We start from the raw sequence: 288,358 nt of genomic DNA, 5'->3' as shown, positions 1-288,358 counted from the left end.
TTTTTTTTGCAAACACTCCTCACAATTACAGGAGATCTCTCAGAGGCAGCCAAGTTCTTCACAGTTCTACATAGGGACTGTAAAATGGTTCCCTTGTCTCCACTGTGTCCTCTAACCCCCTCCATCTCAGGAAGTTCAGGTATCTCAGAATGCTTTAGTTAATTTTCCCCAGCTTTTTCTTAATGCCTACTAGGTAATTTCTGCTTTCAGTTCATTTCTCTTGTTTACTCCGTACTAAAGTCCTAGAGTTAAGGTCTATGCAATAATTAAAAAGACACTAGATTACTTTCTGATTTTTTTTTTACTTCTGGGAAAAGAAAAATATGTTAACAGATGAGTTTATATAATGATTTCTTTTCATACAAGGATTGGACATGTACTCCTTAAATGTGTATTTTAGGAAAGTCAGAGTGACCAATAACTGCTTCTGTGTGATAATTGCTATAATGGTGGAGATTTGAAATTTTGGTATCTCTAGAGGAGCACAGAAGAGGAGCAAGTAACTCCTCCTGGAGAAATTGACAAGTAATATCATCCTGACAGCAGATGATACAGTTGTATCCTTATCTGGTAAGATTTCATAATCTATAAAATACAGGAGTTAGGAGCACGGCACTCTGAAAGTCCCAAATCACTTAAAGGGTTATTTTAATTTTAGGGAAGTGGGAAGATTTTGAGAAGAACATTCTTGCTCTTGTTATTTTGGACATGAAGATAAAATGCAATAGAATGTGAATTCTGAAGTTGCTAATTTTATGGCTGAAGTCCTCAAGAGAGTAAACTCTTAGGGATTAAATTCTGCTGATTTATGTTTGTTTTTTTTTTTTTTTTTTTTTAAAAAAAAGCTTGTAGAGTTGATAGTTTCATGCATGTCTAAATTGTTCTGAAATACAATGTAGTGTTGTTGGTGCTATGGTTGTTTCCAAAATAAGAGAAACTATTATCTCTTGGATATGACTCAGTATTATTTCCATAGCATGAAAATGTTCACAAGGATCTGCTGATGAATTAAATTGTTTCCTGAAGACTCAGTTTCTTTGTTAAATTTCATCTGTAAACATGTATTCTAGTTTCAATTGATGTATTCTTTGCCATAATTTGTATTTTGCACCAGTAACCTATTACTTACCTAAAAATTACTCCAAAACTTAGAGAATTACTCTAAGTAACTCTAACCAAATTAATTATATTTTGGATGTGTCAGCAATTCAAAGAAAGGCTTAATAGTGTGATTCATCTGGCCTATGCTAATATTGAATGATGTTTCCTGATGTTATTCAGCTAGCAGATGAACTTGCCTTTGGGTCCAAGGTGACTTCATTCACACATCTGGAGCATTTGCAGGGATGGCTGAAAGGCTGAGTTTAGCTGAGACTATCTACCAGAGCAACTTCACATTGCTTCATTTGCATATACTTTCTGTGACTTAACTTAAAGAGGAAAAATTTATTTTGGCTCACAGTTATAGTCCATGGTCAGCTGGCTCCATTGCTCTGGGCCTGAGGTAAGGAACAACTCATGGTCAAGAAGCCATACCACTTACTATTTCTCCCACCTCCCAGTAGTCCATTTAGCTATCAACAGAGTAATATACTGAGGAAGTTAGAGCCATCATGACTCAGTAATTCCTCAAAATCCTCACCTCTGAACATTGTTGCATTGAGGACCAATTCTTCAACATGTGAGAATTTGGGTGACGTTCCAAATCTAAACCATAACAGTACTTGAAATTTTTATATGAATTTGAACAAGGGGAAAAATCATAATTTCTCATTCCTATGGCATGAGTGGAAGACGAAGTCTTCTTAGAATCTAGTCTTGCAAATTCCAGATTGCTTACTTTCAGCCTAGTTGGTGGGGGAATTAGATTCCACTTCTCAGTCAGAGAGACTTTACAGCCATCTTTTGTCTACCACAGTCTGAGATCTGGTCATCAGTTATTTTTGTTTCTTCCATTTGCAGAGGAAATTTGATACAAAAGGCACTTGACGCCTTCTCAAAATCCTTGAAAGTGTCATCTCATTACAACATTGGGCTCAAGTTCAAATACCAGGATTTTGGCATTTAACTCAAGCATAAGTTGGAAAATATACCCCAACTGTATTCTAGGTATATATTTCTGCATAAAATCTATTCAAAACCATAAAGTTTTAAACTATATTTATTATTATTTTTCAAGATTCTATGGATTTACTAGTTTACTTGGTTCCTTTTTATTGTTCAGTACCTCTCATGCTGTCACTTTCAGGCAGGACCTGGGAATGGAGTTATCTAAAGGCTCCTTGACTTATTATCTAGAATGGAAGACTTTGAAAATCTAATATATGGTCACTTATATCTCTTTATGTGGTCTCCAAATGGCTATCCTGGGGTTCCTCAAAGCAGAAGAGCTTGACATCTTACATAATGGCTGATATCTCCATAGTGAGTATTCCTGAGAAAGGGAAGAGCTAAAGATGTCAATTTTTAAAGACTCAACTGAAAATTGGTGAAATATTATTTTCACCATATTTTAGGGGTCAGAAACTACCCAAATTAGAAGAAAGAGACATGCACCATACATTCATGAAAGAAATGTCAGATAATCTGTGGCCATCTCTAATCTGACACAATTCTACCTCTAGCCAAATGTGACTTAAACTCCACCAAAAGCCATGATACACTCACACCTGTAAAGACTCCCTTTAGTCTCATGGAATTACCTTATCACTCAGGCTCAAGAAGTAGAATCTTGTGACCTAAATTGTCTTCAGATATGGATAGGAGTCATACGCATGGTTCCTCCAGTACATTTCTTCAAGTAAAGATCCACTTAATCTGAAGCCTTTGGAACTATTGAGACAAGTTATCTGCTTCTCCTATGTACACACATACAACAAACATTGATGGCAAAAGATTAATGATAATAGCAGTAGATACTCTTTTGCTTGGTGAGGAACCACACAGCAGTAATTATGGTCTGTGAAAATTCTGAAATACATCTAGACACTTGTTGGCAATTTATTGAGCAGAGAACTTCCATCCTCTACAGGTATGACTCCTTGGCTCTACTTTCTGGGTTCTTTTTTATGCCCTTGAATTCACCTTTTCTTCACACACACACACACACACACACACACACACACACAGATATTTGGGATGGAGATATAGTTCAGTGTTAGAATACTTCCATAGCATACTCAAGGGCCTGGGTTTGATCCTTGGCCACTACACACACACACACACACACACAAAAGCAATGGTATAATTCTCTTTAAAAATGTGTAGTTTTCCTAAAATCAATATCATAATTCACTCAATCAAAAATGAACCTATAAATTTGGGTGGGACAAGCCCTCTTCATCAATGGCTACCTGGGCACTACTGTGAAAGAACATCATAGAAAATAATTGTAAATATTGTCTGGAAAGGAAGGTCTACAAGTCATAAAATTAATTTTTTGAGGACTTAAAAAGAGGATTTTCAAAATGTTCATCATGTATAGCAATTAGAGAAATGAAAATCAAAAATACTCTAAGATTCCATCTCACTCCAGTCAGAATAGCAATTATCATGAATACATGAAATAATAATGATGGAAAGGGTGTGGGGAAAAAGATAAACTCATTCACTGCTGGTAGGACTGCAAATTGGTGCAACCATTATCAAAAGTGGTCTGGAGATTCCTCAGAAAACTGGGAATGGAACCACCATTTGACCCAGCTATACCCAAAGGACTTAAAATCAGCATACTACAGTGACATAGCCACATCAATGTTTATAGCAGCTCAATTCACAATGGCTATACTATGGAACCAACCTAGACGTTCTTCAACAGATAAACGGATGAAGAAAATGTGGTGCATGTACACAATGGAATATTACTCATTCTTAAAGAAGAATGAAATTATGGCATCTGCAGGTAAATGGGTAGAGCTGGAGAATATCATGCTAAGTGAAATAAGCCAAACTCCAAAACCAAAGGCTTAATGTTTTCTGTGGGAGGTGGATGCTGATCCATAATGGGGAAGGAGGGGCATGGAAGAATGAAGGAACTTTGGATTGTGCAGAGGGGAATTAGGGAAGGGGAGAGGGGTGGGGACAGGAAGGATGGTAGAATGAGACAGATATTATTAGCTATATACATGTATGATTGCAACAATGGTATGAATCTGAACTATGTACAGCCAGAGGAATGAGAAATTGTCCATCATTTGTATACAATGTGTCAAAATTTATTCCACTGTCATGTATAACGAATTAGAAGAAATTAAAAAATAAAAAGGAGGCTTTTCAATGATATTTTGTACTTCTTCTTTATCCAAAGACCACATTTTACTGTGGCATTGAGCTCTTCCTTGAGGCTTACTCTGAAAATATTTTATTAAGAGGGGTGGTGATTCAGACATAGTTTTAATTTTAGTTCTAGCATGGCCTGCCTTCTTTGTTTTCTCTACATTCTGGAATGTTTAACCTTTCTATTCTCTTTCCATACTCTATTTTGACACATATACAAACTTAGCTGACATTCCTGAATTGCCTGGATATCTCCCCATTGAGATAGACTATTCATAAACATATCTTTTCTATTCTCCATATTATGGCCATTAACAGAGCTAACCAACTTTTTGTCACTATATTCAGTGAATGTTCTTTGCTCTAAGCTCTGCTTCATTACTGTCCTTCAATGCTTTGCTGAGTTTTCTCAAGATTCTTTAAGCATTCAAACAATGTCCTCAATTTTTTTTTCCAATTTCTATCTTCCATCAATGTTCAAAGCCAGTACCATATGCTTTTGGTTTGAGTAAAGATAGATCCCCACTTCCTACTGTCAAATTCTGTTCTGATTATGTTTTACAGAAAAAGACATGATCCAAAAATTAACAGAGTAAGATAAAAAGACCATATCTCATGATTTTGTGGCTCAGGAGTTCAATCACAAGCGATTTGATCACAAGGTTGTTTATTCACTGTGAATTTACAACATAGATTCAACCTAAAATCACTGGCACATGTCTTATCAGCTAAATAAGTACCATTGGCTATATCACTTACTTTTTGGATTAGTTGTTGAATATTTTTGTAGTTAGTGATAATTAATACAGAAATTGGTACTAGAAGTAAGGTGGATGCCTTAAAAAATCTAAAACCTGTGGCACTGGTTTGGGGACCAAGTACAGAGAGAGGCTGGTTGAGACTTTAAGGTGAGAAAAAGTATAATCTACTTCAACGCGGGAAGAGCAGCAACTAATTTGCAACAATTATTTATATACAATACATTTCTACTGCACAGAATCATTTTCATAAAATATGTAATCTAATATAGGCTTTTCAGTATCTTTTCTAATAAAATTGTTTTTAAACTAGAAGTTAATTTCCAATAAATAATTTTGCTGTGGATAAAGTTTATATTATTGATTTTCATGAGCAAATTCTTTGAGTCATAAAATAATTAGCCTGAAAATGCATGTTTAAAATCAGCTCTCTAAATATTTCACGTGTGTGCAGTTGTGATTCTGTTCTGAAGTTCAGGTAAGTCTTTGAGAAGATGAAATGTTACATAGGAAAAAAGAAAATAGTTTTGCTCACAATTAAACTTGGGAAGGTTTTCCATACTGCAGAAACATTTCACATAAGCCCTATATTAAGTTCTATAAATTATGTTTTGGTGGTAAGACTTTGTTTGTCATCTGCAGCCTAAAGTTTTACCCTTCCCAAATTCAGTTCTTACCAAGAAACTTCAGGTTACTTTACCGTTACTTTTTAATTCCCTGTATTCTGACTTTGGTCTTGGCCAATAAAATTAGAAAATAGTATGTGTGTTCTGGACAATATGTTTGGCTTCATATATTTATGGTTATTGATTTAAGAACATGTCCATAATAACTTACTGAAGAAGAAGTGAAATAAAGGACATAACTGAGTGGCCCAAGTCACTCCAGCTAGAGTCAGACTGGATCATCTGACAGTCAGTGCACCTCAGACATGAGTCTGATCCTAAAATCACTGGCACACAGCCTCATCGGCTAAATAAGTACTATTGGCTATATCACTTACTTTTTGAATGATTAGTCATTGACCATCTTTGTAGCTAGTGGTAATTGATATAGAAATTTGTAATAGAAGTAGGATGGATGCCTTAAAAAAATCTAATCTGTGGCACTTGTTTGGGGACCAAGTGCAGGGAGAGGCTGGATGAGACATTAAAAGGAGATTAGAAAATGGGAACTGAAATAGAGCAAATTTTTTTCTGATAAATATATGATTATGAATGAACCCCATTATAATGTATAATTAGAATGGACTAATAAAAACATTTAATAATACAAAAGACAAAGACATGAAATGGGGAAAAAAGAGATTAGAAACATTTTCACTGGAGCCACCCTGGGTAGCTAAAATATGGTGACCTTGTTATGATTTTAGATTTTATTTCCTTTACCTTAAAAAATAAAAAATGGAATCAATAAACATTTTATCCATCATTTTTAAGTGTCCATGAGGAATTGGTTTCAGGATCCTCACAGGTACCAAATCCTGAGGATGCTCAGGATTTGTATTGTCTATAAAAAATGGTACCTTATTTGCATATAACATATTCACATTCTCCTGAAAACTTTAAATTATCTCTAGATTATTTATGATACTTAATAGAATATAAATTCTATATAAGTTGTTAAGATGTATTATTTAGGGAATAATGACAAGAAAAATAGTCTATATATGTTTGGTACATGTTTTTCCCCCTATGTATTTTCAATCCATAGTTGGTTGAATCCACATGGATATGAATTCCATTGACATAGGGTTGAACATTATACGATAATAAAGAGATAAGTTAAGAATTATGTTGGCAGTGCACAAAATGAATTTAAAAGAAGACAAGGGAACTAGAACTACCAAGTAATAAGGCAAACTGTTTCTCATTTCTAACTTTTGATGTTTGCCATGGTCTCAGAGATAGGGTCAAATCAAGGGTGTGACAAAAAGTCAATTTATTATGACCTCTTAAAGGATTAAGTAGTTAATAATAAATTACTGCACCTAAAATACTGAATGACATGGCTCCATAGCAGTCTTCACAACCTAAGTGCCAGAACCTTGTAAGGAGAAATGCATATCTCAAAAAGAGAAAAGAAAGAGTAATGCGTGTGGTTTTGAAGCTTAAAATACCCTGAATCGAAGTTTAAAACAGCAATTTTAAGAGGTGCATTGGCAGAAAACCAGTAAGGTGATCTAAAATGGACTGAGACTTTTAAAATGTAGATAGGCTTCCAAGACCCCAAACAAGTATTTTAGAAGCAAGCTGAACGATCCACACAGAGTATGTTCTTACTTGCTATCTTAAGAAGTGGCAGAGGAGCTCACAGAAAAGGAAAGATATTTCAGAGCCATAGAGAATAATAGAATGGGAAACTCTTCCTAGGGTATCATAATTGTATCTAAGAGCATTCTCCAACACCAGAATAGAGAACCTGGCTGTAATCCTGGTGTAAATTCAGAATTCCTAAATGAGTGGCTATACTTTGCCTTTTCAAATAATAGTTTTTATTACTATCATCCTGCTACTGTTTGTTTCACTTCTGTTTTCTGGACATCAGAGATCAGTGGAATCAGTGGTCAGAGATTTTTTTTTTTCCTGTGTCCTAGGTCTCCAGATAAAGAGTCGCTACGTTGAAATTAATGTAGATTATAAGATACTAAAGTTGGAATTCGTGTGTTATTAAATGAGGAAAACATTTTGTATGAAGAGAAACAGAAATAACTATGCCTTTAAGAACAAAGGTCTACAAAAACAAGGGTCTTGTAAAATCACTCTTGTAAAAAAATTCTTTACCTCTCTGTATTTACACTCTGATATATAAATTTGTGGTGAACTTTCTCCTGCTCTGACGCTTGGCTCATCCGTGTCATCTGTTTTAACTAATGGAAATGTGAGCCCAGAACTCAAGAGGCCGATAGAGTTGTGTTTTTTCTCTCTTGTCTTTCTGCCATCACTCTGTCAACCTGGCCAGTAAGATGATAGTTGAGTGGAGGGCAGTTGAGTCAGTTCAGTCTTCTCAGCTGAGTGTAGCCTGTATCAACTGCAGTCAGGCTCATCCCCAGACCACTGAAGAATCCAGCTTAGACCACATGAGCCCAATGAAAATAATCCTCAGCACAAGGCCTCTGGGGAGAGGGTTTTGCTTTAGAATAATGATCTAGAGTTATTTATTATCTAGTACTTTTATGGCAATAGATCTGATACACTATCTTTAAATTTTTGTGTGAAATATTTTAGAAAAACATAAAAACATTGGTAATCCTAAAAATAAGAACTTTATACCCAAACAAGTTAAGAAATAAACATCCCAAATACAGATGCAGCCTTTGTTGTATAACTTAACATCCAGCTCTTCTGTTCTCCAGAGATAACAACCATCTGACATTTTTTATTATCCTCAAGCATTTTCATATACTAAAATATAGTTATTTTTCCAAGAACAAAATATAGTATTCTTTTTCATTTTTAAACATTTTTATATGATGGTAACATTCTTTTTTAACATCAATGGCTTTTTATATTCAAGTTGCATATTTTTAATTTTGGCCATTATAAAACACATTGCTCCAGTTCAATATTGCATTACATTATGGGTATGACACAATTTATTAAGGAATTTTTGTCTATATGGACATTATGTTATCATTTTACTGAATACATTTTTATACATTGGTTGTATGTAGGAATTTGTTTTTAAATTTTATATTCTGCTGTTCTGGGTACTGAAGTAATGAAAAGTGCTTACAATGGCAAGTATTTTATTCATGTTTCATGATTGTGTCATGTATTCAGCTAACATACACTAAATGGAATATTATTTATGTTGACATAGTTCATGCAAACTAGCAAAGTTCACAGAAACACAGATCAGCTTTGATCACCAGGAACACAAACATTGTTTTAAATAACATGTACTTAAGTATTTTATATAGACTTACATGCACTATCATCCCTGAAAATAATTTCATTTATTGTTCACAGGAAGAATCAAAACAGATGCCTTCCAATTTGCTATTTAGCTTAGGCCTGTGATCATTGTTCTAGGTGTCAATTAGTACACAGAGAAAAAGTGTTTTCTGTGAGATTGGTTAGCACTCAGCACTAAGAAGGCAACAGTGTTGAGATTTAAATTGTACAGCAAAGGTCTCTCTAATGGACTATAAATAAAACTATAAATAAAATTAATGTACACATTTATTTATTATTTTATTATTCAGAATATCTTTTGATTGATTCTGTATGAGGCTTCTTTCCCTAAATGGATACAAATATGTTACTTTTACAAAGCAAATCAAGTGAGAAATGCTAAATCAAATGACAGAGTAGAGGTAAATGGTTTTTACCTCTGCTCCTTATCAAGCCAGTACTGCAAAGTGTTGGCCTGATCTTAACAGCACAATACCTTTCTTGAAAATATTCACACTTCAGGGGACTTAAATTTTTAAACATGAGAAATAAATGAACTAAATGTACAGATAGACCTGTTAGAGAATCAAATAGATTCCTTTATATGTCTCAAGATAATGCTACTTGAAAAGACTGAGACTTGTAATTATTTTTGTAACAAACCAAATACTGATCTAACTTAACTCTCCCTATTTTAATTGTAACACAGTTTCTATTTTCATGGTCATAATATTATTTATAGGACTTAAGGGTCTGAAAGTATTGAGGAAAGAAGTCATATAATTATCCTTAGAATACTCTTAGAATTTCCTTAGAAAACACTTTTAAAATACTTATCTATTCATTCTTTGATGAAAATGGTTTATAAGCATTTAGATTTTATACTGAATGTGCTTAATTTTCTCAACTTGTATTTTAGTCCGATTTTTTGCTGCTGTGACTAAAAGACCTGTAAAGAACAATTTGGGAGGAGGAAACTTATTTGCAGGTTCATGGTTTCAGAGGTCTCAATAAATGACAGCTGCCTCCATTGCTCAGGGCTACAGTTGAAACAGAACATCATGGCGAAGAGTGGGATGGAGGGAAGTGGCTCCCATGATGATCAAAAACCAGACAGAGGCTCTACTCATCAGACATAAAATATATACCCAGAAGACATGTCCTCAATGATCCACCTCCTCCAGCCATACCCCATTGGCCTTCAGTTACCATTCAGTTAATCCCTATCAGGTGATTAATTTACTGTTTAGATTAAGGCTTTCATAACCCAATAGTTTCTTCTCTAAACCTTCCCACATTGTCTCACACATGAGCTTTTGGAGGATACCTCACATTAAAACCATAACAATTTGTTGTACTATATATTTTAATTTTAGAACTGTTTTTATATATTTAGATTTAGTTCACTTTAAATAATCACAATTTTAAAACAACCCTACTTCCCTTCATTCATCTGGCTATATATAATATTTTATAAGGATTTACCCTCATTTTATCTTGAATCTGATTTCTCAAACTTTATATTAAAATAATCCTAGGTAAACATTATTAGTAGTACAAGTTACCTAAAAATTTCAATATAATAATGTATCTGAATCATTACTACAAACTGAGCACTGAGTAAGTTCAGTAGTTTTCAGGTTGTAGACTTTACATCTTTCTCAATTTAAACATTAAAGTTTGGTTTATATTAATAATAAATGTTAATATTCATTAACAACACAGAATCTAAGGGTTTAGTGTAGTGAACTGTTTTCTTCATATTGTGATCCAAATCTGTTTTTCTCAAATTATATGTATTTCTGCAATCTACTTTGAGTGTTTGAGTGTTCAGTCCAGAGAGGCCCTGAGAATCTGATAGCCAGCTCCACCTTCTCACCATTGGCCTTGGGAAGTAGAGTAGCTGATCTGCCTGCAAAGGGTGTCTCTGGAAAACAGTGGGATTTCCTATCCATCCTTCTAGGTTCCCAAGAATCGGCCAAGTAGTAAGATCTCAGAAACCTGGCTGCCTGGGTATATTAGAGACAGGCAGCTTCACTGAGCCACTCTTAGTCTTGGAAAGCATCTGGGCAGCACACACTTCAACAGGTCAGTCCACTGAGACCCCATGAAATCACCCACACAGCCCTCAGACAATGACAAGTACCTTGGGTGGGCCCTGGTGCAGACTGACCCCTGTTCAGCTGTCAAAAATTAACAGGATTCCCCTCTGTGTTATTGACCATGCTGAGTCCTGGGCCTAGCAGATGAGCCTCACCACCACAGGACCCTCAGAAATCGATGGGGGGTCATGCTTCCATTGACTATATATAACATTTTATGAATATTATATTGTGCCAGCCAGTCTCCAGTCTTCAACTGCACAGGCTCCTAAGAATAGCCCACCACATGTGACCTACAGAAACTGGTTAGGAGCCATACCTGTTACCAAAAGAGTCACAACCAAACCACCAACAATCTTTCCTAAGAAAGCTACATATGGTGGTATAATCCCACAATCCCTACAATTTATACATATTGTTGATATTACAGCTGAAAAAGTTACATAGACACTAACTACACTGAAGTATATAACTAGAACCAAAGTCAATGAAACCTATTCAACTTATAACCTCAGGTAGTTCCTGGAAGAAAATCTCTTCACCAATAAAGATATGCATAGACTGAAATTCAAAGGGTAGAATAGATGTCATGAAAATGTAAACTAAAAGTGAGCTATACTTAGATAAAATAGACAATAATAAAGACAAAGAAAGTTTATATAATGCAAAAGTTATCAATTCAACAAAAGGCACAACAATTGTAAAAAATATTTGTGCCCAATACTGTAGTACCCAATTATATAAAGAGATTATCTACAAAAGAGACAAACTCTAATACAATAGTAGTCAGGGAATTTTGAAGTACCATTTTTATCAACGGACAGATCAACCAGACAAAAAAAAAATCAAGAGAAATATTGAAGTTAAGTTATACTATAAACCAAATGGACCTAACAATATACAATATTCCATGCAACAGCTGCAAAATATACATTTTTATCATCACCACATAGAACATTATCCAGGACACACCACATGTTAGGCTATGAAGCAAATCTCAACTTATCAAAAATATTGAAGTCATAATATGTATCTCCCCTTACCACAATGGAATAAAACTAGAAAAAAACAATGAGAGGAAACTTAAAAACTGTACAAATACATGTCAATTAAACAGCATTCTCCTAAACAATCAATGGGCCCATGAAGAAATCAAAATGAAAATTTACAAATTCCTTGAAACAAATGAAAATGAAAACATACCATAATGAAACCTATGGGATAAACCAAAAGTAGTGCTAAGGGGGAAGTTTATAGCAATAGGTTCCTACATCAAAACTATATTAAGGATTTCAAATAAATATTTAAATATGCTCCTCAGGGAACTAGAAAAGCAAAAATAAACCAATTCAAAATTAAATGAAAGAAATAGTAAAGGTCAGAGCAGAAACAAAAAAGACAGCAATTAAATATTAATAAAAATCAATAAAATGAAGCTTTTTGTGTTTTAAAAATATGAACAAAATCGGCAAATGTTATCTTGAGTAACTAAGAAAAAAGAGAAGACCCAAATAAATAAAATCAGAGAAAATAATGGCAATAACACAAATAATTTCATAGGTATACAAAGGATCTTTCAAAGCTATTATTAACAACTATATGCCAAAAAATTGGAAAATCTAGAAGAAATACATTAATTTCTGGATAAATACAACCTACCAAACTTGAACCATGAAAACACAGAAGACCTGAACATACCAATAGTCAGTAACAAAATTGAATCAGTGATGTTAAAATGTCTCCCCAATATACAACCAACAAAAAGCCTGATAATGGATAACTTCCTTGCTGAGTTTTACCAAACCTTTAAAGAAGTAATGTAAATTCTATTCAAACTATTACAAAAATAGAAATAGGGAGAACCCTTCCAAATTTATTCTGAGTCACCATTGCTCTGATACCAAAATAAGACATGGGCAAAAGAAGGAGAAAATAAAAGAGGGGTGGGTGGGGAGAGGGGGAGAAGAAGGAGAAGAAGAAGAAGGAAGAAAAAGAGATAGGGGGAGGAGGAGGAAGGGGAGGGGAGGGGAAAAAGAGGAGGAGGAAAAGAAGGAAGAAGAAGAAAAGGAGGACAAGGATAACAACAGACTAATGGTCCTGATAAAATCTATGTAAAAACTCTCAACAAAATGGTAGTAAGCCCAATCCAATAGAATACAAAAAATATTATACAACATAAACAAGTGGTATTTACCCCCAATATAAGAATTCTACAAATAAATAAACATAATACATCATATCAGCAGAAGAAAGGAAAAATGATAATCTCAAAAGATGCTAAAGATTTATTTAAAAATTTGATAACATTTGACATCCCTTCATGAGAAAAACACTCAAACTATTAGGTTTGAGGACAGTAAGATACAGGATATGTGACAATCACCTCCATTATACTGAATGAGGAAAATCTGAAATGATTTATCTGAAGATCAGGAACAAGACAAGAATGTCTACTTTAACCATTTATATTCAATATAGTATTGGAAGTCGTAGCCAGAACAGTAGGCAAGAGAAAGAGACAAAGAACATCCAAATAGGAAAGGAAAAGATCAAATTATCCATGTTTGCAGCTGACATGATTTTGCAAATGGAAAATCCTAAGGACTCCAAGAAAACATTGGAACTGATAAATGAATTCAGTGAGGTTGCAATATGCAAAATTAATTCACATGAATCAGTAACATTTTATGCACCAAAAATAAACTTTAGAGAAAGAAATCAAGAAAACAATCTCACTCACAATAGATACAAAAATAATACGATACCTAGGAATAAACTGATCCAAGGAAAGGAATGAAAATTACAAAACAGAGGTGAAAAAATGAAAAGAACAACACCTAGAAATGGAAATACACCCCATGTTCATGAATTAGAAGAATTAATATTGTTACCTAAACTATCTAAAGTAATCTATAGATTCAGTGAAATTTCCATGATGTTCTTCCAAAAAAATAGAAAAAAACCCTCCTATTTTTATGTAACTACAAAATATCCTAAATAGCTAAAGCAATATTGAGTAAAAAAGAACAAACCTGGAAGTATTGTATTATCTGATTTGAAAACATACTATAAAACTATAGTAATGAAACAGCATAGTGCTAGTGTAAAAACAGATATATTGACCAATAGTATAGAATAAAGAACCCAGAAATATATCCATGTAGTTACAGACAACTGATATTTTAAAAAAACTGCAAGAACTTACATTGGAGAAAGGACAGTCTTTTCAGTAAATGTTGCTGAGTAAAGTAAATTGAAGAAGAAAGAAACTGCACCCCTATGTCTCTGTAATCACAAATCAACTCAAAAAAGATCAATGACTTAGATGTAAGACCTGAAATTATGAAACTACTATAAAAAAAAACAGAGAGGAAATGCTTTAGGATTTTGGTCTGGGCAAAAATTATTAGGATATGACCCAAAAGCATAGGCAATAAAAGCAAAATGTTAGCTTCAGAACACTGAGGAAACAGTGAAGAGACAGCTTACAGAATGGGAGGAAATATTTGCAAACTTTTCATTTGATAAGGAATTAATATCCAGAAAATATAAGGAGCCTGAACAACTCAACAGCAGAAACCTAACAAGCTGATATAAAAGTAGGCAAATGACCTGAATAGACATTTCTCAAAAGAGGATATATAAATGGCCAAGTAGATGAAGGGATGCTCAATATCATCAATCATCAGAGATATGCACATCAAAACCACATTGAGATATCATCTCACCCCAGTTATAATGGCTATTTTCTGATAAGGATATGTAGAAAAGGAATATATACAGTTGATGGGAATGTAAATTAGTTTACACGTTATGGAAAAATAATGCAATTTCCTCAAAAATTAGAAATAAAATTACCACTCTATCAATTCCACTACAATATACGTGTCTGAAGAAAATTAAATCATTGTTGAGAAAAACATCTGCACTTGCATGTTTATTGTAGCAGTATTCTCAATAACTAAAATAGGCAATCAACTAGGTGTCTATGGACAGATGAATGAAAGAAGAAAGGGTGTTATACATCCATGAAATACTATTAGGTCATTAAAATAATGAATTCTATCATTTGAAGAAACAAGGATGGAACTGGAGGACATTATGTAAAGTATGTCAAGCAAAAAGAGACAATTGCATGTTCTCATAGAACCTAGAGAATAGAATAGTGATGACCAGAGACTGGGAAGGATGTGGGAGCTGTTGAAAAATGAGGAATGAAGAGAGGATGATTAATGAGTTCTGAGGTACAGATTTTAAAGGAAGAATAATTTCTACTGCTCCCTGATACAGTAGGATAATTATGGTTGACAACAATTAAGTGAATATTTCTAAAGAGCTAGTAGAGAGGATTCTGAATGTTCCTAACACATGGAAATGGTAAATATCTGAGAAGATAGATATGCCAACAACGTTGATCTGATGAGCACACATTATATACATGTAATGAAATGTCATACTGCACTCTAGTATTTCTACATATTCGTTTTTAAAAGTCAAACATTAAAAAAAAACCCTAATGGCATTGAGAAAAACACTAGATCAAACTAGATCAAACTTCTCCATGTGAAATGAGAAAACAAATTTGTAGATGCATAAAAATATGGTATAAAATTACCTTCATATTATGGGTATAAGGTTTATGTGAAGCATAAAAGAATTTTGTATTTAGACTAGGGTCCTATCCCCGATACCTGACAGCATATATGTAGACATTCAAAATAATTCTGAAATACTGAGATATCATCTCACCCCAGTTATGATGGCTATTATCAAAAATACAAAAATAAAGAATTCTGATAAGGATATGGAGAAAAGGAAATTCTCATATACAGTTGATGGGAATGTAAATTAGTATGCACATCATAGGAAAATAATGCAAATTCCTCAAAAACTAGGAATAAAATTATCAAGTGCTCTATCAATTCCACTACAAGATATGTATTTGAAGAAAATTAAACCACTATATTAGAAAAACATCTGCACTTGCATATTTATTGCAGCTGTATTCTCAATAATTCACTAAGATAGGTGACAAGCATTTTAGATAAGGCATACTCAACCTATGGTTATTTCATGTTGTCTGAAATCTATGGAGTTAATTATCCAAATCAAATATTCCTGAATAAATGTGAAATCAGTTTTTAAAAGTTAATTAACCTCTTAAAATTTAATTAAATTATTTAATTAAATCAAATGTACTCTGCCATTTATAACCTAGTTTATTTAATTTCCAAATCCTGATAAACCGTGAGGGGAAGATTAAAAATTGGTAAATAAACAAAATTATCAAAAGGCATAGATTGAAATGAAAACTATATTTGGAAAGAAAAATGGAATCTTAAGGCAACCATGGTGATGTTTTATTAGACTATATAGCGATAGCTGCCAGACTTTATTATGAACAAATGCATGTGGGTGGGTGTGTATGGAGCTATTCCTTTTAAATAAAACAGCAGTGTAATCCCCAGACCCAAAGCAAACCCCTGTAAAGCACAGGTATGATGTGAAGCTCAAGTGAAAATTATCCTCCATATATGCAAAATAGGCCAGGCTATTCACATGCATTTCTGACCTGGAGTTAAAGAGGACTATTTTGCTTTAAAGGGAACAGACAAGAAATATTTCCAAACCAAAATCTGTAAATATAAAGAACTAAGAAAAATATCTAGAGTGGTGTTATTTTCACAGTGATGTCACTCCTATCCTTAGAGTAGCTGTGCTGAAATCACTAGGCTACGATCAGCAATAAAAAGCTGTTTTATAATTTTGAAAGATTTTCTTCATTTTCCCACCAACACCTCATGTTTTTGATATTATTTGAGGACTGTCTTTCTGATTTTATTAACATCTTTTAAGTGCAGTCTTCTTGTAAAAAAAATGATTCCTAATTTTCTCCATCAATTATAATCTTTCAGTGATTCTAATCTAGTCTAATTTCCCTATGCATATTATAAGTTTTCATTGTCTCCTTTCTCTGCTTCCTGTGTCATGTTCTGAGCTTCTTTCCTCTGCCACACTCTTTTGCTGTGATGTTCTCCCTCACTTTGGATCAAGAACAGTGAAGCCACTCTCCATGGACTGAGACCTCTGAAACCGGGCTCACATTAACAGTTTGCCTTGACTTGCAAAGGAAATTTGGACTTAGACTTTTGAATAGTGGCAAAACTATTTTAGGACTACAGGGGACTCTTGAAAATGGACTAAATGTATTTTTCACTTTTGGGGGACAGGAGAGAAAAGTTATGGTTTAAATATTTAGTTTTGCCCAAAAGCTCATGTGTGAGACAATACAAGAATGTTCAGAGGTGAAAATATTGGGTTTTGAGAGCCTTAACTTAATCAGTGCATTGATCCACTTTAATGGATTAACTGGGTGGTAACTGTAGTCAGATAGAGTGTAGTTGGAGGAGATGGGTTGGTCATTGGAAACATGCCTTTGGGGAATGTATTTGTCTGTGGTGAGGGGGGGCTCTCTCTTTGCTTCCTGGTGTCATGTCCTGATTTGCTTTCCACTGCAATGCTCCTCTGCCTGTGTTGTTCAGCCTCATTTTGGGCCCAGAGCAATGGAGCCAGCAATTCTGAGACCTCTGAAACCATGAGCCCCAAATAAACTTTTTCACCTCTAAAATTTTTCTTTTCAGTTCTTTTGGTCATATCAGTAGAAAAGCTGACTAAAACAAATATATATATATTATTCTGATTCATGTGAAAGCACTGACATAGCAATGCATTTTGACATAGCAATGGCAATTTCATAGGGTTCCATTCCAACAATGCCTGAGGTGTAGACTCTGAAATACTCTGCCTAGTTGCACCTTGTGAAGGATTTGCTGCCTTCATTGCTGACAGTGCTATAAACACTTAACTGAGAGCCCGTTCCCCAAGATCACACAGTTCCTAGATCCATGACTGATGCAAGAAGATAATCTGCTGGCCATCTACTACTCCCAATGAGGGGCAATGGTAAAAGGTACTTCCAGTTCCAGAGATTTTGATGAATTCAGCAGATGCTGTTGTCAGATCTGCATCATGGCTTGACTCCAATCTGCCAGTTCTGCCTCCTTTCCTTCTTTTATACAGTGTCTTCCTAAGGGCACTCATGAATAAATATCTTGTATTCTTGTCTCCCAGAGAACTAATACTTCAACAATGCAATTTAATGTGATGACACACCAAACTCTATTACATATAAGTACCTAGAATTGTGTCTGAGTAATGTAATGATGCCAAGTGACAGCTGAGAAATCATTATCAGGAGTCAACCCTCATGGGTCAATGTTGCTTCAACATGACTGTGCACATTTATTATTGCAATAGCAATTTATTAATAATCTATTAATAATATACATTGTGTTATTATTGGCTATGGTTTTCCATTTGTTTTATTAGTGCATTTTAGTTGTGCAGAATGGTGTGATTTGTTACTGCATGCCAATACGTGCATACAATATAACTGCATTAATTCAGTTGACATCATTCCCCAGTATGTCCACTTTCCCTTCTGTCCTCCATCCCCCCACCATTCCTTTACTCTACTCTCTTGATCTCCCTTCAATTTTCATGAGCTCCTTCCCACCTTTCTTTTATTTTTTTCTCTCTCTCTCTAGTTTCCACAGGAGACAAAATATGTGACTATTGACTTTTTTGAGTTTGGCTTGTTTTGCTTAACATAATATTCTCAAATTCCATGCATTTTCCTGCAAATGGTACAAATTTGTTTTTCTTTGTGGCTGAATAAAAATCCTATTAATAAATAAATAAGTAAGTAAATAAATAAATAAATAAATAGTCATTGCACCAAACATGCAGGAAAAGGGTTGATTTCAAGCCTTATAACCATTGCCTTAGTCTTAATTATACAAGACCCAATCATTACTTCAATAGAAAAGAAATGGATAGAAAATACTTTGTTTAAAAGGGACTTTGTCGGGCCTATTACTCAAAAGAATAAAAAACTCTACAAAGCTACAAGCTGCAGATGGTTTCCTGGTATCTTCCAATAGGAGCGCCAGGTTTTTGTTGTTATTGCAGTTTTTCCACTTGAGAAAGACAAAAGAGCAAAGGACAGCAAGGATGTCTGTTTCCAACTCCAGGGTAAATGAGGGATTGGCTCATTCTGCTGAGAGTGCACCAAAGAGAAGAAAACCCATTACTGCATGGGGGTGAAGAATCCAGGGAGAGGCCAGATTGCCAAAAGTGTGGATCTCACAGTTCTGAAAGCAGGCAGGAGACAGGGTCCCCCACAGCTTAGGACAGAAGGACTCCTTCCCTGCTCTGCACTGATCACGAGCAAGGTTGAGGACACTTAACAGGCTGGACTTCGTGGGAATTCTCAGCTTTCCAGATGCTGTTTAATGCTGCCAGGTTGCATTATGTTAATTAAACCTCTTCCTGCAATGTGGTTATTCCAGGAGAAATCTGCCAGTGTCCAGCAAAGTGTGTATGCCCAGAAAGAAAGGACAGGGACTCTGCCGAACAATGAGGGGAAACCCAAACAGCAGGAGTTGGCATTCGTTTTTGCTTTTTTTTTTTTGTTTGTTTGTTTTTTCCAAGTGTACTCAAAACTAGAATCAGTGGTTTCTGTACTTTCAAATGAAACAGAAAGCACAATTCCTGTAAAAACTCTGGGAGTAGTGGTTACCTTGGAGCCAAACTTACTAATTAGAATTGTTTCAAATGACCCTGGGTCTCCTGCCAAGGACACCAGTGAAGAGAGTAGTGTAGCTGAGTGCTTTTCTTTGCAGGGTTATTCTGCTCCCCTTACCCCTTTAGTGGTGTTTCACAGAGAAGGTTCACACTAGCATTGAGAGAAACAATAAGACCTGGAAAATTTTGTTTAAGAAGATCCCATTTTTATAAAATAATGACAAAAAAAAAATACTTCTTTGTGTGACTCAGAGAGATGGTGATAATGATGAATGGGGTGGGGGGAGAACACAATCCATAATAGATTGGCTCATTTTAGGAATTATATAAGGCTAGAGGAAAACAAAGTAGTGAACAACATGAGTTATGATATTGGGTCAGAGGTGATATGGGAAAGGGAGGGAAGAGAAAAGATAATACAAGGAAAAAAATAAAACAAACCAAGAGTTATTTTTTAAAAGCTATCAAGAAAATTGTTCAACTCAAATTCTGTCTATGAGACTGAGGGTGTAGCTCAGTGGTAGAACATATACACCTACAAGGTCCTGGGTGCAATCCTCAGCCACAAGAAAAACACAAATCTTTATTTAAATACTACTGTGTGTGCATTAATGAAAAATTTTACAAGAAATTTAAGTGCCTCATATAGTCTGACTCATTGATTCTTAAAGGAATGAAATTATTTCTATGATCCTTCATGTTAATATTTGAACAAGTAAGTATCTCAACAACCATTTATAGCTAAGATGTAATTATTTGAGCCAACTAAATGTTAGACATTATTCAAAATGTGGGACCCAACAGCTTCCTGCCAACTTCCTCCTTCATTAGAGCAGTAGACTCATATTCTGCATCATGGGTTGAGGACCAGAGGCCTTTCCTGGTAGAATCAACTCTAATAACAACTGACTATTCTGGAGATGAAGGACACTTTTCTGGAACAACAGAAGGAAGGTAGTGTTTATATATCCTTAGTGCAAATATGAAAGATAAAAAGTTTTGTAACAATGCACACAGACACACTCCTATATAGACAAAATTTTCTAAAAAAACATAATAAATTTTTATGAGGTATTATTTGATTTCTATAACCTTTCATTTTCTTCATGAATGGAATGTGTTTTCTTTTGGTTGAGGTAAAGTATGATCTATTCTTCACAGCAATTTAAAAATCACAGAGAAAATCATTTTCCTCAAATGTGAACCCGCCTTGTTTTTGTTTCTGTTTTGTTTTGTTTTCCCTAAACTTTGGTATGCAGCTGAAGGTGCAATCTGGCTCTTGGCTGTGCCATAAAAAAAGTTAGCTTGAGGTTAGGAACCCAATCCGATTGTCCTTTCACTGGTAGAACTCCTAATGAGATCAATCAGAGCTTTTCTACTGACCTAAAGGGAGTGAAAATGTGTCCTGGTGCTGGAGATGTACGCAAACACAGCAGCTGTTTGGTCTTCATTGATTACTCAAACCCAGTGAGGAGCATTTGAGTTTCTCTAACTCCCACTGGGATGATGACCTTAAATTCAGGCTGCAGAATATAAAGAAGAGAGGCCTTTTTGGAAAAATTCTGGGTCCTTTATACTGGTTTCCACAGATACATTTTGAATTCTCCTGTGTTCTTCCAAAGCTATGACAAAAATTAAATTCAAATGCTCCTCTGAGTGTAGTGGGATAAGAGTACAGGAAATGGCTGGGCTGATGGGAGGCAGCGAGCAGGGAACAATGAGCATTTGAGCAGAGGAGAAATTACAATGTGATAGAAAATAACTTTCCAATGGATATGTTTTTTTTTGCCCATAGGTTCCATTATTGCTATGATTAATACAATAAAAATTACAAAATAACCTAGTGAATTACATTTTATATTTTATTCTCTAATGCATTTTAGGTATTCTCCAAGGCAACAAAGTAAGCCTACAAAATTTTGGATTTCTTCCTACAGTATGCCTTTTCAAAACAAATATAATATCTGAATTATTGCTTGAATCATGTGCCTTTGGTGATGTGGAAGCATAACTGGGAAAAAGTAGATTCGAAAGTATTCCAGGACTAAACTCTTGCTTTCCAATTATGGTATGCTTAATTAACTAATTTTGTTGATGATACTTTTTTCTCTGTGCATTATAGAAATTATTTTTATTGACAGCATTTTTTTGTTATTTTTCTCTAAGATTTAATATTTGCTCAAAAAGGCACACTTGAATTTATATTTTTGAAGGTTAAGTGATTTGTGGAGTCTTTTTGTTAATTGTGAAAATACCAAACATGAAATATACTTATTATTATTTATAGGGGCATTGCTGTTCAGCAGATCTGTAGAATACGTTCATCCCACATAACTGGAGTTTTAGACTAGTCCATAGCAACTCCCGTTCCCCCTCTTTCTAACCCCTGGTGCCACCATTCTACTCTCTGACTTCATGGGTTTGGCTACTCTAGATACCTCATGTAAATGGAATCATGCAGTGTTTGTCCTTCTGTGACTGGTTTATTTTGCTTATCATGAGATAATTAAGGTTCATCCTGGCTGTTGCATGTTGAAGGGTTTTCTTCATTTTAAAGGCTGAATTATTGACAAAGAATTAATGATAGAAAAACAGTAAAAATAACCAATTTTGATTATTAAGAAGTTAAGAATGCTACAAAGATTAATTCAAGGGCAAGAAACATACTCAGCCTTGGAAAACATAGAACTATATACTAGACCAAGTAATCCAAGAGATCAAAGACTGAATATTTCTGTTCCTTTGCAGCAGGTTTATCAATCAGCTTTGATTTTTTTTTTTGTTACATTTTGTGTGTGCCCTGCCTGAGTCCATGATGATAGTTTATTCCACAATTAACTATTCAGTCAATGACCCTTATTCTTGTTATTTTCATCAGAAGCTACAAGAAGTCTCAAAACAACAGTTTTTTCTTTGTACTTTCATTCTTGAACTCACCTGGTTGCAAAAATGGCACCCCCAAAATCCACATTGAATTTGAAATTAAAAACCTCAATCTGAAATTTTAATTTGCTCTCTTACTCAATTGTGCACTTACTATCGATAGGACTTGGGAATTCGGAGCTACTATTTCGGAGGTTTTTTTGTTTGTGTTTTTAATCATGCATCTATTAACACACTGTTCTCACAGATTTTCACTATTTTATTACTTTATTTTTTGAGACAAGATATCTTAATGTATTGACCCCGCTAACCCAGAACTCCATCTTTCTGTCTGAGCTTCCTGAGTATCAGGGACTAGAGGTGCTACAGAGACTGACTTTCTATAAATTTTAACTAACAGCTCGTGACACACTACAATGTGAATAAATATCAAACATCTTAAGTAAAAGAAGGCAGACACAAAGAATTCATACTGTATGATACAGCTTATAGGAAATTCAAGAACAGGCAAAGCTGATCCATGGTAAGGAATGTCAGAAGAGTAGTTGTTGGGAGTTGGGTGGGAAGTAGGTAGGGAATTAAGAATTGACTGGGAAGGCAATGGATGTTAAATGCCTTGGTCTTGTGCTGTGCATATGGCTGTATAAGTTAAAAATCATCCCATGCTTTATTGCTCTGCACATTTTCTTAGCATGAATTCTATCTCAATAAGATACTGTATGGTTGTGCAAAAGGGAGAGGTAAATGTAGAATAGCTGAGAATAACTTGAAGAAAGGTCCATGTTTCCTACATGTGAAGAGAGTACTGGACATCAAAAATATAATTCCAGGTCTTAGCATGCCTCCGCCTTGGAAAACATAGAACTATATACTAGACCATGTAATCCAAGAGATCAAATATCTTCTCTAAGTCAGATTTTTTTGTTGACTAAAATAGGTAAAGTCCTCCTACATTGTTTTCATGACTCCTCAAAATCCCAAATTACTTTGCAAGTTATACTAGGGGTTCATCAAATAAATAAACAAAATCTCTTTTTAAAATAATCCCTATCTGAAATATATAAGAGAATAGTTTACAAATAATTTCAAATTTCAAATTTCATTCAAAGTCTCTGAAGTATATTGGTGTGTGCTGTTTGCATTTACAATATGATGCAAATATTATATGTAAATGATTTTATGTTATTTTGTCTTCTAATTCCAAAAGCTCTCAATCCCTGCTCCTCTCTTCAAACACACACATACAGAGTTCTGCTAGAAAAGTACACTTTTGAAGAAAGGGCACACTGAATGCAAGTACTTGTAAAGATGTGGTTCTAAAATAGAATATAATTATTCATTAATAATCACAGAAAATGAATCTGAGGCATCCAGTTCATCTCCATGCCATTTCAAGACTTTTCTCTCCATTAAGATACTCATATAGTAATATAAACAAGGGATATTGCATTTTATTAGTTCACATTTTAATATGACATTTATATTTCATTTTCTATTTCACTAGCTGTCATGTATATTCCTATTGTTTTCATATTCCTCCTTTTTCCAATAGTGTTTTTCTTAATAAGTTTTTTTTATAAAGTCAATTCTAAAATGTTTTGATGTTTTATATAATCAATTTTCCACAGTTCTGTAATGATTTCTTCATAATATCCTATGGTTGGTTTTATTGCCTTTGTTTTCATTTATAAAACTATTATCAGAATTGAAAATATAAATGCAAGCATAGGGCTTTCCATATCACTGCAAAGATTTAAATTCAGAATTTTTGCAGAGCCACATGTGAAAACATGATAATATAGAGTCAAAGGATGGTGACTTTCTGATGGAGTATTGCTTTTATAAAGCAAACTTAGTACTGGTTTTTTAAAGGACATTCACAACCATGTTCCTGATTAATAAGAAGATTATTTATAAAGTCTCCCAGTATCATCATTGTCCACTATAATTAGTCAGTACACCTATATGTCTAATAATAGTCTTAAAACTATCAAAAAATATTAAGAAGAAACAAATCCACATATTACCCTAGTATTTGGGACAATTTTTAGTTGTTTCTTTTACTAAAAGATAATAAATACAAATGAGTCATGTACACGTTAAGTTATGCTGAGGGCCATTGCTAAATAAGAATGACGCATGGCATGACCCAGGTCATTTGCAGTGTCATTGCATGTAAGGTGACCTTGCTCAAGGACCAAAGCGGATTGGGGTTTAGGGAGTTCCCAGTTAAGGGTTTAGGGCAGTTCCAGGTTTAAGGTGTACCCTGCTGGGAATAGGGCGTATCCTGCTGCCTCAGGCATGCCTGTTCCTTGAGTTCCCCTTGAGTTCTGGCGGGATTGAGAGAGTATTTGGGATTTCGCCCAGAACGTGAATTGGGCCCAGAACGTGATTTCGCCCAGAACGTGTTTGTAGAGTGCCGGTGTGAGTTCGGGAATAAAGAATTGCTGTTTGAATCTACAAGCTGTGTGGTGGCTCGTGATTGTGTGCCCAGCCAGACTGCGGCAAAGTTAAATTGATTTCCTGACTGATAGTCCATCACTAAAGGCACTCATACACAAAGACATATGCACACACACACACACACACACACACACAATGAGAATTTCAGACAAGAAAAGTTTGGAGCAAATTATAATGCAGAAAATAATATACTACAGGCAGAACTATTCCTAGAAATTATAAATATTCAGACTATGCATTTGGATATAAGACTCCAGGCCATTTGTTCTCAATTTCATTAACCTACTACCTCCTTTAATATAATGAATATTTCACAATGCCACCTTTACTCTCCTAATGTGAAATTCACAGGTATTATGATAAACCAATACATGTGTTAAAATATATATATAACATATAGACATATATGAAATGCCTAATTATAATATGAATAACAATAAACAATAAAATAATTTATAATACTATCTATACATTCAACATGTAAGTAATATGCATATTTAGACAACGCCACACTTGTAACCCTAATGAAATAGGTAGGTGCTTGCATCCGTAGGTATAAACACTATGAATGGTACAAATACATTGTATATTAATTCACCTTATATTATTGCCTCAAAACTAGAGAAATGATGCCAAGGGTGTTATAATTTTAATGAGCAACTCTTGGTAGGTTCTTAACAAAAAAAACGTACAAATCTTTCTTGAATTTACATGGCATTTTCATTTCTGGAAAAAATGTGCATGTACTAAAGCCAGATAGAAAAATGCTTCATTTTATTATTCTAACTTATTTATAAAAAGATCTTTCACTAACACGGTTGCTCAGTGGAGTTTTAGAAAGCTTTACAAAATAACCCAAAGGACCTCTAGGGGATCATACATCTAGTTTAGAACCACTGTTCTAAATAAATCACAATAGATTTGTTTTCTACTTTTTGTTTGTTTGTTTATTTTGTGTTGCTATTACTAAACACCTTAGACCAGGAAATTTATGAAGAAAATAAATTTATTTCTTATAATTCTGGAGACTGGGAAGTCCACAGTGGAGAAGTTATACCTCTGTGAGCCTTCTTGCTGCCAAATACTCTGCAGAGTTCCAATGTAGCTCAGGGTATCACAGTACCAGACAGGATAAGCTTGCTGAAGTCTCTTTTTCCATATAAGTCCACTAATGCAGTTAGGGAAATGCACCCTCATCACCTCATCTAATCACCTCCCAAAGGGCCTGCTTCCAAATGCAATTGACATATGGCTTTGGGTATTAACTTCCCATTGTAGGAAATTGTGGATATAGATTTATACCATAGCAGTTGCTATAGCCAAAGCATTGCTTTAAACAACAACAATTAAGTTAAATTGTTATAAAAGAGAATACCTATACTTTCCTGTTTCTCTTGTTTTGGGTTTTAAAGCCTTGAGTATAATGGAGAGATGATTCTACATGCATATTCCACTTTCTTTGACTTCATCCAAATCAGTGCTTGCTATCACTAGGTACAAATCATGTCTTATCTTTTGATTTCTTTTTTCCCCCAGAGGACAACTAACCATGTAAGAAGCTTATAGGTTTTTTTTTTTTTAATCATAAACATGTACCTAGAGATACTCTTTCCCATTAACTCTGTGTCTTCAATAACAAGAGCTAAAACTGTAGACCACTGTCCCAAGTTTTGCTCTAGGCAGTATTATAGATATTCATGCACAGAATTCCCACAACCCTCTGAGGAAAGTGTCATCACACACTCTTGTTATAGTTAAGGAAAATGAAGAGTAGCCTAATGTTACACAGTGGTAAAGTAAGATGGAGAACCCAGAAGTCTGGTAGCCTGGCAATCCAGTGCCAGAGTCCATGTGCTGACCTTCTTATGATACCCCATAGCAACCCTTTCTACTACATGTGGAGGAAGGAGAGAAAAGAGAGTTTTGAACTGCTTATTTGTCTTAAAGCTTCAGGGTTTGGCTGTGATTTTCTTTAAACATCATCTCTATAAGTTTCCTTCTCTTATTACTACTGCTGTTCTAAAATAATACCCAGTACTCCTGGTACTTGGTCCCTGGAAATTACCCTGAGTTTGTTGATCTGATTGATGGCTCTGATTCTAGTCATATGAAGCCTTCTAGAATGTGCATTGTCAGACTGTGTTTCAACTTATAAATCTTAGCCCTCCACTGTTATGTCCTTAATTAAATTGTTCAATGAACATTTTTATTCCCCAATGAGCTCTAGCGCAGTAAATTTATAGGTATTTTGGTAATCCAGAAATATCATGGGTCAAAAATAAATTCTATGATATTGCATTTGTCTTAGCACTTTATATCTATCTCCTAGTGCAGTGCCCGAAACCTAACAAGTAGTCAATAATGTTTCTGTTACGGGTAAATGAAAAAGGGAATGAATGAGTTATATATAAGATTTGATAAAATAATGTGGTTTGAATTTCCTCATCCTGATACTATTGCCCGGAATACTCTCTTCTAGTTCAAGTTCCTTTTACCTTTTATCGCTGTTAGGTTTGCAAGGCAGTCAACTGTCTGTGGTCTCTTCCAGACATGATACAACTCATGATGCCCCATAGCAACTTAAATTAAGTACAGCATCAAATTTGTATGGAAATCATCCCTTTCTAATTCCAAAGTCTTTTTCATTATATTGAATCACCACTTACTACATATTTGCAATGAAAATCAAACTACTTAATAATAATCTTGCATTTTAAACATAGTTTTGCCACTGCAACAAAGTTTTGTATTTAGAGGACAAGTTGCTCTCCAAGTTTTTTTATATATATATATATATATATATATATATATATATATATATATGTGTGTGTGTGTGTGTGTGTATTTAAGGAACAACATTGTCAGCTCAGTGCATCAATCAGTTTTGTGTTCCCATAACAGACTATCACTAGCTGTGAAATTTATAACAAACAAAAACTTATTCAGCTCATGATTGTGGAAGTTGCAGTTTCAAGATAGAAGGGCCATATCTGTGGAGGGCCTCCTGGTTATATTATCATATGGCAGAAAGCATCACATAAGAAGAGATAGCCAAAGGGACAATGCTTGCTTTTATAACAAACCAATTTCCAAAATAATGACATTAATCTATTCATAAGGGCAAAGCTTCCTGACATAGTCACCTCTTAAAGGAACTAGGGACATTGTTGCATTGAGAATTAAGTTTCTAACACATGAACTTTGTGGAAAACATTCAATCCATAGCATTTAGTATTTAAAAATCATTTCCTTCATGTATATAATTTTTTCCCCTTTGGTACCAGCGATTGAACTCAGGGGCACTCAACCACTGAGATATATCCCCAGCCCTATTTTGTATTTTATTTAGGGACAGTGTCTCAGTGAGTTTCTTAGCACCTCACAATTGCTGAGGCCAGCTTGGAGCTCGCAATCATCCTGTCTTGGGATTACAGGTGTGAGCCACTGCGCCCCGCCTTTCATGTATATAATTTTTATATGTCAACCACAATAGAAAGCATTTAAGAGTTTGTAAAATATAAATTTCATTATTAAATGCCATGCATATGTAAATATTTAGCTTTTTTACTTGTTCTACTTAGTTATACATGACAGCAGAATGCATTTTTGACATATCATACATAAATGGAGCATAACTTCTCATTCTTCTGGTTGTACATGATATAGAATCATCTGGATCATGTAATCATATATGTACAGAGGGTATATATGTCCAATTCATTCTGCTATCATTCTGACTCTCATACCCCTCCCTTCCCTTCATTCCCCTCTGCCTAATCCAAAATACCTCTATTTTCCCTAGCCCCACCCCCTACACCCGTATTATAAATTAGCATCCACATATCAAAGAAAACATTTGGCTTTGGGTTTGGGGGGATTGGCTTATTTTGCTTAGCATGATATTCTCCAGCTCTATCCATTCACCTGCAAATGCCATAATTTCATTCTTCTTTAAGGCTGAGTAATATTCCATTGTATATATGTTGTAAGGAAAATAAAAGGAGACACAGAGAAGATGCAGAGGCAGGAAAAGAATTGGCTCCTTGTCCAAGCAGCCCTATTTAATTATACCAATAGGTTACATTAGGTCATTAGTACTACAACTATATTATTGTTGTATCAGTAAGGTACCTTATTCTGCAATTGCATTCCACAGTTATAATCTGCAATGTCAGGAATTTTGTGCAGCTCTAAGAAGGTCCATTGTCTAAAGTTACTGTTATGCTTGCAGATCCAGAAGCATCAGAGCTTGGTGAAACATTGCGGTTACCTAGAAAGCAAGAGTTCCTTTACTCCCAGAAGCTATGCCTGCAATCAAGGTCCAGGCTGAATGAGGCTCTAGCATAGAGGCTTCTCAAGCAGGGCATTGCCACACCAGCTAGATATTACACATATATTTAGTTATTTTATTAGATCTTAGGAGAGATTGTAGGGAATTCTAAGGGTGGGAAACAGAGTACCTGTTACGCCGTGGGAGTTTAAGGTCTGGTACTGTGATGCTTTCACTTTTCTTGCTAAGGATTGCGATGGCTATTCTGGGTTTCTTATTTTTTCAAATGAATTTCATTATTTCTTTTTCTAGTTCAATGAAGAATATCAATGGTATTTTAACAAGAATGTCATTAAATCTGTATAACACTTTCAGTAGTATGGCCATTTTGATGATGTTAATTCTGCCTATTAAAGAGCATTGGAGATCTTTCCATTTTCTAGGTCTTCTTCAATTTATTTATTTAGTGTTCTGTAGTTTTCATTGTAGAGGTCTTTCACCTCTTTTGTTAGATTGAGTCCCAAGTTTTTTGTTGTTGTTTGTTTGTTTGTTTTAGGCTGTTGTGAATGGGGTAGTTTTCCCATTTCACAAAATACAGCACTCCTTCATGTTCAAAACAGTAGAAAAACTAGGAATAGTAGGCACATACTTAAACATTGTAAAAGCTATCTATGCTAAACCCCAGGCAAACATCATTCTAAATGGATTCTAATTGAAAGCACGCCCTCTAAAACCCAGAACAAGACAAAGATATCCTCTATCACCACTTCTATTCAACAGAGTACTGGAAACTCTAGGCAGAGCAATTAGACAGATGAAGAAATTAAGGGGATACAAATAGAAAAAGAAGAACTGAAACTATCACTATTTGCTGATGTCATGAATCTATGTTTGGAAGATCAAAAAAATTCCACAAGAAAACTTCTAGAACTAATAAATGAATTCAGCAAAGTAGCATGATATAAAATCAACACCTATAACTCTAATGTGTTCCTATACATCAGTAGCATGATATAAAATCAACACCTATAACTTGAATGTGTTCCTATACATCAGTGATAAATACACTGAAAGAAAAATTAAGAAGATTTACCTATTGATACTATGATATAACAGTGTAAGAATATGTGCTATGGAGCTGCTACACAGTGTGCCCCAGATATTTTGTCAGAAATCATAAACTTTTGAAATGATAAGCCAATTCTAATATAAAATTATATATAAGCCAGTAAAATAAAAGATAATTATATATATTAATTATCAAAAACAATTTGTTGAAAACCATAACATAAATCTAGAAGAACAATATTTTACAATCTGTTTTTCAGTGTATGCATAAATTGGAGCACATCTCTTAGTTAAACCCTAATAGTCTTTTCTCCAGTTTCAGTCACAACATTTAGTCTTTTCAAAAAGAAAATCATATTTTATAAGAAAAGGTAATATCTCAAACAAATTATAAACATCAATAAAAACTCCCACCTATGAAGACACCCTAAGTTAATGCTGTGGAAATAATTAATGGAAGGAAAATGAACAATAATCTCCAATATGGTAATGAAAAAAAAAGATTCTCATCCGAGGAAATAAAGTAAAACTCAAAATTGACTCTGGTATAGGGAGTCTTAGAATGGCATTTGAAACAAGGGACACAAATGCTTAAAACCTTAGATAGATACACAAAAGAATTTAAAATGGAAAAAAATAGATAATAAGTGTAAGAATGTTAGATATTTGCAGGAATACCTTTAGAAAGAAAATTAAAATAATAGAAACATTTCATTGTATGATTGTGGACCATGCTGGGTTATAGCTCTCACTTTTGTCAAACTCAGAATTACAGCATACAATATTCATTGAGAGCTGTGTTCTGGCAGGCGGACTTGGAAAGAATGTTAACTAATGATGCTTACTAAAATTCTTCCAGAACTGCCTTGTCATTTTATAAGCCATTTTTCCTTTATTATTGTTATCTTAAAGCACTTACATTTGTTCTCCTTCAAATTTGTTTTTTCTCCTTACTTCCAAAAATCTTCCCTGATCCAAAAAGCCTCTATTCATAGTCACTTCTTCAATTAAAATGGAATGGATAGGCACTGCTGTGTCCACAGAAAGGCTTTCAGGCTCTTGTCACATCCCTCAAGGCTCGCAGATGTATTTTCCATTACTTGAAAAAAATATTTTCTTATAAAACTTCTGGGTTAACCAATTCCTAGTCATTTAATAAAATTATTTTATTAATAGATGGTCAAAAAACTGAATCACTCTGTGCCGAATAGAAGGTACAGTGTCAATATACTTCAGTCTCCTAATATTCAATAAAATTTATTTTATAACTATTTTTAAGTAATTTGGGGAGAACTTTAGACTTTGGCTACCTAACCAGGAAGGAGAACCTTACACATTTTTAATTTTTTTTTCTAAATTAGAGATATCTGGGGTTTTTTGAACTGCAAAAGAAGTATTGGATTAGTATAGGAGGAATGTCCTGGGTACAGCATTCTATCTGGAAAATCAGAAATATTCTCTTCTTAGTTTTTTTTTTTTTATTTTAACTTTAGAATTAAAAAATACAAAGTTTTTGAAATGATAATATTAAGCAGTGAAATGATTGAAAACATGGAGTAGCAACCACACTAGACCAATGAACTTGCCAGAACTACCTAACATCTCTGTGTATCAGGTGATTCATAAAATGATAAAACTGACAATTTCCATATTGGAGTGCTGCAGAGAGAATTAATTATACATAATTCATATGTATGTGTGTTATGTTCAAGGTCTGATATATAATGCATGCTTTATAAACACTGCCATTAAGATCCTGAGAATGATTCTCCAACCCAGAAATAAAACTTCAACACTATTAAAATATGACAAATTGAAACGTATTTATAGTAGTTCTTCAGTGTTTGTGGATGATTGATTTTAGGACTGTGGGGATACCAAAATTCAAGGGTGTGCTAAAGTCCCTTGAATAAAATGATATAGTTAAAAGAAGCATACATTGTCTCTTATGCTTCAAATTTTCTCTAGACTACTTATAAAACCTGATACCATGTAAATTTATTATTAGGAATGTAGACACTCATTATGCTATATTTTTTAGATAATTATTACATGAAAAAATAGTGTGCATATGGCCAGTACAAATGTAATTATTTTTTCTCCAAATGTTTTGGATTTGCTCTTGGTTCAAGCTGTAAATGTAGAACCCATGGACATGAGCCAAGTATAAGTTTGTATTTTGGATGGAGAGATGGATAGATAGATACAGAGATACAAAATGAAGCCTTTTAAAAAGATTTTCTATCAAGATTACAAGACATGAGGCACATATGTGTACTTTTTTTTAATATAACAAATATCTCCCACTATTTTCTTCTTTTTTTTTTTCTTTCTAGACTGGACAATCTGAGGACATATCTCAGCTTTATGAAATAGGGGTCACCATGGGGAGAGCCATGCTGGAATTTATCTGTAAAGATGGCCCCATCTAGCCAAGGGCAGAGTTCCTATGTCCAGAACTGATTTCCCCAGAGTGGGCTGACTGGATATGAAGTTTCACTGAAATTCACACCCAGTAGCAAAGGGCAGGGAGGGTCACCATTAACCACAATGTGTTCAATTCTTCAGGTGAGCTCTTTATAGAGACAGCTATATTTAACCTGGATGCTCTTTCTGCAACCACCAGGGATTCATATTAGTTGAAAATAGAAACCAGGGAGCTCTTGGATATAACTTAATAACTGAAGGAATTTCATATTTCTCTGTGTTGTTTGCTTAGATAGTCACCATTGGGAAAGGATTGCCCATGGGATTCAAGAAGCAACTCCTAATCACCAAAGCACATTTAAAGGAATGCTTACTGCAATGAGAAATATAGAATCAAACCATGTTGCTGCTCCAAAGACCAATCTTCAGAAAAATTAGAAATAAATAAGTAAGACTATTTTTCCATTTAATTATTCAATGAAATTTTTGAATGCCATTTTTCCAAATCTAGCAATTTTATTTATTTTAATAGAAAAAAGTATTACATTTATATTTGTTCTATTTACAATTTATTTATATATTTGTTTTGCTTTTATTTATTGGTGCAGGATGATTACATTTGTGGATCTAGTGCATTCGATGCTTTGCTAAGTATACATATTCTTATTTAAAACCTGTAACAAATAAGTATACTGTAGCTTCTGAGTTTACAGAAAAGGAAACTGAAGATTTGCAAGTAATGTCCAATGCAAAGCCAACTACGAACCAAAAATTTAAACTTGATCCTGTTCTACTCCAAAATGACACTCTTCATTTTACACTATGCAGCTATTGTACCTGTCATGATTATTTTTTCTGAATCATATTTTGTTTTGTTTTAAAAACTGCTTGTTTTGAGAGTGGTCAACCAGGTTACGTGTTTATTTACCTTTCCTCTAAGTAACTCGGCCATTAAACTTTTTTTATTTTTCTGCTACATTTCGTCAGAGTATCATTTTTCCTTTTCATACTCTGGATTATGAGAGGGTATCCCTTAAGCAAGGATTCTGACTGAATCCTGAGTACAGAGACTTAGAAAGCCAGATTTGTGGCTATCAAGTGCCGATTGTGGTTTCCAAATAACTTTCTAGGTCCTTTGGGGAAATCCATATTGGAATATTTTCTCCATCTTTTATTCCATGAAAATTAAGGTTTTTATGTCTTTAAGTCATTTTAGCAAAAGGTCAGAAAGCTATACAAAGGGCCATTTTCAATAAGAAGTTTCTGTGCCCAAAGGGCTGCCTCTCGTCAAAAGAAACTTCCATGAAGCTGTGGCTAAATATGCTACTTTCACAGTTTCACAATGTTTGCAACAAGACCTTGTTCCCACTTATCAATCCTGAGGCATGACTACTCAAATAATAATAAAAACACAGTTCCTGGTTCTCTAAGTATTAAATGGAGGTTTTGCAAAGATTTTAAATACTATAAATAATATCAGTTTTCAAAACTATATGGTTTGAATACTATTAAAATGGAAAATGATATGATAGAAGGTAATCTATGAAATCTAAGAATCCCTGGGCGATATTTGTGAAATCTTGGACTAAAGGCCAAACAACATCCACAGAAACATGGATCTCACTCACTAAGAAAGAGTCATCAGTTTTCAAGTTTCTAGATGAACCACTAGTATAATTACTTTGAAAATAGGAGGTAGACTATTTGGGATTATTAAAATTAATCCTGTCTATGTCAATGAAGGCAGGGCCTCATCGTATTAGTCATTCCACCCCTAGCATCTTTTGTTATATAGGAATGATATCAGCACTAAAAGTATAGTAGCCATAGGCAGTATTTACCGCTTGATTTCAACATAGGATGAAAGACTGTCAGAAAGAAAGTAGACTGCAAACAAATAGCTCTTTTTCCAATTTGCCTACTAAAGTCTCTGGTGATATTCAATCCCAGCAGAGTGTGTTAGTAGTAGCTTTGCTAGCACTAATGCCCCATGTTTAAACCCCAGGAAAGATCTGTCTCTGTCAGACTGTGATTCTTCTCCTCAGTCTTCCAGCTTTTGGTCACTCCCTCATTCATCTTAATGTCACACTGAGTGCAGAGTACACATTGCAATGTTCTCAAATGCTCCACCCTAATAATCTTATATTAACTTTTAAGAAGAAAAAAAATGAACATTACAAACATTACATCAAGGCAAAGAGCATCAGTCATCTTAGAATCTCTCCCGTAAATACACGTCTAGATTCCTTAATAAGTTCAAGTCACTGGGTGTCATTAAGTAGCCTTTTACTTGAGAGGGGAGAAGGCTATAAAACAGATGGGTTAAGTAATTCACCATCCTCTCACATGAATGCCCTAGAAGTCTACCTCAATAATTCATTGTGTCAACTTACTACAGGTTCTCAGATAAGTGGCATTCACTCAGAATAGTAAAGAAAAATTCCAAATAATTTCATAGTTCATATAAATTATGTAGCTAGAACTAAAGGAAATTGTAAGACATTCAGCCTACACAGTGTTAGCTCAGTTCAGTGACATGATGAGACCAGGGTGCTCTTTTCATGTGTTAACCTACACAGAAATGAGAACTTTGAGACCAGGACAGTTCAGTGAAGCCTAGAAATGTGATCATCACTTTAAATACAGCACTAACAAGTCTAATATTTTGTAGAGTCATATTTAGAATTTAATTCAAACTTTTACAATTCACCATGTATAATGAATATGTTTTTATTTTAAAAATTCAAAAATATATATAGAACGGTTTCTGGACCCCAACAGCTAATTGATTTGGAAATAAGATTAGTATGCAAATAGCATCAACACAAAGCACAAGTTACATTCGAGAAATAAAGTATTATGCACAATAGGAGTAGAATTAGAAAAAGCTTATAGATAGTTGGGTAGATTATTAGCTATGCTATATGATGATTCAATTTTGAACATACAGACAAGAGAGAAAAAGATCAGAGAGTCTAAGTTCATCTTAATGCAACTATTTAGTGTGTTTCTACAAAAGAGCAAAGGGACATGTTTGGAACAGTATACACTATTTTCTACACTGATTACTATGTGCTAAGCATACTCCAAGAAAAAAACCAATTTAATTGAATACATACAACAGCAACATGAAGTTAAGATGTTGATATACTTCATCCTTTCAATGACAGAAATGTGTTGATCTGAACATCCTTACTCCATAAAACTTTCTTTTAAATATTAAGCACACTTACTTTTACATCTGTATAACAAGGAGAATGGTGGGAATGGTAAGGTCATTAAGAACATAAATGTTTCTGTTAACATTCATAGGAAATACTGAGTTTATATTTCGGTAATTCAGATTATAAGATCTGATATGAATATTCATGGAGTTGACTTAGAGGTTGAAGAAAACTCCAATTTAAATTTGGAAACCAGCTTAATAAAGTAGAGTTAGAACAAATAAGGTAAGATGCAAAACAAGATGAGAAGTGGGCAGATGACTGTCATTTCCTTGTAGTCTGTGATGCCCTGTTGGGACATGCTTTTGCACAGGCTCCTCTGCCTTTGATGCTCACTGTTGTGGCTAGCACACAGAAAGTTTTTTTCAAAATGTTTCCTGCACCTGCTAGAAGAAAATGTAGGCCCAATATTCCAGCATATTGGCTCAGCAACTGACTTCCTCAACAAGACTCCTAAGCATAAAAATTCAGTAAATGGGATGACATCAAACTAAAAAGCTTTTTCACAGCAAAGGAAACAATCAAAAGGACGAAGAGAGAGCGTACATAATGGTAGAAAATCTTTGCCATCTGCACTTCAGATAGGGCATAATCTCCAGGATATATAAAGAATTTTAAAAATTTAACACCAAAAATATCAAATGACCCAACCAATAAATGGGCAAGGGAATGAAACAGACACTTCTCAAAAGAGGAAATACAAATGTTCAACAAATATGTTGAAGTATTCTAGAAATTAGATAAATACAAATTAAAACTACACTGAGATTTCATCTTACTCCAGTCAGAATGATAATTATCAAGAATATAAGTAACAATAAATGTTGGCAAGAATGTGGGGGAAAGGGTACACTCGTACATTGTTGGTAGGACTGCAAATTGGTGCAACAACTCTGTAAAGCAGTATAAAGATTCCTCAAAAACTAGGAATGGAACCACCATTTGATCCAACTATCCCAATGCTCAGTATATATCCAAAGGATTTAAAATCATCATCCTACATTGACAGAACCACATAAATGTTCATAGCAGTGTAATTCACAATAACTAAGTTATAGAGCCAACCTAGGTGCCTTTCACAGATGAATGGGTACAGAGAATGTGGTATATATACACAGTGGAGTATTACTCAACTATAGAGTGGCGCAGTCCGGCTGGCTGCAGCAAAATAACCGGGGGGTGACTTGTGTACGTTGATACAGCAGGAGTAGGAGGCGTTTATTGTAGGACAGGAGCAGTATTTATACATTCCACACAGCTTATTAATTAGCATAAACTAGATACATTAGTCAACCAATAAGGAATCTCCACACTTAATGGCTCGCTTTTGTTACTTCTCAAACCATTCCCTCTGGCATTTTGCCAGGCACCATCCAGACTTGTTTACGAACTCTAACATTCCCCTGGCAAAATGCCAGGTGTTATTTTGACTTGTTTACAGACTCTAACAATAGAGAAGAATGATTTTATGACATTTGCTGGTAAGTGGATGGACATAGAGACTCTCATGCTAACTGAAATAAGCCAGTCCCAAAAAGTCAAAGGACAAATATTTTCTCTGATATATGAAAGCTAATCCAAAACAAGGAAAGGGGAGTTAAAAATAAAAGAATAGAAAAAATATCTAGAGTAGCAAAGGGGAATGAAGAAGGGAGGAGGCATGGTTAAAGGAAAGACAGTGGAATGAATCTGACCTGATATTCCTATGCACATATATGAAAATATCACAGTGAATCTCATCAGTGTGTACATCCACAAGACAATTAAAAAAGAAGACTATAGTAAATCACAGAACAATTAGTAGAGCAGAGGGAAGGGAACAGGGCATGGAAGGAAGGGAGGAAGGCAGAACTGGGGACCGATTTAGAACAATTTATATTCCATATATTATAATTATGTCAAAATGAATTCTATTGTCATGCATAACTAAAAAAAATGTAAGGAAATAAAATGTTTGGAAAACTGGATCTGAAAGAACTAACATTTTCTGCATCCATATAGTATGTGCTAACAAACTCTACCTCTTTGATTACACATTGCTTTATTTTCACTTTTTTTAGACATGAAGAACCTCACATACTCAATAGATAGAAAAACAAAGAGTCAACTTCAGATTTTTCAAATCCCAAATTGGTTTAAAGTTAACTGTGTCTAAGAGAAATATGTGTTTTGTCATTTGAGTTGCTATTAGGGTTGTCCAAGTTTCATTAAGGAGGCCTGAGGTTTATGTTTGAATGGATGAGAAGTCTTTACCTAACAGGAACTAATGAGTGGCCATTCTTACAATCCAATTGATCTTATCATGAAACAATACTTATGTGGAAGGAAAAAAGTAACAACATAGTGAATAAAGTTTATGTTTATTAATCCACTTAAACAAAATTAACCAAGTAGTTTGGCAACATATATGATTGTTGACATAGTTTTGAAATGACACTGTAGGTAATTGTCCTAAGTGTGCATCCTCCATCTATCAAAAGAAAAATGCATCAAGAGTCAAGACTAACACATACACAAACACATATACATACACACATATTTTGTCTTGGTAATTGGGCTAAAAGTTTTTTTTTTATTATTATTTACTTTTTTGTTTGTTTTTTTCTTTTAATTGTATCTGAAGAAATTTACTTTTTGTCATTTGGGGCTTTGGGATGTATTCTGGACAAAAATCACCTGCTTTGGCCCCTGAGAAAATGGATTTAAATCTTCCTTCATAGTTTATAAATGAGGTAAGGAAGCATGTTAATTTAGGTGTATAAAACTCCAGACAGAGATGAACTATCTGATCTGCTCTCTAGCTTCTCTCCAAATCACAGGACATGAGAGGCAGGTCATACATTTTCAGAGGAAAGGGTGGGGAAGGGATATTTCCTCTTTTGTAAGAGAAAAAGGAAATCCATCCATTTAAGGTGTTTGGATTTGATCTTGATCCTTCTGATGTAGTAGTCATTTGCTAGATAGGAAAGAAAGTTGTGCCCTGACCCAAAGGAAAGCATGCCATCTGAATTATGACCCCATTCCTACCTCCAGCAGCCACATGAAAGAACCTCTGCCTTAGTAACAAGTTGACAGGAAGCGTTTGAAAAGGAAGGTGATATAATACTCTAACATAAAAGATGGAAGTAAGAGACAAAATCCAGGGTAGCACTTGATTCTCTGTTAAGAGTTCTAATGAGACCAGAGTTTGAGAAAAGAATAATAATATAAAAGCTAATATCAATGAGGTAATCAATTTTGACTTTTATTCTAGCCATTTGCCCTTTTTCAGTATGCTTTCAACCTTAAAAGTTTGTGTTCATGGTGAGTGTGTTTTTCATAATACATATGGAGTATTTTTGAAAACCAGAGAAAGAAATTATAATTAGAGTTTTTTAAAACAATTATTTAGATGTTAGTGCCTCATAAAGATACTATTATTACCTAAACTACTTTAAATTGATTTTGTTATTTCATTCTAATGCCGTCAACATTATTGATCCATTATAATTTACAGATAATATTGATGTTGTGTGATTGTGACACAACAATAGAAAAAGGACTTCACATGATTTATTTTTTTAAATGCAAGTTTCATTTTCTGTAGCATGACTTTCGTCAACATGTACTAACCTACATATTCAAGTAACATAGTAAAAATCAGTGAATTATGGAAGTACCAGTTTGATATGTAATATGTTTGCAAGAGCTATGTGAGTAGATTGATCTTTGCTGCTTTCTTCAAGCTTGACATGGTAGTTTAAATACTATGAAAAGAACATAGTTTTTGTAAAGTATCTCCAGTTTCATTATTTAAATGTTTGTTGCATGGTTTTACATTTTAATTTTAAAACTTTTTTTGCCTTTGATAGCATTTTAGATCTTCAGAACAAAATGTGGCACTACTGTTACTATAAAAACAAAAATAAAAATTAATATTCAAGTTCTTATTATGTGGAGATGTTAATTTTTATGATAACTAGTTAAACAAATGTGAAACTTGTTCTTTTTCTAAACAGACACTTCAGTTCTATATGTTATTGTAATTTATATAACAGAAAACATGATTCTAGGGGTTGGGCATGTAGCTCAGTGGGTAGAGTGTTTGCCTTGCATGCACAAGGTCCTTGGTTCAATCCCCAGTACTGAAAAAAAAAGAATAAATAAAATTTTGATTATTATTTCTATTAATTAATTTTTTTTATCATTTTGCACTGGTGAATGAATCCAGGGGTGCATAAACACTAAGCCACATCCCCAGCCCTTTTTATATTTTTATTTAGAGACAGGGTCTTGCTAAGTTGCTTAAGCCCTCCCAGAATTGCTGAGGCTGCCCTTGAACTTGTAATCCTCCTGACTCAACCATAACCCCTTAACCCCCAAAAACTCCCCCGCCAGCTATTGGGATTATAGGCATGTGCTGCCATGCCCTGATAGTTAAATACTTTAAGTTTTCAAGTTATAGAAATACAGTTAAATAGATTTAAAAAAAAAAAAAAACAGAAGTGAGATTTCTTGATTCCATAAATCTCTGAAGTTCAAAGGTGATCCTCAGGAGGGATTTATAACCTGGATTTTATTTTTTGTTTTTATTGCCCCCCCCGCCCCTGCCCCCCAATTTTTACTCTTGCTTTTCTGCACATCTGCCTCATTTTCTTCTTGTTGGCTTTGGCAGTGCCCAACATTCATCTGCTACCTATGTAGTCAAGGCAAAGGAAGATATCTCTTTTCCTGAAGTTTCAAAAAATGTCACTATTTAATTTAATTGGCCAAGCATAAATCCTATAGTTAACCTAGATCTCAAAAATGAGGTCATCCTACATAAAGATTCAAGGAAGGGATAACTTCCCAAAGGAATATACAGATATTATTGACACAACACATATCTGCTACATAATCTCACCAGAGATAAATGCAACCTTTTATTATATTTCAATAATGGAATTTTACCAGCATTACCATTCTTCAAGGAGTGTCTAAACTATTTTTAATTGTCATCTGTAGTTTTGAAGGTTATTGTCTTAGCCTTTTCATATTCAATTGTATTTAACTTAAAACAGTATTTTATGTGAAGAAAGTAACTGTATGATTTTAGGGATAATCATTTTAGTGCAAATGGTAATTCTACCTGGAAAATCATTTTAATCATCTAAAAAATCCAATCAGGTTAACCTAATTAATGAAGTCAGTGCTAATGAAGGGATGGCAATACATTGCAGTTGTTCTTCCAGAAGTAGGAATAATTTTTTTGTTGTTGTTGATATATACATAGTAACTTATGCATTCTTTCATGAGTGACTTACATGAACAAGATACCTAGCTGGTCAGAATTAGGTATGAATCTGTGACCACTGTGCAAAAAAAAAAAAAAAAAAAAAAAGCTAATGGCCCATACAAAGATCAAACCCGGACCCTAGCTTCATTACACATAGATCCAAATTGACTGGGCTTACCAGGCAAAGACATGCATGAGTTTCATTAAGTGTCCCAGATTGCCTGACATAGGATCCTGCCTTACTGGGTCACAGCAGAGTTTATGGAGTCCAAACTGATGACTCATCCAGAGGCAGCCACCCATATCTCAGCTTCCTGTGGAAGGAACCAGAATAGCAGGCCAAACAAGCCTTGGAGGCTGATAAGGTTTTAATCAGCACCTTCTTCATCACCATTTTCCAGCACCCTCTTCTTTCCTTGGCAAATTGATGTATAACAGTTACATAATTTCTCAGGTAATGGAGCCCAGAGCCAGAAGGTCCCCAAAGAATTAACATAATTGTCAAGATTATTTTGATATTATTAATCTTAGGGTTCTTAAATGTTTTCATAGGATGATGTATTTAACAAAATATAGCTCTGATTTAATCTTACTAGGATTTAAGTTTTTACTTCTGAATTCCAAGTTTAGGAGAGAAAATTTGAATGTCTTTAAAATTTTTTCAGTGTTTCACCTGCTGCAAATCTTGTTTGGAAAGTATGCTAAGTGACTCCTTTCAACATCTAATGAATCTGCTCCATCTTCTCTGCTTCTAGTTTCTCCCTGTATACTGTTTCAAGCCCTTGGCCTATATGATTCAAAAGATGTATTTTATATTGCACACTTTGTACACTTTATATTTAATATAATTTAGAAACTAATATTGTACATTTAAAGTATTTATTTATATGTAATTTAAAGATTTTTATAAGCTTTGTGCTAGAGCTTTCCAACACATGAGCCCTGTAATCATATCCACTTCAGATCATCACTTATTAAATATCTTTGATTATTAGTATTATGATGAGAATTTATATACCAATTCTGTCTTTTCAAAATTTATATATTATCTTACAAGTCTGGATGCTAAACCTTACAGGGTGATCTCTAAGTTAATTCAAGCTAATATGGGAGAAAAGAAGGAATGGAAACAAGAAGGAGGGAAGGGAGAAATAAAAGAAGGGTGGAAGGAAGGAAGAAGAAATGAAACGAGAAATTTCTTGTAGATTTAATCCCGTACACTTTTAAAGAGAAAAATAATATAAACCATACAACTTTTAAATAGCATAATAATATAAACCATACAAATCAGTCTAAAATAAAAAATTCTAAAAATAACTATAGCCTGTCTCTAACCTAAAGTTTTTGATAAAGTCAATATGATATAAAAACACAGCATTACATGCAGTAGATATTGAATGAATATTTGTTAAGGAACTTAGACAAAATATAAAAAAATTTGAGACATTTCTAAAATAGAGTCTCTCTCTCTCTCTCTCTCTCTCTCTCTCTCTCTCTCTCTCTCTCTCCCCCCACACCCCTTCTCTGTCTGCTAAGCCAAAATACACAAGGAAAGCACACGACTGTAATAAAAAGAGAAAGGAAGTAGCCATTTTACTCAAAAGAACTTGGCAAGTCACTTTCCTCACCTTGTTTGGGAGGACTGTTTATGTGTACGCAGAAACCTGTGAAAATATTCTATGTTATGCAACTGAAAACATTATACACATCCTGAAAAATAGCAAAAGTGAAACACAATGCTATTTCAATCACAGAAAGTTAAACATGAGGATTTATAATAATGTAATTTATATGGATTGTTATAAACATATAATTCTAGACACTTATAGGAACAAGTATAAAATACCATAATTAAAACATCCACTAAAACACATATGGACTTAAGAGTCTCATTGAAATTCCACTATTAACTTTTATTTATTTTTTTTTTAATTTTTTATTGTTGGCTGTTCAAAACATTACATAGTTCTTGATATATCATATTTCACAATTTGATTCAAGTGGGTTATGAGCTCCCATTTTTACCCCATATACAGATTGCAGAATCACATCAGTTACACATCCATTGATTTACATATTGCCATACTAGTGTCTGTTGTATTCTGCTGCCTTTCCTATCCTCTACTATCCCCCCTCCCCTCCCCTCCCCTCCCCTCCCCTCCCCTCCCCTCTTCTCTCTCTGCTCCCTCTACTGACATTCGTTTGTCCCCCTTATATTATTTTTCCCCTTCCCCTCACTTCCTCTTGTATGTACTTTTGTATAACTCTGAGGGTCTCCTTCCATTTCCATGCATTTTCCCTTCTCTCTCCCTTTCCCTCCCACCTCTCATCCCTATTTAATGTTAATCTTCTTCTCATGCTCTTCGACCCTACTCTGTTCTTAGTTACTCGCCTTATATCAAAGAAGACATTTGGTATTTGTTTTTTAGGGATTGGCTAGCTTCACTTAGCATAATCTGCTCTAATGCCATCCATTTCCCTGTAAATTCTATGATTTTGTCATTTTTTAATGCAGAGTAATACTCCATTGTGTATAAATGCCACATTTTTTTTATCCATTCATCCATTGAAGGGCATCTAGGTTGGTTCCACAGTCTAGCTATTGTGAATTGTGCTGCTATGAACATGGATGTAGCAGTGTCCCTGTAGCATGCTCTTTTTAGGTCTTTAGGGAATAGACCGAGAAGGGGAATAGCTGGGTCAAATGGTGGCTCCATTCCCAGCTTTCCAAGAAATCTCCATACTGCTTTCCAGATTGGCTGCACCAATTTGCAGTCCCACCAGCAATGTACAAGTGTACCCTTTTCCCCACATCCTCGCCAGCACTTGTTGTTGTTTGACTTCATAATGGCTGCCAATCTAACTGGAGTGAGATGGTATCTTAGGGTGGTTTTGATTTGCATTTCTCTGACTGCTAGAGATGGTGAGCATTTTTTCATGTACTTGTTGATTGATTGTATGTCCTCCTCTGAGAAGTGTCTGTTCAGGTCCTTGGCCCATTTGTTGATTGGGTTGTTTGTTCTCTTATTGTCTAATTTTTTGAGTTCTTTGTATACTCTGGATATTAGGGCTCTATCTGAAGTGTGAGGAGTAAAGATTTGTTCCCAGGATGTAGGCTCTCTATTTACCTCTCTTATTGTATCTTTTGCTGAGAAAAAACTTTTTAGTTTGAGTAAGTCCCATTTGTTGATTCTAGTTATTAACTTTTGTGCTATGGGTGTCCTATTGAGGAATTTGGAGCCCGACCCCACAGTATGTAGATCGTAGCCAACTTTTTCTTCTATCAGACGGCGTGTCTCTGATTTGATATCAAGCTCCTTGATCCATTTTGAATTCACTTTTGTGCATGGCGAGAGAAAGGGATTCAGTTTCATTTTGTTGCATATGGATTTCCAGTTTTCCCAGCACCATTTGTTGAAGATGCTATCCTTCCTCCATTGCATGCTTTTAGCCCCTTTATCAAATATAAGGTAGTTGTAGTTTTGTGGATTGGTTTCTGTGTCCTCTATTCTGTACCATTGGTCCACCCGCCTGTTTTGGTACCAGTACCATGCTGTTTTTGTTACTATTGCTCTGTAGTATAGTTTGAAGTCTGGTATCGCTATACCGCCTGATTCACACTTCCTGCTTAGCATTGTTTTTGCTATTCTGGGTCTTTTGTTTTTCCATATGAATTTCATGATTGCTTTCTCTATTTCTACAAGAAATGCCGTTGGGATTTTGATTGGCATTGCACTAAACCTACAGAGAACTTTTGGTAATATCGCCATTTTGATGATGTTAGTTCTGCCTATCCATGAACAGGGTATATTTTTCCATCTTCTAAGATCTTCTTCTATTTCTCTCTTTAGGGTTCTGTAGTTTTCATTGTATAAGTCTTTCACCTCTTTTGTTAGGTTGATTCCCAAGTATTTTATTTTTTTTGAAGATATTTTGAATGGAGTGGTTGTCCTCATTTCCATTTCAGAGGATTTGTCGCTGATATACAGGAATGACTTTGATTTATGCGTGTTGATTTTATATCCTGCCACTTTGCTGAATTCATTTATTAGCTCTAATAGTTTCTTTGTAGAGCCTTTTGGGTCTGCTAGGTATAGAATCATGTCATCTGCAAATAGTGATAATTTAAGTTCTTCTTTTCCTATTTTGATGCCTTTAATTTCTTTCGTCTGTCTAATTGCTCTGGCCAGTGTTTCGAGAACTATGTTGAACAGAAGTGGTGAGAGAGGGCATCCCTGTCTTGTTCCAGATTTTAGAGGGAATGCCTTCAATTTTTCTCCATTCAGAATGATGCTAGCCTGAGGCTTAGCATAGATTGCTTTTACAATATTGAGGTATGTTCCTGTTATCCCTAGTTTTTCTAGAGTTTTGAACATAAAGGGATGCTGTACTTTGTCAAATGCTTTTTCCGCATCTATCCAGATGATCATATGATTCTTATTTTTAAGTCTATTGAAGTGGTGAATAACATTTATTGATTTCCGTATATTGAACCAGCCTTGCATCCCAGGGATGAATCCTACTTGATCATGGTGCACAATTTTTTTGATAAGTTTTTGTATCCGAGTGGCCAGAATTTTATTGAGGATTTTTGCATCTAGGTTCATTAGAGATATTGGTCTGTAGTTTTCTTTCTTTGAAGTGTCTTTGTCTGGTTTAGGTATCAGGGTGATGTTGGCCTCGTAGAATGAATTTGGAAGTTCTCCCTCTTTTTCTATTTCCCGAAGTAGCTTGAAAAGTATTGGTATTAGTTCCTCTTTAAAGGTTTTGTAAAACTCTGCTGTATACCCATCCGGTCCTGGGCTTTTCTTAGTTGGTAGTGTTTTGATGGTTTCTTCTATTTCCTCAATTGATATTGGTCTGTTTAGGTTGTCTATATCCTCCTGGCTCAATCTGGGCAGATCATATGACTTAAGAAATTTATCTATGCCTTCACTATCTTCTAATTTATTGGAGTATAAGGATTCAAAATAATTTTTGATTATCTTCTGTATTTCTGAAGTGTCTGTTGTGATATTGCCTCTTTCATCCCGTATGTTAGTAATTTGAATTCTCTCTCTTCTTCTCTTCGCTAGCATGGCTAAGGGTCTGTCGGTTTTGTTTATTTTTTCAAAGAACCAACTTTTAGTTTTGTCAATTTTTTCAATTGTTTCTTTTGTTTCGATTTCATTAATTTCAGCTCTGATTTTAATTATTTCTTGCCTTCTACTTCTTTTGCTGTTGTTTTGCTCTTCTTTTTCTAGGATTTTGAGATGAAGTATGAGATCATTTATTTGTTGGTTTTTTCTTTTTTCAAGGAATGAACTCCAAGCAATGAATTTTCCTCTTAGAACTGCTTTCAATGTGTCCCATAGATTCCGATATGTTGTGTCTGTGTTTTCATTAATCTCTAAGAATTTTTTAATTTCTTCCTTGATGTCTTCTATAACCCATTGATCATTCAGTAACCTATTGTTCATTCTCCAAGTGATGTATTCTTTTCCCTTCCTTCTTTTATTGTTGATTTTCAGTTCCATTCCATTATGATCAGATAGGATGCATGGTATTATCTCTACTCCTTTATATTGTCTAAGAGTTGCCCTGTGACATAATATATGATCTATTTTTGAGAAGGATCCATGTGCTGCTGAGAAAAAAGTGTAACTGCTTGATGTTGGGTGGTATATTCTATATATGTCAATTAAGTCTAGGTTATTAATTGTGTTATTGAGTTCTATAGTTTCCTTATTCAACTTTTGTTTGGAAGATCTGTCCATTGGTGATAGAGGTGTGTTGAAGTCTCCCATGATTATTGTATGGTGGTCTATTAGACTCTTAAACTTGAGAAGAGTTTGTTTGATGAACATAGCTGCACCATTGTTTGGGGCATATATATTTATGATTGTTATGTCTTGTTGGTGTATGGTTCCCTTGAGCAGTATGTAGTGTCCCTCTTTATCCCTTTTGATTAACTTTGGCTTGAAATCTATTTTATTTGATATGAGTATGGATACTCCTGCTTGTTTCCAAAGTCCATATGAGTGATATGATTTTTCCCAACCTTTCACCTTCAGCCTATGTATGTCTTTTCCTATCAAATGCGTCTCCTGTAGGCAGCATATTGTTGGGTCTTGTTTTGTGATCCATTCTACTAGCCTGTGTCTCTTGATTGGTGAGTTTAAGCCATTAACATTTAGGGTTATTATTGAGATATGGGTTGTTCTTCCAGCCATATTTGTTTATTTCTGTTACTAAACATGGTTTGTTTTCCTCTTTGATTATTTTCCCCCCTTTAGTGTCCTACCTCCCACTGTTGGTTTTCATTGTTATTTTCCATTTCCTCTTCCTGTAATGTTTTGCCAAGGATGTTTTGAAGAGATGGTTTTCTAGCTGCAAATTCTTTTAACTTTTGTTTATCGTGGAAGGTTTTAATTTCATCTTCCATCCTGAAGCTTAATTTCGCTGGAAACACAATTCTTGGTTGGAACCCATTTTCTTTCAGTGTTTGAAATATGTTATTCCAGGATCTTCTAGCTTTCAGAGTCTGTGTTGAAAGATCAGCTGTTATCCTGATTGGCTTACCCCTAAATGTGATCTGCTTCCTTTCTCTTGTAGCTTTTAAAATTCTCTCCTTATTCTGTATGTTGGGCATCTTCATTATAATGTGTCTAGGTGTGGGTCTCTTATGATTTTGCACATTCGGCGTCCTGTAGGCTTCTAGGATTTGGGGTTCTGTCTCATTCTTCAAGTCTGGGAAGTTTTCTCATATTATTTCATTGAATAGATTGCTCATTCCTTTGGTTTGAAACTCTGTCCCTTCCTGTATCCCAATGACTCTTAAATTTGGTCTCTTGATGTTATCCCATATTTCTTGGATGTTCTGCTCATGGTTTCTTAACAGTCTTGCTGAGCTGTCTATGTTCTTTTCAAGTTGAAATACTTTATCTTCATTGTCTGATGTTCTGTCTTCTAAGTGTTCTACTCTGCTGGTAGTATTCTCAATTGAGTTTTTAAGTTGGCTTATTGCTTCCTGCATTTCTAGGATTTCTGTTTGTTTGTTTTTTATAACCTCTATTTCCCTGTATAGTTGATCTTTTGCTTCTTGGATTTGTTTATGTAATTCATTGTTGAAGTGATCTTTCATTGTCTGATTTTGCTGTCTGATGTCTTCCTTGAGACTCCAGATCATCTGAAGCATGTATATCCTGAATTCTTTATCTGACATTCCATCTGCTGCAGCTATTACCTCTTCTAACGTTGAGTTGACCTGCAATGCTTGTGGTCCTTTCTTTCCTTGTCTCTTCATACTGTTCGCGTTCCTTTCTACTTGGTGAAACTGTTGTGCTATTGAATTTTCCCCCTATATATTTATATTGGTCTTGTATAGTTGCAAAGTCTCCCTCGCAGGCGCGGGCGGCGGCTCTGTCCCTCTGCAGGCCGCTAGGCTTGTTCTGTCGGTGGTCACAGTTCTGTGTACTTTGCAGGCGCAGGCAGCGGCACTGCCCCTCTGCAGGCCTCTGGGGCTGTACTGCCAGTGGGTCACAGGTCCGCCTACCTTGCAGGCGCGGGGGGGGGGGCGGCTCTACCCTTCCTCAGGCCACTGGGCCTGTTCTGTCTCTCGGTTGCAGGTCTGGCCTGTTCTGATGGTGGTCACAGTTCCGTCTACCTTGCCGGTGCAGGGGGAGGGGACGGCTCTGCCTCTCAGCAGGCCGCTGCTCTTCTTCTGCTGGTGGGTCGCAGGCCCGCCTACCTTGCAGGAGTGATTGGAAGCTCTGTCCCGCCGCGGGCCACTGGGCCTTTTCTGTCCGTGGTCACAGTTCCACCTACCTGGCAGGCACGGGGGGTGGGGGGCGGCTCTGCCCCTCAGCAGGCCGCTGGGCCTGCTCTGTGCGTGGTCACAGTTCCCTCTACCTTGCCGGTGCAGGGGGAGGGGGCGGCTCTGCCTCTCAGCAGGCCGCTGCTCCTCTTCTGCCGGTGGGTCTCAGGCCCGCCTACCTTGCAGGAGTGATTGGAAGCTCTGTCCCACCGCGGGCCACTGGGCCTTTTCTGTCGGTGGTCACCTGGCAGGCGCGGGGGATGGGGGGTGGCTCTGCCCCTCAGTAGGCCGCTGGGCCTGCTCTGTGCGTGGTCACAGTTCCCTCTACCTTGCAGGTGCAGGGGGAGGGGGCGGCTCTGCCTCTCAGCAGGCCGCTGCTCCTCTTCTGTTGGAGGGTCGCAGGCCCGCCTACCTTGCAGGAGTGATTGGAAGTTCTGTCCCACCGCGGGCCACTGGGCCTTTTCTGTCCGTGGTCACAGTTCCACCTACCTGGCAGGTGCGGGGGGTGGGGGGCGGCTCTGCCCCTCAGCAGGCCGCTGGGCCTGCTCTGTGCGTGGTCACAGTTCCCTCTACCTTGCCGGTGCAGGGGGAGGGGGCGGCTCTGCCTCTCAGCAGGCCGCTGCTCCTCTTCTGCCGGTGGGTCTCAGGCCCGCCTACCTTGCAGGAGTGATTGGAAGCTCTGTCCCACCGCGGGCCACTGGGCCTTTTCTGTCGGTGGTCACCTGGCAGGCGCGGGGGGTGGGGGGTGGCTCTGCCCCTCAGCAGGCCGCTGGGCCTGCTCTGTGTGTGGTCACAGTTCCCTCTACCTTGCAGGTGCAGGGGGAGGGGGCGGCTCTGCCTCTCAGCAGGTCGCTGCTCCTCTTCTGCCGGTGGGTCGCAGGCCCGCCTACCTTGCAGGAGTGATTGGAAGCTCTGTCCCGCTGAGGGCCACTGGGCCTTTTTTCCACTATTAACTTTTAAAGGGTCTTAAACCACCAGTTCAGCTGTTTAAATAATGGGAAGACCTGTAATAGGAACATATTAGGTCATTGTATTACAAAAACCTATAATTTCATACCTCTTTAATGTTAGTCATTCTGGGATATTCCACACATATTTTATTAATAGCAGAGCGCTTTCCTACATGTTATTTTAACTACAAAACACCTTTTTGGAGCACATGTAAATACACTTGGTTGGGTAAGTAACATCAGTAAAAACATTTTTAAACGTCCTTAAATCTGATTATATGAAGTGTGCTTATGAAGGCAGATTTTTTGTGTCAGAATTCCACATGGTCATCATTCTAGTGTCTGTGTTAATAAACTGTGATCAAAGGGCAAAAGTTGGAATGTAGTGGACTTATAGAATAGGAAAACCTCAAGTACTCATGACCTTTGAGAGTGGAATCCTAAAAGAGTTAGATTATTTTGAAATCAGTTCCAGTTGGAAGGTCACTTCTCAAAACTGTATCCGAAGATATTGAAAGATAGCCACTTTGTCTATGGAGACATGGATGGTACGGAATTGACATTTGGATGCATCACAGGGTACAAGGTTATTGTGAATCAGAAGTCTCCACAATGACTCTTCATTGATTTTATTTACATTTATCTCCCTCACTGACCCATTTGGCTTCCTGAATACCCACGTTAATTCTAGGCTTCCTATTTTCAAACTTATCACTCTTCTCTGCTGGAATGACCTCTTTCATCCATTGCCTTTCTGGATCTGTCCATCATTCAAGGAATCAACTGAAAGATCACCCTCCTGCCCACTACCCTGTTGAAAGATTTCCCTAACCACTTCCTGCCTTCCTGAATTCTTTCCCCTTTCCCTTTCTTCCCCTTCAATCCAGTGTTTTGTGGCTAGGTTTAGAAGAGGAATTGTAAATCTATTTTATTTTTAGGGGTTATGCTCTTACTATATATTTAATCCAACTTTTAACATCCATCCATTGATAGAAATTTTCTCACACACCTATGTACCCATTCAACACAACATTAACTTATTCTTTTAAATAGGATTGATACAGAAATAGGGACCAAAATTTCAACTATTAAACTCTTTTCTAAAATAAGAGGCACGTTTATGAGTTATTTTATTGAAAATCTGCAATAAATCTCCCCCCAACAACCACTGCAGGACCATGCTGTCTGGCTAGAGACCAAAGCAAAGGCCTAGGTCCTGACCCTTCTCCATCACCTACCAACTGCTCAGTCACAGGCACCTCTCTCTACCATCTTCAGACATTGGTATTGAAAACAACAGGCAAAAGTAATAACCAAAGTTCACACATGGCAATAGATGTGAAAATTGTTACAACATTTCAAAGTGTTATTCCAATATCAGGTATTAGAATCTCTCCCATATGTGCACATAAGACTACCTTCAATTTTTCACATCATTAACTTTCTAAATGCAAATTAGAAGATCCACTTGAAACTTGTCCCTGTAACAAGGTCACTATCATCTTTTCATGTTGTTTTTATGTAAGAGAAAAAAGGGATAAGATGGAGATAGAAAGAATGGAATTATACACAGCCTCAATTACCACATGCATACATTTGGTCATGTTTTATTATTAACTCCTTCCCTTTAGGGTGGTTAATATCCTTACATCTCTTCCCTGCAGTTTTAAAAATTATCAAGAATCAGACACTTAGGCTGTGCTGGGGAATAATTTTTTACACGTTTCAGGTGGAAAAGGCAAATTCCTCCTGGGAATGAAACTTTTAAAATTTAAAACACTGAAGCTGGGCATGATGGTGGACACTTGTAATCCCAATGACTCAGGAGGCTGAGGCAGAAAGATTGTAAGTTCAAAACCAGCCTCAGTTACTTAGTTAATGATGTGAAAAATTGAAGGTAGTCCTGAGAAATTTAGTGAGACCCTATCTCAAAATTAAAAAATAAAAAGGGCTGAAGTTGTGGCTCAGTGATTATTCATCCCTGGGTTCAATCTGTAGTACCAAAACAAAACAAACAAACAAAATACTATGGAAATGTCTCAATATTCTGAGGGTAGAAAAAAAAAGGAAGTCCAATGTTGAATCACACAGTGTGGTAAAGGTTTGGCGGACTCAGATTAGGGGAGGTACTACAAAGTAAGTCTGAGAAAGAAGAGATGAAGTCTGATTTTATTTGGGGTCAATGTAAAAGGCAAGTTAATGACAAGTTTATGGTTGGGAAAATAACTAAAGAACTTTTGAAAATGGTGTAACTCTAGAATATTTATTGAAACACTTGCAAATATTTGGAATTTAGCACAATTTTATCCTCCTCCAAATCACACAGTTTCTTATGGTAGTGGTAATGTGTAAAGTAAAGTAAATATAAAGACAGCATCAAATTTATGACAGCATGAAATGGGAAAGTAAACTAGATGGAGCAGGAGTCAACAGAATTCAGAGCTGAAGGAGGCCAGGGTATGTATGTGTATGCAATTATTAGTAATGCAATCTTGAGGAAGTTTTTAATCCTTCCTGAGATATGGATTTATCAGGAGTAATTAAGGATGATGATAACTTCCACCATGAGAAATTGTTGACTAAATTAAATATTACTATGTATGTATATATATGACTAATAATGATCTATATGGTTACACTCAATATATTCCAGTATCCTTAAGTCTTTCTGTCCTCTGTGAGTTAAATGATTGCTAAACTCCTCTTCTTCCTCGTATTCTGTCTTCCAACAAAATACTTTTCCAGGGAAAAAAGGTAAGGACAATGCTCTAGAGAACCACATGTTGAGTGAAGTAATCATGACTCCACTCTGTTAAACCTCTTCTGAGTTTGAGCTCCCTTTACCCTATCTCTGACCATGTATTTGTACTTTTACGGTGAACTGGGTATAACTACACATGCTGATCTCATGATAGCAAAAGAGGCAATTAATGAATCTCTTTCCATCTTCTTAACAGTATCTAGGATTCTGCTTCCCAGCTTTCAAGATGAGAAATGACCCAATGAACTTGTCTGCATTACAATGTTATTAAATGGTAATAGTCTAATACATGAATTTTTCTGAGGGATATAGTGTATTTAAAATAATAAAATAGGCAACATTTACTAAGCACTTTCTGTGTGGCGGGTACTCTTCTAAGTACCCTTTATTATAGTATTTAACCCTATGGTATCTATATGACAAAGCTACCCTTAATAGCTCTGTTTTGTTGTTGTTGTTGTTTTTCATTTTTATTGTTTTTATACTGGGGATTGAACCCGGGGGAACACATCCCAGCCCTTTTTATTCTTTATTTGTTAAATTTTGAGACAGGGACTCCCTACATTGCTTAGGGCCTTGCTAAATTGTTACCACTGGCTTTGAACTTGCAATCCTCTTGCCTCAGCCTCCAAAATCCCTGGGATTACAGGCACACACCACTGAAGCTGGCCTTAAGCATGTTTCTAACAATATAATCCTACCCAGATCCCTGTGACTTGGACTGTTACTTAATATTTCTAAGCTCTATATTTCCATATCATGTTAATCTCCGTTTAAAAATCCCTCACACTCATAGAACTTACAAGTCTTAGAAAGGGATCTACATTTTTCTAAGTCCAGGGTGAATATCTTCTCCATCTCTATTTTGTAAACTTGTCAAAGTTGGTCCTAATTCTGTGCCTCCTCTGATGCATGCAATCACCTTGCCAAATTCCGTTTATCTTTAGGACCAAATTATATCTAACTTTCACAGTAAAGAGTTCCGAGACAGCACTGAAGACAAGGCTAAATCTGCCTGTTAAAACCTGTTACCGCATACTCCATCAGCCTCTGTCATGCCACACTCCATGGCATACGAATCCATGGTAATTTATATAGGGGTTTATCTTTTCCTATAGATAGGCAAATCATAAGGGCAAGAGTGTTTGCTTTGTTTTTCTTATTTTTACCACTTTATTCCATTTCCTATCATGGCATACATTGTATCCCATAATGTGGTTAACTTTAAATGTCCACCCGACTAGATTAAGACACACCTAGAAAAGCAATGGAGCGTTAATACAGGGTGTGTTTGTGAATGTGTTCCACAGGAGATCAGCATGTGAGCAAGTGGATCGAATTGGGGAGATATGCCTTTGACATGGTAGGTACCACCAAATTGACTGATGGCCTAGGTAGAACAAAAGACAGAGGAAAGATGAATTCTCTCTCACCTGGAAGTGGAACACCATTTTTCAACTTATGGACATTAGAACTCCAGGTTCTCTGGCAGTTGCACTATGAAACTTACTCTAGATGTCCCTTAAGCTCTCAGGCCTTTGGCCTCTGAGAGTTTCTTCTTTGCTTCCTTGGATCTGAGCCTTTCAGATGTGAATTGAGCCATGACACTGGCATCCAAGAGTCTCCAACTAAATGACCTATTATGAGATTCCTCACTTCCATAACAACATGTGCCAATTTCTTTACTAAATCCACTCTCACGTATCTTTATCTGTTTATGTCCTATTAGTTCTGTCCATGTTCTCTTCATCCTTTCCATTTCTCTTCCTTTAGTTGCAACACTCAATCCATCTTAAAATACTTCCAAGACTCATCTGGACGTTTTGTCTCCAATATGCCCCTCAAGTATTTTTTTTAAATTTAAAAAAAACATAATTTAATTACACATAATCTAATTTGATCTTTTAAAAAATTAATTAGCACATAATGTATTTACGCATCACAGTGTAGCATTTCAATTCATGTACACTCACTGTTTAACGGTAGGATCACGGTAAATGGTAACTCTGTCATTTCAAACATTTATCATCACTTAGTGTTGGAAACATTTAAAATTCTCTCCACTGTTTGAATTATACAATTAATTGTAGCCAACCATAGTTCCACTACAGTGATATACTGAAAACTATTCCTGCTATCCATCACTATCCTGTACCCATTAAACATTCTCTCTCCATTCCACCCCTTACCTTCCCCATCTCTGGTAACCACTACTCTACCTCTACTTCTATGACATCAGTTTTATTAGCTTTCATATACAAGTGAGAACTTGCAGTATTTGTCCTTCTGTGCCTGAGTTCCACTTAATATAATGCTCTGCAGTTTCATTACTATTGCAAACAACAGAATATCATACCAGTTTATGGCAGAATTATATATATATATATATATATATATATATATATATATATATATATACATGTGTATTATATATGCATATGTATATATGTGTGACATACACATACACACATGCCACATACATGCATATGGATATCACATTTTAACAGATTTTTTTTCAAAAATCATTCAAAGAACTTTTCAAAGAACTATTTAAGTGTCTTCAAAATGCTGTTTCATATGTTTTCTCTTGTCCTTCCCCACATTCACTCCAACCTCTCACTGTGCTATGCAGTCTTCAATTCCCTACAAATGTCCGCATGTTTTATGGGTCTCTTTTTCTCTGCTTGAATTACTTTTCCTACTCTAGGAATATAGCTAGTACCTATTATTCTTTAAAAACTGCCTGTTGATTCCTCCAGAAAGCTTTCTCTTACTCCATTCTCCAGGTCTTGGTGCTTTCTTAGTGCCCCACAATTGAGTTTAAAATTTTCCTATTGTGTTTTCATTGTCTGTGAGTACTGAGATGGGGGAGATCAGATTTGATTAGAACAAAATCCAATTTTCATTGCTTGCAGTTTTGTTTGGTATTCAATATTTCTTTCCTGTTTCAATATCACTTTAGAGAAAATCCAGACAACTCAAAAAGTGACTGAGAGTTGTGGCTTTGTTTTGGTTTCATAATGAAACACTTGTAATAAAATGTTCTTCATGGCATGAGGACGCCTATGGAACTGTAAAAAGACTCAACCCTCTAAGGCTATTTTTTAAGCTTTAAATTGTTGGGTTTTGAGATAAAAGCTTTAAAAGCTTCAAAAATGATTTGAGGCATTTCCTGCTTTTTAGAACTCCAAAAAACAGTATTCCAAACTGAGTGGTACTTTTCCACATTAAGGGACCTCAAAGGAATCTCCACAGCAGCTAGTGCTGGTTTGTGAGACACCAGTGGTAACCCTTCCTTCCTCCATAAATCAGGTGGTAATTTCAAAAAATCAGTCTTTTCTTCTCAAGTTAGAGAAAGAAAAAGAGACAGAGATGGAGCTGAAGATAAACAAATAGTGAAAGGGAGATATCCTTCTTTCCATCTGCTAGATTTTCTATTTAATCCTCTATATTTGTACTATTTACAAAACTAATTTTTTGAAATGCAAAAGAAAGGCACCTGATTTTTTTTCAGCCTAATCTCTGTCTTTTCATAATCACTGTGACTGAATTTATTATTTCACTCATTATTTAATTTTCATATATCAGAATAAGGTTGAGTCTATATTAAATATGCTTAAATTAACAAAGTTCACATATATTATTAGATGAGTTATTTATTAAAGATATTTATTTAGAGATTAAGTATTAGCTATGTAAAATCAAAATTATATGTATAATTGTATATTATAATTTTATGTACATATAATGTTATATAATATATAAGTTATATTTATATTATTTGCATAATGTAACATAATTGTATATATAATTATACATAAATAATATAAAGACATATATTTATACATATTTTCTGTGGAATATCTCTTTATATGCAGAATTTTAAGTAAAGTTTTGCCAAGATAGAAGTCTGCTGATCATATAAATCTGAGAAAAAAATCTTTCCCTGAGAAATGAAAAAAAAATCTATCTTTACTAATGTAATTGAATTTCTTAATATGTCATACTTTCAGATTTTGCAGTAAATAATAATATGTAGGTCAGTTTTCTTTGTTGGTCAAAACTAACATGTGGAAAAATGTTTGAAATCATATTATTCCTAAATATTTAATAATTGTTTTATATTTTCAGCCATGGTCATATATTTAAATAATCGGAAAAGAAAACGTAGTTCTTAAAATAAGTCATGTGCTTATTTTGACACATGTTTTAAGGTCCTGAGCATATTTCTAAATTTTATCTGCTCAGCAGTTAGCATGGCAAATAACTGCAGCATAAAAGTAATACCTGTTTTAAAAAATATGATTGACAAGTTATCGTGTGTCCAGAGTGATAAAGCTGTTATGAATGGGAAAGAGAAGTTTCAGTTTCATAAATGGGAATTATGACTTAAGACGTTTGAAATGTTGGATTAACAATTTACTTTCTTAATCTGTGCAGTGAAGATAATAGTACATAACCTATTTAACTTTCATTTTCTCCATTTTTTTTTAGTTCATATGTAACACAAAGCAAGGGGCTTATAGGATACTTTTGTGTTACATTATTTTATTGAGGTAAATTTGCAATGAATATTAAACTGTACATATTTTAATTTAAAATGTACTGTATTGAGACATATGTATACCTCTAAGCAACCAGCATCATGATGATGAAGACAGTCCATCAAAATCATTACCAGTAATGTTTCTTAGTGCCCCTTGATAATCCCCCTTATTCCCTGCCCTTCCCACTCCCCTCAGCAACCACAAATCTTATTTGTCTCTTTATCTTAGTTTGTGCTTTCTAAAGTTTTATATAAGTGGAATGACACAGGACTTACTCTTTATTATCTGCATTCACTCAATTTAATCATTTTGTTATCTATCATAAATTGCATTAACCAATAGTTTCATTCTCTTTCAGTACTGGGGTGCATCCCATTATATGACTATCCTCAAATCTGTTTATCTTTTCACCTAATGAAAGATGTTTGGTTTATATTGAGTTTTTGGATGTTGCAAAACACAGCTTTTTTGAATACTCTTGAACAAACCTTCACATTGATATGCGCTTTGACATATTTTGAATATCTAGGTATGGAATGACTACATCATATAGTAAGCCCATGGTTAAATGTTTTTAGAATATTAACAAACTACTTCCCAGAATGGTTTCATAATTTGACATTCAGACTCATAGTAAGAAAATTCTAGTCACTAAAAAATCACTGGCAAAATTTGGTATACTTAAGTCTTTTCATTTTCTACAGTTTAATATGTATGTAGTGGGATTTCACTGTTTGTATGTCTAAGTTTTTTTTTAACACTTTGAATTAACTACAAATTAACATCCAGTTGTAAGAAATAACTGGATCATATAGATCCTATGCATCCTTAAGCCATTTCCCCTAAAGGTAATGTGTTGCAAAATGATAGAGTAATATCATAAATAGAATAGGGGCATTGGCACAGTGAAGGTGCAGAATATTTCCAACACTGTAAGGATCCCGCCAGTGACCCTTCTATTTCCATCTCACTTCAGTTTCATTGTTTTCCATTTACCCTCATGTGTGTGTGTGTGTGTGTGTGTGTGTGTATCTGTCTGTCTGTCTACATGTTCTTGCAGTGTTGGAGATTGAACCCAGGGCCTTGAACACACCAGGCAAGCACTCTACCACAAAACTATAATCCCAACTGCTATTTTTATTTGTTTCTTCTGGTTTAAATTTTCTGTATCTTTTTTTCTTAGCTTCTCATTAACAATTTGAGCATATTTTTGGCTTATATTATTATTTATTTATAGTATATCAGAGTTTATAGACTGTTATGTAACAGTGTTTTAACCCCTTGAGTGAAGTGTAAAAATCTTGCTTTTATTAGTTTCTTTTTACCCTACCACAATAGAAAAATAGTTATATTTTTTTATGTAAGTTGATCACAGAAACAAGAGGTTTTATAACTTTTGCATTAGCATTTAAAAAGCTCATGAAAAGGAGGATAAACTATCTTTTGCCCTATTTTTATCTATTCTGATGTTCTTTCTTTCCAGAAGTCCCAAGATTTTTTCTGTTATCATTTACCTCTGTTTAGAAAATTTTCTTTAGCCATTACTTTATGAACAAATTTGATAGCATTGACTTCTCTTAGTTTTCCTTTGTCTGAGAATATTTTAATTTCTTATTCTTTCCTGAAGAATATTTTGCTGGATATAGAATTTGTGGTTGATATTTAATTTATTTGGGGTCTTAGAAGTTCCACTACTTTTTTTTCTGGACTCTGCTATAATTCAAATTGATGTTCTATAATTAATATGCTATTCTTACATTGTTCTTAGTTTTCAGAAGTTTAACTGTGATGTATTGGCATGGTTTTGTGATACCATTTATTCTGCTTTCTGAAGTTATAGGTTTATGCATTCCTTCAAATTGGGGAAATTTTCAGCCATTAAGGCTTCAACTCTTGTTCAAATACTTCAAGTACTTTCCTCTTCTTTCATGACTCCAGTGATGTGAATATTTGCTTTTTTAGTTACTGCCTGACAGGTCTAATTTTTTTTCTAATCTGTTGTTCAGATTGGTTAAATTCTATTGATTTGTTCTCAAGTTCACTGATTCTATCCATTGTCATCTCCACTCTAATGTTGAGCCCATTCAGTGACATTTTTCAGTTTTTAGTCTTTCAGTTCTATAATTTCTGTTTAGTTCTTTATGAATTTTATTTCTTTAATAATGTTTTACAGTTTTTTCATTGTTTCAAAGTAATTTTTCTTGAAGTATTTTTATATGGCAGCTTTAAAATTATTGTGAGATATAATTACAGTCTGATTCATCTTGATGTTGCCCTCTGTTGATAATGTTTTCTCATGTGATTTTCCTTTAGTCCATATAAGTGTTTTTTTTTTTGTATTCTGGACATATATGACATAACATGAGGCTCTTGATACTCTTTAACCTTTCCTCAGCAAGCCCTGTCAAAGTGTAACAGGAAAGCCATTTGTATGTGCCTGCTCACCTTCTTCCTGTACCCTGCTGACACCATCCTGCAAAAAGGACAGCCTGACTCATGCTGCTTCACTGTAGACAGGCTAGGTGGCAGTTTGGCTACTCCAGACCTGTGGAAATCTTCCTAACAAAAGTAGGACACTTATTCACAACATTTTACCATCTTTGAGTGAAGGTGCGTGATGATCTCCCCCTTGGGCTCTGCTGCCTTTGGGTTAAGGAGCTCACATCTACATTGCTTTATATCTCCAGATCCAGGATGGAGTGGATGCTCAGCTCTCTACTTGGCCCCACTGGCACCAGAAGAAGGGAAACAGGGGAGCAGTGTGTTATCTGAACCTGCCTCCACCACCTCTTTGCACCTCTTGAAGTAGATGTTCAGCAACCCACTAAACCTGTGAGCTATGCTGGGGTGTTAGAAAGCTATGGTCAGAAACAGGAGTGTCACCAGTCCTACTTCAGCCCTACCTCACTCATATAGTGTGATTGTTGCCTAGTGGATATGGAAGTTCTGCTCCCAGTTGAGTCTCATTAATACCAAGGGTAGGAGAAATGTGTATTACAACTTGCTCTTGTTCCTTGTTTTGTTTTTTGATACTAAGTAGTGGGGGGACTTACCTCCTCACTAACAATGGAGAGGGGAATGTGAATTCTAGTGTAAGTCCTCATGCCTACACTGCCTCATTGCTGTTGGGTAGGGAATGGAGGTTTAGCAGGTCACTTGACCCCATTAACTAACACTGCCTTGGTGAAGTAATGAGTGTACAGCTGAATCCATGAGGAAGATTTTAGAAGATCAGCTTCCTGCTCTCTCTGTCAATACCAGACAGGGGGTTGGGTAGAAGGTCAACTCAATACCCCTCCATTTCTTGGAATCCTGTATCTTAGAAAACATTGCTTTTTGTTTACTTTCTAGTATTTCTGGCAAGAGGGTGAACATGGTCTCTATTATTTCACTTTGGCTGGAAGTAGGAGACTGAAATAAATCTTTGAAATGAATCACTAAATTTTTTGGAAAGATGGATTTAAGTCTTGCTAAATTTGTTACAGAATCCAATGTCACTGACATGCAATCAATTGTAATAAGGTGGATTATAACAAATCATAGGATAAGAAAACTGTCATGGTATCTTCTCATAATTTCAATTTTTTAAATTTTGGACTTCTCCTCAGTGAGATCCAATCAATACCAAACTGATGACTCATGCCTATAGTTTAGTAAGCAGTTTGTTTTAATGCAAACAGATAATAAAATGGGAGTGGAGAAACACTAATTGAAATAATTACCTGAAATTGGTTATATACAGTTGTGGATCAAATTTGAAGTTTAGTTATTGGTATTGCAAAAATGTAAATTTCTTAACTTTATTAATTACATTATGTAAGAGGTTAATTAGAGCAAGCCAGGTGAAAGGAATATATAACTTTCTATACCAATTTTGCTGTTATAAGTCTAAATTCATCTCAAAGAGAAAGATAATTTTAAAAAAAAAACTGTTCCTAACATTCTTATTATTAGAATTAATAACTTAAAATGTCAGAGTCATTTCCATCCTTAATTCCATTCCCTTGCCCATTCTGTAACCAAAGTAGATCCTTTTAATTCTGGGCTGTCTTTTGTCTTTTACATCACATTCTTTGCTCCAATTCTCATGAGCTCTAGCTTGAATAATTACAATGGTCTCTGCATTAGTGTTCTATTTCTATAGCTGAGGAGAAATATCTAAGTTAAGTGGTTCCATCTTTGAGTTGGCTAAAACTAACTCATTTCATCACCAGATACTCACTTCTTCTGAATCGTGATGTCCTCAATTTTAAAATGAGAATAACTGAAGCTGTATTGTTTACAGATTGACTATGAGACACAAATAGGTGGACAGATGGATGAATGGGTAGATGGATGGACAGATGCTAGATCTTGCAATATGCAATTTACTTGGTCAGAAACAGGAGTGTCACCAGCCCTACTTCAGCCCTACCTTACTCATACAGTGTTATTGTTGCCTAGTGGATATGGAAGTATAATACAAGTAACACCCAAACAGCGCCACTAAAATAATAATATGTTATTATTGCGGGAAAAAATAAACCGTTGCTTTCAGGAAGATCATTTTAATCATGTTTTAGGTCCACAGACTTCCTGAAATCTGCTTACATAAAAATAGCTTTAGATAGTATCACTGAAACCCAAAGCACACTGACATGGTTCAAGCTGAGTCCATCTTGGGATTTGCAATGGTCTCTAATTTCTGCTTGGTTCAATTCCATCTGCATAATGTAACCATACAGGGTGAAAGCTGTTAATTCTCATTTTGTCACTTTCAGTAATTTCTTAAAGCCATATAGCTATAGAACTGCCTACCAAGTAAAATAATTAATAATTAATCCCAAATAAAATAAGTCACCCTTAAATGATTGAATTGCCTTGCTGAATACATGTAATAACATCCATTAATTAATGCACCTGTGAGTACATGAGTAAAACTAAAGTAATAAATGTTTCATAAAGAAATTTTTGCACATTTGATTGCAGGAAACAATGGGATATGCTCTTAAAATTATTCATGGTCTTTAAAAAATCATCATCACCTATATAATTTTGTCACATTGATTATGAGAATGAACACAAACATTAGCATGGTTTGCAGACTTTAAAAATTAATAGTATTTTTGCAGAAGACTTTTTGCTTCACTAGTTATTGACTTAACCCAGCCCTCTCTGCTCCCAAACTTCCCACTTTTTTGGCTTCATATAGATGAAATAAAACCCCAAGTTTATTAATGATAAATGTCAATGGCATATCTTAAACTATTAGTTATGAACTGAGCATATTTGTTAACCGTTAGCTTAGAAAAGGCTTGAAAAGCAAAAGTAAGTCTTGTATTTTAGTAGAATTTTCCAGTTTACAATGCAAGTAACACCCAAATAGCACTACATGTCAGCTGGGTAAAGGGTGAAAGATTAATGAATTATTGAGAATTATGGCCAGAACTTTAAAATCATAATGGTTTTCATACTGTTTGGCTATTCCTTGCTGGACTCATGTGACCAGTATGGACCACATTTCCACATATTTTTATTCAGTAGAGAAAAAACCTATACTGAAATTCTAAGTCTTAACAAATTGCCAGAGGATGAGACTAGAGATGTCAGAGGATCTCTGCATATTCAAATATTCAGAAAACAGGCCTGAAAAATATGAAGAGTAAGGCAGGAATTTAAGCAGGGGGCGGGAAGGAATGAGTTATTGTTTGCATCCAGGTAGTTTGTCAGTTTCTGTGAAGTTAAATAAGAACCTTGGCTTTAAATATTGACAGATGAATGATCTGACTCTTGAGGGGGAGTTATTATCCAGTAAAGGCTGTGTGTTATACAAGCACTTCTGTTTTGGTTCTGGGCACTTGGCATAAGGACCCTCCACTATTATCTGCAGCTTGAGGATGCACAGCTGGAATGGCAATGGATTTGTTATTTGTAAAACATCCCTGAATTTTACCACAGGCCTTCTACCAACATGCAAGCATCTGTGAATCAAACTGTTCCCCAGCTGTTCATCCACTACCTGCAGGTTCTTGTAGTATAAAGTCCCTATTAATACTGCTGGTTACACTACACCCCTGATGGGTCTGTACAAAATCTTCCTCTTACCCTACAGTTTAATGCATGAAATTCCCCAAAGATAAATCCCTTAAGATTCTTTAAAAAAAAATGTCTTTTTGGAGTTACAGCCAGGGTTTCTGGGGCAAATCTGCATTTTCATTTGAACCCTTTTAGTTTCCCAAGTTTTTGCAAAAGGTTCTCCCTTCCAGGAAGATACACCCTTAGTGCTTTACCACACAAAAAATAGAGAAAATTTCCATGAAAGCAAGATTCCAATGCTTAGAATAAAAATAAATGCCAGACTGAAGTTGTTTTAGGCCTTATCTTCAAAAGCACAATTGCTTCAGGACCCTTTAACAAATAGCTTTTCTTATGAAGGCTCAGGAAATTTTCATTTCTTTAACAGTGACACACATATTTTAGGTTTTAATTAAAAGCTTTGAGTGATAATAATTTGTATCATTGCACCACTGTACTTTTATTTTAAAAACAAATTACATTTATAAATCATTTGGCAAAGGGTATTTAAAAGCTTTACTTCAGGAAATGGAAAAACGAATAGACTTTCATATCAAAACCAAAATAATAATATGTTTGAATTTGCAAAGTACATGTATTTTAACTTAAATGTCAACTAATAACAAATGAATGATTACAAGATTGTTGAACTCAATTCAGTTTTCCAAATGTTAATGGAACACATACAATGATTGGCTTCAAAACTCAGATATTATCAATGATTGCTTTGTTTAATGGCTCCAAAATTTCATTAATATCTTATTAACAACTATAATCCATGAACTCTCTCTTATTAGCAGTTTGCTGTTTTTCTGTTTTTGCACATTCAAGATCTAGGATTTTTTGTGGGGGAGGGGTGCTGCTGGGGATTGAACCCAAAAGATCAAAAGATCTAGAATTTATTAACATCAAATTGAGTGGTTCTTGTTTTTTCCCCCAATACCCAATGTGTGGTTTTCTATGGGGTTTATGTTTCCATGAATCTATAGATTTTAAACTCAATTCAATAAGAATGTACTCAGAATTATAATGTGTGAAAACTTAAATCTGATATTATGTGATTCACTCTACTAATTAGAGTTTCACTTCTGTGTGGATTTCTAGATTCCACTTAGATGCTGGTATATTTTTAAAATTTCATATAAGTATTTTTTTTTAGATTTTGTATATGTATTTGCATTCATAAATGAACATAAATACAATGTACTTTTAAAAATAAAATTCCTTTTATCTAAGCCACTTTCAAATGGCAAAGAGATACACTTGGCTTTGAAAGGAAATAAAGTATGTCAAATATTTACTGTCTGTTCACAATATGTGAAAAATAACATCAAGTAGGAAGTGTTAGACATCATGTTCTTAGTAGGTTCAAACCAGAGCACATAGAAAACAAATCACCAGTTCATAAGCAGAAGAAGAATTGAAGATGCACAAGGTGTCTGTAGATGGTAGGGGATAGCAGAAGTTGACCTACAGACAAAGCGTATCCTGGCTGTTACATGGTGAGCCACAACAAGCAGTATTCCTCCAGAAAAATAGCTACTGTCTTCCCCAATTATTTCTTTTCAACATATCATGGCTTTATATTCCTTTTTCCCAAACCTAGTCTCCATTGAAGCACTTACTGGGGTGTCCACCATCAACCTACTAATAGTCATAGAGAATTTCTGCATAATTAATGACACCACTGGTCAAGCTTATAATGAAACATAGTTCTATATTAGATTTCCTTCTGTTCAGAATGCTTTTTCATATATGAATAATGCTTTTTCCATACATATGCATATGAAAATATATGTATTTTTTCTAGTCATTGCTATGTCTTTTCATGCAAATGTACAGAAAACCCTTCCCTGTCAAGTGAAAACTGGCCTTCCCCCATCATTTTATATATTTTCTATGCAGTAAAAACCATATTTTTCTGAAACTTACAGAAAACTCAATCAAAGAATGACTTAGCTTAGTTAGGACTTTGTTTTTCCTAGACCTAGATGTATGTGGGCAATTGGTAAATTTGCTTCAGGACCCTGGTCTTGTCTTTTTCAAATAACTGCTAGTGGCTACTCCAGCTTCAGCTCTCATTTCCACATTCTAGCAAGAAAGAAATAGTAAGTGACCAAAAAGGGGTTACACCTTTATAAGGAATACAAAACTCTCTCCAAAATTTCAGAAGACTTCTCACATTTTATTGTTCAAAATTGTGCCATGTAACCATCCTAACCTCCAAAGGGAACTTGAAAATATTTTTTCCAAGAGTCTGTGGATCAAACTGTGGAACAACAGTGATCTCCTGCTAACAATAAGGCAGTCAGGAGCATCTGCTAAATTTCATACCCTCCTTTTGTTTTATATTCTTTGCTGCCCTTATCAATTAGTATTTTTATTATGTATTTATTGGCTTATCTCCCCCTTACTAGAAGGTAAGCACCAGAAGAGCAGAAACTGCACCTGTCTTTTTCCCTGCAGCATCCCTACAATTGAGAAAACTATCTGGTCCCTCATATATGCTTTATAAATATTGTTTTAGCAAAAGAATATTGACTTTTGAAGTTCAATTAAATAGCAACTTTAACTTACAAAATTGAAACTTATTAAACAAATACTTCCTGTCTTAAAATTGTCACAGAAAATATCTTCACTATTTTCAGTTAATTGTGTCAATGTTTATTTAAATTTTTGTTCTGAAGAATTTATCATGTAGAATCAGGGATTGCAAAGATTCAGTCAGTCAATACACTGTTTTGATTTGAAAGAATTCTAATACTTGAAATCTAACACGTAAAACTAACCCTATGAATTCACCACCCATCCTTATTCCTTCCCCTCAACACTTCCTCCCATAACAGAAATATCTTGGAGTCTGGTTTATCAAAGAAGCTGTTCCCTTCCTTAGGCAGGTGTTAGGAGGGTCAGTGAGAAGAATGAAGTAAAAGTGTCCTTGTACAGGTTCGTACCATCATCTAAAAGAACAGCCACAATACACTGGGCTAGAATACATTTCCCTGAAACTGTCTCTATTAGTACAAAGTAGGAGTCACACACACAAAAAAACAAAAAATAAATAAATAAACCAATATAATTTTGAACAAATACTATATGCTAAAATATCTGCCAGATATCACATCTATAAATATTTCACAGACCAAGAAACTCATTTGTTTAATCAAGTTCTATAATGCTGTGAATGAATTAAAGATTATTGGTTTTGGCATTATAAATTCCCATGATTTAATTTCTAAAGTGCAGCATTCTATAATTGGCAATCTGTTATAGGTAAGCTAATGAGACTAGGCTACTTCTTTATTTAGCTTTAAAATGAAATTGTTACATAAACACCTGGTCAATATAGCATGCATATAAGTAGTTTAGTCAGAAGGTACTTAAGTATCTTACACAAGTATAGCTGGGAAATTTGGTAGTTCCATTCACCTGTAAGCAGAATGAAAACTTCCAGACTTGTAGCTCCTATCATCAAATTCCATTCTTTCTGGAAGTAAGTACCTGGAAAGGCAAAAGAAAAATAATTAGTTGCTCATTTTTTTTCCTAGAGAGTCCAAGGAACTGCCAGTGTCATTTATTCAGTTCTCATCACTTGGAAAACAAATTCCAAAATAATAAAGACTTAGCAATTTCCACAGGTCCACAGGGAATTCTCTGGTGGTTTCCAAATCTGGTAGGTATTTTCAGAGAAAAAAAGATTATGAAAAACTGATGTAATATCTTTATGTTTCCATTATTGTATAATAATTATTAAAAGATACTATTTTAAAATCCCAGGTAATTGCCTTTCCAGTAAGATGCGTGAGAACTATCATTACTTAAGTTGCACAAAATCACAGGATTGGCCTAGAAGAAGTGTTAATACTACAATCCAAGTGTCCTGACAACAACCTTGTGTTGAGAGCATTCTTTCACTAGGGTTCCTAATAGATGGGCAACTGAAAAGGATCATTAATTCTCTCAGGCTTTGGGGTACCATTTAAATACCCAGGAAGAAACAACTTGCCAACTATCATGCGAACTTCCTAAAAGAGTTAAAAGGACTAAGAGTTTATTCCCATGAAGTCCTTTATACACCTTGAAACCAGAGTTGTCTTTAAGTTTAAAATAAATTTGGTTTTTATTAAATGTATGCATTTGTTTGCTGTTTGCTTGGAAAATCAGACAAATCATTTTAACCTGGTGTTTTCCATGAATTCATCTGTTTGTATGAATTTTCTAGAATGGAATACTATGAAAATGATGGTAATCACAGACAATATTGGAATTTTAGAGTTTGGGGCTTTTCTATTTTAGATTATATTAATGTGTTTATTAGTGAAAGATAAGGGAGTTTTTTCAATATTCAAGACATCTCTGTAAATGACATAATTGAAATTCCTGACAGTGTAACTAATAAAATGTTAGCATGTAAATATATTCTTATATACTTACTGTTGTTTTAAACCAAAACGAATAACTCAATTCCCATGCCAAGTGATTTAATGATAAACATTTGTATTCTTAAAGGTTATTTTCACTTAACACTGATGTAAATTTTATAGACATGTTGTTGATACTGAAAAAATAATCATTTTTTTTTGCATATGGCCAGATCAAAAATAAAATATGTTTCCATTTGTTTAAAGAATGAGAAAAAAATCATAATGACAATATTATTAAGAATAGTCTATAATCATTGCCAGCCAGTTCCAAAATACAAAATTTTTCTAGAGTTCTTTTTAAAATTATACTCTAGATTTGAGGAATATATAAGAGAAAATTAACAAGGATGAAGGAGAGGAAGAGAGGGAGAGAGAGAAGAAAGAGAAAGAGGAGAAGAGGAAAGAGAAAGAAGGAGGAGGGGAAGAGCTCAGGGAAGGGAGAGGGGAGCCAGGGGGAGCCAGGGGGAGCACTGAGTTTCCTGATACTTCTTGCTACATTTTACTTTTCTAAAAGAAGGAGATCTAAGCAAAGCAGAATTATGTAGTTTTAAAATTTTTATTTCCAAGGAACTCTGCATATAATACATATGACGCCTAATACATTAAGCGAAGGCCATGATCTCTTCCTTCTTCATCTTTTCTTCCTCTCTCACATCACCTTTTTTTTTATTCCCTTAGTTTTCTCCTTTCTGTTCTTTCAAAATTTCCAGTCCCTCATTTTCTAACCAAGTGTAATCTAGTCATCTGAGGCACAGTACCATACTGACTTAGGTCTTTCTGTTTCTTTATCTTTCAGAAAAACTCCGCTTGTATAATTGAAAACTCAAATCCAGTAAGAAATATGTAAGTCATTAGTGGTTCAGATTTTGATCACCAATACTTTTGGGTTGTTTTTTTTTCCTTTTAATAGATGGGTGATCTGTTGAAGACCAGTGGAATGTTTATCTTGTGGACAGATTGAGAGTAAGATTGATAGTTATGAGAAAACTTTAATCAGAGCATTTACGATTAAATTTGGTTCTCATATTTGTAGGTGACATATGAAATACTTGTAGTTAAAAGATTTGCACTATTTTAAGAGCACTAAAATTTTCTTCTTGCTGCATTTCAAGTTTGGGAGATTAAAAATATTGGTATATTTAACTTTGGAAATCTATTTTTCTCCTTTTGTAACATTTTCAGGTTAACAACTCTTATGTGTATTTTATTTTCTAATAAAATATTTCTAATATACCTACTGAGTTTTAAGTACTAAGAGAGTTTAATGTTACAAGAAATTTGTGCCTTATCCTTGAAGTAATTTTAGTGTTGCTTCTTTTTACTGAATATTTAGATCACTTATCATTTGTATTAAAACAAGTATTCAAAATGTTATATGTCCCTAAGAATCGGATTAAAAATTATTTTATATCTGAAAATTACATTTCAAATTTTACTTTATGCAGCACCTTTTGCAAATATATTTCATTCTTTATCTATAGACCAGTATTAAGTCATTCAAATTATTTGTTTTTATTGAGAGATGATAAATAAAATAAAAGGAGTACTTGTCAATCTGCTTGATTCTTCTGTTTTTATATTGGGAGGAAATTAAACTTGCTTAAAATTTTTCATTTTGACAGATTGCAGCTGAACTTCTTCAACTTATGCCTTTAGTTTGCAAACATTAGGGAAAGTGCCCATAAATATTCAGCAACTGGAATAAATTAAGGCCAAATACACTTGAGAAAGATGATTTGATAATATTCCTTTTGGGGTGATATTCTTTCTAAATTACATGCAAGAATGTATCTGTATCATTTAAACAAATTTTCAAAATATTTGACAAAGAGCAACATTATCTTCTGTTCACAAGTGTCTTCTCTAAAAGAATTCACATTGTTTCTGGTAATGAAGCTTCTGGGTTTTAAGTCCTTTTAAGGATTTTAAAAATTTTTATATGGGATCAGACTGTTTTGCACATATTGTTAGACAAAAAGCCATGAATATTAAGCCATTATTTTTACATTAGCAAGTTTTCCCAAGGTGAGTTTTTATCATTTTAAGACATTTTGTTTTGTGTGTTACTCCCTTTTTGTCTAATCACCTCTAAAATTATGAGCACTACAAGAATAATACATACTGAATAACAAAACAGCTTGAAATATTCATAACTAAGAAAGCAACTGTTAAATGTTCATAAACAAAGTTGTTTGGAGACTCCTTTATTAATTTTTAATTTATTTTCAGTCAATTTCTTATTACTTCCAAATTCCTGTAGGGGATTCTGTTAATTAGTCATGTGTAAAATATTCATTAAAACCAGCCTCCTATTTTCTTCTTTTATTGCAAATTTACATTTCTAATCTTATAACCAAAATAAATGCCATTGGGTAGAGGACCACATTAATTTTGATCAGCCATTTAAAATAGAAGCTTATACAACAAAAGATATGGTAATATAAGCTAGACTAATATTGAGGTGCTATGTTGGTAGATTCTGACATAAAATAGCAGGTGGTTATCTACTTCATTTCTGAAAAAAATAAAATAAAATCTACATAAAGTATAGCTTGTTTGAAATCAATAAAGTTATCTAACATGAATATACTGACTTCATGCTTTTATACCCATGCACATTAAGAATATTTCAGAAATTGCATTTAGTGTAGTTAGGGATTCAAGGTTAATCAACAGTGGTTGTGTCAGCTCTAAAGTCAAATCAGTGAGTTTCTCAAGCTTTGTTAAATCAGTATTTAAGCCTCATGTTTTATTTTTTAATAAGTTTTTTTAGAGGCTATTACTTTTAAAATATTTTAATGATCTTTATAATATGAATCATGTTGTTTTAATTCTGTTCCACAAATAGTAATACAGTGTAGCAAGTGACACATTTATGAGTTTAACGTTATTAATGTAGCTGTTGATTTTTCCCCAATATAAGGATATACTAGCAAAACATTAATGGAAATAGCTCTAAAAGAAATATACATGCCAGCATTGTAAAAAAAAAAGTTTCCAATAGCAGTTATAATGTTACACAGGAGAAATTCTTGTTCTTGTTAAAACCTTTTTACTTTGGATACATTTTACACTGTGCTGAATAACTTCAGATAAATTATATAACTGCATTTCTTCTGGAAATTCATGTCTAAATTTTATCTCATGTAATTGAAATACGTAAATACAACTCCTTATGGTTGGTCATTCTTCTAAAAATACATTTAACCTAATCACTCTTTTTGCTTTTATTATCTTGACTATAAGATATCAAGGAAAGTCATTCCATAGTAACACACACATAAGCTAATTTATCAGTCAGGTATTGTGATTAAAAAAAAATAAAATAAAGTTCATTTAATATTTCTTGCTGGTTAAGGATCAGCTTGCCCTCTGGAATTTTCAAAAAAATTATTCACAGTCATGATTTCTGAGCCCCATGACTTTCTACTCTTCAGCTATGTAATTCTTCAGCATCAGAGTTTCCTAACCTAAATAAAGTCTTTTAAGAGATCCCAGAGTCATGTCTCACATCCTGAATATTGATCACACGTGTCCTCTATTCTCCAATTTGAAAATCAATTTCACATCTCAGATGATGAAGTAGGAAGTGAGCAAAGATCATGAAATTCAACCCTCTTTGCAGTGAGGACCTTAAAGTCAAAGACCTGTAAATTCAGTGAACAGGAGGCCAGCTGGACCTGCGGCCATTCTACATACTCAGTGTCTATGAAAATAAACTGAAAGCAAAATAGGAGCTGACTAGTATGTAAGCATGAGTACCAGAAGAAAATTAAAAACATCAAGCTCTGCTTTGGGTTTAAGTTCTAGCTCAACCCTTACCTTTAGGCCAGTTTTTGAACATGTTTCCCTCATTTGAAAAAGAAAGAAAATCTTCTGCAGTGTTTCCACACTGCTGGGAGGCCCCAATAATACATATGTTAACATATTTTAGTATATAAGTGTATGTCATATTAATATTCTAAATTATACCATCTGTCCCTTGTGTGGGCTATGATTTTTTTTAGTTTCTTTTTTTCTAATGAATACATAAAAACATAAAAGTTTTGCATGGGTCCCTGTGTAATGGTTAGAGCATGTATAGAGTGTATAATGTTTAAATCAGATTATACATAGTTATCTCCTCATTTATCATTTCTTTGCACTGTGGGTAAAAATACTGTCTTTTAATAAATAATACCTAAATTTTATATTACTCTAAAAATGTACTTTGTATCACCCTTCAATATGAAAACAAAATAAAACAAAATGATGTCATTTAACCTAGACAAATGATAAAAAAACATTTTGCATTTATTGCATGCATTATGAAAAATCAATGAATGCAAACTACATGATTCTTATATATGTTTTCTCCAATAGATTTATGTGAAAATTACTAATAAAGCTGTTATTTTAAAATAGTTTTAATATTATTATCCCCTATGTTTTTCAATGAAATGATTAGTGAATAAACTTATGTAAAAAGTCATGAGTTGGTATGAAGAAGTTAGTTGATTTTTTCTTCTAATCTTTAAACAATTTTTATCTATTACCTCCAAATATATTCACAGTAGGTCAAAACAATTAAATACAATTTAATATTAGGCTACACAATTGGGATGCTGTCATAGTAATAATCTTATTTTTATTTCACTGTGCAATAGAAAAATGAAAGTTATTTTCCACTCTTCTTTCAAACACTAATCACAACTTATGCACAGAAAACATAGGTCCTGAAAAAAAATATTTTTTAAAAAAATATTCACATTCAAAACACTTTTTGAGTTAAGATTCAGGTTGAAAAGGGAGGAATTTGGAAGAGAATCAAAGATTAAGAATTCATCATTGCAGAATGACATTTCTTTTGACAACATAACTCAATTGCTACTCAAAAATAAATCATTTATGATTCAAATGCTGTGCATATTTATTTAGTGTCATACCTGTCATTTGTTTGACTTTTTTCCCCATGGATAGAGAAGAACAACTGTATATCTCTTATTACACAGTCAAAATGATTCCTGGTAGCAGAAAATCACAAACAGTGAGTGCAATAAAATGGGCAGCAAAACTTTTCATTCATTCAAATAAATCTCAAGGAGTGCCAATAGAATTCTCCAAAGACCACTCTACTTGCTCTGAGGCCATCACTTTATAAAATATAATTCAAATGCAGCATTAGAGAAATCTATCTAGGCTATGATGAAAGTTTTATTAGATTTAATAAAAGTGGAAGGAGTCAAACCCCCAGCTATTTTCACAACTTAAGTCTCTGTGGAGACCCAAACAGTCCCTTGCATGGATACTGTCATGCCGGTGCCAATATTTTCTTGAGGAGCTACCCACCATGCTGATATCATGCTGGACCAGAAAATAGTTCAAAATTGAGAAAAACTTCTAGGAAGTTAAGGTAAACAAAACAGACTGGGTTCTGGGTGGAAATGAGTCATATCTTAATGAGACTACTGTTTCCTATAAGGTAACATTCTAATATTGTGAAACAACATTTTAAATTAACTTACTCCTGAACTCATATGGCTTCTATTTGATGACGTTTTTGGAGATCAGATTTAATGTCAAGAGCATCATGCAGGATGAGTGATTTTTTAACAAAGGATTAATACTCTCTAAACTGCAGTGATAATTCCTATCTTGTACTATATTGGGTAAGGTAGACTGATGTTTCACATGTAAATCACACTGTCAAATAAAGCTTTATATTAATGTAATGGATCACAATTCTTATGGTAGTGATTAATATGTTTTGGCCAATTTAACCAGCCCCATGGTCATCCAACTTTAATGTATTTTTTGTAGTTAATCACCCTACCTAAACCAGATAAAGTGTCTAAGTTTATCAGAGAATTTAATCTTAATGGGAATCTATTGAAAATTAAAGTAATGAGTTAGCATACAAGTCAGATTATCATGTTAAGATGGAGTATACAGTGAAGCAAGTTAGCAATTTCAAGATCTAGTTCCTTAATAAATGTGGCACTTGATATCTTTTAGTCCATGAAAGGTATGGGCTGGAGTAGAGGTCCTCCAATTTTCTGTCTAGCAATAAATCTTTATATTTATAGTCAAAGTCAGATCACCAATAACATAATGTTAGGAGCCAAACATTATTCTTTATCCACTAACTCAAATGGTCTTCAAGCCCCTCCTCCTCTAAAAAGCTCTGAAGCAGCACAAACATCATCTCTGACATTTTACAGATAAATGAAGTTATGGAATTTGTCATGAATAAAAATATAAGATGTTCAACAGGGACTGGAATCAAATGTTTTTTATAATCTCAGAAAATGTATTTGCTTATTCCTCATTAAGTGTGGTAGGAATGTGAGTACTCTTTCAAGATTTTACATGTTAGGCATTATTTCTGCTTATCAAGTTATATTTGTATTTCAAACAAAAAGTCAGAATTTAAAAACTACATGTAATTATTATGATGTTTAAAAGTATTAATTTTTCCCTGGGTTCAAACAATAATAAATCATAAAACCTCTAGACTTATTAGAATCAAGTTCAAGCATATACACATTTTATTTTAAAGCCAATTAATTCATTTAATAAAAGTGTACTCATACCATTAAGCTCTCTACTATTAAACTCCTTACTCATACTATTAACTCCTTCTAAATATATTTCTTTGATTCAAATAATAAACATTTCTTGAGGTTAACATATGATACTAATATAAATAAGTATTTTAGAACAATGGTCTATAAAGCTCTATTCCTGAATTTTCATGTTATTTAAAACAGTATGTGGCCAGCTTTGATAAAGTTTATAAAATTTGAAGTACAATGATACAGACAGACAATCTTTTATATTCAAAGACATTTGATGTTAACTTTGGAAAATTTTCTACTACTGATCTCCTAGCAAAAAAAAAAAAAAATAATCCACTGGAAAGAACTGTAGGTAGCTGATAGGATGTAATGAATTATGACTTGTAAAAACCTATTTACTTCTTTCAGTAAGCTCAGTTTAAGAGAAAGTTCATCACAATGTGTAAATTTTATTTTGTTGGTGGAGTGACAAGTATTATTATACAATGGCCACAAGGTTATTAGCATAAACACTGAGGACTATTTTTGATTTGATAAATAAATATTCTTGTGCAACTTTTACATTTATTTTAGGTTGGACTCTATTCCTTATTTCAGTAAACTGAAATTTTCTTTTAATTTAGAATACCAAGAACATATCCACTATATTTTAATATTTACTTTGTATCAGGTTTAGGGTGCATTATTATGATAATAGCTTTGGGGACCTTTACAACTTTTAAAAAGGAAGGGAGGAAGGAAGAAAGGGGGCCACAGGAACAGAAAGAAAAATAGGAAATAGGGGGTCAGAGAAGAAAGGAAGGAAAAATATCTGACATCCTAATAAATTTACCTCTCATTCCCTCATATTCATTCCATCACATTGAGCAGGTTGTCAGTTGACAGACTGAAGTAATTCACAGATTCTGCAGATTCCAACCTATACTCACAGGAATGAATTCTGGCCTTCCTAAGAACTCTCTGAGAAGATGAAACTTGGCAGAACCCATGTGGAAATTCATTTCATCTGTTTTCATTTTATATGGTCTATCATGTATTTTTGATGACTAAATGGAAAGAAAAAATGAAATTCTACCATATGAATTTTTATTAAATATCATTTTAGCTATCAGTTGTCACACCTGCTATTTGATACATTTCAGTCAATTGACACAATTATGTATTTTTGCAACCTATATCATTCTCTGAAGGCTTGTTTATTTTGCAATAAATCCAATTTATTAAAAATTTATTTAAACATTTTAACACACACCAAATATTTGTTTCCAATATATTCAACTAATATTCATTCTGAATATATGAGGTATTGACTAATGTGCCTATTTTAATGTTATACTGAGTCCCTTTTTCCAGGATAGTGTCATGACAGCTCTGTGGGCACTATTTAGAAACATTCGGGTCAGCAGATGTTATTAGATTTGCACACAATTTCAGGAAGTTTGAGGCTTCCTTCCACCTCTTCATAAGCTCTTCCCAACTTCTGAAGCCCAAACTTCTAAATTTCATCATTAGACTCACAAATTTATTATTTTTTCAAACTATAAATACATATATATTTATTTATGTAAAATAACATATAATATTAATTTATTATATAAAATATACACATATAAATTCAGACTTTAAAGATGAAACAAAAATGCAATGAACCGGGCTGGGGTTGTGGCTCAGCAGTAGAGTGCTTGCCTTGAACATGCAAGGCCCTGGGTTCTATCCTTAGCACCACATAAAAATAAATAAAAGAGAGGTATTGTGCCCAATTACAACTAAAACATAAATATTCTTTAAAAAAAAAGATGCAATGAACCATATTTTACTGCTTCCTTATTGAAATGGTTTCAGGAGACATGGCTTGTGTTCTAGAGAGTTTCTCAGTAAAATTATTTTATGTAAACCTAGTTTCAAAAGGAGTTCATGTTTTCTTCTTTTTTTTTGGCAAAATTTTTGTCAGATCCTATTAGATAGTCACTATTTTTCCCTCCTGAAATAACTCATACTGGAAATAGAACTGTCAAAAAGTCAGCAGTCAATATATTACTTTATACACACACTGGTTATTGTCTGCTTTAGAAAGATGGCTCATCAACCACACTTTCCACGTGGTAGAATCTTGCCCAAACAGGAATTCACCAGTGGAACCCTAAAAACAGAACTACTCACAGACATATATTTCAGTTTACATACATTTTAACTTCTTCAGTTCTAATCAGCCTTAAATAAGCTTTTAAATGCTTCCCCTTATATTTAATTATTCCTAGATTAAGAACTTTGAAATTTTACACTGTCATAACAATATTTAAGATTATTTTCTGAACTTCTGGTTCTATATTTGCATGACGACTTATTCAGATCTCCTTGGCTGTATAATATGATAGAAAATAAAATAAAAGAATCTTTCCTCTGTTAACAAACATTTTCCCTTTTGGGGTTTTCCTGCCACATAATCTTTTTTAACATTATAACTAATATTTTATGAAAAAATATGTAATTCATTTCCCAATATTCATTTATTAAAAGTATATTTGAATGAATATTACTTATGAGCACCATGCTAGGTAATATAGATGTCCTTTTCAATAGTTACTATCTGCTTTCTTGCTTTATATAATAATTCTCACTCTTCAATTTGTGGAATTGACAAGGAATCACCCAAATTTCCTCTACTGTTTTTTTTAAGTCTACTACAAATATTTTTCCCAAGTCAATTGAAAATAGGTAGTCCTTGCCACAAAGAATTATTTAAATTTGAGTAGATGAGCACAGAATCAGCCCCCACCCTCACAATCTGAGTTTAGAATCAATCCTGGAAATCATGCTCATTTTATCAGGGAATATAGATGTGGACATTTCCATACATAGTCTGCTTAGTCTTTGATAGTAATAGGGGTTAAAAAAAGACTGATCTAATATTAATCCTCCCAGTATTCCAAATTACATCATAGACAGTGATTCTTGAGATGAAAACACACCTCATTTCACAGACCTACTCTGTAAGGTTTATATTCTGTGCAGTGACATAGTATTTAGGGAGTGAAAATGACAGATGTATGGTACATTAGCAAAATGAATAGTCACTTCTTCCCACCAGATGAAGTGCTTTTATCACAGCAATTTATCATGAGCTAGATTGTGATTTAAGAGGAAACATTTGACTATAGTATATATTGCCAAGGGAGTTGGCAATTTTGAAATTATGACTACAAAAAAGGTAAGCAGGAGCTTTTTAAGCTACAGTGTGTTCACAAAGCATTTTTGTTTCTTTTTTAATATTTTGAAATTAAATTTCATCATTTAAAGAGTGAGATATTATATATGTATATACATATTATATATGTATTATATGTATATACATATTGTATATACATATTATATATACACACACATATGTGTGTGTGTGTGTGTTTACTCAGAATATTTCAGGCAAAAGTTAGGGAAGAAAGAATCTTCACCCTGACTTGGTCAATAACTGCTTATAATTTTCACTCTGCAATTGCACACTTTTTTTTTATCATGTGCCTGCTTTCATAGCAAGCATGAACAATTGCCATTGTTGCTATTTATACATTTTAGGAATAATCACAAATCTAAGTTCAAACCCAAATGCTTAAAAAGCAAGCAGAGAAATTTTGATGAATTCTATTTTGCTTTATTTCATTTTCTTATTGACATTTAGAAGTGTTATCTTAAGGTCATGTGTGTCCAAGAAAACCTCTAGAGATAAATATCTATGATAAATTCTGATAAATGCCAAAATTATAGAAGGGCTGTTTGCACTGAGTCAGAGCATACCTGCAGCCCTTTAATCTTTCACTCCCTTTATTATGCATGAAAAGTTCCTCTACTAGGTTCTAAAGATGAAGAAATTAGACACAGTCCAGGAACTTAAGAGTTCACACTCTTTTGAGGTAACAATAGATGATTTGAATACAGTGCAGACATATTTTAATAAAAATACATTTAATATGCTGTGAGAAAAAATAAAGACCAAGTATGTCAATTTTTGAGAAATCCTCAGGAAACACTGCCCAGAGAAAGATCTCTGTGAATGATAGACTAGCAGGACACAGAATGTTCCCCAAAGTGGAAGCCAGCCCTTCCCTGGCCTACATCAGAAGGGTAAATCTAGCTAGTTGGAATACTTCCATTCTTCTGACCATCCATCATATTTAGAAAGTATTGCATGAAATGATACTAGGCAGTAGTGAAGGAGATCTGTAGGCAAAAGGGATTCTCGGGAAAGTTGAAGAGAAATCTAAATATGTGCACACGGAGACAAACATCTTTTGGCCTTTGCACATTTTTTGAGAGGATAGGACAAGAGAAGCGATAGTTCTGTTATCATTCTAAAAAGAAATAGGGAGGAAAAATTGGGGGGGGAGGTTTCACATTAATTGAACACAGTCCAAGTCTTACATAGAGTTACATTTTGCATTTATAAACACATGCTTCTTTGGGGGCAAAGCAGGGGATGGAACAAGCAACTTAGAGTGATAACTGGTTCTCTACTTATCTGTTTAGTCCTAAACTTTCAACCTAAAAGATTGATTCCCTTGTGATATCAAAACTTAAACATCTTTGCAAGGGCTCAGTCATCATTAGCTAATGCAATAATTTTTATTAGTTACATTATTACATGATGCAATAATGCCAGTTGTCACATGTAGAAGAGTGTTGATGTTTGAGAGAGGACTAGAAATAAATAAAGGGTACACATCAAATGAATGATGAAAGTGGAAGTGAGAATAGACACCAAACTTACTTATTTCATTAATTTTGGCTAGTTCTGATCTTTTTTTTTAAGATAGGAGAGAGAGAAAGAGAGAGAGAGAGAGAGGGGTTTTTTAATATTTATTTTTCAGTTTTTGGTGACACAACATCTTTATTTTATTTTTATGTGGTGCTGAGGTTTGAACCCAGCGCCCTGTGCATGCCAGGCGAGCGTGTTACCGCTTGAGCCACATCCCCAGCCCTGATCTTAAGCACTATTTTTCAGTCAAATTCTATTTCTTTACAGAGCAAAATTTTATACCTAAACTTGACTTTTTATTTCTTTATTAATTAAGACTATTGTGGAAAGGGAGCCAGTTAGAAAATTTCTATTTTAATATTGGCAGAACTATTACAAAGTAATGATGAAAAATTGTGACATCATTGAAAATTACTATGTGCAGGTATAGTACTTGATAAGTATCATCTTATTTAATTCTCATTGCAAACTATAGACCGATAGATTCTTTATACTCTGGAACAAAATTAAGACTCTGTTGCCCAAGGCCACAGAACTTGTTAGTGGCAAAGCTGAGATTCAAATCCAACCTTTCTGAATGAAAAGCCTTTGTTCATTCTTAACCCCTAAGCGTGGACTGACTGCTCCCAAACTTGGGGTGTGACACCTCTATGCCTATGACATAGAGGTAATTATTCCAATGTTTTATTTTTGAATGTTAAAATAATCTGTTGAAATTGCTATGCTTTGAATATTCTCTCCAAAATTCATGCTGAATGTAATTGTCATTGTAACAGTAGTAAGAGATGAAGCCCCTAATAATTTTAAGAGGTGATTAGGACATGAGGGCTCTTCCACATGACTGGATTAATGTTTTATCATGGGGGTAGGCTAGTTATTAAAGGTGGATGTTGGGCTTTTTGGTCCCCAACTCTCATGTGCTTCTCACCGTTGATATCTTCTTCTGTGCCATGATCTCACCAGTTTTGGCCCATTTGTCTTAGACTTCCCAGCTTCTTGAACCAGTCAAATAAACCACTTTTTGAAAGTTTTTCCAGTGTGTGGTATTCTGTTCTAGAAGCAGAAAATTAACCAAGACAGAAGCATTTCTAAAATTTTTATACACCATATCAATTTTCTTTATTAAGAAATGGTAGTGCTTTTTTTAATTGTAGGTGGACACACAATATCTTTATTTCATTTTTATATGGTGCTGAGGATCGAACCCAGTGCCTCACATGTGCTAGGCGAGTGCTCTACCACTGAACCACAACCCCAGCCTGGTAATACTGCTTTTTATCAGACTAACTACAGACTAAGTATTTACAAGGATTAATAATTCACTCAAATTTATCTGAAAGCACTCCTATAGCAACTTATAACTTCCTTCCTTTTATATATAAATTTGTAAAAATTAATATTTTAAAATTTGTTAGAATGGTAATATGAACAACTCCTCTTGAAATTTTATGGGAACCGGTGTGTTAATATTCATAAGGTACATTGTAGTTCCTAGTTTAAAGGTGTTTAATTTAAAGAATATATGGACTCCAATAATGAGGTCAGGTGTGACATTTATTGAACTGAAAGCAAGTTGTTCATCATGTGTTATTAATCATGAGACTTTTATTAATGTGAACTTAAAAACAAACAGGTTCATTGCCTTCTAGGCTTGCTTGAATAGTTAGATGAGAGAACAAACTGTGGAAGTAGCATCAGCCTGAAGAACACAATAGTAATGACATAAGCATAAGTGTCATAACTGCCATAATTTAATATTTGCTGACTGCCTTCTGAGTGGATATGGATATAAGCACTTTAACAGTTTAAAAGAGAGAGAGAACATCGTGTGTCAGCAGCAAAGGAAAATAAGTTACATGATGATTTTAATAGTTCTAGAATATAGATCCACTTTAATTTATAGCAAACATCATTTATTCACAGTTGCATTTTTCATAGCATTTTATTAATTGCTTTACTGTGAGCATTTGATACAGACAAAAGGTCATGGTTAAGTACACAAGTTAAAGAGCACACAATAAAGCAGGCACTGCCACATGTCTTGTCTGATTGCCTATATGTCTGATTTTTGTCTCTTGGCAGGAAGTAACAATTATCCTAATTTTTTTTGTAATTCCTTTGTTTATTATGGTTTTAGTATAAATAAATCTACCATAGAACAATAACTCTTTGGTTTTGAGATTTCTATGAATGGTGTTGTACTTTGTCATCTTCTGTGGTTTTATTCTCTCTCCTCATTGTTCCCATGACTTACTCGTTTCTTTTTTTCATCCATAAATTGATCTATAGATTTGTTTTGAATCACTCTTCTTGTATTATCCTTGCCTACTTTGAGTTTCAATGTTTTATCAGCTCCCTCCATTCTTGAAATGTTTGATTTAAATGATAGGTTTCTTGGAAATGTGATTAAATTCACCTGTAAAATTATATAGGTTTAAGGTTATCTCTGTGGGAAGACTTCTAAATTTTATGAAAATTGACATGAGATTTCCCTGTGTTGTATCGCTTTAGTCAGTCAAGGCAAATTATTTGTGTCTTGAAATGTATCATTTTGGGCAAATATTCCAAATTAATTAGTATAAAATGGTTTTTGCTATTATCTTTATGTTCTACTAAAAAAAAAAAAAAAAAAAAAAAAAAAACACTTCCCTTGGTAACAACAAATAGTAGCAACCTGAAGTGCATACTAAAAATTTTCATTGCTCTACATATAACTCATAATCCTTGCAACAATCTTAGGAGAAATATTTATCATTAATTGCATTTTAGAGATGTAAAACTGAAGTAGAAATGAAATTGTCGTGCTTATAAATGACACAGTCAGAATTTATAACTAAGATCTTTTGCTTCAGGATATTTGCTAAAAGTTGTGTGATTTCATTTTTTTGTTTTGTTTTACACAAGAAAAGTCTTTCTTTTTTTTTTTTCTTTCCAACTTTAAAGATTCTGATGAAGGTCTTCAATTCAATCAGGTTACTCTAGTCCACTGTGGTCAGAATGGCAGAGTCTATACAAAAATCACTGCTCCCAGTCTCAGATTGAAGTAGAATTAGCAGATGTTCCCAAAATAAAAATGCTGAATTTATAGAAGATGGTCAAGGTTCTGAGCCGAAAGAGGCACTGGACCGGGAAAATGTCTCTGAATATGAAGAACAATACTAGACTTGGAAGAAAGTCTCTTCTTTTATAAATGGAACTTCGTGTGTAATAAAGAATTTAACCTTATCCAAAAATAGGTCTGGGCTATGCACTTAGCTCCTAGGAGATAATCCCTAAGCTCTTAGAATGATCTACTCAGTAAAGTGTCTTTTTTTTTTTCTAGAAATGTTAGACCGCCGCAACTAGTCATTGTGATCAATGTGATTTATGAGAAGCTATTGGATCACACATTAGCCTGACCTCTGGAGGTGCTAAGAAGTAAGTCCAGCCTAGAAGGTGAACATGTCTATATGAGTTCAGGGAGAGCTCTGGGCATCAAGGCTTGTGTGACTGCCATGGTTGCTAAGACTCGGTAAATGTTTTCACAGAGTTGCCAGGAGGTGTTAACAATTCCCATGTCTCCACTGGGAATGAACAACTAGAAGCTCTACATTTGGAACTGTCCTGGAGTTAGCTTCATACTTGTCTTCCCATGGCTGATTAATTTATCTGTATCCTTTCATAGTCTAACAGATTTCAGTGAGTTCTCTGAGTACTTTGGGTGAATTATCAAATATTAGGATGGTTTGGGGAATCACTGAACTCTACCACTGAACTCATACCATTCCATATAAAGGTACAAATGTAATCTGCCCAATGTCCTGTTGTCTTAGAATAGGACAGGTCCTCTTTCAGTAAGTGCCTTGTTCTCTAGCATTGTAGAGAACACTATAGAGACATTGGTAGCATACAGTCCATCAAGGCTTTTTTTAACATGTTTGATTTTCTATAAGGGATTCAACTCATACTTCCGTATTTGTGCATTTGTATATGCTGACATCAATTTATCATTGCATGATTATCTTTCTTTTTAGACTAGTAAATTCAGGAAGTTATAATAATGTCATTCCTATCAGTTTACAGAATCTCTATTCATTTATCATTTGGAATTGATTCATTGATATGGATATTTAATGTTTATATCATATAAAGTTAAAGAAAGTAAAGTACTCTCATGGATCTTACAATCCATCATGAAATACAATATAAATAATTATATATATATATAAAAAATTAGTATCTGAGAATGAATATATATATATATATTCATTCTCAGATACTAATTTTTTTTTTAGAATAGTCACTGTTCAAGGTTTATTTGATATTTCAGTTGGTATGACACTTGGATAGCTGGTTGCAGTGTTCATTTGTAGATCTTTCTTTTACATTATATGGAAATGTACACTACAGATACATATAATACACAAAATAAAATCCTTTAGAACAGTTATAGATAAGACATGTGATATTGGATTTAACATTGGATCCCAGGATGTGACTGAATGAAAAAAAAAAAAAACAAAGTTGGACTAGGCATGTTTGATGAAGGTATATCACACAACATGCACAATGTTGTGCAACATTGGCAGTGGTGTCTCAGAGATGGTGGAACTATTTTACACTAGTTTAGGACTACACAAGTTAAGTACTATCCAGCATCAGGATATCTGTAGGGTTTTATACGCCATTCCTATTTCTAACTTTAAAAAATTGATGTTTTTCCCAGGCCACCTGCTTTAATCTCAGAACAGATAAAAAGGACAACATGCACACCTCCAACTAAAATCCTGTTGTATCCTAGACAGTGAAGTGGTATGACATTACAAGCCTTTAAAACTGCAGCTCTTTTTGGATTCCCCAAAGTGTATCTGCACTCTTCTTCAAACGTGCCTCTTCCTCAGGAGTCAAATTCACCTTCACAACATCTGAGATTCCATTTTGTCCCAAGATGCAAGGCACACTTAGAAAAACATCAGATACTAATAAATTTAGAAAGCCCTCATTTGAAATGTGACATTTAAACATATACCTGATGCAGTATGCCAATGCTGAGCAGGTGACTGAGGCAGACAAATTCATGTGAAAGTAAGGGGAGAAGCCCAGCATGGCAGCATATGCTTATAATCCCAGAGACTCCGGAAGCTGAGGAAGGAGGATTTCAAGTTCAAATCCGGCCTGAGCAGCTAAGTGAAGTCCTAAACAATTTAATGAGAACTTGATTCAAAACTTAAAAAAAAAAAGGCTGGGGATATGGTTCAGTGGTAAAACACCACCTTTGGGTTCAACCCATATTACCAAAAAAGAGAGAGAGAAGAGAGAGGAAAATGTTTACACACAAAGTACTTGTAAGTGAAAAGTGTCTGGGGAGACCAGCACTAACTCTAGTTGAGGGTGAAGTAAGAGAAATTATAAGAGAGGAAGCTGGAGAGGCAAGGAAGGTGACAGGTTACATAGGTCCCTGTTGGTGAGCAGAAATGTTCAGGCCTTAATTCTGAAGAACATAGACTGACACTTGATGGTTTTGAGCAGAGGAGTGTCATATAATTTACATTTTAAGAAGATCTGTCTAATTGCTGTGTTGAACACTGTCTATACTAGGATTACAGGTGGGAGTAGACCACCAAGCTAAGAGACAAGGGAGAAACCAGGGAGCTCAGTGGTCCCCAATATCATATTCCAGGTCAGGGCGGGGACATCAGTGGAATGTGCAGTGACTGAGTGACCATGCAGCTTGACCTCACAGAATTCACTGACAATTTAGATTGGGAGTATGAGAGAAGAGTCCAGGGTGACTGGAAGGCTCTCATCTCAAGTACTGGAGGTCATCATTTCAAATTAACTAAGGAAATAGATGCATTTAATTTCAGGTTTTCATTTGTGAGAATTTTATTTTGTTTGAAGGGGAAAACAAGCAAAAGAAGAGAATTTTAGTTTTGGAAAATGTTTTAGATATTTAAATGGCAGAGTCAAGTGATTAGCAACAAGACCTAGGGCTACAGTTTAAACTTGACAGGTATAAAAAACGAAGACATAGACTTTGCCAGGTTCCTGACCGTCTTGCTCACTGTGGCATTCCTATTACTTCACACAGTACATTGCTTTTAGTTGCTAAGTAAACAAGTGAGAGCACTCAGTAAATGTTTATGACCTGAAGGAACAAAAGTTTGATTGTGAACCTTCAAATCCAGCCATAATTTTTCTCTGTGGAAGCTGGGCGACCATAGTTCTTGAGGGTAGTGTCAGGAATTTCTTCAGAATGCAACTCCAGAATATTCTTTTCTTATTTCTACACAATAAGTAGCCTGTTTCCTGTAATGTTCTTGATTTTGAACAGTGATTTCCATGTGACCCAGTTAGGATGTTAGTCAGAAAACAGACCTCCAGATAAATAAATGAGTTAACTCGAGCAAAACAGTTTAGAGTTACCTATTAGAATAACAGATCATTTTGTGTAAAACAGTGACTTTGACTTTTCCATAACTGATATTTGGCTGTTTTTCTGACAATAACTGGCCAAGATGTTTGGCTATTTCTTGAGGTCACTCCTGGAAAGAGGAAGTTTGTTTTCCTGTTGCTCAGACAGGAAGAGGTGGATCTAGTTCAGCGAAATGCAGTACCAATTGGTTAGGGCATGAGCTAAAAAGGAGAAAGTGTATGGTGCTCTTTAAAGTTATGCAGCTATAAGCATGAGATGTGTGTGTGTGTGTGTGTGTGTGTGTGTGTGTTAAAAAGCTGAATTTGCAGTGCCAAGGAAATCTATTGTTATAGATTAGACAACCAATTATAAATGCTCATTTGACAGTGAAACCAGAGGCACTGAGACAGGATCTAGACAGAGCCACTCACTGGTAGATGCATTAGACACATTTTAATCTTGCTAAGCCTCAAATCTTCATTTTCATTTCACATTTTCTTGAATTTTGGTAAGATATAATTGACTTACACAAAATATATATATTTAAGGTATACAACAAGATGTTTTGATATACATAGTGAGTGTACTGATTCATTCAATAATATTAACAAATCCATCACCTCAATGGTTACCTTCATATGTGTGGTAAGCATATTTAAGATCTACTCTCTTAGCTAATTTCAAATGCACCATATAGTACCTCATAGCTTGGTATACATGAGGAGTTGGTTACAGGAAGCCCCATCTCAGATACCAAAAATCCATGTATGCTCAAGTCCCTTATATAAAATGCCATAAGTTTGTGTATAACCTATGCACATCCTCCCATCCACTTTAAATGTTCTCTAGAATACTTATTACACATTATACAATGTAATTTCTATGTAAATAGCTGTTATAACATAGTAGTTAGGCAATGATGAAAAGAAAAACATTTGTACATATTCAGTACAAACACCAATTTTTTTAATCAAATCTGCAGATGCAGTGGGCTGCCTGTGTAATTAACTGTAATTACCATGCTGTGCATTAGATCTCTGGAATTTATTCATCCTGCATGACTGAAACATTGCACCCTTTGACCAACATTTCCACAGTTTCCCTAGCCACAGCCCCTGGAAACCAGCATTTTACTCTGTTTCTATGAGTTTGACTTTTTTAGATTCCACATGTAAGTGAGATCATGCTGTATTTGTCTCTAGTGTTTACCTTTTTTCACTTAGTGTAATATCTTCCAGGTTCATTTATATTATCACAAATAACAGAATTTTCTTTTTATTTATGGCTGGATAATATTTCATAGTATATGTATATACCATATTTTCTTTTCCAGTTATCTATTGACAGGTACTTAAGATGACTGCATTTTTAAAACTTCATTCCTAAAGTGGTGATGCATAATTGTGTCATGGGTCACCTCAAAATGTACATAAATTTCTATCTACTAAATGCTTTAAAATAACGGTGTAGAACAAACATTTAGTCTATTGTAGTTATTATTGTTAATGTTATTACAAATGCAATTTTGTATCTTTCTCTTCTTAAAATTATACCATAATTATTTTTCATGGCATTGAAAAGTCTTTATAAGATCCACTTAAAATAGTGCTTATAATGCTTGTATTTAGTCATTCTGGTATTCAGAGCTATTTTTAAAAACCCATACACCTATTTTTGTTAGTACTATGCCATCATGTTAGCATTTAAAAAATATGAAGCTTTGTCATAATTTTATTCAGATAAAAACTGTCAACTCTTTTAAACAATTAATATGAAAAGACAATTACAACTCTAAAAGTCTAGCCAGATATATAGCATGAGTTTGAACAGGTAATATATTGTTTTATTGCAATCCTTTTTTTCGAGTAATTCTCACTCTACTGTAAAAATATTTCCAATGAGGAGAGTATGAAAAAAAATAGTATCAAAAATGATATAGGTAAAGTTTGCACCCAAACTTTTATCTATCTGAGATAAAATTAAAGAACAAACCAAGAAACTTCTACTGTACCAAAAACAAAATATATAGCTTGCTATCAATAAAAAGTCTGCAGAGTCAGAAAAAAATACATAAAATCTTATTTTAAAAGATCTCCTCAAGGTTATCAACTCAGAGATGTATTATTTGGAGACGAAGGATTTAAAGTATTTGGAGTTATTTTATAGTCTGTCTCTGCATCATTCTCTCAACTAATGCAGAGTCAAAAAGAGCTGCTTCAGCAGAAGCAGGGAATAATCTACCCAAAAATATACTCTTGAGTTCACATTGGCAACAGTGACACTTCAGGATAGTACTTTTGGGGGTCAGAAAGTTCAAATATTATTTTGCTTTAAAATTTCATAATAAAATATAGTTTCTTGTTCAGAAAGTATTTCATTATCTTCGTTGATATTTAATTGAAAAACATACAATTATACTGCATGTCTTATAATTTATTGTGTTAAAATTTTCATTTTATTTTATGAATTTAAAACTATTTTTAATTAAAAGAGCAGATGGCACAAAATGTTGGTACAACATTTTGAAATTAGCAAAATAATAAACATAAAGCACCAATATATCTATTTCCCCTTAGTATCACTGTCATTAATTTTATATTAACATACAACTTTGACTGGCTTATGGCATGATTTCAGAATATACATAAAAACTGAAAACTACTACATCAAAAGGTTTAAAAATACCTTTAAGGCATGTATGAACATTGAGAAATTACTCTCTTAAATCAGTTCAGCTGTTTTTTTATTTGAATGCTTATCTAATTAACCAACAACTGCAGAAAATTTGGAGTGGGAGGTATTCTTAGGCATTGTTGCTGTTAATAGCTGAAGGGTAGATTTCCACAGTGGGCAGCAATGACTAAGTACAGGATGAGACTCAAAATCACATATCTATAGATGACAGGACAAGACTTATCCCCTGAGGGAGCTTGCTGTCTGTGTCAGGCATTACAGTTATACATAAGTAGCAGCACTAAGATAGACATTGGCAAGAGTCAAAATAGGGAAATAAAGATGGAAGGACATGGAGAATGAAGAAATAAACAATCACAAATCACAGGGCAAAAGGTGTCTTTCATAAATAATATGTGCTCTTATTCTATTGATAATAGACCATATTTCTGTATCTCTATTTTATTTAAAACTGGAAAGTACACTTCAAATTTTTCTTAATGTGGGCTAGGGTTGTAGCTCAGTGGTAAAGTGCTTGCTTTGCACATGTGAGGCCCTGGGTTCAATTCTCAGCACTACAGAAAAATAAATAAATAAAAATAAAAATATTGTGTCCATCCACAACTAATTTTTTTTTTAAATTTCTTAATATTTTTCCCAAATTTTATTTTCGGAATAGCTATCAATATCAATGTTTTACTAAAATAAATGAATTGTAAAAGAAAAAAAAATCATTGTTATCCAAATTGTGATGTGCAGCAAAAGATTTGTGTCTTTGATTGATAAAAGCTATCATGAGATTACTTGTAAAGATCAAAGAGCCATCCTTATTCTACTCAAAAGAAAATTTACCAATATGTGTTAGCTAAAATTGCATTTGAGAAGAAACTCAAACTGGTGATTTTATTAGTAAAGTTACAAGTTCTAAGCATTTCACTTAATATATCAATGGCTTAGAGGCCAAAAGACTTTATCAATAAACCACATTTGCTTCACTCAAAGCTTAGGATTCTGTTACAAAAACACCATGTGATAGTAATAAATTAATCAAAGATTTCCATTATCATTTACAGCATGCTGGGATACTTTTTTCATGTTACTCCAATAAATACTATCTTATTTTTAATGACTGCCTTCATGATCTATAAAAGCCACCATGTCAACTCTCTGAAAGCATTTCAATAACCTTTTGGGTAAAATCCTTATGGATTTCTTTGAAATCTTGAAAGTTTGTCATTATTGTTAATAGACTAAGTAGAACACCCAGAGAATGGAGTCATGAGCAGTTAAGTCACTTATATAGGGCATGCCACACAGAAGGACTTGCGTGCAGCATTTATATTTCAATGAGGAAAATCATTTTAATTTAGTTCACAAGCTAATGGAACTCTTACAAGCTCAATATGTGCATAAAATTTGGATATAGAGGGATATAACATTGAACTCATGATAAATATTGAGAAAATATTTTAATTTTGTTTTAATTACTAGACTCAATAAGTGAAAAAAAAGGTGAAAATGAAGATTTTAATTTTGGATAATTTTCGTTGTACTTACATATGAAAATACAATATATAAGTTTCAAAAGTTTTGCATTTTTGTCCAGAACTCACACACACTCTCTCTCTCCACACCCTCCGCTTATTAATATACATGTACATGTAACGTTAACATATATGTATATGCATATATGGGTGTGTGTGTGTATATGTGTGTGTGTGTGTGTGTCTTTAATGCAATTTTTCTTGCATTAAAGAAAATTAGGAGTATCCACTTTTGCCTCCACTTTTGTGGAGGCTGCATTGCCTCAACCATCTTCAGGTTTATCACTTCAACATTGCAAAAACTGTAGTTCTTTTTTCTAGTCCAAGAGAATAGCTAGAGTTCCAATTTTTACCACTTTGTCATAAGTAGCAGAATGGAGAGAGCAGAGAGAAAAAAAAACTCATCTATTTTAAGATTTCTATGAGTGAAATCCAAAGAGTGTACTTACCCTCAATAGCCAAACTTAGTCTCAAGGATAGCAGCTGCAGGGTAGACTAGGAAATGCAAAAGCTTCAGCTTACTAGGCTAGGTTCACTGCTCTAAGTACAAGATACCATTGCTAAGTATAAAAATTTGTTAGAGAAACAATAAGAAGATTCTGCTATGCTCTCCAGCAGTCTGAATTATTTATACCATTATCGACAATTTCTTTGCATCATAATATTTGGTTTATCCTTATGTTATAGTTTGGATCTGAATGTCCTGCAAAGGTCTTGTGCTAAAACCATGATTCCCAAATCAGCATGGTTTGGGAGGTGAGTCTTTAAGGCAACCATTGCATCATGATGTCATCACTGATAGCTGAATGGACTACTGGGAGGTAGGAACTAGTTGAAGGAAGTAGGTCAATGGGGCCTGCCCCGGAAGGATTTATCTTCTCCAAAGCCCTTTCCTTTCTCTATCTTCTTCCTGACTCCAATGAGCTGAGCAACTTTCCTCTGCTAGGCCCTTCTGCCATGACATTTCTGCCTTAGAGTCAGTTAACCATGGACTGAACCTCTGAAACTGTGGGCCAAAATAAATCTTTCCTCTTCTAAGTTGTTCTTGTCAGACATTTTGGCCACAACAACCAAAAGGTGACCCACACACATTATTTAACTCTAAAATCATTGAAGCCTAGGACATATCTTGTCAACTTTTATAGTATGAGGGGCAGGACTGAGAACTCATTTTGGAATACCCAGGAAGATAGATTAGAGAAAGAATTTCTCTTCTCCCATCACGAGCCAGCTTTATCTGCCACCCCTAACAACCCACAGGACTCCACAGTCACTGATGTTGGACAACCAGGACCTAAAGTCAGATTTCTTGTCTCCTAGGTGACTGTTATCCTCTGAAAAAGGCATTTTCTTAGGCTTGCCCTAAAAGGAGGGAGGAAAGACCCAAATCCCCTTGCACATCAATCCAAACCTATACAATATGCATCCTAAAAAGTACCTGACCAAGTAAATATACAAGCTTCTGTGGTGTGAATATAGTTTACTCCTTCAGAAACTCATATTGAAACATAATTCCTAACATGAGCTATTAAAATATAAGACTAGGTAAGACCTTTAAGAAATAATTAGGGTTCTGCTGTCTTGAATGAATTAACCCATTCATGTGACTTATCAGCAAGTTATCTTAAGAATGGGTCTTGGGGCTGGGGATGTGGCTCAAGTGGCAATGCACTTGCCTAGCATGCGTGAGGCACTGGGTTCGATTCTCATCACCACATAAAAATAAAAAAATAAAGATATTGTGTCCACCTAAAACTAAAAAATAAATATTAAAAAAAAGAATGGGTCTAATACAAAAGCCAGTTTGGCCAGGTCTCTGGCATAATTCCTGTCTCTCACCCTGCCCTATGCCACATTGAGACTCTGCAAGCAAGAAGGTCACCACCATACTCAGCCCCTCAACCTTGGACCATACCTTGGACCATAGCTGTGAGCCAAAATTATCCTCTTTTCTTTAAAATTTACCTAGTGTGCGGCATTGTGTTATTAGCAACAGCAAAAAGGCTAAGATGGAAGACAAGGGTCAACAAAAAAAGAGAAGACACAGGCCTCCCAGTCTATCCATCATCATCTGCAGAAAATGATTGTCCAGGTCTCTCTGCTGTCCATGAAGTACAGATGTGTCTTCTAGGGGAGAGGGTCTCTCATTCTCTTTTGATGGGAAAAGTAAGACTTTAATTTTGTCAGTTGTAGAAGAAAGAATTGTCAGTAAATTTTGAGGTCAAGAAGTTTCCATTTTTATCCTAGGTATTGACAACAGTTGTCTGGGAAATTACCTGGGTACCTTGGGGTCCACTGTAAAGTCAAGTTTAGCCCCTCATCCTGCTCAAGAAGGCAGAGGGCAAACTCCATGTTCCAGCTGGCTCACTGTCCAGGCAATCCAATGTTAGTCCTTGTGCCATTTGAGATATTGCCACTTGTGCTACTATAGCTTTGGGAATCCAGGATGTCACATAGATTATGCCACACTGTAGACTCTCAGTAATGCTGGTGGGAAACCTGATGAATAGAGCTATGATATCTAATGTTGCACCTGAAGCAGCAGCAAAAAATAAATTGATAGTTGAATTATTTCCTTTTTTTATTTAAATGAAACAAAAAATCCTTGCTTTGGATTTAATAACTCTAGAGTGTGTGTTTTATAATGAAAAACCAACCTTCTTGTGATTCTACCAAGGAAAATACGGAACGAGCTTTAGTAGAATATGGCTAAGAGCCTTTGATTACTAGAGTAACCACTCATCAGCATGGAAGAAGCTTTGTGCTGTTCTTTTTTTTTTTTTTTAACTTACACAGTTCTATCAGTCTGATCCCAATCATCTAATTAGAATAGTTCCCCTTCATTGTAAAATAAAAAAAAATATTCATTATAAACTAAATTTCTCTTGAGGACTATGGAAGTAAGCAATTATTTGCAGCTGGTGTGCAGGTACATTAAGAGCAGCAAGGCTTGGTTGGACACCAATGTTCCTGTTCTGGGCCTGGTAGATTGAAGCAAAGCATTCAGCTTCAGAAGATGAAGAAATTGAATATCACCTTGGGCAGATGAAGTTACTGGAAGTTAATGGAGCTGTGATCATTACGTGATAAATAAGTACTGGGACAAAGTTTTTGAGATATAGCAGGGAATTCAAAAACATTGTATGTACTATTGTTCCAAGTAACTTAGTTAATGATTCTATTCTATACAGACTACTGCTTTTATTGGATAATAATACTTAATAGATAATTCAATTCCAAAATGATCTTATACTCTAATAATAAATCATTAATTTGAGATTTGGACACTACACATTCAAAGTTGCATCTGACAACATTTTACCTACCATAAACAGATTTCTCTAGTGCAATGCTGCCTTCAAAAAAATCCATGAAGTTAGAACTTAAAGACTCCAATAAGAATAGGTTCTTTTGTTAACCACGTTTTCCCTTAAAAAAAAAAAAATCTTAGTACAGTGAAAGTATGAAATACACTTTAAATTCAACCACAACTGTTTCTTAGGTGGGAGCATTTTATGACAGATTCACAAAATTAATCCATACTTTTGACAGTCTTGTAAGTCCTTCAGAAAAAAAAAAGAAAAAAGAAAAACAAAAAAATCAGGATAAATTTTAGCTATTCTATTGACAAGGACAGTAGGGAAATGGAACAAAATTAGTATATTTACAGGACAACGTTTAAGACCATAATCATATGGTTCCTCTCAAATGCACTGGTAATGGACCACAGAGAATTGTAAACAAGATACAACACTTAAATATTGTACACATCAACCTTATCAATCTTAGCACTGAAAGTAAAAGCAATTCATAAAATTAATTTTAGCTTTTCAAAGACAGAAAGATAGAGAAATCATAATTTTAGTTGTATGCATTATTATAAAGTTCTCAAAAGTGATTCCTTTTAAGTATGAGTAAAACATACTTTATTCTCAAAAATATGGGAGTGTTGAGGAACATATTTAGAAGATATGTTGCTAAAGATAGAATGCTGGATTTATTAAAAATAAAATAAAATATAATTATGAAAACAAATTTGGATAATAATAATAATGCTAGCTGTTTTAGTAGAAATATTGGTATTTAGCATAATAAAAATCTAATAAAAACTACATTAAATCTTTAATATATAGCTCAATTTTTTAATGAACTGCCTCAATTAAGGAAAATGTCAACTGCTTGTACTATAATATTTTTTCTACATTTTAATTTAATTAGACAAAATGAGAAACATACTAAAATAGAATTTCAACCTCAGGATTAAGGGTCCATTATGTTGATAATATTCAGCTGCAACTTTGGTTGTTCATGCCTACACAGTTTCACAGCTAAATTCAATTATAGTTTAGAAATTTTCCCATTTTAAATTTCCTTAATATTCATTAAGGAAATTACTTGTAAATATTTGCTCATCTACTTATTTAAAAAAACCTCTTCATTCTTTCACTGCATTTTTTTACAAAAATAAAATGTTAGATTTTTTTATATCATTATTCTTCATACCTTAAAAGTTATTATGCTTCATAACAAAATTGACTTTCAAAAGATGTCATTTTTCTTTTTTCTTTTCTAGAAGTCCATCCATAGAGATGTTTCTGGAAACATCGCTAAATCTGATCAATGTTTTAGATTTCTATAACTCTCTTATAAGTTAATGAAAAACAAATGTGTCTATATAATTTCATATGCAAAGAAACCAAATGGTATTGACAACTTTAAAAATGATCAACCTATGTACTATGTTGCTAGGATAAATCACTAGAATAAGTTTCTAGAATAAAGATTATTTAGTATAATTAAAAATTTGAAAGTCAAAAAAGTAAGATTTTGGCAGAAAGTAGTGCAACATTTTTTGGTAAATAGCTTTTTATGACATATAAGAGTAAAATAGTTGAAATAAACTCTTTATGAGAGTCCCTGGTTCAAAAATGTTAATCGATAAGGTATGTATCAATAATGCCTTTATGGCATCATAGATTGAAAGAGCAAATAGTTACATTTAATTTCCCTAATTATTTTAGGCAAAATTACATTTTCAGTTTTTTGGAGACAGTTCTATTTATGTTTATTTATGGTTTTAAATGAAGACATGAAGCAATCTTAGGACCTGACACCTACATTTACAATATTTTTTTTTAAATAAGAGAAATCATAAATGAGTATCAGTTAACACATGTTATTTAGACTTCCAAATAGCTTTCTATTTTCTAATCCATTTCTCCTCACAAAGAACTATTCACAACACAGATTACAATAGAAAAATTTAATCTTAGCCGAGATTTTTGACAAAGTAGAAAACCAAGAGTAAGAATGTACAGTGGGGCTGGGGCTGGGGCTCAGGAGTAGTGCACTTGCCTGGCATATGTGAGGCACTGGGTTCGATTTCCAGCACCACATATAGATAAATAAAGGTCTATCAACAACTAAAAAAAATTTAAAAAAAAAAAAGAATGTAAAGAAAACTTTCAAAGTAATAGGAAGGTAGGAATGCTGTTCCCTGGAGACCTGAGCCAAAGGCCTGTATCTTCAATTTGCACATTAATAACAATGCATCATAGTTGCTCTTGGGACATAATTATAATATTTAATTTTGCTAAGGAAATGAGCCATTGTAGATAAGTGTAAGAAGATGTAACAAGCTAGTGATTGAAGAACATAAAGGTAGATGAAATTTAATGTAAAGTACAATGTATTACAAATCTAAAAAGAATAATTTAAATCACTTATACATCCTGACGAATTCAGTAACCTCTCAGGACATTATTCTAGACAACTTGATGAAGAAGAGCAATCAAGTATGAATAATCAGAGCTACAACATGAGGAAAGCACAGTAAAAAGTGAAACAATATTAAATAGAAAGTGAGTAACATGGTTTCTGTTTCAAGAGTGCAGTCCTTTTATAAAATGTGGACAGATTTAGATTTTTGTAATATGCAAAAGTCCTAAAGAAAGGAAAAGAAATTAATGAAATAATTTAGACAGGTGTTAAAAGGCAAACAAAATTAACAGACTCAGGTCTCTCTCTCTCTTTCTCTTTCTCTCTCTCTCTCTCTGTTCCTAAGTGTTGGTGCTCATTTATAAATCTTTATGAAGGGAACCTTGAGGAGAAAAGAAACCATACAAAACAAGGACATTTGCAAATGTTAAACAGAATAATGGAAAGATTTAGTGATTTTTTGAAGGTCATAGAACAATTGAACAACCAGGCTGGGAAGGAACTTGGGCCTCCTCCCTTCCATGCAACACTGAAAATTAGCAGATGCTTTTTGCACCACCTTCCACTGAGAAGGTTACCAGCAGGAAAGCCCGTCAAATGTTCCTACTCGTAATCTTGGAAAATCATTTTAAAAATGGTCTTTGAAAGACTAACTTGAGGTTCATAATTAGATGATTAAATTACAGATACCTAAGTAGAAACGTATATTAAAATATTGTAATGTATTTTTATTACAAAATGTTGACAGATATTAATACAGATTATAAAGATCCAAATTTCCAGAGAGCTATGTTTGAATATTGCAACATCTCTTTCCATAGTGGAAATTATATTATATATTACATTATAAATTTAACACTAGACAAAAAAGAATTTGTCCCCCACCCCCAACCCAGAACTTAGAATTACTGCAAATAGAATTGTTTTGCTGACTTTTATTTTAAATTTAAATTCAATAGATAATACTTCGATATTCCAATGATAAAAAAATACATCTGTATACTTACAGGACCTCTGAGACAAGCAACTTCCAGCTAATCTCTGAAAGTAAGAGACCACATTAAGAAGAAGCATTTAACAAAGAAGTCCATTTTGTGATAACTCAGTTCTTATCCTTATGGGAGTTCCCATAGTCTGAGTGGGTTCCAGTTTCACTTTGCTCAAAGATTTTTTTTTTAACTTTCAATATTACTTTGTTGTAATAAAGTCTTCTTTCTTTATCTTTCTGGAGTACTTTTGCCATTTGTACATTGTTCAAGCTGGTTTTGATAAAAATTGAGGCTCAGGGAAAAATAATGTGGTAGATGGTAATCCAGCTGTGCTATAGGAACTGTGGTAGTGTGAAGTCATGAGAAATGACCCAAATTAACAAATTGATGATGAAAGTCCAGTAATTTGAGAAAGTCAAATGAACTGTGATGACTAAGGTTTGGAGGTTCAGTATTATGGTTTGACAAACAGAATCCAATCACATTAACACTTAGGTGAGAATTAAGACACTGTCTCAAAGGCCTCAGGAAGGAAGGTCCAGGAGCAGCATTATGTTTCTAGTAGAGGCCTTTGCAATACTTCGGGGAAGGTCTTTTCAATCAACTGTGCACTGATTTACTGTATTTAGATGAGCTGAATGTTTAAAGTATGGATGTTTGATAATTCTGACAGGTAATGCACTATCTCAATTTCCATGTAACAGGTCAACTGATCCCCAATAAAGTTAAAGAATCCATTCAAGATAAAAGCTAGAGCTAAACTGAGGTTTTCACATTGAATACCTTCCATAGCAAACTCAAATCTGTACAAGAACTTTTCGAGGAAATCCTGTATAATTCAGCATTTGTAAACAGACCTCAGATAGAAGTAAGCATAAATATGATAAGATCTTACATTGATGATAGAATACGCCAATACAATGGTGTATTTCCTAAAAATCACAATTAGGTAGGCAGCTTAAAGTGACTTGACTTCCATGTGCCATACTTAGCCACATTTAAGCTCCAAGTGATCATTCTATCTTCAAAAGACAAACATGCCCCAATGGCACCCAAAGGAAATGTGTTGATAAAAGTTTAGACATACAGTTCAATATTCCTTTGTAAAACACCTCTTTCAAACACGCTTTCTTTCATTGACAATTAAATTTTTTATTGAAAATTCTCAATGCTTCTGTGTAAGTAATGTAAAGATGATGGATTCAGAGTTACACAGTGATTACATGTATTCCTTTAGGGAATGCAGGCTTCTTCGATCAATATATTTTTAAACAATTTTGATATTGCAACTTGCCATCTGTAAACCAGAAGTATAGTAGTAAACACTTGTGTTCACCTGTATGCTATCATTTTCTTAATGAGAAGTATGAATAGATTTTTACCTTTAGAAAGAATGCCCAGGTGAAAGGAAGGCTTGAAAAATATTTTAATAAGAAATTCAAGTTTTAATTCTGTTTTGCTATTTTTTAAGCAATGTACAGAGAAGAATTATATTTTAAAAGATTTGGCTGTCTTCTCTATTCTTTGGGATAAAACTAAAGATTAAGCATGTGTAACAGATATATGGGGTAAATTATTTTAGAATAATGATTTTTTTTTTAAATAGATGCTGTATTTCAGTTTATAGCTTGTCTCAGAAAATAATTCACTTCTATATTTAAGCCTTTTGAAGTTAGTTTCTCTGTATATACAGCACATGGAAACTCAGCTTCACATGAAGGAACTAGTTTCACCTAAACAGAGTCAGATCTGTTTTATCGGTGTACTTCCAATTTTATGTTGCAAAAAAGGCTCAATTTTTTTCTCCTTCAAAGGTAGTTTTTACCATAGCTTTCCTTTTTGTGAGAATAGCTCTTTCTTCCACTCACATAACTTGAAAATCTGCATACTCTCTACCTCAAACATGTACTTACCTCACCATCCCTAAATCGTCTACTCTTGTTCAGGAATTTGTTGTTTACTGCCTATACTCTTTGTATTCTATTCTTGCTTCCTTGCCTTTGGTATCTTCTTAAAATCCATCATTTGTGTTGCTATCAGATTTTTTCTATTGAATTGCTATCCTATTTAAAAAGAGAGGTATCGTCCTGTAATCCCATGTGCTCAGGAGACTGAGACATACTGATGAAAAGTTCAAGGCCAGCCTGGACAACTTAGTGAGATACTGTCTCAAACAAATTAAATAAACAAAAAGATCTAGGGATACAGCTCAGTGGCACAGGTGTACCCCTCCTCCCTGACTCCCTGTTCAATCCCCAGTAGGAAGAGTTTGGAAGAGCAGAAAGAGAAAGATAAAAGAAATCTTTAAAAGAAAAGTTTTGTGTTTGTTGTTGTTCTTGTTTTACCTTAAGGGTTTTCAAGGTCCTTAAGTAGCACTATCTGATGGCTTCTCATTCTTTCAACAACCTCCTGAGGGTAGGGACACTATGGAAGGAATATAGTAGGTAACTAAGAGCAAAATAGCCTGAGATTGAATCAAGCCCAGCTACTAAGAATAACTGTGACTCTGAGCAAGGCATGTAACACTCTCTTCCTTCTTAGCTTCACATATTGTGGTATTACTCTCAGGAATTTTTGGTCGTCTTTAAACTAAATTAGAAAGGATCCAGGAAAATGCTGCGGAGAGCCAGGGAAATGTGTCTACACTTAAGCACTTAATGTCTTTGTGATGTGTCATTATGACTCATTTTGATTTTTACCACCACTATTTTGTTAAACTCCATGGAGCTGGGGGGACCACAGCTGTTCATAGTTTTGAAGATGCTGTCTATAAAATGTCCATTCACGGTTGACATTGGGTGAATCAGACTTTGGGATTTGACAGGGTAAATCCAAATATTTCCAGGCACAATGGCTACTGTAGATGGTATGAACATCAGTCATTTCTTTTCCTTAAATTGATTTTATTTAAATTTACCTAGAATTTGATTTCTTTAACATACAATACATTGAACCCATTTTAAGTACACAATTAGATGAGTTTTGACCAATGCTTGTACTCATGTATTACCATCTCAATCAAGATATGCAATATTACCATTACCCCAAATTTTGCAGTCAATTCACTCGTCTTAAACCACTGATCTGCATTCCCATTTTTACATTTTATTTTACCTGCCGGTTATACTTAATTTTTAAGCTAGAATTGTTTTTATGTTCCAACCTGAATCATGTTTCTACATAATGAACTTATTCAGTAACAAGCAAAAGGAAAACCATCCATGATGCATAAATTGTTCTGGGGTGAGAAAGTAGATACAAGTGTATTTTAAGTGAAACAGTTTAAAAATGGTCTGAAGCTGTTTTATTTTTGAAATTTTGCTTTTGTTGCTGTTTGGTTTTTATCATTCTATTTTTTTGTTGTTGTTGTTGTTTATTTATTTATTTTTGTGCAGTTGTTTTAGCTGTTTGGTTTTTTGTCTATCTGTTTGTTTGTGTGTGTACAGTTGTTTTAGCAATTCTAATCTCTTCTCCCTGTAACCCTGAGTTCCAGCAAGGTGAGTACTGAGTATTGGCAATGCTGTATTGCATGAACCCAGGTCTATTGACTACTTTTTGGTCAATTGCTCCTTATGGAAGTTAATTATTGAACAGTAGGAGGCTGTATCCTGGAGTACAGGTTGCAGGGAGGACCCCTAAAATCTAGCTAGCTTTGTATGCCCTCAGGAAGCTATTCCATGGGTCTCCGGAGATTTTTGACTATTGAACACAGGTCTTGAGGGTGACACTCTGAGATCTGCTCCTGGGGTCAAAAGATGCACAGGGGATCTACAATAGTCCTGGCAGCTGTAGTCACCAGGCAGGGAATGCAGCCCAGGTGGCCTGGGGAAAGGGTCCAGAGGCCGGACGTGGCCTGCAGACTCAGGACTTGACACACAAACTCACACAAAAGAGGCCGGAAAGTGTCCGGAGGAAGCCCGTGCGTCACGGGGGACGGAGCCCAGCCGGACCCTGCCGCGCCCGCCCCGCCATCCAGGGTACAGGGTCCCGCACAGCCAGCCGCGCTCACTGCCAGCCCCACCGCCGCGGCCGCCGCCAATGAAGCTTCTCCCGCTCCTAGGTGAGTGCTTGGCGTCTCTGGTCACCGCGGTAGCGGGGGGGAAAAGTCACTTGTAGGAATGGGGAGTTTTTACAAGGTGGACCTCACGTGGTATGCACATCTGGCAGAGTCTCTGAGGAGGACTGACGCAGGACTTCTCAGGATGTTTTTCTCCTTGGCCTTTCAATTCTAGAACTTGGTATTCAAGTCAGGGATATTACTTTTTTACTCATACTGGAGAAGTCCCCAAAGCCCTCAAAGACTCAGACATTGACCTTTTTTTTTCTGATCTCCCCCCACCCCCCAAGAAACCTGGGACATCCAAGCCATTAGCACTTGTGGGAGGCTTCCTGACATTTTAAGGGGATTGCCTGCCCAGACTTTGGGTTCATTGAAAATACCATTTTGATGATGCTGCCCTGAAAGATAATAAATCACATCTCGGAAGGCGAAATAATTCTGGTTTAGACAGTGTATACAGTCCTACGTGGGCCTGGGATTTAGAATTGAATGTTTAAGGATCTCTTGGTACCAGATAGGGACAATTTATCTCAGATGTCTGTTTTCAGAACAATGACTTCATGATTCATAACTGTTGGTCCCCAAGCCTTCTCTTGAGAAGACCTGGAACAACAATAAAAAAAGGAACACCCTATGCTTTTTCTTATCTTAACAGTCCATAAAATAGCATTTCCAAGTTTATTTTCAGCAACTTTGAAATAAAATCTTGTTCTGTTTTTGTTGGTCGTGTTTGGGTGATATTCCATTTCTGGAAGATCAATCTTTGAACAGTATGTTGTATTTTGTTTTAATTTCCCCTAATGTAAGAAAATGTAAAAAAAAAATGTGTTATAAGATAAGCAGAATTAACAATCATTAGAACACAGAGGAAAGAATAAACAACAATTACATTTGTCTTCCTAGATAATAAGGTATCATCTTAAAATAACACATATTTGAATATAAGACCCAAATAACAGATTTCCTTGATTTCTGAAAAAAAAAAAATTACAATAATTACTCCCAAAAGAGAAAAATTGCTTTACAATCTTGCAGTTACCTGTGAGGAATGATATTAGATCACCTTGGTACAATGATCTGGAAGCATAGTTTTTATTACAAAACTGTGCTGCTTATTATATTTTAGTTTTGTCAAGCTTTACTTGATAAGGATTGAAATTGAAAAAGGTCTTTTTCTTTTTGCCTGGTTGCTTTTGTGCTGTTATTTAGCTAAATGCTCCCTTGGGAAATTTTCATGATCCATTTATCTAAATGGAAAGAAAGAGGAATATTTGTATTTATTATATTCTAACTCAACAATGAGGGGATGTTTTTGAAAAAAAGTTTTATGTTTTTCTGTTGTATCTAGTGGGTTTTTCCACTTTGTTGAATTGTGCCCATACTCAAAATTGCACCAAGACACCCTGTCTCTCAAATGCAAAATGTGAAATCCGCAATGGAGTTGAAGCCTGCTACTGCAACCTGGGATTTACAGGAAATGGTGTCACAATTTGTAAAGGTACGCCATTTTATTATCTTTTATCGATTTTACTGAAAAATTCAATTTCTGATGTGATGGTATTTATGGTCTTCCAGAAATTAACTTGTTTCACCTTATCCCATTAGATTGCAGGCTACTGAAAAAAAGCTTAATTAAACAAATTTGAATGTCCTATGTAAATTTATACTGTATTTTTTTATTTTTGATGACACCATGTGCATCCATCTTTCGTTGTGAATATTAAAGATTGTTCTAGAACCTAAATTGGAACATTTAGGTTCCAAGAGCAGAGTCACTACTTTGAGAGCACAGGAACAGAGGGTTCATGGTCAGGTTACGCTCAAAGAGGTGGTACTTAGAGACTTTCCTAACATTTGACTAACTAAAGTTGAGGACATTAAGAGATTTGAGGTTTTCTTTTGCATACTCTTAAGTGTGGGAAGTAAAAGGGAAGGAAGGGAGGCAGAAAAGAATAGAAGGAAATTTTGAAGACCTTCTAATTCTGAAGTAGAGTCTTTCATAGAACTTGAAGGTAGAGCCCAGAGATTGCCAGAAAGGGTCCTCCAAGGGTGCCCATTGACTTAGTAAACAGAACATCAATTGATAAACAAATTTAGGTGATTCCTTGTGTGTGGTTTCCACCAGCAGTAGCACTCCTCCGCTCCCTACAAGCCTCACTCAATCTTCATTTATTTTCTTTCATTTTCAAAAGGATCTAATTTTAACTAGGTCCATAGCACAGAATTCTGTGTAGGTAGGAAAGAGAGAGAGAAAGAGAAAGAGAGAAAGTTTCAAGTCATATAAATTAGTTTTATGTATAATTAAATGGCAAGTTCAAATTACAGCTGTATGGTATTATACTTCTAAGTGTATTTAAGATAACATGGACTTTTTCCAATTAAGCCAGGATATTGTGCATTGTTAATATTGTATGTGGTTGCTTATAGCACAAACAAGTTGTATCTCGTGATTCAATTTGATAGGCTTTTAAAAAGATTAAATATGTAGTATATAGTAAGACCAAACCTCATCATAATTAGTTTAATGTTTAAAAAATGTACAGCAAAGCTACAGTTTGCTTAATGGTTCATTAGATCAGGCGTTTCTGTTTTTACATACAGCCAGAATTTGTAATATACTATTCTAAGATCACTACAAAATACTTTCCATAAACAATCATAGATTTTTATTGTGTATTTAATTGAATGGCATCATGGGAAGTTGATGGCTGAGTGACCTTCAAAATATTGCATCAAATATATTAGTATGCTTTTCCACTAATCATTACAAATTGTATCATTGTATTTCATAAGCAGCATTGCCTTTTTGTTATTTAGATACTTTTCAATTGCCATAATTACCGTCATTAACATCAATAAATTTCCACAATTTGGACATTCAGCAGCCAACCAGCTTATAATCATGATTTTAATGATTTCTTTTTTTTTAAGCATCTTCCATTATCTAATACAGTTGTTTTTCACTCAACTGCCTGAGTCAATAGCCACTTAAAATACAGAAAATATTTTCCATCAGAAAAAACAAAACAGCAAAAAACCCAAAAAGACATTTAGACCTTTTGACCTTCAATTTCTCCTCACTCAGAACACAATTTAGAGTGGAAATCACTTTTCTTATTATGTTCATGTTAAATCCCCTTTGTATTTATAGAAAGTTATATATTCACTTGTTTTAATATTTATTACCTGAGGTTTTTAATGTTTTCCTAAAACTAACACGGTTTAAATAGTGATTTTTTAATCTTTTTTTTTAACCTCTTAACTAATACACTAACAGATTTTTGACATATTTTCTCAGAGGGTACACTTATATGTTCCTTAGAATTAAACCTAAAACATTGTATTCTCAATTGCTGAGTGGGTTATATTTTGAGTTAGAAAATTCCTTTCTTGACTTTTTCATCTCTAGACACATTCCTCACAATCCTTATCTTTCTCTACAATTTATATTGCACTAATAAGGAATGTCTGGGTAGGAGTTTATCTGTAAAGGTGTCTACTTATTTAAAAATAAATGTTGTTTTCTTTCTAGCATCATCATCATCATGACCATTATAAAATTTGGGTCTCTTAAACATACTTAAGATATAACCCAATTTCACTAAATGTACAAGAACAAGTGTTGAACTAATCTTGTACAAATTGGATTACAGGATTCCTTGGAAATAAATATTAATAGAAGTGAATTGATGTTATTTACTCAGTTTTCTGTCAAATATTTATTGACCTTCTTTATCATCATTATCATCATTATCATCTCAAACTAGAAATTAGAAGCAGATATAAAGGGAAGCATTGAGTTCAATGCATGTGCAGGTGAGCGGATGAATATACAAGTCCCTTTACTTGCAGATAAACTCATTAGGTGCAGCTGTGTTCTTGGGAACCTTATGGAATCTGAATGAGGAAAAAATGATTTCCCCAAATGAGGATAGAAAGGGTCAGGAAAGATGTATTGACAGCTTGTGTACAGGTATAGGAATCTTTTCATAGCTTGAAACATGATTATTGTGAAACAATATTGCAAGGAAAATAATGAAGCATTGGTGCCGACACACAGGAAGAAACACCTTGCAATTAACTGGAATTTTTTTCATCATATCTAATAACATACATATTTCTAGTGTGGGATGGTGGCATACACTTGTAATCTCGCAGCACATCAGGAGGCTGAGGCAAGAAGATGGCCAGTTCAAGGTCAGCCTCAGCAACTTGGCAAATATGTACTTCTAGAATTCAACTAGAAGAAAGTTATAACAAATTAGAGAACAAGGGCACTAGTAAAGGGAGAGCAAATGCTGTTGCAATAGCTATCTAACAGGAAGAAATAGCCCATGGATTCAGAATGTTGGAGAAGTATTAGTTCAAATAACTCATCAGCAAGATTCTTTTTTTTTTTTCTTCAGCGCTAAAATATAAATGCTGAGGACAAGTGATTGCTTTCATGCTAGTTTGTTCCTTAGCAATAAAGAGGACACTCATCACTAGGCATCAGAACTGATGCAAGACACACAAAAATGTGTGTGTGTGTGTGTGTTACAAGTGTACGCATATCAGTTAACCCAATTAACTATACTGTCTAAACCATGCTTCACAAATAGTAAGTTTTAAATATTTAATGCAGTCATAATTTCCACAATAGAAATGTAAACAGAAAAATAATTCTAACTGCTCATCTTTGAATTTCATTTCTAGAATATTTTACATTTAACTATGATAGATATGGACAGGGTTGAGCATTCCTAACCCAAACATCAAACATCTGATATGCATAATATTATGAGCCCAAACATTAGCACAAGTGGATAATTCCACACTTTACCTCATGCAATAGGTTGCAGGTTATGAATTACCTTTAAATCACATAGATGTGTAACTTCTGTGAAGTTGCATACCTAGAATATAGGATGGATCAAAACTACCTGGTTCAAGTCACTCCAGAAAAGCCATTTAAATTTAAACACTTCTAAATCTCAAGGCTTCAATGGGTATCTTTTTATATTTTCTTTCCGTTCCCATCAGGAACGCTCAGCTCCTCTGATAATTCACCTAAAACTTTTCCTACCCTTATATATTTATTACTTTTTTGTGATACTGAAACTTGGGGTACAGAGTTGGTAATAGGCCAGCACGTATTTCCTTCCTCCCTTCCTTCTTCCTTCCCTCTTATTTCCTTTCTTCATTTTTTCTCTCTTGTCTTCCTACCTTTCTTTCCTTCTTTTTTTTTAAATTAAAATGTTTAGGAGGAGTTGGCTCTTTATCTTTAGATAGTATTTCAAGAATATTAAAAGAACTTAAATATATGACTCAATAATATTACACAGGCATGTTATGCATCATAGATATGTAGCTAAAAATCTTTGGGGAAGCAAATATTTTTGCAAAACGAATGCATTTTACCTACTTCAGAAGAATTTCCCAACTGAATGAATACTGCTAAAAATTTGGAAAAGTAGGAACTCTGAGGTACATGTAGATAGTATACCAGATTTCCTTAATGTAAGTTTTATATTTCTTTGGCATTTCTTGTAACTGAATGGAAATTGAAACCTATTTAAGGAATAGTCATCTAAATTAACTCAAGGTTTCCACTGCAGGATGCAGATTTCCGTGAAGTTTATCCAAATAAATAAAATATCTTTTTCAATTTTATAAATCCTTTCCATGTACTAGAAATATGACCTCTTTCTTCTCTTCAAAAGGAGGTTACACAACAGAGAGAATAAAACTGCTACAATAATTAGGTGGAATTTCCTAAATCATATTCACTCCATGAAGATTGAAAGTTTCATTAATACATTGAAAGAGAAAAATGGAACAATAAGCCACTGCAAACTTTTATTTAGGCTAGTATTTTATTTTGAGAAGGATAAGAAAAAAAAGACTTGTGTTATTTTTGTTTTGCTGATAGGTTCCACAGTTTTGGAAAACTTTTCTTTTTTGACCTGTCAATGTCAGTTTTGCAAGCTGTTTCAGGAATTATTTTCTGGGCTGGGGATGTGGCTCAAGCGGTAGCGCGCTCGCCTGGCATGCATGCGGCCCAAGTTGGATCCTCAGCACCACATATAAAGATGTTGTGTCTGCCGAAAACTAAAAAATAAATATTAAAATTCTCTCTCTCTCTTAAAAAAAAAACCTCTTTAAAAAAATGAATTATTTTCCAAAATCATCCTGTTGTAAGTGTATCTCACGGGACAACTATAATAATTAATGAAATACAAATAAGAAAAATACATAGATATTTAAGAAGGGTTTACCATAAACATGTAATTTGGGGTTTCTCATTATAGTTTATTCCAAATAACACTAATGAGGTGTCATAAAAATTCTCTTTCACATAGAATTCTTATTTTTGACCACTTTCTAATGAGTATTATCCAGATGGATTCATTGCATATTTAGAAAAAGAAAAGTAATATTGATAACTAATAGGACAGGAAATAAATCCAAAAGAGTGAAAATGAACACGTAGCTTCTGAATCTTAATTTAAACAATCATAAAGAGTTTTTCAAAATTCTATGTTAAGTCAATAAAGTTTCTCACAATATTTTTTCTACTTATCACAATAAATACTGAGTTGATATTAAAGTGTTGCCTTTTCTCCAAGTGAGCATATTATTTTTAGCGTATCATTAAGGCCAAACATCTGTTTTGATAGATAGATAAATAGATACATGAGAGATAACTGTTACTATGTAATAACTGATGATATTATATACATCAATGACAATAAATATTGTATATTGTTTTTCTAGAATTTATGTTCATTTTGTACTCAAAGTGAACATGGAAACTGTACCATCTTGTGTTTTCTATTCTGCCATTTTTTAAGGAACTGCTAACAAATTAAAATTAAATGAAAATATGCTTTAATTGTGGATTTTTAAAATATATTTAAATCCTCTGTTTAAAGGATTAGATGCAGGGGCACTTGACCACTGAGCCTCATCCCCAGCCCTAACTATTTTTTTTTTCTTTTGGTGGTACTGGTGATTGAACCCAGGGCCTTGTGCATGCGAGGCAAACACTCTACTAATTGAACTATATCTCCATCACCCTAGAGGTGCACATTTAATACCACAAAATAAATCCCTGAGTTTCCATTTTCAGCTTTACTTATTATAGATCTACTCTTCAGTCAATATTTTAAGTTTGCAAACTGTATTTGGCAAAATTGGTAACATTTTCTTTGTTCTGGCACTATCCTTTGGTCTCTTTTTTTGGACATCAGTATACTTCACAGCCAAATACTGATTATTTCAGAAAAAGTATCCAGTCTTCTATTGGTCTAACTTTCTGTTATTTTTCTTCTTCTCAATTTAGTCTCTTAAACGCTTAAATAATGCAAAATTACAACTGAATAACAAAAAAAGTAATATACTGTTGTTGATTTTACTGTTTTTCTGTGAGCTAAGCTAAGCTCCTTACGTGTATTTATGAACTTAATCCTAACAACAACTTTCAAAAAGTAAAAGCTGGTATTATCCCCAATTTATAGATTAAATAATTTTCCAGAGAAAGCATATTCAAAGAATCACCTTGTAAAATTCTCAAACTACCTTTTGAGGTAGAACTATAATAAGAAAAGTGAATCTCCTTGAGATAAAAGTGAATTATTTGGGTTCTATCCTTTCTGCACCTGATTTTTACCACCACAACATTATCAAAACAGTTGAGTTTTTTTCTCATTAATTTCTGGTGCAACAAGTGCAGGGAAGCTACAACTGTTTATGGATTGTGATGTTTTGTGTTTAGGTCCTGTTTTTCACCCACTGCCCTTAAGCCATGTTCATTGACTAAAGCAATGAGATTAGAGGGAGCCATGAGGAGTCCACAAATGAAAAGTAAACTTCTCCAAACAGACTCAGGTGTCATAAAAGGGAGCCTCCACCCACACACAGTTGGTTGCAGCAAATCTGGAGCTTTTTCCTTGTGATGCTGGCTCTCTTTCCAGAAATGGAGTAGAAATCTAGGTGATTGGTTGAAATATAACTTTCTAAGGGCTACACAAATTGGGCACTCTATTACCCATTGTTGGTTGCCCCCAGATAAGGGGGCAAGGAAGTACGCTTGTTCCTTTAAGGAACTCTTGACAGTGAAAGTTGATGCTACTGATTATTTTAGAAAAATTATCCACCTTTCTGTCTTCTTCCAACCTATGCTACCTGCAATATGCCCTCCCATGTGCACAGAGAATTCTGAATTTTCTTATGATAACGTGCCTGTCTCACAGTCAAAACCTGGGGCAAGCTACCTGTGATAATCCATGTTATTTTTTGATTATAAACAGGGGAGTCATTTAAGCATGACCAGTCACTAAAGAAAAGCCAACCATAAAAACACAAAGATGAATAATAAAAAAATGGCCTGTAAAGTGATACTTTTAGGAAGAGCAAAAGAGATTGAGAGTAAAACTCCAATTTATTTATGCTCAAAGAAATTCTGGAAACCTTTGTACTCAAACAACAAAATAGCATAGGCTCTAAGTACAAAAGAACTATCATATCACAGAAACCTTCCGACTTGCATAGATCCTTGATTCTGCTCAACCTCTTACATCTCCAATCTCTTCTTGTTCTCTTTTGCAGCAAGAGGTATCAAGACAATAGCTGGTAAATTGTAGTGTTGCAAACAGTACTTGAAAACCACCGTAAGATTGATGCTAAAGTCTCCTATTTCTGGATTTCTTATCCTGCAAGGACGGTTAGCACATAGAATAGGGAAGCTACAGATATTGAATTTATTTGCACATCAATGTAGAATACACTAGGAATTCAGTAGTCAAGATATTCAGAAAACATCAGCTCAGCACAGTCCTCCTTTTTATAATATACCGATTTCACCCATTTGTTATCTTTCCTTTTATCTGTGCCCAGACCTTTCTTAAATGCATCTTCAGCTTTATTTTATGTGTTAGACAAAGCCCTAGTCAACCTAAGTGCATCATTTTCCTGCGCTTTTCCACATTTTAATGTTATTTACATAGGAATGAAACCACATCTAGTAACCAGGAATAGTCATTGTGCCAGTAAGAGACTCAGTTCCATTTGATTGAGTTCAAACTCTTTTTTTAACATACTTATAATTTTCATGGTTATAATAGTCTCCTCTGTTCTTATTTAAACTAATATTCTGGAGCTGGCATGACAACTGTAGGAGATGCTTCCATCTTTTCTGGTACTCCCCACTCATAACTATCACATTATAATACTTCTTCTTGCTAAGCCAGAATGTGAGATCTGAGTTCTTGTCCTAATCTTACTAGGTAGGTGCCACAAATCATTAGAAGCTGGAGCAAAAATGACAATTTTTTTCTATGTTTCTCTGGTGGCTTCCTCCTTTAAAAGGAATTTCTGAATCAATCTTCAAAGAACCCTCCTGTATTACAGTGCCCCAAAGTAAGGTATTCAATATAATCCGGTCAATGAGGGAAGCACTATATTGGAGTCACTTGAACAATTAAACCAGGTGGAAGGATATAACACAATGATTTTTTGTATTTTCTTTTAGGGGTTTAGTCACTGTTACATACAATTGAGAGTATTCTCATTGAATAATGGTGCACACCGGTTTGGGGAGAGGGCAGGAGAGTTGTGTTTTGAGTGATGTTATAATTACCATGTAACTAACACCTGAGGGCAGGGATGGGAAATGCCACATAATGGAACTTACACATGGTTGAAATTCCAAAAGAACTTAGCTGAGTATATCCAGGGATAGTGAAAGTGAAATTGATCCAAGGTCCTCTTAGCTAAAAAAGGAGTCTAAAGTCAAATTTCTCCATTCAAAGGATAATACATATTGTCAGACATCAAATAATCTTTATATTAGGTTCAATAAATGGAGCAGAATAATCAGAGGAGAAACTGGGCCTTTTCAATATTGGAAATATTATAAACTCTGACTCATTGTCTAAGATACAACTGATATGTCACCTTCTTTATAAGGCCTTTTTGGATTTCTCTCCATTATAAATAATAGGGTTTTATTTTTCATATTCTCCTAGTAATTTCATTTTGTTTTTACTTTAATACATTTTATTGAAATAAGTTTCAATGTGGTGTGCCTGCTTTTCAATAGTGACTGGGGAATCTCAACAATCACCATTTTTATACTTGTTTGTATCCTTGGAAACTATCCAAACACCTTTGATCCAACATGTAAAACACTACAATTTTGGACGGTGCCCCATTTTTATTGCTCATACCTATACTGAATCTATTAACACACTGTGATTGTTTGCTCTATTTGCATTATCCTGATACTTTGCTTGGGCTAAATTTTATACATTTAAAAATGTCCATATACAGAATAACTTTAGATATAATCCCATTCCTAAATATTTTGCTGTAAATAAAAATGACCTCTATACCCAGGTGAAAATTTAAATAAATGATCAAAGTTAGAGTCAAAAACTTTACAGAGGTTTGCTCCATAAAATATTTGTTTGCCTTCTTCATTTTGAGTGATCAACTATGCAAGACTGAACATGTTCATGAATTAGGAAGCATTATGTTCTAAGGCACTGGCAGTTGTAATATTGACACTAATACCTTGTGATGGTCTTCTATTTTTGAGGCACCTTGGCCAGTCTCTTTAGGGAATGCAAAAACCACTCTATGTTATTTCTTTTCAGGTCTAATATATAAAATACGTCTTTAAAATAAACTAGGAAATATGAAATCATTAGCCCTTAGGAAAATGAAATTTTTACTTCTAATCATAATAGTTCTTTGATGGCTTATTCTTCAGTTAAAAAGGAAATTTAGTCTTTGCTATTCATAATACCTGTCTCATGCTTATCACTCCTTCCCATGAACCAACCTTTATGAACAGCTTTATGTGGAGCTGTATTTATTCCTTAGTAAGCAATTGAAGATGAAGGGTTTTTTTTTTTTTTGCATTAATATGTATAAAGCAAAAGTCTTGCAATTCTTACAATTTGATACTAGAATAATTCTATTTTATTTTCAATCCCTAAATTTGTTTAAAATGGGATAAATGATCAAAAACAAATAGGGAAGAAATAACAAATTCCCTCTTTACTATTTTAAATCATTTTATGAGAATTTGATAATCTCAATATATAAAAAATATAAATATTGTCTTTATCCACACAAAAAGTTTTGTTATTAACCCTCCCCAAGTAAATTTTACTCTTCACCTCTGTTTTATTCAGCTTTTTTGCTGCTGTGACAGCAAAAAAGACCTGACCAGAACCTAACCAGAACAATTATAGAGGAGGAAAAGTTTATTTGGAGGCTCACAGTTTCAGAGGTCACAGTCCATGGACAGCTGGCTCCATTTCTTGGAGCTTAAAGGGAACCAGAACAACATGGTAGAAGACTGTGGTGGAGAGAAGCAGCTCACATGATGATCAGAGAGGAGAGAGAGAGAGAGAGATGGATCCACTTGCCAGACAAACATATACCCAAAGCCACACCACCAAAGCCACATCTCCTCCAGCTATACCTCCCCTGCCTTCAGTTACCACTCAGTTAATCCCATCAGGAAATTAATTCACTGATTTAGTTAAGGCTCTCACAACCCAATAATTTCCCCTCGGAACCCTCTTGCATTGTCTCACACTTGAGCTTTCTGGGGGACACCTCACATCCAAACTTTAACACCTCACATCCAAACTTTAACAGGAAGGACTGTTTTCATTCTGCCTAGCATTGCTAAAATCAACTAAAAGATTTTATATTTAGGAAAATGTCAGAAAAATGATTTGAGAAACTCTAACTATATAATCTCAGTTAGTTTTCTACTTCCTGTATGTTTGAGGTAGGATTTTATATCCTGTGTTTTATCAACCGTCTAGCATCTAATTGGTCCCAAGGATTTGAAGTCATAATATAATTTGTTTGTTTCATTAGAGATTACCACTACATGTTATATCTTATAAAATATTTGCATATATGTATCTAACATTTGGATGGACTTTTAAAAATAGATAAAACTATACTTTCATAGGTATAAAAGTAGAATTTCTGAATTTTAAGATGCCAAGATTATTTAAATATTTTAGTTTATTTACCTATTTTGGTCCATAGATGACAGGTATCAACCTTAAATTATTATAGTTTCATGCGTAATTGTTGGTAGGTGGGAGAATGAGGATATTATGAGAGGGAAGGTATATTGAGAACATTTGGAATATAGGAAAGACCTGTATTCATGAGAACATAATGGACAATGGTATTTTATATTCAAGTCAAAGAGTTTCCATTAAAAATGTGATTACCTTGAGTGTTGTTGGTCAGACAAACTCAATTCCTGCAAATTTCCTATACATGGGATTTACTGTGAGGCTGTGTTATTTTCCATATTAACATGATTTGATTTTTTTGGTGCATTCTTGTGTTCAGATACATAATTTATATTACCAAGAAATCCGGATTAGTATACAGATTCATAGATTTTCTTTATAATATTTTACAAGTTTCCAAATAAATCACCATAGGCAGAATGTCAGAACTGTTCAAACCTTATACTTATTTTAAGGATGAAATTAACACTTTGGTCCTTTATTTGCCATGGGAAAAGATAATGACTTTCTCTAGGAAGATTAGAATCTAACCAAACGTTGTAGGCTAAATATAGCATACAAAACCTTGTGCCATTTGTGAAAATGCTATCAGGGAGAAAACCCAATGACTGAGTTTCTGTGCTGTATTTTTTAGGTACACAGATTTAATTTAGAGATTATGGTTTGAAAATAAAATTTGCTGTATGAGTGTTTTTGGCTGATAAGAAATTGATTTTGTGACCTTGGTACACATTAATTGAAATATCTGGCAACGTGTTTCAACTAGGTTAAAGGAGCCATACATACTTGGAACCATATTATTCCTTCACATTGAAAGTGTAAGTTAATCACTTCATTACCATTATAAGGAAAGAAGCTACATCTTGCTAGTAGGGAGGAACTAAATAATCCCCTGCTATTGCATAACAAGTGGGTCTTATGTAACTAACATTATATTTTAAATATAGTGAGACAACTATTATGTTTAGTTGACTCACTATATTGAAGGTGGAGTCTTCTAATTTATTTAAGAATTATATCACTAACGATTAAATACAATATTTTATATTTTCTAACATATCAAATGTTCTTTTATAAAATAATAAGAAAGTATGTGCTGAGAAGCATATTGAGACAAATAAAAATTATTTACATTTTTGAACTAGTCATTAAAATTTAGTATGTAGTTTTCAAGACATTAAAATGTTGGCACCTACTTAAGTGGTCAGTGTTCTCCATGCATCTAAATGTTAGGTTATTTAACAGGTATTGACTCTGGTTGTATTTACACAGGAAAAATGGATTTGAAAGAGGAAAAAAAAAGGGTGAAATTTTAAAAATCTACCCAAAGAACTCCAAAATACATAATTTCCATGAGATTCTTCAGGCTTGACTAGCCAGATCATTATCCATACAATAATTATCCAAACAAACGCACATCACTTTATATCTCTTTTGTATGTTTAACATACAAACTGAAATGTAGGTCATGTTTATGATTTCATATTGTTGGCCCTCTGCTGGACAAGAATACATCCTATGTCTTGAAGAATTTTATATTAAAGGTACAAATGAAGTCATGTTTAACCATTAGAACTAGAATTAGAAAGGAATACGCACAGTCTTTGGTCTTTGATAATTAAAGTTGACATGTTCAGACAGATCAATCAGTCTTGATCAGATTAAACAGAAGCTAAGGTCATTCTAACAGTTGCTTTGATAACTTTGTCTTTGTGACAATATTTTGATATTCTGAAATAAAAGAGTTGTATATCCTTTGTATCAGAAAGGTTCTTATGGCAGTTCCTGGTGCCATATGGAGGATAAGTTCTGAAGATTATTTCTGGACCTTTATAAACACAGAAACCTATTGAGAATACTCAAAAAGAACAAGAAATCTCTGCTGTATACGCGACGCAGGAAGGAAAGCAGATGCGTGATTATGGTGTTATGCTTGTTCAACTAATGTTATGTTCATTGCTGCAGTTTCATAGTGGAATACCATGTGGAGAAGGATGATCTTTTAAATGTGTTTTAGACTTGGAATTTCAGTTTGTTAGTGGACAAATATGTCAAAAAATATTTCAGTAAAGGTATTAATTGTTGTTTTATATTCAACAACTTATTTATTTATTATTTCTTACATCACAATAGAGGAGTACATTACATTCATAATTTTTTGCATTGCAATTCTTAATACACCTTTATACCACAATTTATCAAATCTCTGTTTGTATATAAGGTAAGTTGTCAACAACGTCTTTATACTTATCCTGTGAAAAACATCAGATGGTTCCTTTCAGAATAAATAAGTATAGAGTGAATCTGCATTGAAGCAAGGCTTTAGATAGTAGTCCATAATACAAATCACATTATTATGTTGTGGACATAAAACTTATATCTTATCAATTACCAGTGATACAAGTTTAATAAAAGATTTTAATTATTCCAAATTTGTAATCCAAGGACCTACTACTACAAATACCTGCCTACTATATTTACAGATTAATTCTTTTCCTCATTGAAAACAAAGTGTGTTTCCAATAACATTTAAAATATAATGGAAACATGAAGAACTTACAGAGTAGAATTTCAAATAAAATTCTGAAACATAAGTATTTAATACTAAGGTATCAAGTACAAATAATAAATACTAAAGAGAAAGAAAATAGCTATTGTTGATCTGAAAGTAGGTATCAGAGGGTGAAGCATTATGATGGAGATTCACTGTGAAAATACAAGTCTAAGCACTTAAATTCAGAAAATGAATTTTGATGATTTTAACCAAAATTGATCAAAACCTCATGAAAATAGGTCACTATGTTCAGTGGGAAGTAGAATTATGGTTTTGTATGGGAGGCAGAACTATGAAAGAGGCAGATCCTCTGAGGAAGGCATCCATGGTGTGAGTCTCAGTTTTGGCATTTATTATTTTATATATTTAGTAAATATAAATAATTTTATCAATATCAAAATGGTTGTTGAGGACTAAGATAATAAAAATAAAGCACTTAATCATAATACTAACCACATAGAAATGCCTCAATAAATGTAGACTCTTACTACTGTATATCTGTCAATAACTTTCTCTCTCAAAATTGTTTTTGGTAGATACATTCTCTTTTTATCTCCCTAGACCATTCAAGAAACAGGAAGAAGCTTACTTGAGCAGCAAGGTTCTGTGACTATGTCACCTATGTAGTAACACTTGCTCTTCTGCTTTTTCCAGATTCCATGAACAGCAACACATATATTCACAACAGTATACATGAAAATTGGAACATATTAATGCTTACTTGTTATCTGCTTGCTAATTCTTTACTTACATTTTAGGCTTACTGTGTCCAAAGGGAAGAAACTCAGAAAAAAATTACTTCTCAATAAGCATTCTTTAAAGAGAGAGTTTCTTGAAATCTTCATACAAATTACTGTCCATGATGGAAGACTATTTTTAAAATAGAAGCATGTTAAGCTGCAGTGGCGCATGCCTGTAAGCCCAGTGGCTGGGGAGGCTGAGACAGGAGAATCAAGAGTTCAAAGCCAGCCTCAGCAAAAGCAAGATGCTAAGCAACTTAGTAAAACCCTGTCTCCAAATAAAATACAAAATAGGGATGGGGATGTGGCTCAGGTGCCAAGTGCCCCTAAATTCAATCCCTAGTACTACCCCCTCCAAAATAAATAGAAGTATGTTTACAAAGAATATCTGAGACCTAATTTCTCACAAATCATATTTATATGTTTATGTGTATATAGATATAAATATGATTTATTACACCCATACACACATGCATTAAACACACTAATAAATCAAATTATCCAATAAAAGATATTTATCATTGAAAGCATGGTACATAATGAATGATATAAAATATATAAGAAACATTTTAAAAATGTAAATTCTCAGATAATAGTTATTTCCTAAGAATATTTATCAAAATTAATCAACAAATATATTAACATCCATGACAAATTTTATTATTTGAAAACAATAGTGCTTATATGAACTCCTGTACACACCTCTTTATTAGAAAATTCTAAATATTTTTGTTTACTTTGAACATGTCTCTTGCTGAAGGGAGAGAGATAAATGATACTTCCTGTGTAGAAAATTTCTTTAATTATCACCATGCAGTTAAAAAGCCTTGAAGGATGCTTTGGCATAAAGCTTACTAGAATATCTATATTAGCCAAATAATTTCAGGTAAAATGGAAAGTAAACTTATTTTGTAGGGTAAAAGAATTGAATAATTGGCACTATTTTGATTCAAAGACTAGAATTTGCTATCTTACATCTCAAGTGATCTGTATCATCTCCAGGTAGATTCTTAAAACTCTTGAGAAAAACCACTGACCCATAAAATAACCTTATTAGAGAGAATTTAGGATTTTCAGTGTTGGGGTGAAAAGACTTGTATACATCGACAGGATCTGGTTGAAAAAAGTGATTAGAATTACCCTACCATGATTCTTTTTTCCTATGACTTTTCAAGTATCCATTGGTATAATCTAATCCTGAACAAAGATAGATTGAGTGGAATTATGGCTAGACAATTTCATTCAATTCAGCTACATTTCTGAGTTATGGTTTAACTTATGTCAACTCAAGACAATCACATACTTACTTGTGGCATTAGAACCCTTTGTAGTTTCTTAGAAACTGCCAAAGTTTGGAAGTAGCTTAATTATTTAATCATATACCCCAAGGGCCCATTGTGATTGAGGTCTTGGTTGCCAGAATGGTGCTATTGATAAGTAAGGGCCTGGTGGGGAGTTCATTAGGTCAGTGATAAGCAAGTATGGGACTTCCTACTGGGTGACTTAAGTTTTTTTCATATATGTATATATGCACATCTGCCATAATGTGACAGGACCCAGGAAGTGTTTTACCAGAATTGAACTAATGCAGGTGCCACACCCTTGACCCTTCAAGATTGTGAGCTAACTAAACTTTTCCTCTTTAAAATGTTACCTGCTTTAGTTATCATGTTGAGTTACACAATGCTTACTACTATGGAAACCTTTTCAGTATATAAAAAGTGGGGATGCCAATATGAATCCAATTAACTAAGAATGAACATGCAGCCTTTTGAGACTAAAGCTCAGTTTTGTACTTTTGAGAAGTTGAAACAGACTTCTTTGCACTTGGCCAATGGTGGAAACTCCCATTGAGCTTTCCCCAGTCTAAATTTATCACTATTATTTTTAATCCATTTCTTCAAAAGCTGGTGATCAATTTACTTTTTCTAAAATGTCCTGAAATAAAGCATTTGTGTCCTTCATATAATGCATTGTTTCTGACTTTCATTCAGTAATTTGGTAATAAGCTACTATATTATGACTTAAATTGCTTTGCTTTTATAGTTGTTAGTTTTAATTCTAATATATTTTGCAGCTTTTATTCTAATTTGTCAATATTCCTAAATTATAGAAAAAAATAGTTGCCATTTTAAAATGTTTTAAATAATAACATGAAAAATAATACCCTACCATAAGTCTAAAAATAAATTCTATAATTAGTCTGGATTACATTTTTTAAAATAATAGAGCACTAAGGATGAATGAAATTGGAAGCTTGCATGAATAATTTACCATTCATTAATTCATACCTAATTCATTCAGTAAATACCGTGCAGCACCTACAATGCATTTGGCACTTTGCTAGCTTAAATATAAAGCAAAAAAACAAGCATACATGGTCTTCATTGAGTCTCAGAGGATAAAAAAAATAAAACAAAAATATACAAATGGGTTCTTAATGATTTGAGGGAATGTTCATAAGGAGGCAATGTATAAGCTGAGAATTGAACTGGGAATTGACTTCCTGAGGCATGTGCTTGAGGATGGGAATGGTGAGAAGTGACTGTTCAGGAAATGGACTTATAGAGGTCCATTTAAAATGAAATGAATGAAAAAGAAATGCAAATTTCTGGAACAAAAAAACTGTTGAAGTACTAAGTAAAGGCTGTAATCAGAGGGGACATATCTATAAAGTTGTTCAGCAACCATGTCTACGTAGGACTCTGATATTTTCTATAGGAAAATTGGGTTCATCTCCAAATATTTGCATTTCTGAATATCACATTAACTTCTACAAAGGAAAATGAATTGGAAACCACCCATGTGTGGATGTTGCCTCATCAGGTAGGAGGCTATCACATTGGTCAGCAAGAGACAGTATTAGTTTAATCAAAATGGCTATGCAAAAAGTTAGGAGACAAATGGGAGAAATGCATAAATGTAGAGATCTATCAATCTTGGTGATGGATTGGATATTGCAAGTAAGAGAGGAGCAAATGTGAGAGATGTGTCTTAAGACTGCATCATGAACAACTGGGTGGCTATTGATACCATCATTTAGAAAGGTAAATGTAAATGGAGAGAAATAATTGGTCAGTTATGGACATAGTAGGACTGACATACTATTTATTAAAATGGAGACACTAGTTCATGTTGCTCTGAAACTTAGGAAAGTTTCCATGTACAGATAATTTTTGGAGTCACTAACAGAATATTGGTGGTAATAATAGACATGAAAGCAAATATTATCAAAAGCACTATATAGGGAAAGCTGAAAGAATGAGAATAAAAAAGCAAGCCTAAATCCTAAGAGTCAAACCTTTAATCAATAGAAGCAGTAAGGGAAATAGACAGGATTCCATAGTATGACCTTAGAGGAGAGAAAGTATATGATTAGCATAAAAGAGAGGGTATGTCAAGAAAGAGTTTACAATTCTAAAAACAACTGAGATGTCTGGTGGAAACTGAGAAACACCTAACAACTTTATAAATGTAGAGATGAAGGATGACTTTAGCAAGAACTGTTTTATGGTAGTTATGGTAAGCAAATCCAATCTATACTGGGATTGGACAATTTTTGAGAAGGAAGAAAAAAGATGAAAGCCAAGTGCCTGAAAATCCTCTAAGTTATTTGGCTATCAAAAGATAAGCAGAAGGGGGCTGGGATTGTGGCTCAGTGGTAGAGCGCTTGCCTAGCATGGGCGCAACCTGGGTTCAATTCTCAGCACCACATAAAAATAAAGGCATTGTGTTGTGTCCATCTACCAATAAATAAATAAATAAACAATAAGATTCTCTCTCTCTCTTTAAAAAAAAAAAAGATAAGCAGAAGGATCAATGTGGAAACTGACCTTCTTAAAAGGCTGTTGGAAATAAAACAGTGAAGAGTAGGATATAAGAGGAAATGGCTAGACAGAAGAGTAGACCCAACAAAGACAAAAATGTATGAACTACAGAGCACTAAAAAGTACCCCAGTGCTTAGTAAGGGTCAAGAGCTGGGAAAGCTTCTGGCTTACTTGTAGGCACAGCCACAGTATCCTCATGTGCTATTTGGAGTATCCTCATGTGCTATTTCTAATGTGTGAGTGGTGAATACAAAAAAGAAAATAATTGTGAACTATCTAGGAAAATAATAGGAGTCTTGCAATATTGAAAAAGAAATGATTACAGCAAAGAAATTACCCATATAAAATGACCAAGAAATATTTGCCAGTGCTTACAGCAAGACATCACATTGTAAACTTCCAATGGTGCCTCACTTTCTGCCTTCTCTGGTAGATAACCACCCTGTCATCCCTTAACAGTACTGACTACACATTGCCTTAGGAATTTTCTCCACACAGACTACTGAACTATAATTATCATGGGACTACACCTCATTCTAATTAATGTTGACTAATTTCTCAAAATTTTTCAGACTGAACATCCAATATATGTACATTTGCTTATTGTTGTATTTGCATCATTCCACATTATGAAATGCCCCAAAGTTGAAATGTATAAAATATAACTAAATTAAGCAATATGAGCATTGTTTTTCTTTGTATCAATAGAATTCTCTGCATATGCATTACTGCACATTGCCTCAGGCATCTAGAAACCTCTGGTACCAATGAGGCACTCTGACAAGTGTACCACAATTGCCTGTTGCTCACATACTGTATTGCTGTCTTAAGTCATGTATAGAAACTGTCATTATTATGCTTTCTGTTACATAGTGAGTTAGATACTGAGATTTGTTTCTACTTTTAACTAATGTTCTTGGTTAAAAAAAATTCATCTGAAACTGGAAGTTTAAAATATCACTTACATCTTCTTCCAAAATATCCTGTTTAAAGGATACCATCATGCCATGATTGATCTATTTTTGTTACATGACACACATGTTGAGATTAAAGTGTCTTCAAAGCATCTTATTGCTACAGAACACCTCCCTTATGGTCAAATTCATTTTTAGAATTCACCCTGTCTCTTTTCCAAGATACATGTTTTTCATCCCTTTGATAATCTTTTGAGACTTCAACTTAGATTGTTTATAGTTATTTCAAATAGGACACCAGCTGCTCTTTAGTTTTGATGAGTCAACAACTTGGAAAATATTTGAATCTGAGTAGAAACACAGTGTGAATTTGGATTTCAGTTTTATTTTATTAGTATCAAAATATTATTTTCAACCCCAACTTGTAAAAGTTTGAATAAGAAACATTGATACATACTGCTTTAAAAAAATTATCAGTCTTTCTTGTATACTTCCTTAACCAAGAGAACTAAGTCAATTAGTCATAGTACTGCTGTTTAAGAACTTAAATATACAGCCAGGCACATGGTACATACTGGTAATTCCAGCGACTCTGAGGGCTGAGGCAGGAGGATGGCAAGTTCAAGGCCAGTCTCAGCAATTTTACAAGACCTTAAGTAACTAGAGAGGACCTGTTTGAAAATAAAAATATAAAAAATGTTGGGGATGTAGCTCAGTGGTAAAGTGCCTCTGAGTTCAATTCCCTTTATAAAACAAAACTTAAGTGTGAGTCACGGTTTTCATAAATTGCTTAAGCTTGGCCACTCCTGCCTTCTAACATCTAAAAAGAAGTTATGTAAATTGTCTCTGGTTTTCCATTTTAGATGGGAAATGAGAGTATATAATAACTATGAACTAATCTCAAGTTATCATTAGGGGAAACATGCCAGTACCAACTCAATGCTAAAAAAATAGATGCTATTGTTAAATTGATAAGTTTTATGATTTTGTTCATAAGTATATTTTGAGAGAATTTTTTTTATAAAAGTGATATATACATATGGTAAGAATTTCAAGTCATTTAAAAAGTCAAGGGAAAAAGCAAGACTTCACTTAAATCTCCAACTCTTAAACCCACTTTTAGAAATTTATTTAACATCATTCATGTTATCTTTCTTTTCATGAAAACGTATTAAAAAAGGATATTTAGATGATGTAGGGAATATAAGATAGACTATTATAACAATTATCATTTATGTCTTATTTCACTGAAATAAGTCTACTCTCATTTTACTAAAAGTTAACAGAATAAAAAGAAATTGGAATGAAACAAATTATTGATTGCAGATTTCTATCTTTAATCAACAAAAAATTGATTAAAATGCTATAATATATTTAAGCAAAGTTATATAAATATAATTAGAGTGCTAATTTTTAACTGAATTTGACTTCAGACAGTACTCATTGATCAGTTGCTATAAAAGGCAAATGAATATCATACTAACAATTTCTTCTTCTTTCTCTTCCCTTTATACCTGTTTTTTATTGCTTATACTGTTTTTACTTTGTCAGAGGTTATAGAAGTAGTACTCTGTTTTACCATGTTTCATACAGTAGTTTTGTCTTTATTTTATTATAAAGGATTAGTGCTACCTTGAGTCTTTTACACTATAGTCTCTATTTCTGTTTGTTTGTTTGTTACATGCAATGTAGTTATTAACTGATTCTCTTTTTTAATAACTTTTTATTGATGCATTACAATTGTACATAGTATTAGGATTCATTACGACATATTTGTTCATGCACATATTATACTTTCATCAATTTCATTCTCCAGTACCGCCCTTTTTTTCCCCTCCCTACTTCTCCCCACTTTTCCACTCTACTCGACTTGGTTCTGTTTTCATGAGATTTTCCCTGCTTTTCTCCCCCTTTTTCTCTGATTTCTACATATGGGAGAAAAATAAGATACTTGTCTTTCTGAGTTTGGCTTATTTCTAAGTGAAATTAGCTGAGTTTCTTCACTGAATTTGTTATTTTCAATAAATGTAGAAAGTAGAATGTTAGCCACTGTATTCTGCTTTCCTCTGTATTTTAAAATGTCTTAAAGTTCCCTTTATGCTTGAAAATTTTTGTCCAGATATACTGTTTTTAAGCCAAACTGTCCTAATCAGAAATTTGTGAACCATATTTTGTGTATTTGGACATTGACTGCTGTCATGCCAGAGACAGAGGTTTGCTAAATTTCCTGTCTCCTGGTTGATGACCCTTTTCTGCCTGGTGGATACATTCAAACTTTACTGAGACTCTGTCTTCAAATGCATTTTCTTATTCTATATTTTAGTAGGATCTGTAGGATCTGCAATTTTGAGTTTACAACATTACTTAAACAAGTAAAAATAATAATTATCATCTTCATATACTTCAAAATACAAGAAGTTAAATAGTTTAATATTAATCACACACTTCTTTTTTTTTCATTGATATTGTATCATAGTATTTTTAACTCCTTTGCCCCAATTAGTCATTAGTTTTGTTTTGTTATGTTTGGTACTGGGAATTTAACCCCAGGGGTACCAGGAGTGGTGGGGTGGCACTTTACCACTGCAGCACATCCTCAGCCATTTATTTATTTATTTATTTATTTATTTATTTATTTATTTATTTATTTATTTATTTATTATGGCCTTGGCCTTGCCAAGTTGCTGAGACTAACTTTGAACTCATGATATTCTTGTCTCAGCCTGAGCCACTGGGATTATAGGCTAGTAATTAGTAGTAATAGTATAATAATAATAATAATAATAAGAAGAAGAAGAAGAAGAAGAAGAAGAAGAAGAATAAGAAGAAGAAGAAGAAGAAGAAGAAGAAGAAAAAGAAGAAGAAGAAGAAGAAGATGATTTTTTTTGCTAGAAAGTTTCCTACTATCTTTGCTCATATTGACTCATATAATCTTGCAATATCTGTTTTCAGATGTGGACATTTACACATTTTGCCTAATATTACTCTGTAAGCTATTAGCTGAATGGTATTTCAAACACATGGTTGCTATAGAAAACATGCTCTGAATCACTACACTTTTGTATTCTCCTTTTGAACTTGTCATTCTTTTAATAATGTTGCCTTATATTTACTCAGATATTTCCATTTCTTCTCTGCATTGCTCCCTGTTGTCATTCATTTCTTCTGAGTGCAATATTCTTTGTCCCAAGACTCACCACTGATAATACTTTTGGTTTTGTTTACCTGAAAAAGTCTTTATTTTTTCTTGTATTTTAATATAACATTTTGAGTTAAAAGATGGTTTTTCCTAAGAAATTTCTTTTTCCTTTACATATCACCTATCTTTTCTGCATCCCTATTTATAATATCATCTGTGTATTAGACTTTCTGAAATTTTGCTTTGATGTTTCCATGTTTAGATTTCTTCTTGTTTATTTTTGCTTTGTATTCTCTGATTTTAAACATTCATATCTTCAGTTCTATAAAATCTTTATCTATTACCTCAAAATAATGACTCATTTGCTTTCCTTGGGGTTCTAATCAAATGCTCTTCTTATCCTTCATGTTTTCTGAACTTTCTTAAAAAATCATTTTGCATCTCCTTTCTCCAGATTTTTCACTTCTATATTTTTCATATAGATTCATCTAATTTGTTGTGTGGCCAATTCACTAAATTATTATTATTATTATTATTATTATTATTATTATTACTTTAGAGCTTCTACTTTCTCTGGAGTCTTTCTTAATAGAACTGTGTTCCCATCGCATATTTAAATTCAACCTCTTTTCTGTTTTAAACATACTTATTGTTTTCTCTGTATCAAATACATTCATTTGTAAAGGAATCTGTTAGTCATTGTTTCTGCTGATCTTCACTAATGCTGGTTGTTTGTATGTGTGTATTTTTAATTTCAAATGTGTAATTATTTTCACAAGTCTTCATGTGTGGGAATTCTGCGATGCCTATCTCAAGGATGTTTCTATAAAAAGGAATATTTATATCTTCTAGTCACTCTACCCTCTTTCCTACCATCTCAGGGATACTTTTTGCTATTTGTCAGCTTGAACTTTCTATAGAACAGACATGTAGTTATGAATTCTTAAATATTTACACCCCCTACCCCCCAAAAAAAAACTTAAGCCAAGACAAATTATTTATCCTTTTCCTGGAGAGGATCTTTTCCAAGACCATCTTATTACTGCATATGTAGCCCTTTAATGTCTTAACTCAGACAGTTGTCTCAATCCTAGCTCCCCCTTGCAGATTCAGTCTTTGTCTCCTCTCCCAAAGAAGCTATTGAAAACCATCACCTCCCAAAATTCTTTTGAAGTTTTGTTTTACACTCAAGTTTATGCTTTCTCTTTAAGTTTGCCCTCATATTGTAAGAATAGAAATTCAAAATTCATTATAAGTCGTCTGTGTTCAAGAAGAAACCTAGCCCAAGAGAAAGTATCATCCTGTGGATGACAGAGGAGCATGAGAAAATAAGCTTGATGACATGGTTGGTGACTAAATTAATCAGCCCTGTAGCTGCTCTACTGCTGCACTTTTTCTCTCTTGTGAGATTATTAATTGCCTTATGGCTTAAGGCACTTTGAAATAGGTTTTCTACAACTTATAGTCAAAGCACTTTGAATGCTTTGTATAAGTCCATCTGCATCTGAGCTGTGAGCCTACCTTTCAAGGAGAATGTTGAAGCATGTAGTTGTCAGGCCCTCACTCAAGGAGCATACATATTTTACAATGTGGTGTATGCAAATATGGAGAATATAAGTGAAATTTTCCGTATAGAAAGCTGCTTCAGTGAATGAGATGAAATTTAAGTTCAGGATTACATAATAAATCAGAAAAATTCAAAAACTCAAATTTAATTAGAATATATGAATGAAAAATTATATTAAGGATCAATGAAGCAAATTTTATCATCATGTTACTTAAAAGATACTGAGGGTTAAACTGTAACGGTACACATAAAAGACACGGGAGGCAGATTACAAAGAAGACCAGGAGAAAAGTGGTAAATAGTAAAGTTGAAAATGAATTACAATATATATTGAACATAAAGTAAAAATAGTAAAATGTTCCCTGTGTCTGGCAAGGACAGTAAGGGACATAAAAGAATATTTAATAATTTAAATCATTAAATTTGTATTTAACCTTTGTTTTACATTAATAATTACTGAAACTTAATTCACAACACAAGACAGATATTTTAATTATTCTCAGCAGCTTCCTTTGTAGAACTGAGAAAGACTAAGACATTAAACAGATTTATTTTGTTTCTGTAAGACTATATTCCTTGTCATTTCAGGGCTTTTTTTGAGAATTAAAATTATACAACTTGGTTTTTATATTTAAAGAGTGCAAAAAGATCATCCGTTCTACAACAAATACTGCAAATAATATAAACTAACATTTACTATGCACCCACTCAATGCAATAATCTTCTAAATTAACTTATATTATCCTAATTAATTTTAGGAAGATGCCCTTTTTGTAAGCATTTTGTGGGTTAAAAAGTAGTCACATAACTTTTTACTTGAATTAATTTTAGAATAAATTGACACAAAATAATTTGAGATATTCTGAAAGGAATGGACATGATGAAAATCATAGTTTCATAACAGGCAGCATTTTTCCATATTGTCTTCTCCACCAGAGTGAACACTTCATATTAATCAATATATTTTACTTTCAAATATTGGACTTTTCATCTCTTTCAATCTACTGACTTTATTTTATTGATCAGCTTATCCTTCTTACTCTGTGTTCTTTGAATTTTGCATAATAACATGGGTTGCCTGGGAGAAGGGCTTGCCGAAGGGAAGGAGTGGAAATGAGAAGCACAGAGAGCATGATGCTTTCAGCAAGAATTCCAACAGATACCCAAAGATTGATACAATTCTGGAAAATGGCTATTCAACCTGAGACTAAAAAAATTACTCATGGCTACACTGCACCAGTATGTGATGGCTGGGCATACAGAGATTAACCTGCAGGCTTAGGGCTTCAGTGATGCTCATGCAATAGGTTGACACTCTAGCACTAGAAAATATAAGGAACATTTAGGGAAAGACTTTCAGTGCAAAGTTGTTAAGTCCTGGAATGTGTTACAAAGAGAAGTTGTCATATCTACTTTGGGGAGGTTTTTACAAATAGTATAGTTTTTCATCACTCTGGGATGATTTAAACAACACAGATGAACCACATGACCTTTCTGATTCATTTTCAACCAGTGAAGAAATAGAATATTTCTTTAGAACTGCTCATAAATTCCATTAGTCTGTAGTTAGTATGCTCAATGGTAAACTGGTTGCTAAAGACTTTTTCTAAATTTTCTGACTTTATTAATAAAGCCTGAACTCCTTAGTGGCTATAAAATTTTCTGTTTTAAGAATTTAAAGTAAAACTCTTTTAATTGTAAAAAATCAGCACTGTTTTATTATAAAACACTTAAATGGGCTGCATTTATAGGTCTCTGCTGGAGAGAATGTAATATTGTAAACAGCATTTTGTTTTGTTTTGCTTTTACTATTTATTATGTGTCTATACTTTACTGACAGTGTGTTAGGCACTAGAAAGAAAACCAAGTTCTGACTCTTCAGAAGAAAGGCCCAGTGAAAATGTCAAATAGTATATAAATTGATTTAGACCCCAGCCAAAATAAGCACATTGAGAAAATGTAGCTCATAGGAGAAGAAATGCCCTTGCCACCCAGTTTGGAGGTGTATGTGTATGCATGTGGTGACTGTGTGTGCAGATCAGAAGTTAGGAAGGCTGCTGGGAGATGAAACATGAGATGTGTCCTAAACATTACTATTCACTATTTTAATATAAGGTTAAGAAAATGATGGTTAGAGACAATGTGTAGTGGTTTAGAAGAGGAGCAACATGAGATGTTTGGAAATCTTCAGGTAACTAACAGGTCTGAAATATTGGCGAAAAGGTTGGAAAGAAGAGGGATGCAGCCCAGGTCTACTTACGAAGGGATTTCAATGTCAGCCCATGGAAAATGACAGAAATACCAAACTAAGGGATTGGAAGTTAATTTTGACACCAAAGGCCTTTAAAGTAATGAAAGTATATTTATATTTTATGAATGTAACTCTCATGACTGTGTGAACAATGTTTAGTTTTAAGTGCTAGCCTTACCAATTAAATATTATCATAAAATCTGAGCTTGCTTTTCTAAGACTAGTTACATGAGGGAGATAAACATGCTGGGGTTAGAGAAGGCTGCAGTGTTTTTTGTTTGTTTGTTTGTTTCATTTTGTTTTTTGGTTTATTGAGACATACTTAGAGATGTGATTTCATTGAATTTAACTTGTATCCAATTCTAGAATTTGCAATCCAAAATGATAAATATCCACAGCCCAGAATATTAAAATTTGAGGTACTAACATTAGATTATCAACCTATTTACAGATATTCAAATAGAGAAGGAAAAAAAAGATGAGATTTTTGGCATTAACTTGTTTTTAAGGCCTTTTCTACCTTTGTAAAGTTTGAAAATTTAACCTCTCTTGACTCCCATTTTCTAACTGGTGAAACAGAACTAATAAAATGTAACCCGCGGGAATTTTTGTAAGGATCAATTGAAACAGCACATGTAAAGCACTTACAGATTTCAACACCGGAAAATACTCAATAAATGTTAGTCTGCTCTTGTGCATATTTGTAAAGGAGAGTAAGGTATCTTGGGGAATCCTTCTCAAAGGGGAACATTATATCATACATGTTGAAGACTATAGCTATGAGAAAACTATGGTAATTAAAAACAGATACCTGGCAACAATTGCCTGAGGGATTACACAAGAGAGGAATTCAAACATTGATTATTGCAAGTGGTTTTCTACCTGGAACTTTTAGCTTTTCATCTTCCATGTTCTTGTGGTCAAAGACAAAACCTTTCACTTTTGCAATGTCAGCTACATGGTAGGCCATACGATTTTAAAACAAAAGCAGTTGTGTGAGTAAAAAGTTCAATTATAGGTGATCTATTTTGATTCTTTACAAAAGGCAAGACAATCCCCCTAGAGTCCTCTAAACTCCAGAAAGCAGGAGCATAACAATAAGCATAGAGATTACCCAGTCAGCAAAATAGATTACCATGGGTTACTTCAAAACTGGAAGATAACTGGAATTCTGGGATGATTTTATACATGAGGTAGTGTCCAAGAGCCAAGTCCTTTTATTTTATTAGAGGCCAAAGAAGCTGATCTCCAAACCTCTTCCACATGTTCAAGGTAAATGAGGTAGAGCAGAGTGAGGAATCATTACAGAAATTTACATGACTGCAACATCTGTTGGGGGATACTATTAATTTGAATATTAATTTAGAAATGCACACACATTTGTTAGTTTCTTTTTTTAATTAATACGTTTCTGTTCTCATCCACTGGCCTATATTCTTTGTATTTTCTGCTTACAAAGGCTTGATGGAGTGACTCTCTGCTCTTTTTGTTGTGTTAGTCTTTTCCAATTAATTTCTGATAAAGAAATTATATGATACTCAATGTTGTACACTTCATTTGCTAGCATACATGTTTTATGGCCAGATTCTGGTAACACCAAAAGAAAATAATACCTTTTCCAAAGTACTCACCATTTCACACATGTATCAGAATTGCACATGGATATGGTTCTGGCTTCTCCATTCAATTTCATCAATCCCTTTGTCTATCTTTGCACCAGCATCACATGGTCTTAATTAACATACTTTTATGTTAAGTTGACTGATAAAGCCATCCCACCTTGTTTTTCTCTTCTCAAGAGTATGTTAGAATTTATCTCTTTGCATTTTTAAAAATCCACCTTAGTGAGTCACAATTTGAACTAAATAATATTCACCCATCTTCAATCAGCCATTTAACAAACACCACAATAAATATGTAGAAAATTTCCATCACCCCAGAAAGTTTCTATATATTCATCAGAGCCAGTCTCGTCCCAGTCCCCATGCCATGTATGAGTCAACCACTGACTGACTTTCTGTCACTAGCTGTATATATCTTAAGTATGTAAAATCATAAAATATGTACTTTTAAAAATTTGTCATCTTTTTCTTCACATCATCATTTTGTGATTTATTCATTGTGGGATGTATCGGCAGTTTCTTTCTTCTTCTTTGTCATTAGTGTACATCATGATTTATTAATCATGTATCTACTGATGGAAATTTGGGTTGTTTGGGCCAATTATAAATAACACTGCTACAAACATTCACATACAAGCTTGAGTGTAGATGTATTTTTATATTTCTCTTGAGTAAACGCTTAGAAGTAAGTAGAATGGCTAGTTCATTGGGTAACTACATATGTAACTATATAAAAAAGTGACAAAATATTCTGCAAAAATAGTTGAACCACTTAACTTGCCCATAGACAATGTGTGAGCAATGCAGTTTTTTCACTTGATCTCTTATTTCTTTGTACTACCTAATTACATTAGATAAAACTTGAGTATAATGTTAACTGAAGAAATGAAAGTAATCATCCTTATTTTGTCATTCATCTTAAAGAAAAGCATTTGATTTATTTTTACCATTATATAAAAAATTTTTTGTAGACGAGGGAGTTTTCTTCTATTCCAAGTTTTCAAAGAGTTCCTTTAGCATAAATGGAAGTTAGATTTTGTGAATTACTTTCTCTGTGTTCATAATTACATAATTCTTTGAAGTTTGTTAACATGAAGAAATATATTGATTGATTTTTGAGAGTTAAAACGTGTTGACTGTCTTTGAGATTAACCCAATTTGGCCATGGTGTATTATGTTTTGTATGAATAGCTAGGTTAAGTTTGCTACAGTTATGTTCAGAATTCATGCCTCTGGGTTCATAAGGGATGTTGGTCTGTAGATTTCTTGTAATGTCTTTGTCTGATTTTTGTGTCAGGGTAATGATGACCTAATAGAATGAATTAGAAAGGATGTCCCTCTATTCAGTCTTCTGGAAGAGTTTATGTGAATTTCATATTTATTTCTTAAGTATTTAAAAGAATTCACCACTGAAGTCATTTTTGTCCTTGAGTTTCCTTTCTCAGAAAAATTACCAAATATAATTTCAGTTTCTTAAAAAATATAGGGATACTCAGATTATTTTTTTCTTCAGTGTGCTTTTGATTGTATTCTTTTTAAAGGAATTTGTCCATTTCATCTAAATCAGAGGTTGGAAAATTTTTGCATAAAGACTCAAAAAAGTAGGTATTTTAAGCCTTACAAAACAAAATCAAAGCTCATATGTATGTATTTTTAAAAATAATTTAGTAAGTAAATATGAAAGCCTTTCTTGACCCACGGGTCATAAAAACAAACTAAACCAAACTTAAACTAATATACGGAGCATTTTCCACCTCAGATGTTGAATATTTTATCTCCAAAAGTTTTTGTTTCATTTTGTTTTATTAATATTCCATGTCTATGTGCAATTGTTCAATAGGAGAAAGTACTCAAGCCCAACCTTATTAAACATTCCACCTAATGTCCTATTTCCCTTATGGTTTGTGGGGACAAAAGAGGTTGGTACCTGTACAAACAGCCCTGTTCTCTTTTATCCTTTCAACTGGTTTTTCTCCAACATGCAGTAATCATTAGTCCTTTGCTGAATCCTCAGGAGACCTTTGCAGTTCCTGGGATTCTTTCTCACTGTAGTTTCCCCCCCCCCATGTCTTGTGTACTCTATTCACCTTGGTCTTCTGTGTCTATCAGTTCAATCTTCTCAATTTGAGGAATCCATTAGGCTCTATCTTGATTATAGACAGAAGACTCTCAAAGCAGTAAACTAGGGAGGTTTTGTAATTTGTTTCATTTTCTACTCTTTCAGATATTAACATCATTTGATGGCCTATTGTCCAGTGACTTGGAAACCACTGTTTATGTATTGTTCCTCCTGTTTGCTGTTGTCATTGATGGTGGTTGTTTGGGGAAGAGCATAAATTTTATCCCTGTACCAAAAAGGGAAATATTTTAAAAACTGTTATATAAAAGTTCATATAGGACTATGTAAGAAGGTCCTTGTAAAACAAGAGAATTGGGATGGAAAGATAATTGTACAAGTGGCAAAGAAGTCTCTTACTATTTAGGCATCTGTCACTATCATTCTGGATGACATAAAGCCATATCAGGTTCCTCATTTTCAAAATGAAAATGTGGTATTCTTGTTGGTTTGTCTTCTTCCTGTTCTGAAAATTGATGACTTTACTTACTCTTTGTTTCAACTATAGATTTTCATCATCTATGTTCCTATACCCTAGTAGCCATGTCATTAATTTATCTTGAGATGCTTATTCTAAGCAGTAATTTTTTAAAAAATCAAACTTGCAACTCTGAATCTCTTTTGCCCTGTTTTATCAGAGTTATAGCCAGAAACAAATGATGACCAAGAGTGAGAATTAACTAATAATCACTTTTTTAAAAACCTGCTTATTCTAACTTTCTGCTAGAGAGAAATTATTTATAATTTCATATTTTTCACTCTGTAGATCTAATAGGACTCAAAAGACAAATATTTTCGACTATTGCCGTTTGCTGGCTTTGTTTTTCTTCACTATATGAAATACACAACTAAGGTATACAGAATAATGGCTCCCTCAGATGCCCATGTCCTCATCCTCTAACACTCTAAATGTAATTTTTTACATGGTAAGAGAGAATTCATGTTTTGGGTGAAATTAAGGTTGCAAAACCCAATGATGTCCAAATAGGGTAGCTATCCTGAACCATCTGTGTTGGTCTATTGTAATCTCATGTATCCTAAAATGTGCAAGAATATAGAGTAATGGAATATGAGAAATTATCTACCAGCCATTTCTGTGAAAGTGGAATGGGATCATGAGCCAAGGAATGCTGGAAGCCTCGGAAGACAGAAGAGGCAAGAAAATTGATCTTCTCTAGAGCTTCCTGGAAGGAACTTAGCCCAGTCAACACATTTTAGCTCAGAAGCCTATTCTAAGACTGTTAGATAATACATTGTGTTGTTTACAGACATGGAGTTGGTGCTAATTCATTATAGCAAAAGTAAAAAATCAACATGGTAACTGAGAATGTTTCCTTGGGTAGAATATTGTGTAAAGGTATAAAACATCAGTGCAGATATTTTCATTGTTTTTTTAATCTTGTAAAATTTGGAGTCACATTTTTTAAAAAGAGACATTATAAAAGAATACTCAAAGCCAAGTGACATGATTGAGTTGCCATAAATATCTGGAAAGTAGAAGAAAATAGATTATTGTATGATTGTCCTAATCTATCTATGCCTAATCTAAGCAGAAGGTTGTGACTTTGACCCCATTTTTTTTTTGCAGGAAATTATTACATAATGATTTAAAATCAGAATAGTTACCCAGAAACAGAAATAAAGTACAAATTTTTTTCAGTAAAGACAAACTGGACAATAAGAAAATTTATGTACATGCTTGAGAGAATAAGAGGGAGATGGTGTGATGTAGGTTGGGAGCTGTGGTTGTGCAGTCTGGGATGGGTGCTGAAGGGAGCAGTGTTTGCAACTGAGTTTGTCCAATATATTGCATCAAGCAAAGAAAAGAGACTGTTTTCCTCTAAAGATTACTACAAATATATTCTTAATACTTAAGTAATGAAATCCAAGCTAACACTGATGATTACTGAAAGGTTTTGTCAGCTGTCCTAATCTTAATTTATTTTTAAAAAAATAGTCAAAAGTCTTCCTGGAATTATTGAAAAGGTGAATTATAGAGCATGAATGTATATGAGAAAAGCAATATATAACAACAAAACCACTTTAGCACCAGTGGATATTTTAATACTTTTTACAAGTAGAGAAGGATAACACAAAAACAGGACAATTTATCATAAACATTTTAAATGACAAATTTTTTGGAACAACATGCATATTTCTTTACTTATGTCTTTTAACAGTTAACAATTTTCATGTAGGATATATCTTATAGCATTTAGGAAAGACTTATATATTACATTTTATTCAAATTGTTATATATATATAATTGCTGCAGAAAGTATCTCTTATTTGAAACTTTTAAGTGTAGTCCTAAAAATGTCTTTTAAAATTACTTAGGTTAGCGAGAAAGGTTTAAAAACAATATTTTTAATTATAAACAGAATATCACTAAGAATACTTCAGAACTAAGGGTAATCTCCATATACAGCATATATATGTATTGCCTTTAGTTTTGAAGAATTCTTACTTAATGTTTACACAAATATTTGTATAAGCATTACCTATATATGTGTACATATACATATATATAAAGTGGATTAGAAGATGTTTACACTGTTATGAGACTAAAATGAACTATTTTTTAAAAGACACAAATCATTCAGTAAAACTAGTTCCTGATTTAACTCTAAAATATGAACCAAAATCAAGAAGCTATTTTTAAGAAGGTTTTTTTTTTATTTTAAATGTTTTGAAACTAGCTCCTGAGAGGAGAGGGGATGAAGGGCTAAATTAGGAAGGAAGACAAATGGATAAAGCAGAGGAAATGATATTTGAGACAAAAAAAAGAAATTCTAAAACCTAAATAAATGTTCCACCTGTCTAGTTTCCTTTAAAACTAAAGAAATATGGGCTTTGCAACTGAAATTCAGCCTGATGTTCATAGCCAAGACGCTTGCACCTGCTCAGAGCAGAGTCAATTGGCAATCTTATTTCTCAACCAAACTTGCCACACTTTGTGGGTCGACTAGAATAGGCAGCAGCAAACAGAGGGAGTTGTACTGTAGCACAAAAAGCATTTGCTGGGAATCACTTGCAGTTGTTATGTTGGCCATGAAAGTTGATATAATTTGAGAAATTAATCAGAACCAATGCAGAAAACAGAATTGCCCAATATTTAGGAAAGTTTTGACAATAAACAGCTTATGTTTTTGAAACCAAATACCAACACTATTTTCTATATCTTTCAAGCAATGAAGTTCATTTCCCAGCATGTTTGGTTTCTAGTTAAATAAATGCACATCCATGTACTAGTAGTGAATGTATACAGTACTTAAGTTCTAAAGGTTATTTTACAGAAATAGTATGATTTGCTCTGTTTCCTTTTGTAAAGAGATATTCTTCATGAGCAGGGTCTTATTCTTTTAAATATTTTTGTAGTTTTCATTAGTTCTAAATATATGCTAGAAAGCTTATGAATTAATAAGATTCATGAGACCTATTAATTCTAATCTTAGAATTGTATAAGTTTCTGTTTACTGCCTTACTGAAGATTCCCTTATAAGTGTTACACCTAAGCATTCATACTGACATAGGACCCAGTCCAAATTTTTCATTACACTGGTATGGTATGGTGATAAATACACATTTACATGAAAGAGGTAGGTTCCATAACTTCAGCAGTGAGTTAAAAATAATAACTACTTCCCACGTGGTCATTCAAGTTGGACTTTACAATCTGCTGTTTGCACAGCATTAGGCCACCTGATGTTTAGTGGTACTCAATCCTTAAAAATTATTCTAATAATCATTAGTTCCATTTTACAGAAGAGGAAATTCTAATAAATCACATAAAAATCTTACATCATTCTTTGTGACTCTTCAGGCTGGGTTTTTGTTTTGGTTTGGGTTTCCTGTTGGTTGCCTGTTGTTGATATTATTGTACTGTGAGCGCAGCTAAAATGAAGCAAACATTACCACTTCATTAAAGACTATTTCTTTTGGTATCATGTTTATTCATATATTACAAATACTGCTTCATGTTTTCTGGAGTCAGCTTCACAGGGAGATGCAAAATTCAGTTTTGACACTATAATGCTGTGTCCTTCTGTGAGTTGCTCAATATCTCTATGCTTTCAATATTTTCATCTATAATGTGGAGACAATATCATTTCAGAGGTTTGTATTACTATTTCAATGATAGTTAATTTTGCCTAGCACCTACATGTTCAGTCAATGTAGTTGTTGTTTTCTCATAAAAGATAAGTGGAAATGGATACAGTAGAATCTATAACATTTTCAACTATTGGTCTTTAGAGCAGTTTTTTAAATGGGGATTCTGGTTAGATTTGTTCTTGGCAAATGAGTTTATTTCTTGCTACAAAATTGTTGAGTTTGTGAAATAAGAAAATTCTCTTTTTGGTTTTCTTACATTAATACTCAATATTTGGGCTCTTAGGAATACTAGAACTAAAGTGTTAGCATGTTGTTCTAGAGTATTTATCTTTCAATTACTCTGCAAGGTTTGCATACTATAAATAAGCAAGCACAAGGAGTTAATGCTCAAATACTTTTTTTTCTAGCGTAGTTACAATGGAATGATAAGCTAATTATTCACCTAAATTTTATTCTTAAATTTATACAGACTATAGTTTTGTTGAGTTGTATTTAAGTGCAATTGTTTTTAAATTAAAAAAACAACAAATTTATGTTTTTACACTAAAAAAGAATCTCCCAAAATATATATTGCATTTTACAAGAACCAGATATTCATAAGCATGAGTGAATTTCTATATTGTGAATAACACAAATTCCTATTTTTAGAGATTAAGATGCTTGAAATATTATGGTTTTACAGTTCTTATTTATGCAAGTCCATTTACAGCCACTCTCATTTATTGCTGAAAATAATTCTGCAGAAATTTAAAGGTGAAGTATTAATATCATAACTTTGTAGGTGAAAAAAGAAACAGACGCAAAAGAGAACTAAGTGATTTGTCCAAAATAAAAAATAACTACTTGTGAATAAATCTAGGACTGGGGTTTATCTTCCCAATTTAAAGTCTTCATACTTTTTATTTCACCAATAAACAGAGTTGTATTCTGATTGCATGTCTCTACCAAAATATCTACTATGAGTCATTTAGCCAGAACCAAGAAGTACCCACTTTCAGTAAGTCTGCATGGAAAACTCATTAGGCATAACTAACTGCTATCACAGCCATCTTTAAATGGACGTTTGAAAGAAATAACTTTGATTCTATAACAGAAAACGTTACAGAAGCAGAAAACACTATTTTATGTGATGAGTTTAACAATATATCAACTAATAAATTGGCTGTCATCTTGCCCAGTGTGAAGATAATGGGGACGAGGACATGTAGATGCCCTTTTTGGCATGTCAATTTGCAATTACCCTGTGACAGCACACAGTGATTGATGAAACATTGTAGAAAGAAAGAGACTTAAATGGAAGAATTTTATTAGCTTTGAAATGATATTGCTAACAGTAGTGCTAGGGGGAAAATAAACATAAAAACATTTTAAGTAGATAGTAGAGATGCAGCCTAATCCAAACTGCCTAGAATGTCCTTGCTCTTTTCACTTACTTTTGCATCATATATGTGAATATAAACAACTTAATTCTAAGGTTATTGTGCGACCTTTTCTTCCTTGTACTTTGATCAAAAATAGTGTCTGAAATAAAAAGGAGACAGCGCTAAGTCTTCAGTGGCTTGTCATAAAAGACTGTTATTAAACATAAAAAAATGCAGTAACTGCATACTCTGAGCTAGAAAAGCATGAGAGTGATAAAGAAATGTACATTACAGTAATATCAGGATCACTCTGATCTTGAACATTCATTTACAAGTTGGACAGAGTTTTTGAATCAGTCTCTTTTGCACTTAAGTATTCATATCTCAAGTTATAAAATCAGTTTTACTATCCCATGTTGGGTCAGATCACTGGTCCAGAAAATAAGGCATCATGTCTTTTTCCTGAGTCTGTGCTATTAGTTAAATCATCTGCACACAACCCAGTCTCTAACCAGTGGTATAAGGCTGCAAAATCGTTGGAGGAAAACAATTTTTAACTGTCCCTTTAGGCAATTATTTTAGGGCTGGAAGCCTAATATTTGATTACACTCAGTATCATTTTCAATTTACATAGCTATAAGTTGTTCGTACGTTTTTTGAAAAGCAACAATTCTTAAATCAATGAACTATTCTAAGAATTGAAAAAATGTCCATAGGTTGATTATATGCTCCATAAACCAGTATTTCTTTACATACTTTAATTTTTCCCAGAGCCTTGATTTTATGTGCAAATTTATTTTCAGAAGAAATCATGAAAATTTGTCAAATGACTGATGAATTGAGACCAACAAGACATAAATGATAAAAAGAATAGTTTTTCAACATGCTTAAGGTTAAAGGCAGATTTGTTTTAAAATACAAACAAATGTTATAGATAATCCTGCTAGTATGAAACTTAGGAATTTAGTATCCAATATTCATTTTCTACAGCCCCAAAGTAGACCTTAAATCCATAAATCAATGAGATGATTTCATTGCTAAAGAGACCTCAAAAGGCAGAGAGAAAGACAACCCTGACCGCACCCTGAGAGTGAGAATTCTCCTGTTTAGACAGGGCCTCCTTTCTGGGTTCAGGGGATTTGGGATTATCGAAAAACAGCAAAGGGGTGGAGGCAAAGGGATTATGGATTTGAAATTGCCTATTGAGCATGAAAACCTGTGTTGTAGTTTGAACATTAGAATTCCATACAAAGTTTTAAACAGCTTGTCGATAATAAATGTTTGACATTTTGAGATCTAGATGCAAAGAAAAAGCCTTGATCTCATGGTTTCCTTATTGAACAAGAATTCAACATGTGAATCTCATGGTTTCCTTATTGAACAAGAATTTATTATGTATCTACTAGGTGTCACATATATACTTATTCCTAAGAAAAATATACATATCAATAATTTATGGCCTCTTAACTTAATCTCACCATTTAAAACAGAAGACAAATTTATGAAGAGTTCATCAACTTATAAAACTGAAATGATTTTGTACATATCATAATTTTACCTGTTCAATATTTTTAAGAAAAGGTAAACTTTGGCGGTCATGTTTCTCAAGTAGTTTGGCACCACATCTTATAATGAGAGCTTGTTATTTAATTAGTTTTACCTAGTCATAGAATTTAAATATATCCTTACCATTATTGCACTGTATTTTGTGTCTAGTGAGATATACATGAAAGAGCTGAAATGGTTGCTATCTTTGAAGAAGATAACACATTAAAATTTTCCCGTATTTAATGTAGGCAAATGTTGAGGAAAGTGAGTGAGTTATTTAGTAGTTATTGAATTAAAATACAGAGAGAAATCAATCATTGAACCCAGGGGAGTAAACATGACCTCTAAGGAGAACAAAGGAATTCAGATTGAGGCATGTCAGAGGCACATTGAAGGATAGTTGAATTAGAGACTGAGATCCTGCCGTGATCTGCTCAGCAAACCCTGTACCATTATGCAGGACTGCTTTTACACAGAAGAAGGGCCCAATTCTCCATATGCTCATCTAGTCAGGAGCCTGAAAACCAGCATCCACCCAGAAAGGACTCACAGTTTTTTAATACTTATGCTGGTTCCATATATGAACATCATGGCAACATGAGGTCTTCAGTCATGTTGCAAGTTTGTTGTACAACATCACAGAAAAGTATTGTCTGGCATCTGCCACATAGCAGTTCATCATCAAATGGTGTCTAACAGTGTGAAACTTAAGACTGAATATAATCTTCTTGTTCACATTATAGTTCAAGATATGCAGTCAATATAGTTGCATTTGAAGCAGTATAGAATAAAAAAAAATAACAGTATACACAATACATATTGGAAGTGAATTTTTAATGAAAAATAAGTTATTTCAATTTATTTATAAATATGCCTACATGTGAATACATAATACACATTTCTTTCTATAGGCCTGTTTTCATTCATTCTGGCTACTATAACAAAATACTATAAACTGGGTAGCTTGGCAACAATGGAAGTATATTTCTCATAGTTCTGGAGGCTGGAAAATTCACGATCAGAGCACTGCTTTCTGGCATCTTCTCACTGAATCTTCATATGGTGGAAGGGGCAAACCAGATCTTTGGGTCCTCTTAAAAAGGCACTGCACTCACTCACTTCAGAAGGCCTTGCACTCCAAAACTATCACCTTAGGTTTAGAATTTCAACATGTGAATTTGGCGGGGCTGGAGGTGGTGTGCATAAACATTCATTTCAATAAGGATTGTAAAAAATTCTGCAGAGCATCGTAGGCATCACACAATAGAGTGGAAGACTTAAAACAATAAATATCTCAAATTTCCTTACTCCTCATTTCACACCCAAATGACTCTACCATTTGTATGGTCTGGGACACAGAATAATTTTGTTAGGTCACCCAATAATGTTGTCAAAACCATAATTATCATTTCAAGGGGAAGGAATAGTGTTTACTGGCATGATAATTTTAGAGGTTAGCTATTATTTATAACATATAATAATGTAAAATCATAAACTTCCATGGGCTCAGAGAGCCAAAAATCTGAATTGTCCTTGGAAAATTTAATAACTTTAGGAAAATCATGATACAAACAAATTCTTTTTAAAACAGACACATTATAATTCAATGAAATAGTTCATATAAGGATGTGCACTCAAATAAGCATCTTTAAAGAAAAGTGCAAGAGATACTTTGACCAATCAATAAGCAATGGGCAACAGGAGGAATCATCTTTGTTTTTCATAATGTTCACCTATTAAATTCTAGATATTATCTAAAGTTAGCTAGTAATCTTCAAAAGGTTACATTCAATATTTGCACGTTCTTAGATAATTTGTAATATTTTATTGGGCATTTAGATCTTGCTTATTCTTACCATTATATTACCCACATGATATTCTTCTATTTAAGTTTTGCCATATTGAAACACTTCAGGACAAATTACCTAGAAGATGGATTTATGGGAGAAAAATATGACCATTTTTACATCTCTTGGTATAATACTGTTTATATTTCTGATAGCAGGACATGTGGGTGCTCAGATTATACTGATTCTGGTTCAGTGTTCTCCAAAATCATTATATTCTCCTATGCAGCATTAAAAGAAATTAAAATGCCAAAGTAACATGAATTCTGACCAATGAAATAAAAGGAAATGCAAGTTGAATTTCATTACTTCTGTATGTTTCTTGTTATTTGGATGGATGGATGGATGAATAGATAGATAGATAGATAGATACATAGATAGATTGATTGACTGACTGATAGATGGTTGTCCCCCAGTCCATTCATGATTCTAGCACTGCCTAAGAGGAAAACACACAAGGTCAGGGTAGAGACATGGCTAGAATAAGATATTGAGGATGATATTTGTGAGTTTTAGCTCTTTCTATCTTATGATTCATTCTGATTTTTAAAAATATTTGTGTTAGCCAAGGGTAGTAGTGTTCAGTATCTGTGAGTGTCATGACCAATTTGACTATGAATCACAATATAACAAATCTCTAGCTTAAAAAAAAAAGTTTAGAAAATCACACCCTCTCTGATACTCCTGTGTTTCTCTTATACTAGCAAAGCAATAAAACTTCTTTTTCCTTTTTCTCAAAACCATGTTCTTGTTATTGAATTGGCATCAGAGACAAGGACCAAGCCAAAGATCAGTTTGATCAACTTGGTCTTAAACACCTGGCAGGAAAGTATAGCCTAAGCACAGTCCTACATGGACATTTAAAAGGAAAAACATTTTTTTAAAATGTAACTTAAGATGTACATATGCAACAAAATGAAACTGAATCCCCTCCTCTCGCCATGCACAAAAGTTAACTCAAAGTGGATCAAGGAGCTAGATATCAAATCAGAGACTCTGCGTCTGATAGAAGAAAAAGTTGGCTCCGATCTACATATTGTAGGGTCGGGCTCCAAATTCCTTAATAGGACACCCATAGCACAAAAGTTGATAACAAAAATCAACAAATGGGACTTACTTAAACTGAAAAGTTTTCTCTCAGCAAGAGAAACAATAAAAGAGGTAAATAGGGAGCCTACATCATGGGAACAAATTTTTACTCCTCACACTTCAGATAGAGCCCTAATATCCAGAGTATACAAAGAACTCAAAAAATTAAACAATAAGAAAACAAATAACCCAATCAACAAATGGGCCAAAGACCTGAACAGACACTTCTCAGAGGAGGACATACAATCAATCAACAAGTACATGAAAAAATGCTCACCATCTCTAGCAGTCAGAGAAACGCAAATCAAAACCACCCTAAGATACCATCTCACTCCAGTAAGATTGGCAGCCATTATGAAGTCAAACAACAACAAGTGCTGGAGAGGATGTGGGGAAAAGGGTACTCTTGTACATTGCTGGTGGGACTGCAGATTGGTGCCGCCAATCTGGAAAACAGTATGGAGACTCCTGGGAAAGCTGGGAATGGAACCACCATTTGACCCAGCTATTGCCCTTCTTGGACTTTTCCCTGAAGAACTTAAAAGAGCGTACTACAGGGATACTGCTACATCGATGTTCATAGCAGCACAATTCACAATTGCTAGACTGTGGAACCAACCCAGATGCCCTTCAATAGATGAATGGATACAAAAAATGTGGCATTTATACACCATGGAGTATTACTCTGCACTAAAAAATGACAAAATCATAGAATTTGCAGGGAAATGGATGGCACTAGAGCAGATTATGCTTAGTGAAGCTAGCCAATCCCTAAAAAACAAATACCAAATGTCTTCTTTGATATAATGAGAGCAACTAAGAACAGAGCAGGGAGGAAGAGCAGGAAGAAAAGATTAACATTAAACAGATACATGAGGTGGGATGGAAAGGGAGAGAAAAGGGAAATTGCATGGTAATGGAGGGAGACCCTCATTGTTATACAAAATTACATATAAGAGGTTGTGAGGGGAATGGGAAAATAAACAAGGAGAGATATGAATTACAGTGGATGGGGTAGAGAGAGAAGATGGGAGGGGAGGGAGGGGGGATGGTAGAGGATAGGAAAGGTAGCAGAATACAACAGTTACTAATAGGGCATTATGTAAAAATGTGGATGTGTAACCGATGTGATTCTGCAATCTGTATTTGGGGTAAAATTGGGAGTTCATAACCAACTTGAATCTAATGTATGAAATATGATATGTCAAGAGCTTTATAATGTTTTGAACAACCAATAAAAAAAATTAAAAATTAAAAAATAAAAAAGAATAAAATCAAAAAAAAAAAAAAAAGATGTACACTTGTGTCAGCCCTACCAAAAGTAAGTAAAGCTGGAGGATATGAAGAAAGGGTTCTTGTGTGGGAGTGTCTAATGATAATGATCACAAAGTTCTCTACAGTTGCAAGTTTGTTCTGAATCAATTTGAGCCTGATCTTATAGACCAACAAATCTTCTTAACCACCTATATTGGGTAAACTTGATCTGATTTTCACTGGTACAATATGATTTATTGTCTTTATAGACTGGCTGAAGTACTAATTACTTTTATGCTAATTGCTTACAAAAAAAAAGTAATGCTGAGTTGTCTTGTTTATTGTCATCTTAGCATGATTCCTGCCTTATGTATGCCTTGTCCAGTCACCTGTCATCAGCCACTGGGGACCTCTGAACTGCTCTGATGCTGAATACCTACCCTTAACTGTCCATGCCCCACCTGATAGGGAACAAAGTCTTTAGGTTACTTCCCCCAACTTCAACCCCTTTCAGCAGGAAGCAGTTTGGAGGTGTCATCACCCATTTCCATGGAATCTAGAAATAGACAATGGGGAAATGTAACAGTAGTCCGCTTTATATTTTGTATATAGCCCTTGCTCTCTGCCATTGCAAGTTATTTTTCAAATGGACACATTTTTTTTTTCTCTTCTCTCCCTGCTCTTCCCTATCTCTCCTGCTCCCTAATCTCAGGGGAAATAGGATTACCATTTTTCCCTATCCTAGGCATATTTATCTGTCCTTGAGTACACACCCATCATAGGATTAAAGTAATCCAGACTTTGAAGATGGTACCAGAAGATCTCAGAAATGACTATCTCCCAAATTAACAAGTGAATTACAATTTCAGACAGAGTGTATGTGGAATGTAGCCCTTGAATCACCTCTTTAAAATCCCCCTCTTCTTGCTGATGGGCAGAATTGTAGCCTGTGGGACAAGAATCCCCTGTATTTCTCCTTTGCTAGCAAATCAATAAAACTTCTTTTTCTTTTTTCTCAAAAAAAATAGCATTGTTAAATACACATTACCTATTTTAGCTGATATTTAACATTGCATTTATTACTTTGATTTGTGTTTCTTTGGTTCTTAGTAAAGATGAATATTTGGGGCTGGAGATGTGGCTCAAGCGGTAGCGCTCTCGCCTGGCATGCGTGCGGCCCGGGTTCGATCCTCAGCACCACATACAAAGATGTTGTACCTGCTGAATACTAAAAAATAAATATTAAAAAAATTCTCTCTCTCTCTTTAAAAACAAAAGACGAATATTTATTTACAGAACAATTAGCTACCTCTGTTTTCTTCTGTGAATTATACATTTATTTCTATTTTTCTGAAGGATATGTTATTTCATTATGATTTCTGATTTCTTCTTTAATCTATGCATTATTTAGGATTTTAAGATTTTATTTTTGTAGTCTAAAACATTAGATAATTTTATTTTTAAAATATTAAATTTTATGCTACCAATGCCTAGTTTAATTCACTATTGTCCATTATTGTTCTATGTTATGCACTTTGAAAAATAGTAATGGGGCAACCTACTTTGTCATGAAAGATTTGAAGAATAAGAGGAAACTAAATTGAATTGAGAGATTTGAAAAGTAAATATTAGTCTCTTGCTTTACTAAAAATAAAAAATTAACATAGACTTGACTGTCAGGTAAATACTGTTTTTTAAATAGCAATGAGTCTGATATCAAGAGAAACTTGTTAGCTTATGGAGAAATAAGTTTTGAGTCTCTTTCCTTTTCACGCTCAGATGTATAAGCTGTCAAATCTCTATGAATATATATAAAATGAACAATGGTAGGTGAAGTTGGCATAATCAATGTCAGATTCAGGAAGAGAGTTTGCTAAGGCAGGGATGTCTACCTACCTGAGCTTAAACTGAGTGCTGAGATAGTTAGGCAAATTTTCAGAGTGATGCAATGTAACAATGAGGATAGAAGTTAAATAGCTAGTTTAAATTAAAAGAAAATGCAAAGTTCTAGTAAATTTTATCCTTAAACAATATTGAATACTTACATGTTATAAAAATGAGAGTCAGTGTTATAATTACAAATTATAGAAGGCAGTATCAGCATGAATTATGTATTGTTGGATACCAAAGTCACTTTCAGGTAATAGTACAATGTAATGTGAAAAAGGATTGCAGTCAATATTTATGATAGGGTAAAGGAAGTACGGTGTAGTAGTATGGATAAATGCATAAATGTTTAGTAATAAGTGTAGATTGGATATAGCTTTTTCCAAAGTATCTTATTATATTGAAGAGTTGTCTTGTGATTTTCAGCAGCTGAAAATCAGGATACCAGGGTTCCACTAATAATTAAATTAGGCTGTCAGTGATATAGATATGGAAAATCCCGTCCACAGAGACACTTCAGAAACTGTTTTAAGCAAATGAATATATTTTGAATATGACTCTTCATATTCATTTCAAGTGATGAAAGAAATAAAAGATTATTCAATAAATGATAATGAAATGACTTGCTCATTTTGGGAGAATCAAATCTCTGCTTCACAATTTACACTGAAGAAAATTGCTTATGATGTAAAGATTTTATTGTAGAAAAAGCAAAGGTAATTTAAAAAGTACTATTGAACGTTTTTATAAGTTTAGGGTGGAAATGCTTTATAAATGTGATAACAGAACAAAATAAAGAAGGAGAAGAAAGTAACAGTTAACTGTAAAAAACTTCTGGAACTTAGGGGGAAAAAAACATACCACCAAGTAAGTTAAAAATAATTTTAAGTTCAAACATATTTATATTATACCAATGAAAGGCAATCATTGATAATTTTTTAAAGGCTCTTTTAAGTCAACAAAATTATTAACATATGGGCAAAAGATAATGAAGAGCCATCAGCAGCAGAAGAAACACAAATAAATGACAAATATGTGAAAGGTGCCTGTCCTTTTGATATTTAAATAACTGTCTGAGCACAATTATAAAAATGACATCTTATGTCTCTCATATTGGCTTGTGTGCAGAAGGATGGGAAAATAACCACATATCATAAATTGTTAGATCTAGTCAATATCTCAAGGAGTACTTTGGCCATGTTGATCAAGATTCATTTTTTGGAATGTTATTTATATTGTTTTTTTAAAATATCCCTTACTACATTAAATGTTTTTTTCCTAATTGTTGAATTTTAGTAATTATATATTTGGTACCTATTGATGTAATTTCATATTTTTACCAAATGGAATATATAAGATTCAGAAAGAGGAAAATTAAAGTATTACTTCCCTTTTGAATTTCATGTGACTTGTTTCTCTATAGTTACTAGACTCTATTTTGGCTTCAGGTTATATATTCTTAACTACTATAATTTTTTATAAATTGAGAATTTTTTCAACATAAAATGTCACTCTTTCATTTTAAGTCACTTTCATGACTTAAACCTTAAATTCTACTTTGATGTTACTTGTCTGATTCCAATTTCCTTTGTTTACTGATTTATTTTCAACTTTATTCTAATTTAAATTTTATGTTTATTATTGCCCCAAATTTTCTCAAACACATTGAAAATAGAAAAAAAATACCTGTTAAAACACAATTAAATATCACTTTGAAACATTCATATTCAGCAAAGTTAATGAATAATGGAAAGTATCAAGTAGAATGTGAGACTGTAGGAACCTTCATGTATCCAGGAGGTAGTGCAGAATGGAGCTGCCACCTGGTAGTTCACATTTAAATTAAGAATTTACATGTCTTTAACACAGTGTTCCCATTTCTTTTATATATTCTTTTATGTTAAAAGTGTCTCACACGGGATCATAAGGACATAATATAAAAATCTTAATTACAACATTATTTGAGGTAATGAGAAGTTGTTAGCAATCTAGTTTCTATTACTAGGAAAATAGAAAAGTGTAACACAGTGGATGGAAACTATGGGATATTATAGAAGCAGCCAGCAAAATGGGCATAGATAAATTCTAGTAGGCCTTAGTTTGCATGCAGTATATGAATAAAATGAGAAACAGAACAAAGGCTATTGCAAGCAGTATTTACATGAATTAACAATGCAGAAAAACAAACAACCTAGATTTTGTTTTTAATCTAATTTGATATCTGTGTCTTATAATGAGGAATTAAGTCTTTTCCATTTAGTGTAATAGCTGATATACTTGAATGATATTTTCATTTCACCAAAATTATTTCATGTTAACTATTTTATTTTTACTTTGTATTAGTTTCATTGTCTTTATCTTAAATTTGACCTCAGCTCTCGTTACTTTTAATTCCTTTAGTCCTGAATTTTTTTTGAAACCTCAGGGGGAATTAGCAGTGTCTTTTCCATTTCTATCAAATTCATATTTTTGAAGTTTACTAAAGTTAAATAACAATAATTCCTTTCCTGAATGTACTCTACATGCTGACCAAAATAATATGAAGCCACGAGGTCTAGTACGTCCAGGCAATTAATTTCCCCATTCAGGATATATTTTTTAAGAATGTTAATTAGCACTCGTACAGTAGTTCCCCTTATCTGTGGTTACACTTTCTCCGGTTTTAGTCACCCACAAGCAACCATGGTGTGGAAATATTAAGGGAAAATTTCAAAAATAATTAACTCCTAAGTTCTAAATTACATGTCCAGGAGAATAATCTGGGGAAATCTCATGCTGACTCCCTGAGAATGTGAAGCATCCCTCTATCCAGCAGGTCCCTACCCACCTATTAGTCCACTGGTAGCCATCTGGGTTATCAGGTTAACTGTGGAGGGGCTGCAGGGTTTGTGTTCAAGTACCTCTTATTTTACCCTACTATAGTGCCAGAGTGCAAGAGTAGTGATGCTGGCGATATGGATATGCCAAAGAGAAGCTGTAAAGTGCTTCCTTTATGTGAAAAGGTGAAAGTTCTAGACTTAAGGAAGAAGAAAATCATAAGCTCATGTTAAATATTATTTTGAGGTTACTGGAATCTATAGTATAATGAGGTATTTTGAAAAAGTCAATATTCACATAACATTTATTACAGTATATTGTTATAATTGTCTTGTTTAATCATTAGTTATTGTTATTGATCTCTTACTATGCCTACTTGACAAGCTTTATTCTAGGTATGTATTTACAGGAAAAATTGCTAGCATATATAGTGTTCTGTACGGTACACATTTTCAGGCCTTCCACTGGGAAATAGAAAAGTATTTCCTGTGACAAGGAGGGGTTAATGGGTTACATGCTTATAATGACTTATAAATTTAATGTCATTTGAATTTATACATGCAAGACTTATGGTCTTAACTCTCTTCTTAATCTTTACCATGTAGAATTCTGTCTTCTGACTTCATTATTATTGGGATAAAATGCTATCCTGAATATTTCCTTCACACAATGCATGGGTGATTTACTTCCTAAATCTGTGTATTTCTACAAATATCTTTCAATGCCATGAATGAAAGATTTTTTGAGCTGGTAAGAGAATTATAGGGACACACTCATTTTATCAGTGACTTACACATGCTACTCCACTGTCTTTGGATGCTATATGAATCTGATAACTATTCTGTTCTTTTTTCCTTTGCGAACTAGCAACTTTTTTTTTTGCAACTAAGAGCTTGTAAGACATTTCTATCAATGCTTTGATTTTCCTCACTGAATATGTATTACATCAATTATTAGAAACAAAAAATCAATAAGGCTAATTTCTCAAAAGCAACTCCTAACCATCACTTAAATCTCAGACTGCAAGAGTATTGCTCATCTCAAATATTAAAGTTGATAGATACAAAAGAATGAAAAATTTCAGAATCATTGATTCATAGTTTGAAATAAATGTGTTAGGATTTTATCTAGCCTCTGTGTCCAATGAGCAAGAGAAAGTTTTCTAGTGTATAGAAAAATAAGATTTTTTTTCCTTTCCATTTGCCTCCTCTTATATTCAGTTTTGCTTGTTTTTATAATATGTGTGCATTAATAGTTCTGACAAAGAGAAGACCAAAAACGATACTAGTATAAAATGGGAACATTTTCTTAAGTGCTGCATTTCCCTCAGAAAATGAGTAATTGCAAAAACATCAACAGAGACAATTCTGTGCATGTATTGTTTGTTTCCGCTCTCCCAACCCCTGCCTATGCATCCTTTTCAAAATCTGATCCATAGTCAAGGCACATTTTTCCTTTCAAAAAACCCTCAAAATAATACTTTGCAGCTTCAAACAGTTTAAAAATCACATTTCCACTAAAGAAACTTAAAAATAATAATACCCAACATAAAAACTTATTCTTGTGTGACTCTTCTTTGTTTACCTTGATCATCATAACATTTTTCACCTGCTCTGTCTCATTTTTCCTTGAATACATTGGATGGACTTATTAAACCCAGGGTCAAGAATGTGAGTTCATACTCTGTGCTTTATACTCGACAATGGAAAAGTGGGAAGTATTATTCCCTTCAATACTGGACTGGGTTTTCATCTGTGTTCTTAGTTACTCCTGCCTATGTGAATTTATACGGGAGGAGGGATAAGTTAGATGCGTATCATTCTTGTATTTTTAAAGATTCAAGTGCAAAAGAAATTCCCAGAGGAGAATAAAAAAATATAATTCTGTACCTTTCTTTGTCCCTTTCTTTGCCTTTTACAGAGGATGCTAGAGACATCAGTTCCATGTGGAAACAATAACTCCATTACTTCTCTTAACTGATTGAACCCATTCTAGTTTCATTGTAGTTCTCCTTTTTCTGTCCCTTATGCTGACCTTTCTTTCCCCCTTATCTCTTCACCTACATGTGTACCTTGGTGTGAACCAAAAACAAAAGGAAACAAACAAACCAAAAACAGATAAAACAAACACAAAGCCACAGGAAGTACAAAATTAAGAAGGCTAATAATGACGATTTTTCTAAGTTCATTGGAGATCACTTATCAGAGGATTTCCAGGGCTATTGAAAACAAATGAGCCCAGCAAGCTGCATGGGGGAGAAAAAAGAAAAAGAAAGCTTTCTGCATTGCTCCACCTTTGACATAGAGGGCCTATTTCACAAGGAATCACATAATGGTTATAGTCATTTTAGTGTTCAAATTTACAGAGCAATACTGGCAATCATGTCCAGAGGGAAAAGACAAGAGTGATGCTGCTGTTAAAGTCTCGAGGCTTTCAAGTTGTTATAATCAATTTGAGCCTAGCCAATAATATCTCAAGTGTTAGGAAAAAAAGAAGGGAATATTTTCTCTTTTTAAATTATTTTTCCTTGTCTTCAGTCAATAGATTGAAAAACAGAATACAAACTAAAGTCTTACTCAATTTTTGGAATACCCAGGTCTTATAAAACCTACAAAATTCTGATTTAGTAAACATAGAAAGTAATGTAACCATATGATTGCCAAAAGAGTGCCATTTCTAGGGTGCCTGGTATCACTCGTGAATTTGGAGAATTAGATGCCCATTCTAAGTATCTTATTGAGAAACACATTTTTTGACATAGTACCCTTCACTCTAGAATGCTAACAACAACAATTTTGTCTTTAAAGTCAGACTAAGTATGAAACCTGTGTTCACCAGATTCTGTTTCTACACTAGCATGATTTAGCACATCTGAGATTGGTTTTCTTCATAAGTAAAATGGAGAAAATGTTGAACATTGTGTTATCTTAACCACTGAGTAATTAAAATGTATCATTTAGAAGAGTACCTGAAAAACAAGTTCCCTTTTTTTAATCAGGTTATTGGGTATAAATCATGCTGATCCAGTTGTTGATATAAACACAAGGCAACTAAATGAGTAACTTATACCAATTACAGGAAGAAGCTGCCCAAAATATACTGGGAGAGGATATTTGAAACACACACATCTGTTTATTATTTCAAACCCCCATGAATATCTTATCAAAATGGTTCAGCTGGGCTGAACCATGTGGAACCCTAAGGATTCTTCGAGCCAATGCTGAAAACACACATAGGTGAAGGTGCTTCTTTGATTTATTTTCTCTACCCTCACATCATCGTAGCCTCAGTCCTTTGTACTTAACAACAATTTGGTTTGTGAGAAGAGGCAAACCCAAGGAAAAAAAACTACTAAGAACAACAACAGAGTGGGAAGGAAAAACCTAAAAGCCACAATGTCCTCAGCTACATTCTATTTAACTGAGATCGAAGGAGGAGTTGGAAAGAGAATGAGCTGGTCTCTCCAGAGATAAATGTAAAGGAAACGAGCAAGCTGGCCCCTAGCACTGGAGTGAATCCCCTGTTCTTGAACTCTCTCAAGAGGAGACAGCTGATGGCTATGTGGTTGACTCTCCAACAGTTAAGACTTCTATCTAAATGTCCTCAACTAACTGAGGTGCCTCCCTTCCTTGACAAAAGTGACCTCACTATTTTAATCTGCTAGAAATCTCCTCCTTTGCTTCTCCCAGTCTTGTTAGTGGTCAATGCATCCACCAATCCCTTCAGCTTAGAACCTGGAAGCCATTGCTGCTTCTCTTTTCTCTCCAGCCAACTCAAAAACCCAGTTAATCTCTAAGACACACAGATATTTTAAATGTTATTTTATTATGAAAAAAAGTCAAATAGACAAAATAAAAATGTTTGCATTTAGCCATCATCCAGATAGCACATTTTCAATTCATAGCTATCTACTTTAATCCTACCCACTTACTATCTCTTTCCAAATCACTGAATTTTAATGTCTAAATATTGATGAGGTATAGCCTAATTCTTCTTGACTCTGCCTTGATTAGTTCCTCCACATTCATATGTTCTATCAAGTTTGCCTTTACCTGACTCATAGTTTTCCTTAGATTTTAAAAATTGTTTTTGAAGCTCAAATCCATCATATTTACCATGTAAAACATTTTGATAGACATTCTAGACCAGATCCTCTAAATATAGTTCCAAATTCCTAGTATGTGTTTTCTTTCAGTTTGACCATTCTTACTTTCATAGATTTTTTGCTTGATAGTCTCTAGGCTCAGACCCAGTGTTCAACAATAATACAATTCCTAAAGTCCATCAAGGCTTTGAGTAAACTCTTCCCTTTGTTCCTCGATCCTTTTCTTTGCCTAAACCCTTGCTTATACTGAAATGCTTGGCTCAAGCATCACTTTTTAAAAAAAAAATTTTTTTCTTAGTTGTAGTTGGACACAATTCCTTTACTTTATTTATTTATATTTATGTGTTGCTGAGGATCAAACCCAGCACCTTGCACATGCTAGGCAAGCACTCTACTGCTGAGCCACAACCCCAGCCCCTCAAGCATCACTTTTTTCTTGTAATCCTTCCCTGCAAATAATTTTGACTTTTTAATACTGAACATGACCTGAATAAACCATTCCCTTCTCTGAGTTTCCACTCTACTATAAATGCCTCTTTTATTTTTATGTATACATTACAGTATAATAATCTGGGTCTTTGTCCATCTTTTCCAGTAGCCATGGATCCCAATAAAATAGGGGCTCTGTGTGCATGGCTTTGTTCCTGCCTTTGTGCTGTGGCATCAGACCCCTCTCTACCTTATGATAGCTACCTTCCTGGCATACTGAGTTGAAATCCCTGGTTCCCAAAAAATTCTGGTCCTCGGGATATGGCCCAATTTATTCTTGGGTAAACAGAAGAGCAGAACAATAGGGGAAGACTTTTGAACTCACCCCAGAACCAGCAACTTTGAGACATGCAAGAGGAGAGGTTGAGATCTCCAAAGAGACCCCATGTGCAGCATGGACCAGGCAGGGCACTTAGAGTTTGACTCCACCAGGTGTCAGGCAGCAGAAGATGGGTAGCTTTCGAGACTAGGAAGTACACCTTACCTAAAGGGTCAAAAACTGTTCAGCTCAGTGTGTTAAACACGAGCCAGGAAGAAATTTGCTGAGAGAATGCCAAGTGCCAAATATTTCTTCTTATTAAGTTTTTGATAACATTTTAAAAATCTATCTCCAATTTAACCATATTAGAGTGAATTTTTCAAGAAACATCTTAATCTAAATAAGCATCCTATAATCCCTCCCAAAATTACATATAGACTTACTTCAAGTAGGTATTATGACTAGGAAATTGTTCTGAACATTAGAAATAAGAGCACAAAAGAAGAGGGCTTTTATTTTCTTATATTATACCCATCTAAAGAAACTTTCTCCTTGAAGCTTAATTATCACAAAGCTGGACACTGGAAAGTTTAATGCCATTTAAATAATTCATATTTATATATTACTTCACAAAGATAATTTCTTGCCTATCTCCAGTATCTTGAGGGAAGTGAGGTTACGTTCAGATAAGTGGTATTTTACTGAACAAGATTTCACTAAGACCATTGGGAATATACCCATATTATATATCCATTCCAGAAGATTGAGAGATAGGAAATATTTTTATTTCCAAATTCTCAGTAAGGAAACTAAGAGGTCAAGTGTCCAAAACCATGCAGTAGAGAGAGACAAAAAAAAAAAAAAAAAAACAGTATCAATCATTTTTTTACCACCTATTTTTACTCGAGACTAGTAAAAATATGTTGGAGTTAAATAACATATTCATCTGTTAATTTATTTTTAGAAACATAGTCAGTCAAATGATATAAAGTACTTCATTTTCTTGGACTCTGACCAATACTTCAGACCTGCTGAGTCTTTTTCTCTTCATTTTTACATATCGTTTTGCAACGATAGTCCACAGGGATGCAATCCTCATCGTTTTCTATATTACTAATAACTGATCTGAGAGCACAATTTCTTTCAAAGTTTAATATAAACTTCTCCCAGTATGCTGTGAAGGGACTCAAATTTAGAAATATAAATGAAAACTTTTATTTTAATAAAAACTCAATTATATGCATCGGTGTTAACTTACCTTTAGAATGTGAACTCTGACAGGAGGGCACAGATCCTGACTTTCTGATTAATTTTTACTCATTTCCCAGTATAGATATTCACATTTGGGAATTGGGAAATTCCATAAATATTTGAGTAACTAGATGATTGAATCAAACTCAATGAGGGTGAACTATTTTTCTTTAACCTGATTTAGGTGCTCGTGTTCAATTTGTGAGTCACTCTCAATTAATTTTATGAACTTAATTTAGATTGAATGCTTACATACATATAGTCAAATATTCATATTATATAAATATATATATTTCTACTTTCTGAATATGTAGAACAGATAACTAAATATATAATGTTATAAAAAATATTAACTTTTCAGCATTTTATTGTCATATTTTTAGCAACTGGTTTTAAATTCCTCCATCCTCCATATACTGTTTTGGAGAAGAAAAAAAATCCCTGGCCAAGTACCAAAACTGAGTACACTGTTTTTAAGAAGTCTTTGATCCTTTAGGTGAGGTGTATACTTCCCAGTCTCACAAGCTACCCAACTTTAAGTTACCTGCCTGGTCCATGATGCACAAACTTTGGCCAGTTCAAACTCTGCTCTTACATGTCTCAAAGTTGCTGGCTCAGTGTGTGTTTGAGGAGGAGGGGGAGTTCAAAAGTTCTCTTACAGCTCTGCCCCTTTATTTACCTATGAATAAATTGTTACCATATCTTAGGGACTAAAATTTAATGGGAAAGAAATTTCAATTCAACTTGCCTGGAAAGAAGCTATCAGAAGAGAAAGAAGTCTTGTGCTACAACCCTCCCCCCACCACCACACACATACACACACACACACAAAAAAAAAAAAAAACAAATTTAAATGTGAGGTCTACGCTAGCTCTGCTGCTCTGCTTCATTTTCTCCTCCATTAAGATAATACCTACCTTCTAGAGCTTAGGTAAGGATTAGGTGAATTAATATTTATAAAGGATTTGGAAAAATCTCCAACTCATAGCTGTATACTATATATGTGTCATAGCCAACCTCCGTATGTATTAAATGCCATATAACTCACTCTTTAAGAAAATAAATTTGATTTGATTAAAATGAAGAATAAACATTCAATGAATTTTCCAATCTTGCCATATTTGTATAACAAAGTCCTCCAAAGTTTCACTCTTTGCTTTCAAATTAGGCCTCCAAGGCATTCAGAAAAGTCTCAGTCATCCTATGATCATAATTTTGTCCAACATTGTTCTTCCTCAGTTTCACTCCTTCTCTCTATTATGTGTCTCATATTGTTCCATTTAGGTCTATCGGTTTCTTAGAGCTGCCATAGCAAATTACCAACAATTTGGTAGCTTAAAAGGCAACCCTTTATTCTCTCACAGCTTGGGAACTGGAAGTCTGCAATCAAGAAGTCAGTCGGCTGGGCTGTTTTCCTCCAAAGTGTACACAGAACAGTCCCTCCTAGCTTCTTTCTAGGGTTCTAGTGACCACAAGCCATCGTTGGTGTTTCTTGGCTTGCAGCTGCATCACATCAATCTCTGCCTGTCTTCACAGGGCCTGCTTCTGTCCAGATTCTCTTCCTTTTATATGGACACCAGTCATTGGATTAGGACCCACCCTAACCAGTATGACCTCATGTTAACTTGATTATATCCTGAAGGTACTATTTCCAAAAATAGTCATACATACGAACTTTGTGGGATTAAGAATCGAACATTTCTTTAGGGGAGACCCATGCAGCCTGCAACAGGGTCTCATATCATGTTAAAATGTTCTTCTTCTCCAGTCCATTTTGATCACTTCTGAGAACATATTTTCTTATCTACTTATTTCATAGATAATATAAATATGGTTTCTGATTTTTAAAAAGGGTTTCTGAATCTGTACCTTTTCTGGTAAACTTTAAAAATGTAAGAGTAAGGATCATGGTACTATGATGGTTCCTTTCTATGTGTGTGTGTGTGTGTGTGTGTATGTGTGTGTAGAGAGAGAGAGACACACACACACACAGAGACACAGAGAAGAATGCATACATTGTGATGTATACAGTGCTGAATAAATGCATTAATTAATAAGAGAACCAGTAATACAAAATTATGCTACAGAAAAAAAGATGAAAATAAATACATGGTAGAGTATGTTGATTTATAATCTTATGGCATTCTTTTGAATTAATACAAAGAGTATTATAAAATCATATTTGAGTATATATTTATTGATATCATAATTAAATAACAAAATTTTAAATATTACAATATAGATTCAGTAGTCAAATTTAGTGCTTTTGAAAGAAAAAAATACCATTTTCCTTTGCAACTATAAAGAAAGCTTTACATTATAAACTATGTATGGAAGGTGAGGTCTTCAGTATTTTCTTTGAAATAAATGTTGCTTTATCTTTAACCAGTTAATAGTAAGAATTCTCAAATGGTGATGGAAAATAGTATGAATTCCATGACAACTATAAGAAAATAACATTTTAAATTGATATATCCACAGATGATAATGAGTGTGGAAATTTAACCCAGCCCTGTGGTGAAAATGCTAACTGCACTAACACAGAGGGAAGCTATTACTGTATGTGTGCCCCTGGATTTAGATCCAGCAATAACCAAGACAGGTTTATCACCAATGATGGAACCATCTGCATAGGTAAGTTCAATTATCTAACATAACATTTTAACCTGTCTATTACTGCATATTTTCTCCAGAGATTAAACAATATTTAAACTAAATTCTGCTGGATTAAATAATATTTGAACTAAATTCCCTGATTGAACCCTAGTTGATGAATGCTTTTAGAAACTTCATTTTTTCCTTATCAGTAACAAATCCTTATTTATCCAAGAAATTAAGAAGAGGAACTATTTTCAAAGCATATTCTCTAGAGACAAAAATCTTTTAACTTTGAGAATAATAAGTCATCCTAATCATGTTTCTAAAAATTACTCAATTTACTGGCTGATAAAATTAATTATGATTGATAATATGAAAAATTAATAGACAAATTGAGATCCTAAGAAATTAATCATACTATCAAAGAAAAATATGGGACTGGAACTCAGGACTACATATGCAAATCAGTCAGGAATAATATGATGCTACTTTACATAGTTAGATAAAACAGAGGTATTCAAATTAGTCTAGATCACACTAAAAAATCTTTGATTTTTGCTCTAATAAAATCCTCATCAGCAAGCTAAGAAGTCTGGCAATATTAATAGTAACACATGATAAGTTAGGAAACAGTAGTCAAAGAAAATTTATCAGTAAAATGTCTGTTTCAAAGAAATCATCCAGTCTCATGTACCTATGCTTTACACTTTCTTATGCAAATAGGAAGATTTTAGTCTCTTCATTTTATAACCAAGGAAAGTGAAGGGCTACTCCAGTTCACACATTTAAGATAAAGGGAGGACTAGAATCACAGTCTTATATCTAGAAATCCATTATTCTTTCCACAGGAGACTTAAATAGCTGGGCCATTTAAATCTCACACCGAATCATGTAATATAGTGGATCAAGCTTTGCAAGGGCATAAAGGATTTAAAATATGAGAAAATAATGCTATTCTTATTGAACAATAATTTCATCTTTAATGGTTGCAGAAAATGTTTTATTGGAATACAGCATTATGATGTATTTAGGATCTAGGAATCTATGAAGTACTGCCCAGAAAGTTTATAGTACCTTTCTATTTGCCCTCTCAAGCCTATATTCTTGTCTCTTATCTGGATAGAATATCATAATGCATTTTCCCTTTAATAATTACATGCTGATTATGTAACTCTGTAAATTTAGTAGAAATGTTTCAATTAGCGAAGAAGCCCAACTTATTGCATCTCAATCACTGTAATTTAATACGATTTTATCTATGCATTCAATTTTCTAACACCTCTTGTCCCTAGAAGACATGTGTCTTCATCTGATCATTTTTATTATTAATATCACTCAATTCACAAAGGGATATATTTCTCTCTTCATATTCCTTATTAAGTGAAGAATTCCTGTTGTAGAAGAAACTGAATCCTAGACAGCAGAGAAAATATACACACACACACACACAAAAAAAATTGAATGCCAGCATTTTAAAGAGGTGTACTATATTTATAACATAAGCCATATTTCTTCTCCCAGTATTCATCTCTGTTGAGATCCTGTGGAATGACCCTCAGTTTCTGCTAATTCCTTTTTTAGTTATTTTAAGTAGTCAGAAAACACAACAACTATATCAAAAACCAATACCCAGTTCCGAGTCCTTCTGTTGCTACCTGCTTTGTTTGATGTATTATTCAGTGGAAAACTCATTCTCTGGAAAAAAATGTTATTTCTCACCATTTTCTGTTGTCCTTAAGGATTAAGCTCTTTTGAGAAGCTGTGCTATTATTTTGTCTTTTGCCAATCGGTAGTGATATTTTTTGTGCACAATGATAATCCTCAGGGAATTTGAACAGAGAACCATAAATCCATTTGCTTTTTACATTAGTTTAACACATTGTAGTATATTGCTTTTTGATTTGAAAATTTAGCAGATCCCCAAATTTGACAACTCTAGTAATTAAAATCATTAAGAACCTTAGTAAGTTGAAAATGAAAGACTCCAATTTGGGGCAAGAAAAGACCCAAGTGAGATTATTTACCTTTAGTCCATATGCATATGATATTTTCCACAAATAGGATAATTTTGTCACAGAGGCTGTGGGTGAGATTTAACACTGTGCATATTTTTCTTCTCCTTGGAATCACAGCAAAACAGAACATCAGATGCCCAATTTCTAAGAGACCTAGATCTAGATCAGCATTTCACAAATGGTGAAACTGAAGCATCCAATTTTAAGTGACTCCCAAGGCCCAATGAGTAGAAGCCACGAATTCTTTCTTTTTACCCTGTGCTTTAGAGCAATGTTTACCTCTTAATTTGTTGTGGACTACTTTCTATGGGTATTCTATGTAATTGTAGATTTTTTCCTAGTATTGGATAATATTAAAATTAAATTTGGTCTTTGTAAATTATTTCCAATAATTTTATATTTTTTTTAAATTTCTTTTTATTTATTATGTAGCATTAAAAAATTAAACACTTTATTCATAGTACAGTATCCACTGTGTAAATAACTGTTAACTTAAAATCATGAAAGGAAATGCACCAATTGGCCATCTATAGTTTTGTTCAGTAGATAAGAACATGAAAGTTTTCTCAAATATTCAAAATTTTAAAATATTTTACTTTAGTAATAGATTTAAAATTATCTTCTTAAAATATTTTCTTTCAAACAAGTTCTTCTTTCTTTGCCACAGTGTTTTATTTGGTATTACAGTTAAAATGCATACATATTCAACACATAAAAAATGTATTTTTTTAAAGGTAAGAAACTCCATTTTTCTTTCCTACAAATAGTATTTTTGCCACTGATTAATTTAATGTGTTACAGATGGCTGATTACACCAAATTTTCAAACAAGACCACATTCCTAAACATTTTATATTTTTATATTTTCTTTGCCACCTAAAAATTATACATTATAAAACTCTATCATTAATAATAAGTATCATATGATCATAACCAGGATATGATAATGTTTTGAAAGACAATTATGATAAAATACTACTGGGTTGTCTAGTTGTAGGCATGAAAAATAAACATAACCTTATTAATGAAAAATAGTAAATGAATTATGATTGTTAGTGATGTGCTTGCACTTAGTAATATTAAATTATTAAATGAAGTCAAGTGATAGATTTGATAGTAGGGAAGTGGGTCAATTACTACACCTGTTCTGTGAATCCTAGCTTGATTAAAATAGTTACATCATTGCAATTTAGCTTTCATTAAGATGGAGGAGTGGGTTCTCTTTCTCTTATAGCTTTGGGGATTCTGGGACATGTCAACCTAGAAATAAATGCATTAGCAACCTGTACTGCCAAACCTACTTATTAGGGTTCCTACTCTGAGAAAAACACACGTGAATAGAATCATTTGTCCTGATTTTCCAGTTCCAATGTCAGGTATCTGCTGTATCCTAGACATTACTACAAGCACCCTCACCTGTATTTCCACATCTGTTATAAAACAGCACTCTTTTGAGTTAAAATTATTTCTTTAAAGTATTACCCAAAGTCACATAGCTAGTAAGTGTGAGAATCCAGTATAAATTAAAGTCTTCTATCTAGTAAACTCAGTGCTTTTTCTTGCAGAAAGGTGAGACCACAGTAGATTTTGTTTTTTTTAGGTTCAAGCCATTTAGGCCCTGCGAGAGATTGAAAGAGAATTAAGTGATGATGTTGCTGCAAAATGACAAGTTATATTCCATTTGACCACACCAATGTCATCCCTTTAAGACATGGGATTTTTTTTTAAAAGAATTTTGGCTTCTTTCCATATTATCAGATAAAAGGGGGGCCTAAAACAAGATGCCAAGGATAGATGAAACTCTTTTGACAGGCACATAACCAGTTGGGGCAGTTAACCCAACACTACTGGGTTAAACTCTAATAACTCTACCACTGAGGCCCAGAGTGATTATATCAAATTCAATAAGCCTTACTTCATATTTTAGTAAAACATTATGGAAACAAAAGCATAAATCAGGCAGTAGATGGAAAATCATTGCTTTAATGGGAAACTTAATAGTTAATCATAAAGTTGAAGTTAAAATATAAAACTTTGCTAGTGTCTCAAGATATTGCTACTACTACTACTGCTCTCATTATTATTAGATCACCATATTGTCACTTGATGAATTCAGAGGCTAAATGCCCATTTGATGCAAGTTACTGGGATATCAACCAACCAGGTGGGTAATGATCAGGGTGCTTGAACTAAAGCTAACACCCCAACTGAAACCCCCAGGGCAAAGCTGAAACAGAGTCAGTTATTACCATCAAGGTCGTGTGTATTTAAACCCAAAGTACAAGTGAGTGATTGGAAATTGAATTCATATGGCCAAGATTTGTATGTTACTCAGAAATTGGATTTGGGATGAAATTATTAAGAATGTTGCACATTTAAATAAATGGTTTTGGAACTGAGAGAAGTCAGCACCTCGTTTACAGTACCCATAGAAGTCATCTAAAACTATATAACACAGGTATGCAAAGAACATATTAATTGGTTCACCCAACGGAATATATTGTGCTATTTATGATACTTCATCCATCTATTAACAACTTCACTGGGGTGTTTTTCCAATTGGGGTACAGCAGCATGTGTTACTTTCAACAGCTGTGCTCCAGGAAAAAATAAAAAATAAAAGACCTATCCTGGCTTTAGTTCCATATTTTTTTTTCTTACTTCTTTGACCTAATGAAAAATAATAACCCTAGTCTGCACGCCCATCTGCACTGGTTTGGTCTTTAGCCCAGCCAAGAATGCTTTTCTTGATAGTTCTCCATAGCCCCAGAGTCATAGTCAACCTGTTTGTCTCTTACTTTATTTCCTGTCCATTCGTTTTTGTGGGGCAGTAGTTTCTGAACACACATAGACAGACATAAGGGAAAGCAGGGTGAAGAGGCTACAGCAGCACTCCAGATTCTTTGGGTGGAGTGCACTTAAACTTCTACATGGTCTAGATCATGAACTTGCCAGAAGAACCAGAGGATACTAACCTTTAAAATTGAATCCCATCACCTTTATAGCTAATGGAAATTACTTCAAGAATATAGAAGAAGTTTTGCTGTCAAATCTGGCCTTTAGTGGTATGAGTATGGTTGTTTTTGTCTTATCGCAATTTCAAGTGATAAGTTAGAAACAGCTGCATTTAAGATAACCAGCTAGATGTCACTTTAAATTACTTCTGTTTAAATACTGGTAAACACTGTGGTTTTTTAAAGATCAAATTGCAAATTTAAAGTTACTGGTTCATTCATTATTAGAAAATATCTCTAAGAAATTGCAGCTGGGCTTCTAAACACAAAAGCCTTGGCATTGAACTGGGCATGGTGGCATGTGCCTATAATCCAAGCGGCATGGGAGGCTGAGGCAAGAGGATCAGGAGTTCAAAGCCAGCCTCAGCAAAAGCAAGGTGCTAAGCAACTGAGTGAGATCCTGTCTCTAAATAAAATACAAAATAGGGCTGGGGATGTGATCCAGAGGTTGAGTGCCCCTGAGTTAAATCCCCCATTACCTCCACACACCAAAAAAAAAAAAAAAAAAAAACCTTGGCATTAATTTAAGACTAAACTACAAATAATTTAAAGTATATTTTTAAATTTGTTTTTTTTTATTAAATTACACCTAAATGTTACATTTCAATGATGGAAATTATTTAAATGACTGTGTTGATGAATCATTGCTATTCAGAAAGCAATTTGAGAATTTGGCCCATGAATGACATTTTCAGTACACAGTGAAAATGAATTGGCCAAATTAGAGTTCAAAAATATGTTGTCTTGTTTTTTTCTGCTTTTTACCAAATGATAGGATGTTTCTTACTTTCTTGTACAGTTTGATATGAAATCACCAACCATATGTAATACTGCTATCAGCAAGGTAAACAACTATTTGAACACTAAATTAAAAAGCTAATTTTTCGAATATTTCCAGATATAGATGAGTGCAGTGAATCAGTTGTGTGTGGTGCTCACGCGGTGTGTGAAAATGTGAATGGTGGGTACAACTGCTTCTGTGAGGAAGGTTATCAGACATCCACAGGAAAGGCACAGTTCATGCCTAATGATGGCTCTTACTGCCAAGGTAATTTATGTTATTAAATTTTTTTGTGTAGTCAAAGAACTATGTAAAACATTTACAACACAATTGTGAAGTATCAAAGAGTTATATTTCCAAAAAAATGTGCCAGCTTTCATTTGTGTCTATAAAATGAATTAAGAAAAGGGTATTGTTTTATTTAACAGAAGAGGTAGGCAGCATGTTTTATGCATTTAATATTCATTCCTTAATCCTTTAAACTACTTTCTTCCATTTTCTACAAACCATTATGTATTCTAAAATTGAAATGGAAACTCTAGTGTTAAAGAATATGATTTTATGAATTTTTATGAATGAGTGACCAAAATCATTGTCATCAATATGATTAGCTTAAGAAAATATTTTTTTAAACTTACCATGTAATCTATTTTTTTCCTGCAGAAAATGTGAATGCAAACTGCCATTTAGATAATGCCTGCATTGCCAAAAATATTAATAAAACTTTAAAAAAAGTAAGTAGACAAACTGAGTTCAAATTTATTCTCTTTTGCCATTTTGGTCTCAATTAAAATAATTCCAATGTCTTATCTCAAGAAGAGTAAGTATGAGTTGAACTTCAATCTAAACTTGTGATAATTGTTTACATATAAGGTCTAAATATTGTGTAACCATTACAAATAAAATTAGTTTTAAAATCTCCAAAGTGTTGAGGTTTGGAGATTTTAAACTTCTTCAGGTTTAATTTATGTAATTTGTTCATTATTCAGTATACTGGAAAATTACCTTCTTCCTATAAAGAAAGTTATTAAATAAAATAGTAAAACTTTTCTTTGACTCCTGATCCAATCCTATGTTCTAAGAAGACATAGTTGAATACAACTAGATTTTGTACTTCAAAGTGAATACTTCAAAGAGCAAATAAAGTCAGACATTCATAAAATTATTGTCATGTGATTGAAAATATGAATCTCAACAAGAGCAATCAACTATCAGCTAAAGCAAATTTCTCTTTGATCACATAGTAAAGAATCTTCTTTGGCTGATTAAAATCTAATTTAAGTTATTAAGTTATAATTTATCACTTAGGATATCAATATTTATAAGGAGTAAGGAGCTTAAATATTAACATATTTTTTGGTTAAGATATAATTCCATATTGGAATATAGGAAGTTACTTTAAAAGTTATTTTTTAAATTGTCCATTCAAATACATTCTGTGTCTTTTATGAAGAAAATGCTATGCTTTTTAAGTTATCTACTAATCCCTTGAAAATAATTCAGATTTAATTGATGCATGTTTTGGTTTAAGTTTAATCTGGTAATTAAATATATATGTATTGGACAAGAAAACCAACATTAGAATAAATTTAACATATGAGTTTTATTCTTGAAAAGCTATAAAAGTCTAAATTGGATCCCTTGTCTGGACTCATTTTTCCTTAGATGGGACTAATAAAAGAACCTATGGCTTTGTTACAAGAAGTCTATAGAAATTCTGTGACTGAGCTTTCACCGACGGATGTAATTACATATATAGAAATATTAGCTGAATCATCCCCCCTACTAGGTTACATGAATAACACTATCTCAGCCAAGGACACCTTTTCTAATGCAACTCTAACTGTGAGTATGTTGAGCTTTAACTTTTAATATAATTCATCTTTACATTTTTTCCCTACATTTGGGATTAGTGAAGAATTCCAATATTTTTAAGACTTACATTCTTTTATAGGAATTTGTAAAAACCATGAATAATTTTGTTCAAAAGGATACATTAATAATCTGGGACAAACTGTCGACGAATCACAGGAGAGCTTATCTTACAAAACTGATGCATACTGCTGAACAAGTTACATTAAGGATTTCTCAGAATTTCCAAAAGAGCACTCAATTTGATACAAATTCAACTGATGTAGGTAAGACTTGAAGGTCAATTTCAAAGCAATAGTGTTTTCAGCCAAGCCAGTCTCCAAAGGAGGGATGGGTATTTAAAACAATGTCGGTAGGTTTATCAATGTAGAAGTGAATAGCGATGTATAGTGCAGGAGCTATATGAACAAAGTACTGCACAGAAGAAAAAATGACTATAGAGGTGCTGCTTCTTTCCTGACACATCCATCTTTTCCCATCCCTGAATTGTTTAGCATTTAAATATACAGAGCACATTACCTTCCTGTTATTTGCAGTCAGTTATGTTATAACTTCTTAGAATCTATTTTGACCAAAGATAGTGACATCAGATCTTCTTAGTATATTTAAATATCTGTTTAGGAACCCTTTGCTTTTTGATAATATAAAGTAGTAAATATGGTAAGTTAAAAAGTTCCCTGCTTAATGCAATTTCATACTAAAACCATTCATGATCTTGGGTCAAATTAAGGATACCTATAAAGTTGTCCTAAGGAAGCAAGATATATTTTTTAAATAATCATTGCATTTTGTTATTACATTTTCTGGGTTATGAGCTGTTATGTAATAGTACATTACAAAAATAATTATCAAGATTTCACCACTTATCAAAATTAGCTTTGTAAGCATTTTGATTGATATATGGGGGCCCTAAATTTCTAGATATTGCTTCAAAAAAGGTAAAAATCACCAGCTAAGGGAATTATCTCACACGAATTTAATTCATTCACTCTTCAGATAGTAAGGTATGTTATAGATAACATACTCTAAGTAGATGTTGCTTATCTTGGGTTTAGTAATTATGTATGAAGGCCCTTGAATGCATATGTATTTTATCATTTATTTAACTCAGTATGAATTAAACCATGAGTGCTATAATGAAATGAAAAATTAAAACGTCATATTTTTAAGATATAAATTGTACTGTTTGCTTAGCACTTTGAGACATGCCTCTAATAGCCTGTAATTCCAGAGACTGGGGAGGCCAAGGCAGGAGAAAAGCAAGTTTCAGACCAGCCTCAGCAACTCAGCTAGGCCTTAAGCAACTTACTGAGATGGTGTTTCAAATAAAAAATAAAAAGGGCTGGGATTTAACTTAGTGATAAAGCACCCCTTGTTCAATACCCAATACCAAAACAATAACAACAAAAAATTATACTGCTTGGATATGTTCAGAATATGTTCATTCAATAGGAAGATGAAATATAATAATGATGGATTAAACTGTCTCTCAATAAACAAATACATTGACTATAAATAGTGAGTAAACTAATTTTGGAGAATTTATGATTTTCATGGTTTTGTTTCAGCTTTCAAAGTTTTCTGTTTTGATTCATATCACATGAAACATATTCATCCCCATATGAATGTGGACGGAGATTATATAAAGATCTTTCCAAAGAGAAAAGCTGCATACAATTCAGATGGTAGGACAATCTTATATACAATGTATCAATGAATTTGCAATAAAAAGTTGTCATGCATTTGATTATATCACATGCACATATAATGTGTGTTTTCCTATATAAAAATATTTAATGTTTATTTACAGAATATCTACAATTTGTATTTAAAAGTTTCACTTTTAGTACCTGAGGAAAATTTTAGCTGACCTGGGTCTTTATTCTTCTTCATGAAAACAAATTTGAGATTGTGTGAAACAAAATATAGATCATGTTTATAAAATACTAAGTTATTTAGACCTCTCTTTTCACTTGTCATTTCTTAGCCTTTGTACAGTAAACCCTTAACTAACCTAAAGACAGCATTATTTAAAAACTTGAATCAGAGAATGCTAGCACCAACAGTCAACTTAATGACTATATAATTTATATCTCATTTTATAGATAATGAAACTAAGGTGCAAAGTTAATGGATTCATCTCCATGCTTATCAGAAACTAATACAGAATCAGTACTAGACAGGAGGATGTTAAAAAAGAAATCATCTCAACAATATTTTCCCTGTAAACTAACCAGAACCAAACAAGTAGCTACTATTTAAATTTAACCATTTATCTGCTCTTTCAGAGCAGTAAAGCTTAGAAAAATCTCTGCTGATAGAAGAATTTTTATTGCAGTTGTTCTCATGTGGGTAAAAATATATTACCTAGGAAAACATGAATCAGAATATATCTTCAGATAATATGTGGATGGTCATAAATACAAATGAAAAAAATATACAAGACACACAGAGTCTCATGTGTAGACACTATTTCATAAAAAAGATGAGATTTCTTTCTTATTAAGAACATGGTATACATCCTTTCTCAGAAGAAAGCCTTTTTGTTTTGTTTTGTTTCCACTGCACTAACCAGGGATTTTTTTTTCTTCATTCATCAATATTATCCTCTCCATTCTTCCTGTCATTTTCTATACAATTGTAAGAAACGTATAGTCATAAAACAAAGGAAAAGCCAGATGGTGCATGCCTGTATTACCAGTGGGTGGGGAAGCTGAGGCACAAGTTCAAAGCCAGCCTCAACTACTTAGCAAGTAGATAAACAACTCAGACCCTGTTTCTAAATAAAATACAAAAAAGGGCTGGGGATGTGGCTTAGTGGTTAAGTGCTCCTGAGTTCAACCCCCAATACCACATCCCCCAAACAAATAATCGAAGGAAAATAACTAAACCACACTCCCTTTGAACCCTTGACACTAAGTTATACCACATTCTAATTAGCTAAGTCTCTCTCTATATAATACTAATGGCAATTCCAAAGAACACAAACTGTTGAAAATTCAAAGACATTGAATAGTGTTTAGAGGTTGGGGAAAAAAAAAACATTGAAAATAACCATTATAGTGACAGATGATGAAATTGTCATGGAATTAGTATCTCAAAAGGATACTGTCGGATTGCATGGTAGCTTTGTTATATTTAATGATCGTACATATAAACTGACATTGAAAGGCATAGTAATATCAGCTCTCGATAAAGCAGAATGAGAAAATGTATTTTCCTCAAGGTTGGATCTTAAATATAAGGGCAAATCTAACAAACTGATCATACCCTCTCAGTGATATTTATGTGTGATTTCACTTATTGACAGCATTCATAACTAAAACACATGTATTATTTAAAACATGCACATTGCCATTTTAGGAATATGTAGTAGGTCCATGGGGAACAGCTGATTTTTAATATTTTTTATAGGCTGAATTTTAGAAGAATGAAGGAAAGGAGCTGAGGATGAAAAGAACAAGATTCAATACTCTGACCAAGGTTTTGTAATAAAAAGATAATAGACTTTTATTGAGAGATTCCACATGCTTACTTTTAAATTTCTTATGAAATTCAAATAATATTTAGACAACAAAATAGAGAAGCATATAAAGTCCTGTTGAGAAGATGCTTTTAGTTATTCTCAAGAGAAGTAGCAATAAAGAAGTGTGAGAACAATGATTCTCTAAGGAGTTCATTGCATAGTCTAGTTTGAAACAATTGATCTTGGTTTTTAACATATAGAAAAACATAATTTCTGTCATACTAATAGTTTTCCAGTAGTTTGTACTGCAAATCGTGATTGGATCATGGTAATAAAAAACTTTCTAAATATCATCTTAAGGAAATAGAGGCCAAAAAACAAAATAGGTAAATCTAAGGAAAAACAGTTACTGAATGACAACCCTTTAACAAATTTATGTAATTGTTAATTTAAAGTACAGTCCCTCCAGAATTCAGCGTTTTTTTTTCCCATTAATAAAATGCTCAAGTATTGGTTCTAGTCATTGAATTAAAGGCTATATCCACTTCTTAGAAAAGGTATGGTAATATTAATAGATATTAGAAAGATCATAGCACAAAAAGACTAACATAAAACTTTATTAAGAAGAAAAATGGGGAAGGATGGGTAATGATTTAATAGGAAATTACCTACTCTTTTCATACTACCCCAGGTTTTTAATTTCTTTCATTAGTGATTGACCCCTAGTTTTTGAAGATATAGATTTGGTAAGAGAGCTCAAACCTAGATCAGGGCTAGAGTGAGTGAAAAATCATAAGAACTGGAAAAGGTTCAAAAGTTTGAGAATGAACAAATATTGAAACAATATTCTTAAAGGTAATCAAAGGGATTTTGGAGCATTCTCTATGGTACCCCTTGCCCAAGGTAAAAAAAATAGATGTTAAATAATATTTGTCTTTAGATAAGATAGCAGTAAGTAATAGAATTTTTGGTTCCACCTGCTCTTTCGATTCTTCATTTGATTTCAGACCATCTCTTATTACGACCCCAAAGAAATCACTATTATCAACTAGATGTTGTATTGGCTGAAAAGGTTTTTAGGCCCTTGTCTCTCCACAGTAAAGCCTGGGATATTTGTCTAAATCTCTTGGAGTCCTAATTGCACTAGTCCAACTGTGTTACACTAACACCCATTTGTTTCTTTGATATAAGTGTTCTAAGTTGACAGGAAAATGTTCTATGTGCTATATGTGGTTCAAGCAATCTGTTAACATCTCCAGTGGTGCCTTTTAAAATTACCATAAGAAATATGCACAGGGATACACTTTGGCAACTTTTGCCTTACATAATCATATTGAAGAATACTAATAGATATTGATAATAGTAATATTATTATTTATTAATTCTTAATTAATATTAAGAATCATATTGTTAGTATGATGTGGAGGTTTCCAGTTTTATTATCACAGGACTTTGTTTTTGATGATGGTATCATTATTTTATTTATAAATCTGCAGTATTGGGTTACATTCTAATACACTGCATTGTGGAATGTCAGGGGACCCCATAAATGGCTGCGTCTCAGGTCAATCCACTTCCTCCTCTGGCACACATTAAATAAGAGCATGTTAAGTGAGAATAACATTAAACTCAGTGGCAAGTCACCCAATCTTAAACTTTCTTAACCCATTTTGTCCCACTGGCCCAGATGTGGAACATCCACAAAAACTTAAATATACTATATATATAATATGAATTTCCATAATAATATAATTATGTTATAATGTAATTGCAAGGTAATAATATTAATATTACATGTAAGCTCTAGATTATGATTTCCAACCTCTCTTAATGTACTTGTGTCAACTTGGTTGGAATATTTGTGGAACTGAAAATTTGAGACTTAATGAGTGAATTCTATAAACCTGTGATAATTTTCTGTCAGTATCTCTCCAGTTCATATATTTGCACATGGAAGTAATAACTCAAACTTTTACCTTTCAAGTGAATATGCTTCACATTCTGGTTGATCAAGATTTAGATGTAACTTAATCTGGAACTATTTTTCTCTAACTATTGTGTGTGTAAAGGGAAACCTACAGTTCATGATCATTTTCAGATCCATGGAGATCAGACAATAATAGCAGTCTTACCATCGTTTGATAATGTATACATGGGCTTAGTGTGGCCCAGTATCTGTGTATTTGTAAGGCTTCCTTAGAGTAAAATTTTTGTTTGTTCGATTTTTATGTTTAAAAGCTTCAACATAATTTTTGTTTCATAAGAATCTTACTAAGCACATGAATTTTATTAATAGGCAATGTTGCAGTCGCATTTTTATATTATAAAAGTATTGGCCCCTTGCTTTCATCATCTGACAACTTCTTATTGGAACCTCAATCTTCTGATAATTCTGAAGAGGAGGAAAGAGTCATCTCTTCAGTCATTTCTGTCTCAGTTAACTCAAATCCACCCACATTGTATGAACTGGAAAAAATAACATTTACATTAAGTCACATAAAGGTAAGTTGTTTTTTTAGATGGTGATACATTCAGAGAAATACTTTTTTTGTTGTGGTATTGTCACTTTAATACATGTGAGTTTTATAGTTTAAAAATATGGATGTAAAAATAAGAGAGTAAAATGTTTTCAACTAACTTTTCTATAAAACATTTTTATACTCATAGTGTTCTTTGAAGTTTCTGATCAGTACCAAAGAATTTACATATTTGGTTCTCTAAAATTGTTATATTTCAGTTTTATTCTTTTAAGTACACTATTCATTTTGGAAGTTGTCATGCCTTCAAGAAATGAATCATGAGAAAGTATCACAGTTGAAAATATAAATGCACTTGTTCAATAAGTGAGGTCCTTAGTTTATAATTGTAATTTAAAACAATGTTTGTAGGAATTTGGGTGTGGAGTAAAACAAAATCATACAGACTTTTATAAAATTTCATACATAGCCAAAACCACTTTACTCTTTTATTTTTATTCAAAATCATTTTTAAATTCAAATATAATTAAAGCTATATAGTAAAAAGCACCATTTGAACTAGCCAAGCTATTTTAGTTCCCAGTGAATAGGGAAACTCAAAAATCATGGATTGTTTGCTACCTTAGTACAGTTGATGATTTTCCTGGGCTTTCAGCAGAATTTTGGTTTTTATACATGGTCAAAGAAACCTTCAAAACTCTATTTGAAGAACCTTGAAGCTGGCCATTATATTCATGTGTTCATGTTAGTGGGGAGAAACTTTCTAAACCAAAAGCATACATATGCATACACATAATGCAGATGTGTCATTGTTCAATGAAGACTTCTAAATAAAAGCAACTAAATGTATAGAAAATTCAAGTAAATAATAGGTAAACAATGATAAGCATTACAGAGAGAAAAAGAAGTGTGAGTTTTTTAAGAATGGAATCTTGGACATAGTTTTCATTTTTTATTTAAATTTATATTTAACTAATACATAAAAACATAAAAATTATATATATTTATGGGGTATCATGATATTTCAATAAATGTATATATTACATAATGTTTTAAATCAGGTTAAACATATCTGTCTCTTAAAACTTCATTTCTTTATGATGAAAACATTCAAAATCTTTTCTTTTTGATTTTTGACATATACAGTATACATCATTTCCATGGTCACTCAAGTATGCAAAGTAACACAACAGAAATTCTTTCTCTTCAAGCATAACTTAGCACCTATTAATAAGCCTTTCCCCATTCCTCTCTTCCTCCTATTCTCCTCTCTTTTGGCAGCCACCATTTTATTGTCAACTTCTATGACATCATCTTTTATTCCATGATTAAGTGAGATTTTATGATGCTTGTCTTTCTGTTTCTGGTTTACTTCATGGAACATAATTATTTCCAGTTCCATACTTGTAATCACAAATGGTGGGAATTCATTCTTTTTGTGGCTATATAGTATTCCTTTGGGTGCATGTACCACATTTTTTTATCCATTCATCAGTTGATGGATCCTTAGGTTGTTCTCATTTCTTTGCTACTGTGAATAGTGCTTCAGTAAACATGAGAGTGCAGATATCTCTTTAACATGCTTTTGTCATTTCCTTTGGATATACAATCACTAGTGAGATCATTGGATTATATAGTAGTTCCATTTTTAATTTGTTTGAGGAATCTCCATACTTTTTTTCCATCATGGCTGTACTAACTTACATTTCTACCAACAGTATTCAAGGGTTCCCTTTGCTCATCCTTTCTAGCACTTATTAACTTTTGTCTTTTCATAATAGCCATCCTAACAGATGTGAAGTGATATCTCACAATTATAATTAATGAACTTGGAATTTTTTTCAAACAAGTTGCCATTTGTATATCTTCTCTGAGGAATGTCTATTTATGCCTATTTCTCATTTTTAATAAGGCTGTTTTTATTGTTCCTATTTTTTTTCTTTTCTAGTTTTTTATGTATACTTGATATTAGCCCCTTGTCTGATGTGTAGTTAGCAAACATATTTTCCTATTCTGTACCTTGTTATTTCACTCTATTGTGTACTTTGCTGTAGAGAAGACTTTAAGTTTGATGGAATCTTATTTGTCTATTTTTAATTTTGATTCTCATGCTTTTGTGATCAGAGATACTAAAGGTTTTTGTAGCTTAAAGTTGCAAAGACGACCCACTTCACTTTTTTTCTTTTGACAAAGAAACAAAACATAAAGCACACATGTGAAAAGAAAAAATAACCCTCTTCACAATAATTCATGGAAAGACTTAATTGTCCTTGATCTGCCCACCTGTACAAATGTTTTGTAAATCAAAATAATGACCCTTACTTTCTGTTTATTCCCTGCATCCTCTGTCTCTGAGAATGACAATTTGACCCCTTTTTATTTTCCCTGAGAAAACAGAAGATATCTCATACATAATAGCATTAGTGACTTAGAGTCTCCCATAATTTATCTGTGACTTGGCTAACTGATATGCACCTTTTATTACCTCAGAGGAATATTAATAGTAGTAATAATATTGATAATAAAAATAATAGTAAATAGTACAAAACAGTGTTATCATGCCATTTCTAAATTATTCAATTCTCATAAGATCCATATGCATGATATACTGTTATCACATTTTATACATAAGGTAGCTGAGACTTCAGGAGATTAAACAATTTGCATGTGGTCAGTTGGCAATCAGTTGGAGAGGATGGCATTCCTCTGCAGACTTCCTTCAGAACCTTGCTCTCAATAGCCCTCATTCTTTTGCCCAATCTGGTACTCTTCAAATCCTTGATGATCTAATTCCCAAGAGAATTGGCTTCAGCCATTACCTCATCTTTCCTGGATCTCTCCACATTTACTCCAGTGTCTTAATTAATGAATATACTCAAGTCTCTGACTTCTTAAAGTTTCTTTGCCTTTGTATCTCACCAAACCTCCGTAACTCTTCATTTTATACTTCTAAAAATAGGTCTTACCTCCTAACTGTCATCTTTGAAAGATTCAGATTTAGTTCTTTTACCTGTTTTCCCCCATGATAGACAAACTTCCTGAGCCACCCATCATCCCATGCTTACCTCCAATTTCCAATAAAATCAGTTTTCAATGTCTGTAGTGTTGTAACTTGGAATGTGTTATTTGCCGCTGAAACATGAGGCTGAATCTTTTCCTACAAAGTAATTGATACATGTTTGCTTATATTTCTGTATATCCATTACTAATTTGTTCCCAAACTCTATGATGGTACCGTATGCCTTTGAAAACACAGAAGTACATGTGATTCTCTGTCAGAAGTTTTCTTTCTGTAAAGTTGCTGTCCCTATGATCTATGCTATGGTTGCTGTGCCACCATGAGCCTCGCTGTCCTCTCACCATCACCCTATACATACAGTCCCCTCTCTTCTGCATCAGGCTCCATGTTTCCCCAAGCCAATCTCATCCTTTTTCTTGGTTTATTTGTGTATTTTGGTGGCATGTTCTCTGGTGGCTACTTGAGAAAAAAAGCATAGAAAGTCACGTTTTAAGCCCTTGCATTATCTGGTTATATATCTCATAGATAGAGATGTAGCTATAGTGAGTATGAAATACTCATTGATACTTGTGTGGGTGTGTGTGTGTGTGTGAGAGAGAGAGATATATATCTATATTATATCTATGTATATTATATCTATATTTATATACCTATCTATATATATCCTCTCTCTCTCTCTCTCTCTCTCTCTATATATATATATATATATATATATATATATATATATATATGTTATCTTAGTCCTTGAAGCTAAGCTCCAGCCCTTTATGCAGGAAAGAAAAACTAATAGGCTTTTATATATCAAATATATCATATTATATATTAATATATCATCTATACCTACATATCTATCTATACTATCTATCTATGTATCAATATTTTGTTTATATCTTACCATTGTGTCTTCTAGATTGTAGTGGCACTCCCTTCTCCACACAAAAAAATCTTAACCAAGTTTTGCCAGAAATCTTCACCGTAATTGATTTTAAGACTATAAGCAAAAGAGACTCTACAAAAAAAGTTCAATGTAGTTAAACTTCCTATTTTCCTGTTGCCCTGTTTTACTTGGCCACTGGCCTGGAAGAAATCAGCACTCCAGGTGCTAAACGCCCTTTACTTGTTTTTCACAAACATGAATTCAGTATAGTACTTTGTAGAAGTATGTTTGCAAATGCAAAATGTGATAAAAAAAAAAAAGACAAGTCCTTTAACAAGGTCTCTGGCCTTGAGCTGGGGCTTCACAGAGATGACTACATTTCTAAGAGAAGTTACCAATTGGTAACATCTGGCAGAGGGAGGAAAGAAAGGGAAGAAGACACTCTCTCCTTCTCAGGTGTTGTCCTTGAAGGGTTAACTTGCCCAGAACAGGGAAAGAAAAAGCTGTTTTTATGTGAACTTCTGCAGAGTGTGAACTTCTGAGCCTCTGCTCTTACATGCTGGGTATAAAATTCTTAAATTACCTGAACTTGGGGTTCAGGGGATTAATTGATTACAGCAAAAGCTGTGCCCTCTGAACCTGGCTACAGCTAAATAAAACTGTTTCCTGCTATCTTCAGTGTCTTGCCCCATCTGACCCTACAAGATAATATCATGATGCATGACATTGGGTTATGAATTATAAATGTTTTTTCTCAGAACTTTCTAGACCTTGCTCATATCTTCTAACTTCAAGGCTAACCTGGAGAAGTAGAACACAATTAATATTTTAATTAAAATTTATAGTCTTTTACATGTTCTCTCTCATTCCCTCTCTTTATCCCCTCCCTCTCTCTCTGTTTCTCTCTCTCTCTCTCTCTCTCTCTCTCTCTCTCTCTCTCTCTCTCTCTTTCAGACTTCTCAGATCTTAAAATTATTCTCAGTATTCCAAAATCTTTGAGCTGGACTTCAGTATGGGTCTTTATTCGTTAGTTATAGTAGAAATTTTGAGAGTCTGTATAGTCTGAAAATGTTTCGGCATCAATTCTAGAAAATATTCTGTTAATTCTTTGCTAATTTCTCCTCTCCTTGTCCAGTTTCTCTGTTCTCTTTTTCTCTTCCTCCTTTTCTTTGTTAGACTTTCAAGTCAAGCTTCTAGTTTAAAAAAAAAAATAAAGTTTCATATTTTTTATTTCTCTTTTCATCCAAATGTTTTTTTTTTAGTTTTCCTTTATATACAATTTTCATGGAAAAGTTTCACTCTTTTTTGACCTTAATCTTGTTTAACAAATGTAGTATCTCTTCTGTCAGATACACTTCATGTATGTTTTTAAACTATTATCTGCAGCCTGCATGGCCTTCCTCCTGATTTCCTGTTTGGCTGGATAGCCTTGGTCCTACCTCTTTGGTGTTAGAGCTTGTTCTCTGGTGTCTAGTGGTTCATGGCTATCCATCCTGTTTAATACTGAGGCAGAGCATGCTCTAGTAGGTTTGTGGCAGTGATGTGCTTCACCAGAGAGTTTTCATGGGGAGGTTCCTGGCTCTGGCATTGGAAGAACTTAAAGATCAGTAACAAAAGCCAATTTCTCTTGAGCCTATCCGTTTTCCTTTCCTGCATAAGGTTGGTAGCTTAGCTTCAAGGATTAAGAGAACTAAGAAAATGTGGGTGGTGGGGGGTGGTCGGGGGTAGAGGTCCAGTGTGTAAACAGACCTCACTTGACTGCTGTTTTCCTGAATGGCATCTGTGTGTTCAGTGGACTTTGGACCCCCAGTCTTACAGTCCCTCTGTTTCCACTGGCATTGGATCAAATTTCCAGTCCATTAGATAAAGGTGTTCCATTTTCTCCATGTAGCCTGATCTAGAAACCTTCTAGTCATCTCTTCAACTGAGCTCCATCCTTGTATTCTCAGACTCACCCCAAACTCAGACTGTGTCAGTGCTCCAACTGTTGCCCATAAGAGTTCTGCTATTTATTGAACAACCATTCCTTGTCTGTGTGGTGGAGCTCTGGTTTGATTTCATCAGCTCTATTCTCTCTCCTATTCATGGTGCTGTATCTTAACTGGCTTCTGAACACTTCTGAAGGGTTCCTGTCTTCTCACTTCAGGGTTTTCTATTTGCCACTTCAACTGTGTGGAACCTTCTGTTCCCCAGTCTGTAGGGCTCACTCCTCCTTCATGGAGTTATCTGTTTAGACACCACCTCCTCACACCAACTTCCTTTCCATTTTCCTCTTTCCCAGATTTACTTTTTACATTTAATAACTTTTCATCCCCAACTAGGATATAAGGTCACGGGTACAAACATTTTTATATGTTTTGTTCAGTATTATATTTTGAATACATAGATAGGGCAAACATTCAGTAAATAATGAACATTTTTTAATAAAGATACATATGATGGTTTATACATTGAGTTAAAAAATATACCCATGATCTCCTTTAATAATATAAATGATCACAACTCTGTGACATAAGATTGATAAAACAACATTGTTGCAAGACAAATTTCAATTCTTTCATATAGCAATAACCTGCATTTATTAGAATTCATTTTATGCTTTATTTTCTAGACATTATTGTAATTGTATTAATGGTATTTTAAGTAAAATTAAAGCAACATTATGTAACTTTTTCTTTTTTTCCATCAGTAAAATGTTTCTTTTTCAGATCACAGATAAGTATAGGACTCAGTGTGCATTTTGGAACTATTCACCTGATACCATGAATGGCAGCTGGTCTTTGGAGGGCTGTGAGCTGATTTACTCAAATGAGACCCACACCTCCTGTCGTTGTAACCACCTGACCCATTTTGCAATTTTGATGTCTTCTAGTTCTTCAATTGTAAGACAATTTCCCACTGCATATATATAAATCTGGCTATGTTTCTTTTTCTGCTTTTATTCCATACAGTTCAAAAGAATAATTAATTTTATGTTTTTCTTGGATATAAATAGCATATATAATATAATTATAAAACCAAACATATTTTATATTTCTTTTAGTCTCTTTCTCTCTGCCTTATAAAATATATCTAGTTTGGACTTTAGGTTATTTCTAATCTATGATTTATCTAATCTGTAATATCTAGTAGATTACATATTAAATTAAATATCCATCTATAAATTCTTAGTGTTTTACGCCACTTGAACATTATAATGATTTATGGAATCTAAGGGTCTTTGTCTTTGTATTGAAAATTTATTTTTAATAGTAACAGAGTACCCTCAAATATTTAATATTTATTCAAAAATGACACATAACTAATATCATGTTTTTAGCAATATAGAATCCTGCAAGATTTTAAAACATGAAAAATCTAAGATGACTAATTTCATAAAGTGTATTTTCCTTTAGTAATATTTTACTTATTTATTTTATGCTTTGTTATTTTATATCTCTGAATCATATCTTCATGAGATTATATATTTGCATCCATTCATACTTAGAATTCATTATTAAGTTTATAAAATGGCCCAACAAGCCTGCCTAAAGTAATGTCAATTTTAAAGATTATTTTTTCAGGGTGTTAATTAAGCAAAGAAGTCTCTATTCTATATGTAAAGATAAATACTTATCTAATTAGAATAAAACATTTTCCATTTCAGAGTCTTTGGACTATGCTATTTGGGTCTTCCACATATTCAGCTTTTCTTATACCTTTGTTTAATGTGTTTTAGATAAATCACTGCATAGAAATAAGAGTTGGACTTACCACTGATAAATCCATTTTAATTAACCATTTCCCATTATAACAATAAATTGTCTTTCCAATATCATGAAACCAATGATGATAATATCATTAAACCATAAACTAATAAATACTATGTTTAAGGGGAAAAATCACTGATTAGAGTACTGTTGAAGTGAGTGCTATGTGATTTATATCACATTCTTCTGGATATTGAGTATTTTCAAAAGTACAAAATTTTTCTCATCTAAATGCACATTTGTATTTTTACATTTTATGAACATTTTGATTAATGGTTCACCAAAAAAGGAAGTTCATTACATGTTGTAATTTCTTTGACAGGTTACTGAGTTATTCTTTTAACAGCTTTATTATTATTTCTCCTTAGGGCATTAAAGATTATAATATTCTTACAAGGATCACTCAGCTAGGAATAATTATTTCACTGATTTGTCTTGCCATATGCATTTTTACCTTCTGGTTCTTCAGTGAAATTCAAAGCACCAGGACAACAATTCACAAAAATCTCTGCTGTAGCCTCTTCCTTGCAGAACTTGTTTTTCTTGTTGGAATCAATACAAATACTAATAAGGTGGGTAGATTTACCTGCTCTCTATTTTATTTTAAATTTTTCTCTTTCTTAAATATTTGTGTCCTAGAAACATGAATTGTAATGAAGGTCTTAATGGGTCAAACATACTGTATAAATTTTTCTTAACCTATCTTTCCTAAGTTTGATAACACTAATGTGTCTAAGCAACTTGAGCCCATTAAGCAAAAATGTTCCTCATTATGTTGAATTATTGGGACAAATTAAAATTTCACAATAAACTAAAGAATGTTTTGTGTTTAAATGGTCATTAAAGATCAAGAAGAGAGAGAATTGGAAACAAAGTTCACCTTAGGATCCAACAGAACATAAAAGCAACTAGACTTCATAGAATAAAATATAATCAATTGATTCTACCTATTCTCTACACTTTATTAATGCCCCTTTCCCGTGATTATGGATGCAGTCTTACCGAACAATTTCATATTAGGTTCATCTAGGTCCTCCTAGAGGCAGACACTGAAATGGGATCACATATGCAATAATTTTTTTAGTGGAAGTGACTATGAGGATAAAATGGGCCACAGGAGCTTGGAGAGCAACAGCGCACCATGCAGGTTTGAGCTGAGAGAAAGGAGGAGAAAAAAAGGAATTGAAGAAAAGAGGAAAAACAGGAATGGGTGGAGAGTTTACACAACAGTTCTAAAGAAGTTCAGCACAGTTGCCAAGGAGTTCTTACAGGGGTCCATGAACCAAAGTCACCTGTCCAAGGTATCCTTACCTCTCAGGAACAGGAACATGGTAGTAGCCTGCTCTATGGGTGGCTGGTTGGCAGGCAGCAGCCAGCAGGAAGTGTGAACGTGGCAATGGATTCCCTACAACAGCAGCAGCTAGAACCTATGTCTCTGCACTCCTTGAAGCTGGAGATTACAGAAGTGTATTGTCATGATCAAACAATGGCAAAGTGCCTCCAGAATTCCATTCTCCTTAAAAAAGTCCCAAGGACTGAAACTAAAAATCAGCTATCAAGGTTTTCTTCTGGAAATTGGGTGTACATCGTATCTATTTTAAATACTATGCAATGGACTATAAACTCCTAACATAATTTTTTGTTTGTTTGTTTTATAACATTATTAGGACATCTTTCAATTTAACACACCTCCCACCATCCCTCAATGCCTATTTCCTCTTTCAGTTGTCTCCCAATATCATCCTTTCTCCAAAAATAATCCTTATAGTGTTTATTACAAATATTTTTTTTTCTTTTTTTGAGCCTGAATAAAATAAAGGAGAATATAGATGTGTCCAAAGCAGAAGTAACCTTAAATATAACATAATCACCAAGATTCCATGGTTTACATGTGAATAACCCACAATTTTCTACACAATGTAAATTTATACAAAGAATGTCTTTGCACAAGGGCCATAACTTAGCTCTATCACAGGACTAGTTAATGTCTTCTATTGTTGAAGCACAGTTCTTCTAAATCAACTAGAAATAGCACATCTTTAAAAACTGACATGACAGGAGTATTTTAATGTCATCCATCATGCATAGTGGCATAATTTATGGAGGAATTCAAGATTTTATGTTATGATAATTTTAAAAGCAAATGCTTATGGATTCTTTCTTTTATTTCTAGCTCTTCTGTTCAATCATTGCTGGGCTGCTTCATTACTTCTTCTTAGCTGCCTTTGCATGGATGTGTATTGAAGGCATACACCTCTATCTCATTGTTGTGGGAGTTATCTACAACAAGGGATTTTTGCACAAGAATTTTTATATCTTTGGCTATCTCAGCCCAGCTGTAGTGGTTGGATTTTCGGCAGCATTAGGATATAGATATTATGGCACCACCAAAGTGTAAGTTAAGTTCTTAAGCATTTGAAAGACATTTCTGAATATATTTAGCATGTCTTTGAAAATGTTGCTTGTTAAAGTATGGAAAAACATATTTATGGACTTTACTGTTTTTTTTTTTTTTTTCAGATGTTGGCTTAGCACAGAAAACAACTTTATTTGGAGTTTCATAGGACCAGCATGTCTAATCATTCTTGTACGTATATATAAAATTGTTATTAAAATTTAAAAAAATTATTAAGGGGTGCTTAAAATTTCCAGCAATCAGGTATTTTATTTTTAAGGAGAAAGGATTTTGAACACTGTACAGTATATGCTTTATTAATATTTTACATATATTGCATTGCAACTGAGAAAAATATATACCTTATAAATTCTAAGCAATTATAATTCATTTGTCCCTTTTGGGGGAGGATTGATTTCTGCATAACATAGGAAAAAGCATTTTACTTATCAGGAGCCTCTTGGTATACTTCAATACTGAGAGTGTGCCAACCAGCTGATAATCTGGTATTGCAGATGTTTATGTTATTTAATCTTTTATCGACGATCGGTCATCTTTGAAGATTAGACTGTCATCTTTATAGTTTTATCATCTTTATGTACCCTGTCATCATAAAGTGATTTTAAACTAAATTGCAACGTCAGAAACAGGAACCCACTATTTCTCAGAAGCAGACAAGTCATATATTGATAGTCCTATTTCAGCAAGGAAGAGGGCCTTTTAATTCTTATTGAAGGTGGTTTCAAACCTACAAATTTGGCAGGTATTATATGTTCCATTCTAAATAAAGACATTTTTATATGTCTCAAGAGCATTTCTAAGTGCTGAAAGTTTTCAACAGCCGTTCTGAATATAATAGTCTGACAATGAATCCGGGAGGTATGACAAGACTCTAGAATGGAATGAATTGTCAGTAGAAGAATTGTGACAATATTTTGGACAACTTTGTTCTATGTTTTGACCAAAAGCTAGCCATAATTTTAATATCCTTTTTCTGTTTTATTCTTTTCCCTGAGTCTTTTATGGTTGCATGAGAACTGATAAGTGGAGAAAAGCTTGAAATGCAAAGCAGAGAATTTTCATCAAGCTTTATTTTTTAATGGTGCGGATAAAATCAAGTGCATTCAGAAATTATACTCCCTAATCATCACAGAAAATTGTTTCTAATTCTCACAATTAATCTAGCAATATTTTAAGCCACTGGGTAGATTTCAGTTAAAACAATTTCAGCTAATTTATTATAACTACAGTATTTTCAGCCCACAAAAGAATACAGACTGAATAGCATCCTGTTCTCCTGTACCCTGGATACTGGGGATTGAATTCAGGGGCACTCAACCACTGAGCCACATCCCCGGCTCTATTTTGTACTTAATTTTGAGACAGGGTCTCACTGAGTTCCTTAGCACCTTGCTTTTGCTGAGGCTGGCCTTGAACTCTCTATCCACTGGCATGTGCACCACCATGCCGAGCTGATATGAGTATTTCGTGTGAAGACATATTACAGATATTCTAACTTTACTGATTATTCAGTAAATTCTTTCCAGCATGGACAATCTCTGATAACTGTTTTATACCAGTAAAAGTTCTATGAAATAATGATTCTTAAAGATTAGGTGAAAAATAGCAGGCTGGAAATTATGCTAAAAACAGGAAAAATGGGAGCATGTTTCTCTCAAGTAAGAAAGGGAAAGTGCTCTCTGAAATAGTTTTTTACTGTTATTTATATAAGTAAAAAGATAAGTTTGGATTATCTTATAGTAAGGTGTTCAGGCTTCAGCTGGGCTTATCTAAAAATGAGTCCTGAAAACTTTCCAGAAGTCTAAATGGACATCATCATACTGTTCCAGGCTGGAGTTAATGAACCAATTTGTCTTCTGTACAGTTGCAGTATGATAATCATCCCCAAGTTAACCAGAAGGTCAGGATACTTAAGAAATGGGCAAGGCACCTCAGTTTTACTCTAAAACTAAATATTGCTTTTATTTATAGTATTTTTTAAATAGCAGAAATTCTTTTTGAAGCAAAGTGAATTAATTAACTCTGGTTATATCCATTCAATACCAATGCTGGAAGGTAGATAATGTGATGTTAAATGATTTTTTTCTCTTGTTCAAGGATAGTTTCTAGTCCAAAGATAAAGTAAAAAAGATTGGGGATCAAATATTTTTGGCCCGACACTTCCCATGGGTCTTACTAAGAGTCAGTAGAAACAGCTGTAGTCCAAAAAGAAGAATGGAGAGAGGGTCTCAAGAACTGATGGCCCAGAGTGAGGCATCCTTGGTTTTTGAGGAAGTGCAATGTCCTCTATAGGAAGTTCTTCTTTTCCCCACCTAGTGAGGAAGAAAATTGGTGCTCCCCATCTCCTGAAGAGAAGGTGAGGAGGGGCACTCCAAAGATGTTGCAGGAAGTGGATCTGACATGGTAAAAGAAAAATGATCATCCTGCTCCCTGATTGCTGGTGGGACTGTAGAACTCCCATGTCTCCTTGGTATATTAGAACAGAGTAGGAGGAACAGTTTTTGGAAAGAGTTTGACATGTGTCTCCTGATTTGAGGCCAAATGTGAACATATAACACCTACTTTTGTCTGGAGTTTCCCTTAGGCTGCATGCTTGCTTTGGAATCCCCAGTAGCAGGAAAGGAAAAAGATATCATATGGTGAGCCTAGGAGTAAATTATGGGAAACGCACAAACTTCAGCTGTTCTATGCACACAGAAAATTTGGAGAAGTAAAAAGGAATTGCACGCCTGCCCAGATCAAATGAAGTTATATACATACACCTAAGGGAAGGGGTTGAATAGAGACACGGAAGCCTCCCTCCGAAGAATAGAAGGGATTAAGATAGAAATGAACTACTATATAAATGCCACAAACTGATATTACTACCTAAGTGGAGACCATTTTATAAGCCAAGAGTATTGACAAGAATAAGAACCAAATTAAACTAAAGCGATGTCCTGAAGCTTCCCCATCACTGATAGGTGACCAGAATTTTCTAGCCCTAAGAGGAGATGAGTTGAGTCTGGACCATGGAAAAAATTATCCAAAAATCAACCAGGCACACTTACTCCAACGGCTCAGTGTATCTGCATGGATACAAACCACGTGTACTCCAAAGTCCTGGGATGAAAAAAGGAGTAAAGACCAGATTTTCTTTTTCATCTAAAATTACTAAAAGCAAAGGCATGTAGATTTGTCAGAGTCTAAAAGGGGAAAAAAACTTGTCTTTTATGTTATAAAACAAGTTAAAAATTTCTTTCTAAAATGGGTTCAGATGTTCAAAATTGATCACTTGACATTTGGGGGATATGAGTTATCTCCTGACTGGAAAATCACCATCATATGTTTGGGAGTATTCTAGTAGGTAAAGATGACAAGACAGATAACTAAGTTCACCATGTTAATTGGGTGCCCTGAATATAATGGACATACCAGAATTATCCCAATCTGCTAGAGTATCAGTGAGAGAGCAAGACAAAACAAATGAAAAAGAACAACATATAATTACATTTAAGTGATACTGGTAAGATGTGGGAGCCACCAGTATAAGTCACCATAAGTATTCAACACAGCTTCATCAGATGGAAGACCTTGTTTATGGGCATAGTGAGTAGTAGATCCTACTTTATAAAAGGAATGGGCAGAGGATTAAAAGGGTGAACGTAAGCTTCTATCAAATAACCCTGTAAGCCTGCCAGATCCCTTTTGAGCAAGAAAGAAGGGCAATTGAAAGCCAGGTCATACCTGACATAAACTAAAGTATCACTGCTACTCTATTATTAGCAAAATTCAAGAATTATCTTTTCATAGATTCTTCACTCCTGAGTCTAGGTTGTCAGTAATTATAAAATTTTTACCTCCATATATAAACTCATCTGTTTCTTCTCCTCCACGTCTATATTCTGTCCTTTGTTTTCTTAAGTGCCTAGTATTAATAAAAATAATAAGCATTTTTTTAAATTTTCATTTTATTGAGTATCCACTACTTTTGAAACACATAGTTAATACTTTAATTCTCAATCTCCCTAAATCACTTATATTTTTATTATGCCATTTTATATTGAAAGAAACAGGTCTTTTGATTCAAGATATTAAGTGATTGGCCTAAAACTATTAGTCTACAAGTAAATGTTGGCATGAAAGCTTGAAACTCTTCCTTGCCTTAATATAGAACCCACCTTTCATTTTACTTCTTTTGCAATTGCCTTCTGATCTATCCTTCTACTCCCATTCTTTCTCATTTCAAGTTAAACTATGCAGAATATACTGCCCAAAACCAAATTCACATAATGGGAATATTAATTTTAATCCATAATAGGTCTGTCCATGGTCAGTATCAAAACATTCTTTGTGTATTAGTATATTCAGTGGTTTAAATACCTCAATGAGAGCTGTTATGTGTGTCGCATTTATGTGTGATTTAATTTCTTTCAAAGAAGAATAAATGGAGGAATAGAGTATTTACACTGCTCGCCCAACAGCTAGTAAAAACCCTAACCAGAACTTCATTCTTGGATTTGAATTCATTGTCTGCTTTCTTAATTCCAGTGCTGCTAGTTCCCCTTTGCCTATAGTTCAATGCTGTAGGCTAGTGTATAAAGTTCCCAGTAACCTGCATATTCTCAGCCTATTTCACACTGCATATCTTCACACCACAATCTCTTCAAGAATTTTATCCTTGTTACACTACTTCCTTTCCCTTGGATGTTTTCTTGATTCCTTGCACTCAATAATCCTGCCACTTACTGCACAGAGTCATGAAAACTTTCTCCAACATGTCCCATAGAAATTTGATTCTAACTCTATACAGTACTTTTTTAAAAATATTTATTTAGTTGTCAATGGACTTTATTTATTTATATGAAGTACTGGGAATCGAACCCAGTGCCTCACACATGCTAGGCAAGCATCCTACCACTGAGCCACAATTCCAGCCCTCTATAGTGCTTTTAATGGTTTATTTTGTAGCACATATTAATTTTCTATGTGCATGACACTATTTTTTGTTAACTCTAGAATATAGAGGTAACTAGAAAGACCTCAGTGATAATTTGTGTATTTTAATGGATCCATTAATAAAATCATAGTAATATATGAAACAGCAAGAAAATACTATGTGATCTTAAGCTATTTGTGAAATCTGTGCCCTGGTTCCTAATAGGTAAATGAAGACAAATAATGTTAGCCCAATACAACAAGATGATAGTAAAAGCAAAAACAAATTTTTGAAAAAGCATCCATTAACAATTAAAAATGGAAAATGTATAGCGATTTGAAGGACAAGCTTATCACCCTTGTATTTTTATCTTTAATAATCAAATGAAATGAAAGACAAATTTTAAAGCCAAAAATGTCATAGCCAAAAAATTATATGCAATTGAATGTGTGCAAGATTGAATATAGAACGTGTGTATGTGCAGATCCTTGACTTTTAAAATATTGGTGAATATGTGACAGCATTTAATTATAGAAAGATACAATTATAATATATGTGCCTATTACTATATAGAATTTGTTATGTCTCAAGTATACTCTGCCAGGAAAAATTAACTAAATAAAGCAAAGAAAAACCATAGAAACCTAATGTAACTAAAGAGCATTTATTTTGTAGAACAAAGATAAAATATAAGTGAACTTTCAATTTTAAATAGATAATCAGTGGCAACATTTTATGGTTTTGGATGAGGGATAAGATTTCTTTTATACTTTTGTTTAAACAAGGCTGGGAAGATTTGTACTCCAGAGAAGAAATCACGATAGAACACTGCAATCTCTTTCATTTTTTTCATGAAATCTTGCATTTCATCTATAGAGTAAGGACTGGGTACCTTAAATTGTATTTGCTTGTTTGTAAGGATGGAGCCTGGGGTATGCCTGATTTGGGATTATAATATAAAAACCCTTTGAGACAACATATAAATGAGTAAAAACAAATTAGTTCAGCACTGGTGGCTTTTTCTACCCCCAGGTATGTTGTTTCAAACAAATATTCAAGGTTTTAATCTACTCTGATAAGTGTTAGCTACTTAGCTATTTGAACAGCAACATTTTCTGCATTGATCATATGAAAGTACTTCCTCAGGTGTTGACTCATTAATATTAAGGGTCTCTTATTCTGAAAAATGAACCAGTGACCCCATTGATTCTATCTATGAATCACTACATTTAAAATTTAAGATTGTAACTCTACATGAAAAGGCCTTTCTATGCTTTTGAAAGAGTGAGCTGTACAAGAAAGAGACTTCTAAATCTTTGTTCAGCAAGCTGCAAACTGAAGATAATTTCTATAATTTTTCTTCAATATTTTTAATCTTTAGTGCTGAATTCTTTCAACAAAAACTACATAAGCTATTAGATTCAAGTACACAAATATAAAAAAGAGTTTGTTAAAATAATTTAACTTTTAAATAGAAATTGAACTTTCCCATAGATATGTTCAGTATTAAAGAATAGAATTTGCCTGATTGAAGCAAATACTAATTAAGCTATGTCCAAATAAGGCATTTCTTTTAAAAAAAATGAGCTTTCATTAGAATTTAAATCAAACTCTTATAATTGAGTGTTGTTATATTGCTACTCTTACATACTTTTTTCAAGATTTGCCCAGAACTTCCTTCACTTTTTGTGGTGGTCTCCTCTATAATTGCTTTTTCTTTGTCTATAATGTCTTCATTCCCTTTCCCCAGGAGATACCTACTGAAACCTACTAAGAATGAATTCCTATGTAACTCTTATAAGACAGGCCATGTCTATGTAGATATTTGTTATGTGACATATTCTGTTTATATTTTTAATTGCACAAATTTTAAAAAATTAAAGGAAATGTAAGTACTACAAAATTGTGTAAAAATTGTGCATGCCATCTTGTACTCATAGTCTAACTATTTCTTCATATGTACTCTGTACCTTTTCAGATCTTGGCTCTGTGTATGTATATATACATTTGACTCCAAATTCAAACTAGGTGAATTATCTGTAACCTATAATATATCTTAGTGATATTTCCTCATTGGCATCTATCATTTTACCATTTTGTAATTGCATATTATGAATGTGCAATGATATTTAACCACTTCCCTAGAGGTGAATATTTAATTTGCTTCCAATGTTACCTTATTACAAATAACATTACACAGATAATCCTTGTTCCAGTACAGTTACATCTATGCATTAAATATAATTGTGAAGAAGGCTTTCTAGAAGTAGAAATGCAAGTAAATGTACAGGTTTTTAAATTACAAATTGCTTTCAAAATAACTTCTTCAATAGACTTTTACACCAATGGAAGGAGAGGATGCTCTTTTTCTGACATTTTGCCATCAATAGATTTTTGTCTACTATGGTGTCCTAATGGCTTAGTTGAATAATATAAATCAATAGAAAGGATGATAGGCCAGGATTTCATAAGAGTGATACAGTTGATGTATTGGAGCAAATCTTTGTTGTGAAGGCTATCCTGTGCATTAGAGGATGCTCAGCAGCATCTCTGGCCTGTATTCACTAGATTCCTGTGGTACCAACACCTAGGCATGGCAAACAAAAACATCTCCAAACACAGCCAAATGTCCCCTGGAGTAAAACTATCTCTGTGCATCTGAACCAGTAGTCTAGACTTGGACATTAAGTACCTCATGTAGGAATGCATTTTGGACTCTTCCACTAATAGACTTAAGAAAAATAATTACAATCAGGGTGTGGACACTATACTTTGGATGGCCACATAAAGTGCTATTAGAAACACTGCCCACTGTAATTTTAAATATTGTGGATAACAGCATCAATATTACAATTAAATATTTTAATTTAATGGCATCACACTTTTTAGGTGCATCTTTCAGTGACCTCTATGGTTCCAGGCACTTTAATTATCTGACCTTTCCCCATATTTTATAATTATAATAAGCATTTCAGTATCTATAACATTTCTTTACTTTTTTTCATGTTATTCTGACCTCCTTGAAAAAAATAGCTAGAATTTTAAAAAAAAATCAATTGGAGTTTTTTTAAAAAACAACAGAGAAAATTACATTGATAGTTTTAATATGTTCTCATATATGGCAGTTATGTTCTTATTATAAATACTTTCAAAAATAGTATCCTTGGGACTCAGTAGAAAATTTCACAAGAATTGAATAACTTTATAGATATTAGAGATCCAAAAATATTTTTTTAAATAGAAATAACTAGTACCTCCTTATGAAGGTAGCTTTATGGTGAAAGGGGAAACACTGTGGATGATGCAAGAGTAATACAGTCATTAGAAGTATTACTCCCCTTATGCTTGTATAATCTTTTAATCTTTCAAAACCTTTTAATATATCTCAGTTAATCCTCAGAGTTTCTCTAATACAATAAAATAAAAATAGTAACAACATTTAGTAAATGATAATGCTTTACTAGATTTTCACACTGTGTACTATAATCTTGACTTATCTGTTTGTAAGTACCTAAAGGGACTCTGCTATTTATAATTTAAAGAACAAATTCCTTAAAAAGTACTGATTACACTAAAGCATATTATGTACATTATTGCATAGCTAACGGATAAAGCCTTCAAGCATCTGTTCACTAAGAATTCATAAAAACACTTAAACTTGACCAAGAGCACCGTGCATGTGCTGATCATCATTAGGGGATCATTTTATCATCCTGAGGGTAACACAGTGCACTTGCAACAGTGAAGCGTTCTTTGAATCAGTCTTTATTACACTTGCAGAATTCTTACTCCACATCTTCTAATGCAAAATAAAACAAAACAAACAAACAAAAAATACATCCTATGGTAACTGATAAAGAAGAGAACCCAACTTGTTCAGTTTTACATGCAGCTTTTAGTCCTTAGAGTTTAATTCACATTTCAGTGGACAATAGCTACCACTATGCCTGTACTGTATTCTATGTAGGTAGAAAGCAAGGCTGCGTGAACTGAAGCAGTGTACTCAGGATCACCCAACCACTGAGTAGCAGGAGCCAGCTCAAGGGTTCGGGCTCACATTCTGCACTGTTTCCTTGCCACATGTCCTTTCAGCTCTCCTTGCACACAAATTTGAAGGGAGTAGATTGTTAGGTTTATGAAAACCTTGTTCCTGCCTTCTGGTTTCCAGAAATGGCTTCAGGATGAGTTGTGGGAGAACTAAAAACTCAGATCTTATAAATATTATTCATAAGCTAGGTACAGTGACACACACCTGTAATCCTAGAGACTCAGGAGGCTGAGGCAGGAGGACTGCAAGTTTGAGACCACTATGGCCAACTTATTAAGATTCCATATCAAAATAAAAAAGGACTAGGGATGTAGCTCAGTGGTAGAGCACTATGGGTTCAATTCCCAGTACCCCCCCACACAAACACATATTTCATAAACTTTAAATTCTCTATTTGACTTGGTGAAGGCAGCAAAATACTTTTTATCTTGTTGAAAATGGAAGAAATAATTGCTAATATAAATATCTCTGCCTCCATTTAGTATTGGTTTACTTAAATGCTTTCTAAGAATCTCCAACAACTAATCAAACTATCCAACTTAAAATTCTGAATGCATCAGAATACAAAGCAATACTTATAGTGTAGGTATTCATTTGCTCTTTTGAATGATATTCATTAATAAGTAACTTTCAATCCATCAAATTATTTAAATTCCACTTTGTTTTTTTCTTGTAGCAAATAATCTGAAAGTTTGAGTTATTACTTCACCCATTTTTCATTGTCCTTCATTTCATACTTCTAATTTGAAGATCTACTTTATTTGAGGAAAAATATGTTCCATTAGATCCTTTAAAAATTCTGTATAAGTTTCTGTAACAGTAACCCTATCAATAAAGACATAATTAAATAAAAGTTTGGGTAGTGTGGAATGAAAATACTTGCAAAATTAGGTACTACTCTTTGGATATTTTGTAGGTCAAAGATTTTATCAAGTATTAATGCTCTCATTAAGTTTGTGTTAGAAATTGAGTGGATACAAATGAAGGAGAGACTTTGCTCTTAAAAAGTATATTAAGGCGATATATATATAGATATATAGATATATAGATAGATATCTATATATATCTATCTATCTATATATCTATATATATATCGCCTTATATATATAAACACCTCTCTCTCTCTTTCTCTCTCTCTCTCTCTCTCTCTCTCTCTCTCTCTCTCTCTATATATATATATATATATATATATATATATATATATATATATATATATATATAAACACCTCTAAGGTAACATATTAGTAAGCTTGAAGTCATGTTTAGAAAATCACATGTGATCATCTTTTCACCCTGCTCCAGTTTATATATTTCTTGGCTTAGCCTTGTTCTTGGGATCAAGTTCATAACCCTTAACACGGCTTATGGTTAGACTGAGCTTATTAGTTTATGTATCTTCAAGATGTAGAACTTTTGAAAGTGAAAGTGGCTGATAAACCACTTCAAGTTTGTTTTATTAATTTGGACTTATAAAACACATTTTCTCCAAAACCCATTTTCAAAACTAGATTTGTTTTTCTTTTTAAAAATAAAAATTACTTGTAACAGAACACCATATGGCTGACAGTATCAGCCATTTGAATCTTTCTTCACTACTTGCAATACACAAAGGAGGTAGCTGTCCCTAACCACACTGATAAGTGTATTTGAATGAAAAGTAAAGCTTATCCTCCCTCTGCACAGGATCAGAAAAGAGAGGTTGAACATTGCTCATTATCTGTCACGACTATCCACATGTGGAAGTCAGAATGATCACTGCACATGTGACTGGTTTACAGGTCCAATGAAACTATATCACAAAATAATGCTGACCAACTGTTGAATAAAAATGTAAACATATCAACACTTTAAGTATTCGATACAATTTAGAAGAACATAATTCTAGATGGTTGTGATAATTGATGCTTGTTAAAAACTCACATATTGGGCTAGGGATATAACTCAGTTGGTAGAGTGCTTGCCTTGCCTTGCAAGGTCCTGGGGTCCTGGTTTCAATCCCCAGAACCACTCCCTCCCCCCAAAAAAAAACATATTGTGCAATTTTTGAAGTATTTTAATTGTTTAATCTAATGCACACAATAAACTTAGTAGATAAGTAGTACTAATATTACCCATGCTTTACATACCAGGAAAGCAAAACACAAAAGAATTCTAAATTGCCCAGGTAACTTCAGTTGGAATTTGAATCCATGAGATGAATATGGCTCTAGAAACCAATTATTCCAGTAATGTTGAAGGTACAAATTTTGCTTTCTTAAAATCATCATATTATATGAAACAGTGGTCTCCATACTTATTTGATTAAATAACCCATCAGTAAAAAGTATATACTTTAATAAGTGTATGTTTGCTTCTTGAAAAAATGTATACATTTGCTAGTGTATACATATAATATATACATTATAAAACATACTTGAAAATATAAATTTCAAGAATGAAAGGTGAAATAACAATATTTAACATATTTCAATATGATCCTCACTAAAACATTAGCATTTCATTTTTAAAAACTAATATATATTGCACTTTAAATACAGCAGTTCAAAGATGTAGATGTAAGTTCACTTTATTTTTTCACTTGGTTTTAATGACTATCAGAGCTGCAACCTCACAAGGATGAATTAAATCCATACTTTCATGTTATTGTGTGGCAGATTTACTCGGAGTTCTCTCTTCTAATACCCATCCCTTCAGTGATGCTTTCCTTTGCTTTTTAAAACAGTATTTCCTGAAAGAGACATACATTTAAATTTATAAAAGAACACTTGCATTTGGCATCATACTGTTTTCCACGTATGGATTCAGTTAACTTACTTCATCATGAGGAACAGAGCTTCTCTTAAAAAGTATGTGATTGTTTTAAACACTGTAACCAGGAAATGTTAAGAGATACTTCTAAACATACAGCACTGACTTTAGAGAAGTTAAGTATTGAACTGTTTTGCATGCTTTAAAATATGATTGAAAACTGGATGTAAATCCATACTTTGATAACTTAACAATTTGAATGTTTACATAATGTGCTATGATGTCTGATTAGATCTCCATGGACTTTAACCTGGCTGACTGGCATGGACTTGTGACATGGAATTGTGACCTAGTCAGCAAATAGCTCACTTGTAGGCTCTTTATCAGTATTAAAAAATAACCCGCAGTGCACCTGAAGACATCTTAAGACTTTGTCCATTTCATTAGGGTTACTTTATTAAAACTACATAATGTGATCTCAAAGTCCCCTTAACAGGCATATATGTAGTACGGCAAGAGGACTAGAAGGCAACATAGGGGGTGAACCTTGCCACCATCAACCAATGGCTCATCTTACATGACTCCATAAGACATAGAGAAAGTGAGGGTACCAGTGTCATTCATATGTTATGTTTTCCCCAGGAAAATCAGTCAGAATTCTGAAATGTTCTTCATTTAGTTTATCTTGGCATCCTACCATGGAGATCAATGGCATGAATCTAAAAACAATACTTGGACTCTACCACAAGTATGGCCTTGCTATTCACCAGCACAGGATAAAGTATCATATTCACAGGAGCGGTGAGGACAGGAGTCTCCAGTAGAGGACTGCTGGCACTGTCCATTAGGTCATCCACTACTAGCAACACTTCAGCCTTGGTATCTTTTTCAGTGAACTTGGTACCAAGTCCAGTGAACACAAGCCAATGCCAAATGGAAAACCCTATCACCATTTTTTTTTAGTAGTTTACTCCTCTCTTTTTAACCACTTCTAAAATTAAGTAACTGTTAGCCACTCATATAAATAAATGTCTACAAAATTAAATTCTTTAAGTTTCTGTAGTTTGATAGTTTATTATAAAGTGTAGTTTGATAGTTTATTATAAAGTGCTCAGGAAGGTAGACTCTATAATGTTAGTTATGAATTTTGGCTCTGCTACTGCCTAATTATAACTTGGGCAAGGTATTTAAACTCTTTTGCCTCTTTTGCCATAAATGTGAAACAAATATAATAATAGCATTGACAACAATAATGGTAATGATAATAAAAGATGAAGAAGTATTAGTGCTCAAAAATATTTTGTTTCTCAATGTTACAGTAGTTTTTAAGTACAAACAAAATGTACATTATCCTAGAACAACTATTTATCCAATCGTACTCTTCTGCAGACAGTGCTTGGTGGGGGAACACTGATATTTTCTAAAGTATAAATCTCAAGGGATCATTGCAGTATGGCAAAAACTGTAATATCCCACAGTGTTCTATTAAGGATCCTCTCCTCTTGTGATATTTATAATCAATTTCAATACATCTATTATGTTTTCAAATTGTGTCAAATATTTTGACATGTTTCTAGTTACTCAACATTTTTTTCTTATGATTGTAGACAATGTCCCCATTTTTCTGCAGTTATTCCCTTCCAAGATAGGGTAGACTCAGCAGAGGAATATAATTTTGTTCTTAATAATCCCAAGGCTGCTAATTCTGAGCCATGTAAGTGCTCTAAGTTTCATGATGTTGAGAGATACTTCCTAGCAGTGTTGCACAGGTATATGTGGGGGAAGAACTTATTCCTGGTTCTTCATGATTCTGTCAATAGGTCAAGAAACTCTGCAGCACCAAATTATGTGAATTTTATGAAATTTATACTAATGCCATTTTACACCAAAGCTCTGTCAATTTTATTTCTAACCACTACTCTATTAACAAAAGCTGTTTAGTCAGTGTGAGCCCAATTCTTTGCTTCCTGGCCCAGCTCCACCATGCACACCAAAGGGAAAGAGTTCTGCAAAGTTGGACGTAGTCTTTACTGGACTCAATTTTTTCATTTGCCCTTTCATCCATTGAGTGACTATGGAATATTTTATTAATCTTAACATATACATATATATTTCACAACAGTTGAAGCATCTGAAAAATCTCCCCCTCATCGTTTGAGATGCCTTTTCACACGGCTAGATATCAGCCCATTGGAAAGCGTGACAGCATTGGGGTTTTCCACTAGGTCAGTATTTTCAGTTATAAAAAGAAGAAGATGTAAATTTGAGATTCACAAATTCACCAATATTGGATGCTCAATTAACTTGAATTTAGGATATACAATCAATTATGTAAGGTCCAATTATTATAGGGAACATGCTTATATTAAAATATTATTCAATGTATATCCAAAATTTGAATTAACTGGTATCCAACATTTGTATTTACTACATCTGGCCATCCTATGAAGAAAAGTATTATACAGAAGAAAGTGTGGTAGGTACTTAAAAGTACAAGATGCAAATATGACTTCCTGAAAAAGAAATCGTTTATGAGTTTTAATTGTCATCTTTTTTTTTTAAGAAACATGGAAGAATCCATGAATAATGAAGAAATCTTTATATAAATTGTCTACTCATCAAATGTAAAACATCAATAGTAGATAAGTTAAAAGAGTCTTTATTTTAAAATGGATTTAAAATTCTTATTTAAGAATATTAAATACTAATTATTGCATATTTTGTTCCACATGCATAATGTACATATAATATATATGTATAATGTGTATGTATGTGAACATATTTAGATTTCCATGTTGCACTATCTGTATTTATTTTCTCTTGCTACCATAATGAATAGCATAATTTACCAGTTTAAACAACACAAACTTATGATCTCACAGTTCTGTAGCTCAGAAGTCTGGGAACATCATGGCTCAGTTGGTTTCTCTGCTTAGAGGGAGGGCTTAAATCACTGGCTAAACTCACCGGATCAGTTTTTCTAGAGATTTTGCAGGAAATTTATTTCCATGTTCTTTTAGGTTGACAGCCAAATTCAATTCCATGTCATTGAAGGACTGAGGCTCCATTTTCTTGCTGGATGTTTCATGGGTTGTTCTTAGTTTGTAGAAGCCTCCCGTATTTCCTAAAACTTGGCCCGTTTGTCTTCAAAGCCAACAAACATCTAGTGGGGTCTTTCCATGCTGCAATTCTCTCTACTTGCATTTCTCCACTTCTGCCCCATCTTTCCTGCTCTCCCTTATGCTAAATCTTTTCTGCTTTAAGGGCTCATGTGGTTATATCCAAAGGAAATGATTCACAATCATCTCTCTTAAAGCCCATAATTTTAATTCTATTTTGCAAAATCCCTTTTTAAAATATTGACAGATTTTAAGATTAGAATGTAGACTATTTTTTGAGGGGGTACATTATTCTGCTTACCACACCCCCAATTTTTCAGATACTCTATGTGATTGACATCGAAACTAAGGCATTTAAAGGGATGATTCCAAACAGAAGACAAAGCTTCATCTATTTTATTCCAGTTTGAATTATGCACAGTTAATAGAGCATACTTTTTAAATTTTGATGCTTCAATCAATAGGTCCCTCACTATTTGTACAGTGGTCTAAAAATTGAGAATGGATAGTTATTTTATATGACCCCTTGGTAGCCCAGTTGAAACCCACCCTTTGTTCATGGAAGATGCAGTTTGTCCTAAGCCAGTTAGTTTAAAGGCAATAAAACTATTTAAAAAGACATATAAGTTCGTATCATGACACATTCTTAAATGAACCAGATTTCATTTGATGTATTTGAAAAATTAAAGCATGGATCTAAAAGTGCTGTAAAAGAAATTTTCTCATTCTTTTTGGTAAGATCTGACAAGGGCATATAGATGGTTTCATTAATTATTGAGAAACAGACTAAGAAAATGACTGACTGGGATGCTTCATCTGGAAGTCTGAGTTTGGGGCCCTTGGATTGTCTGTACCTGAAGGTCTAATCCTTCAGAATTAGCTCATGCATTTCCACTGACTCATCTACTTCGATTTCTTGTATTCAAAAAATAAGGCTCTTAAAAGTTTTTAACACACCATCAAACAACAGAATGTGTTTGCTAAACTGCATCTACCTGAAGTTCAAAAACAGATCTCTGTATATATAAATATCAGTTACGATGAAGCAAGAGAAATTATTTCAAATTTAAAATATTGTTTTTTTCTCTAGGATTAAGTGTTCATGGTTTCAAATGATTATTTTTTTCTTCACAGCTATTTTCATTCTTTTCTGTATTTTAAAGTGCAGTAATAAATTTCAGAATCCTTACGATTCCTATCTAAGGTCCTTGTCCTGCTTATTCCTGTAAAGGTATCACAGACTCCTAGATAACACTCTAAAAGTGTGTTTAAAAATTGAGACAAAATAGTAACGAATGAATGTTTGTTTTCAAGTCATCGATTAGCCTCTGTGCTTCTGTGACACTAACATTTGGAGATAAATAATGAAGGAACACAGCTGACAAAGTAAGCACACATAGCTAAACACCAGTAAGCAAAACATATTGTCTTGAAGACACCATTTTCTCTTCTTTTTTTTTTTTTCTCTTTTTCTTTTTGTGGTGGTGATGGAGGAGGAGCTGAGCATCTAACCTAGGGCTTCAAGTATGCCCAGCACACTCTTTACCCCTGATCCATAACCCCAACTGCAAAGGCATTGTTTTCTTAAGGTGATATCTCCTGTTTCAAAAAATGACTCAAGTACTCAAGTCTGCTGTTAAGATGTAGCCACTGTCATGAAGTGGAGTGCTAATAATATCTTTCCAACTGTTCAACCTGAAATATAGATTTTTTAACTATTCTCAAAGCTATTGCCTCTCTGGGTTAATTGCAAACTATTTTGGGGGGTTGTTGTTTTTTTTCCAGAAATAATTTTAATTCTATATAATTTTGTTTTGAGCTATTTTTTCTTGTCTCATTTCAGGCCGTTTTTACTTACTTCATACAACTTTTCCTTTCCAAAATATGCTTTCCATGAAAATATAGAGTTTTAACTTAATTTTGACATAATGTCATGTGCCTTTAGATGCCTTTAAGTGATACTGATTATTCATATATGGTTTTTGGCTCTGTTAGAAAACGGATTTAAAGTAGCTTATCTATTTATGGATAAAGAAAAAAATGCAAGCAATGTAAAAGGAGCAAATGTAGATTTTACCAATCACCTCAGATTTGCTGGATCATATGACCCAATATCGTACTATAATATTCAGCAAATTTGAGACAACTGAACAAAATTCTAAATAATAATTTTGAAAAAATTATTATTCTAGTAAAAATCATTACTATTCTGATAATTTTTTAAAAGATCACTTTGACTTTTATTAAGTGGTAAGGAAAACTTTATTTAGGGCTATTGTGATAGATGTCAAAACTGGCAGAAAGGGAGAAGGATTAGCTTAAATCTCAAAGCAGTAAAGACAGCTGGGGATTTATAGCCTGGGAACATGTTGAGGGTGATGGGATAATTACTAAGAGACATCAAGGGTAGGGGGAGTTTTTGCTAAACTGACTTAATAAGGTTCTTGCTGAACAGCAGCCTGGAGAGATCAGATATCAGTGATGAGAGATGAGTAGTTTGATTACATATTGAGAGTGATCAGATATCAGAGGAAGGAAGATTATCTGTAAACTGACTTAGCAGGATTACTTACGAAACTGGTCTCTACAAGGATGGACAGTGAATCCCATCGTCAAGGCTTAGTTAAGAAGGGGCTGAGAGGAGCCTGTCTAACATCTGGTCAAGGGGACAACCTTTGTCAGTTTCCAGTAACTAAAGCAAAGGAAGAAAGTGTTGTCATATGGAGTTTGCATTGTCCAAAAATAGTAAATACCCATCATTCTCTCCACTTCCATAGAATTTAACTCAGGTCTGACTTCATAATTTGCATTGTCAGCTTTTTAATAAAAATACTCTGAAAGCTCTATGTAAGTAAAATGGCATTTAAACCAAAGCAGTGAGGGAATGACCATGGCAATGCTTTGGAAACAAGCAAATACAGCTGCCTGGGGGCGTGCTTGGTGTGCTGGAGGAACAGCAAAGAATCAATGTGAGCAGACTGAGGCAGAAGGACCTGAGGAAAGAGGAATTCCAGAGACCATGTCATTTCAGGCCTTTCAGATCAGTCTTGAGATCTTTGGCTTTAACTCCAAATGAGATGGGTAGCCACTAGAGGATCTAAAATATGGTCAGACATACATTTTAAAAAGATCAGGGTACCTGCCTAGAATTTCAGCAACTTGGGAGGCTGAAGCAGGAGGGTCACAAGTTTGGGCCAGCTTCAGGAAGTTAGCAAGGCCCTCAGCAACTTAGCAAGACCTGGTCTCAAAATTTTTAATTTTTTTTATAACTGCAAGATAGCTCAATGATAATGTGCCCATTGGGTTCAATCCCCAGTGCCAAAAAAAAAATTAAAGTAAAAAGATAAGGCAGAGTACTGTGATGAAATAGATTGTAAGAAGGTAAGGATGGCAACAAGGAGATCTGTGGGGAGGCTTTTGCAGTAGCCCAGGGGAGGCATCATGATGACCAGTTTCAGAGTAGTAGTTGTGAAAGTGGGTAAGTATTCTTCATATTTTGAAAGCTTTTCGAAGGTAAAGATGAAAAGTTGGCTAATGGATATGCCTTGAACCAGAAAAATTAGATAACTTGCATTAGTGAACAAAATAAAGCAGCAAAAATGAGTTGGGGGGAAGAACAGTAGTTTGTTTTTTTGACATTTTTAATTCACAATGACTATTAAAATTCCAAGTGGAGGAATCAGATTGGATCTAGGTACATATGGTATTTTGGACCATTGGGTCTGATAACATAAAAAGTGAGTGAACAAAATAGATCTGGAAAGCAATGTGGAGATTCCTTAGAAAACTTGGAATGGAACCACCATTTGACCTAGCTATCCCTCTCCTCAGTCTATACCCAAAGGACTTAAAATCAGCATACTATCATAACACAGCTATATCAATGTTCACAGCAGCTCAATTCACAATTTCTAAACTGTGGAATCAACCTAGTGCCCTTCAATAGATTAATGGATAAAAAAAAAACAACTGTGGTATGTATACTCAATGGAATATTACTCAGCATTAACAGAGAATAAAATTATGGCATTAGCAGGTAAATGGATGGAGTTGGAGAATATCATGCTAAGCAAAGTAAGCTAGTCCCCATAACCAAAGGCATACTCTCTGATTAGTGGATGCTGATCCATAATGGGCAGGGGGGGCATGGGAAGAATGAAGGAACTTTGAATTGGGCAAAGGGAAGTGGGGAGGGGAGGGGATATGGAAGTAGGTGAGATGTTGGAGTGAGATGGACCTCATTACCCTAGATACATGTACAATTGCAAAAATGGTGCAGTTCTACATCATGTACAATCAGAGAAATGAAAAGTTGATGAAAAGTTGTGCTCCATTTGTGTACAATGAAATGAAATGCATTCTGTTATCATGTATAACTAATTAGAAAAAAATTTTAATGTTAATATAAAAAATAAATTGGATCCATGACCAAGGTTCCAAGTGATCGCTTATTTTCTCTATACTGTTTTCCCCTGTCTCTTCTGGTTGTTCAAGATTGGCTTAGAAGGCCTATTTTCCATTGATGTCCCTTCTGTTCTTTCCTGTTGCTGGGCAAATGCCCACTGTGTGCGGACCTTACTGAATTGTATTGCACTTGCCTATTGACTGGTCATCTCCATTATAGTCCATGTTTCTTAAGGAAAAGGCCCACGGTGCATTCAAAACTCTTGAATGAAAGAATAAATAAAAAATCTTTGCACTTAAAAGGTAAAATCTGAGTGATATTTGTCCCTGCCAACCTCACCCACCACAATGCATGCTACTTTACTTTTGTTCACTAACAAACTAGCCATCTTTATCAGCTGTTTAAAAGGAAGACACTTTCTCAACTCCCTCAAGTCTCTTGGCTTTTTTCTGTGCTGTTCCTCATGGAAAATCTTTCACCCTCCATTCTTTGATCTTCTAATGCCTTATAATTCATGAGGTCCTGGAAGTCCTAAGAGAGTGTACTTCCTGAAACTTCATGCTAATCAACCTCAGTCTTCTTTTTTGTCTCTCCTAACAGTCCATATTTGTGAATTAATATCATAGTTTAGGAATTTACAAACATCTCTGATTACTTATAGAGTCTTTTCCTTACTTGAATCTATGAAAACAAAAGATCGTGTCAATTTTATTGATTAATATGTATGTACCAAGCCCTCACTACTGTAGTACTTATTAGATCCTTCAGAAAGTTCTTAGAATAAATAAAAATTTATAATACATATGTTTATATTATTATCCATGTATATAAGCAATATAACCAATGTATATGTAATTTTTTTGATTATATAAAACTGTAACACCTTTTGATAAAAATGCTTTAATTTATTTTTTCTAACTTTTGGAAAAACATGAGCTTATGGAATAAGAATTAGCCTCCTACTTGCCTTGTAGCACCTGGATTTTATAAGTATGTAAATATTTTCCCTTTTTACAGAAAAATTAATGCACTTTCCAGATCTGGACCTCCCTCAGGGAATGTTCCCTTTCCTCTCTTCAATATTTTAGCATGTGATATAGAAAAGTACGTCCAAAATGTGTAAGCTGTTTTCCATATTCCGTTTTAACAACAACAACAAAAAGTCTAGGAAACTTTAGAAAATATTTTAAATTACTAATTTAAGTGGAAAATTGTAGATCTATAAAACATTTTTAATCATTTAAAGTTATTTTATCTTACAGCTGTTTCTTGGTTGAGATAACAAATTCAATATAAAAACCTCATAAAAATTATTTAAAGATTTTTCAAACCAATAGTGATTCGGCATACACTTTTATACTAACCGAACTTGAAACATTTATATTATTTAAAAATACAAATGCATTTTTTGTAAAATTAAGTACAGTTGTTTCTAAATTTATACCAAATAGCTATAGCTATTGAAACCTAGAAAATAGTAAGTATTTCTCTTTTGTAGGTATTAAAGAGTTTATAAAATTAAATATTATTAAATTGTCACTTCAGTTAATTATTTGAACATACAAATAGGGCAAAACTATTTCAACTAATTCAATTTAAATTATACTTTATCTCTCCTTTGCTATTGCTAATGTCTTTTCTTTGTATGGAAGCATTAGTGTAATTAGAGTTAATTAATCATATAATTAGAAGTAATAGACAGTTAGAAACAGAAAGAAAGTACTAGACCCCTTATTTCTCTAAGATTTCCTCTCAAGGACTCCCCATAGAGAAATGACAACATGAAAATCTCCGATCCATTATTTTATATGCTTTTTATAATAATAATCACCTAATCTAATTTTGAGAAGTTATATAAACTCCTTAAATATAGGAAAAAAATAGTTTTGTATAGCAATAAGCTTCTAAATTACTAGTAGAATTAACAGAAAATTATAACATTGTGCTTGGCTGCTGTCATTTCAAAATGGCTTTTGAAAAATCTGTTTGAATTAATAAAATACATTCAATAAATGATTAATCTGATAATATTTCCATAGTACTTAATATTTTAAATGACTAGCATTCTTATATTAGAATAGATATACATTCAAAGCATACCTCTCATTTAATCCTCTAACACTGCAAATATAACTTGAAATTTCCAAAACCATAGGAAAAAGAAGGAAAAGAAGAAGAAGTTTCGTAATGTGGTCACATTGAGAAGGGTAAAAACACTACACATTCTATTTAGCCCATACTATAAAATATAAATAGAATGTGTTTATTAAAATTTATTTGCCTCCCAACAAATATTTATTTCATGGACTGATACATTGAAACCTTTAAGGTTAAATCTGGGGAAAGGAAATCTCAATATAAATATAGAAGAATTATCCAGATGAACCAGAAAAAGAAAATACATTCAAAAAAAAAATTAGCAATAGAAATAGAGATGACTTGTTGAGTTTTCTAATGTGCTTTCAATTTTTCTTTTCCTGACTAAAGTTTTTAAGAGCTGAATTATTTCTAATAGTTTTCCTTAAGGAAACAGTGAATAAAATTTACTTCCTCCAGTGTTTATGAAGCTTTCCAATCAAAATTTGTCTTATATTGTTTATGAGTCATATTACTGGCAAGAGATGATACTCATCAATATGTAGATGTTGTTGTATCAATTAATGAAGTTTCTTGAACCAGCAGCTTAGCCCAAACTAGCAATTGCACTACTACCTTATGCACTAACAAACAATGTTCAGTGATATTGTAAAGATAAGCCACACTTGCCTATCAGAGGGTTTATACAGTGTAATATATGAAAATATGTTTTTTGGTTTCTCTTATTGAAATCTTTACTACTTATTTATTTCCTTTGTGTGTAAACAGTTTATTATGAAAATAATCTAATTTATGAAATTAATGTATTTTTGCAGGTTAACCTCTTGGCTTTTGGAGTTATCATATACAAAGTCTTTCGTCACACTGCTGGGTTAAAACCAGAAGTTAGTTGCTATGAGAACATAAGGTTAGTGTTTCTTGATGCTCATGAACTTTAGTAATTAAAAGATTAAGTAGCTTGAAGTATCAATAATTTTTGGAATTACTGTTTTTATTAATTGATTGGTTCACACTTCCTTCACCATATTTAAAATACTTATTGGTAAAAATATTTAATGTATGTAATTAGACTGTAAATACCACAGATTAAACAGTAAGTGAAGGAGTCTTTTCAAATATATTTCCTTTTGAAAGGGAAGAGATGATGACTATGTTTTAAGGCAAAAAAAATAGGCCTTAAAATTTTCTTTTATAAAACATTTCTCAGTACTTAGTCAATTTTTCTTTTTCGTAATTCCTTTTGCATTTTGCCATGATTTTTTTTCTTTAACCCTCTCTCTTTAAAACTGATTTATTGAGACCTCAAAAATGGTTTGTTCAGGAAAAGCTGAAGTGTACTATAGGGAACAAGGGAAACAGCTGACTGTTGGTGTTGCTTGGGAACACTCCTGTAGTTTCAATCCTCACCCAAGATTTATAGTGGGGATTTAGCAAATGTTTGATCGATTACTTTCTTTTAGTCTTCACCATTCATAGCTTCATGTTGTGTGCTGGTTTTAATAAAGTTGAAAATGACTCATTTTCTGGGGCACATTGCTAAAACACCTTCTGCAGTAAAGAATGATTGGATTGAAAATGAATGAGAATAATCACTAGTTACTTCATGTTCAACACACTGCCTTCAGTGAGCAGGATTGAATATTATACTACCCAAAGTCAGGGGCAATCAGTTGAAAATATGTAAGTCTGAGTATATTTTTTCTATAATTTTTAAAAAATCAGTACTCTGACATCAGTTTATTTTGAGTTAACTACATTGCAAAAGCAGTTTCATATTCTACACTTTTCCTCCTAAACCTAAATGAAAAAGAGAAGCCTCCTTTGATGCCATGGCTATGTGCTGACCCAAGACCACACTCAGTATAATTTTCAAAGTTTCTTGGGAAAAATACTTCTTGATAGATATATTTTATCTTTGGGAACTAACTGACATGTTACATTTGAAATCAAAGCATACCCACTGAAGTATAGCATATAAAAATGTTTTAAGATTAAGTAATTCCTGTAAAAATGCCATATTTTTATAGTGGGACTTTGAATTTAGAATCACATCCTGCCTCAGTGCAGTAGCAGACCCTTAAGACTGTCCCATCTAAGTACAGCACACACTTGTCAGTTTCAAAGTCATCAATGGTCTTTGTCAAAGATTTCTTGGTTTTGCAAACAATTCATTTCCCATACACTTTAAGGAATTTGAAAGATGCAGGGAATATACTTGGCTTTCTTAATGGAAACCTTCCAAACACATTTACAGGTCCTGTGCAAGAGGCGCCCTTGCTCTGCTGTTCCTTCTTGGCACTACCTGGATCTTTGGGGTTCTCCATGTAGTGCATGCATCTGTGGTCACAGCTTACCTCTTCACAGTCAGCAATGCCTTCCAGGGCATGTTCATTTTCTTATTCCTGTGTGTTTTATCTAGAAAGGTAAGCAATTTATTATTTTGCCAACACCATAATACATTTACGTAGCATCAGCTAACAATTGATAGAAAGTTCATATTCTCATAGATTTATGACATAACTTTATTAATGAAATATAATGCATTTTAGAATTAAAAGAGAACACTAGGGAAGTATGCTTTTTAAAAATTGCTATTAGATATGTGAATATAGATTAATTATTAAATTCTGATAATCAGAAGATAATAATGCTTTAGAAAACCAAATACAGTTTGTGATTTGAATATAATTTGATATGATTGTCATGATTACGATTAACATGTCTTCTTTTCATTTTCTTTTTTTCAAGATTCAAGAAGAGTATTATAGATTGTTCAAAAATGTCCCTTGTTGTTTTGGATGTTTAAGGTAAACATGGAGAATTATGGATGATAATAGCTGAAGGAAACCAAAAATCCAAGCTATGGATGACCAATGCATAAAAATGACTCAGTCCTATTCGCCAGTGATTAATCATTAGATGATCACAATTTTTAAATCAGTTTTTCTGTTTACAGTCTAAGAAATATAGATAATAGGAGATAAAATAACATACCATGTAGTTATAGTATGTTTTCCTACATGCCTTAGTTAGTTATGTCAAAAATAGTATTGCAGATATTTGGAAAGTAATTGGTTTCTCAGGAGTGATATCACTGTGCCCAAGGAAATATTTTCTTTCTAACACAAGAAATATATGAATGTCCTGAAGGAAACCACTAGCTTGATATTTTTGTGACTCATGTTGCCTTTGAAACTAGTCCCCTACCACCTTGGTAATAAGCTCCGTTACAGAAAAAGGAACATAAGAGAATGAAGGGGCAGAATATGAATCAGCAAAAAGGAAATGGCTGTTGTAACAGTGAAATGTACTTTGAATAAACATGCTTTTCTGTAAACTAGATGAGAGACTTTTGAGGTAAAATAAATAATTGAATAAAAATCTCTTACCATTTTGTGAATTGCTCTGAACTTAAAATTTCTACGAAAACAACTTAGACCTCTATTTGCTATATCCATTTTCTTTTATAATATTCTAAGAAATAACTCCACAAGTGAAAAAAATCTATTTTTAAGTTAACATTAGATTGAGGTATATGGTATTTCTATACTTATTTCATAGATTGTAACTTCAGATGCATAATCAGTAAAATATAAAAGTGTCAAAACATAATGTTGTTATGCCTGGAAGTGTAAAAATGGTATGTATAAAGCTGAAGGATTTTGTTCTATAACTTTTTAGTGTAGTGAAATTATCCTATCATGGTAGACTAGTACATTTGAATGCTTTATTATTTTTAATTTTAGAAATACTATCATTCACATTGCAATAGTCCCTTTTAATTTAAAGGGCATTGTAAATATGAAAGTATTCATAAAGTGAATTGCTATTTTTTTCTGTTCAGAAAAGTACACATTTAAAAATGTTATTTATAACAAAGAAATCACTGAGAACTGTAGAAGTTTTCACAGTGGATCTATTTTCTAACAGTTTTCTATTATCTATTAAAGCAAATCTGCTTCAATGTATGGCTTCTATCTATTCTCAAATCTTCTTATTAAAATGTAGAAGCAGTGAGTTTATTTCAAAAGGTTGTAATTGTTCTGTACCTACCAGCCTGTAAAAGTGTATCAATATACTGAATATTGTGATTTTATATCATTTCCTTTAGCTATTAAAATGAAGTTTGTCAAATTTTGCTCTAACAAATAAAATGTTACCTAAATGAAGCAATTCTGTTCCTGCTTCTCTAAAATTTCTCAAGAAAGATGATCTACCTGCCAAGGTCTTTTTTATGCTTTTAGAGATTCCTATGAATAACTTTTAATTATAATTTCTTACTATCTAAGCCTGTGACCTATTATTATCATTGTCCTTACAGACTAGTTTTAAAAGGAATGTAATATTGAAAAACTAATCTATTCAATCAATGTATACAAAACCATGCATGGTAGGCAGAACACAGGCCTTCCAAAAACATTCACATCCTAACCTTCAAAACCTGTGAGCATGTGAGATTACAGGGTGAGGGGGAAAGGGGTTATAGATGGAATCAGGGTTGTTAATCAGCTGACCTTGGGATGAGGAGAGGATCCTTGATATCCAGGTGGGCCCAGTGTAATCACAAAGGTCCTAAAAGTGAAAGAGGGAGTCAAAAGGGACAGAGTCACTGTGATACAGTGTGACAGACTTCACCAGCCAATGCTGGCTTTGAAGCAGACAAAGTCCACAGACCACAGAATTCAGGTAGCCTTTGGAAGCTGACAACGAATGGCAGGGGACCCACTCTCCCCTGAGCTTCCAGAAGAAATCAGCCCTATAGACCTTCCTTCTAGTCCAGGGTTACCTGTGTTAGACTTCTAATTTCCAAAAATGGTAAGGTAATAAAATTTGTATTGTTTTAACCCACGAACCTCATGATAACTTGTTATAGCAGCAACAGGGACTTAGTACTATGGAAATATTCATGTAATAGCATCTTTAGAGTATTCAGGTGAAGATAAAGCTTAACTCCAGCATCACCCTCACTTATACATGGTTGAATAAAGCCTAGGAACAGGTATATTGCACAAATGGTATGACTTTATTTCGTGTAAACCAGAGAAGTGAAAAACTGTGCTCCATTTGTGTACAATGAGTCAGAGAGCATTCTGCTGTCATGTATAGCTGATTAAACAAAAAAGCCTACATTCTTTAGCACAGCAGTCAAGCTCTTCTCATAACTGCTCACCTCCCCAGTTTTCATTTTCACCCTATTCCCAATTTCTTCAGTCTCACCAAACATTTTACTTTTCCCACGACTTACAGCTCACCAATTTATCTTTTTCTGGAATTTGCTCCTGTGACAATCATTACTCTGGAAAACATCTACTTGTCCTTAGTGTATCTTTATCTGTGATAAATGGACATCAAAGAAATATAACTTCCCTGACTGAAAACTCACCATTAACTACAGAAACCATAATCCCTTAAGAAAAAATACCTGTTGGTTAAATGACTATACTGTGGTTAGGAAAGACTTATTTACATGTAATATACTAATTATTAAAAGTATAATAAAGCCTATGAGCAAATATTTCCCAATCTACACACTAGGCATAACTAAGAAGCCTTATATGCTAATTTGTTGATGACATTTCTTTAGCCCTTTTTGATTCAATGCCAGCCATTCAAAATGAAAAAAATATGTGCTAGTTTTAATTTTCTATATATGCCATCTACCTTACTATAGCCATCTTAAATGCCCTACAAAGTATCTCCCTTTAAGTATCAAAATTATTGTCTAATTTTCCCACCATGAAAATTTGAGGAAATCATAGATTATGAATTGAATTCAGAATTTATTCAGAAAGAGTCCCATTGTTCAGGTGTTCTTCTTCTGCCTGATATCTTCTCCCATATAAACCATAGGTACCCTTCAAGAATCCCCCCCTCTATGAAGTCTCTCTGATTTGGTCCTCATGAATTTCCACCATATTTAAAACTGTACTACTTACAGGGTACAGACTAGACTTCTTTGTGGAGTCACTATTCAGAGCTCCAGCTTAAACCTTAAGTGTTGAAATATAGATGTGAGAGACATAACTCAGTATAGCATTGAAAGGCAAAGATTTCTTCTTGAAAGCTGATATAGATTTCTGTTGTTGAGTTGTGCTATCTCATTTAATTGTCACAGTAATATAGGCAATTCTAACTTCTTTGGTCGGTATATGAAAAGTGCTTAGTGTCACACAGCTAGGAAACTTCATAGTGTTAAAACCCAACATCCAGGTGGATAGAAAGTAAAAGTCTAGCTTCATGCCCAATATTTTTCCATCCCCACAGACACATATTTATGTAGTATAAAAACAATATTTCTGTTGCCAATTGTGTTCTCTAGTGGATGTAGGAAGCCCAATGCACTCTCTTTTTTGTGGGGGAAGGGGAAGTTGGGGATTGAAACCAGGGTGTTTTACCACTGAGCCATACCCCCATCCCTTTTTATTTTATTGTTCTGAGACAGAGTCTTGCTAATTTGCTCTCTAAATTGCTGAGACTGGCTTTGAATTTGCAATCCTCCTGCCTCAGCCTTCTGAGCAGGTATGAGCCACTACCCCAGTTCATAATGTGCTTTAACACAGGATTTTGACATGTCTTTTCTACATATGCATGTAATTTGAAACAAGTGCATATCATATGCTTTAAGGGAAGTGATTTCCCATTTGCCCTTTTTCTATATATTTATTTCTAAACCTGCCCCCCACTCACTCCCTCAACCAGGCAATTCATTGAAACATACTGCAGTGTATTTTTCCATATTTTTTTCCTGCTAATATCATTGTCTTGAAATCATTCACATGAAATCTCATCATGAGGACATTTCTGTCATTTGCTTTTCTGATTTGCTAGCTCATTTATTCTTTGTAGCAGCTGAATTCTATTCCATATTGAGTATGAACCATGAATTTCATAGCTAGTATACAATCTGGCTTAATGCAATAACATACTAGAAAGCTTTAGTGCCTTTTAGAAATAACATTGTCCCAGACATACAGGTTGGTTTTGTTGCAGAAAATAACAAATAAGGGTTTGTTTTTTCTATGACAAATGTGAACCATCAATGAATGTCTATAAGCTGAAACTCTATAACTGCTGTGTTTTGGATATGTTCCCCAAAGGCCCATGTCTTAATGTCTTTGTCCCCAGCCCCTGGTGCTGTTGGGAAGTGACAGGTCCTTTGATAAGTGAGGCCTAATGTGATGAAGCTAGTTCATTAGGGATGGGCCCTTGAAGGGGACTATGGGAATCTAAACTCTTTATCTTCCCCTGACCCTTTTTGTTGTTTGTTTCCTGTCTGCCAACAGGTAAGAAGGTTGTTCTACCATACACTCCCTACCATGATGTGCTATCTAAACATAGACCTAATACAGTAACAAAGGCCAATTGATCATGGACTGGAACCTCTGAAACTGAGTCAGAATAATCTTTTTCCTATTTGTGAATTGATCATCTCCAGTATTTTGGTACAGTAGCAGAGAGCCAACTAGCACAATAACCCTCTCACCCATGTAAAGATAGCTTGCTTGTTCTAGTAGGTATTCAGTGAAAATGAACAGATTTGAGATCCACAAATCTCCTTGAGCAGTTTCATTTAAATGAAAAGAACTTGAATTATTTACCATAGATTGTTGGTTTGAACAAGCACTGAGATCAGTGTCAAACTGAATGTGTGGAACATTTTACTTGGTATTTCATTCAGATGTTACATATCATAGGTTTGTATGATAGTTATGATTAATATAAAATGAGAGGGTGAGCTTAGCTGCAACAGATCTCTTCTGGTGCCAATGTACTATATTTCTAATTTCAACCTCCTACTTTGAGGCATTATAAATAATAAAATCTACAAAGTATATTACAATTTCATGTACTCAAAAAATAATAGAAAAAAAAATAATAGGTTTCTTTCAAAATTGTCCTTAAGAAAGGTGGTTTCGTTTCCTATTGGGCTGCAATTTGCCATATATCAGCATCTAAGGGCCAGGCTGCACAACCTGAAATGATTATTTTCTTTCTTTTCCTTAATGTATCAGAAGTGGATCTAAAAGAACCTCCCGTATGCAGGGGGGTTAATTATCCTGGCAGTCAGTTAAGCTTCGGAAGTTTTAGGTGATAAGAACAGAGCCCTATAAAAGACTCCCTGCCACCACTGCCTACTGTGAAGGAACAGCCATGTGTTGCCACCACTGCAAATATTGTTCAAATTACCCTAAAATTCCCCTGCTTTTCTGTATAGCCTGGTTCCTGGAGAGTGGCGCTGTGCCGATGAGGTCATTTATTCTGTCATTTCAGCCCACTTGGCAATCATAACAACTACATCTTTCACTCAATCTAATGCAGAAGGTGTTTTTTCTGCAAGACCTTATGTGACCAGAGTGAGGAAAGTAATTATTCAAAACAACAATGCTTCTTGCTCCCTGAGGGCCTCCAACTTCTCTGCAGAACCACCTAAATGTTCCCCAATTTGATCTTCCCACTCAGATCAATTTCCCAAATTCTCCTAACGGAATGTGTAAATAAACACCTCTCACAGTTTAGAACTTTACATCCAGAGAGGCAGTGATTCCTGTGTTTACAAGTCAGACTGTGGCAGGACTGCCCAGATTAGAATTCCCTCTCACCTACAGTAAGCTATGTAGTCCCAGGCAGGGTTCAGCCAGTGCTTCAGTTGCTTGCCCATGGAGACAGTACCTACCTCATAACATTGTTGTAAGAATCAAAGCTCCTAATACAGGGGAGATCATCAATATGATGCTTAGCACATGGCAAGTTACATCTAAAATTAGCTATAATTCTTAGAATCTGGATGAACAGTGATGGATTGTGTACCTACTAGATGCCAGTCACTGTATGTGTGTATATGGAGGATTTCACCAATAAAGATTCAACACAATAATATAGATAGACATAGGAGTGAGATTTTCCACATTATTGACTTATCAGCAAGTTATTTCTGAAACAAGCAAGGAAAAGAAAAAGGAGCAACGATGAAGTCAAATTGTGGGTTTACTTCCTCTATTTTCTACAATTTCACAATCTACTTTCCCCAACTCCCTTTCTGCCCTACTCAAAACCTGTAACTACAAATTTCATTGCTATCCATTGCTGAACTGGTAGTATGTCACAGAGAATTTTAAATGTTCAGCAGTAGATATGGTTTTTTTTGTGGTGCTAAGGATTGAACCCAGGGTCTTGTGCATGTGAGGCAGGCACTCTACCAACTGAGCTACATCCCTAGCCCTAGGAGGTATGTTTTTTAAGGTGAGGTTGCTGCCCAGACTCCACATTGCATTATGTATGTACAAACTCTGCCCCTGCAGAGGCTAATGTTCTTCATTTTTTATTAATTAAAGTGATTTTTTTGGACAAGTTTGCATCAACATGTTTTTTCTTTAAATAGAGATACTATTTGCATTTAAATGAACTTGAAAAATATTTCATCTTCTTTAAACACACTACATATAAACAAAGATACCTTGCTATTCTCAAATTTCCATATATTGCCATAAAGGATGGAGAAATTCACCCTGGCATTATGTAGGCACTTCATATTCTTTGTTCAGGATATTTTACACTAATTTCATTTGATTTTTCCTAATGTAAAGCTATAGAAACCATGCACCTTTAAAACATAAATCTACACAAAGCCCTAGGTTCGATCCCCAGCACCAAGAAAAACAAACAAACAAAAAACACAACCACAATTCTGTTATCTTTAAAGGCAAAAGCAAATGAGCTATTGTAATACTTGGGAAAAAATAATACAGGAATCTTCAACAGAAAGGAAGAAATATTCTTTAATAAATGCTTGTTCCTTGTATGTAAAATGCATTTGGTTTTAGCTATTATTTATGCTATTTAAATATTCAGAATTGTTTCCTGAACAATAAGATTTCTTTGTTATTATGTAAAGGTAATTTCTAGTTTCCATATTTAGTAAGCCAGATATTGCAAATTTTTTTAGATAAATGAACTAGGAATTTTATTAGTTACCAATATGAGAATTCAGATGTTTTGCTAAACCTACCAACCTCATCTGCATAACTCATCCTTCTTATAAAAAAGCCTCAGAGATTAAAAATATGGTCCTTCATTCTTCTCTGTACTAAACTGTTTAGCATTGTGTGATTTTCTTTTCCAAGTAGATTTGCTTACCTAGATTGAATAAGCTGAATAACTCTACATAGACAAACTTTTTTTTTTATTTACCACAACAACACTTATCACATAAGAGGCTCTCTCTTGCCCACCAAAACTATATTTCCTTGAAACAAGGAGTATAATGTTATTGCTTCATAAACTTCCATTTTCCTTTTAAGACTAAGAAAAAGCAGGTGAATTAATAAGATGTTTTTTTCGTTTTGGACATGATATGAATTTCATTCCTAAATAATAGTGTATATGTTACTTTCTTATAAAATGAATATAAGGCATTTTACAAAGGAAAATAAAGTGTAAAATGTATAATATGATGATGAAGCACATAAAGAGTTGAGTCAAAGGAAAAACAATACACAGTCATAAAATCAAGGTTAAAAACTTCAGTAAAATATGAGAGCTCTATCCATTTAAGTTCTAACCTGATCTGTTACTATGGAACAAACCTATTCATTGGTTGGCCTTACTAGGTGAGTTATCACCCCAGATTTCTCATGAACTGCAGTCAGATATTAACTTGGGCTTCAGCAAGCTCAGATGATTGTTCACTACAACCTGAACAGGAGCTGCCTACAGAGCACTCAAGTCTTTCCATGTCCTGAGTTTCATACACCATGCATTCTGGAGGCCTTCAGGAAACATTCCAAAAGCAAATATTTCCAAAGGATTGTTATTAGTATAGACTGGACATCTTCTCACTACCCAGTTTACTTCAGCCAAAGCAGTCATTTTCAAAGCCCATCCAGGCTTAGGGGACAGGAGAAATGGGCCTGGTAATGGAGGAATGGCAAGGTCACATTGCATAAGTATATGTGGAACGGGAAATATTATTGAGGTTATTTTTGGAAAACCACCTGCCATAAGTTTTATGTTCTTGCTCTTATTTACTTATCATAATAATATCTTTACATTAGACAAAGCAATGAATTTCATAAGACTGTTCCCCGTAGGGTCTATAGTGCAAGCCAATGAAACCACACCAAAGAACATTTCAGTCAAAGCAATAAAGGCCATACAAGTCCAAAGGTATATGGACTGGACAACTGTTTTTTGATATTATAATTTAATCCCATGTAGATTTTTGAAATCTATATCAGTGTCTTATACATTTTGGTATTTTGAATACCAATATTCTGATTAATGGTAATAGAGCCCTGTTAGGAAAAAAAACACTCTATAAGTAAATATTTTTTGAGAAATCCTGCATAGTTCATTGTTTCCCACTCCCTAATTCCAATATCAACGTAAGTCAGCCTGTCGATTGTTAACATATTGTTTGGAGAATTGTTGCTGTTTTAGAAAACACAAAACCAAAATTTTTAATTTAATTTAACAGCATTTTGCCATACCCCTTTTTGAACACAGAATACTTTTTTTCCCTTGAGTAGTCCAATTAAAGTCTGAGGGAAGTACTGACACAGTACAATAGAGAGTTTACACATTCTTCCATGGTCACGCATCATAATTCTTGATTGTATCAGTTGAGTTATCCAGAATATTGAGTAGCTTTTAGTTCAGAGATTAAATCAAGTGCCTGTTAGTATGAAGTAATATCCCTTTGCATTCAATTAATCCAGCAGTATAGTTGACACTCTTTTGTAACAACAAAAGAAGATCTAGCTTCATTAATAGGTAAGCCAGTGAGTTCCTTACCTACAGAACATAACAACTGATTGAATGATTTGAAATCCCAGAGTTTTAGTCCATATACATATTATGGTGGGAATGACTTAGTAAAAAAAATCCTGCCATGGTCAATATACAGACAAGTATAGGGTCAGGTGAACTTTTACAAGTACCTTGATCTCAATTCTATATTCAAAGTAATAAAAGTAAAATCTCAAGTCAATGTAAAAAACTACAAATGTCTTGGATAACTTTGGAAGTAGTTCCAAGTTCAGAACACAAATGTAAATATTTAATTCTCTAAATATCTATAATTCTAAAATTCTAATGATTACTTTTTCTCTTCTATGAATGGCATATAAATTATTTTGTATTTTTTTAATTTATTTTATTTTTTTAATTTACATATGACAGTGGAATGCATAACAAAATAATACAACCAGAGATACGAAAAATTGTATTATTTTAATACAATTATAATTTTAACAATGAAAGACTTCTAATAATGCTATATCCTCTAAGCTAATATGGATTGATTAATATTCAGCATGACAAATGAATACACACTCAAGCATTTTTAAGGTTGTATAATCACATCCACTTCTGGCACTGCTCTCGGCCACTGGTGCCATTTACAAAATCATATTTTAACATAGTCTGGCTAGAAATAAAAGACAAATATTCAATATCAGAAAAGTTAGGAAGAAATGTTTATAAATATAAGAATCTATTTCATATTTGATATGGTTAGTGAAACCAAAAGTCACTCTGTCACTTCAATTCTTTCTCTTTCCATGACCCCCCAGGTCAAAGGCTGTGACCTACAATAGGTTGTGGCACTAACACTAGATTTCATCTAGATGATCTAGTGGCAGAATGTTTTTAAGACAAGATGACTGACTGAAAAACTATATGTGCTACCCCAGACTTTAAACTCTCAGGTCCCTCCCTGCTTCACTACAACAGCATACAAAAGGGGAAAGGATGAAGTTATGTTTAAGGGAAAACAAATTTATGAATTAGTGTGGAAATGAAAGAAGCTTTAAATGAAAGCAGTTTGCAGGGATGCCTCCCCTGAAGCTAGACAAAATTGAAAAGACATCTACCGAATCTTAAAACAGCATTCAATGATATCTTCTAGTCTACCCTTTTAATGGATGATTTGTATGCAACACTTCCAAGTGAGATGAGAGTATTACAGACTACTGAATCAGACATAATAACCCTACAGACCCAGCAGGGGCAGCTTCAGAGAATAGAGGAAGTGTGAAATATCTTGTGTTCAAAATGTTTTTCTTGGAAACCACCTGAACACCTCAGCCCATGAACACTGCATAAATTTTCAGGTGGCCTGACATATCTTAGACCTCTCACTTTTAAAGAGAAAATAAATACTACAAAAAAGTTAGTCTGCTTCCTAACAGAATTAGGCTGCCTCTAATGTGATAAATCTCTATGTAAGTGATGATTTTGTTTTTAGTTAAATGTGTTTTCAAGAGGTGATATTCTAAAAGCACTGTAAGCTAATGGAAACCAGTGAGGAGACCCTTATAAAGTGTAGCAATGAAATCCCTGGGAAAGACCAATATAATATCATATTATAAGTAAAAATAAAAATAACAGCTATCTTTAGAAAAATTGCCCTCCTGTTGGAAGAATATATCTGTGAAGGAAAGACCATGTGTGTTGTCTTATCTTTCCTACAATGTGAGAGATAAACCCTATCCTAGATAATATAATATAGATAGGCTTTGACAACTAAGATGCCAGTATTGACCAATTTTAGCACTTTTCTTAATAAAATGTTTGGCAACTTAGTATTACAAAATACTTAAACACATTATAACTTATGATCCACTTTCTTATAGGAAAAAGTATAATTTCTTTAAAAATCTCAAAGTGTACATTTTTTTAAGACCTATAAACATTGTAGTCATCACACATATTTAAATTTTATTTCATGAAATTTCAAATTCACCTATATTTATGTTAAGTGATAAGTACTGAAGAACCAACCTTGCCCAAAGAAAGATTTGACTTTTGCTCTCAATCACTAGGAGGTGATCTCTAGGTACCTGCAATATCATATTGGATAAGAATGTGTTTGTGGGCGCTTAGGACCTTTAGCTAAGAGGGAGTTTAGCACTGTGATTTATGATGGAGATTTGAACCATGGCATATTCATTCTGAATCCAGAGGAATTAGATGCTCAGGGTATTAGCCTGACTTCTGGGAAGGGCTGCTGAATGCATTATATAATTAAATCCCAATAAAAACTGCATGCCAAAGGCTGAGGTGAGCTTCCCTGGTTGGCAATACTCTATATATGTTGTCACACATCCTGGCTGGAAGGTAGTGTTCCCTATGACTTCACAAGAGAGGACCCTCTTGTCTTCCCTTAGCTGACTTTAATTCATGTACTTTTACTAAAACAAAACTGAAATCATAAGTATGGTGTGTTCCTGCATTCTAGTTGTTCAGTGAATCGTCACACCTAAGTGGTTGTGAGGATCTCAGAATTTGTGCTATATTAGGTAAAGTTATCAAGAAAAGCAGTAATTTATTTAGATTACAAACAGGTTTTATTTATAACCTGATATATATTTATATGTATATATAATCTGACATATATGATATTTTTATAAAGAATTGGCTCACACAACTAACAGGCAAGTCCAAAATTTATAGGGTAGATCAGTAAGCTGAAAACTCAGGCAGACTTGAGTCTAAAACATGTAAGATAGGTCAACAGACTGAACTCTCAGGCAGGAGTTAATGTTACAGTCTCAAGGCAGAATGTGTTTCTTCCCAGGGAAACTTCAATGTTTTTTCTTGAGGCTTTCCATGTTATGGAGGGTGATCTTCTTTCCTGAAAGCAATTTGATTGTAGATGTTAACCACATCTATAAAGTACCCACACAGTGCTAGGCAGGTGGACACTTTCACCAACAAATTCAGCAGCCAACCTGAAGTGAGGGTGGTCCTGGGGATCCTTTGAACTAGTGCCTGGTGTCTTTAATGACAGAATTTTTGCAAGGACTATGTCCTCGCACTGTGTCACTGTGTGCTAATCTCCAGAAAGAGACCTACACAAATATATTCAACTGAGATGTTTTATAAATGCACAAAGGTAGTTCAATAAAAAAAGACAATATTTTCAGCAAATAGTGCTGGATCAACTGGATACTCATATACAATAAATAAATAAAAGAACCTAGAAACAGACATTATACCTACACAGAAATTAATTCAAATTGGATAATAGACCTAAATATAAAATGCTTAAGTCTAACATTTCAAGGAGAAAACATAGGAGAAAAATCTATATGACCTTGAATTTGATGATGTTTTTTAAATATAAAGTACAATTCATGAAAGAAAAATATTTACAAATTGGATCTTATTAAATTTGAGAACTTCTGCTCTCTGAAGTTCTCTGTCAAGTAAATGAAAAACAAGCCAAAGTTGTGAGAAAATACTTGTGAATGACATAGGTGATATAGGAATTGTATCCAAAATATACAAAAAAACTCTAAAACTCAATAATAAAAATAATATAACCCAATTTAAAAATGGGTAAATGTCTGGACACCTCACCAAAGATAAAGCACTATATGTATTCCAAATAAGCATGTAAAAGATGCTCAACATCATTTATCATTAAGAAAAATGCAAATTGAAACAACAGTGAGAGAGTGCCACATGCTGATTAAAATGACCAAAATCTCAAAAACTGACAATACCAATTCCTGGCAAGAATGCAGGACAATAGGAATTCTCATTCATTGTTGGTGGAAATGCAATGCTTCTGCTCTGGAAAATAGGTTGGCAGCTTCTTATGAATTTAAATACAGTTTTACCACATGATCCTGCAATTGTGCTCCTAGGTATTCATCCAACTGATTTGAAAAATAATGTCTACACAAACCTGCACATGAATGTTTATGAAAGTCTTATTCATAATCAACAAAATATCCTTCAATAGGTGAATGGATAAACAAACTGTGGGGCATACATACAATGAAATGCTTTTCAGTGATTGGAAGTAATGCCCTCTGAAACTGTAGGAAGACACGAATGAACTTAGAAACATACTGCTAACTGAACAAAACTGGCCTGAAAAGACTATACACCAGATCATTCCACACCTATGGCATTCTGGGAAAGGCAAAACTTAAAAGACAGTAAAGAGATCAGTGAGTTCCAGGGGACAGTGGATAGATGGATCTGTGATAGGTGAAATACAAGGGATATTTTTAGTGCAGTGAAACTATCCTGTCTGATACCATAATGATAGATGACAGTATGCACTTAGAAAAACCCATAGAAATTTGTAGTACAAAGAGTAAGCCTTAAAGTTTGCAAATTTTAAAAGATTACTTAGTTAAGTTGAGAGATTCCAGGATATAATGTAGAATGTGACAAGATCATATAATTCTATGACATAGTACATTGCCTATAGCAAGCTTGAGAATTATAAAAGTGAGGATATAGCTCTTAATAGTTAATCATGTCTAAGAATGTTCTGTTAACATTCAGTAGAAACTCCACATCAAGAGCACAAGGTGTTGTGTGTGTGTGTTGGGGGTGGGTGGGTGGGGAGTTCATCAGATTTAATAGGGTGGAGTGGAAGGTATGGAAGGGGGAATGGGAATGGGAAAAACAGAATGAATCAGACATAACTTCTCTATGTTTATATGAATACATGACCAGTGTAACTCCACATCATGTACAACCACAAGAATGGGAAGTTATATTCCCTGTATATATAATATCAAAATAAATTCTACTGAAATGTATAACTAAAAAGAATAAATAAAAAAAGAGAGAGAGAGAACCACAGAAAGAGAAAAGTGATCATACTGGTATCACTGACTCTCGTCCTGATCCTCAATGATATCTTTCTGATTTCATTCTTTCCATCTATGTACATCTATTTTTCTGACTGATCTTTGTTGACCCCACACTTCTTACCTTTGGATTCAGCATACTTTCTACCAAAGATGGGTTGCCAGGCACCCATTGCTCCACACCCATTCCTTTCTTTGCAATGGATCCATCTGACCCAATACCTGATTGTATTCCTCAGTATTAAATCTGGGCTGAAATCTCACCCCATTCTTGATATCCCCATAGAATTCAGACACCAGCTCAGTTTCACTACCTCTCAAGGCTCTATCCCTATAACCAAATCCTTTGATATAAATGAAGTATCTAACCTATTCTTCTGAGTCCTCCAAAATTATGTAGTTTCATATTAACAATCTGAATATCATTCTACAGTATGCAAAAACATTTCCACTTCTATTTATTCATCAAATTCTTCCATAAAAATCAGTGAAATAACTAATAGTTTCCCAGTGTAAAACTAAGTTCTAAGAATGTTACCTTCTGCTCTCTTAATAGCTAATAACTAAAATTTTGAAGTTCTAACCAAAAAGCCCACTACTGAGGAACAACACAGTATATTAATCTGGTTTGAAACCTTAATTTGCCCTGTGAAAATATTTTGTTCATATACTAGTTTTGAAAAACATACCAATCACCACTAATACTTGAAGTCCCGTCAAAATATCATTCTTTTCCTAGTTGTTCCAACTTTCTAACTACTGTCATGCTCTGGAATTATTATGGAGATTATTCATATACAGGAATAAAGAATTTATAATTAATCTTTAATTATGATTGGCCATGGAATTTTCTTATTTTTCTTCCAACATTTCCACTTCTACACCAAGTTCTTGTGTTTTCTGTCAGACATTTTCTTCACGGTTTGATGGGATTGTTTACTTTTGCAGCTTGTCTGAACTCCTCACTGTCATTTAAATATGGCTGCCACAAAAATCTCTTACCATGTTTTGTATGTAATTTTCAAACAAAAAAAGAATTTCAGCACCATTATATTGGTCCTTATCTAAACCTAAACTTATTTTCAAAGTAATCAAAGCCCCAATAAATTGCTCCTTTTTTTGAAATTCATTATTACTTTCTTCTATATATTTCAATCAAGTTCATTACTTATTGTTCTCCCAAACAGGTACTGATTGCTAAACTCTCTATTTCTGGGCTTTATTTTGCATTTCTCTGCATTAATTAATGTCCTTCACCAACTTTCAGAATTCAAAACTTACCCTTTTAAACTCTCACTAACAATATTTCAGAAAAGAGTAGACAAAATCAGACGAATTATTTTAAAATATTGTTTTCAGGCTATGTTTCTCTCATTTGAAGTAATCGTGTTTCAAATGGCAGAGGTAAACTATTCTCTGTCCTTTGTAAAACCTTGTGCTGAGCACTTGCAGCATAGAGTATGTTCTAGTTATCTATTGCTCCTACAAACCAACCTAATGTTAGTATCATGAAACTACCTCTATTTCAGTATGCCTACCAATTTTGGAGGTCACAAATTCTAACCAGGACACAGTAGTTGGCTTATCTTTGTGTTTGGTGCCTCAGTTATCAGTGACACAAACAACTTATTACTGAAAAGGCTGAGGTTATAGAGACTCTTCCAGGATGGCCAATTCACTCCCATGGCAGGTGCCTGGGCAGGGATGACTCAATGGCTGGGATTAGCTAGGGCTGTCGATCGCAATATCTTTAGGGGGTCAAGGAATGTGGCTTGCGCTTCTCATAGTATGCCTCTTGGGTTCCAAGAGAGAACATTCAGAGTATAAGCATCCCATGCGACCCCAGGAGAAACTGACAGACTTTTAACCTACCTTCAGCATCTTTTCTGCCATATTCTATTGATTAAAGTCCAGATTTAGAGGGGAGAGCACCAGGAGAAGTTACATTTCACCTCTTCTTGTTAAGATAATACTGAAGAAAATTATGAGGAATAAAAGATTTGCTACGTCCACATGGTAAAATACAATCTTACAAAGTAGCATGGGACAAAAATTAATCTAATTAATATGTCATTCTAAATTAAGCTGGGTGCTGTAAACATTATTCTTCTCAGTCTTTCCTATTTCTTTTTCATTACCTAAGTCCTCTGCCTCATTCAAGGAACTTTCTATCTTCTACACTTTAAAAAGAACAACTCTTTTTTGAGATGCATTGATGAGGTAGGATAAAAATTCGCTATCTTTGATAAAAATCATTTATTTTAAAAAATAGGGATTCATATTGAATCCACTGTTGACTTTCTGAATATTGCTGACCATCTTCATTGAAGCTGTTAAGTCAAGGGTTTTTCTGTTTAGAAATTGATTATTCTGTTTTGTGTCTTCTAGAGAGTGATTATTTGAGCACTGATTATATGTCTAGAACTGGGATGGACACACTATATCACCCAGCACAATAAGATGCACAAAGAGTAGAGTGCTAATACCCACACACTGAATCAAATTAGAAAGTAGTTAAAGACATTATATAAAGAACACAATAATAAGATATAGTTAGTTAATAAGATAGTATTTACAGTGTTCAAACAGAATGGGGAAAGTGGGTTTAACATGACACAAATCCATTGAGAAACTGTACAAAGGAGATTGAACTGATTCTTGCAGAATAGGTGATTTGTGGCTCATATAATGTGTCAATAAATGAAAATGAATGAGGTGCACTCCTTTGATGGAATAAGCATTATGGGCCAGGAACAGTATCAGAGCAATTGAAAGAAAAATTATCTAAATATAGCATTGACTGCACATTGAAATGTAGTCAATAATATAATTGAAAATTTAAAGGAAGAGCCATATCATCAGGGAAACTGAAATCAAAGGAGAGAAAGTGAACATTGCTTTGGTGCTAACAGATTCCTTTTAGGTTCTTGAGTAGGAAAGTTGCAAGAACCTTCACGTAGAGCCTCCTGCTGAGGAGGCAAAGAGAGACAGCTCATTGTACTACCTTAACAACTAACTACATCGGGGTGAGTACCCAACTCAGTGATTAAACAAGGGATCTGCCCAATATGAGTGATGCAATGATTTAAGCCAATCAGACTGACTGCATAAAGGACTGTGCAGGAAGAAGCAATAGTTAATAAGAGGAAGCTTACAGATAGCAGAATGTCATGAAACCACATAGACCACAATGGAGACTAAAAAAGTAGACAGTTGCTTTTAATAATCCTCTTGTATTTAATGTAAAAGCTCTGTACTTTGGCCGGATAAGCCTAACACATTGACATTAGGAAAGTGATACTTTAGGAATATTTATCAGGCAGCACTGCTAAATCTTGGAACTAAGTAAAAGGAAGTCAAAAGGAACTACTAGCAATATACCAAAGCAAGCTAGATGTGAGAACTTGAGGGTTAAAGACTATGGTAATGGAAATGAACATGCATAGACATGAATGTGTGACCCTGAAAGTACAGAAAGTACAGAAAGACTAGACTGACCTTCACTAGAGGCCTTCCCTAATTGAATTCTGTTTCAGTCAGCTCTTTTGCTGCTACTACTAAAAGACCCGACCAGCACGATTGTAGAGGAAGAAAAGATTATTTGAGGGCTCACAGTTTCAGAGGTCTTAGTCCACAGAAGGCCAGCCCCATTGTTCTGGGCTTGAGGTGAGGAAGAACATCATGGCGGAAGAGTGTGGCAAAGGGAAGCAGCTCAGATGATAATGAGGAAGCAGAGAGAGAGAGAGAGAGAGAGAGAGAGACTCCACTTGTCAGATACAAATATATACCCCATAGCCATACCCCCAATGAACCACTTCCTCCAGCCACACCCCACCTGCCTCCAGTTACCATTCAGTTAATAGCACCAGGGATTAATTCCCTGATTACGTTAAGGCTATCACCCAATCATTTCTCCTGCAAACCTTCTTGAATTGTCTTACAAGTAAGTTTTCGGGGGACACCACATCTAAACCATAACAAATCCCATAGACAAACACCTTGTATGGAGAAATAAATAAAGCCTATGTCCAAAACTTAATGAGAGGCAAAGAAAGAGCAAGGTTTTGGGGTTGTTTTGTTTTGTTGGTTTTGTTAGTTTTCTTTTGTTCTTCTTTATAATGTGAGGAATATATTGGTGGAAAAACCAACCCCAATCAGGTAATCAGGTTAACTTGGATAACTATGTTTATTTAACCCCCAGGAAAACCACAATTGGCCTATTAGTGGTCAGAGAATGACTTTCTCAAAAGCCTAGTGTTTTTCCGATATAATTAAGTCACAATGGACAATAAAAAAATAATGAAGCATATCACCCGCAGTAATATTTAGGTTCTAAACATAGGCAAACAGAGCATTGGCTTAAAATCCGAAGAGTAGCTTGGGGATCTGTGTTGTTCTATTTTCAGTTCTGAATTTTTCAGATCTATGAGCTTGTGGCAGAATGACTACCATCCTAATTCCCTTGCCACTCTACTGAGCTGTAAACCAGCTCATTGCATCTGGTTTTGTGCTCAGCACTGTTACCAGGCAGCACTGGAGGAAAGGAAGAATATGTGATGGAAGTCCTCAAATTTTACTGTGGGTAAGAATTATTAGGACTCTTAACTATAGAATTAGATTTCTAAGCCCCATCTCTAGAGATTCTGACTCAGTATTTTTTGGATGGGCCCAGGATTTTAATAAATACCCCTCTCCCCCAGGAGATTCTGATACAGATAATCCATGGACAATGCTATGGAAAACTCTGAATTGTGAAAATGAGCTAAATGCTCTATCCAGCACGTCCCCAGAGCAGGCAGTGTGTCACCATTATGCCAAGGAGCACCTTGTATTAATGTGATTTGTTTATATTTTGTCTTGCTAGACTGTGAGCTTCTTGAGGGCATGTCTTGGTCAATTAATTTTATGTCCCCAATGCCTGGAACAGTGAGTTTAATGAAAGATAATCTAAAGTTGATGCCACAAGTGCAAATAGAATGTTTCCCAATGACTAAAAGAGATAAAAAAGAGCATTATAATTTAATTACCATTCACTGTTTGTCTGGTTATCCCTCCTAATATCTACTGTCCAAGACTTATCTAGTTCCCATTCTGACCTTTGGGAAACTATTTCTTCTCTTCCAACCTAACTCAATATTAAAAATTATAAACCCACATTTTTACAGAGAAACAAGACTTTCCTTTCTTCTTTCTTTCTTTTTTTTTCCCACTTTGAAAAGTGGGCAACTGACCAACTTTGAGCTGATCTGGCTCCTAGATTTTTGTTTGTTGTGGTAGAATTTGTTCAAACACAGACAAAATCTTATAGCAGAGCCATTCAATTATTCCCAGGATTTTTTAAAAACTGGACCTAAAATAACGTAGTTTTTCCCTTTTTATGATTTATTCATTCAGCAAAATTTTATCACTTCTTTCTTCAAATGCCTGTACTTACAGGAATTCTCAAGGCTTTTGCTGAACTGGTTCTCTCTTTCTCTCTGTTTCTGACCCCCTTCCCTTCTGCTTCTACTCCCAGCTTTCTCCCCACTTCATTCAACCAAAGTAGTCTAACTGCAACATTGGGGCCTTTGCACTTGCTGTGTGCTCTCAACCCCCACCCCCATATACACACAGTTCACCCCCTCATCTTCAAGTTTTAGTTTAGAACTAGAAACCAATTTCCAAAACAACATTATTGTTATTATTTTTCACTATCCTTCCCTAGAACTGATCACCTATAAGCATACTAAAAAAATTACTTTTATGTTATAATTGCTGTTTGCTTTCTTCCTTGCAAATCCTCCTGTAATGTCCATTGTAAAAATGAAAGGGTCTTGCATATACACCAGATATTTAGAATAATGCTTGGCACATAGTAAACAGACACAATTCAGTCATTCAATTCATCCAACCAATATTTGAATGTTACTATGTGCCAGGTAGTTAAGAAAACAGATCAAGTCTCTGTTCTTATGGAACTTACATACTAGTCTAGAATATGGACAACAACCAATAAATGTAATGCCCAAAATTGGTAAGTACTTGGAAGAAATCAGTGCAGAAAGGGAATAGAGAATGACAGGGATATCATTTTAGATAGGGCAGTCAGGTCTTTAAGGTGTTGGTATTTGAACAGCCTTTAAAAAGTAAAAGGTTAAGGTTTAAAGATATAGATTCTACAGCCAGATGCTAGGGCTTGAATCTCACCATGCTATTAGTTAACTATGTGATAGTAAGATACCTTTCCATGAATTAGTTATAATGGGGAATAAAAATAACATCTTCCTTAGAGATTTAATGTTAAATTTTAAATGAATTAATTTAAAGTCCATAGAAGACTTCCTGATTGTAATGAATAGGCTTAGCTATTATTGTTGTCATCTTGGGGGTGGATAATTGTAGTAGGGGATTGGCAATGATAAGATGCTTGGAAAATTCAAAGAAGAGCAAGGGGACCAGTGTAACTGGCTAGATGAGTCAGCGGAAGGGTGGAAGGAAATGAGATCTGAGAAATAAATCCTGTGGTCAACCAATATTCATGAAGTTGTAGGGAAGAACTCCAGAAGTCCAAACCACCCTGTTCCTACTGAATTAAAAGAGATATTCTTCTGTTGGAGAGGACAATATTTTTTATATGCTAATAGAAGTAGGAAGGAGAGATTGGCAGAAATTTTAATGATTCTTGAATTGCTGGGATTCCAGATATGCTTTGGTTTTTGTCCTTCCTAAGAGTTTCCAATCCTCTTTCCATGCTGGGAACATCCAAGGTAATTCCAGCAAATCCACCTTTTACATTTTAGTGGGATGAGAGGGTAGTTTTAAGTTTTCTAAATTTGGCCTGTATCATCTCTAACCAGTAGTGTCAGAATAGTACACCTCATGGTAACCACATGAAATAGGTACTACAATCAGTTTGCTTGCCCTTAAAAACAGGGAAAAAGGAAACCAACAAGAATTCAAATTTTAAAATATCCCAATTTTTACTAAGTGGATTATACAGGGAAATGAACTCAGAATAGCTTCTTTGTCATTTCTCATATATTAATCTGTTCTTGGCTTAAGAGCAGACTGTGCCAGACTGCCCAGTTCTGACCTGGGCTCTTCCACTTAAAATTGTTCTTTGTCACAAATAATTTCTTCATTACAAAAATAACCTAATAAGAGTACATATCTTAAAGGGGTTGTTGCAATATTTAAAAGTATTAACACATATAGAGCACCTAGAACACTATCCAGCATATGATAAACACAATAAAATTCTCCTTCTTGTTGTTGTTGTCATTACAGAATAATGGCTGGGTCAGGCTTCCATACTGGAGTGTTCTAGATTCTTGGGCTTTTATTTTTGAGATTGGATATGAATCAACTTCATCATTTCTTCCATAGTTAGGTAGTATCAAATTCACTGCAGATCTACTAGTGAAAAAATTCCAGCTCTCCTTTTACTAGTCAGTTACACTTTTCCTAGGCTCAGTCTTTAGCTCTTCTCACATCACTTAACATTCCCTCTTTGGACAGTTTCACCAGCCCCCAGTGTCAATTATCCAGTCTCTTCAGATAAACATGTAAATCAAGTAGTATTACTGTATTAGTTTCCTATCGTTTCAGAATAAATTGCCTCAAACTTAATGGCTTAAGACAATAGAGATTTTTATCTTATAGTTCTGGAAATCAGAGCTCAAAAATGGGTTGACAGACCTGTGTTCCTTCCAACTACTCCATGGGAGACTTTGTTCCTTGCCCTTCCAGCTCCAGAGGCCACCTGCTTTCCTTGGCTCATAGCCCCTTCCCCCACTTTCAAAGCCAGCAGTGTCACATCTTCATATTCTCCCAACCCCAACCCTCACATTTCTGCTTGCTTCCAGAATCATGTCTCCATCTTTCTTTCTTTTGTAATTACTTTGGGCACAATGAGAAAATCTAGGAAATTTTTCCATATCAAGATTTAATCACACTTGCAATTCCTTTGTCTTATAAAGGGGAAAATCTGCCTAGATTCAAATTCTGACTTTATTTAACTAATCATTATTCAAGTTCTATTAGCAATGATACATCTCAAATCTTCATATAGGGATATAGTGGTATCTACTTAATAATACCTTTTGAGAACTAAATAAGATAATTCATGTGAGTTCTTAATAAAAGTTAGTTAGTTCCCTCTTCACCTATATCAGTCAAGACAGATTGGGTTTGCTGCAGTAACAAACAAACCTAAAGCTTCAGTGGTTTATAGTGACAGAGGTTTCTTTGTCTTTCACACATCTCTTCTAGGTCAACAGGCTCTCTGTAGGCAATCTGGAACCAGGATAAAAGAGGAGCCACTTTCTCAAATCTTGCCATTCACAAAGATGGAAAAAAAAAAGAGAGAGAGGGGCAGGGGTGGGGGGGGGAACCCTCCTGGCAGTCACACGTTGGCCGAAAACACTCAGGCAAGAAATAACACAGCTCACTTCTACATACAACTTATTGTTACAAATTAAACACATGACTTCACCCAACCATAGGACAGAAAGTTCACTCAGTATTTCTAGAAAAAGGACAATTCTGGAATTCTTTTACTCATAGAACTAATGTCACCTATATCTCCAGGTTTAACCTTGGACCTTATTTACTTTTGATATTGCTTTTATACCTCAATCATGTTTTCCCTTTAGCTGCCATTTCTGCAGCTATGCCTCAAATGATATTTTGCTTGAACCATTGGAGTAATTTTACTGGTTTCATTACTTCTATTTTCCCATATTTTTAATTAATTCTTCAAAATGATAAAAATATGATTCCAATAGAGTCAGTTTGTCCTCCAAAAAACTTGATAAAAAAGAAGTTTCAATTAATAGTTAACAGCCTTTGATCTAAAGCATGCATATCTAGATTCACAGATATGCTATAAACACAATATGTGAACTTGGGTTATGAAACCAGTCCATGCACCTGTCAATAAATTATATATATAAACACATTATATATATATATATATATATATATATATATATATATAAACACATTTTCTTTATCCATATATTCCTTTTTCCATTTATATATAAAGGAATATATATATATATATATATATATATATATATATATATATATATATATATATATACACACACACATACACACCCCCAGTGGAATTTTAATCAGCCATGAAGAAGAATAAAATTATGGCATTTGTGGGTAATTGGATAGAAGTAAAGAACATCATGCTAAGTGAAATAAGCTAGATTCAGAATGTCAAGGGTCAAATGTTTTCTCTCATATGTGGAAGCTAAAGCAAAATAAAGGGAAATGGTGGTGGTGGTGGTGGTGATAAAGGAGAAGCTCATGGAAATAGAAGGGAGATCAGTGAAATAGAGAAAGGGGAATCAGGGGGAAGGAGAAAGGATTGGAAAAGGAAGGAACCATGGAATGAAACTGACTAAATTATGCTATGTATATATCACAGTGAATTTCACCTTTTCTGCTTACGTACAAAGCATTAATTTTTTAAAAAAAATTATAAATAAATAGAAGGAAGACCAATAGAGTAGAGGTTGCAGAACAGGAGGGGGGCAGGGAAAGAGGAAATATTAGGGACAAAAGTGGATCAAATTATATTCCATGCATACATAAGATTATGTCAAAATGAACCCCAACATTATGCACTAATAAAAAAGATATGAACTTGGGAATATTACTTAAATTTTTAAGCTTCAGCATAGTTTTGAGGATTAGGTAAAATAATATTTGTTAACTGCATATTTACTCACTATAAAACTTGATATTACTGTAGTCCAATAAACATTAGCTCTCAGTTTTCCACTACCTAAAGAAGTACAGGTTTTTTTAGCATGACCCTGGAGCCTTTCATGGTCTGAGATCTTAACTGTTCTTCTTTTTTTCCCCTCTATTTCACTTCCACCATGAACTTTACTTTGTAGCTCTACCATCTGAACTTCCATAAATACAGCATAAACCCTTCTGCTCTATGCCTTTTCACAGACTGAACCAACAACCATAAATTCCCACTGTCTCCTTGACCTGTAGAAAGTACCCCCACAGTCCAAAGCCTCAAAGCTAATCTCAAACACCAGACTTCTCCATGATACCTTCAATGATAACTAGTCAGAATGAAACACTTACCTCTTTCCTTTGTAAACTTATTGTATCCCTCATCTGAATGAAATGCCTGGTATTGCGGTCTTCTTTTATTTTTGCATCCCTATCAGATTCTAAGGCTTTTGATTCATTTTGCATGGATGCAGGTGTTCATTATGTATGGCAGCAGGTGTTCCTGTGGAATAAGAATGGTGTACATATTAATTAACAAAAAAGATACAGGCCGGCCAGCCCCCTGGACTATCTTTCCTGTGGTACCTTACACATGAGGATCTGTCCAATAGAACTATTTTCTTATATGAAGCAGACTGAGACACTCTACATCATTCTTGACTCTCTTCTCTGGCTTCTCTCAGGTTCTACATATCTTGTTTAAATTGCATTAGCCAGTTGAAAACATGAGGCTTTAATAAAAGCTTTACAAATGCTAAGGACTGTGTAATGTTTAACTCATGTTGTGTATATGTCCCAGAATCAAGCTTTGCTTCTTGAACAGCAGGACTATATTGTGGCTGTGTTTTGCTATATGTTAAAATATGTCTTGGGGAAGAACCAGATTCTCAGCCTGTACAACTATAAACATTTTCTCCAAATTGCCTACAATGCAATCCACCCCACAAAAAATATATACAAAAACAAAGCTTTGAAGCAAGGTATTTTCCCAACTTGAAATGGAATAAAATATAAACTACCTAGCAACACTCCAGCACTTCATTTTTAATTAGCCAATGAAATGTGCCAAGAAAATTTATTTCCTAGTCCCAAGTGATATCTTCTCTGTGAAGTCTTACCTGTTCACCTCAGTGTTCCTGGCAGAAAATTTGACTTGATCATTTGCATTCCCAAGAGAAGAAACTAGGAAGGTATGGAGAAAGGTCTCCATCTCAGGAGTCTGACAATCCCTGGTTACAATGATGCTTTTGTCACTTAATAAGGTACATCTTAGCCATGTAATGTCACCTCTCTGAGCTTTAATTGTCTCATTGGTAAAATAGAAGTAATAATATATATTTCATAAGGTGGTTGTGAAGATTAGCAAGGTGGTGAGTATTAGGTACTTAGCAGATGTGTGACATTTAGAATCACTAGGCATATGATGGTTATTAGCTCCTATAGTTCTCTCTGTATCTGCCTGCCTTGTTAGACCATGAGCCCTTTGAGAACAGTGACAATTTTCTGAGAATGGTGATTATTTCGGTCACTGCCTAGCATGGTGCTCAGAAAATATTTGTTTACTGGATAATTTATAAACCCTAGCTGTTTGTGAGTCTTGCAGGCTTTCTTTGACATCCATTATCTACCTGCCAGTGAGTTCTTCTGATTTCACTGCCTGTCACTTCTCATTGAATGGTGACCCGAAGCTGGAATCTAGTAAATGGACTGTTATTTGAATTGGTGTTAGAGGATTAAGGATTTAAATACGGTAAACGAGATATGGATTGAGGATCCTCTGCTAACGAAATACATTTTATATTCAACTGGGAAGCAATGATATCAAATCAAAAAATTTCAGCAATGACCTCAGAATGCCCTTTAAAATGAAAGTACATTTATCTTGTTCTTTGAATTTTCTCTGCATGTGGGTATGTGTAAATATTCCCAAATAAAGAACTTGCTAAGGAGTGATGTTTGTTTTTTGTTTTTTGTATTTTTTTTCTGTGAATAAATGTGTATACTCTTTGGGGGAACATGAATAAAGAAATATTAGAAGTAATAGTAATATCGGACTAAATTCAAACTTAAAAGGTGCAAGGTCTCCATTTTATAGTCAATATAATTTAAAGGGACAAACCCCAGTTTGGGTATTCTTGTCTTATAATCAATAAATGCCTCTTTCCCTTATTAGGCTATGTCAGTTGACACGGGCAGTCAACCATTGTCAACAACCAATTTGCTCTATCAGTGAAGCAAATCATTACTAAACACATGGTGCTACTGCTGCAGTTTTTCATTCTATCTTGAGCATGAAGTAGAAAAGAAAAAAATAATAAAGTTTTTTTTTTCTTTTTACTTCAGAAAATAAAAACCTGTAAGATATAAGAAGAGTGGATATCCAGGCTAACAAAAGAGCTTTGTTCTTTTCCTAAAACCAAAGGGAATTATCTACTGATAGTATACACTGTCTCCAATCATGCCTTTGAAAACCCACTCATTAAATGCAAAGGCCAAATAGATATGGGAGAGTTATCACCCTGGCAAATACAGCAAGCAGAAACAGAAAGGGTTGACACAGCCAATTTAAAAGAAGGAAAGGAAATAGAAGATAATTTTACTTCAATGCCAGTTAGTGAGAATCAAGAGGCTTGAGGAAAAACTGAAAAGACTGGGAATCTTTCCCCCTTCCCTCATATAATCCGTGTAAAGCAGTGCTGGCCTCATTGGATCTATTCAATAAATATTGGCTAATCATCGTATCCAGTGACAGAAACCTAAAGTTTCCAGCTACTGGAAATATATTCTCAAGCGCAGAAGGGCTTTTAACTAAGGCCAGAAAGACTTTGGGGGCACCCGAGGCATAGAATACAGCTGCTTGGAGACCACACAGATTTTTCAAGCCATCTTACTTATTAGTTATCTACCACGGCAAAGCTTACAAAAACAGAGCCGAGCCCGGAAGACAGTCAGCTAAGGGAAAGACTGGCTGGCTCTTTGCCTTCCTAGATGGAAGGGTTCTTTTTTAGCACAAGAACTTTCTGGGTCTGTAGGGCAGGGGATCTCCCAGCTGTCAAAACTCTCTCTTTACTTACCCGGTTAAATGCCAAACCAGAACTGTCTGTCAGGAGCTGCTGCTTGCTGCAGTGTAGCTCACATTTAATCCTCATTGCCTAGGCCTGGGCCATTCTGGAAAGAACCTATTTCTACAGGTCACTGTGGACCAGCTTCAAATTCAGGTAGTGTTCTGAGAACCTAAGGAGCAACAGGTGCAAGGGAGAGTGAACAGCCCTTTGGGTGAAGCTGAAAAAGCTGCAGAGACAAGGGTCAGGAGACAGGAAAAAGCTTTGCTATTTTTAACGTGTTTGCACTGGCATCGAAAAGAAGATTTTTCTTCTTGGAAGACAGACCCAGGAGCAACCTTTGCTACTATGGGAACAGCTGTAGCAGCTCTTTGGGGATGGCTAAATTCCAGGATTCCGGGTTGGCAATCTGAGAAACCTCTCTAGCTTTTGGCCCTGAATTGATCATCACACAAAACTGAATGTTTAACTGGAATAAATAGCACTTCAGGGTCTGTTGTTTCAGGTGCAACTTATCCCTACTAAGTTTAAAGATACAAGAACAACTACCATACTTTTGGGGTTTTTTTTCATAACCAAAAGCAATACAAACACAGATTTTTAAAATCCTTATGGAGATTTTCATCTCAATGCTCTGGGACTTGGGGATTTACACATATAATTCCCATTAACACTAATAGGAGTTAGAGTATGCACACCAATTCCCTTGTGTCAAAATGAGAACATAACCATATGGATACTAATAAATACATTTTTAATTCTGATTTTATGCAGATTTAACATAATATTTTATACAACACTTAGCAAACTCTTTGGAGACAAAGATTGTCTCAATTAATTCTCCCCAACAAAGACATATACTCATACAGACTCCTGCTATTTCTACAATATTGATTTCTTTTGTATAGAAGAAAAGGTTTAACTAAACTATTGGTTGTAGTTTAAATCTATGCAGTGTTACGATTTTTCAAGTGAAAAATGTTCTTTGTTTGCAAACATATCTTCTTTACACGTAAAAACCTCATGACCCCTCAGAGTTTTTTTTTTGTTGTTGTTGTTTTTTTTTTTTTTTTTTTTCAGGTAACATTTTAAAATTGATAGTTGTGACTCAAGCTTTATACAGTGCTTTAGTGCCACCTCCTGGGCAAATCCTTAAAAGCACGAGATGCAGAAATTGATTGAATTTATCTTTTTCAGGCCAAGAAACAATTAGCTGAAAATTCCACTAATGTTCACAATAAAAGCAAGGAAAAATATTTTAAAAAATAGAGAAGAGGAAGAAAACGGAACTGACCAAAGGAAAAGAAAGTTTCTCTTTTTTCTTTAAAATAAGGGTGAAGAGAAGAGAAATGAAAGGGATCAACCACAGCAAGAAGGAATATGGCTATAGTTGATGTAAATATACCTTTTGTGACTGTCATACTTATAATTCAGTGGGTTTTTTTCTGTTGTGGAAATATTTTTAGTGAAAATGCCGAGATGATAAAAAGTGATAAATTTACTGTGTATAACTGAAAATAAAATTAATTATTTAAGATGAACTACCTCAAAAATCATGAAAACATAAATATCCAAGGTCATATTCTTTGGAATTCACTAAAAGGAGATCCAATACAAGTAACAGGAGATTGTGCAATTTAAATAGATTTAAATAATAATAGGATTGACTTTTTAGAAATGAAATTCCCTCACAGAAACAATCAAAACAGCACATATGGTGTTTGAGAAAGAAAATTAAATTTTAAAAATTTAATTACCTTGAGCTCAGTATAGAATAAAATGCTCAGACACAATCCTCAGCAGAAGCAAGTGTTGATATATCTGAATTTAGCAACACAGCTTCTAACAAAGTGCATGGAGTCTCTGAAGGCATGATGTCTGAAAGGCCAGGGCTTCAGTGAGCACTCTGCAGTACCCAACATGCAGCTCAGCATCAGGTCTTCCAGCCTGGGCTCAAGATACTGTCTCCTTAGAGAAGGAAGGACAGAATCCCTCCTCATCCACAGATTCCACCTAAAGAAACAGTCCCTTGTCAATACAGCTCTGTGTTTACTGAATTTGAGTGTAAAGACCTGTCACATATGATTTTAAAAATAAATGGGAGCCACTGAGCTTCATGACACTAGGCTTAAAGATAAATGTGGAAAAGAGAATTTGAATTTTTAAAAATTCCATTGTAATCAGTAACAGGCTTATTAGAATGCTTTTTATTTTTATTTTGTTGGTACCAGAGAGAGGAAATTTGAGAAGAAATGTTTGAAACATACAGAGCATACAGCATAGTTTTGTCTTTTTCGTAAGCCAACAACCTTGAAAAGACAGTCACTAAGCAAACCAGAACTTAGAAACAGAACATTTTTTGAGTTACATCATTGATTGTTTTACCATCTTATCTTAATGTTCTATAGAATCATTTCACACATATGTGCACAAACATATGCACAAAGACACACACAAAAGAATCTTTCCATTCAATCAATTTAAAGCAAATTTTAGGCCACCTTGACCTCTCTTCCAGAATCTAGGTTAATGTTATTTGTACTTGAATAGTGCCTGGAACAATTGCAGGTTAAGGGTTCATATATTATATCGAATCATATTGAGATCATTTATTTTTTCCACAGTTAGAAAAGCTGTTGGAAAAAGAATAAAAACTGTTTCTATAAATACCACCAGAGAAGACAGCTAAAATGAATACATGTTTTTTTTTTCCTTAAACCAAGATTTCAATCATTTTTATGTCTATTCCACAAGAGAAGCCCTAATATTATATAGCTCTTTCCACATTCTCAGGTGCTATAATATTATCTTCTTGATGCACATGCCCAGCTTCTATTAAATACTAATGGTTATTCCACACATACATCCTGAGGACATGGTAGCCCTGAGCAGCTTTTACTCCACAGATAGGAATATAGGATGTGCTTTCTTGATGTGCTGTAGCCGTGCATTAAAATGGGTTATATTTCCTTTAAATGTACCTCATGAAAACAGACTGGCCTGCCCTCAAATTATAAGGATGGGAAACAAGGATATGGTCTTCAAATCATCACCAATTGAAATTTGTTTAGGAATAGATGAGAATAGTTGATTAATCCCCCTATAAGTGTGTCTCCATACATCTCTGTTATGATACATCCCACTTCTCTTTTGTATGTGACAATATGGTTATATACTTCTGCCTAGCCTTGTGATCCAATGGGTGCATATGAAAGCACATTAATTTATAAAGTCTAAGTAATAATATCTCTGAAGTTCCATTCTACTCCTCTTCCATGTCTTCTAACTGTAGTAAATCTCCCCAATACTTCCACAGTAGTTTCTGGAAATGGCCAGAAAGGTGAAAATCCAAAATAAATCACCTTGTAAACAAAAATCACCATGCTGTGTCTGTCATATTCTTGCTTTTTGATCTGATCTCTATTATCCATGTTCATATCCTAGATATTTTAAAGGTGCCTCTCTAATACCTTAGAGAGCATAGCAGTATCCAATTCCCTAATGTTTTGTGGTTACCATTTTGGGGGTTCTAATGGAATCATGTGAACCATAGGCAAAGTGCAGAAAATAGCACTTTCCACCTGGACCATAAAAAACATTATTTATATTCAAATTTGCTCGAGTCCAACAACAAAAACATTTCTCAAGCTGTGAGTCCCCACTATTCTAAAGGTGAGGATGTGAACCAATTCATGAACACTGACTGACATGCTGTATTATCTGCTTTCACTTTCATCCCTCTCTCCCTAGGCCTCATGCTCAAACCAAACTCTTCTCTCCTTCAAAAGTCATTAAGCCATGTCCTATCGGATTAGCAGATACCAATAGAGAAAAAGTTTTATCAGTCAGTGTTTGAACTAACTAACATAAGTAATTTTAGAGTAAGGCTCAGCATGCCCAAGGCCCTAGTTTGATCTCACACACAATATTTTAACTAAAGCTTCAATTTTCCAATATAAGAAAAGATTGTCTAAATAGTGGAGTGATTTCTTGCCCCCAAGACAAAATTGTAAAGTTCCTTAATTCTATCTATCTCCATCTCCCTCAGATGCTACCCATCATCCTCTTTCCCACCACCCACATATGTACATGAACTTGTGTGGTGAGCACACACATACACACACACACACACTCACACACACACACACAGAGTTTATTTAGCATATAACTGAGAATGGTTCATCGTGGACCTCCAAGTTTCACTGGGTCACTACTATATTGATTGAAAGGAGTGGTTAATTTCCACTCTAGTTTGCTGTATCCCAAGAGCATTCTACCATGTGATGCATGGTTTTAAAACCTTTTTCACTGTTGTGACTAAAGGATCTGATCAGAACAACTGTAGAGAAGGAAGAGTTTATCTGAGGGCTCACTGTTTCAGATGTCTTAGTCCATAGAAGGAGAGCTTTATTCCTCAGGGCTGGAGGTGAGGCTGAACATCATGGCTGGAGCGGATGGCAGAGAGAAGCAGCTACTATCATGATGATCTCCCTCTAGAAAGACTCCACTCTCCAGATACAAATATATACCCAAAACCACACCCCAACTCCCATCTCCTCCAGCCACATCCTACCACTTCAGTTACCATTCAGTTAATTCTTATCAGGGGATTAAATCACTGATTAGGTTAAGACTCTTAGAACCCAATCATTTCTTCTTTGAACCTTCCTGCATTGTCTCACACGTAAGCTTTTGGGGGACACCTCACATCCAAACCATAACCGTTACCATGACACTTAAAAACCTCTTCCCAAATAGAATGAATTTTATATATATTCTATATAATTATTTCTAGCATCTTTTTAGTCATATGAGAGAGGAAATCAATTACAATTATAAAAATAGGTTATTAGTGAAGAAACAACCTACTGTTTTCAGAGTTCCAAACACAAACAGATTCAGAAGCAATCATATATATTCATAAAGAAATTTTACACAGGTGTTCATAAAAAAAGACTTAAGGGCTTTGAAGGGAAGTGGAGCAAAATATTTTAGATATCATCTATAATGTAGAACACTTATATTTTTATATTGGTCTTAAAACATTATCTTAACCTGAAGAACATTTTGTGCCTACAAAGTTGTAAATCATAAATTACAGTCATATTGAATGACAGAACGTAAAATAGGTTTTCCTTCCAGAGGGAAAAATGTTATTTTATACAATTTTATATAGTTATAAAACATAAAAACCTTCCTTTATCTTTTTCTAAAATGATAGGTCTTAGCGATACGATATGGAACCTACTATTACAGAAATTACACAAGAGTATATACTCATTAATGAATCAAAATCTGGAAAAATCCAAATGTCCTTAAATAATAAATGGATAAACAAACTAAATTATACCTACACTATGGAATACAACTCAGCATACATGTGAACAAACTATTGTTGTATCAGTAAGCCAGATGGGAAAGACTGAATGAAAGAAGCAAATTTGAAAAGATTACATACTGCATCATTCCATTTATATAACATCCTTAAAGAGACAATTACAGTGGTGGAAATCAGATCTGTAGTTGTCAGTGGAAAGGGATGAAGGGAGGATGAGCTATGAACAGACAGCAAAAGCAAGTATTTAGGTATGATGCATCTTTTCAGAATCCTGATAATAGTGGAAACCATATATGTGCTATAAGTTATAAAACTGAAAGCCAAAATTAAAAGGTCAATTTCCTTTATGGTGTGTGTGTGTGTGTGTGTGTGTGTGTGTGTGTTGTCAGGGATCAAACCTGGAGCATGCTAGGCAAACACTCTACTACTGAGTCACACCCCAGCCCCTATGATAATTTTTAAAATAAGATAGATATTATCTATAATAAAGAAAACTGAATTTTTAAAACATATGTGACTTAAGTCAGTGATAAGAACTAAATTCATTGATGCAATTTTTTATTTATGACTTTTCCTTCATCTATTTTATCTACTTTCATTTCTTCAGGAAATGTTCATTGAGGATGTACTGTATCTCATAAAAGGCAAGGAAACCAGCTATGACATCAGAATAGTATCCCTGGTGAGTAATGATGTGTAAAAGTCAAAACTGATAGAACCTGACTATGCAGAGAACACGGAATTTCTAATTCACATCACTGAATTCACATAACTGAAAAGAATTTGTGTTGTACTTACTTTTGTTTATTTTCTTGGGGGAAATGATGAGAAATCATTTCTTTTAGTTTATTTAATTTTCTATACCTTTACCCCACATCCAAAAGAAAGTATCAAGCAGCAATTATGTAAACTGGTCTGGAACTATGGTATAAAAATTTAGACATGAATTTCTGAGTCATCTGCATATAGTGAAGAATTTAATCCATGGAAATTAATGATAGAGGGTGTAATATATAGTATAAAAAGAAAAGATTACATAAAACTGACTCTTGGTAATGTCAATGTTTATTGGGTAGGTAGAGAAGAATGGTCCCCAAAAGAAATAGGGAATAAGTGACCTCAGAAGAATGAAGTAAAGCATGTTATATGACCTGAAAACCAAGAAAAGAGATCATTTCAAGGAAGTTACGTCAAAAGGGCAGCATCCTGCTGCAAGTTTGAGTAAGTTACTAAAGTCTCAAGGATTTAGAAAGAGAGGGGATATGTGTGTTCTACAGTGTTTTGTTGTTTTCTTTTGTTGTGGAAAGATGTGTTTGGAATCTTGACAGGAATATTAACGGGTAGATTGAAGGTAAGGAACTGGAGAATTTTAGACAATTATGTTAAGTAGTTTGGATAATAAACTATGAGGAGGGGAAACGGAAGAGAGCATGAACCTAGGTAATGGCTAATATAGTGAAGCAAGAAAAATATCAAACAAGTCAAGCTGATGGAAATATGGAACATCTCCAGATGAAATTTAAAATACTGGCAAGATTGTGGTTGAAATGATAAACCTCAGAATTTGATCTCATCGAAGAGAAATGAGAGGTAGCAGCTAACAAACAGAGGAATCAGTGTACAAGAAGTGACAAGTGACACAGATGGTATTGAACAGTTGCAAAAAGGGTAGTTGAATAAATAAGCTGAACACATAAGAGGACACAGCAGAGTGTGAGGCTTGAATCACTTTGTTTGGAGGAAAATAAATTGCCAGTGATGGCATGATGTTAGGAATCCCCCCGGAGGAGATTATTAAAGTGAAATGAAAGAGAGAGTCACCAGAGAAAATGAGGTCAGAATTCTGAGAAATCAGGACCCCACGGGCTCCTGCCATGAGTTCTGAAGTTATGCAGGATGATGGCAACACACTCAACAGCACAGTCTTCCAATAAATTGACTTGAGCTAAGCATGTTAGTAGCTTGGAAATGTAATAGGCTGGAAGTAATAAAGGAGGTCAATGAGGACACGGAAGCCTAATTCCTGGTCGTGAATTATGTCTGGTGAGAACAAGTAAGCACAAGAAGACACAGGTGGGATTCTCAGGAAGGAGGCAAATTTCAATTACAAGGAGATGCAGGGAAAGCCAAGACAAGAAGTTGAAGGCACAGTAAGGTTTCCCAGTGATGGAGAAGTAACTTCAGAGGATGTGGTAAATAGAGCAGCAGGTCCTCTGTGTGACTTAGCCATAAGGTAGTGCAAAATGCTGCTGGGAACCCTGGGGCATTAAGGAACAGGTGGCCAGGGAAGCAGACAGTTGGATTTTTAAATGATCAACACAGGAACCAAAAGTACACAGAGTTAATACAACAATATTGCTGAGGACTATTCATTTGATCATTTGGCCTGGCTGACAGGGCTCCCAGATCACCTGAACACTGAATATTACATGGATTAGCTGTTGGAAAATTCAGAAACTGTCACCTACACACACAGGATAGACTGTTTGGCAGCAGAATGACAAACAGTAGTTGCATTTGCTGAGCTTTCTGAATGCTGGTTAATTCAAATATTGGAAAGGTTCATGATTTAAAAAAAAATTAAAGACTTTGACAGATGTAACCTGCCTAGGCTACTAGAGTATAAAAGAAAGCTGATATGAACATTTGACAAAATGAGAAAGTATATAATCATGTTCAACTTTGTGTATGATTAATTACTTCTCTATTTAAATATGAAGTTGAATTCCTCAGCAGGCGAGTTTGGTCTTTAAGCTTGAAACTTTTGGCGTATCCCTCAAATGTAGCAAAATGCTGCTCCCAGGTAGACATGACCAAAAAAAAAATTCAAAATGTTAGGAGTATTTCTTACCATAAAGTCTCTTTCAATTAGACGGAAAGTACTTCCTGGGAGGCTAGAGCTCCGATCCCATCCACCATGACTGAGCCGCAGGCTTTTGATCCAGCCTCAGGGATGCTCCAGATAACATTTCTGGGGAGAGGCCTGGCTTTATAATGGGTGAGAACTTAGCTGCAGTGGCAAAGAGGAAATGAGAAAGAAGTGAGATGACTGATGGTGATCCTCCAGAACCATCTGCTTTAAGAAGGTGAGGCATCATTTTACTGAATTGTAAGGTGTGTGTGTGTGTGTGTGTGTGTGTGTGTGTGTGTAAATATGTCTCTAAATCCATTAAGGTTATTTTGTAAATGTGTCTTTCCAGTGTGCTGTGTCTCAGTTTTATTTATGAGACCTATTATTCCTTACAGAGACTTCTAATGTTTTCGTAGGCAACTCTGTCAACCATTTCCTTTATAGTTTCTGGCTTTGTTTCACGCATAGAAAAGCTATCCTCTATCATAGATTCTGAAATATTCACTTATTTTCTTCAACTGTTGTCAGAATTTTACTTTTTAATATGAAATTCATTGCTCTATCTGAAATTGATTTCAGTGAGGTATGGATTTTCATTACATCCCCCCCTGAAGGCTAACTAGTTTTCTCAGCATCATTTGTTGAATAGCCAACCTGTTATCCATGAATTTAAAACACTGCATTAATAAAATGCTAAAAATTCAGATAAAACTGAAGCCAGTCCCAACTTCTTCTTCTTTCTTTTTTATTCACCTATTTAACCTTGATTTAGTCCTGTGTTTTGAAATATGGATGGAAAGAAGAGAAAGGATGGATATAAATGTATCAAGTTCAGTCTAAATTAGAGCTGGAGAATTGCACATTTGTACCACCTTTTTAGATGAACCCAAACAATTTCATACGTAAATAGGAAAGTTCATTTTGCAAGTAAGAAGACCTGAAAATGTCTGTCCATGACTGTTAGTCCCATTCCACTGCAGGCTCTAAACATATTCTGCTCACAAGTTCAGACCACTTTCCGCTCAGAAGCCAGAATTTTTTTTTTCCATCTAACAAGTAGTTATTGATCTTCTATGTGCCATGCCCTATTCTAGGTGAGAGAAAGCCCACACTTTCATTACACAAATAAAGACAATTTTACACAGTGATAAATACAAACAAGAAAAGAGACCAAGTGAAGGAGACTAGAGTCTGCTGGGGATTTTGGAAGAGATGTTTAGGAAAACTCTCTGACATGTAGCATTGAGTCAAAAGCTGAGTGATAAGCAGGAGCCAGCCAGGAAAGGCTGCAGACTGAGTATTTCAGAAGCAATTTCACGTGCGAAAATCTGGGGCTGTAGCAAGTATAGAATTAGAAAATCTGGGGGGAAAATAGGTTGGAGTGCAGTGAGGGGTAATGGAGATGAGACTGGGTGATGAGCTGGCAGGCTGGACAGGCAGGCGGACCAAGCAGGACCATGCAGTTTATATAAGGAGACGGGATTTCAGACTCAAAGCTGGTAGGTTTCCAAATGAGCTCACTGCACTAAACTCAGAATCTCATCTATTTAGGAAATCCTTCATGAGCTTCCCGCTTTAACTTCCATTGCTAGTTCCATCAAAATCCTTACTGTAGCCTTTTCTTGCATGTGGTCCCCCTGGAGCCGTTGGTGGTGATAATTAGTGGAGGAATGACTCTTCTATCAGAACATTTACAGAAATTGCAACTGACTTTGTCACTCTCTTGTTATATCTTCTGTGAAATTTTTCCTCACACTATTTCTTTTTCTGGTGTTTTGTTGTCTTTTTCTTATATTAATGGAAGCAGTTAACATCTATTAATGTCACTTACTATGCACTAGGCAGTGTTCTGGGGGTTTCACTTGTATTGACTCATTGAATCTGCACAATCATCCTGTGGAGCCAGAGCTGTTATTATTCCCACTTAACAGATGATGGAACTGAAGCATAGATGCTGCCCACAGTCACACAGCCAGTAAGTGGAGGAGCTGGGATTTGAGTATAAGGAATATGTCTCCAGAGCCTGAATACTTAGCCATTATGCTTTGCTGCATCCCCAAAGCACTTGTCAGTCGTGCTGGGTGTCTGATTGATGCTGAATATCTTAGAGAATCAGCAAAGGAGAATTATTTAAGAAATGCAACTTCCTAATACCAGGGGCCTACAATATGCTTATTATTAGGATTTTTTCGTGGATTTCTTTAATGCTCAAAATAACTCTATTTAAAAAAGCATTCCCTGCCTTCTGTCTGATGACACAGACAATTTCTTATATCACTACATGACTGTGTCTCTGTGTTTAGCAATTCCCCACACATCTTCAGATGACAGTCTTGGACAGAGCCCTTAGGGTCATTCATGAAGTAGATAAAAAGTGCCCCCATAATGCTAAAACATTTTAGCCTCTCATGCTCTTATTTTTACTTTTTTAGAAACACAATTGCAACTCTGCTCATTCTCTTTCATTTCCTCGCTTTTTATCTAAATGTGTATATGGCATATACTGTGGGCCAGGTGTTGTATTAAGTGCTTAACAAATAATCTGAGACCCTGGATCTCGTAACAACCCCATGAGGAAGGCTCTATTGTACATCCATTTTGCAGAAGAAGAAATAGATATGAGACATTAATTAATCTTCCTAAAATCCCAAAGCTTATAAATAGTAAAGCCGGTTCTACCCACCAAGCTTTGCACCCACTTTTGAGCCACTAACCCCTTTGACATTGCCTCACAGTGAGTCACTGTGTAACCAAGAACCTTCTCATGCCTCATTAGCCCCATGGCAAAAGTGGAAGGTCTTTTATACTTATGCTTAGATTATAGTATCTTAAAACCACTGTCCTTTTACTTCTAGTAATTTCCATACTTTATAGAATTCACTTTCCACATAAATATGTACACAAATTACCAGAGCTGCTTACACCCTGCTCATAAATCAGTCCCTGTCACAGCTCCCTTCTCGCCAATAGCACCACTCAAGGCTGACCTCCACATCTGATGTAATTGATGATGTCTCAGGCCTTTCCAGGTGACTCCAGTGGCCTCCAGCTTTGTATCCTGCGGCCATTGCCTCCGTGGACTGTCACGGCTAACAGTATAACCAGATATCCAGCGTCTTCAATAGCCCGTGTACAAGCACCAGCAGTCCTCTGGGATGTCAAACATTCTGTGTCTAGGGTTTTGTAGGTCAAAGAGAAAGATGTGCAATCCTCACTTGAATCTAGTCAGAAGCTAACCACAAAGTAGCTACCTGGACCCCAAACAGTACATTTGTTAGTGACACAACTCTTTAGATCCACATGCCTGTCCTCCCAAGGGAACACACTAGATCTGAACCTGCGCCCACATCAGCCACTCTCTGTGCCCTCTGATCACCCAGCTGCTGCTGCTGCCTTAGCACCAGACTGGGCTCCTCTTCTAACCTACCGTTGTTTTCCCCAATATCCTGGTATTGTCCTTATCCTAGTAGATCAGACATTTTTCCTTTTTTTGCTAAGCCTCAGCAGAGCAGTGTTCTAATGATTCCCCACTAGCTACCTCCAAAAGAGTTCTTTGACTTTTCCTGTAAACCCAGTGTTGCATACAGTGAGAACTGCTTCCCTACTTCACCAGACAAGCTGTTCAAAGGCTATTGTCTATCATCATTTCTAATGGACCTATTGCCTTGATCTTGCCCATCCACAACAATTTCCTATATTTCGCTCTGAGGTTTTCTTAGTCTGATACTGTAATTTTTGTTCATCCTCATCCCATTCCAAAATTCAAGATGTTCACCGAAACACAGATATTTTAAGTATTGTGTTCACACCTATATAATTCAATGTTTGTAAACTATAGGTCTCACCTTTAAACTCTTAAGTTTTTTTTCTTATTTTTTTCAAAATCTTTTTGACTTCTTAATTATTGCAAAGTCAGTTTCTTCTAGGTTGTTCTAATTATATCTAGGAATTTAATAAAATAAATAAATAATGAGCACGTGATCCTTTACAGCCACCAGGAGCTGGAAAAGGGAGAATGCTTTCTGGAGATTTGGAGGAATCATGACATTAATGACATCTTGATTCCAAATTTTTAGCCTCCAAAAATGTGAAGCAAGAAATTTCTGCTGATTGAAATCACCCAGTCTGTGGTGCTTTTTTTATGGCAGTTCCCAAACAAAATTCACATTGAAACACTCATTGATGCTGCTGTCAAGTTTGAGAAGACCTGCACAAGTCACTGGTGCTCTGCAGCTTTCATCAGGAGGAAACCCTGGTACCACATGCCCAGTGTGAGTCTGCTCTGAAGGACTGCCATAACCAAGACCACCACCTGGTTGGCTTAAGCAGTAGAACTTCATTTCTCAATTATATAAACTGGGAAGTTGGAGTTCAAGGTGCTGGTTGGTTCAATCCTTGTGGAAAGCTCTCTTCCTGGAATACAGATGGCTTCCTTCTTACTTTGTTCTCTCAAGGTCTACAGAGAGAGAGAGATGGTTGGTGTCTCCTCTTCCTCTTATTAAAGCATCAACCCTTCAGAGTAGAGCCCCACTCTTAGAACCTCATTTAACCTTAATTATCTCCTGATGGTCTTACCTCAAAACATAGTGATGTTGGTGAGGTTGCTGGCCTTCAATTTGGAGAAACACGATTCAGTCCTTATCATCTAAGTTAGTACACATCTTCCATATTTTATCTGTATAATTCTGAACATGTTATTTAACTTCTCTAGCTATCAGTTTCCTTCTCTAAATATGTAAATATTAATAACACCTACCTTACAGGGTTGTGGTAAGAATTATACATACTAATATATGTAAATTGTTTTATTTTGGATAGAGTCTGGCACACACTAAACATCACATAAGGATTAACTATAATTAAAATCTTCAGGACATACATAAACCATGACCTGAATCTGGTATTTTTTTTTTGCTTTTCCTTTATGCCTTTATGATCCATCCAGTAGATTAAAATGGCCATCTCATAACTATAGAAAAATTATAACAGAAAAACATGTTATTTAATAAAAAGCAGAACCTTGATCCCAAATATGTACCTTCCTTTGGGCATTCATTCACAGGTTCATGTTACTCCTAAGCCACCCCCCCCCCTGCACGCATTTATAAGCTTTTGTAATATTTGCAAAGCCACACTGTTCTTATTGCTATTTGTCAATATATGCCATCCGTCATGGAGGCAATAACAATATCACCTGAAAATCAAAAGAAAAATATGCTGGAGATTCTTTGACATCTACTGAAAGTGAAAATATTTAAATAAGCTATTTAACCAATAAAGCCCATTTCAAAATTTGAATTTTAAGAATTTTAGCAAATTGAAACTATTAAAAACCTAGCTTGCAAGCAGGAATGATACATTGAAAGTATCATCAGTTTCAAATTAACCATTCAACAAAAATTTGAAGACTATTTCATAGTAATTTTATTGAAAACATCAAAGTAATAAAGCTATGGTTAATACATATATTTTTAGGACCCAAAATTGCATAACATGATATTAGAGATATTCATGGCTAAGGCCTGACTAAAATGTACGAATGTGTACTGAGAGTAATTATTCAAATTACATTGATTTCAAATGTGATATTAGGTTTTCATTTTGCTTTAACAAACACCATTTTGGAGAAAATTTCAGTTTTGAAAACATTTCTTGAATATAATTATTTTATGCCTACTAATATAATTATTCTAACTAGTACATTAATATACGTGTTTCAAAATCATATTGCTTTAATTAGTATTTTATGATTCTCCCTCATTCCCCAAAGTATGATTTGGAATATAAACATATGCTCATTTTACTTATAAGCCTCATAAGACTGGCTTTTACTCTGACAGAAATTTTTTTTTTAAGCAGAGACAAGGAGTGACACGGTACAGTTTATAGATTATGTATAGGTAAAATACACATTGTTTGCATTCTAGGATCACTCTGTCTGCTAAGGAGTGAGCAAACACATTCTACATGGGGACAAAGGTAGACACATATTGCAATAATGCTTGCAAGAGGTGATAATGTCTGGTAACAGAGTGGCATTTTCTCACAGTTCTGGAGGCTGGAAGTTCAAGGCCAAGGGGCTGGGTATTCAGTATCTGCTGAGAGTAGCTCTCTGCTTCCAAGAGGGTGCTTTGTTGTTATGTTTTCACACAGAAAAGACAAAGGGCAAAAGGGATGAATATTGTGTCTTCACATAGTGGAAAGGAATGAATCCACTGAAGTTCTGTTACAAGGGCTCTGATCTCATCCATGAGGCCTGTGCCCTCATGACTTGATCACTTTCTTAAGGCCCCATCTTTTAATAATATTACATATGACCATTAACTTTCAATATGTGAAGTTTGGGAGATGCATTCAGATCGGAGCATTCTATATTAGTGATCTCCAAAGAGACAAAGTCCATAGGAAATTATAGAGGTAGGTGTTAGATAGATGAAGAATAATTTATTAAGGGAACTTGCTTATGCAATTATAAATGCTGCAAAGTTCCATGATAGGCCATCTGTGCACCAGAGAACCAGGGAAGCTGGTATTAGGGCTCAGTTTAAGTCTGAAGGCCTCAGAACTAAGGAAGCCACTGGTACAAATTCAGTTCAAAGCCAGAGGCCTGAAACTGGAGAAAGTGAGAGGATTTTGGTGTCATTCTTAGAATCCAAAGCTGAAGAATATAGAGTTCTGGTGTATAAGAACAGGAGAAGAGTATCCTAGCTTCCTAAGAGAGAGGAAATGCATCCTTCCTCTGCATTTCTTTGTTCCAGTCAGCCCCTCATCCAATTGGATGGTATCTATATAAATGATAATTTCTTTTGAAAACACCTTCACAGACATACCCAGAAATAATGTTTTATCACTTCCCACATAAACTTTACCCTAGTCAAGTTGACAACTAAAATAAACTATCACAGATAGTGTTAAACAATATGTCCAAGAAAGTGCTTGAAAATATGAGTCAAGTTTAGAAGAGGACTCATCTGGAGATATATAAATATGAAAATCATTAGATGTTTAGACAACATGCAAGCTTTGAATATAGGATTAAATCATCCAATATGAGTCCAACTACAGAACAGAAGAAGTTAAAAAACTGAATTTTGAGATTTTTACTGTTTCAAGATAAGAGAGCAAATGACACAAAATAAGATCAGTCGGTGTGACAAGAGGAAATTCTGATCAATAAGATGACTCAACAAGCAAATTCTGGAAACATTTCAACAAGGCAGGTGATCAGCTTTATCAAATGGAACTGATGAACCAGCTTATTGGTCAGTATTCTCCAGAATCAGTTGGAAAAAAATAAGAAGGTTGGTGGGCTGGGAGATAGATAGATAGATTTATTATGGAAATTGGCTAAGATCAAGATCATACAGACTGAGGAGTCCCATGTTCTGCCATCTGAAAGTTGGAAGTACAGGAAAGCCAGTGATATAATTCTGTCTGAATCCAAAATCCTGAGAAATAAGGAGAATAGAGAAAGAAGGATGATGGTCTAAGTCCCAGTGACTAACAACCCAGGATCCAGGAGTTTTGATGACTAAGGAGAAAAAAGAAAGAGAGAACTTGTCCTTCCTCCACACTTTTATTTAATCTGAGCTCTCAAGAGATCAGATGATACCTGCCCACATGGATAAGGGTAGATCTTTTTTAGAGTACAGATTTAAATGCTAATCTCTTCCAGAAACATCCTCACAGACACACTGAGAAATGATTTTTTACCAGCTCTCTGGGCATCCATTAGCACAATCAAGTGGACACATAAAATGAACCATCACAGCTCAGTATGACAAAAAGTAATAATTGACCATTGAACTTAGTAATGCAGAGGTCACAGACAACAACAGCAGGTATGATGAAATTGTCAAAGCAAAAGAATGAGTGAAAAAATGAAATAAAATGGTGTCTGACTTTGCTTTTATTTACTTTTATTTTAATTGAGATAGGAAGGAAGGAAGGAAGGAAGGAAGGAAGGAAAGAAGGAAGGAATGAAAGAAGGAAGGAAGGAAGATATAGTATAATGGCAAATGTCAATAATAAAGTTGGGTGATAGGAATGGGGGATTTCATACATTATATATTTTGAATGTTTGAATTTTGTTAGGAAAAAAGGTCTTAAAGTGTAAGTATAAAACATGAGAATTGAAAACAGTAATTTTATACAGCTTTTATGAGTTGCTTTTGTTAAGAAAGAGACCAAGAAATAAGATTCTAAATGGGTGCTTGCAGGAACTAAAGTCCAGAGAGACTTCTGAAAAAGATACAAAAAAAATTTAAGCATGCTGATAGGAATGATCCAGTAGAGAGAAAAAAAATATGCACAAAAAGAAAAGGGAAGAATTGCTGGAAAGATTGCTGAGTAGATAAAATAGGAGGGAACTGACTGCATAAAGAAAGGTAGTATAATTTTAGGAGTGATGTAGTCTAAGGGTGCAGTTAAAATTCATTGGGTAGATGTGATGGTGGAAGTATATACTTTTTATTCTAAAAATTTCTGTGTTTTAGTAAATAAGCATTCATAAGCAGAGAGATGAATAAGAGGGTGTTTTAACTTTAAGGAGGAAGCATGGAATCGCTATCTTGGACAGCAGCAGAGTGAAAGGGTTAAGAACTATATCATGGCTGTGCGATTTTCTCTACTTGAAACAGCAATCCAGGTGTGGCCACCCAGTGCAAGGTGATTTGGATTTCTTCAGGGTTTGAATTTCTCTAACATACAATAAATAGCAATACAATCAAGATTATAGGCAAGAGAGTGATACATAAGGAGGGGAAAGAGTAAAAGTTATGGATTCAGCAGATTGCAGGTCTCAGATGTACTGAGTCTAATAGGAATGAGAATCTGGGTGATGAATTTATTTTATGTTGACTGCATTAAAATGTAAAATTATTTTCATCAAAATTCATCACAAAAGTGCAAAGTGAGCCTGCAGATTGGAAAAAGTTTGTTATATTTATGTACAATATGCTCTACATACAATGATGACATTTTTTTAAATTCCTAAGAACAATAAGAAACAAATACAATGCATAGGCAATTCACAGGAGAGACCAATAAACATGTGAAAGGATGCTACTCTCTTCTAGTAATTAGAAAAAACAGGACAGGATCACTATGAAGTACCATTTCATAATAATTGTGTTGGCAAAAAATTTAATTTGTTTACTATCAGGCACTGGCAAAGAAAGAAAACATCAGGAGAGTTTATACACTTCTTCTAGTGATTTGGGGAATTGACACAACCACCTGGAAGAATGTATGGAATGACTTCATTTGCTAACAAAATGAATGGAAGAAGGAAGGAAGGATGGAGGGAATAGGTAGGACAGAGGAAAGGGAGAAAGGAAAGCCTTTTAAATATCAATTAGCAGGAAAATGGATAAATTGTTGGTATATTCATACCATGGGGAACATAAATGAATATAGATAAATCTCATAATCTTTTTTAAATTAAATTATTTATTTATTCTAATTTGTTATATATGATAGCAGAATGCAACTCATTTCATATTACACATATAGAGCACAATTTTTCAAGTCACTGATTGTACACAAAGTATTTTCACACCTTTCGTGTCTTCATACATGTACTTGGGGTAATGATGTCTAACTCATTCCACCATCATTCCTATACCCTTGCCCCCTCCCTTCCACTCCCTCCCCTTTACACTTTCTAAAGTTTCTCCATTCCTCCCATGCTCCCCCTCCATCGTCATTATGAGTCACCATCCATATATATATATATATATATATATATATATATATATATATAAAACATTTAGCCTTTGGTTTCTGGGATTGACTTACTTCAGTTATCAGGATATTCTCCAACTCCATCTATTTACCTGCCAATGCCATGATTTTATTCTCTTTTAATGCTTAAATGAAAAAACAAAGTTGCAGATTAAAACCAATTATATAACAGTTTATTCAAGCAACCATTATGCATTACTTAGGAATATATACATTAATAGAAAACCATAAAGTAATCTACAAGATTGCTAAATATTTTAGGACAATCATTGCTTCCAGAGTAGGTATAGATTGTATACAGGGATTTGTAGAGGTTGAACTGTGTTTACGAGGTTTTCTTTTAATCTAGATGGTAAATATATGAGTACTTCATACAATAGTTTTTATATCTTTTTGAATGTTTTAAATGGTACTTAATAAATGTTAAGCCTAAACTGCAGTAATATATTTTTTATGTATTTATTTATTTTTGCATTACAATACTTAATAAACTGCAGTAATATATTAACTAGCAAATCCAGAGCTACCACTATTATAAAGTAAGAGTCTTCTCTTTTTCTTTTTTTTTCACTTTTTCTTCTCTGACCCACAACCTTTTCCATCTTGCCCTATAACTCCCACACATATTGACTATTCAGAGCCAAAGTGCTTCAAATATGTATACATTTCTCTGGACTTATGGTCTTTTAGTAGCACTGTAAACCTTTTAAAAGGACCACACTGAGGAACATGTATACATGGATAGGTAATTTCCTTGATCTCTAACCATTTAAAAGGGTGAAAATATTAGAGCAATTATTCTCTTTTGAATTCATCTATTTCTGTGAAATCTCATTAGTTAAGCCCAGTAGCCATTTTGCTTCCAGGGAAGCAAAAACTCCTACCTAAATCATAGTATGAAGTTTGACAGACAGGCCAATTTTCCAAAAGTTTAGACTTTCTATTAAAGTTTCTATTCAGGTTTTTTTGTTTGCTTGTTTCTAGATGAGAAAATATGCCACTCTAGTTCACAGATTTTGTCATGTGGACCTTAAACTTTCTCTTTCTAATCTCAACTTACATTCTTTCAAATTATTAGCCAGTACCTGGGCACCATTCCAGTCACTTCTCTGAGGACCCAGTAGCAATTTTAACAACCATAATGGACAGTAACATCTAGTTTCTGAAAATAACATTTTCTCCTCTACTCTCTTTACTTAAATAATCTTTAGGGATTTCTCTTCTTCTCAGAACCAGTTCATGAATAAATTTGCAGTTGTTATTTTGATTGGCAGTATAGACAGTTGTTAGACTACAAATGACCCCTCCCCGACAAAATAGGTCTCAAATTTGTTGAACTTAGTATACTCCGTTTCCATGGAAATTTCATAGCATACACAGCACATTTTTAGTACTATATTTGATTTTGTTGACATTTGAAAATGAAGAATATTCTTACTGATCATCTATTAAGTAAGCATGCTGTGTCTATCTAATCAAGACAAGATATTAGTGTTGTATCTTTGTGATATCTGGACATAAGTTTAAACAGGCCAGTAAGTGGATACTCAGTAAGAGAAAGCATTGAAGTTCAAATTTGATATCATTTAATCCATGGAGAAAGAAATTTTCACTTAGGGAGCACAAGCTTTTCCATGAAGGAAAATAATAAGGTAAGGCCATGAAAATCTATGCACAGTATTCAGTGACCAAGACACTTTAAAATTTACCGCTGTGTTTCTGCACTGTGTATCCCCCAGGGGTATCTTTCAGGAATCATTATGGTAAATTTTAATGGGAAATGCAGGATCTTAAAACATGTATCAATTTAAAGGTCCTTTAATAAAATGGAATGAACAAAAGACTGGAAGCATAGGTTTTAATTTTATTTATTTCTTTATTCAATCACTCATTATCATTAATTACACATCTACGGTGCCAGAAAATTACAAGGCAATGGGATGACCAAGATAAATAAGACATGGATTTTACCCAGAAATTGCTGTAATTCATGTCACATAGCAGCTATGTACATTTCCCCAATTTTTTAATGTCTTGTTTCATAAAATGGAGAAAATGTAGGTCCTAACTATTAATCTTATTAGTATGAGAACTTAAGATGCATTCTAATGTATGATAAGGAACAAAAGTTAATTGCATGGAAAGGGCTATATGCTTTTTGTATTAAGTTCATTTTAATTAAACTCAGATTAAAAACAATTAAAAACCAAACCCATACAATTATATGTTCTATTTCCTTTCACACCAAAAGTAGATTGAAGATTCTAGAGGAATATTAAAATAGAGGACGAAACTTAGAATACTGTATGGCTTCTGCTGTTGAGACCTTTCACCTACTACTGTGTATACTGTGTAGTATATTGATTCTATATCAACCTTTCTCCTTAGACCAACAAGAGAAGATGCTGCAAAGAGAGAAGCCTGTTTATTCCTCTAACAGTCACAACAATCTAAGAGGACATGGGCATTTTCTTCAAAAAGATGAGAATGGGGAAAAATTGCAAAAAAAATGTTATCAAACTGGAAAAATTCCTTTGAAAGGTCAACTAAAGATTTATCTCACTTTTTCCAAGATCTCTGGTTATAGACAAGTTAGAATAGCCTAACTAGTGTGTTATTGTGTCCACCTATTGTATATTTATCACATTTTCTTAATCTATTCATCTAATTCAGTCCATTCATTGACAGGTATCTGGGTTAACTCCAAAGGATAGTCTGATCAAGAAATAAACACCTCATTCAACACAACTTTTGAAAAACTCTCAATAAGTCTCCTTGAAGAACAAAGGAAAAATTTGGTCAAGTAATTGCTTTAACTTGTGGGCTTGTTTTTGTTTTGATTATTGATGGGCTATTTTTCATGATTTAGATATTTTTTAAAAAATCGGCAGTAATGGAAAACATTGCCATGGCATGATGTTGAAATGAAAGCTGAGCAGCGTCTGCAGCTGCTGCAGGATTTTTCTGCAGGCACCATAACTGGCAGAATCATGATCACTAAGGGGCCTTGCTTCATTTGATCATATCACCTTGGTCATTCTGATTGTAATGCAGTTGACAAATGATTTAAACACAGCCAACCACAGACTGCCTAGGAAGAAGCCAGGAAAAAAATATAATATCTCAGGAGTAAATTAACTAATCTTTGAAGATCATTTTTTAGTAAGTTTGAATTCAATGCTAGAACTAGCCAAGTGCCTGGCATTTTCTTTTCTTTTTTTTTAAAATCAGAGCTTTAGAGTTATACATAGTAGTTGTGTCCATTTCAACAAACTTATATATGTATGGAATTCAATTTCAGTTCAGGATTCCCCCCTTTTCCATTCTCATTTTCTTTCCCAACCTCTCTCCCCTCTCCCATTCTCCTTCCTCTACTCTAACAGACTTCACTCAACTATTAATTTTTTATCTGATTTGTTTTTTCTACCTATACATAAAGGTGAAGTTCCTTGATACACACATACACACACACACACACACACACACACCACATTTTTTTAAGGATTAATTCCTTAAATTCCTACCCTTACTCATCCTTCCACTCTGCCTCTTGATCTCCTTCTTTACATTACTGATGTTCCCTTTATGTTATCCTATCCTTCCCTCCTGCTTTCCTTTATTTTACTCTAGCTTCTGCATATGAGAGAAAACATTTAACCTGAGAGTTTCTGCATTTGACATTTCATTTAGCATGATATTCTCCATTTCCATCCATTTACCAGAAAAAGCCATAATATCTTTTTTTATAGCTAAGTAAACGCTATTGTATATTTATCACATTTTCTTAATCTATTCATCTAATTCAGTCCATTCATTGACACGCATCTGGGTTAACTCCATAATTAAGCTATTGTGAATTGTGCTGTATAAACATTGAGGTGGCTGTATTGCTATAGTATGCAGATCTTAGATATTTTGGGAAAATACCAGATTGAGATAGCTGGGTCATATGGTGTTTCCATCCCTAGTTTTTGTTTGTTTGTTTGTTTATTTGTTGGTTTGTTTGTAAAATTTCCATACTGCTTTCAGGAGTGGTTGTTCTAGTCTGCAACCCCACCAACAATGTACAATGTACCTTTTTCCCCTTATCTCTTCCAGCATTTATTACTGTTCGTATCGACATTGTAATTGGAGTAACATGAAATCTTAGTGTCATCTTGATTTTCATTTCCCTGATTGCTAGAGATGTTGAACAATTTTACATATATTTTTTGGTTTCTTTGAGATGTTTGTGTTTTTTTCTTGGAGATGTTTCTCTTTTGCCCATTTATTGATTGAGTTATTTGTGTGTGGTTTAGTGTGTGTGTGTGTGTGTGTGTGTGTGTGTCTGTGTGTTTTGATATTTGTTTTAGTTGTAGTTGGACACAATAACCTTCATTTTATTTTATGTGGTGCTAGGATTGAACCCAGTACCTCACATATGCTAGGTGAGCGCTCTACCGCTGAGCCACAACCCCAGCTCCATGTGTTAAGTTTTTTGAGTTCTTTGTATATTCTGGATAAATAAGTGATTAAGTAAATGAATGAAATAAGACACATGAGCAAGGTAGGGCACAGATGATAGATATGCAGAAAGAGTAAAGCTACTGATTAGTAGAGGTATGAGTAAATAGAATCTATAGGAAAGTAAAGAAGAGCTGAATCAGCAGCACAACAGGAAGTGGGTAGAAAGTGAAGTAGGACAGAGTAGTTGGACATGAATTTCACACTCTTTATCTGACTTCCTAAGCAATTTTCAATTTCTATATAAGACATGCAAAGAGTCTTCATTATTTCCTAACCTACTTGCATATTCATCATTTAGGGGAATTATAAATCTTACAACCTGAAGTAACCTAACTAATATTACGAGATTGTACTTTTTAATTATTTTAATTAATTATACATGACATTAGAATGCATTTATGCATTTTGATATATCATACATAGATGGGACATAATTTCTCATTTTTATGAGTGTACATGTTGCCAAATCATATTGGTCATGTAGTCACATATATACATAAAGTAATAATGTCTGTTTTATTCTACTATCTTTCCTATCCCCACATCCTCACCCTTCCCCCCCAGATTGTACTATTCTTAATAAATAATATTAAAAGAAAAAACTATGCATTCTTTACTGATTTATTTCCTATTTCTGTTCCATATGTGAGACAGTAAATTTTAATGGAAGTCTCTCAAAAGTCAAGAGACACATGTGAACCCCCAAAGTCAAATGGCAGGAAATGTCTTCTTACTGCATAAAGAATGAAAATTTTATGCTAATTCTGAATCAGCAATCATTAATTTGCTTTTCTAAATAAACTTAATCCTAGCACAATTTTTTCTCAGAGATAGCATTCTAAGTACTCTTATTTGGGGTAACTAAAGCCACCTCAAAAATCAAGACAAATTCTTAAATAACAATAATGTCACACATTGATGGTGGTATATGCCATACTCATTGCCTTCTAAGATCCACATTTTTAAAAAATCCCTATTGAGATAGACAGAGGTTGAAAGTTTGTATATTCTTAACCTGGACCCTGATAGACTCTACTCTGTGTGTCTGGCCAAGGGCAGTCATAAGTCAAACATTTGGTTATGCGCTGGCAAGTTGCCATATTTTTTAAAAAGGAAAGAAAATCAAGTGGCAGCCAAGGGGCGTTTATGGAATCTCTTCCTAACCCTATGAGCAATGATAGAGGAATGTAATGTAGGTAAGATAGAGCACACATGGGAGGATTTTATCTCATGCTCTGCTTCATTACAAAAGGTAGTATAAATTGAGTTAGTGAACTTCATATAAAACCACAATTTATCATGTGATATCTAAGATTCTTCCAGATTTCATGGAATTTTTTAAATCCAGATTTAATATGGCAAATGTTATTATTTGCTAACACATCAAATTCCAGGAGAATGACAAAATCCCAACTTGTCTTCCTACATTAATTAGAAATAACTGACTTCCATTTAAATTAAAAAAATAATAATGATATACATACCTGTATTCCTGTTCCTCTTCTCATTTCTCTAAGCAGTTTCTGATTGAATTCTAATTAAATCAAGTTAATTTAAAAGAAAAAGAAAAACCTAGATCTCCTCTGACACTTAAAGTTTGTTGAGGGAAAAAAAAAAGTGGGGTAAGTTGGAGCTGAGGGAGAAGGTGGGACTGGAGAGGTCTCAAACATTAGCTCAAAGCCTCCTGGTGCCTTTCAGGAACCTGCAACCTGCAATCACAATGCTCTTATAGTGTACATAGAAAATGCATTGGAAAGGTGATACATTTCCCAGAAGGGAAAGAAGCGGGGAATAAAATAAGAGATGAAGAGAAGAAAAAAGATTAAGAATAAAGAAAAGGAGAAATGGAAAAGAGGGAGAGGGAAGGGGAGGAGAAAGGAGAAGAGAAACAGGGTTGGAAAGAAGGAAACCACTAACTTGAAAGTTATGATAACAACACCTTGCATTTCAACAAATTTTCTTTCAATAGATTTCTGTACATTATCTCATTTTCCAACCCATACCATAATCCTGACAAGTCAGCAGGGTAGATGCATTCTCTGTTCTAAAGGGCTATCTTGCTAGGCCATTTCAAGTTAGGTCAGTGTTAAGTCACACCTAGACAGAAGCCCCAGCTGTCCTAATCCTCCCAATATATTAAATAATCACTGGGGACCTATTATATAGAAGTCACTGTGTTAGATCTGCAGATATTGATAAATAAATCAATAAACAAATGTAAAACATTTATAAGAGTCCAATAAGAGTATGTGGACAAATAACTAAAAACCTGCACTGAATGCAAATTGAAAATAAAAAGATTACTGAATGTTATGATACAACAGAGAGCTGAAAGACTGCTAGAGGAGACTGGAAGTTCAGTAAAGAATTATCGTTCAAAAATATATTTGGGCCAGGAGTGATGGCTCATGCCTGTAATCCCAGCAGCTCAGCAGACTGAGACAAGGGGATCATAAGTTCAAGGCCAGCGTCAGCAATAGCGAGGTGCTAAGCAGCTCAGTGAGACCCTGTCTCTAAATAAATACAAAATACAGATGGGGATGTGGCCCGGTGGTTGAGTGCCCCTGAGTTCAATCCCTGGTACACCCCGCCACACACACACAAAGAAAAATGAAAGGAGAAAAGGCATTTGAAGCCCTACACAACTTAGTGAGACTCTGTCCCCAAAATAAAAATATAAAAAAGGGGTTTGGAGATGTAGCTCAGTGACAAAGCACCCTATGGTAAATTTCCACTACCACACGCACAAAGTGCTTGGGCAGGGTCCCAAAGAAAGGAGGAATTCTGCCAAGTGGAGAAGCAGGACATTCCCGGAAGCAGGAAAAGATGTGCAAATCAGAGTGAAAATAAAATATCTTTGATGAGACATAAATGATGAACATGAGGTTTGGGGAAGGTATGCTTTTATAATACACGCTGTATCTTTCCTGATGTTTGCCATTTCAGTTATAAATGATAAATAGATTGATATGGATAATGAATATGGTGGAATCCCACATACCTAGTTGTTAAATTCTAAAGTGAACTTGTAGGGTGAAATTTTAGCACATACCCTGTAGACAATGATGTGCCTTCTTTTGATGTGTAGGTCTATCACAGCTATTCTCCCCCTGACTCTGGAACAGATCACAGTTTTTTGATTGAGATTTAGATGAGGTCAGTGGGCTCACATTTGAAAGGTAGAATAACCCACTTCATCCTGGCACCATTATCACATGATGAGAAGGCCATTGAGACAACGAATAGAATAGGAGATTCATATACCATGTCCTGATAATTCTGGGGCAGATGATCATTGAGTGAAATGAAGGGATGACTCACCTGGTTTATTTACATTCTTAGTCATTGTCATCAGTCTCTCTCTCCTAGCTTCATATAGTCGATTTGTGCTATTAAAGGAGTGTAGGATGCCCTCCACAACATTGCTTCATACATTCATTCACTCATAGAACAAATATATTTTTTAAATCTCCTATAGGCAAAGCATTGGCCCAGGTACTGTGGATAAAAGCAATGATCAAAATCAGACAAAACAATTACAATAAAAGTCATACTAGAATAAACAAATAACACTAAAACGAGAAAGGAGGAAACAAAGGGAAATAGGTGGGAAATAATTTCATTTTTAAGTAAGGTTTTATGTTAGATTTCATTTGAAAAGCTACTATTTCTACAGAAACCTGAAGAAGGTAAGAAAGTGACTATCTGATGGAAGCAGAGAGACCAATTAAGAGAACATGAAATAATCCAAGGGAAAGACCATGGACTCTTGGACCAAAGCAACAGCAATGGAAGCGAGGCAGTGCCTGTGTCAACTCTGAGTATATGTTAGTGGTATTTACAGAAGTCCTGACTAGGGATATAAATGGGGGGGGTAGGAGGATTAGCAAAGGAAATAAAATTATTTAATTAAAGTTTTAAAATAGGTCAGGAAGTAAGGATACTTTATAGGCTAAATCTAAATTAACAAAGTAAAATATTCGTATGATACCTTAAGAGAGCAAATATCTGTCATCTCTTCAATTAGCCCCACTTCACTGTCTGTGGATCTTCAGCAAAAAGGAAAACCTTCTTCCATAGTTGAACAAGAGCTATTAATGATGACCACAAAGGGGTTCACGCTCATAAGAATATAGCACCTCAGTGTGGGAAGTGGGTAAATGAGAAGGATTATCGGTTTCTAGGGATGCAAAATGTTAGTACAAAAATTGTAAACAAATTAGAACTATGAAAGTGACATGTTGAAGACCTATATTGTTGACATAGTATTGTTTTCCAATTATATAAAATCTACTTTCATCAAATAGGGAAATAAAAAACACAAGAAGCCACAAGGACACAGAATACGCTGAAATGAGGATGGTACATTGATGATGCTGCCTTTCTCTGGAAAAAGTTCTTTTTCTTGGTCTGCAACAACTAATCTGCTACTCTCTTCCCTGTCATTCTATCACTTAGCAACTTCATTCAAAGTCATGGCTAATAGTATTTTCTTTAAATTAACGCCCTAAAAGGGTTATTTTTTGTTATTGCTAGTGATGTTTCCATGTTAAACATTTCCAGCATCCTCTGCAGTTTCTTTCTTCATCTAACTGTAGCTTTTCTCCATTTCATCACCATTTCTTCTTCCATCTAGTTTGATATATTAGGGAGAGATTTCAGAGGTGATGCCAGTGTCCAAGGTTTAAGAAAACATGCCATTCCCTGGAGTATAATTATATTTCAGTATATTTGAAAATAATTCAGATTATTAGAAAGTTGATCTTAGAGAGTAATGTTTTAGTAAAGCTTGGTCTATGAATGTCTTTAATTTCTCATCAACCATTTAAACCTCACTTTTAAATCACTGATGGGTTGAATGAGGCAACTGAAGAATCACTACTTCAATATTTAGGAAATCTGAGTGATTTTCTCAATTTTCATACCAAGGAGCTATGTTAAATTCATCAGGATCCTTAAGATCTTTGTGTTCCTGTAAAAAGAAGCATTCTGTGCTCTTCAGAGGATTAAATGATATCATGTTTTTGAAAAAGTTTTGAAAGCATAAAATGTGCTGCTGATGTATTAAATATAGCCCTTATGTGGTACTGCAAGAAAGAATTTCCTCTATGCCTCTGTAAGACATTTGATATCATTGAATTTTGGGCTCTCATCTGTAAAATGAGAATAACAGTACAGTACCAACTTTAAAGTGTTAGGTGATGCAGAAGATAATACAGGTGAAATCCCCAAGCACAATCATTAATATAAAACTAAGGTGTAATGACATGGATAAACAAACAATAGAAGGAATAAATATATATACCAATGTTTCTATAGGGACAAATTTATTTAAGGCAAACTTTGGACTGGGCTTAGATCCAACATGAATGCAAATTTAAAGCCTAACCAGCAAAATAGTAATATAATAAAAATAAGTACCAATTAATTGGAAATCATATAATCCATCTAATGTCCATTCTAATTCAATTTTTTTTTAATCAACACTGCTTACACATCAAAACACATAGATCAGTCAAATTTGGTCCATAGTCTAGAGGTACCTAAACCAGAGGTATTTCATGATGTAACATTATAGAAGGTTCAGATATGAGAGCGCATATAAAGAATAGATAGGGGACTGAGTTTGTGGCTCAGCGGTAGAATGCCCACCTACCGAATGCAAAGCCCTGGGTTCGATCCTCAGCACTACACAAAAATAAATAAAACGTGTGTGTGTGTGTGTGTGTGTGTGTGTGTAAAAGAGTAGATAGGGCTGAACAGTTGCAACTCCATTTCTCAGGTGAAAAGTACTTAGACGCCATGTATCAATTGGTGAAAAATAATCTTGATCCACTTTTAATGAAATTCAGTTGGACCAGCAGAAGTTAGAGCAGGCATTTTAAACAGAAGGAATTTCATACAAAAGAATAACTGCTCAGGTATTAGATGACTGAAACAGGACAAAGGGAGCATGGTGGTCATTCAGGGATAACTAGAAGTTATTACAATAAAATCTGAAAGAACAAAAGAGAAGATGTTGAGATCCTAGAATTTTGGAAGAGAACTGCCATGGAGCTGGCATTTCAAGTTCTGAAGATGTTTCCTGATGGTATCTCTGAGAGGCTGCCAGAGTGCAAGGAGGACACACAGAAACCAGAGGCTGGGACTACCATACTGCTGTTGGAGCAACACTGACAGAAACAGGAAAATAGGAAGAAAGTACCTTCTTTCCAATTTTCCGACAGTGACTCTTTTTTTTTTTCCCCCAGAATCTCATAGGAAGCCGGAAAGTCTAGAAATCTAGTTGGTAGATTCTCAGCCCTATAAGCACTGACCTTGAATAAAATTAAACTGAGACACAACAGAAAAATGACCAGTGCAGAATCTTCTCTGCCAGCCCCTACTGAATCATTATGCTAATGTAACTGAATGTTCCCATTGGTGAATTAAGTTCAAGGTCACTTTTCACAGAGCACCCATCCTCTTCTATATTCTTTCTTTTGGAACTATTTGGCTTGGGGTTTGAATCCAGATATGATTAACCACTGAACACACCCCCATCTCTTTTTATGTTTTGAGAAAGGGTCTCTCTAAGTTGCTTAGAACATTGATAAATTGCTAAGGGTGGTCTCGAATTTGCAATCCTCCTGCGTCAGGCTCCCGAGTTTCTGGGATTACAGGTGTATACCTACACATACATTTGATTTTGTTTCAATTTATGAAAAATAGGAAAGAAATTCTATGAACCAGTTTTCTGTTACTATGTAGCAAACAGCTATAAAACAAACAATAGCTTGAAACAGCATAAATTTATTATCTCATAATTTCCATGTACGGGAGCCCAGGTACAAGTGATCTGTGTCCTCTGCTCAGCATCTGATTAAGGTTGAAATCAAGGTGGCAGTCATTCTTCCACACCCATTCTCTTGGCAACTTTTTGCCAGGAACCACTTTCAGCTACCAGCAGCAGCCTCTCCCCATTTGCAGTTTGCAGCGTAGCTGTTTGTTTTTTCAATATTTCCAAGATTCAAATTTCATTCTTTGTTTTTTTTTTTCATCTTGGGGATTCATTCATATAACAAACATTACATTTGGCATATTAGAGCTGTACAATGTAGGTGCCCTTTAAACATTGAAAAATTAATATCCCCCAATCCCAATCTTCTTTATCTCTTTCTCATTCCTCTCAGATAACTAATTTTGTTAATATTGTTAATTATAAAGGAATAGTTTGAATCCTTCCACATCTTCCTATTTCATGCATGGATTTGAAGTTAAAATAATTGTTGAATGTCAATTACTGGAATTTTATCCTAATAGAATTAGAAGAAAGAAAACAAAATATAAGTGTAATAAATTCAGAAATCTATTTCATAACATTCAACAATTCATTATTAAATATGAATAAATGGATGTGTGCATACATGTATGCATACACACATGTGTATGTCTATATATTTATGTGTGTCTCTGTGTGTATGTGTGTGTATAAATTACATCTGTGATATCTGTGGAATTATACAGAAATAGACAAATTCTACTGAACAGGATATAAAGTTCAGAAACAAACCCACATGTTTATGATCACCTAATTTATGATACCTGTCAATGCAACACGGTGGAGAAAATGACCTTTTCAATGAATCATGCTGAATCAATTGGAGATTCATATGGGGAAAAAAAAAAATCTCAGCTCCTTCCTCTCTCCAAACACAAAAATCAAGTTCCATATGGATAATGGATTTAAATGTGAAAGGGTTCATGCTATTTCAGTGTAATCATCATTGCGTTTCTGATTTAAATTTGTAGAATTAGATCCAACTTTATTACTATTTTTTTCCTATAAGGATTACCACTTTTTAAAAATTAACCAACAAATGGTCAAATAGCCTATCCTTATGTTATCTCCCTGCAAAATCATTCTGTCATACAGATGTATTCAGTATATGCTATCTCAATAGTTTTTATTCTCTCTTGTCAATCTGTTAACTAATTCCATACTACCTCAATTATCATAACATTATAATTCATCTTGATATATTCACAAACAAAATTTTCTCTGGTTTTCTTCCACGGAAGTATTATGGATATTCTTGCCTTCTTGCTTATCCATATTAAATTATAAATAAGCCTGGTATGTTTCATGGAAAGTCCTGTTTGAATTTTGGAACTGCACTATTCTCTTGATCAACTTAGAGATAACTAACAATATTCGTATGAAATCTATCTTTAATGCTTTTCAATAATTTGCTTTATAAATGTCACACATCTTGTTATTTTCATTAGTACTAAAATCATGCTAGTATTGCTGTATATTTATCTTATATCTAGGGAAATATATTGCCATATCTCATTCATTTCCATTGTTTTGTCAATGTATAGATTTTTTTGTTATTCTATGTAGGTTATTATGAATAATTAAAGTCATACTCCCTTCTTTCCAACCCTGTGGTCTTTCCCTGCTATCCAGGATCTTCCATACGAATTACTAGAAGTGATACTGACTCTAAAGGAATATTTCTGAATCACTAATGATGTTTTTTATCATTCACAATAAGATGGAAAAATTCTATTCTTATTCTAGATTTTATAATTTTATCAAATGTTTTTATGAAAAGATAAATAGATTTTTCAAATAAGAAAATTACATACAAGGTAAATTTTAAATCAAACTTACTTTACACGTAGGTCATGTTGTTTTCTATATTTCTCTGTTCTATTTCCTTATATTTTACTTATGATTTTACCTATTTCATGAGTATCATTTTCCTTTTCTATTTGATTTACAATCAAGATTATAGTAGCCTTATAAATTGAGCTGGGCACATTCCCATTATTTTTATTCTAGAAGTAACTTATTCAAGATGAGAGGCACTTTTTCTATGTAAATGATAGAATTTTCCAGTAAAATCATCTATGAGTAATGTTTTGTGTTAGCTTTGTGGAGTAATTGTTCAACTTATTTAACTGACTCAATTTATATAATGTTTATTGGATTGCTTGATGTTCCTGTTTGTTTTCCTGAGTTGGTTTTGGTACATCATTTTCCTAAGAATGCTTTCCCTCTCCATATATTTTTAGATACATTGGCATACATTTGATTATAATGTTGTATTACTGTCTTTTAAATTTCTGCTTTATTTGTACTTATGTCATCATTTTAATTCTTTTGTAATTTCATTCTTATGTTTTCTTTTATTTATTTATTTTTAGGTGTAGATGGACACAACACAATGTCTTTATTTTTATGTGGTGCTGAGGATTGAACCCGGGTCCCACCCGTGCTAGGCGAGTGCTCTACCGCTGAGCCACAATCCCAGCCCCTCATTCTTATGTTTTCTTGCTTATCCATATAAAATTATAAATAAACTCTATAAAATGTATAAGTATTTTATAGGTACTTGATAATCATTGATTTGACTTAGTGGATATTTTCTTTTGAACATTTGTCTTCTATTTTATTAATTTCTACTTTTATCTTATTATATTGATAATTCTAATTTATTGGTCTTTTTGTTATTTTACCAACTATTTATGTTGGATGCTGAACTGTTAAATTTTTAGTCCTCTTTATTTTGTGATATAAGCATTAGAATATATATATTTTTCTTTAATCAGAATAATTTATTATCTGTTAATGTAAAATATTTTTGTGTCAAACAGAATAATTGTATTTCATTTATAATATAATTTTTATTTAAAGGTATGTATTTTTAACTTTCTAAAACAAATTGTGATTTTTAACTAACTTTCAAAATTGATTTTTAAATTGTTCTAAATTTGTATTAAGAAGTTGTGGCCAGAAATTTTCCTGTATGATAGAAGTTTGTTAAAAATTGTTGATTTTTTGACATAGTATGTATTAAGACAAATTTCATACTGTAAATATTTCCTGAGTGTTTTGAGAATGAAGTTGTATTCTTTAAACATTGACTTGAGAAGTATATCTAGAATTAAATAAAGGTTGAAAATATATTGTTCAAATATCACTTAAGCAATTTTTGTTTTACATATTATGGGAATAAAATTAGAATTATTGTATATTTCCTATTATTAGATGTATTAACCCCTTTTGTGTCTGATAACTTTGTCTAAAGACTATCTTTTCCTCTTTTAGTATCTAATTAATATACACTTAGGTTATTTGCCTTATACTCACCTTAAATGACCTCTTCTACATTCTTATAGTCAATATTTTGGTGTCTTTATATTTTTGGTTTGTGCCTTATAACAAACATATAAATAGAATTGGACTTTTAAAATTCCAGTTGACAACTTCTGTGTTATAAAGGCAATATTCAGTCTATATATATTTATTAGTATTACTAAAATATTAAGCCTTGTTGCATTATTCTGTGTTTTCTATTATCCCTGCTTTTATGTGTTATTTTTCTTTGTTGGAAGAGTTTTCATAAGTTTTTGCTTTTTAATTTTAATTTTTTAATATCTACACGTTTATGCTATCTTGTTATTTCTTTTCTTTTACGAGTCACAATTTTACCAAAGGTGATTAGTTTAATCAATATATGAATTTTCTTCTCAAATACCAAGGCCTTAGACTTCTTTATACACTCCAACATGTATGATTTTATTAGTCCACTATTGTATGGGATTACAGTGTTACTTTTGAGACATATGTTATCTGTATAATTATTGTTCATTTGAAGATAATTTGTGGTTTTTAAATTTTTGTTGTGTTTTTTGGCTGGATGCAATGGCACATACCTTTAATCCCAGTGGCTGAAACAAGAGGATTGTGAGCTCAAAGCCAGCCTCAACAATGGTGAGACACTAAGGAACTCAATGAGACCCTGTCTCTAAATAAAATATAAAGTAACGCTGGGGATGTGGCTCAGTGGTCAATTGAACTTGAGTTTAATCTCTGGTACCAAAAAAAAATTATTTTTTATTTGTTTTTGTTTGGCTATTATATAGTTATTTCACTACAAACTATCAAAGCAAGTTGTGAATTTCATTTCTTCCACTTACAAAAATAATGTAATTTTTAATAAAATTAATAATTATCTAACATTGATTCTTAGTCATTATTTTTATTCTTTACTTACAGAACTTTAACCTTATTAATGTTAAACCATTCTCATCTGTCCTACATATCTTCTAACTTTCAATTATACAATATATGCCCCTGTCTTTTTGCTACAGACTGCATAATTTTTTAATATCTTTTCTAGTTCACTAAAATGATATTTATTAGATATGCTGTTAAATCTAAGGGTATGTGGTGAAGAAGGATAGTGGAATTAATAAGACATTATTAATCTATGTGCATACATAACTATACAACTGGTGTGATTCTACATCATGTACAATGAGAAGAATGAGAAATTATACTCCATTATATATGATGTATCAAAGTGCATTCTACTGTCATGGATAACTAATTAAAATTATTAAAATTGTTTCTAAATATCTGCTTTTTTTTCATTTTGAATTGGCCTGTTTAATTCAACATTGTGCAATCATCTTTGAGTCACTGAAACCAATACAGACAACAAGAACAACTTAGTGGATGGAAATTTAATTTTGGCTCATGGTTTCAGAGGTTCAGTCCACAATTGGCCAACTCCATTGCTCTTGGCCAAAGTCAAACATCATGATGGAAAGGCATAGCAGAGAAAAACTGCTCAACTCATGTCAACCAGAAAGCAGAGAGAACTTGAATGCAAGGATCCAGAGATAATATAATCCCCAAGGGCATGCCCCTAGTAACCTACTTCATCCATCCTCACCCTATTTGCCAACAGTTAGTTGGCTATGCATATGTGGATTTGTCTCTGTGTCTTCTATTCTCTTCCATTGGTCTTCATGTCTATTTTGATGCCTACACCATGCTGTTTATATTATGACAACTCTGTAGTATAATTTCAGATCAGGTATTGGGATATCTCCTGCTTCACTTTTCTTGCTTAGTATTGCTTTGGCTATTCTGGGTCTCTTATTCTTCCAAATGAATTTAAGAATTTTTTTGCAATTCTGTGAAGAATGTCATTGGTGTTTTTAGGGGGAAAGAAAATCTGTTAGGAACTTAGAAAAGAATTAACAATTTTTGAAAAAAAAATTCAAAAATGTCAATAGAGAGAAGACTTGTAGCAGGTAATGTTCATACAAAAGGAGAGAAAATAGAAGAACCAAGGTATTGGGAGACAGGGAGAGAGAATAATATAATTTGGCCATTATCCATAGAAGAGAAGAGAGAAAGGGAAATAAACAAATAAATTCAAAACCAAGCCGGGTGTAGTGGCACACGCCTTTAATCTTAATGGCTCAGGAGGCTCAGGCAGGAGGATTGTGAGTCCAAAGCCAGCGTCATCAGCAGTAAGGCACTAAGCAATTCAGTGAGACCCTGTCTCTAAATAAAATACAAAATAGGGCTGGGGATGTGGCTCTGTGGCTGAGTGCCCCTGAGTTCAATTCCCAGTACATTCTCTCCTGAAAAAGAAAAGAATACAAAATCAAACCAAATATACAATCCAAAAAACCCAAATGCTTCAAAGACAATGCTAAGAAATATAATTACAACAAAAATGCTAAAATTAGAGGAAAAAAAACAAATAAATAAACAAATATATATGTGTGTGTGTATATATATATATATATCCCTGAACCAATCAGCACAACCAGAATTCACAGCATTCACTTGTACTCCCACTCACCCACATATGCACACACAAAAAAATCTAAAAATAAATAAATAATAAAATAAAAAAATCTTAATGAAGAATGAAGGAAACATCTGCACTAAGGTGGTAAAATTTGTTGCCCAGATTGGGTGGTCACTGTCTATGCCCAACAGCCTTTCCTGAGTTTTGTACTGATAGTGTAAGGGATGAGGTTTATTAATGCCTTCCTTGTTATTGTTGTTGTTCTAATTCTTCTTGCTCACTGGGCTGCCAGTTGCATTGGCTTAAGATTGAAGTCCTTTGATATAAGACTCAGCTTCCCTTCTCACCAGTATGAGATACCATGGGTTAGGAAGTACCATCAGTTGGCAGTTTGTTTATTCAGACCAGATCTTTCCTAGGGTATCACTTCTATAGCATTCTGTGAGGGGAGTTCCAGCAGGTGGGACTCCAGGGGTTTGCTGGCTGGGACCTTCTTTAGAAAGATTAAATTGACTCATTCCAAGGGCTAGATAGTAGCTGATATCTTCTGCAGGTCTGGTTCTCAGAAGACTCCATGAAATCCACTGGTGAAGCACAGGGACCAATTCTCTACTCACTGCTGACCAGAAGCATAGCTTTCTTGGGCTTAGTCCCTGAGTGTATTCACTGCAACCCTCTCATACTCCTGGCTCACTTCACCTGGTCACTTGAGCTGCCTGAACCAGAGGAGAAACAAGTGGGGCTCGCTTTTGCCCTTCTCACTTTAATACCCCTAGGTACAGCCTACTCTGAATCTATTTCACTCATATTCTGCCAGACTCAGCCTAGGTCACACGATAGTCAACTTCTGGGATATTGTGGTTATTTTTCTTTTCTTTTTTTTTTCCCTTTATCTCCTGAGTCCCACAGTTGTTTGGTGGCACCCTTGCCCCAAGATGGCTCCCGCCTAAGTTCTCCATGGCCAGTTGAGATACAGAGCATACTTGCCAAGCAGTAGAAAGCAGTGGATCAGCTAAGGTTAGGCAGCATTTTCTATCTCAGGTTTTTTTCATACCAAAGCTGTGTTTCTCCACCCTCTGTCAGTTCTGATGTATTCTTTCTTCTTTGTTTATTATACCCAAATGTCTGAGTCCCTAGCCACTTTAAGTGTCCAATATTAAATTTTAGTGAAATAGATCTTTTACCAGCCTCACTGAGAAGTTATACACCATCTGACTTGGTCCCACTCTACAGCACAGTTTGGGATGCAGCTTTCCTCTAGTCTGCCATCTTCTGCCTCTTCTGCCATTCTTTTAAAAAACAATCCATATATGATTTTTATATACCTAAATCTGATCATTTTAAATCTGAAGTCCTTGGATATTTTTATCTATGTATGATTTCTGTTGGATCTCAGCATAGTGTCTTCTTTCTTGGGATAGTCCATATTTTTAAATCTTAGCTTATATTTGACAGAATTTAATCTGTCAGAATCTTAAGGACATTTTCTTGGGTCTGTTTTCCTCTTTAGAGTAATTACATATTATCAGAGGAATTACCAAGCTAGAAATATTTAAGTTAGTTTCTTGGCTCGACATTCTCAAATGACATGGGTTATAGAAATTTGATATCCAGAGTCACATGAGAGAAGCACTATTTACATTTGCAAATTATGAGATAAGATTATCATCTTGAAAATTGTCATTACTCTATATCATGTTTTCATCCTTGTTGAGGTAGTGACATACAAGTGTTTTGTAGGTTACTTTTGTTCTTTATCAAGTTCTTAGTAGCCAGTTCTTTCACTAATGATGTAGTCCTTTTCTAGCATCCCAGATCAACACAGCAGTATCCAATCCATGTCTCCTTAACATGGAAGTCTAACTATGATATCTAGAGTCTTATATGCTATATAATTTATCTTTAGGATTTAAGTACCTAATGTATATATTCAATCTTAGAAATCCCCCTGAGCTTCTGCTTACTTTATTCTCATAATTAACCTCATCTATGATTATACACAAGTGGGACAAATCCAAATTCATAGATCCAAAGAGAAACCACTCCAACTCTAACACAACATGGATAATGGCAGAATGATGTTACTCTGCCATATAGAAAACTGAAGTTGTTGAATTTTTTTTGCACCATTGAATGATATTTGAAATAAAGTTAAACAAAAATCTCTATGTTGCATGAGCCCCCAAATACTTCAAAGTGTATGAAATAATCAGTGATTGGCATTTTTATAATTATAAGATCAGAGTTATTTCTCTTCTGAAGCTACTTTACCTTCAGATGGTTAGGTGATTTTGCATTTTCTAGGTAAAATCAAATTTTTTGTTTGAATTGGCACAAAGATTTAATTTAGCAAAGAATCCATTTGGTGTTAAATTACTTATCCTATCTCTATTCGGACCTAATGTCATCTTAACCGTGTGTCAAAGTGACATGGAGATAAAAAAAAATAATAATAAATAAAAGCAACCAGGCATCCTATTCTACACATGCCAAATCTAAATGCTCAACTTTTGACTTGCATATTGTCATCATTTTAAGATGGTATTATGTTCTACAAATACCAGTACTAGGTAGAAAAAGAAAATATAGATAGCATCCAAAAGATAAATCTTTGCAGTATATCAAATCCTTCAGGAAAAAAACCAAATTATATATTTCACTTTAAAACAACTTCCACAGAAGATGTATAATTGTATTATTTATTCATTGTGTAATGAAAATGTAGAATTTGAGTTCACTGCAATTTAAAATTTAAAGAAAGTAGCACTGGTGTCATTATTCGAACAAAAATTTTAAAAATCTCAATTTAAAATTACATAACTAATACTGAATTTTATGGTATAGCTCCTTTAAAATCTACTACATACAAGTTCCTTGTCATAAGATTAGAAACTTTGAGAACTAAGTAAAACTTTATTGGTGATCTTGTTCAAGGTCACATTATAGATGGGAAAATTAAAGCACATAAACAGTAATAGAGTTTGTCCAAGTTAACACAATCATAAAAGAACTGTCAGTACCAACACCTAATCTCCTGATTTTCCATGTCTAACCTTTAATGGAAATAACTGGATGAAATATAAAGACTTGCACATTCTCATATTTTGATAACAGCAAAGAAAGTACACAATATTGTTAAATTGCAAGGGAAAATTTTATAGGATGATTCATTTTATTAAATGCTATATTTTGACCCTTTAGCATTAAAACTTGACCACAAGATAAATTTCATTCTTTATCATGCAAATGAAAGGCATTTGTTAGGTGAGTGCTCTGAGAGAAGACTAGAGAATTGCTTGATGAACCTCATGGCAGATTGCAATCAGGAACATTTACTGTAGACAAGGCTCTTATGTTAAAATACAAACTCCAAGCCAGTTGATTACTGTTATAGTTTGGTTTCTGACATGTTGATTAGCAACACATTTTTTCCTAAAATATTTTCTCAAATGTTAAATGAGAAAAATATACGCATGTAATTAGTACCACATTGTATACCAAAATGGACTGGACTGCGTGTGGGCGGGTAATTATTTTCTTAAATATAAGCTGTCACTTAAAAATTTAACTACAATATAAGTTGATGAGTGCTTGGGGGAAATCTTTGAAAAATATATAGAATCTGAAGAGAACATGCATAATTAATAAATCTATAAGTGACCTTTATCCCCACGCAGTGAAAATTTAAGTACTAGCCACTTTATGAAAATGTCTTTTACAGTGTACAAATATCATCAAATACCAAAAGAAAGAATGAAAAAGAATGTTTAACGTTCTGGCTTTTTAAAAGCAATAGTATATGAAGACAGAATATACTCATATTAAGAAATATAACAGCCATAAAGGATACTAATGCAAAACATATTTGAGGTTATGACATAAAAGTCATTTCTGTTCCAATGAGATTGTATGCAGAAGTTAAGGCAAAAGTCAATGTCATCTACCATAACTGTGTACTTGATTGTATTGGTGAGTATTTACTATGGTGACTGGGCAGCCATTTTCTTTTTTCTTTTTTTTTTTTTTTATTTTTTAATGTGGGTTGTTCAAAACATTACAAATTTCTTGACATATCATATTCCACACTTTGATTCAAGTGGGTTATGAACTCCCACCTTCACCCCATACACAGATTGCAGAATCACATCAGTTACACATCCATTGATTTACAAATTGCCATACTAGTGTCTGTTGTGCTCCGCTGCCTTTCCCATCCTCCACCCTCCCCCCTCCCCACCTCTCCCCTCCCCTCCCCTCCTCTCTCTCTACCTCCTCCACTGTATAACCCTGAGGGTCTCCTTCCATTACCATGCAATTTCCCTTCTCTCTCCCTTTCCCTCCCACCTCTCATCCCTGTTAAATGTTAATCTTCTTCTCCTGCTCTTCGTCCCTACTCTATTCTTAGTTACTCTCCTTATATCAAAGAAGACATTTGGCATTTGTTTTTTAGGGATTGGCTAGCTTCACTTAGCATAATCTGCTCTAATGCCATCCATTTCCCTGTAAATTCTATGATTTTGTCATTTTTTAATGCAGAGTAATACTCCATTGTGTATAAATGCCACATTTTTTTATCCATTCGTCTATTGAAGGGCATCTAGGTTGGTTCCACAGTCTTGCTATTGTGAACTGTGCTGCTATGAACATCGATGTAGCAGTGTCCCTGTAGCATGCTCTTTTTAGGTCTTTAGGGAATAGACCAAGAAGGGGAATAGCTGGGTCAAATGGTGGCTCCATTCCCAGCTTTCCAAGAAATCTCCATACTGCTTTCCAAATTGGCTGCACCAATCTGCAGTCCCACCAGCAATGTACAAGTGTACCCTTTTCCCCACATCCTCGCCAGCACTTGTTGTTGTTTGACTTCCTAATGGCTGCCAATCTTACTGGAGTGAGATGGTATCTTAGGGTGGTTTTGATTTGCATTTCTCTGACAGCTAGAGATGTTGAGCATTTTTTCATGTACTTGTTGATTGACTGTATGTCCTCCTCTGAGAAGTGTCTGTTCAGGTCCTTGGCCCATTTGTTGATTGGGTTGTTTGTTCTCTTATTGTCTAATTTTTTGAGTTCTTTGTATACTTTGGATATTAGGGCTCTATCTGAAGTGTGAGGAGTAAAGATTTGTTCCCAGGGTGTAGGCTCCCTATTTACCTCTCTTATTGTTTCTTTTGCTGAGAAAAAACTTTTTAGTTTGAGTAAGTCCCATTTGTTGATTCTAGTTATTAACTTTTGTGCTATGGGTGTCCTATTGAGGAATTTGGAGCCCGACCCCACCGACTGTAGATCGTAGCCAACTTTTTCTTCTATCAGACGGCGCATCTCTGATTTGATATCAAGCTCCTTGATCCATTTTGAATTCACTTTTGTGCATGGCGAGAGAAAGGGATTCAGTTTCATTTTGTTGCATATGGATTTCCAGTTTTCCCAGCACCATTTGTTGAAGATGCTATCCTTCCTCCATTGCATGCTTTTAGCCCCTTTATCAAATATAAGATAGTTGTAGTTTTGTGGATTGGTTTCTGTGTCCTCTATTCTGTACCATTGGTCCACCCGCCTGTTTTGGTACCAGTACCATGCTGTTTTTGTTACTATTGCTCTGTAGTATAGTTTGAAGTCTGGTATCGCTATACCGCCTGATTCACACTTCCTGCTTAGCATTGTTTTTGCTATTCTGGGTCTTTTATTTTCCCATATGAATTTCATGATTGCTTTCTCTATTTCTACAAGAAATGCCGTTGGGATTTTGATTGGCATTGCATTAAACCTATAGAGAACTTTTGGTAATATCGCCATTTTGATGATGTTAGTTCTGCCTATCCATGAACAGGGTATATTTTTCCATCTTCTAAGATCTTCTTCTATTTCTCTCTTTAGGGTTCTGTAGTTTTCATTGTATAAGTCTTTCACCTCTTTTGTTAGGTTGATTCCCAAGTATTTTATTTTTTTTGAAGATATTTTGAATGGAGTGGTTGTCCTCATTTCCATTTCAGAGGATTTGTCGCTGATATACAGGAATGCCTTTGATTTATGCGTGTTGATTTTATATCCTGCCACTTTGCTGAATTCATTTATTAGCTCTAATAGTTTCTTTGTAGAGCCTTTTGGGTCTGCTAGGTATAGAATCATGTCATCTGCAAATAGTGATAATTTAAGTTCTTCTTTTCCTATTTTTATGCCTTTAATTTCTTTCGTCTGTCTAATTGCTCTGGCCAGTGTTTCGAGAACTATGTTGAACAGAAGTGGTGAGAGAGGGCATCCCTGTCTTGTTCCAGATTTTAGAGGGAATGCCTTCAATTTTTCTCCATTCAGAATGATGCTAGCCTGAGGCTTAGCATAGATTGCTTTTACAATATTGAGGTACGTTCCTGTTATCCCTAGTTTTTCTAGAGTTTTGAACATAAAGGGATGCTGTACTTTGTCGAATGCTTTTTCCCCATCTATCGAGATGATCATATGGTTCTTATTTTTAAGTCTATTGATGTGGTGAATAACATTTATTGATTTCCGTATATTGAACCAGCCTTGCATCCCAGGGATGAATCCTACTTGATCATGGTGTACAATTTTTTTGATATGTTTTTGTATCCGATTCGCCAGAATTTTATTGAGGATTTTTGCATCTAGGTTCATTAGAGATATTGGTCTGTAGTTTTCTTTCTTTGAAGTGTCTTTGTCTGGTTTAGGTATCAGGGTGATGTTGGCCTCATAGAATGAATTTGGAAGTTCTCCCTCCTTTTCTATTTCCTGAAGTAGCTTGAAAAGTATTGGTATTCGTTCTTCTTTAAAGGTTTTGTAAAATTCTGCTGTATACCCATCCGGACCTGGGCTTTTCTTAGTTGGTAGTCTTTTGATGGTTTCTTCTATCTCCTCAATTGATATTGGTCTGTTTAGGTTTTCTATATCCTCCTGACTCAATCTGGGCAGATCATATGACTTAAGAAATTTATCTATGCCTTCACTATCTTCTAATTTATTGGAGTATAAGGATTCAAAATAGTTTTTGATTATCTTCTGTATTTCTGAAGTGTCTGTTGTGATATTGCCTTTTTCATCCCGTATGCTAGTAATTTGAGTTCTCTCTCTTCTTCTCTTCGCTAGCATCGATAAGGGTCTGTCAATTTTGTTTATTTTTTCAAAGAACCAACTTTTAGTTTTGTCAATTTTTTCAATTGTTTCTTTTGTTTTGATTTCATTAATTTCAGCTCTGATTTTAATTATTTCTTGCCTTCTACTTCTTCTGCTGTTGTTTTGCTCTTCTTTTTCAAGGATTTTGAGATGAAGTATGAGATCATTTATTTGTTGTTTTTTTCTTTTTTTAAGGAATGAACTCCAAGCAATGAATTTTCCTCTTAGAACTGCTTTCAATGTGTCCCATAGATTCCGATATGTTGTGTCTGTGTTTTCATTTATCTCTAAGAATTTTTTAATTTCCTTCTTGATGTCTTCTATAACCCATTGATCATTCAGTAACCTATTGTTCATTCTCCAAGTGATGTATGCTTTTTCCTTCCTTCTTTTATTGTTGATTTTCAGTTTCATTCCATTATGATCAGATAAGATGCATGGTATTATCTCTACTCCTTTATATTGTCTAAGAGTTGCCCTGTGACATAATATATGATCTATTTTTGAGAAGGATCCATGTGCTGCTGAGAAAAAAGTGTAACTGCTTGATGTTGGGTGGTATACTCTATATATGTCAATTAGGTCTAGGTTATTAATAGTGTTATTGAGTTCTATAGTTTCCTTATTCAACTTTTGTTTGGAAGATCTGTCCAGTGGCGAGAGAGGTGTGTTGAAGTCTCCCATGATTATGGTGTGGTGGTCTATTAGACTCTTGAACTTGAGAAGAGTTTGTTTGACGAACATAGCTGCACCATTGTTTGGGGCATAAATATTTATGATTGTTATGTCTTGTTGGTGTATGGTTCCCTTAAGCAGTATGTAGTGTCCCTCTTTATCTCTTTTGATTAACTTTGGCTTGAAATCTATTTTATTTGATATGAGTATGGACACGCCTGCTTGTTTCCGAAGTCCATATGAGTGATATGATTTTTCCCAACCTTTCACCTTCAGCCTATCAAATATAATATACCAGTCTTTTCCTATCAAATGTGTCTCCTGTAGGCAGCATATTGTTGGGTCTTGTTTTGTGATCCATTCTACTAGCCTGTGTCTCTTAATTGGTGAGTTTAAGCCATTAACATTTAGGGTTATTATTGAGATATGGGTTGTTCTTCCAGCCATATTTGTTTATTTCTGTTACTAAACATGGTTTGTTTTCCTCTTTGATTATTCCCCCCCCCTTTACTGTCCTACCTCCCACTGTTGGTTTTCATTGTTATTTTCCATTTCCTCTTCCTGTAATGTTTTGGCGAGGATGTTTTGAAGAGATGGTTTTCTAGCTGCAAATTCTTTTAACTTTTGTTTATCGTGGAAGGTTTTAATTTCATCTTCCATCCTGAAGCTTAATTTCGCTGGATACACAATTCTTGGTTGGAACTCATTTTCTTTCAGTGTTTGAAATATGTTATTCCAGGATCTTCTAGCTTTCAGAGTCTGTGTTGAAGGATCAGCTGTTATCCTGATTGGCTTACCCCTAAATGTAATCTGCTTCCTTTCTCTTGTAGCTTTTAAAATTCTCTCCTTATTCTGTATGTTGGGCATCTTCATTATAATGTGTCTAGGTGTGGATCTCTTATGATTTTGCACATTCGGCGTCCTGTAGGCTTCTAGGATTTGGGATTCTGTCTCATTCTTCAAGTCTGGGAAGTTTTCTTGTATTATTTCATTGAATAGACTGCTCATTCCTTTGGTTTGGAGCTCTGTACCTTCCTGTATCCCAATGACTCTTAAGTTTGGTCTCTTAATGTTATCCCATATTTCTTGGATGTTCTGCTCATGGTTTCTTAACAGTCTTGCTGAGCTGTCTATGTTCTTTTCCAGTTGAAATACTTTGTCTTCATTGTCTGATGTTCTATCTTCTAAGTGTTCTACTCTGCTGGTAGTATTCTCCATTGAGTTTTTAAGTTGGTTTATTGCTTCCTGCATTTCTAGGATTTCTGATTGCTTGTTTTTTATAACCTCTATCTCCCTGTATAGTTGATCCTTTGCTTCCTGGATTTGTTTGTGTAATTCGTTGTCGAAGTGATCTTTCATTGTCTGATTTTGCTGTTTAATGTCTTCCTTGATACTCCAGATCATCTGAAGCATGTATATCCTGAATTCTTTATCTGACATTCCATCTGCTGCAGCTGTTACCTCTTCTAAAGTTGCGTTGACCTGCATTGCTTGTGGTCCTTTCTTTCCTTGTCTTTTCATACTGCTTGCGTATCTTTCCTGCAGGTGCGGGCGGCAGCTCTGCTCTCTCCTTATTCCAATTGGGGTGTCGTGGCTACCACGCTGGCAGGTCACTGTGCCTGTTCTGGGAGCTGGCGGCCGCTCTGTTCTGCCCCTACTCCAATTGGGGTGACGAGTGTACCACTGGGCAGCCATTTTCCTAATCCCATATTTGTCCCTAAACAACATATGAAAGTGACATCACTAAACTATAACTCAGTATCAGGAATGCAGTAAGAGGAGCACCCAGGAATATCTGCTGAATTTCAATCACCATTAACATGACTCTGTTACCTGCAAAGAATATGTTTGCAGGAAATAACACCAGTGTGAAAACAGTATATCTAAAGTGAAAATTAAAATGCATTTTCATTTCCATTTCATATCTTAGGGATTTTGCAATTCAAAGCATCCTGCATTCATCTTTACACATTTATGCTCTGTTCACTTTTATTTTTACTTCTACCAACCCTGCCAAGTACAGATGCACATTAAATGTATTAAAATGGGTGATTCACAAATGTCAGCTTTCCTTATCACTAAGGAGAAGGAGTATCATATTTTCCTTTACAAGTGATAAAATAACATCTTAACCTCCAAACATCTCTCTTCATGATATTTTGTACTTTTTTTGAACATTATTATAGTTTTCCTTGTGAGTTTTCTACTGAGAAATATATTATTTGGGGCAAAATTCCTTGATAGCCCATTTTTAAAAAAATATCATACGTTGAAAACGAATACTTAGAAAATATTTACAAAGCTCTGCTCAGTTTTTCAGAGTTTAAGAAAGGTGGAGAAGGCAAAGTATAAGTTGCCAACAATTAAAAAGACTATTTTTAAAGTCTAGTGTTTTATGGTGAGATGTGTCAACATGAGTCACTGGTGACTTTTCAAATTCTACAGCAAAATGTTAGATCCAACAGATTCTAGTTAATCCTAGAGATAGTAACATAATGCCACATATATTGTTCAGTCAAACTATTTTAAAATCATTTCCAGGTTGTAATCACCTCTGAGGTTTTTTAAAGTTAAAGAAATCCACAAGTCATTGTTTTCCTGAAAATACAGAGAAAAGGGATTAGGCTACACCTCTGGACCTAGGAATTTTCAAATATGGTAAGTGTGGTATTTGTATGTTCAAATCATGGTTGCTGGATGTGTTTTAGAGTTGTGCATTCAACTCCTTGAGGTAAAAAGTATTAGGGCAAGACTATGGTATTCTACACGAATCCAACATTGCTCAGCTGTCTCACTCAGCCTCATATCCTGCTGCCATATTTTGTGCTCCAGATTATTAATGATTAAACATTTTCAATGCTTAAAACTTGATCTATTATCTTAACTAAAAATCAGAGAATATTTTCTATTTCATGAGAATGTACCTTATAAGGGGAAGAGTAGCAAGAGATGATACAGCAGAGTAGTCACAAGTTAAATCATGGAAATCATATAAGCCATGGTAAAATGTGACACTCTGTCTTCACTTGAAGATTTTTAGATAGGGAGCAACACCCAATTTGTATTTTAGAAATTTGATTTTAGTTTCAATATAGAACAAAGATTTACAGAGGGCAGTTTATTGGCTGGGGGTAAGTTATAGAATGGAGATGGTTGTTGAGCACAATGGTGCACACCTATAATCCCAGTAGCTCTGGAGGCAGAGGTAGGAGGATTCCAAGTTCAAAGTCAGCCTCAACAAGCTAGGCCTTATGAAATTTAGTGAGACCCTGTCTTAGAATACGGCTCAGTGGTCGAGTGCTTCCAAGTTCAATCCCTGGTACGAGAGAGAGAGAGAGAGAGAGAGAGAGAGAGTGAGTGTTTGGATAGGTTAATGAATATTATCAAAAACAAATGCCAAATGTCTTCTTTGATATAATGAGAGCAACTAAGAACAGAGCAGGGAGGAAGAGCAGGAGGAAAAGATTAACATTAAACAGAGACATGAGGTGGGAGGGAAAGGGAGAGAAAAGGGAAATTGCATGGAAATGGAAGGAGACCCTCATTGTTATACAAAATTACATATAAGAGGTTGTGAGGGGAATGGGAAAAAAAAACAAGGAGAGAAATGAATTACAGTAGATGGGGTAGAGAGAGAAGATGGGAGGGGAGGGGAGGGGGATAGTAGAGGATAGGAAAGGTAGCAGAATACAACAGTTACTAATATGGCATTATGTAAAAATGTGGATGTGTAACCGATGTGATTCTGCAGTCTGTATTTGGGGTAAAAATGGGAGTTCATAACCCACTTGAATCTAATGTATGAAATATGATATGTCAAGAGCTTTGTAATGTTTTGAACAACCAATTAAAAAAAAAAGGTCAAACAGATACTGAGTAGCAACATGGTTGCACATGCTAGGTTGATGTGACACAATTCCATAGGTTCATTCAGCAAAATGGGATGATTACAAATGGATTTAGACAATTTATTACTCACTTAAAGCAAAAGCAAGATTAACATGGTTTTAGCTCCCTGTGACCAACATCCCACAAAATGACACATAACTTGAAGGGCCAGATGACACACAATTAGGACATTGCTCTGTAATGGAAAGGTCATCTCTAGAATGCAGATAGGTACTATTTTCAGATGCAGCGCTGGCACCCTAATTTTGGAGTGGCAGTGGAAGGTGGAAAGTTCCATGCCCCAATCCAGGAAGAAAATGAGAAACTCCCTGCTAGACAGGGAGCTTCCCACAAGGTCGAGAGGTAGCTGAGAAATAGTCTTGTGACAGTTCTTCCAAGGCTGTCTACCTTACTGTTACAGGGAGGATCACAAGACATTTGCTAAGACTTGGGTCAGACTAAAAAGAAAAGTACAATCCAATTAGAAAATGTGCAAAAAGCATGACAAACATTTAATTGAAGAGAACATACATATGGTAAGTAAACACATGAGAAGATGTTCAACATCATTAGTCATTAGGAAAATACAAATTAAAACAACAATGAAATATAATTACATACCTATCAGAATTGCTAAAATTTAAAATGCATCAATTTATTAGAAAAGCATAACAATTATAAGTGTCTATGCACCTAAAAACGATTTTAAATGAAGTACAGAATTAAAGAAGTTAAATACATAAAGTCACTATTAGAGTTTTAAATTTGAATACCCCTACCTTGGTAGAATATGTGTGTGTGCGTGTGTGTACACACAAACATATATATATATATATGTGTGTGTGTGTGTGTGTGTGTATATATATATAAAAAACACATTTATATTTATAAACATATATTTAAATATTATAAACATATTTATTTATACATATATTAAATGTAATATTATACATGTAAACACATATATTTATTTACATTTATACTAATAAACACATGCACATACATATATTTATTTTTTTCTCTGAACAAATGTATATATAGTTTTTCTCTGAGCAAATCTTGTCCAAATTTCTGTTTTGGCTAACTCTAACCAGAAACCTAGAAGGAATGAAATTTGGGTAGTGTTGTTGATCTTAGAAAAATGACACATTACAAAACTCCGTGATTATCATGAATGGTTGTAAAGAGGAGTAAATAGTTAATCTTGGAAAACATTTTCCTGGAAACCATGTGAATTTCATCTAATCTGAGAATATAATTTGGAGAAAGAAAGAAACTATTTACTAATTTTGTCAATCATTGACTATTTGCCCTTCAGATACACTTGTAGCCTCCATTATAACTGACTTCAAAATACAAAATGGAGCTTACAATTCTGTGAGAATATGAGGATCTTGATTCTTCTCAGAAGTGATACAAGTTTAATAAATCACAGAAATCTCTCCAACTTAGAAGCCAGATACAATCTTTGAAGAGACTTAAGGCCAGAAGGTTAATGAAACATGCTACAAGTGCTACTGTTGCCACTGAGGCAAGCCGGTCTTGGATTCTACTAAATAGGATAATACCTTAATCCTATTGATCCCAAGGGACTAACTAAATCCCAGAGGACTAACTAAAAGTTTGTTAGCTATATCATCCCTGCTGGACCATGGTTGTTAGAATTGCCTATTTGTTGGAATTGCCTATTGCTGGGGATAAAAGCATGACAGATCTCATGGTTTCTCAATGTACTCACCCACCTGTTGTAAAGTGCCAGCCCAGTTTTTAATGGTAATTAATATTGATTACTTGGACCAGCATTTATTTGTCTGTCTACTTGACTATTGTGGACATGAAGAGCTCAGAGTGGTAAAATGGTAGATATAGCTCCAAGTTCATTATAAGACTCAGTGTATCCCTGGAAGAAATATCTGCTCCCTGGAAACCAGGATCTCTAAATTCTGTAAGCAAAACACTTGAAGTGATAGTGAGAAAGTCCAATCAGCTTCCAGTCCTTGATTTTCAGACAGTGTGTATTTTAACTATTAGGAACACGGTAGCATATTGAGATCATTGGTCCCTATTACTTTTTAAAGGACAACGTGCTACCTCACAGACTACACCACAAGTTGGCAGAGCAGCTAAAGCTGTAACAGGCCATTCAACCATTCCAATGGGACAGCTATTCTGGTGGTCTTTTCGGGGGGTGGGGTTGTTGTTGTTGTTGTTGATGATTTGTTTTTGTTTTATATAGCATGCCTTCTGAAAAACTCATGCTTCTTGATTGTCAGTCACATAAAATGTCATAAGTAGAGAAGAGCTTTTGAAAAAAATAAAGGCAATTGAAGCCCTTAAGGACTATACTGTTTTAGAGAGTGGGACTGTAGACAGCAGTTATATATTTTTGTCTCTGCCATATGAAAGAGAATTTCTTATTAATTGAAAAGAATATATTCATTTGATTAATAACTATATACCAAGTACAAAAAATTGTGGAAATATTTTCCAGTAAAGGTACTGCATTTCTAGCAACTGTAAGGAGGTTGTTACATGGCTAACTTTAACCACCATAACAAATTGAGTTTTATGGAGTCCCATAGGTAGAATGAATTGGAATAAGAAAATGACAACTACTACATCTACGTTGTTTTAGTGTCTGATGATAGCGCCAATCTGTGAAATACCTTTAAGTATGTGGTAAATCTTCTGGTTTGTTATCTTGTTCGGAAAGAAAGGAAAAGAAATGACCAATCTCTTCTCTCCAAAATGATTTCTTACACTAGAGATCAGGAATTAAACTGAAAGTCCAATGGGTGCTGGTACACCCTTATAAATTATCCTATGTCTTACTTCTAGAATCAACATAATCTATTTGTCACTTCCACCATAGTTAATGTGCCCAGATTCACATTATAGCCTTACTGCCTGTTTTGGTAATCATACTGACCTTAATTCTGATGGCCATGTGCCAAAATATGATGCTAGCCATTCCAGAATCATTATCCCTGTTGATACTAAGAAATCCAGTTCATAGTAGTAGCCTCAAGAAACTATCACCAATTTTTCAGGGATGCTTCATGACCATATCACCAATGCTTTCCTCAACACCTTTATGAATACTCAACTTTTACTAGGTAAATCCTGTTTCTAACATGTCCATCTCCTTGAACCTGAAGACTCCTTCCTCGATACTACACCAAGGAAATCCTGATACCTCCCAATTTATATTAGGCTACCATTGACCCAAGATTCTCAAAGACATACTAACAGATTGTTAGAACCAGCTCTAGGTCTTTGCCCAAACATTAAAACTTGATTCATGAGTGAAGACTCCTATGACAATAAATCCTCCCCTCTCCAGCCTCATAATCTTCTCCACCTGATATAAAGATCTCAAGATCCACCTCATGACAGCCTCCTATTTCTTGCTGTTACACATTGGTGAGGTTCTACAGTTATTTCATATAAAATATGTCTTCCTGTGACAGGTGCTATACTTTCCCTCTCAAACTCTTCTGAGAACTGATCTTGGATATCTATCTGAAGGAACCCAGAAATGATGAGGGCAGATACTTAGGAGGAAAAGTGTCCCTTTGCAAATCATCTGAGGTATGATCTCCAAGCTTAACATCTCTAGGAAGGGGAGAGAAACACTTTTGCTAATTCAGTTTTCAAGGAAATTTGGGATTTCAAAATTTTCAGTTTAATCCACTGAAATGCCACCATCCCTGCATTCAGAGTTCTTTTTTTTTTTTCTGCTCATTTCCTGACTTTGACATAAAAAATCTCTTCAAAAGTGTACATTCATGCTTTTGAAGTTTTTGACACCCTTATAATTAGATTCTGGGCCTGATAATTAGTACAATTTGTCCTGTAGTTATAACAGACAAGAATCTCTTTATAAGCTAACATAGACACTCTTTGGTTTTCCCAGCTGACCCTCAGTTGACAATTGGTTATCTGAGCCTATCATTTGTTTTCCAAGGTTTCTGATGAGGTTAACAAAAGCCAACCCCTTCCACAATTTCAATTGTCATAGCCATGTGTGGTTCTTAAGTAAAACTACAGTAATCATATATTTTACCACTTCCCATTTTTCCTGTAACTCATCCTAATTAAGCACAGGTAAAAGTCTTTTTAGTAACGATAATGCCAACATATGCTGTGTTAACATTTGCTCCTGCTACCAATTGTCTTACACAGGATTCAACAGAAAAAAAAATAACCTGAGGCTAAGATATTTGTGCTACTTTCTTATTTGGAAACCCAAGCTGAAGGAGGAGGAATGACAGACAAGAGAAATAAATCACAGAAGGCTATGTTATCAAGATGGTTGCCTAAGTGTGAATAATTGCTCAATCTGGCTTGGACATCCTCTAGGAAGGACACTTGATATTTATATCTCAGGAAGCCTGTGAGGATGGGGGTGTGAATAGACAAAGTGTGAAAGAAATGTGAAAGTTGTCAGAATCAAAATGAACTTGCTTTTGTCAACTCCAACAACAAGTTAAAGTAAATAAAGCTGGGAACTTATGATGGAAAGGTTCTTGCACATGATTGCCTGATAGTAACTATCATAAAAGACTTTGCCAGAAGCTCAGGCCATCCCAACCTTAAAAAAAAAAAGAAAGAAAGAAATGCTTCTACTGGGCAGTAATATTGGACAAATTATATTGTTATATTGTGTATACCTACAAACATATAACAACAAATTCCATCATTATGTACAACTATAATGAACCAATTTAAAACAAAAACGTGAAAAGATAAAAAAGAGTACTGTACAAGTACTTCTATACAGCCACTATCTGTTAAACTGACTGATGCCACTCTTCTTGTTATGGCAGAGAGTGTTGTTTTAAAATGTCTTTGAATATGCTGATAGTTTATTATGGCTCACATTTTCCCACTGTAGTCTGCTATTTCCATTGTAATGTTAGTCCCAAGAGAATAACACTCTTCTTTGAAGTCTCTTTCTCTGGTAGTTTCTACTTTGTTTTCCTTTAGATTGACAAAAGAGAGAAAAGATTTATTTACCATCTCCCTTATCTCATTTGTCAAAAGAGAATTATACCTTTGGCATGAGACTTTTTTCCTTTGGTCACATAATTGTGTCCTCTAGTCAACCATAATTGTTAAACTGGATGACATAAGATGATAATATAACAGCATGAATGTAAGCACAAACACTTGGTTTTAAATAAAAGGGCAATTGGCTTATAGATGAGATATTTTAAAAAGATGAGCAGATTACTTTTGTTTGGTCACTCTTGAAAAATTAATCAACACAATTTCCGTTACCTGCCCACAAACATTGAGTCAAAGTATGCCTGGCTTGTCTATAAAGTGAAGGAACTAATAACCATCTCTAGGACTGCAGGAGACAATAGGACACAGTCCCTGAGCACACCACATCACCTTGTCTAAGATGTTGCTGTTGCAGCTGATGAGCTCCTCAGATGGAGGTTCTGCTCCTCTTCTGACGAGAAAAGGTTGGATGCAGTTTTCTAAAGGATGCAGTGGTTGTCAGAATGCCCTAACCTCCTCTTTCTTCTTCATTAGCTTTATCCAAACCCCACCTGGAGTGATGTGAAACTGTGACCTTTAACTGGTTTCTTTGCTTGAGGATCTTCTATTTTCTTACTCACTAGGTTTCTTTTTTTCTTTCTTTCTTTTTTTTTTTTTTAGTTGTTGATAGACTTTTATCTTATTTATCATATTTGGTGCTGAGAATCGAAACCAGTGCCTCACACATGCCTGGCAAGTGTGCTACGCTGAGCTACTCATCAAAGAATAAGACAGGTTTAATTCACATACTGTATATCTGTATGATAAATCAATTATTAAGTAAACAAATGGAAATTCAAACTTACAGAAATAAAAATGAGAGCTTAGAATAATATTGGTAAGAAACTTTCAATATCAATTAAAAGGATCATGAGGGACTATTATGAGCAATTATATGATAACAAATTTGATAACTTATAGGAAATGGATAAAATCATAGAAAAAATACAAATCATCAAAGTGGAAGCAGGAAGAAATAGAAGCCTGAACAGATCAATGACAAAAACATTAACATGGTAATTAAAAACCTCCCAACAAAGAAAACCTCAGGACTAGATAATATGTTGGCTGAGTTCTACCAAACTTTCTATCAAAAAGAGTTAAGGTTATTTTATATTCTGTGACTTTGTGGTATAGAGTCTTTATAGAATAGTAAGCTAGTTTCGAATTAGAAAAAGATAAATTTCAATTATTACTCTACAACTTATTGACCATTGATTTTCAAATGTATATTTATATTTCCTTATCTAAAAAGAGTTAGTTATATCTTTATAGAGTTTTTATGATCATTAAATGAGTTAATATATGCAAAGCACATAGAAGTATTTGCAGCCATTGGAAATACTCCACAAATTATAGCTTTAATTCACCATAGGATGAAGTTTGATTTATGCCTCTATAAACTTTCAGATAAATGGAGGCTGACAGGAAGAGATTCATGTTATCTTAATCTATGTCAATAAAAATTGAAATTCCTTATGAAATTCAAATTTAATTTATCAGAACACAGACACTTAATTTTAAGACAACACTATACATAGTGTATTGGAAATAGCGTAAGATTTTTGAGTTAGAGGTCTAGAGCTTGAGTTTTTCCTACTGATTACTTGCTGAGGATTTTCCAAAGTATCTTGCCTTTTTCATCTTTCACATAGAAACAATAATCATGCCTTCCATTTTATCTTGCCTTATCACTTGTGAATTGAATAATAACTTTATTCATGTTTTTTTTTTTTAATTCTGATGTGCCTCAGTCTCAACATCTCTGAATGGGGCTAAATAGTGTCTGTGTCATTATGTTGCTGGAAGAAGTTAATGGAATAATGCAGATGAACTCTTGGCAGAGCACCTAGCCCGGAGGAAGAGCTAAATAGTACTGTCAGGTTTATTGTCTACTAGAGTCCCAAGATTCTATGAGAATCAACTATAGTTCTTAGGCTGAAAACACCAAAACAAGGTTTGTTGTTACTTCAATGACACATTTCAAAATCATTTGCTAGATGTTATGGTTTCAATATTAGGTGTCCCCCAAAACCTCAAGTGTGAGACAATGCAAGAAATGTTAGGAGTGAAATGATTGGGTTATGAAAGCCTTAACCTAATCACTGTGCTAATCCTGATAGGGTAATTGTAAACAGGTGGGGTATGGCTGGAGGACATTGGTACCAGGAGGCATGCCTTTGATAAGAGGGGCTCTCTCTGCTTCCTGATGCAGTGTTCCCAGCTGCTTTCCTCTTCCAACACTTCTGCCCTGATATTCTGCTTCACTTCTAGCCCAGAGCAAGGAAGTCACTCATCTATGGATTGAGAAATCATAAACAGTGAGCTATCAAAAAAACTTTTTCTACCCTAATTGTTCCTTTCAGGTCTTTTGGTCAAAGCAGCAAAAGAAAACTGACTAAAATACTAGATGATTAAACAAACTATATTTACATAAAACACACTATTTTTATGGAATAAAAATATATTAACTTCATTATTGAGCTTCTCTAATATTCTAATAATTTTAATGTTAGATGACTACGGCTAGAAATTTGTTTAAAAAATGCAAAAATTATAGATACATTTCATATTCAGATAAAAATGAAGAAAATAATCTGACTAAAACCCTGCAATTGTACAACTATATCAAGTCCAGTTTATGAATGTAATAGTTCCAAAATAATCATTGAACTAAATATTTCTTTTTAAAGTCAACTTAGAGTTTTCACAGTAAACATTATGTTAAAATTAAGTGGTCTATTTTATTTTTTTCTTTTTCTTCACTCGGATTTGTGAATAAATGTAAATTTGTTTTGAACTGTTTTCTGAGGAGTACATTATGGAAAACACATTAGACAAATTGGTTTGGGGAACATTTATAAACATAAAAGCTTCAGCATCTTATATGAAAAACGGATTTTTAGGAATTTTTCAGTATATTAATAATAATGAAATAAGAAACTATTCTGATATGCTTTTCAGAACAGAGTATATCAATTAAAACAAAATTGATAAAATGAATTTATTACAAAGAACAATCAGTATTCCAATATGAAGTGGAGAAAATGAATGACTCTTTTTAATCTAATTTAATTGCAATATTTTCTACTTTGGGGGATTTTCATGGATTCAGTGATTGTATTATCTCAGCTAATTATTAGATCTCTTTGTATTAGTATGTATGATATATAGTGCTTTCATGACTGACTCTAAAATACAGGATAAAGCATATAGACATTTTTATGTAAGTATGGCTTTCACATTTGCATGTATTCTTTAGGGAAACAAAAACACATCCATTATTTAAAGCTATTCCTCATATTTCATTAAATGGAATTGAACATGCTTGTAATTCTAGAGCCGTATTTTATTTTTCAGAGCCTGACTTCCAGAAAGAGATGATTTATGATTCGAAATATGAAAGTTTATTTCTAGTGTACTGACACAGAGTGCTTGGAAGAACTGGAATATAAACAAAAAGTAAAGTAGAAATCATTGGCACAGATCTAAAAATCCAGTCTTATTAGGGTAAAAAAAATATATCTAATTTGAAAGCTGAAATTACCTTCTCTACAACTTTTTCAAGCTTTGGAGAAATAATTAAGTTTCATCATATGTTTTGCTTACCCATGCAGAATGTAACTAAAACTTTTTTTTTTTTTAATGCAGCAGCCTAAATTCCATTTCACACTTTTGCCAGGTAATTCTCAGCTCAAGCCAACCTTGGGCTTGAGGGATTTCTTCTGCTTTGTGCTCAGGGAGACAATAGAGTATAATTTTTAATGCACAGCAGTTAATTCCAAGGTCAATTCAATTGTATCAAAATTGTATAACTTCAAATTATGTAATCAACTCATTTCATAAGCAGAAAACAAATGCAAAGGCATGTAGTTCGAAGCTACTTGATACTTAACATAATTAATATAGTTTTCTATTTCAAGAATCCATATTACAAACATAGTCAGTAAACAAAAATTATATTTTTATTGCTTGCTATCGTTGACTTTTCCCATCTTTCATTAGAATATGTCTTCGCTCTAAATCCTGTACTGTGAAGAACTATATGAAAATAGCCCCCTCGATCTCTTCATCATAAAAGCAGCATTACTTCATTTGGGGGGAATATGGAGGATCACAGAGTAATATAGTATTTTATGAAAGAACATATTTCGTATGTTTATCTGCACTTGTAACTGGGTGTGGGATGTATGTATAAGGATAGCTTCCTCAAAAAAATCTTTATTTTTTTGCAAGAGGCAAGTGTTGAGGGTTCAATATTTCTATATCAGTCACAAATCCTTCACATGAAGTAGGTCAGAGATCAGACCAAGGTAAAGCCTTTAGAGACTCTCTGGGTTAATATTCTCCTCCATTTAGATTGCTTTTCTTTCTTCTTCTCTAATACCACCATTATAAAGAGAACTGAAATTGTTCAGTGAACTCATAGTCAAGCTACCCCCAATTAGAATCACAAAAAAACACTTCAAATGTCCTTCCCACTTATTGGGACCAAAGGGTTTATGTGTGCAACACACAAAGAGTTTTGGTGGACACACACACCTGGGATTTCCAACAGTTTTTGTAAAACCATGGTACCACTATGAAATCTCCAATTTTAAAAATCAATTCCCACCAATGTTTTTCCTAGCAATATTCTTCTTAAATATTTGTGGCTAAATCTATTATCGTATCAAAGCAGTATGAAGTGTGTTGGATAAGTGACAGAGGAGACAGTGTTGTCAATGGAACTTTGCAGTACTCTGAATGTTAACATTAGTCATAGTCACAATAAGCTTTGAATTTATTTTGGGTTTTTCTTTAAAAATAAATGTAAATTAGATTATTCTACCACATATCTCCGTTAAAGTTCTACCCCCAGAATCTTAGAACATCATCAGGTTTCTCACTAAAGTATATTAATAATAATATATTCACCTGCTTATCATTCTATAAATGAACCTAAAAATTTCTGCCACATTAATCCTTTTTTTGATGTTTACATAATATATAAATAAATTTACAGATATATTTTAATTTATATATATCTTAAGAATCAGTTTAAAATTATGTAATTGAGACTTATTAAAATTTCTTTATAATTTTATTTTAATTTGTTGTATATGACAGCAGAATGCATTACAATTCATATTACAATTATAGAGCACAATTTTTCATATCTCTGGTTACATACAAAGTATATTCACACCATTTGTATCTTCATACATGTACTTAGGGTAATGATGTCCATTTTATTCCACCATCTTTTCTACCCCCATGCTCCCTCCCTTCCCCTTTCACTCCTCTGCCCTATCTAGAGTTTGTCTATTCCTCCCATGTCCCCTTTCTCAACCCCAGTATGAATCAACCTCTTAATCTCAGAGAAAACATTTGACATTTGGTTTTGGGTGATTGGCTTACTTCACTTAACATTAGATTCTCCAACTCCATCCATTTACCTGCAAATGCCACAATTTTATTCTCTTTTATTGCTGAGTAACATTCTGTTGTGTATATATGCCACAATTTTATCCATTCACCTACTGAAGGGCATATAGGTTGGTTCCACAGTTTAGCTATTGTGAATTGTGCTGCTATAAACATTGATATATGACTGTGTCCCTGTAGTATGCTGTTTTTCAGTCCTTTGGGTATAGACCAAGGAGTGGGATAGCTGGGTCAAATGGCAGTTCCATTAAAAGATTTCCAAGTAATCTCCATACTGCTTTCTAGATTGGCTGCACCAATTTGCAGTCCCACCAGCAATGTATGAGTGTGCTTTTCCCCCACATCCTCATCAACACTTATGGTTGTTTATATTCTTAATAGCTGCCATTCTGACTGGAGTGAGATGAAATCTTAGAGAAGTTTTGATTTGCATTTCCCTAATTGCTAGAGATGTTAAACATTTTTTTCATAAATTTGTTGATTGATTGTATAGCATCTTCTGAGAATTGTCTGTTCATGTCCTGGCCCATTTATTGATTGGGTTATTTGTGGTTTTAGTGTTTACCTTTTTGAGTTCTTTATATACCCTAGAGATCAGTGGTCTATCTGATGTGCAAGTCGTAAAAATTTGCTCCCATTTACCTCACTGATTGTTTCTTTTGCTGAGAAGAAGCTTTTTAGTTTGAATCCATCCCATTTATTGATTCTTGATTTTAATTCTTGTGCTATAGGAGTCTTATTAAGGAACGCAGGGCCTAATTTGACATGATGGAGATTTCAACCTACTTTTTTTTTCTATTAGATTCAAGGTCTCTGGTTTAATTCCTAGG

The 288,358-nt window shown here is 34.1% G+C and overlaps 1 protein-coding gene and 1 long non-coding RNA gene across 3 annotated transcripts; one reads left to right on the top strand and one right to left on the bottom strand.

The window, feature by feature from the left end:
* The first annotated feature begins 100,333 nt into the window (after positions 1 to 100,333).
* Positions 100,334 to 205,070, top strand: Adgrl4 (adhesion G protein-coupled receptor L4). 2 transcript variants are annotated; one of them, XM_046443204.2, is made up of 16 exons: positions 100,334 to 100,479; positions 101,828 to 101,977; positions 155,765 to 155,917; positions 161,808 to 161,957; positions 162,354 to 162,424; positions 163,356 to 163,535; positions 163,645 to 163,828; positions 165,131 to 165,247; positions 169,325 to 169,530; positions 176,110 to 176,283; positions 177,519 to 177,722; positions 179,324 to 179,544; positions 179,671 to 179,737; positions 201,717 to 201,808; positions 203,156 to 203,324; positions 203,650 to 205,070. In XM_046443204.2, exons 1-16 carry the CDS (start codon positions 100,458 to 100,460, stop codon positions 203,710 to 203,712), a joined length of 2,223 nt encoding a protein of 740 aa, XP_046299160.1. In that variant the 5' UTR covers positions 100,334 to 100,457; the 3' UTR covers positions 203,713 to 205,070. The 2 variants fall into 2 exon arrangements, with proteins under 2 accessions (XP_046299160.1, XP_046299161.1); XM_046443205.2 differs by lacking the exon at positions 161,808 to 161,957.
* A 345-nt stretch (positions 205,071 to 205,415) lies between these two features.
* On the bottom strand, positions 205,416 to 230,530 carry LOC124091895 (uncharacterized). The gene is made up of 3 exons (XR_006851458.2): positions 230,336 to 230,530; positions 227,613 to 227,763; positions 205,416 to 205,473 (listed from the first exon to the last, which is right to left on the bottom strand). It is a non-coding gene; the product is annotated as an uncharacterized LOC124091895 (long non-coding RNA).
* Between the last annotated feature and the right edge of the window lie 57,828 nt (positions 230,531 to 288,358).

Source organism: Marmota monax, unplaced genomic scaffold, assembly GCF_021218885.2.
Source record: "Marmota monax isolate L192 unplaced genomic scaffold, Marmota_monax_Labrador192_F-V1.1 WCK01_AAM20220418_F8-fsc00046, whole genome shotgun sequence".
NCBI lineage: Eukaryota > Metazoa > Chordata > Mammalia > Rodentia > Sciuridae > Marmota > Marmota monax.
Note: the sequence above shows the minus strand (reverse complement) of the source record. Positions and strands in the feature narration are given on the sequence as shown.

Coding starts and splice junctions, on each gene's coding strand:
- Adgrl4 (XM_046443204.2), top strand. CDS start 100,458: ATGAAGCTTCTCCCGCTCCTAG. Junction 101,978..155,764: donor TGGTGTCACAATTTGTAAAG/GTACGCCATTTT, acceptor ATATATCCACAG/ATGATAATGAGTGTGGAAAT. Junction 163,536..163,644: donor TTTCTAATGCAACTCTAACT/GTGAGTATGTTG, acceptor ATTCTTTTATAG/GAATTTGTAAAAACCATGAA.